The 222,266-nt window shown below is 41.7% G+C and overlaps 2 protein-coding genes across 9 annotated transcripts; both read right to left on the minus strand.

Annotated features, from left to right (window-relative positions):
- Window positions 1-15,838: 15,838 nt before the first annotated feature.
- MND1 (meiotic nuclear divisions 1) lies at window positions 15,839-60,565 on the minus strand. 2 transcript variants are annotated; one of them, XM_054203266.1, is made up of 8 exons: window positions 60,437-60,565; window positions 53,774-53,839; window positions 52,917-52,974; window positions 50,975-51,123; window positions 34,615-34,689; window positions 32,657-32,771; window positions 17,746-17,790; window positions 15,839-16,034 (listed from the first exon to the last, which is right to left on the minus strand). In XM_054203266.1, the coding sequence occupies exons 2-8, from the start codon at window positions 53,795-53,797 to the stop codon at window positions 15,928-15,930; spliced, it is 573 nt and encodes a 190-aa protein (XP_054059241.1). In that variant the 5' UTR covers window positions 53,798-53,839; window positions 60,437-60,565; the 3' UTR covers window positions 15,839-15,927. The 2 variants fall into 2 exon arrangements, with proteins under 2 accessions (XP_054059241.1, XP_054059239.1); XM_054203264.1 differs by lacking the exon at window positions 60,437-60,565 and adding an exon at window positions 56,374-56,431.
- A 990-nt stretch (window positions 60,566-61,555) lies between these two features.
- Window positions 61,556-177,468, minus strand: TRIM2 (tripartite motif containing 2). 7 transcript variants are annotated; one of them, XM_054202841.1, is made up of 13 exons: window positions 177,411-177,468; window positions 177,128-177,274; window positions 102,730-102,911; window positions 100,356-100,593; window positions 93,906-94,057; window positions 93,053-93,233; window positions 88,022-88,745; window positions 79,008-79,111; window positions 77,535-77,702; window positions 71,523-71,703; window positions 69,768-69,838; window positions 67,014-67,154; window positions 61,556-66,018 (listed from the first exon to the last, which is right to left on the minus strand). In XM_054202841.1, exons 3-13 carry the CDS (start codon window positions 102,861-102,863, stop codon window positions 65,866-65,868), a joined length of 2,247 nt encoding a protein of 748 aa, XP_054058816.1. In that variant the 5' UTR covers window positions 102,864-102,911; window positions 177,128-177,274; window positions 177,411-177,468; the 3' UTR covers window positions 61,556-65,865. The 7 variants fall into 7 exon arrangements, with proteins under 7 accessions (XP_054058816.1, XP_054058818.1, XP_054058812.1 ...); XM_054202843.1 differs by lacking the exons at window positions 177,128-177,274; window positions 177,411-177,468 and adding exons at window positions 135,495-135,629; window positions 137,124-137,142 and having other exon boundaries at window positions 71,535-71,703; XM_054202837.1 differs by lacking the exons at window positions 177,128-177,274; window positions 177,411-177,468 and adding exons at window positions 135,495-135,629; window positions 137,124-137,142.
- Window positions 177,469-222,266: the final 44,798 nt, after the last annotated feature.

Here is a 222,266-nt window from a genome sequence, read left to right on the forward strand (position 1 = left end):
TCAAAATACAACCAAATTGGAAACGCTACTGTTAAAAGCTTACTTGCACACAGTAAAATATTGCTGTCGGTCTTTTTTGAAGTCCTGAAGTGCTACTATAACAAAAATAAACATGCTGATAAAATACTAGAGAACAGCAATGCCAAACTCCTGGAGAAGTGAATGACCGATCTGCCCGAGCCGTGCTTCAGGCCTGGCTCCAAAGCTGGCTTCGCAGCCCAGGATCCAACCAACGTTAATGGGTCACAGATGTTCTTCTGTAAGAAAAAAAAAAAAAAAAAAGCCGAATGTGTTTATTTCTTTCGTGGTACAGGCCAGAGGGCAGTTAGGGGAGCAATTGGAAACCTGTGAGTTGCAGTTACTTGATCGAATAACCCGTTTGAGAAAAAGATGTTGCCATGCAAAATTATCCCCCCCTCACTTGTTTCAACAGCAAGTAAAAGAGTTTCACTTCCATCTGAAACTGAGGGGGGAAATTTAGCTAACCTAGAAAAAGAGCACAAGGCGCATGGTTTGTGAAGTACCAGGGATTTTTCATGCCACAGCCTTAAGGCCACCTCTTTTTTTACACCCTTGGAGAAGCCGGGGGGGCCGGCCGCTGCTCAGCACGGTGCCAGGGCATCACGATGGGCGCGGGTCAGGGTCCCCAGACGGGGCAGGGCTTGCTGCCCGCTGTGACAGAGCTGCCGTGAGGAGGCATCACCTCTGGGCACGACCCGTCTTCTCGGCTCGCCTCTTTGCAGGCAGGCAGCGCGGCTGCAGCCACCGGTTTCTGACCGAGTGCCCTTCCACAGCACCCTGCTCTTGCAGTACATTAAGTGAGGGGCTCAGTCCTTTAGGGAGAAGAAAAGCCAGGGTGTTACGAGGGAGAAAATAGATCTGTCCCTGAGGAGAAGGACTGCCATTACGAAGTTGCTCTGACTACCCCAAAGCATTGGCATTTGATTTCACTGATGTCAGGGCTGGTTTTAATGGGGGATGAGGAGAGGCGCTGCCTTGCACCCGGGCAGCGCAGGGAGCGGTAGGGTGGGTGGCAGGGTAAGACAGAGCAGTAGAACTTGTCTGACATGGAAATGGGAAGGATGATGGGACCCGAGCTCAATCCACAACATCAACAACACTCCTTTCTGGATGCCTATATTGCACAGAGCAGTAAAATCCCAGGCAAGAGTTGAGTATCTCATGACATTGCTGCAGATACAGGGTACTGAAGTCCTCTCCAGGGCCCCAATTCCACCGCCACTGAAGTCAAATGTGACATGAATACGAGACGCTTCTTCCAGGGGCAGAAGACATGGGTACTCAGCTGCAAACAAGCATTCCTCAAAGGGCACAAAATATACATGATCTCCCCACGCTGCCGACCTACAGCCGAGTGGTACCCTGCTCCTACAGCCGAGGAAAGGTGGGGAGGTAATGCCTCCCCCCGGGTCAGAAGCCACGTCACCCCCCTCACTTGCAACGGTCTGATTTCTGGAGGAATCTCTGCAGAAACCTTTGCCATGCTGCAGACCCCAGAGCACAGTGGGGAGGCCCAGGCTGCCCTGGGAAAAGCCAAAAGAGCAACTTTTTTCTCTTATTCCAATAGCCAGGGATCAGCCTAGGTACTTAATACTTTCTAATCCACTTTCAAATGCTACCCAGAAAAGCGTTGCAGAAAAATCAGATGATTTGGATATTCTAAAGATTTCTTTTATTTCCCAGAAAGCAATTGTAAGCTTGTTCATTTCTTTTCACAGAACAACTGCAATTCCCCGCAACTGTAATTGCCGTCATTGTCTTCTGAAAATGACACTGGCACTGGTACAGCCTCCTTCCAAATAATTGCAGGTACTTTCAGTTCCTTAGGGGCGGGCATTTTTGATGCGCAGGGCTTTACCTCACGGCACCTCTGCCCTTTCCCCAGGGATGTGCAGGCATTAATCTGCTGTACTCACATCCCAGGGGCCGTGGCCCTTCGCTCACCAGTTATTCCCAGCGGCACGGAACTCACAGCTGGATGGGCAGCGGTACAGCCCCAGCATGGTCCGGATGAGGAGCCGTGCCAATCCCATCAGCCACAGGAGCTGGGTGCCTAATTCTCCGCATGCCATGCCGAAAATGTACTCCGCTGGGTGCCTGAAGGCCACGCAGGGTCGCTTTTTCAAACCTCTCGTATATGCGGGGTGACGCTCAAATGAAATGCAACTGCGGTGTTGCTCTAAGGGGCTTGATAGTACATTAAACAAGCAGACCTCTGAAAACAATGCATCCGGCCTAGGAAATAGGTTTGGGTTATTCTAATGAATTACATATTGACATCCAAAATCTGTTTAGTTTCCAGCAAGAAATCAGAAGATAGCTTAACATGCAATATTTCCTTAGATTCTGTCAAAACAGCCATCTGGTGGCTGGGTAAATGCGGAAGGATCGGGACTTTCTTTAGGATATTGAAGACTATGATACAAATAGGTTACAAATAAGAGGTTGTGTTTCTATGTAAAACTGTAGCCTTTTACCATTCAATGCTCCAGCTTTGCTCTCGGCTTTCTGAAGCATTATTCCTTATGCTGCTGACTACGCACTTGCACTTACATGTTTTCTTATTTTTTGGCTCAGTGGAGCAAGCAGTCAGCTTTTCCCTCATTCCTGAGGGATATCAGGTTACAACGAATGTTGTTCTGCTCTTATATACTTACCCAGTGGCATATTAAAAATGCATATTTTCCATTTGATTTTTCTCCTTGCCAGAGTTGGGTTTAATGCCACTTTTCTTCTCCCACTTGCTAGGTACTGTTAACAAGCGACTGGCTTATTCCCAGATGTAAAAAGGCAGGCAACAACACATGCCCTGTTGAACCCCAGCTGGGGCTGCAGACCCTGCAAGTCACAAAAGTGCCAGTTCATTTTTAACAAAGGAAATTTATAGTGCATCCCTGCAGCTAAACTATTTTTGAGTGGTTTTTGGTTTTGTTTTTTTTTTTTTTGAGGAGGGAGGCGAAAGGCAGGCGTAGGGAGGCTCTGCCTGGCAATGGGGCAGCCTCCCGCAGCCGCGTGCATTCCTGCCCGGCCGATGCACGGCCCGTGTTCCCACTGCAGGCCCCAGAGGCGCCGGGGTCCCTACCGGCCAGTACCGTGCCTGCCCCTCTGCCCTGCCCTGGGGACGCGGGGCAGTCGGTGGCACCTGCACGGCCAAGGATGAGCACCCGCTGCTGAGCTCTGGGGGACGTTCAGGGCCCCGTCGCTCTCAGTTTTGTTCCAACTTTGAGCTCCATTCAGTTATTAAAATTGAAGATAATTGACAAAACAGCCAGGAATGTGGTGCGGGCTTATGCTGAGGTCTGCGGGGTGGTGAATATCCACCTGCCTTTTCCTTGCCCACCCCTGCCGTGGCTCAGTTTATCAGGTTCATCTAAGTTCTGGAAGGAAAAAGTGGGGATAAAATCCCGTGGGGTAGGTTTGACTCCCTGCAGGCATCATCCAGTACTGCTCCAGCGGCCTGCACCACCATTCAGCTGCCCACAGCCCGTTTTCTGACCCGAGGAGAAGCCCAAATGCCACAAGGCCAACATCTGCCCGTGTCTTGCCTTCCCGCTCCCTGTGCTATAGAGGGGTGCTCTATCAACCCACCGCTCTCGGGCCAAGGCACTGCAAAACCATCTTCATGCACACGCAGTAAGCGCGGGACCTTGTTCCCAGCCTCCAAACTCTTCAGGTGCAGGAGCAGCCTTACTGTCTTGCACGTATGTGTGCATTCATCACTGTAATAAAAACAAAAAAAATCTTACCACCTGATTTTTTTTTTCTTTTTTACGTTTAGATTAACACTTTGAATCGTTAAGTAGGACTGATGGTAATAATACTCTTTAACAGATGTACTAGAAACTGTTAGTATAGGAATCTCAAGAGGCAATTTATCACCATCATAATTCCCCAAAACACCAAGAGGAGGGTTGTAACTGCTTTTCTCACAGCAAAAAAGGGTGAAAGTTCCAGCCTGAAAATACATTTGTGACTGGGTAATTGCCATGTGTGAAGAGCATGAACTAGAGGACTAGACAGCCAGAGAGGGACAGTAAATCATACGGATGTAAAAGCACATTACCACTCAAGCTAGAAATACTGTTTAAAGGAATTGTATTGCCTGTTGGCATTATATTTTATTTTCTCTTAATTGAGCATATAAAGAAGTAGATCACTACTCAATGTGAACTTCTGAATTGGTGCCTCGTTACTTGGATTTATCTGTGGCCATACAATTATGGATGATCAAAAACAATTAAATGCATTCATTAAGTAATGATCTTACCAATGGAAAATATGTGAAACCGAAAACTCAAAAAAAGTCATAGGAGAAAATGTTCTAAAGTTATTTATATATTTATATTCTCATGTGACGTGCAACAGCAAGGAGGACAGGCTGGTATTTCTAAAAGGTCATGTTTTTGTGCAAGTAACCAGCAATGAAAATACCAGAATCACATATTCCACATGATTCATAGTCCTAGCAGCCAGAGGTAGAGAGTTTGCATGGGCATACTGTAACTCCTAACCTACGAAGAGATACCTCTAGATTTTATGGCAACTCATGAATCTTCAGCAAGAGGGCTAGGTTATCTTTCTTTGCTTTATACAAATCTAAGCATTTCAATTCTATCTATTTGGGAAAAATCCCAAAGATTTTTTTTATTCCATGTAGCATGACCAGCATGTGAAAAGAAAAGAGGGACAGTTGATGCAACTTTCTCAAGGAAAAAGAGTGCAAACACACCTCTAACTCCGCTGGGAAGACCTCCCATTCCACATAAGAAAACAAGGGACTAAACTTGAAACCTGGTTTGTTTCAATTTCTGTTTGAAGTAGTTGAAGGTAATGCATCCATCCTTCAAAAGCATTGAAAGCTGATGAGAATATCGCCCTGCCTTCTCAGGAGACCTGAAAAAGGACACGAGACTTCTGTCAATTCCAAAAACAGTTATTCAGAAGAAAAAAAAATCTGCTTTACTGCCGGTCTCTGTTGAGACCCCAGATCCTACCCAAGGTATTTGGGCTCTGAAAACATCAGTAAGCAAAATGACTTTAATCTAGATTGCATATTCCTGCTGTCTGCAGATCCAGGCTGAACTGCTCCTGCAATAAAGGATGATTTACAATCCTGCTGTCTTTGACAACAGAATGCTTAAGTGAAAAAAAACCTCATAAAATCTCCCTTATTTACTTGAGTTCATCTAGCTACCCTAGGGAAGAAACCTGAGACTAACTCGTGCAGATTTTTAGGCTCCCAGTGATTCCAGTGGAACTTGGTCTCCTGAAGAGCTCTGAAGAGACACAGATTCACAAGAACCCCGGGGAACATCAAGGCAGATGCTGAAACACACTCAAGAACCTGCTGAGGGGCTGGGAGCAAAAGAGAATGTATTGTGCTTAAAGGAAAGTTTCATTTGGAGAAATTGCACTGTGGAGTAAGATCTTTTCCTTATACCTCCATTTTACCTGCCAACTAAGGAAAAAAGAATTCATTTAAAGAAAACCAAAATTAGCAATACTGTTTGTGATGCTTATGAAAAGACAGGATCAGGCCGGTCCCTTTCAGAGGCTAGGCTGCAATAGAACGGCACTTCAAGTTGCATTTGACAGAAGCGTATTTTTCAGCAAAACCTCTTCAGTCTCAAAGCCTTTTGATGCCGCAGAGCGAGCTACTTCTCTCCGCAGCGGGCTGAAGCTGCATCTCACGTCTCATTTCAACACACGACAGCTGTTTCTGCGGCAAGAGGTTCCAAAACACGTAGCGTTTGAGGCTTGTTCGCAGCGACTCTTTGCATGAGTAATCTCTGAGCAATCCCCAGTTTTCCTCGAGAGAAGCTCCACAGCGTACAGCACATTACCAGGCTCTGCCTTGGCGTCAGGCGCCCCGGCTGGAACGCCTCCTGGGGCTGAGGGGTAAGAAGGCATCAGGAATGAGGGAAATGCCAGAGGTATGATATCCTACATCATCATCTTGCGTTACCCTACCTCCCAGACCCGCTGCAGAGAGCGCTCCAGCAAAGTGATGCCGTTTCGATAAAAATCGGCTGCGATTCAAGAAGCTTCAGCCAAAAGGCAAGATGGAAGCCACACGCCAAGGAATTCAGCAGCACAAACCTCCCAGATTTTTATCCCTGAAGCAACAGGTACTGATTTCAACTCAGAAGGCAGAAAGGAGTGGGAGAGGGAAACTGTGGGGGTGGAACCCAGGGCACACTTGGTGGAGTGAGTGGAGGCAAGAATCCTGATTCCCTAGAGGTGAGTAGGGTTCAAGTAAAAAAGGAATTTGACTAGGCTGAGCAGAGGATTCCTTAAAAGGAAATTATTTTCCTCCTTTTCATCGACAAAAAGATTGTTCCAGCGACACAGTTACCATGGAAACTGATTTTGAGAATAACAAGAAAGCATTTATGGTACAGAGCTTATTTTAAAGGATGGTGAACCAGCAGCATCCCATTCCCCTAACTGGACTGATAACCTGATCAGATGGCCCAAAGAACTAAAATAACACGTTTTAAAGCGGTCTGGAATGGCAACGCTAAATGGAGCTGTCACAGCTTCGTATCACTGTGCCTTTATGACCTTCAAAGCTGCGGAGAGGGGACTGGAAAGAAAGTTTCTCCCAGGACACAGCTTTAGCCAGGCTAACTGGCACCCCGTCTCTCAGCGAGCAAAAGCCAGAGGCGGGTGAGCACCTCTCCTCGCATTAATTCCATTACCCTGTCATTTTGTTTTGTGCCATTCAGTTTAACTATGAAGGAGGGTTTTTTTTCTCCCCGGCAGACTGAAAATTCACAGCCGTCAAACGCGAGGGCATGCGCGACTGACCGAAGCGAGAAGGGCAGCACTCCTGCTCGCCGCGGTGCCTTTACGCTCACGTATTTCACTTCTTCCTGCGGCTGCCGCATGGACGAGGGAAACCGAGAAGCACCTGCTACCCAAAGGGCTACTGTGATGCTGACTGCATGCCTTGGTGGCAAATATTTTCTTCACCAGCTGTGGGGAAACCGCTGAAAAAAGCAACTAACATTACCTGTAAAATCTAGCACACGCTGAAACAAGCACGTGGCCCCAAACTGTGATTTACTCCATCCGAAGCAGAAACAGGTCACCCCTTTACACTGAGCATAGAGGAGTTTTCCTGTTATCCCAGCCTGTGGATCTCTGAAAAAACAGGAAAAGCTGTGACCTTTTGGAAGGGCCCATCACCTCCTGAGTCTGCTTTTTACAGCGAAGGGGATAATTTCTGCCAGGGTAGCTCAAGTCCTAAGGAAGAAGGAGGAGATACTACCTTGTACATTGTATTCGCAATGAGAGCGTGTCCCTCTGCAGCGAGGGATAAAAAGCCACCATAATAATGTTTTTTGCAAGCGTGAAGTCACTGGCACCTAAAATTTTCTTTCCCGTTAAATGGAAATGCAAGCTAATAAAAGCTACTTGTATATATTGCCCCCAGGTTTCCCATCTTGGGAGTAGCCATGTGAGGCTGCAAGTGATAACATTCATCCTCTGTGAAGAAAAAAAGTCTGGTTTACATTGATCTGGGATTCAAGCTTGAGGTAGAGATAAGAGAAGGCATTTCTAGGGTCTGTCTTGCACACATAATGTTAAAATGTTGACTTCAGAGTAGAACTCATGAGGTTTTTTTTCTTCCCCTCATCTGCAGTCTCTGCTCTGTTTTGTATTTGCTTTCCATTTTTATTGCTTCTCCTAGAACTTTGAAGGCTGAAGGACAGGAGGCTGAACATGGGCATTGTCTCTATTCCAGACTTCAAAGAGAAAGAATACGTGGATACAAGCTTTAAACTAAAGGCAATAATGCTCTACTAGCACTGCCACAAAATTCTTCACGCAAGGCTATCAAGTGCTTTTCAGCTTTCCAGACAGATACGAGGCCGTTCCCTGCCCACCAGTAACCGAGGAGCAGTATCTCCCCTCGCAGCCACCCGCAGCGCTGGAAGGAGAACCTCGCGGCCCGAACTCCCGGGGCCAGCCTCTAACGGCTAAAAGCCAAGATAAGATGACACCTGTCAGGTGGAGCGAAGACAAGAGGCAAACCTTGGGCTTTTGCAGGATGTGAGCCCAGAAATGGATGAGAAAATTAACTCAATCAGATCTGGATGCTTTTTGAAGTACTCAGCAAGCAAGTCTGCAGAGGCACATGCTGCAGAAATGTTTCTTTTTCAAGTAGACTGGTGCTGCTCAGAAGGTTCTTCCTTTACTGGCTTCTTGGCAAAACTTCTTTCGTTTTAGTAAAAGCTGAAACCGTGTGTCCCACCATCATTGCCATGGTTCATACAAAGGTGACGGAACCGTTCCATTAGCATTGGCTTGGTGAATGAAACTAAAGCCTCTGAAATGTGCTATCTTGAAAAAATTACATTGTCAAGTAGAGAGCTTGATATCAAATGGTTTCTTTCAGTAACTCCATAGCACACCTGCAAGCTTAGTCCTCTGAAATTTTTAATTTAATTGTAAATGGTTGCTTACGCCATTGTGTACTAGTTTATGACGCAAAAGCACTTGCATCAGAGTACAAGTATTCACCACTCACTTACCAAGATAAGTGTTTGTTAGGGTTACTATAGCCAAAAAAAGTTGTCTACAAGAGCTGAGAGGGGAACTGCTATCATAGATCTAAGTGTAGATCTTGTCAGTGCTTTTTAAGCAGTGAATTCTCCTTCCTTTGGCCTTAATTCAAGATGGAGGCATGTTAACCAATAATAGTAACCATAGAAAGGCAAAAAACTTTACAAAAACCTATTGCTATTGTTTTCTATCTGCTCCCCATCAAAAGCTGGATGATGCAGCTGGGGTTTGGTATAGGAAATATTTGCATAGCAAGTCGGGAATCAATGCTTTTCATTTATAATTTTCTAATTTGGGAAGTTGGTCCAAAGCAGAGTCAGAAAATTCCCACTCTGTTGGCTCAAGACTGACAAGGCAAAAGCCTAAAAAGAACCAAAAATTTGAAATTAAATTCCCCTTTTTAATTTCCCAAGTTCCTATCATGTTAACAGCCAAATTTGCATGTTAGTAAAGGGCACTTAACAGACAACGCTCTCTGTGTCAGTAACTAGCATAACCATTGAAGAAAGAATAAGAAGAATAAAAATACTCAACCCTAAAATGCAGATTTTATATCATGCCTACTCAAAAAAGCGAAGATGTATGTACTACTCAGACATGCATGGTTTTCCTAGGTTTGTACAATCTTCTAATGAATTAGACATTTAATGATATGGAAAGGGCTCCTAGACTTTTTTCTTTTTTATTTTCCTGGTAAAAAAAAAAAAAAAAAAGACAGCTTCAAAGATGTGATAACCAATTTTGAACAAAACATTTTAAATTGAAGTTTTGATTTTGAATTATTTCAACTATTTTCATTTTTACCACCTCCAATCTAAGGACAGAACAGTAAGCCAGGACTTCTATAACACCTTTAATTGAAAGGACCAGAAAAAGTTAATGGACTCCAAAGATGGATTTGACGGTGGTTTGCTCAAAATAACTGTTAAAAAAAAAATTACTCACTCACTGAACCTTTGACAGTAGTTACAACAAAACCAGAACATATAATCCAAGCTTTTTTTCCTTTTTTTTTTCCTTTTTTAAAATTTAATACTTGAGGATGCTAATGAGAAATACCTAACTGAAATCAGTGCATACTGAAAAAGAAAAAATAAAGCTTCTCGCCTTTCACCAGATGATACAGAGAGTGGTGTTTTGGAGCTCTTGGTATAACTCTCTTTGGTGTTATTTCTTACCTATCCTTCTCAAACAGATACAATATTAATGACCACGTAATAACAAACAAGTCTGCTACAGAGCCTTGACTTTTGTTTTTTTTAATCACTGATCTCAGGAATTGACTGGCTTTTAAAAATATAGTTAAAAGCATATCCCCTAGAATATATTCTAGGAGGACAGAAAGCCCAGAGAGGAATATAGTTTATTATGATGATTAATTGATGTCCATGCAAAAAATTAATCAAAAAACATTTCTGCCACTGGGAGTATGTCTTTGACCACGTGCAGCATAACAAGGGGAAAAAATATAAATGTGACTCAATAGACAATTAATTTTTCTGAGAAACTGTGAACAAGATATGAAAATCTGACTAGAGGATCTTCCTTCAAAGATCCTCTAGAATGCTAGGATCAGACAGATGCGTTATTTTCAATGGCTAGTAATGAAAAGAAAATACGATGTGATTGATTTTTTTCGCCTGTACTTCCCCCCTGGCCTTTAAAAAAAAAACAAAAAACAAAACAAACAAACAGAAAGGGGAAGGGGAAAAAATGTAATTTTTCCCACTGTAGACTGCAGAAATGAGAAAAAAACAGCTTTTGCACCTCAACATAACAATTTGATCTCAAAATGCCACCAACGTGCAGCCTAAAGGCAGGTGACACGAACAAAGGCAGCCAGGGAGAGAGGTGGAACCCTGTAAGACACGGCGTCATCACTTCAAACACAACTTCTTCCTCCACTGGCTTTCTCTAGGAGCCGTAATTTTAACAGCTTTTTCTTTTGGGGTTCAGCAGCAGCACAGTTCATCACCTGACCTGAAAAAGGGTACCCCTCAGACTGTTACAGGATTTACTTTACAGCAGGTTGCCAACAGACCAGTAAAGACTTCTTGAAACAAAAGGACGCACCAGTTTTTTAGATGAAGTCTTTCACGTGGAAAGGCTTCGTTTCTCAGAGTATCTTCAAATCTCAGAATATCATCAAACAACTGGAAACAGAAAATTGCCCAGCAGGTTTTGCTTTGAAAGCTGCTCTTTATAAATACTTCACCAGTTGGTGGTTGTTTTTTTTCCCCGAAGGAAAATTTTTCTGACTAGGTTAGGTGGATTAATGACCAATGACCAAACTATCCATAATATAAAAACTGTTCATTCATTTGTGGGGCATTACACAGATTCCAAGGTGAGCCTGAAATGTTCAGTGGTGCTTGTGGTGGTGCCCACAGAGTTTTTTGCCCTTTAGTCGTCTTGACCTGCAACCTTCTGCACATGCAGTTCAAAGAGGCAAGTCTAATGTATAGATGCTTACCTTCTGATAGGCCCGTGCTCTGGAAGGTGTGCGCTGACAGGCCTGTCAGCGAGAGGAGGAGTAAGATGGGCAGCCATCTGTACGGACTGCAGCGCGTTGCTCGCTCAGCCTACGTAGTCTCTGTAAGCAGAGCTGAAAGGGAAACGACAGTGGAGGGATGGAAGAGAAAACGCAAAAGGAACAAGGAGAAAAGGAAGCTGAAGAGAAAGGCTGTCGCTGCGGTGGAGGCAGGTCCCTCAAGCACAGGAGCGCTTACACAAGCATTGTATCTAGACGGCAGCTAACTGAACACGGAGGAATCCAGCCACCTGTGTGACACTGAGGACCAGCCAAGGACTCCAGCTGTTGAAGCCACCAGACGTGTACTTCTGGGGAGTGCTGATTCTCTGGCACGGGCAAAATACCTAATTGCTGTCTCAGTAAAGCCTTATGTAAATTTACAGTGCCACAAACCCCCAGACTAAAAATCACAGCTCCATGAGCAGCAGAAGTAATGAAGTCAGGCTGCGAAGAGATCAGTTTCCTAGATCTGTGTTCCTTCCCACTGAAATGATGCACACACCATCCCACCTTATCCCCAGCAACGCTGCCAGACCCTCACGTGAACTCCACCACCAGCAGGCACCAAATGCTTCCAGATCTTCTACAGCCATCTTTGACATTTTTCCTTCCTCGCCCCCGGCCCCAGCATGCGCTACCCCTTCTCGAGTCCCTGAGCTGGCAGGTGGGAAAGGAAAAGCCCGTATTTATCAGGCAGCCAGCCAAGCAGAACAGATACATTGTGAGCTCACACCGCAGGCCCTCAGACTAAATTTAGCTGAAATCCGCTGCAAAATTTAAGAACACTGGGAGGGAAAAGGAGGAGTGAAATGACAGAAAATGTAATCCTGCAAGCCTCACCTCTACAAGAAACAAGGTGAAGGTAAGCACCAGCCAGGTCATCTGACTAGTGGAAATACGCCTGGGCGACAGGAGGGCTCTGTTAAGGAGCTCCTGCATCAAACTTCTCAGTCATTATCACAGGTTGGGTTTCTTTTCCCATCGTTCTCTCAGTAAGTTTCAGTTCCAGCTTTGCCACTCGGCCTCAGCATCACCGTGCCATTTGCTTCAGAACCTGGATTTTCCCTTTTAAAACATGTAGGTTACTACACCCTCAAAGAGTAATGACATTTCAGAGGATGCATTAATGAAAGGTTTAGGAGCTGAATTACGTCAAAACCTAAACCCTCGTGACTGTTAACATTTTAATGTTCTACAAGTACCACAAAAGGAGCCCTAGAGTCATGCTTGGTGTTGAGCAGAGCATGCAGATGGCTAGTAAAAAGAAAAGCTGAGGCAGAACAGGTTGTTTCAGCGCAGATACAGTCAGCGAACTTTCTTTAAACTGGTAAGATTTCTAAGCAGATCAGGTACAAACAAATATTTTCTCTTGTTTGCTTCACAGTGGTTAGTCAACATCAGTCACAAAGAGTAGGTTTACCCAACACCTCAGCCTGGTACTGTGCTGATAAACTCCTCATGAGATTATTTGGAAAAGCTGGACCTGATAGTGCTCCCGTAAGAGCTGCAGACTCTGCTAAAAACAACTGCCTTTGATTTTCACACTTTGTACTAGTAGCTGCTTTAATTATAAACCTGAATCATAGTAAGGGCCTGACCTCCTGACTGAGCTAGAAGAGTTGAAAATATTTACCTTACATGGGCAAAAAACCCACAGGGCAGAAGGGAAGAAAAAAAAAAAAAGAGGAAGACATATACATAATATAGCTGTGACATAACCACAAGAGTGACAGCAGAAGTGAGCATTTAAACCCCACCATTTTCATGTTAGATTCTTCAGAAATATCCCAGATTCTATCTCAGGAAAACTTTGATGAAACAAATTGGAACACAAGATCAGATTATTTTCATTTTTCTTATAGGCTAATAGCCAAAAACATCTCAGGAGAAGGAAAATCATTTTAACTGTTCGGGGATTTTAACTCAGCAGAAAACAAAAGTCTAAAAATTCAAGTGAACACACATCTCAAACCACATAATTTTACATGGTTTCATACCATGGGATTTAGCAGTCTGATGCATATCTTTTTAAGAAGAAAAGCTTCCAAAAGCGAGCAGATGCATCACTCTGAAAGCGTCTTGGAATATTGAAGACACACACACTGTCACTTTTTGTCTCAGAAAGGATCTGGCTTTGCTTTTCCTGTTGAAAGTCACCTACACTAAAAATGCAGAATCACGAGAAAGGTAGCACAAAATAAATCAATTCCTCTAGAGGAATAAGCATCAGTTTCTGATAAAGCTCTGCCTCTTCCCTGCCTCTCGTTAGCTGAGAAACAACTGTTCTGGTTGTTGCAAAATTGTGGCCTTACAGGCCTGCCAGGCTTGCTAACCAACACCGCGAGTAAAAGACAGGAGTAGAAAACAGGGTACGACTGCGTGTCTCTGTTCTATTCCGTACCTGTAAAACAAAAACCAAAACTACAGAAAATTGTATTGCTAGAAATTCCTTGTGCTTCAACTACTTACGTTTTGTGTCCAAAGCATGAGGGCTGTGTTTGACATTTTAAAGGTGGTGCTCACGCTGGCTGACTGTAGCATCTCTAAGCAAATCTACCTCAAGTACCGTTATTTAATTGCTATAGATTATATTTAATGGTTTTATTACAGCTCGCAATGCTTTCACCCTACAGACAGGAAGCCACAATATTGCAGCTAAACTGACATAGCTGGTCATCTTCATTTCCTTCTTGAACTTGGAAAGTAGCCAAAGCAGTAAAAATTAGTAAGAAACCCTCATCCCCACAGGTACCAGAGGAAGTCTTGGTGCACTAACTGCCACAGCCCATAAACTACCCGAGACTCCTTGACGAGTAGAAGCTCAGCCACGTGAAAGTGATTCTAAGAGGCAGGAACCATCAACAAGCTCACGTGCTCAATGTTCCTTCATACAAACAAGGCGTTTGAGTCATCATCATCATCTCATGTGTGGCAGAGACGTGCTCTCAAATGCAGATGTGCCAAGCCAAGGAGCTTCTGTCATCCTTCCGGTGGTACAGAACAGATTCACAGAAAGAAGAGACGTTTAACAAAAAAAAAAAATTAATAAAATAATCACTTAAGAGCGATAGTCTACAACGAACAGAAAAAGCTTTTTCTCTAGTGTTTCAGAGCACAAAATCCAAGAGTAAGGACAACCACCCAAGCTACTTGTGTATCGGTACTTTGGTTTGGCACCATCAGGTAGCTTTGGTGGACAGCACTCCGTTCAGGGGGCAGAAGCCAGGCCTGGTAAGAAACACTGCATTCAGCTCAGTACTACCTACTTGCATTCAGCTTTTACCAGTTAGCAGCTGGTAAGCTGTTACTCAGTTACTAACACGTTTTATGTTAAATATTGGACATACTAGGAATAAAATCTTTCCAAACGCATAAAAGGAAATGTCTCCATTGCAACAATGTTGTAAGCACAGTGACATTTTACTACGTGCCAGGCATCACATACATTTTCCTTTAGGCAACAGATAGCTTCCTACGCTACCTCTGTAAGAGGAAAATCTTCCACTTGGTATCTTACCAATAGCTTTGCTGTCTTCGTAGACATGGGATGACAATAGCCGGGAGCACACCTGAAATCCTGGGATTTTAACACGCGCTGAACTGCTTTTTAATTGGAAAGGTGACAGGAGACAGGCTTCTGAGCATATCTCCTGCTAAATGGCACCTTTTCAGCGATACTCGCGTCGCAGGTTGCAGAAAAGACAGACAGACAGACGCTTTCAGCGATACACACGTCTACCTTGCGGCAGGCCCGCCTGCCTTGTGAAGGTAAAGCTTATACCCTCGGGAGGTGTGCAGCAGAAATGCCGTCCTGCAGTCCGTAGCTGTGGGAGGTACGAAACCAGCCTGTACTCTCCACCCCTCTTTTTGTAGCCACGCACTGGTCAGAGCTAGAAACCAGAAGGTGATAAAAAGCGAGGCGCCTGTGAAATTTCACCAAACAAAAAAGAGATCTTCTGGAATGTATTATATTTTGGTTGGCTGCTTTTTTAGTCTGAAATTGAAAAACGTACATAAACCCAAGGATGCTCAGCATCCTCAATTCAATTTGAACAGCAAATTGAATTTGGTCTCTCACATACCGTTTTAGCACCGTAAATTGGGTGCACTGTGGTGCGAATGGATGGACGGGTGCTCTTTGCTCCCTCTCCTATGCAATCTCGAACAGAGAAGCTTTCTCAGTGTCAAAGCCAGTACATTTGCTGGAACATATTTAGCTCTGATGAACTAATATTTTCCAACAACAAGCAAAATTTTGTCACTAAACTTACCAGCCATTCTAGCAACACAATAAAGAACAACTTGAAATCAGGCCTCACCCTTTCTACTCACATCCTCCTTGTCTTCACTGTTTTCCATTAATGGATTCTGCATCTTTTGTATTTCATTCTCGCACAGAGGGAAAAATTCATTCGATTCCATAATGTCTCCTATTATTTCCACTCCAAAGTCTTTAACATGTTTAAACGTAAATTCCTGGAGCTTCCTGCTCTTTAGTACTACTCCCAGTTAAGCAAAAGAAGAGTAAAAACCAGCCTCAGGAAATTGTGATAATTATTCCTGGTAACCCCTGTCCACTCTTAGTTGATCTCTCATAGAAGTAACCAAGTGATTTACTGTCCAGAGAGTACAAGGAAAAAAAAGGAAACGCCACAAATATTTTTAGAATTTTATTAACTTTAACAAAACGTGCTATTTAAAGGGTGGCCAGTCGTTCAGAGAGGATTCAGATACACTTTTAATGCCAACTGAGAATATTTAACAAACTATGTACAACTCTGTCAGCCATGAACTGCTGAACCCTAATCAATGTAATCAAAATCTTCTGGGATTCCAAAGCTTTTGTCAATTCTGCGTTCTTCAAATCCAAATTTACGTTTGGCCCAGGACTTTATTGAAAAGATGTTATCTGTAAACAGAATAAAAACCATTCAGTTTCTAATGTTTAGGAAAGCATGAACTATAGTCTTGGCTACAACAAAATCCTTCAATTTGCATTCTCTCTGTGTGTATGAAAAAGGTACCTAGTGGGGAACATCATTACTAAGTAGATTTAGAACAGAAAATGGGAGGCTTTTGTTAATGACATATTTTTACTCAGTACTAAGTAAAATATGTCTTATTTTTTGGAGGTTACCTTGATCTTTTCTTGCTCCTCCTCTATGAGAAGACTGAAAGCTACAATTACAGTGTAAGCCCGCTACAGAGTGATGAGGAAAGTGTGAATATGCATAAGAAGTATTTTATACATCCTTTTCCAACTGGACACCTACTGTGTGAGTGTCTACAGCTGCAAAAATCAGATTCAAATTAACCATAAGGTCCTTTCTAGTCCTGCATATGTTTGTTCAGATAATATATATTTTATTTGAAAGTAAATAAAGAAAGAAAAAGGAGAGATTCAAATAGCTGTATTTTAGTCAGCATTTCTCTTTTAGAATCACATTACTATTATTTTAGCATATACATTCTCTTCAATTTAACATCATTTTTCACTGCAGCATGGATTGAAACTCACTATTTCCCTGCTAACACCCATAAATTGCAGCATTCCTAAGACAGGAAGCAGTCGCTGCGTCTGCGCACCTTAGAAATATTTTTTTTCTTTAACCATCAGACACTTGGTTTTAAAACTGTCTCTTCAAAAGAAAAATACACTACAGCATATAACCTAATTGTCTAATTGAACAGCAAAGTACCTTCTACAGCATTATCTCTTGCAAGACCTTAGGATCAATAGCCTGGCAAAGTAGAAAGCCCTGACAACAGTAGCCCGAGAAGTTATTTTCAAATATATAACAACTTTGTTTCCCCATATGCAGTAAACAACCCAGTGCAAATGAAGATTTAAAATAAAACAGTCAAAAGACTATGACTGTAATATCTTGCTGCACTTGGCATAACTGATGATAGTGAGAAGTTCATCAGTAGTACATGAATTCTAAACAAAAAAGTTACAAACAATATTCCAAATAATTTTTTAAAAAGTAAGGACGTACACATTGCTTGCCTCACAAAATGGAAATGATAGCAATATAGCAAAGCTAAAAAACAACAGAAAATTGAGTTAAACTCAATTTTCACAGTATCGCAGTAATCTTCTTCAAAACCGTGCAGCATTTTTCCTACGTGTCAAAGCTGATGAATTAGCTTAAGAAATTACATTAGCATCCATCGTATGGTAGCAGCAATAAGGTTCCACAAAGCATTCTACGCTTTAGAAACAGATGACAATTCAGAAAGGAAGAATTAAGCTTTCTGAATATCTCAAATTATGACAGTGCCAAACACCACCAGTTCCCGCCTCTTTCTATTAAAGTTTTCCTTGTCTTAAGAGATTTAAACTCAACCAAAAAAACGAGCTGCCAGTTTTAACACGGTGCGCAAGACAGTACCAGAAGAACAAATCTGTTGTTAACATTCACTAACAAAACTGAGAAAAGGTATTCTTTTTTGAATCATGACGATTTATAAGCAAAATATATTTCTGCATGTTTTTGTAAGTGAGGGCTATTCTACATCAAGTCTTAATGAAATTTAAAATTCTTAACAATAAGTACTTCTTTTACTCAAATTCCTCTAGTCTGAAGCTGTGTTAAGGAATATAAATGCATACACACCAGTCCATCTATTGGCTGCCTCCTTGGCTACTTTGTTTGTTTGTCCTGAAATAGAGAAAAAAAAAACACCAAAAAAAGCAAACATCAGAGTAAAATCATACAATAATTTCAAGGCATATAGATTAATTATTTTATTGATGTCATTTTTAGGGAAGCACGCACTATAAGGAAGTTATTCTACTGCTTCCAAACCCTTCTTCTGTTTTATGCTTTTAAGGTTCCAACAAGCACAAGCCAAGTTAAAGAAAAACAGGAGCAAAGAAACATAAAAGATACCATACGAACAACTTTGAGGTTCTGAAGTGTATTTTAAATAAAATAATCCTGGTTTGATTTGCCTGGGGGTTTAATTGTCTCTACCAAGATTGGAACTAGATACATGGCCTGAAGATATTAGAGGCAACTGAAATGGAAAATATTTTATAATCCTCTCTATACATGAGTAATCCATCACACAGGTATGTATGACTCTATACAGATAAGAAAATGACAAGGGTAACAGTCTATCACATTAATCCAAACATTTATCATCTGGTCCTGGAAGGTCTCCCGGGCTTTGAGAACCCCCTCAGTGAAATGAAAACAAAATAATGCTCCTGGTTATTAAACTTGGCTTCCCTCCCTTACCACTGCTCCAGATCTAAATATATAATAGTAAATTGCCATTACTACAAATAGCTTTTATATAGTTTCCATGAGGCAAAACAGTATCAAGAAAAATTCCTCTTAGATCACCTTGCTCCCATTAAAATAAGTACCGAATCAAATCAAGCAGGATGGTTTGTAACGTGGGAATTTATCAGAATCATTATGGTTCTCACGCCTACACATAACTTAGTTATTCCCAGTTAGTCTTGTTAGTACTTGCATGATAATACTTATTTGAATGGTCAGCATGAAATTTGTCTCCATGGGTGCTGAGAAGCGAATATATGATCAGGTATCCATTGTTATAAAGATTATACTTCAGGCAAAATTAAATTATGTTGAAAAATCAGCTGCTAGCATACAGGAAGGTAAGCACTCATTATTCTACCCTTAATACTTCAGTAAGCGATATGAAAAATGTTTAAATCAGAGTAAAATACCATTTCAAAACCACTGCAGCTTCTAAAGATGATCTACAATTAGAAAGTTTGGGCACAGCATGAAGAGAAACAAAAAAGAAAGATAGGCAAAAAATGGGAGTGGGTGAGAAGATGGCATTTTTGCTTGCTTGCGTGCATCAGAAATTCAAGTTATTCCTAGATTGAGAGAGACATTCCTTATTTCCTTTGCTGACTTCTTGTTGCCACCCTGACTTGTTCAGTTCCCTGACTGGCAGCAGTGACAACAGACTGGCAGCCAATGACATTTTGAACAGGACTTTACCTAATGCTACTTAAAGCACGTCAGCAGCGTAAGGGCTTTCACTGGTCAAGATTTTAAATGTGTCAGCTATGATACTTCCCTCTGCATTCTTCTGAAACTCTAGAGCAAAACTGGAAAGCTGTATTTGACTCCAAGTAATGAATTTTGAAATGAAGGAAGGGAAAAGCAGGATGACAGTAAATTCTGTGGATCCAGAGCTGCATGGTGACAGGATCCTGATGGCGGGGAAGCCAGCCTACTCCCCAGCACGTGCTCGCTCTCAGCAGAAACCTCTGCTTGGCTGGAAGCAGCTCACCAGCCGAGCCCACTGCTTCTGCATCACACACCAGCTCTAAGTTCCTGCAGCTTTCAGCACCCAGCCCTGTGCCTAAAGCACGCTGACAATACAGTACAGTGCATTTTAAAAAACAAACAGTGGCAGCATGGTCCGTTGTCCCCCTTCAAACGTTGCTTATGCATGTTAAAATACACACATGCGATCATGTGGTTTTAAAATGTGACTTTTTACCGCTGTCAAAGAAAAGGCTGAGGTGACCAACAGATACAGGTTGGGCAACGTGGTGGTTAGAATGGTGGTGGCTGCCTATAACCGAGCTGTGGCTAGAAATGAAATCATGGTAGTAAGAGCAGGAAGCTGTAACAGGGAAATCCCACAGTAGGCAGCATCTTCAGTGACTTAAATAGCAGAGAAATAACAAAAAAAAACCCAACAAAAGAAACTCCTGAGAATAAAAGTTATACAAATAAAATGAAGAAGTATTTTAGTCGTGTGAATCACCATGCACCATCTGGGACTCATGACAGACTGGCAGCAGTGTGTCATGGTAGAAGTGTGGAAGGATCACAGGTGGAGGTGGAACTTCAAGATGGGGAAGGTGACATTCAAACAATCTGGTTGAATATCAAAGAAGAGACTGCCTCAGTCCTTCAGAGGCTGGGAACATGCTTCCTCCATATTACTCTGCTGCCAGGGGGCTCAGGGTTGGGGAAACTGGAGCCATTTGTAAAGCCTCAGGCACATGACATCTCCAGGAAATACATTCACAAGAGGCCGGGGCAAGTGTTTGCTGCTTGCCATTTCCCATTTACACTGGCTGGCCACACACCCATATACACGACAGCACCGTAGGGATGCAGGTATGGATTATTCTGCCATCTTCAAAGTTGCTGAGACCATCAGGCATATTGTATCAGCAGCAATGCCAGCTAACTTGGCAAGCTGCAAAGCTCCCACATGTTCCTCGTGTCCAGTCTAAGCAAGCTCATGCAAACATGACAGCTTGCACTGTCATCAAGTGAGACTGTCACTGTCACTGCTGCAGGGTGGCACTGCAGTCTGCTTAACCGCTAATTCCTTTCCTTCACTTAAATCTTCCCCTCACGTTTCTTTTTCTTTAATTTGGGGTGAGGGAAACACATCTCATCATTCTCCAGAAACTCCTCAGCTGTTGTCTCATGGCTATGGGCTGAGCATTTAGCTATCTGAAGACAAGAATAAAGTCCCTTGCGATCAGGCTCAACGCTTCGCTACAGTTCCACTGCAGGACCTTGACTGCCTGCTGTATCCAACGCCATGCCTGAAAGAGGAAGGAGGAACAGGTATCGGCAGGTTATGGACCTGCATCATCAGAAGACACCAGGTATACATCTGCGTCATCACCAGCATCTTCCAGAGGCTGCCAACTCCATCACAAGAACTGAGAGAAATGAAGGAATCTGCACCTCGTCTACTTTTTGGAAACGTTTTATAGTTGCTTGTTGAAACTTTCATTGGTTGAGTCATCTGTATGTGAACATGCATGGAGGGTGGGGGAAAGGAGGAGTAATGAAACAGACATCCCCCAGACACACCTACTTTATGCACTGATGTAACTCAAAGTCATGCTACTTCTGATTGCCTGTTCTTTAGCTCCACAGGATCATACAGCCATTGTCTTCCTGGATTTTAGATTGCACTGAAACAGAAAGTTTAAGACCTAAAGAAGACAACAGCATGGGAACTTAAAAATGTATACACCAAAGAAGAATCAGGACACAAACTGCGTGAACTGTAAAAAGGAGAAACCCCAAGATAGTGCTTAGGGCCGCTGGCTAGTTGCCAAACCCACCACAACCATTGCGTCCCAAGCTCAGCTGGAGTCCTGCTGATGCTCCTGCTGGCCACAGCTGCTCTATCAGAACCTCATTTTTGGCAGCTACTAAATAGTGCTCCAGCACAGAAGCTGTGCAAGACAACAAAAAGCCCAAATGTGCAGAAGAGATGAACAATACAGGAGGCAACATATGTTCCAGATGTTCTCATTACCACTGTTGGTCCCTAGTTACGCTCTACTTTATACATCTGCACATAGCTGACAATATATACCATTGCTGTCTGGAGGCAACAGAAAAATCCATTTGTTCTGGACATTGCATATTTATTTCACCAATTTGTGCGACGATGCATCAATCGACTTTCTTGCTCCCATGCCTGCAGGATACAAGTCATTCACTTGGCTGAGGCACACACCTGTATCCTCTGTTGACCAGTTTCAGGCCCATTTGGAATTTTCTCAGCAGGAAAACGGAAGCTTGCATTTTCATTCCTGAACTGAACAAAAGCAACCACAATGTACAGCAACACAGGGCCCAGGAGCAGCATGGCTTGCAACACTAGTCTGTTTGTGTTAACAAAACACACCTAGAAATATGCCGTAAACAGTGACAGACTAAGGGTCAAGGAGTTAGTTTTGACAGTCCTCGTGGAAGTCTCTTCTTTCCTCAACTCCAGGTATCTCTGGAGAACTGCAGGGAACTCAAAAAGCCCAGATTCTGTGAACTGGGTCCTATGCATTGTCCTATGCATCTGTGATTGTCCTTATCACAGGGACAATCCCCTGTATCGCCTTAGAGGAAAGCAAAGGTAATGAAAGGAAGGCCCAGCAGCAGTGACTGTCCAAAAAGAAAGGGAGGGAGGGAGGGTTTGAAATATGCTTTTTAATGCAGGCAAGTGCATTAAAAGATGTCTTAAAAGACACATGACTGCAGAGGGAACTAGCACCTTTTCAAGGAGACGGTCACCCATCAGCCTGTGGGACTGTTAGGAGATACATGCCAAATACAACTGCAGTCTTCAGCATGCACGTGAGAGAGTAATTTTACAGTGTGGATTGCAATTCTTCTGCATGAAATGCAGAGAACAGCTGCAACTGTTCTCACAGGCCAGTGAGGATTATTAGCCCGAAGATTCCCAATCTCTCTCATGAAACTGGTCAGGGTAAATTAATTGCATTAGGCGGATTTGAATTCCAGTAACAATTCTGCATCCACTTAGACTGAATTTAAATATGAAAAATGGCAACTACCATAAGAAGAGTATAAGAACTTGAATCTCAAATGAGTCCAATTATCCATTGCCTTCTGCAGAGTTATCCATTCTCTTGCTCGCAATCTGCCCTCACCTTCCAAAAACTTTACCTCGCTATCATCAGACTGTGACAGAATTATATTTCTCTATTTTTCTTGCAGATGCCTCATAATAATATCCTGTGATGCAAAATTTCCAAAATCTTTCCCATTAATGAAAATGTCTCATGCAAATAAAGAGCCCATCTCTAGAGGCCAGGGTAGAAGGTGAACACAGAAATTATACCTAGAATCATAGAATCATTCAGGTTGGAAAAGACCTTTAAGATCACAGAGTCCAACCATACACCTGTCATCCACGGAGAGTACAAAAGCCAACTGCCTAATAACTCCTTGCGGCACGTCCATCCACAAACTGACACCAGAGACCTTCATCGAGAGACTGTAGCTTGCCATTGAAGACTATTAATGGCAACGATGCCATCAAGTGCCTTCTTTAAAGTCCACATTTGAGTATCCTTGAGACTAAGTAGTCTACAACACTGTCAACAGGGTAACTCACAACATAGCAAGAACAGCTTTAGAAGAATGTTTTGTAACCAAGTATTAGGCAGAGATACCTCTACACGATATGCAAGCTTTACCTTCCCCCATGCTTCCCAAAGAGGTGTTTCGTCTTAGAAGAAGAATAAAGAGCTCTTGTGTAGAAGAGTGATAGCACATCAGAATACTGTCAACTCCTTTGAATTCAAAATAACACATCATTCTCCCCCATGCTCCAGTATCCCACATAACACTTATCCCCATGATATTAATCAACAAGTCACAATGCTTCAGAATTCATGACTAAATTCGAGTCAATGCATAGATATGATTTCTCATTTAAATGACATCACAAATTCAATAGAACTATTTATACTGACATATCACTAAATAATAAAACTGACTCTGAATAAAGTTGCAGAACTACAAGAAAAAGTGTTGATGATTATGAATCCTCCCTACTGATCTACAACTATTTTGAAAAACATAGAACATAATATATTAAGATGTTTGTGATAGAAAAATAATCATGAAATTTTGATATATGAATTAATTAAATTAGCATTTCTGTTGCAACAGCTGTGCGTGTGTATATATATGCTTGAAAATAAACCTGAGCAAATACGTAACATAGTGCCAGTCTTGTCTATATGGTGAGCAGTGCATAGTAAAGCTACTAATAAGCTGATCCACATCTCTGGGAATATGCTTTTAAAGGGTCTGCAATCTTTGTTAGTGTGTTTGAAAAAAGTGTCAAGTCTCATCAGCAAAAGCTTCCTCTGCCCGATATGGAAAGGTCACACTGTCAAATTTCATCAGAATGTACACAGTGTCTCTCTGAAAAATGTCCAACAGAATTTGTCAGAATTGCTACCAAAAGATTCCTCTATGCAAATACATGCTCTTGCACTTAAGTTTACTATATTCGTGTACCCACAGAAAAAGACCGTTTACCTTTCAAGTATTCTACCTGAAAGCCCACGCTGAAATCTTAGTTGCATAACTAAAACACATCTATTCTTATCCAAAGAACAGAGGGAAGCAATGTGCTTACAAAAGGGAAACCAGGTTTCTGATTCAGTGTTCCCTGAATCAGTGTTCCCTAACAATACTTTGTTTTTCCTTCAGTGGACAACTCCCACCTCCTCACTTCATTTACTAATAAACTCCATACCCGCCGTACAGCTAAAGGAACTTGCAAACTTCGGTGCTGCTGAACTGCATTTTGCAAGGAGGCCCATCCCAGAGCACTATGCTTTCTGTCCAGTTCAGGATGTCACTCTGCTGCATGCTTCACGCGTCACAGAAGTTGCAGAGAAGAGTCTGGAAAGCATCGCAGGAGGTCCTCCGGTCTCTTTACCAATGACTCAATGCATGTCCAACCTTACCTATGCCATTTCTGAGGATTTGTAGCCTGTTTTTAAGGTTGCCTGTGTTAAAGCTTTTGCAGCCTTCCTAGGCAATCTAGGTCTGTGATTGATTATTGCTACCATTAGAATAGTTTTTCAACTTTTTCCCCTCCTGCAATTTAAGGCTATTACTTATTGCCGAGCTCTCCATGAAGATGAGCAACAGGCTATTCCTTTCCTTTTTTGAAGGAGATACAGATATGTGAAGCCCACCAGGAGCAGTCTTCTTTTAAGCCCTATTTTTGTAGAGTTTTTTCTCCTGGAATGTGATTGCTCAATGCCTGGTCTTTTTGCTCTACTCTGAATTCTCCCTAGTTAGTTACATACCTCTCCAGTAGGATATCCAACACTGACACAGTGTTACACCTGAAGCCTCACCAATGCCAACTTGAGTAGAAAGATTATTTCATACATCTCATTGCTGGTTATAATTGTGTCTTTGTATCTTAATATGGAGATTTTGCTTTTCACAATAAGAATGTCTTACATTCAACCTGTAAACTACTATAACCCTGACATCTTTTGCAATCTCTCCACCCTGAACCAATTCATTCGCGTAATACAGTATCTTTGAATACATATCCATCCTTGTATTCGCCACTACTGAATTTTATTCAGTGTTTTTTCAGACTATCTTTGCAGTTTGCTGAGCTCATTTTGAAATCTCACCTTGTCCTTTGTGTGTGCAGTCTCTACTAGTTTCGTCATTGCAAACGTAACAAAAGCGTATCTTCTATTCTATTATCCAGCTCCTTGATACAAATACTGAGCAGATGCACAGACATGACAGACCCTATTAGAACCTGTTCGATTCAACCTCCCTTTCTGATACTCAGTTACTAATGAATACACCTTGAGTACAATTATAAAAGAGTCTGAGATTCAAACTACTGCAGTTTCATCAGGATTGTATTCCCCTATTTTCCTTACCACAGTATCATGCAAAATTGAGCCAAAACACCAAAGACAAACTTCTCCCAACTACAAAGGTCTCTTACAGTGGCAAAGACAAATTCTCTGTGTTCTAGGTGTTTCCAAATTGTTTCTCCATTCCAGATTTTTTTCTGATATCCTATTCTTGACAGTGAAACTAGCTCATAAAATGTTAAAGTGAGAAGGGGACAAAAAACATTGCAAATACTCTCAAATACACCACCAATGCCAAGGTTACTCTTGCACTCATACAACCTGCCCTGCAAAATGACTGCAGTTAAACAGCACAGAACAAGGTATCTATATTAGGAATATACACTGATAATATATGGTCCTAATCTAGACAAACCCATAATGAAAACATACCCTACCATCCAATAACATATGGGAGATTTCTTAACATGTGAGACTGGCAACACATTTTTTTAAACGAGGCCAGGGAAGACTACGTTGGACAGTCCTGCAACTTAGCACCGAAGACGACAAATTAAAAATCCACCATCCCTTTCCTGACCTCATTTTGCATATGGAAGTCATGAAAAGATATAAACCAGTATTTTTAAAAAAATTCCTTTGACTATCACCTTAAGTTTATCAAAACAGTCTGAATGAATGGTACCATACACAACCAACCGAGCAGGTCTAATACTGTGAGAGAGAAGCAAAATAATCACTCTACAAAAGCCTTTCTGTTTCATATATAAATGATCTATAGATTACTTCCATTTGATGCTGTCTTCAGGGTTTTAAAACATGGCCAAATGGATTGGTGCCGATTCATTTCTAAATCAAGGAGTATCATAAATGTAGTCACAAGTAGCCATTTTCCACATCACAAATTTTAATCAAGTGTCTACCCTTCCTGAGCACCTCAACAGCTATTGCCATAAAGATTTACTAGCTCAGACAATAAAATTATTCCCACATATTTCACCCCTCTGCCTCTCACCCTACATACTTTTTCTGGCATTCCAATATAAACAAATAAGAAGCAAAATAAACAGAAAGAACAAAAATAAGCCCTGTGAGTGTTCTCATTTAATTTCAAGAAAAGGTAACTTGCCAGAGTAGCCAGTTTGTTTAAGCAGGGTGTTACATATGTTAGCTAAAGATTTGATCTTCCAACTGCCTCTTTTCTGAGCGTCCAAGTAAAACCCCACTGGCAAAAGACAAGTGATTTTAAAATTTGTTCTTTTTTTTTTTTTTCTTTTTTTTGCTTAACCAGCTAAAATGCAGCTTCATGTGAAAGGAAGTTGGCCTAAACTGACACTCTCCAAGAAGAATAGTCTTGCTAAAATGTGTCTGAGGTATAAAAACGCAAATATGCATGTGTCTAAACATTTAGGACAGCTTTTCACTGCAGACTTAGCTGGAGTCCAAACTTTAGACCAAACGGAGAGACAGCGGAATTCTCTAAAATGCTGAGAATTAGGGCCTTTTGCTGAAAGCCAAATGATGCTTCTGAACTTTAGCTTCCCAGCTTCGGCCAAAAGCCCCACGTTTCACTTCAAGCTTTGTGCCTTAGGAATATATGTGCAGATGCATCTTAAGCTGCAGCAGTCTGCCCTGGTAGTCATTATTCTTCGTGGCTGTTATACCTTCCTTTCCTTCCAAGTGCAAGTGGGGGAGCATCCACCCTGCTCCATATTAGGGAGTGGAGGAAGCATAAAAAAAATTATCTTAGCTTGATGGAATTAGTTGAGTAAATGTGTTTTTTCATTACTGGTGCACACCTATATACATTCTGGTAATCCATCATGAAGATGGAAAAAAGGGAAAAAAAGGGGGGGGAGGGGGCTTTGTGGTTTTGTGTTTATTAGTAGCAGTAGCCCGCAAGTTATGTACATGAACATACATTGTCTGCTTCCTGTCATATCCTCATCCAGACCTTCAGGAGATGAATACATTAAATATACAATTCTCTGAAAGATGAGACTAAGTAAAAAGAAGGAGTGCTTGCTTTTAAATCTATTATTTTTCTTTGTAATTTTAAGCTAGTGTCCAGTTCACTCCAAAGCAAGCTTAGTTTAACCCTCTAAGGCTAACATAAGCGTGCATGGAGACACTAGCCTAATTTCAATAGAATGCCTAATTTCTAATTGCAGATCTTTGTTAATGGTATTGATGCATAAACTATAAAAAACACAGCTTGTCTCTTAGACGCCAGGTGCATATTTCATGGTCAGTAGCTAGAAAACACCCTCTTAATTGCAAACTGAACATACTGGATCTAGAGTTGATTAAAAAACCTCTCTGTCTATAAGCTTGATCTGAACCCTATTGATCTCAGTGGCACCTAGACTGGGCTTAAAATTATTTGTAGACATTCACTTTTCTAAGTGAATCATCACATTTATAAAAATAGCTACTTAATAGTTCATTAACTGAAAGCACTGGCAAGACCCTTTAGTTTAAATAACCTTTCTGATATGTTTTCTGAACAATAGGCTTTTCCACAAAATAGAAAACCCATTAAACCATTTTGTAAATTATCAGCGTTTTGACGAATTTTGAGTAAAACTGAGGCAACTCATTTTAAAGCCTCTCCATTAGCCAGGACAGTCTAATCTTCACTTAATTTCTTCACTACTGTTTCCCCTCTGGGAACAAGGATTATTCCCAGTATTAGTAAGAAAAAGTTTTTGTAACATTAAATACATTTGTATGCATAACAGATTTTCAAATTGAATTGAACGTAACAGAACATAATAGCTGGGTGTATCAACAAAAAAAAAGTCCCAAACAAAAAAACCAAAACCACAAAATCCAAACTATGCACCTCACAAAATCCAGCAGCTAAATCAATATTACCTTTTCAGTATTCAGCCTCAAGATATTAAGACGAATGAAGAAACTGGTAAACCCAGAACTATTTTCTCATACTGTCTGTACACCCAGATACAATTCTTCACAACAGCTTGTCAAGCTGAAATTTTCAGTGTTTAGACACATCAGAATTAGAAATTTTTGAAGCATCTACAATGAAAAAAGACACTTTCAAGTACATACTACATATAGCATGACATTTTTGTCATATTCAGTAAAGTCTGGATGTTTTTCCAAAGTTTACTTTCACACAGCCATGAAAGTATTAGTTTTAGAAAATAATCTAACCCTGAACTGGGACTGGTAGTGCTCTGAGATCACACTTTTGGAGATTCAAAAAGATAACTATCTGCTATTTGTGGTTTGAAATCCATTGTCCATTTGAACCCCTTATGCCTCTTGCTACAGGATAAAAATAAACAAAGAGAGCTGAAGTATAAAGTCTGACCCCAAAATTGCTACACTACATGTGTTGTATCTGGCAGTTTGTTAGTTTTTAAGAATACAGTTTGTCTAGGCATTTTCAGATCACTGTTTTAAAGGTAAAAGCCGAAGACACATAAATTATCAGTAATCGGACATTCTGAAAACATGCTAAATAAACCAGGCATGCTGACAGGCAACATCTAAGACCAGCCCCATAAATATTAGCAATCGTACCACACGCAAGTCACCTACTTCAGTCAGAATGTAACTATTTCTGAGATTACTGTCCTATGAAAAGGCACACAGTAACCAAAACATAGCTACTGCGAAATAAATAGCTAGGACCCAACAATGTTTTAATATAGTATAAATCAACTTTCCTCTAATTACCGTGAAAGAACAAGAAGTTTGACATTCTAGAAATGTTTATTTTACAGGGAACACTGAAAATGCTTAGCTGTTTCCAGTTACAAACTGGCCAACTCGGAGCAAAATCTGCATCATTTATACACTTAGGGCACCAGATAAACCTTTCTATAAAATTAATTGTCAGAAAAATGTTATTAGCTCCCCAGCATCTCTCTCTGGCAGGCAGAAAGAATTAAACTTAGGCAGCTGGTTAATCTTGGTGTTAGGTGGAGCTTTTTCTGTTGGCCCTATGAAAATCTGGATAAATTATGAATTAGTAAAAGTTTGCATTCTCCATACCTTTGTCCTCTACCGTAATCTTTGGGGAATCTAGCAGCATCACACGTATCCAACTTTGCCTTACATACATGTTATATCATATAAGCCTTTCTCCTGGAGGAATAGAGAATCTCTTCTCTACAATGACTGCTTCCCCATGGGAATATCCTCCAGCTTACAAAAATCTGTCTCAAAGCTGAGAAACAAGGGCTCTGTCCTGTGACAGCTGAAGCAGGATTACAAGTTTAACAGAAAAGTATAAAATCCCAGTATTTATTTTCTTTTTTTACTTCTGAAGACTGTTGTCAGTTTTACTGCCTTTAATGTGGAGGAAGAATTTATTACTCAATCCTAATTCACACAAGATTGCTTAAACATCTGCAAGGGGCAAAGACAAGCTTCAACCACTGAACTGCAGTGGTCATTAGAAGAAAGCCATATATTCTGCAATTCTAGATATATTTTTACAATATCCTACCTGTAAAATGGAATTAACCAAATATATCCACAAGACCAGACTATTATGTAGCTTCCTCTAGTGGTCAGTCCCTAAATCTTGTTTCGTCTGCTATTTACTGCAGTTAATTGTTACATACAAATACTGAAATTCTGAATTCAAACACTGTAAACTTGGGAAGGCATTAGAGTTTATACTTCACCTCTCTAATACAAAAGGCAAGGAAATCAAGTCAAAACATATAGCAAAACATTTGTTACTGATATTAAAAGGACAAGCAGCGAAGTCAGCAAAAAACAGAGTTAGTATTTTAGTATTCTGATTTTCCCCCTTGTGAATATGCATTATAGGATATTTAATTACATGGTCAAACATGACTTTCCCACCACAAGACTCAGGAAGCAAGACGGATGCTCAGCTTTTACTTGAGTCTTCAGATATTTGCTATGAATCATCCAAACTTTGTTTTGACCCTGGAATTAGTGTGTGTGTGTTTTAATGAGGCTCATCTCTATACAATAGGTTTGTTTCTGCAATACTCCTTTGAAGGAAAGAGCAATTAAAAAGGCATAGCAAAGCATTCACCAAACTTGAAGGCCACGGAAATCAGATGACAATTTGATACATCCCTAAAATGCCACAACAAAAATCAAGGCAGTGATATGATATGATATGGAAAATTAGAGTGAAATTTAAACTGAGCATCAGAAAGATTTCCTTACGGGTTGATGTCTTTAAGGAAGAAGAGGGAAAACCTAAATGTAGAAAGTGACAACTGCCCATTACAAAACATTATATTGAACAATCCAACTCTTAAAAGACTGCAATTATATAACATAACAGCAATCTGTGATTTCTGACTCAAAATCAAAATAAGGTAATTTAGAGTTAGTAATCTGCTCGGGTGATCTAACTGAAAATAATCACAAGGATTATATTATCTAAATTGTAGAGCTACTATAAAATTGTATCACTCACATGCAGTTTGAAAATGCTTTAAAATCTGTGAACCAGTAACTTTGATGATAAGGTTACTCTGCTCTGTGAAACAGCGGCAGTAACTTTCATGTCTAGCTAACACCTTCTATTGCCTGAGATTCTTTATTGCCTTCTTACACGAAAACCCATTAACTTCCTGCATCTTGTTTTGCCTTTGCACTTCCCCGCACTCTGGAACAAAAGAAATGCCCCCAACCTTTTTTTTTTTTTCCTCTCCCTTAAAGCCTGTAAAATTCCATTCAGCTTTGACAAAGACATTAAGTCCCCAAAATTGACATCGCTATTTATTCATTTATGCATTGCCAGCAACAATGTGCGCTGCCAGTGCGACAATGACTGATGAAACATACAACGAAGCAGAAACTTTTTAATTGAAGGTCAGGGACAAATTATTTTTGAAACACTACTGCATATTCCCCTGGGAATCCTACAGGTAGCCCACAAGGCTAACCTCACCAACTCCCTTAAATGCTCATCCCTCCATTGCAGAAGCTCACATGGAGCTTCCATACATTTTAACAAACAAACACAAAAATAAAATAAATTAAAAAAAAGAGAAGGGCATGACTGAAGTAACTAATGATTACATTTCTTTCCCTTTCCCTCTTTTTCTTTGTGTTGCCAGCTAATGCAGTTTGCCCTAGCATTCAAGTTGTGATTTGCCCTTTTGTTCCTAGTATTTAGGAACATGCTTACTGCAACTGCTTCAAAAGAGAGGCTCCTCAAAGCACTCGGTGCCATGCTTACTATAAGGGTATCTCAGCAGTTAAAACACCTGGCGCTACGAATCCCTCTGCTGTCGGTATCTGCCTAACCTCATTCATTTTTACAGCTGGAATCAGCTGGAATGCCTCTGTTACTTGTCCTCAGGAGAGCACACAGCGAGGGATTTACAGCACAGTAACTAACCTCAGGTCTCGAGCTTGCTTATTCCCTGGCATACCATTACATCCTCGGGGAGAGAGAACGCAGCTGGCAAAAAATGTCACTGTCCCTCAAAATAAATAATATCTGCCTAATTTTGGGGTGTGCTGCCAACTCTGTTTATGTTCCTGGCTTTCTCTCAGCACACTTCTAAAGCTGTGGACTTAGAAGAATAAGGAAAGATTCAGTCAGGTATTTTCTCAGGAAAAGGCTTGTGCCTGTTCCTCATCGCAAATGGCATTTTGGCTTTACAGCAACTGAATATGCAGGGTGTTTGGGTAGCAATGTAAGAGCCTAATAAATAAAACATGAAAGTTGAAGTAGAGAAAATTCAATAAAATTTCATGCATGCTTTTCATTTTTCATGCCAAGGATCAGAATATTAAGTACATTTCAGTGCCCAATTCTGTATTAAGTAGTAAAGTCACTCATCGTTCCTCGTAGTCCATTAGAATCAGAAACTCCAACCAAAACCCAGCATGTCAGAGACGTACAAACACTAAGTCAACAGTGTAATACCATACTTATGTATAAGTGACAATTAAGTGTCTCTAATGAAATGCTTATGTTTTAAATAGACAAGACAAAGCAAGTAGAAAGATACCTGTTTTGCCAGTGCAGAATTGAAGGTAAATGGGAACCAGAGATGACTCTTCCTAAACACATTCTAGGGTTCAGCACACTTAGAAGTTATAGAATTAATATGGTTCCAGAAAGAATTGTCCTGATATTAATTCTAACGCATCAGAGTATTTCAATTTTAGGATTGTTTGTTAACTGCTCAGTTGCTGTCAGAGTAAATACCAATAAAACTGCCCTACATAATACAACAGAACATGAAAAGAAATGGTCAGTGTACCTGTGGTGTATTTCTTACAGCTTTTAAAAGAAAACCAGCTATGCTTTGGCTTATCTCTGCATACCAGATTTTAAGCTAAAGAAGTGCAGACCTTTCCGTGCAAAAGTTCACTTTCAACAATATACAACTTACGCATTTCTTCAATGATGTCTGGATCACATTCTCTGTATTTGTCTATTTCTGCCTTTAACTGCTCTTTTTTCTGCCGAAGGGCAGCAAGTTCCTCCATTAGAGCTGCACGTTCTGCCTGAGGATTCAAAGTACATTGGGAGATACAAAAAAAATACAAAAATACAAATCAGTAATTATTGCACAGAAGGTTTTTCAAAAAATAAAAATATGTAAATTTAAAAGCTGTTTTCACTACTGCTTTCTGTCAATGAACCAGTTGAGCATTTTATGCATGCACAAAACTCTCAGTGGCACTAAATGATACTGACTACAAACTGGAAGGAAAAAAAATTAAGGCCAAAATGGATAAACAAAAGATCAACTTTCTACAACCTTTGAACTCGACATGGTTTGACAAACTCCAAACAGATCTCTTAATTTTGGGGCTTAAAGGTTAAGCGATATTTAGGAGTGCTGGTCTTGCGAATAAAGAGCATTACAGAAAAACCTACCATTCACACTTCCACAAATTGGGATGCCGTGTATGAACCCTCTCTGAATTTATTTTTTTCCTTCTTTTTTCCCCCACCATTTAAGAGCAGTGGTCTCAAAAATAAATTCACATATTTATGACATGGTAGTTGTTGCTGGGAAAGTATACAATATTGACCTTAAATATTCTATTGATCAATAAGAATCTGCAGACACTGACTCAACATGAGCTCTCCCATTGCCAACTCAGCACATACTTCTAATTCAGCCTGTAGTTACAGCCAAACACTGTAACTGGCTGATATTCAAAGAACTCATGCTAGGGCACTGGGTAGACTAAAAAAGTCAAATAGCATGAGTTTGTAAAACATCAGATTCTTAGTTAATGGCAATCTCCACAGCAGAGATTGGTGGTTTTTTGTTTTTTCCCCCCCCAAGACTTCCATATTTGCAGTGCTTTTGCCAACAGTCTGGATTCTGTTCTGCATGTTCTGAAAATTAACATTCAGTTCTGCATGTTCTGAAAATGCAGATTGGAAATCAAAAGCTTCCTTATGCTGGGGCATGGAGGTCAGAGACCTACGTCATGACATAGATTTCTTGGGACTCCTTCCTAATGTATAATCCGGAACCAAAATGTTGGAAGCATCATCCAGAACAGGACTTCCAGGACCAGTAGCTTCTTGTGACTAGGGCCAGCCACATGGTGAAGCCCAAGTTTCGAACATTCCATTTGGAAACCTGATATGCACAACTGTGTGAGAAACGTGCCTGTGATTCCCTGATTACAGTCAAACCCAGAGCGTTTCTATAAAACATTATGGATTCTAAGATTTGGCACTTTCCTACAAAACTCAGTTCCACCTGAAAGCTTCCGGCCATCCCTGTTTATGCAGTTATTTATTGAAGGTTTAAACCACTTTAGACTGAGCAACTCAAAGCAAATCAGCAACTTAGAATACCATATGAAGTATTTCTAACTAATATGCTACTTCATACGTATGGTAAATATGAAGCCTAAATATTATTTTGCAGTGTTAACAGCTTCAGCATGTAAAGAGCACCAAGCTTAAATGGCTGCTCAGAACAGTAATTTAGAAATCTACATTATAAATAAGATTAAAAAAAAATAAGACCCTCAACGCTTAAGTTTGCGGTTACTAGATTTGGCAGTTCAGCAACTTTGGTACATACCTCTAGGTAGTTCAAGTTTTAAGATATCTTTAAATCTGAAAAAGCCCAGAAGATTACCAGACCTCAGGCAGTCAGACATTTTCTCAGCCTTGGAGCAGCCAGTTGTCAATACTTTACTTGTTAGTGCATGACCAACTAAGGAATAATCTAATATCTGATTTTTTTCTCTCCCTTTCTCATCTCCAGTATTTAGAATTCTTAATGGATTTCCAATGATTACATTAGTATTTACAATCTGTGCATACTTGTAAACCCTATTTCCTGGTAGGATGCCTCCCCCCAAAGCAACTTACAGTATCTTCACGTCCAATTTTTGCTTTCTCAATGCTTTTTTGTAAAGCCTCTTTTTTCTGACTGCTTTCAGCAAACTGATAAAGGAAACAAAGAACAAAATCAACCTATTTCAGTAACATGTATTAAACACAAAATGTGTATACATAGAAATATATTTAAATAAACAGGTGGATATACACTTTAAAGTATATAAATTTATATGTATTTATACTTGTGTAATAAAAATAAACACAAAATAAATACAAAAGCACCCAAATATAAGTCTGAGGCTCTGAACGACAGAAAAGAATTACAGGAAACAGAAATTTTCACTCCCATGACACATAATCTTGTTATGTACTGCGCATTTAGCATGGGACCAAAATCCTATTTCATACCATAATCTGGCATCTCTATGCAAAGGACTCCATGACATGGACACTTTGGATTAGATGATTTCCTTTGGTCCTTTTCCAGCTCTTCTTATTCAATGGAAGCAGTGACAAAAGCTGTAGCAGATCCACCTGCTCGGCTGCTGATACCAGTCTTCCCAAAGTCTGGCATGCCATTGGCACGGCCCCAATTCCTTTTGCATACTGGTGAATAGAAGCCTCTGTAGCTCAAAGGCATGTAAAGCCACTGCCCTCTTTTTGTGTGCTGCACTCACACTGCTAGACTTCAGAGTTCCCTTCCTTCAGGCCTGAGGCAGAGGAATCTCACAGGGCTGGCATGAATACTCCCTGCATTTCCCTGTTACTCCAGGAGGAATCACTCATCAAGAGAGACCTCTTTCCATTAATCCGCCACCCATCTTGAACCAGGCCCTTCCAGTTTAGTTGGAAGTTTTCCAGAGACATTTTGGAACCTCTCAAGCTGAGCAGGATGTATTACTCGCTCCTCAGGGACATAATCAGCATTAGCCAAAGCGCCTTGAAATATTAAATGGGATGAATGAGAACGCAAAAAAAAAAAATCTAATAAAATGTAGTTTGGAAACTAGTTATTGCATTTGAAACCAACACAAAAACAAAAAGAAGAAAAAAAGAAAAACTAGTATGCTTTGTAAGTACACTCACTCTTTGGTTTAGCTTTAAGATGTTCTGAGCAACAGTGAGGTAGAAAACCAGTATATCACACTAACTGCAAAGACAATGAAGGTGGCTGTCAGAGCCCACGTTTCTTTCCGCCTTCCCCTCAAAACCCTCACATGAAGCCTCCACTTCTATATTCTCTTTCTCACTGAGGATGCCATTGAGTGGAAAATCATTCCTAGACATTTCTTGCAATCCCTAGCCTTGATAATTTAACCATATCATTTATATTCTTGTGCAGCTGAAACACCAAGATCACATTCATACAATGCAAACAGAGCTGGTTTGGAGCTATAATCACTTCTCAATTTCTATTTAAACTCACGTTCAGGCTGTATTTTCAGAAATGCATATTAAATGTAAATGCACGATAAAAATCAGACAGAGCTTACTGCCAAGTCTTAGAGATCAGCTGTTAACAGTAAAAAGAAACTCTGTACTGGTGGTCCATATAGATTAGGACCCATCCCTACTGCAGCTCAGTGGGTTTATGGGGTCCTTTTATAACTCAACTTTTAAAAATTACTTATTCTTTCTGGATAAGTATGTGCTCATGCACGTGTGAATATACATGCAGACAGGAAGGTCTCCTTTCAAAAAGAGTATTTTAGTTTTTCTTCAATTTGTATAGAAATTACATTAATGGCAAGGCATGTATGATTTGGAGAAAAATACATCCAGCTGTTTACTCATTGCTTTCAGTGCATGTAACCACAGAGGCAGTGTGGGTTTCAGTATGTGGCTTGAAGTCCACCAACATCTTAATTTTGGCGGACAGTTAAACAGCACTCTTTCTGGGCTTTCCACAAAATTCATATAACATTAAGTGTGTTAGTCCCCACATTATGCCATACTAAACAGAATTATACAGTTCAGAAGAGGTCAAGTACTTAGGTGTAGTTTGCAGTTCATGAACCCCTGGGAAGACAAATACCAGAGCATACATCCTTCGGTATCTCTGAACGAAAAGTTTTTCTGGAACAAAACTCATAGAAGAAGCAGAGAAGCCAAGGATCTTATTTAGGCCCATATACCACAAGTGCAAAGAAAAAGCCAATGCTTTCTGCAACAGAGAGGCCATAAAGGTGTCGCTTCCTCTGTTTTTTCATATTCCTGAGGTTCTTTAGGAATGTTTCTGCATTCTCTAGGATGGAAGCATAGAAGGAGCTCTCAGGGAGTTGCAATAAAATCATAAAAGCTGGTTTCCAGCTTGGAAGCGTGTTTCCCAGTATGGCATCTCATTATTTTCTTGATCCTCTATATTCTGCAGCATTTAATCATCAAAGAGACAGTAATGACAAACACTGAGAACTACAGAAATTTCTTAGATTCTGACCTACATAACATGCAAGGTCGCCATGCCATGAGGTTATAAGACTAGGAGATCTTCCTCTGTCTAAAAGCAATGATGATTTTTATACAATTTTATTGAAGATTTTGCTTTCTTTTGTCACAGATTTTAATTTATGGGTTTGTTTCTTTTTTAATTCTGTCTTCACAATCAAGAATTTACAAAATAAAAAGAAACCACAGCTCTTTGTGTATTATTTAGAAGTCACAGTGGGTATTCCCATGACAACAAATAAAAGATGAGGATAAGGAAAGGAATAGCAGAAGGAGGTGAGATATTGAAAAAAACCAAACATAGGACAAGGATGCAAACGATGAGGAACAGATGGCGAGGGTCTGTGCAAGGAATCTATGACGAGGGGAGAAGCAGGAAGGCTTTGATACAGAGATGGGAACATAGCTGAAAATAACTGTACATAAAAGAAGGAAAGACAGCAAGAATAAAGGAGTCGGAGGAAGGATGAATATAGATGATACAATACTTAATTGAGAGATAAGGGCAAATGGTAGATGACAGGTTATAGGGCATTAAAAGAAAAAAAAAGGCAGAATTTGCAAGTGTTGTGTATGTATGACAGCAGAGGATCACATCTGGCCAAATACAGTGGCTTACTTTCCCACTCACCAGCTGTAAAAAATCCTGATTGCAAAGCAGCACAGTAGCAGATGGAAGATTTCAATCCTTGGAGCAATCTTGGGACATTTTTCAAGAAAATTGGCAAATAATTTCTCTAGAAACATTAACCACCCTGAGAGAAATCTGCCTCCTGCCAATAGAAGTGAGATTGATCTGGAGACAAAGCTACTTATTGTCTCCCCTCTATGTTTCTTAAGAGAGATGTCTGGTCTGACACATGAACAACCTTCTGCCATGAGGGTAACTGACCAGGTGTGGAAAACAAGTACAGAAAAAGATATTCTACTGTACTAGAAAGTTTTGTATCTGTCTGACTGCTCTGAATCAGCACACATTTAAGCAAGATGCAAGAAAGCTGGCAAAATGTCATCTAGGGGAATGCTGTTCAAAGAAGGAGGGGAAACTAAATAATTAAAAGTTAAAAAGTAAAAAAAAATTCTCAGAAAGAGCATTTTCAGTGTTTGTAAAACGGCAGATTAATGAAGTAACTAGCATCTATAAAACAGGAGAGCTGGGAAACAGTTCCTTTAATTTTACAGACCACTGTGGTCAATTAACTGACCACTGGCCTAGCTTCAACACTAATTCAGTCCAAAGTCCCCCAAAGGGATGTTCTTTCTTCCTTTGCAAAGGTCTCACAATGTTTAGCTACACACTTGCGCAGCAGTCTGCGTGTGCTAAGTGCTACGTGCTGATGACAACCACCAGTTCCAGCACAGGCCTTGAGGTTTCTATCAAAGGATACAGATCAGATGTACGCAGGTAATTTATGATATACTATGCATGCACTATTACTAGGGCTCCACTTTGGCAAGTTGGTGATGTACATTTGGAAGAGGAATGTTTAACCCTGACAGACGAGAGCAGCAGGTTTCAGTTCTCTTCCTTCTCAAAACCTGCCCGATACTGTCCTAGCTCTACATGACTGCATTTTTATCCTCCAGCAGCAAAAGTTTTTGTTGGTCGTATTTCTTCTGGTTCCTCGTTCTTAACCGCTCTAACCACCAATATCCCACCAAACATGTAGCTTGTCTCCCTAGCATATTAAAATATCTACAAGCCTGGTGTAAGCCATGCAAACACAGGCCTTAGAGTATGTACACTGGACAGGAATCAAACCAAGGTCTCATATGCTAACCACCAAGAGCATTCGCAGCTGTTAGCCCACTGTCATTACGGTCTTAAAGAGAAATATCATACGCTCAGTTTTCTTTCAGCCAAAACACTCAACCAAAAGTGGTATTAAAAATTACTGCTATCGTGAGCACCACTCACTGTGGCAGTACAGAAGAATTCAAGACATCCATTTTTTAATTGTTTATCATTTTGCAAAGTTATTTACTTTGGGTCTGAAGCTCGCTATGCTTTGTATCAGGCCAGAGGCAAGGGCTTGTTTGCCTTCAGCTTAAACAAAAGCAGTTCAAGAGTTTTAGGGTGACATTTGCAGTAGATGGGTGCATTTATTTCCTATGTTAAACCTAACCCACCACTGAAAAACTTAAACGGAATTGACAGAAGGCATGGAGAGAAAGTACTTCAAAGCATTCCTCTACATTTTAAAGAAAGATAAAAAAAAATTTGAAGCCAGAAAGCAGACTAGTAATATAGAGAGAGTAAAAATGCAAAGATTAACAGTCAAAGAACAATCTGAAAATATTGAAAACAGACCTGTTGTGTTAAAAGAACAGCATAGAACATTACTAAAAGAAACCACTCAGCAATCACTGTTGACTAAAACAATAAAACTTAAAAGAGGGAAGAAAAAAAATAAAAAAGGCAGCACATCAAGGTCCAGAATTGCTTTCTAAAGTACTACGCAAAGTAAGCATACAACTACTTCTTTTACATAGACAGTAACAAATATGTACTTGCCAGGGCCTCCACGTACACAGAAGTAAATTTTTAAGTTAGCTGATTATGCTGGCAGCGGAACAGAGAGTACTACCATGAACTGCAGTATTGCCACTTCTCCTCTGCTCTCAGGATGCCTGCCTACCACTCGTGAAATGCCATTTTGCATATAACCCATCCAGTGAACTGAACTACAGCAGGAGAAGGTCCCAGGTTCACTGGGACTTTAGTCAGGGATGTGATGTACCCTTAGCGAAGCACAGACAGCAAACACATACTTGTTATGTAAATACAATTAAAATATCTTTTTTTTTTCTTTTAACATTTGTGAAAGTAGGACAAAAGAAGCATGCAATGTCTTACCCCAAGACATTACAAGTCACTTCAGCAATAGGGAATCATGTTTGCTGGGACTTAGAAGGAGCATAAGAGAGGCAACTAGGGGACTGCAATGGTTAAAGAAATACAGGTAAGAACAAGAGCAGAGATTAAAGCAATATAGGGTAAGAATTTTTAACTCAGAAATTGAAGAATAGACAAGATTTCTTTCAGCAAGAGAACACCATAAAATGGATGGGAAACAGACTGTAGAAAAAGAGAAGAGATAGAGTTAGGGCCCACCATATTTCTGTACTCAAGATTTTTTTTTTCTGAAATACCACATTATAGGAGGAGATGTATTGAACACTGGAGAAATGTTCAATACATTTCTAGACAGATGGCTGTCTACTCAGACACAAATACCACGTATGTCCAATCAGACTATCAAAAAAAAAGAATTCTGAAGTTAGATCTCTGGCCTCAAGCAGTATTTACATGTTTTGCTAGAGTATTCATGTGGGTAATACTGATTTACTTGCCCCTCCCACAAACACAATCCATTTTGTGTTTCAAGATTAAATTTAGGCCTATAATCCTGATTTATTTAGCACGCTAACACTTGAGAGTAAGTCTGAAATATCACACGGTAAATTAGGCATGGCTCTATTCTCAGGTCATGCGGAGTATGAGTCGAGTCCTTTTTCCTGTGATTGTTTTTGGATAAAGAAAACAGAACGTGTGCAGTATCCAGAAGAAACAAATGAGAAATTCCCCCTCCATTGGAGCCTTCACCCATCCATGTACAAACCTTATATTGCTAGCTGCAGCTATTTTAAAGATTATTACTCTATAGTAAACCACTCTACATTAAAAGTAGCTTTTAATTCAATTATTTTCCATCTTTCTAGATTTGCCATAACAGTTAAGTTAAAGTTTACTTAGAGAAGATGTCTTGCCGTGAGCTTTTGTTTTTGCTTCATTCATTTGCAACTCCGTTTGGTAAGTACTAGTTATGCAACAGAAAATAACCACTCCAGGCCAATCTCCTTAATAGACAAAAGGTGAAAGAAACAGTTCTGCAGCCTGAATGAAAGAACTGAATTTCTCTGTCTGCTTTCGGAGTTGGCATAATTGGCACGACCTGAGGGACAGATGGCTGTCTACTCAGATACAAATACCACGTATCCCCAATCAGCCTATCAAAAAAAAAAAGGGGGGGGGGGGAAGCTGAAACGCCTCATTCTTCAACCCTGTTTCATAAATTCAAGCAGTCTAATAGGGAAAGCTGAAAGAGCCAAAAAGCATCTGCATGACTGACAGAACTATAGAAACTTTTAGTACCTGGACGTGAAGGATGCTTGTTACTGCATATTAGTGTATTTACTAAATGTACAAAGTCCAAGGTGATAGTTAACAGGTCTGTTCAAGGCAGAAAGAGTATTGAAAAAATATTTTCCCTTGGAAAGAAAGGGAGACAAAGAAGAAAAGTTCTATTTTTTTCCCTAAAGAGCTTTTAAAGATTGTTATCCTAACCAGCTGGGCCGTACACTGACAATCCCTTCAGGGACTAAGCACAGACAGTCCCAAGTTAAAACACAGTATTCATCTGATATTCCCTGAGCTCAAGTCCTCTCTAAAGGCTACAAAAAACCAAATCAAAACTTTATTCCTCAGAGTTTAAAAAAGCCCAAATTCTACACTGAGATATTATCAGTAAAATAAAAAGCCTCAGTAAAATAGATCTATCAAATTTCAGAGTTTTGATAGCACTCTCACATATTCACTCTTTATGCCAATTTAATCATTTTTAAGTAAGGCTCAGACAGATAACCGAGTCATCTCAAATTCCTGATACAAAGAATAGTCTTTGATGGAACTACCATGTGTTCAACAATAATGAGCTGTTTGACTGTGACGAAAAAGATCTTTCCTCTAGAGTCTTCCTGCTTCAAACTAACTTCACACATTTTGGTTTTATACTCCATTTTTAAATTGTTTTTTAATTCTGTTCCTTGCAGAAGAGGAAAATACTATGAAGTAAGACTTATATAATTGCATGCTAGTATTTTATTTCTGCATGCATGCTAATTTTCTAAAATAAAATATGCTATATTCATTGAACGAGAAGACTTTAAAGTGAAAGTCAAAGTTCAAATTAAATAAGATTACAACTCACTGTCTCCATCAAATCCAGCTTTGAAAGTAGTATCGCCTCCACCCTATCCCCAGGCTGGAAGCTCCTGCCCTTGCAGCAGAGGCAAACTTACAGGTTTGCTAGACAGTGCAGAACATCTAAGCTTTACACTTTTCTCGGGGTGCTGGGTTTCTGCCGATGTGCTGAACTGTGGCTCACAGCTGCCATGCCTACTATGGGCGCGGGCAGATCCGCAGGGCACAGGGCTGCATCCGTGCCAGATTTGATTGGGCTTCTGGAGTGAGCGCCCCATGTTTATTCCCAATTTCTTTGCATTTCAGATTAACAATTTCATTACAATGTCCGGAATGGAGCCAGCAGCCAGTACGCAAGCCTCTTCAAAAAGGAAAGGTAAACCGTGCAATGATATTACCTAAAAAATTCTCAGTTTCACAGAAAACACTGTTAGAAACAGCAAGTATTTTTTCCGGCATTATATCAGAATGAATATGTAATATACACTACTGGGGAACAGTAACAATATACCCTTTTTAATATAGTAGGATTCTTTCTTCAAACCTACTTTATAATCTTTACAGTTACTACAGAGCCAGCTTTTTTTAAAAAAGAATTGCACTTAAATCATGCCAATTTTAGCTTGTGCTCATCAAGAAGGCAGGAGAGGAAAACTTACACTTCACAGTTGCCATCAATCTAGTTACATATTAACAGCTAGTAAAAGGAAAAGCATGAAATTCAACTAATGAACACCAAATTATGAGGTTGCTTAATTCTAACAGAAGCCTCCAGAGCACCGTATTTTTAGAAGTCTGCCATGACAGCAGTAACTAAGCATACCCTCCAGGGCTTTGTAGCATGCCATTAAACATAATTCCAGAAGGCTCTAATAAGTTACAGCATTAGACGAGTATTCTCTGCTGGACATTTTAGGACTTAGTAAATTCAGAATCATTTCAAGACATCAACATTTTTCAAGTGCAAGATGCAATGAGGTAACAAAAACCCCAGACTGCTTCAAATAAAACTTTAGTAGCATCTTCCAGGAGACTGATCCAGGGAATAAGCTTTACAAGATCAACAAACAAATGGGCATAGATATAATCAACATATTCTCCATGTTTAAATGATGCAAATTCTCAGCCTCTTGCTTTTAGGATACTTCTTAACTGCCACAGCTCCCACTGGATGGTATGAAGTTAGCTAGTCATACTATACCAGCTTCACAGTTGACTATTTCTTTATGTGCCTAGTCCTTTATTTCAAAGAAAATGTACAGGTCATTGAAAGCCTGCAAACTGAAAATAGAGAGGGGTCACTAATTGCCTCTGTTGTGAAAGTCATTACTATGCAAGAGAGGAAAAAAAAATAGTGAGCCAGAAGGGAATGAAATCACCCAGCAGACCGGGGCTGCAGATTATCAAAATGGCCAGGCCAATCCAAGGAATAATAAATAAATAAAGTAGAAAGTTAAATGAGATGCCCTCAAATATGAGGGGAAAAAGGGAGGCCCAGCACGGATATGGGAAAACTGCCGTTAACTGCTTAGTCAACACATTGGGATCCTGCCTATGTATTATAAAGGGCATTAAAAGAGAGAACTCTTCAGCAATTAGATTTTTATTTTTCCTGGAAAGAGACAATTTATTAGGTTTTCTGCAACCTAATAAAATTAAATTGTAAGCATATATATATTACAGAAAAATGTCTAAATAAATAAATCCTAACAGAAGTCACATGTATTAGTTGCGAAAGTACTGATGTACTTCTCTGGTTTTAGAGGACAATTCTTTAACTATGCTAATGTATTCACTAACATTCATAAAATGCATACTAAAAAGATACCTCTAAGCTTTTCTAAAAGGTATTTCAGCAAAGCTTAAGATCACAATAAACCTTAAGACACTTTATGCATGCAAGTCCTTTATGTTCAATAAATGAAAAAAGTATTTTTAAAAACTTACTGAATACGGAATTACTACAGCTCGTCAATTGATCATAACGTGACTATCTTGCACCCAAAAAATAAAGTGTTATATCAAAACCATTAGGCCACGGATTCCAAAGGTGTTGCACATGTACCTCTAGGGACAGCCCATCACTGCCACCAGGAGAAAAACCAGCGAGGCCCTGCATTCAAAACCATTGACAGAGGCTGAAAATCGAAATAGTGCTGAGCTCTGTGAAAGGCTGGTACACCATCTACTGAGGACACTTCTACAAAGCGATGCAAAAAGCTTGCTTCACAGCACTAGGTGCCACAGGCACTCCCTGGCTGATTGAAAGTGCCAGCCAGAGTACGCATCTTGTCCGGCATCTTCAGCAACATCACCCAACTCCAAGCACCATCAGGTCTGTTACCCCTCACTGAACATCTGTCATCTCCACAGATTTGTACCTCAGTTCAGGGTTGATTACTTTAAGCCAGCCACCTCTGAGCACTTGTACCTACTTGCAGTCCAGAATCAATCTCCAAACCGTGTGGAAATAACACTGGCAATTGAGTGAGTCATTTGGATCAAGGAGGAGGCTGCTCAGACTGAAACAATGGGGACAGCAGAATTTTCTTGTGCTTCGGGCAATGGTCTTAAGTAGTCTCGATACAGCAACTTTCATGCAGTAATCAAGTCACAGTATTTGTGAAGGAAAAATCTAGCTGCCTAAAAGGACAGAAATAAACCAAGCTGCATCTTGAAAGAACTTTCTGATGGTTAAAACTCAAAACTTTCTGTGTGCATTCTGAACAAATAAGGTTCTCTCCTTTTAGTTATGTTGTCAAACATCTCCAGGAGACTTCAAGCCAGATTACTCACCAATATGATTATTTTTTTCCATTAACTATTTTCAAACAATGTGCATTCCTAACAAAAGCATTTCCTAATATAGCATTCCCTGAGTCTTTATTTTTTTTTAAAAAATAAGTCCTTTCTCTTGTCATATTTCAGTGCTCGTAAGTACAAACAGTTTGGTGCATGTGAAGTCACTCTATTTCGACAAGTTCATTCCTGGGTTGTTTTTTTTTTAAACTAGCTGCCAAATGAGAGTTAGGATGTACTGACTTCTAAATTCTTCCCCTGGCTCAATATATGAGTCATGGGAAGTGAAAATCCCTCCTCTTACCAACCCTAGGGCAGGGATTTAAGGAATGAAACATCAACTAATCCCTTCCATGTTAACCAACACTGGCCCAATGCAATGCTTAGTGGGAGAAAAAAAAAATTGCCAGAAACTCTCCCCACAGAAGACTCTGTGCTGCTCACATGTATCTTGAAGGGAGTACAGGGAACAGCATAAAAACTTGATCCTGTATCCTGCTCTGAAAAGATTCTGTTTAATCTTTGTTGCAGAACGAGGTGACACCACCCTGCTCTCAGTCTCAAAAGGAAGAGTAGCTGTAATACTGTGTGCTGTTAAACTTTCCCTTGCAAAGCCTAAGAATAGAAAAGAATAATCCACAAGAAAGCAACATCATGAGAAATAAGGTAAGTTGACAATTAGCAATAGAATGGTGAAATGAATGGTTTTGAACTGAACACTGAAATGACATGTCACAAAACCAGACTGGGGAAAGGAAGTAAACTGGTTGTTCCCTTGAGCTACTGAATTACAGCACTCACAGTGCTGTCAATAGTTACACTAATACCTGCAAGATCTTTGAAGAACTTGGTATTCCAGGTCCCTATCTGTTAAAAATATTATATTATGCTATGGTAATTCTTTATGAACTTATGATTTGAGTTATATCCCTGTCATACTGAATGCCAGACGCTCTTTGATGTTACCAAGGATCACTGAAATTGCTTCTGCCTCCCTGAAGCCCTGTAGTGTCAGTACTAAACCCGCCTTGTGCAACTCCAGCTGAGATACCCCGTCACGCAGGCTATGGCAGACAATGAGCTGGAGAGATGGGACACTCCTTACGGCTTCTGAGGGTTGTGCTTTACAGACTCATCAGCACTTGAGTGAAAAAGGCCTCACTGTTACCTGTTACTTTAATTAATACTTAATTCAAGCCACTATAAAGCAAAATGCAAGTAACCATTAATTCACCTTATCTGAAAGAGACAGCACAAGTGTTTTACCAAAGACATAGATGAAAAAAAACCCAAAAAAAAATCTAAGATGAATCTGATTATACTAAAGTTACATCAAAAAGGTTTCTATTTTCCTCACTCACTGATATGCCATTTCCTACCTGATAAAACTGTTGTCGAGGTTTTAGTTGCGTATATGCCTTCTCATCTTCAGCAGGTAACATATCCTTCACATTCATATACCTTCTGTAGCAACACACACATCAGAACAATGCAAAAACCAAACACGCAAGGGGCTAATTGTATGAAACGCATTAGCAGCTCTTGCCTGAGATTGAACATGACCACGATTAACATGCTGGAGTTGCTCACCTCCAGTCTCCTCCTTTTATGCATGCTACGAAATCAACAAAAGGCAGCAGAATCATCAATAAATTATGATCTTTCTGTTTACGCTGCATAGGTCAAATTCTTCGTTAGTTTAATAAAAACCCTAAGCTTCCAGTATTGTTATGCCAAAAATAAACATCTCATTTTGTCGACATATAATTGATCATAGGCAAGAACCTGACTGACAGGAAAATACTGATAAAGAATAAAATCGCATCCGTTCACCTTTTCTTATGGAAGGAAAAAAAACAAACCCCGCACCCTCTCATTAAAGCTTCCACAGTTCTCCTGATAAATTTGAAGTTCCATTAAAATTTTCTCCGCTTATAAACTTTGTTAAAACAATACTTCTCAATTCACACCCACGCTCTAGTTTCATCATCTCATAGCTGTACTGGTGCAACTATAAACCCAAATGCAACTTCCAACATCTTTTTCAGTGGTCCAATTCACAGCTGAAAAGCACAACCAAGAGGTGAAGAATAGGCATCTGGAAGAAGGCATAAACCTTTAAAAGCAGCCATGCCACTGCAAAACAAATCAATACAAAATCCATAGGGACCTGCATAGCAATTCTTACTCTGTGAGCTATTGGAGAAAAACATTGCAGCAGACGCTATGCAAACTAAATATATTCACTGTCCTTGCTTTTCCAAAAAAAGGAGGAAGCCCAAACAGTAACCCTCAGTTAGAGAGCAGCACCAAGGTCCTAATCCTAATCAGATCAGCACAAGATTTACCATGTATGCCAGTTCAGGAGTTAGCACCCCTCTCTAAACATCTGCCCCCACAAAAGCAAGTTGAAAGATGGGGGTGGAGGGGGAAGCTATGCCAACAGAAACTTTATTTCAAGCAGTGTTTTTGATTGCCATCTCTCTGCACAAAGGGATCACACTGATGACGTAATGAATCCTTCCTCAAAAAAAAAATCTAGGGTATACGCAACCACTGTGAGGTATAACTTTAAACATCCAGACAAAACTGGCTTGCTCTTTGTTATAAATACTGAGTCAGACTTCTTTGCTACTGAGTCTTCAAGTTGGGGTGTGGCTCAATAATCACTAAAAAATCTGAAAGAAAAATTTTGTTTCAAGAACAGTTCCTAAACCAGCTTCCCCACAATCACAAGCTCTGTAAGACACAGAGACCTACAAGCAACTTTGCTAACACATTATGAAGTACCAACGTATGCAGGCAGAAGGTCCTGTGGCAGGCCCAACTTGTCAAACGTAAGCCTCAGTGCTATGAATTAGTAGGAGAATTTGCATCATGGAGAAGCTCGTTCTATTCCTCCACGTTATTTTCAAATGTCTCAGTTCAGCATTTGGGATCACCTCTTTCCCTTCACTATTTACCCATGCCCTCAGCAAACAAAGATACTGCCTCCTGGTAAAAAGCCTTAATTGCAGTATGAACTGAAGTGCTATATTTTTAAACTTGTGCTTTAAGTAAGGCGGCTTGATTCCAGCTTTTAACTGCTGAAGAAAGAGACCAACTCATGTAGTTAAGAAGCGATCTGGACAAGAGGCAGAACGAAAACATGTCTCTCAGCATGCCACAAGCTGTATACAGGAATGATCAAAGACAGGCAACGTGCAACAGAAATGGCACAATAGCTTACTCTTTTCCTCTGCTTTGCATGTTCTGACAAGAAGTTTTGTGATACTCAGTGACTGGATTTAGAAACCCTTAAGAAAATCTGTATCCGTTCACATCAAGAAGAATACCAACACTAAAATAGCTAATTTGAACTCACAGACAGAATCTGTTATCATCTTGTAAAAATGTTCAGAAAGCTAGTCATTGAAAATGCCACCTTTCCACTGTGTCAACAGAGAGGTTATTTTCAGCTAGTGAAATATGTTTTTCCCTGAAATGTTGAAACATTTCCATTCTCATCAGAAAAGCAAGGTAATAAATGTAAGTGTTTTTAAAGACTTATGACATGGTCTAAAGAGAGCACTTAGTAAGCCGATATGTTAGGAGCAGGACTTGGTTTGCAAATAAGGGTCTGGTAACAATACTATTTCTTTCAACTGGAACAGTTTTTGCATTGCAAAACTGTTTATATCAGCATAGTTTATTTCCTACACAGAAATAACCATAAAATAACATTACAATACAGTAACTGCATGCCTATTATAATTCCAAAATAATAGCTAGTATTATGTTTAATAATGTAACAGTACATTTAAAACAGTACAGCATATGTTTGTAGATAACCCCTGGATACTTACAATGGAGCACATTAGGCAGATTCTACAAGACATTCTAAGGAAGATATTCATCAGGGTATGCCAGAGACCTGCTTGATCAATTATCTTTAAAATTCATGACGGGACTGGGCCCAAGGGCAAAGACAACAAATATCAACTCCTTTATTCAACTACTTAGCTATAATATGAAGCATGAGCAAAACCAGAAAGTGTCCAAGAGCAAATCACTTTCATTCAACAAGACGGTGGCACCAGGGTGTTTGGTGAACAAAGCAGAAGTTTTGGCATGTATTTGTTCAATTGCTCAGCTGGCATTTAGGCTCTGGCAGAGTAAGTAGCCTGGTCTAAAATTTGTGTGAATACACTAGTAAGTTGAGTAACTTTAGTAGGAAACTCGGTTCCAAGTCACTGCAAAGTTAAACTGATCTCCTGTTTCACGCAAACGAAACTTCACTGGAGGAGGAATCAGCTGTTACTAACACTCAATAAAAATTAATTTAAGCCAAATCACACCAGGCTCTAAGCCCTAAGTTTAAGACTCTAAAATAGTACAAGCTTATCCAGCTAAATGGAGGAAGTTTTTAATTTCTGGACTCATTTGAGTTCTGAAAACAAGGAGCAGACAAAACTGCCAGTGGGAAAAAGTATTATCAATCACATCTCAGTACACACAAGGTACGGTATATATCCGTGATACTAACAGGTCACCTGAGATGCTAAGAATGTCACTCAAAACAGAGCAAGTCAGTGGCAGAACCTGAAATTACAGAGTCTACAAATTTGATGACCCATACAGTACCACAAGAGCTATCTCAAGCCGCACTTTCTAACCCATCCAAAGCACCTGCCTGAAAGGCTGTCAATACACAGCTCCCGTTAATGATGGGCAAGACCGCAGTACTTCTCCTTACTGCCACAAACCCCTGAATGTATCACTGGCTCATAAAAATGACATGAATCAGTGAATAAGGAGAAAGGAAGTGAAAGTTCTACCAAGTTTTACTCTTGATCTTAAAAACTGCAGCAGATGCATCAAGCAAGAGATAGAGTACCAGTACTTTCTGCCCTCTGCCAGATCCACGCAAGCAGACACACAAAATGCCTTCAGATGGTCGTCTAGAGCACCCAGGCCAGTAATGAAAATGTTCAGGGCAAAGGGAAATAAATGATCTTATGTTGTTTAAAATAGAACAGTGGACTGGATTCTCTCAGTTTAGCACTGACTGAGATTTACAACCATAGCAAGGGCTAACTGACAAGGTTACTGCTCAGCTGGTCACACTACACACACACACATAAAAAAGCAACTTCAACTGCATTGATCAGGCTTTGGTGAACAGTCTTCAGATTCACAAACTCTTTTTCAATTCAAGCTGGGGAAAAGAGAATGTTTTTATACAATAAATTTGGAACATTAAAGAAGCAGATGAAGTTGACAACGTCATGCATAAAATGGCAACAATGATACCAGAGCTATGCCTTGAAGAAAATAGTGCCTGAAAAAGTGTTCATATGCTACCAATAATTTTGCATTAATTCAAACAATTCTTTGATGAATGGACATACTGCTAAATAAGCATGGGAAAAGTTGGCAATGTTGCGGTGCAATCAGACCATAAAGCTAGTTTATTGATCTTGTTATCATGTACTCCAGTTGCAAATAAACTGATGAATAGATGCTTTCCAACTTCAATTAAAAGAAGCACGAAAGACAGTCCCTAAAAAGTAGGAAAGAACCAGATCAATAGAACAGCAATGTTGCAACAAAAGATGCCTTGCTCTCCTGCAGAAGATCATGACCAATTTGCTCTTCTTGCCTAATAAAAACGCAATATGGGACTACACAAGTGCTCACAAATTAAGCTACCGATAAAAGCAGGTAGGAAAGCACAATGTCTGTAAGTAGAAACCATTGCCACGTTTACTCAAGATATCCATTTCAGTCCTCTCATGGCTTTTAGATCATTACCACATGATGGCCTACATTATATAAAGACATATAAAAGCATACGCTGCCTAAATATTTAGAGGAAGTCCTTAAATGATGTTTTGCATCACAAATAACATGCTTTCAGCAGCAAGTAGACAAGATGTCTTCCCAAATTGCAACAAGAACTACCTGCAAAACATTTCTGAAGTGATAGCAAGATAGTGAGAAAGAATGTCATACCATGTGTGCCAGATGATTCCTATAGTAAAATCTTTGTGTGTGTGTGTGTGTGCGCACATGCACATATGCACATGTGAGAGAGCACAATACGAAAAAGAACGACAAGAGGGTATAAGGAAAAAGCAAACCCATTTAGATAAACCAGTACTTTCCTTAAAATAGCTTTACCTGAGACTCCAATTCTTCCAATTTACGCTTCCTGGCATGAAGAGCTTTACTTGGAAAAGCCCAGAAATAATTGGAAGTTCCAATTCTATCAGTGTCCACCATGCCATCGTCAACTAAACTTTGCAGAATCTCTTTCACTGACATTGATGCTAATAAAAGCAAAAATATAAAATTAGAACTGCATAGCATCTAAACTTTGGAGAATTAGGAATACAATAGGCCACCATCTACAATCATCTGTATGAATATTTTACTATAATGTCAGCTAGCTGGCCAATTTCCAGAGGACACCATGCCTGATGCTTCACTTGAAGGAATGAATCCCTTCACAATCAGCAGTTTATACATAAAGGCTGCTATTCTATACAGTCTGCTACCAGATGCTTGTAAAACACCGCTCATAAGTATCATAAAACATACATGCATATTACAGTACAGTACCAGAACAAAGTCATGAGAGGGTACTTGAGAAGTTGTCTTGCAATCTTAATTCTAACATGGATTAACTTATAATTAGGAGTGTAATTATATTTCACTTTGTAATGCTTATCAAAGCATTTAAAAGCCATCTGTCTACAGACTCAGGAGGGGCAGATTTTACTTTTGATTATATTCAGTTCCAATACAGAAAGTCCTCTGCAGTCAGAAGGATCCAAACCATTTCTGAACATAATTGTTCAATTTCTAGAAAATGTGAGGTGTAATTCTCCATTTTAAGAATGATACCTGTTCAACAAAGAAAAATAGTTGTTATTATTATCCTCAAGTGTTGCAGATATAAACACTTTTGAGATAATTTATGGTTTTTAGTGTCTGAAAATTTAAAGTCTAAAGGGGATCCCAGATCAGGAACATCCAAACTTTTGGCAGCTATAGGCTGGATGCCAGTATGGGGGCACTTCCACAGGCTAGATGGTTTTCTTTTCAGAGTAAACGGGGCTTGGGTTGTGTGGCTAAAATGCCTCCAGGCATTTTAGGCAGGATGAATTTGGACTGTTTAGTTTCAAAGCTGTTAATGGTTTTAGAAACTCTACATTCCAGATTTTTAAATGTGAAATTACATTGCTTATATTTACTGTTTTGCATCCCCTTCCTGCAAATTACAATTAAACTTATGCATTGACAAATCAACCAAGACAGCACCACATCCCTTCAGAGGCCTCTGAGTGCCTCTGTTAGCTGCTGACATAACTGAAAAACACTGCTTTGCGATATTCACGTCCGCCTGCAGTTCCTTCAACAAGTTCATTTACTCTTGCAGTGCCACAAAGACATGCTAGTCAAGGACAGCGGCACCTACACTAACATTACACTTCGCCTCCCTTTTGTCAATTGATATAGGAGGAAGCAGAATGACGAACATATAAAACAACTCCTCAGCATAAGGTAAATCCTCTTGGACCTAATCCTAAACCAATGGATCTCATCAGGAGGGCTTTCATTAAAAAGACAAACCCCTTCCATTTACAGCTGTCCAGCCATTTTTGGGGGGGAAAAGCTCTACAGAACATTGACTGTGTACATCTGGATTAGCATTTTAAGATATTTTTGACATTACAGAGAGACATTTAAATCCTCTGTTCATTACCTAAGCACACATAATGACTTCATAGACTGAAAGTCACTACAAGTCAGGCACCTCAGAGCCTAGGAAAACCCCATCCCGTGTTTTAGTGGTTAACTTGGAGTCAGCTGTAACGTTTGAATAATCTCCCATTTTGGCCCTAACAACTAACATAAGTGACAAACTTTAGCAAACCGAGGCAGGAGTAGGCTGTTGATGTCACTTTTAATGTTACAGCCCTGCCATTGACCAGTCTCTATTTCTAGCTTTTTTTTCCCCATAATTACAATCACAAACCTAAAATTGTAGCCAGCAAAATTTACGCTGTATGACCTGTCCCAAAAATGATGAAGAGAAATAACTTTTGTAAACACTTACTAATCCCTTTTTCTTTCGGAGCAATCTTCTCTATATCCTTCAACTGGAACACATCTTTCTGTGCAAAATATAAAAGACACTTTAGCTCCAAATGACAGCATCATCTAAGACAAAGTGGTTTTTTACACTAAATCAATGCCAAGAAAAGCGAGGAAATACACTGCATGTTTATGTTTTGCTAGGGAAATAGGCTGCATATCCTTCAGTAGAACAATCTGATAATTAAAAAGAAAACCAACAAACTATTATTGTAATGAGCCCTGTTCTTTTCTTTTGTACTCTAAAGTCACCGTATTTTGCCTCAAGTTAGACTGTAAACCTCTTAGCACAGACAGAGACAAGGTTAGATTCTCAGCACCAGATGCACCACACTGCTCAAGTACTTAAACGTCACAGTAATTTTTTTAATAGGTGAAACATCGTGAATTACTTATGTCGCCAATATAGTTGTAGCTTTGCTTTTGGATATCCAGGTGTCTTCTCCCCAGCAATGTCTTCCAGGTCTGCTCTCATCTTTTCTAATGCTCAGATTTCTTCTCCCTCCCATAAACTGCAGTGAGATACTTCCTAACCTCTTGCTATCCCTCTCATGGTAACAGACTCAAAATGAGATTAATTGGCTCCAAGCGTAGGGAGCACGCTGAGCATTGAACACCACCTCTGCACCTCCATGCCTTGGCTCCGCCAGGGGACCAGCTACCTGATCAGAAGGTACTTGAATCAAGCTCTGTCCCTGTAATTTATATATTGATGACACAAGGCATCAGTTCATCTACATCTACAATTAACCTCCTTTTAGGATCTGTTTTCCCACCGTATGTATGTAAATGCAGGACAAATATAAGAAAGTTACTTACTGTTTCAAAGAAGATCTCCATCATGCGAACTCTCTTCTCCTCAAAGCTCAAACCTTTTTTCTTGGACTAGAACAGGAAAAAACAAAACCCAACACATTCAGCCATTTGAATAATTAACATCTGCTCAGAACTCAAATCTATTTACTTCTATTTGCCATCCTTTAAAATACCTTACCACTAACCCCAGGCTTTCAGATAAACTGCTTCTTCCCAAAGGATCATTACACCAAGCTAATCCACTTGCAATCTGTTAAAACGAGGGACTATCTTTTGGGGTTTTTTGTTTGGAATTGTGTTTTATCGTGTGATACAGAGACTCTAATGTGAGATGTAGGCCATTTAGGATTTTTTAAGGAGACAAAGCACATTTTAAGGTACCATACCTTTCTTCAAATTTACTACCCAAATTTAGAATTTCAAGGTCACATTTTAAAAATGTGTTTCCTTTATTTCTCTTCTCTGCTGTTGTGTGACCGAGCAGTAAATAACATGGATTGAAATAGAAACAAAAGGCAGAAACAACTACTCACAAACTGATACCAGTAACACAAAACTGAGAAATATCCTCCTCTGATCACTTTCAGACACACTATTTTGACATGCCCTTTGTAAAATCAGGATATAAAATATTTCACAGAGAATTGGAGTTTTATTAATAGCGTTTAGCACAGACCTTAACAACCCAAAAGCAGTGGCCATAAGGTGAATCGTGGGTGTTTCCCCTCACCCCACTCCCACCTTTGCAGGCTGTGAAACCCTGCACTGCTGCATGTGGCTACAGAAAACTGAAAGGGGGACAAAAAGCAAAATAGGATGTTGGCAGAAAAAGGTCTCCCTTTAAAAAAAAAAAAAAAAAAAGCGACATAAATATTGTTGCCCTTGACTCAGTGGAAGTGGGGAGTCTAATAACATGGTGCTTTGACATGGGTTTGTTTCCAAGCCCTGACAGAATGGAGTCGATACCGTTTTTTAACTCTTAACTGCTGCCTCCTTCTTAAATAAATCACACAGTAGGGCAGCATAACATTTAAAATGTGCATCGAGAACAAAACAGCCAGATTGATTTAGATTCTAAAAAATAAACTGAAAAACTAGCTTATGCAGCTACAATAGCACACAGACATGAACAGAAACAATTCAGTATTATATTTAACAAAAGCACTATTAATATTTTTTAAAGTCTCCTCCGTTCTGCTTTAGCCAGAGATGCCGTACGTCACACTGACATCACAGCTGTCTCTAATGATGTCAGTATATTGCAGGATTAGAACCTGGAGCAGCCAGGTACATGCAAGTAGGGGCACAAACAGAAAACAGACTGATCTTCAGCTTCTTCTATCACTTCAACTTCTTCTCCTATGCCGACAGGCTGAGAGAGTTGGGGTTGTTTAGCCTAGAGAAGAGAAGGCTCCAGGGAGAACTTATAGCGGCCTTCCAGTACTTAAAGATTCTTTATCAGGGAGTATAGTGATAGGATGAGGGGCAACAGTTTTAAACTGAAAGAGGGTAGATTTAGATTAGATATCAGGAAGAAATTATTTACCATGAGGGTGGCGAGGCACTGGCACAGGTTGCCCGGAGAAGCTGTGGATGCCCCATCCCTGGAAGTGTTCCAGGCCAGGCTGGATGGGGCTTTGAGCAGCCTGGTCTAGTGGGAGGTGTCCCTGCCCATGGCAGGGGGCTGGAACTAGATGATGTTTAAGGTCCCTTCCAACCCGAACCATTCTATGATTCTTTTTTCCTGCCTCCCAAACAGCCGTAACACCTTAGCAGCAAGAGAACAAAACCCATATGCACACAATGTGAAATTTAAGCAGCATTTCTGAAAACGTGCTCATCCCCCTTAGCTACATCCCTCAGGCACCAGGTTTCACACTACCGCTCCAAGAAACAGAGAAAAGTAACCAATCAATGTGCTTTGTAGATAAGTTTTATTAATTTTCACGTTGATTTCTCTCTCCTACCTCTTTGCCAGGTGTTCCACATCACGTATACAAAACACACCCGGCATATCGATTCTGCGGCGGGTCACGCTACTGGAGGTAGCCACAGGTGGCCGATGCTGTTAATTGCACTTGGGCATAACAGCAACTCCTCCTGCTGGCACCCACCTCCCCACAACCGCGTCCGGAGCGCGGCCCGGCCACTTCACCCCCCGGCTATCCCGTGCTTATTAATGGTGGCCCGTTCCCCCGCCTGCGTGTCTCAGCGGGCACTGAGATGTAGACACGGGGCCTGCTCTTCCAGGTGCCGGGTACGTTGACATCGCTCTCCAGGAAACCAGACAAGGAAATGGCCCCACGCTACGGGGGGGTTTATCGGGAGCCGCGCTGCCGGGAGGAGCGGGACCGGGACCGGGCAGCTCCCGCCGCTCTCCCTCAGCGGACGCGGGGAGGCGGGGGGTGAGGCGCGGGCGACCGTTACCCGCGGCAACGGCCGGCCCAGCCCGCTCGGCCCCCTCCCCGGCGGCGCCCGCCATGCACGCCCCGCACCGCGGCCCCACAGCCTCAATAACTGCCCGGCCCGGGAACCGCGTCCCGGATCACGTCGCCAACGAGAGCGGGAGGAGGGCGGCCGGCCCTGCCGCCACCGCCGCTTACCATGTCGGCTCCGGCGCGGGAGGAGCGGCCGGGTTTGATTTCGGCGCCACCGGGAGGGAAAAGGCCGCCGGGAGGCCGCCTGCGCAGCTCGCAGCGCCGCCTGCCGCCCGCCCCCCGGCAACAGCAGCCCCTCAGAACGGACGGACAGGCGGGCGGAGAGGGCGCCTCTCCCCGGCGGAGGCGGGCGGGCGGAGCGGCCCTGGGCCCGGAGAAGCAAACCCGTTCGCATTGAGGCATAGAGTAAAACGGAGGAGAAAAAAAAAAAAAAAAGCGTGAAATTATATTCAGGTTTTTTTTCTATATATACTTTATGCAGTCAACCAAGAAATCGATCCTTGCGTTTTTATAAACCAGCCGTGCCCTGCCAGACAGCAGCTTATCACTTCTCGTTTTATTTATAATACCGTGTTTCTGTGTTTATTTTTCAAAAATAAACCCCCCCCATACCGTAGGTACTCAGACAGGTGATGCTAGGAAGCAAAACTCCGCTTTTGTCACCAGCGGCCCCTGGGTTACAGGTGGTGCAGGTTACAGAGATTGTTTAAAGATGTAGGGGCTGTGCCTAAGTTTCGCACTTGGCATTGCCCAGGCTTTAGAGAAAAATCTTCTCAAAGTTCTCATTTTGTCTTCACATACTCCTCACTACCTACCCATTTTATATTTTGTGTAGCAAGTGCAATTTTCTTGATGGGTGTTACTGTGATACCTTTGCTATATCCTTGCTGCCGTACTGAAATTTACTCACTTCCAAAATAAAAAGCTTAAAAAATATTTAAAATCCCTCCGCCATTGACTGTAATCGTCAGGGGGAATAAAGACTTGTTTCTGAATCCCTGTCAACATCCGTGGGTTTGGCGGTCTGCGGGATACGTGCTTGATGCCTCCCGGTAGCTGCCCCTCCAGGAGCAGGCGCTGGGCCTCTCTGCCAGTGCTGCCCTATTTTTTCCTCCAGGGCCCGGCAGCAAAGGTAAAACATGAACACATCCACGGTGCTCTAAAATGACAAGTATTGCACAAATAGCCCATGGCAGGAGCAGCAGGACATAGAGAAATAAAACCCGCTCTGCCCATGGAAGCAAAGGACCTGGGCACATCTGGTGTTGCTTGAAACAGTTGTTCGTTGTGATGACTGCTCTAGCAACTTTAATTACTTACAGTTCATTTTAATTATTATTTGTGCTGTAAATTACCTTCCGTCAGCTACAGCAGTTCTGGGAAATTGCTTTGCGGTTTAGCAGCAGTGGGTTTGTATCTGCCATACTAATTCTGGAGTTTAAATTCAAGCAAATGAACACGCGTGAGCTGAACTGTTCAGGCAGTCCCCAGGAAGACCTTCCATGGCCTTTGCGAGGTGGCCCCTGTCCTGAAACCTGAGGTTCTCTTCCACGCAGACCTGGCCATGATCCAGTTCCTCATTGTGCACACCAGTATGTTACTAAATATGAAATTCAAGGTAGAAAGGATGTTATTAATATGAAGCTTAACATTCATACACAACACTTTAAAGCTTCTTGTTCTTTCATGCTTCCTTGTGTGTTACATTTTCAACTCGCAAAGCTGCCATGAAATCTGTTGGCACGCCTCCTCATCTCTTTGCGGGCTCATATTCTGCCCCCCTGCTTTCCCCTTCCTTTGGCCAGCCGATCATTTCCCCGCGCTGCCCGTGCGGTTATTTCCCTCCCGTCACCATGACCTTTTCTCCGCCAGGACCTGGGCCCCTTCCTGCTCCTTCACAGCCTGCGATAAAACTTTTTTCCACCACTGCCAAGCAAACGGTTGCTACGACATTTGCAAAGCCCCTCTTGCGGTGTGGGTTTTTTCCAAGCAACACGTGTGAGCGGCAGAGTGGGTGTCGGAGCTGCACATGCTGCTGGGAGAAGAGCAAGAGGAGAGGGAGGAAGGGGTGAGCTCTGAAGCGGGCTTGGGGCAAGTATCTTGGGGCTTCTGGTCAGCACCTGTGAGGTAGCAAATGCTGCTGTCTCAGACTGGCAGCAAAGACCCAGGTCTCGCCCTCAGATGGATCCGGGACACGGCTGGGGCACACACCTGGAGCCACAGCTGGAAGGTGTTCCTGGTTTCAGCAGCTGAACGTGATCACAGCAACCAAGCCAGCCCGGCACATCCGCCTCCGAAATGTTAGGTCACGCTATCAGGCCATGGTGAGGCAGGGGGCTCAGCAGGTTTTCTCTGCCCTGAGTGTGCTGGAAGCCCTGAAGCCCTTTCATGGCCAAATCTCTAGGCCTGATTTACTCTGTAATAAGAAGTTCCTTAAGAACTCCCAGATTTTTCAGCACCAGATCAAAACTAACTAGTTTGAAAGACCACTGGGTGGAACAGGTCCCAAACGGAGAGTACACGGGAGTACATCATGCTTTCTCACATGAGGGTAGTTTTCTATTACTGGGTAAAGTGGAATGAACCACTCTTAAAATACATACAGGTCTGACATTTTTAATGGGCTTCAGAATTTCTAAATGTAGTATTTCACAAAACTGCTATTCATATACTATTAACATGAAACCAAGACAATGGATGGAAATACTAAGGAAGGGGAACTCATAACTGTGTCTTTCTGTTAGAAGATTGTTCTCATTGCCCTGTGATTTTCTTAAACTTTAGCAGATTGGGCTGAAATTTTCTAGGCTAACTGCCTGACCGAGATTTTTAAGCACCAGCCAAAACAGTTTTTCACTGTTCCTGAGGTAGAGAAAATACATTGCTTTGTTAGCGTTGAAATATGATTAGATGAGATGAAATTTGTACCCTCTTTCATTTTGCTCTTACAAATCTGTAATTGAATTACATTCATAAATTTTGAAAGGACATGAAAGTGGCAATGGCAGGCAGGAAGGTTAGGAAGCATGAGAATGAAAATTGTCTTACTTTAATTTTGTTCCTTTCCTATATACGCACCATAGTGTAGTCTTTAATTACATGGTCTATTTTTTCAGCAAAAGGGAAGAATTCAAGTTGAACAGCAGATCACTTTATCTCCAGAAAATTAATAGCAAACCATCTGAGTCCTGTGGCTACCTCCCAGAACATCTGTATGACTGACAGCAGAAAGATGCTTCAGTAGAGCATGAGGGTGGAAGACAAGGAGAACACTAGGAGATGCTCACCCATGGGAGGTGACACCAACTCCTCTGAGGTCCAGGCAGTCTGCAGTGGGATGTGGCTGGGTAGCAGGACGCAGTACGATCCACAAGTACCCCACACAGGCCAGTCTCTGCAGCATCTGCTGCCTCATTTCATCCTTGGACGAGTGTTTGGACGGTAAGCAGACGTTCTCCCTACAAACATCTAACCCAGTGAGAAATGCTAGCTGGCCCTCCTCCAAAACTTACTGCTTCGACAGCTTTGCTAGCAGAGCTGCTGAAGTAAGCACTTACCAGCTCCTTGAGTTGATCAGCTCAAGTACTAGATTTTTGGTAACTAGGCATTTCACTAAAAGAACAAGTAAGCATTCATATGCCTAGATCGGCCAATAGATCTGAGGGTCAGCAGCCTTAAACAGAGGTAGCAAGAGCAGCAAGTGGTGGGTACCTCTTCCACCAGCACAGCTGGGCCCAGGGAGCACATCTGTCCACTGCAGAGCAGCACAGCTGGATGTGAGAGAGAACTTCAGCCTAAGGAACTATGAAACATTTTTGAACATGCAACAAGATGTTAAGTGGTAAGCACTGTAGAGAGAGAGATCCTGGCTAATGATGGGTCCCCAAAATACATGCACTTTTAGCTGTTTTGGCCTTGCTCTCCCTGACGTTGTTTCTCATTGATGAGACTGGGTTCTGTATTCCAGTTTACAGAACTTCTAAAAAGTCCTGCTGATGCATTTGGGTCAGTATTCAAATAAGTACCCCAGGAAGGCCAGAGAGGAAGTTGGCCATTTACTGCAGAATTTTCCTGGTAAAGGGCAGTGTTCCCCAGTCTCAATGTCCTGCCTGTCCATCTGATTTTGCTCAGTGGTGGAAAGCCTCTGCTGTAATAATCCAGGGGGACAGAATAAATTTCTAGCTTTTTAGTGAGAAAAAATTGGGAATGCAACAAGAGTCTCACCTACTTAGCCTTGCAGCTTCAGGGTGGCCTGTGCTATTTCTTCTGTTCTTCTTCATCGTCTTTTTTGCATGGGAAGGAACAGGTCCTCTGCAACTCTGAATGTCAAACCAACACCACCCTGCTTCAAGCTGTGGGGCTTTCTTTAGCTGGCAGACAAAGCCTCTTGTAAGCGTCTGAACCGGGCAGATAGACAATATTCAGCACCAAGACTGTATTTTCTGGACACACATTCATCTAAAGACTGACAAAACAAAACTGTTCCATTATGTTGTCATAAGTTTGCCTTCAGGAGAAAAAAAAAAAGGCATCAAAACACAGCTGCTGACATTCCCTATGACTTGCAGGAAAGAATAAAACACAGATTCCTCTAGAGGGTTTGAGGGCAAGATCCATGAAAAAGGATGGCTGCTCTGTATTTCAGCTGTCTCATTTCTGAGTGTCCTGCCACCGAGCAAACACACATCACCGAGTCTCACCTCTCTAGGACCCCCCAGTGAGATTGTTTCCAAGCTGCCAAATGATGCAGCTGAAGATTCTCTCTTAGTTCATGAGCTAGTTCCCAATCACACTAAGTTCTCAAAGGATTCCGGTTTGGGGAGTTCACCAGTGACCAAGAATATATATGTACTTTGTAAAATGAAACGTAACATGAGCTGAAAAGTTGTTCTTATAGGAAAGGAGTTAGAGTGAACTCCTAAGGCAAATTTTCTGTTCTTCTACAATAATTCATATTTAGTTTTCTGCAGCAGACCCTTGAAAGATTATAGCACAGCATAGCTGAAAGGTACTGTGTACTTCCATGACGCAAACGGAAAAGCTTCCGACTCATTATCTTACTGTCATCAATGAAAAGATTAATTTTGATGACTGAACTGAAGGAGGAAGGGAGAAGACAAGGAAGCTCCTGTTCCCCACCTTCTTCCCAAGCAGAACCCAAGTCCCTCTTTCCTCTGTGTCTACGTAAAAGCTTAACAACCGTGAAACAATCACCGTTTTCTTGGCTTGGGACCTCTGGTGTAAGCGTTTCATTTTGGAAAAAATTACCCATCTTCCTGCATTATGGGGCTACTTTTAGGGACAGTGATTATGACACATATGAAAAATAAATACTCCACCATGAAAATAAGAGAGGAAACAAGCTTTATTTTTATTATTTGAAATTTTTGTGCGTGGTAAAGGTACACATTTGACTCTGGTTTTCCTACATTTCCAAGACAGAGTAATTTTTTTTTTTAATCGTTGGCTAAAGCATCAAGAATACCATGGCACACAGGAAGCTAAAACTACACACACGCACACACAAACACTTTGATGCACATCTTTCATCCTTGACCTTAAGGAGACAAAGTTTGTATTTAGCCTCACAGGGATTTAAAAAAAAAAAACAACCAACAAAACCCAACAAAACCAACAACAAAAAAAAACCCCAAGGTAGAAGAATATTTCATTATGAGTGTCAGGAGAGTGCAGGGCTTACATGTACACAAAATATACACAACTGACTTACAAAGATGGAATGTACAAAAACTTTTTTAAAAAACCAAGAAAGACAGACTCACTCCTAGAACTGGAAAGCTGCAGCGTATCAACCGGTAGAGATTTCTAACAGGGGGTACTGCCATACACTATGCAGCTTAGGGAACATTCCCAAGTCATAAAGCCAAAGCAAAAGTGTCAGGGTTAAGGCCGTGTTGCTCACAAACATCAACTGAAGTGCTGTACATTCATTGGAAATACCCAACCCATTAGGAATCTTCCTACTCCGAAGCACAAATACCTTTTGCGCACTCTCCACAAACAGGCCAAAACAATCGATGTTCATCATGCTTGAAGAAAATTTTCAATATACATCACAATTTCATAACTAGCTGTCACCCACAACCGAAAGTCATTTCCTTATAGCAAACATAACATATTGGGCACTTGTAGTTCTCATTATGGCAACACTAGATCCTTCGTTATAAAAAATATTGTCATAAAATCGAAAGCCCTCTAGTTTTTACAGAACAGAAAAGCATTTACTAATAAATAACTCTCCATCTACTTCAGGCAAATGCTTGCCTAAACCATTTCCCTTTTTCAGCTACATTGCTGCTGGTTTAGCCTATGTAAAAATCCCCTACTGTTTATATTGGATGTATCTGAACAGATCCTTTTACTCTATTCACAAAGCAATGAACATGCAGTTGGCTAGTTTGTCCTAAAATACTCCAAATTACACAAGATCTGATAACCTTTTGAGATTACTTTTGAGTTGAAGATTAGTTAAATGAAGCACATACTTTCACCATTCATGCTGTGCTGCTAGTCAATTAGCATTCCAGGGAAGTCAAGGGAACATTTGGTTATACCTGAAATCTGGCAGCAGAATGCCTATAAAGCCTTTAATAAATGCTAACAACTCAGCAAATCAGATAGTGCAATTTTGATGTTCACTTAATTAGATGAGAAACAGAATTTCTGCTTTGGTTGCTCTTCGTAAGGTTTGTAAGCCAAGCATTTTAGCTAAGTTGGCTTCAGAAGCACACCATAAAAGCAATACGTTTCTCAGTTTCCCGGTGCCAGGCAGATAAGGTCAGACCTTGGAAGGGAATGCCCTACGCCACTGAATTTGAAGTTGTAGTTGGCAGCATTTGCTATCAGAATGCATTCCAAATCAGGGACATTTTTCAGGTGCAATAAGTGCTGCTCTGGTGATAATGTCTGAAAACCCAAAAGACTATTCGATCTTAAGAAAAAATCCACATCACCCCTAATAGCTGTTAGCTGGGAGGTAAGGGGCTTGTGTGCAAAAATGCTGTATTTCATCAGGATGCACTGGGTTGACATAGCTTTTATAAAATCCTGGTAAACAATACTGAGTCAAAGGGACTGAAAATCTTGTGGAGAACAGTGTATACATGGAACAGTGCAGTCTTAAGTATACGTTCTGATATATAGGTTAGGGTTTGATATCCATGCTTCTCAGCTCCTGGCAACAGAGGATTTGGCAGTGTTTCCTGAGTGGAAACCATGCAAGTTTAGTAAAATGTTATTATAAAAACGCAAATTTGGAACTAGATTTGATTAATATTATCCGTAACTGACAGCCACAGCACACTTCTCATTTTCTTTTTCAGTTATTATATCAAAGAACCTGTGCAACCTCTTCCCTTTCTTAATAAATACTGTTAAAATGCTACATACCTTTTCTTCATTGATAAATTTGTCATTTTAGGGCACTCCAATGTCAGAAATTCTTTGTTTGCCAGAAGGTTGCTTATAAGGACACTTAGAAAGAAATTACTTGATTATCAGAAAATCTGATCTACAACTTTGTTAAATTTTGATAGGACAGTTTATTGTGTAATGACCAAGACACCATCTTCAGAATTTTAGGACAAACTCAGTTCAAGCAGAGGATATTTTATTCTCTTGGTAATAACAAACTTGAGTTTTAACGTTTCAGAAATGTTACCGCCACCAGTTTCTTAGCTGCATTATATAGTCCAAACCTTAAGCCTTATATTTATTCTAATGAAATAAGGAAACTTATATTTGCATGAGAATTTGTAAATTGGTTCTATGTGCAAAAAATAAACAATGGAAAGAAGAGGAGATATCTTTAAGAAACAGTAGTTAAAAACCAGACAAACTCCACATTTAAGAACCTTGGGGTCTGCATTTTTACAAGTCAAATGCATCTTTACAAAAAAAAAACCATTAGTTTTTCTCAAATTCATTGAAACAACTTTAACCTTTTAGAAATAAGACAAATACTTATAACAAGTAATTTGACAAAGATTCCTTTCCATTTTGCAAACATGCTTAAAATACTCCCTTGTTCCTAACCCAATGCCCTTTTGTTTCAAGGCCCTAAAAATGAGAAAAGAAAGACAGTACTTCCCAGGCTATTGTAGGCATTGGCAGCACACTCACTAGCTCCTCGAAGGAGGTTTAAGAGTGAGCACCATTCTATCTTTATTAGGCTACAGTAGCAAATCATCCTTTGCCCATTGGATTTAGAAATAAGAATAAAGCCAGTGCTACTTTAAAAAGGACAAGTTCACACTTAAAAAAACCATAAAAACAGAACCAAGTCATATGATTGTAAGCACTTCCAATTAAATTAATACTCAACAAAGAACACAGTAGAGAGATCCGGCAGGAAGAAGGAGGGACATTTTTCAGAGTACTGCCATTGTCAAATGGCATACATACGTTCCAGTTTGCTGAAATAACCTACATTTACTTATTTATTTTTGTGTCAATCGGTCATACATACATACATACATACAAACAAATCGGAACAAATCTCACAGTCCTTATTTTGTCCTCTAACAAAATTCCCTTTGATGAAGGACTTCAGGAATTGGTTCAAATTCATTCTTATTTGTTATGTATTTTTCTCAGGTAAAAACAAATAGCTTTGGTAACCCTTGGCTTTCCTATACAACCTCTGTTTACCACAGTTCCTTTGGTTGTATAATGTAGGTCCTCCACAGGGGTACCTCTCTGGCTTTCTGTCCTGTGTGATGCTGCATTTTATTTTATTGGTTAATACAATGAGTTGCCTTAAGGAAACATGGCAATGAACGTACAAGAAAGTGTGGCACACGTGAGGTTAATTGAGTTGACGTTGTAATAACCCTGATTCTAATGAACTAGTTTGGTGTCAAAAGGTCTGTTGTTATACAGAAATTCAGCTCTCACTAATGTATCGCTACAATGAAGTTTTTCCAGAGCTTTAGAAATGTCAGGTCTCTGCAAAGTCCTTCCAGCACATTGAGCAAGAGGAAGAGTGAAGAGCAAGCACATGAAACAATCCTTCATTAATCCCACATGAGTAGGGAATTTGCATTGGTTCTCATAGTGCTAAACGTTGAGCTGTGTTAGGTCTGACGGTTAGAGCTAGACGGATTTTGTGAGACTTAACCTTATACTAAAAGGACCTACTTGTTATAGATAGTAAGACTGAAGAATGTTAAAAGTGTAATACCTACCATGATAATGAGATCTAGAAGTTTCCCAGGATTGCCTCTGGGTTAAATAATGCATAACAAAGAAAGATACTTCTTCAAATTTGGAAGCTCTGAGCAGGAGCTACCCTTCGCAGTCTTCAAAAAGCTTTGGGGCCTTTTCCCAAATTTTTCTTATTTTTGCCTAATTAATTAATTCCAGTTCTGTAAGTTGCAGTTTGCATTTAATATCACAATGTCTTTATGAATTCAGTTAAAGAGGATTTTGTGTATTAACCCTTACAACAAAAAGTTCAGTGAGAAACCTAAGAGGTGCAAGTCCTATGTAAACAAGGTAAGTTTGGAAATTAACGGAAGTCCACAAGAGACTTCTTCATTATTAAAAATGAACTCAAAGTAGGAGATATCCTGCATTGGATCTCTAGGACCAGTCTTTTCTTAAGGGTGGATGATTATCCAGCTCCAGAGCTCATTGCTACTGTAAGTATCGATAGACCTTAAAGCAGTGATTTCCAGAGTCTGCAACTACAACATGGCCATCTGAAGTAAGGGCCAGGCCTTGGGGACCATAGAGTGGGTCAGCAGAGGTGTTAATGTAGGATAAAAACGATCCACTTCCATCAAAAACCTTTGAGGGAGAAAAAGCACAGAATAAATGTTATGATTAAAAGAGAAAAACAGGGGACACAAGTCTGCTCTCAATTATACCATTATACTTCTAATTTCTGAAATGGTTGACATACACTAGAATAAACAAGGGCACAATCTGATCTGTTGTTCTCACAATATACGAGTTTATATACAAATGTATTTTCTTACTAAAAAGAACTAACTAAAGCTGCCAGGATCTTTGGCAAGAATTAAACACGCAATGAAATAATAATAAAAAGAGCACCTCATCTGTTCCTTGGTCTAAAAACAGCCAACTACATAAGGAACTCAACCAACACCTTGTTTTCCTAACAAATATTACTGCTGTGGCTAACATGACTCTTATGTTCCCACACAGAGAAAACCAGGAATTTGTTTACACTGTTGACAGTGCTTCCTGAGAACAACTCATAAGCAGTTCCCTCATTTTTATATTCAGTGCAAATGATACATACATTTAGTTATTAGATGTTCTTTGGCAAATAAGAAGACTTTATGATTAGCACTTGTTAAGATAAAAAGAGTGCAACTCTCATAACTTAGAAGCAGAATATTTTCTCAACATTTAAAAGAGATGATAAAAATCTGCTGCGTTTGCCTTCAGGGTCTATACAGATCATTTGCTTTTTCATATTTTCCACTGTATTTCCAATCTTCTGTTATGGTGATTATAAATTACTATCATCTCAGCAATGCTTGCAAGTGTCCTAAGTCATCAAATAGCTTTTGGGGAACTATTTGGAGACAAAAGCCTTGGTGGCAGTAACCATCGGAATTGGAAAGTCCAATGATCTGACACCACCAGTTCTAAAAGTGGACAGATCAGCAATGAAGCATATAAAAAACTGTGTTAGAAACCACATCACTTCTAATGCTCTCCTGTTTCTTGGAAAGTCTGAAGACTTCAGTGGCCAGAGTTATCAATCCATTAGCTTCCCTAGTCAAGCACCTTTGAAATACAGAAATTTCTACCTGTATTCGGCTGTTTCCCCAATCTGCTACGATAATATTTCCATTAGAATCTACAGCTACTCCAGTTGGTGCATTAAATTGTCCATTTCCTTCTCCATTTGATCCAAACTTCAGTATGAATTCTCCCTCCTGGTTAAATACCTGTATGGGTTAAAACAAAAACCTGAATATGGCATCATATCAGATATTAGCAATCTACTACTACCAGTTCGCCTGTTAACAACACTGGCAACTGCAGAGTTCCTAGGAACACCACACACACATTGAAGATGGCAGAAAAGGTGCCCATCTCTCCCTGTAGCTCCGTTACTCCATACAGTATTTCCCTTCTCACTTAAGAACTTATTCATCTCAGACATACAGGTGGAGGGCCCCAGGAACCCTCCTGCAGCTTGTGCATCTTGAATGAAGAAGTGCTGAGTGCAGGTACAGCACTGGGAGTCAGTGCTACAGAAACACAACTGAGCAGATGCACTCTTCTCTGACTAGCATAATCTATGGAATCATGGCAGGCAGATCTCTGTATAGACAGTTCAGCAACTGAATTCTCTGGGATGGTAACAGGTTTAGACAGCAGAAAGATGGAGACGATCAATGACTATTCTGTCAGTGACCTGGATGCACCAATGGGACCAAGTGAGGTACAGGATGTGTCATTTACATAGTGCCACAGCCATCTCTATTTATTTTGGTCCATCTCGGACTCAGGCCCAGCCATGCCCCAAGGTCCAACAGCATTCTTAGAGACCCGCTGTGGCTTGCACAAGAAAATGCAAAGACCTGACAAGTGTCAAGTGCACACTGAAGCGCTAAGAGGGTGGAAGATGTGAGGAAATCATACTATTCTTAAACACCCACAGTGGACAGAGAAAAAGCACTGGGGGAAGGAAAGTAATGAAGTACCAGGTTGGTACCTCAGATGATGAAAGTAAGTAGAAAAAAAGTCAACTAATAAAAAAAAAACAACCATAGGCAAAGATGTATTGCTCCCTCCCTGGGTTGAAACGGACATGGTGAGTGACCAAATGAGAGAAAAGCCTACACTGAGTAGGATTTTCCATAGAAGATGCCTGAAAGAAGGAACACGCTTGAAGGGTAATGGGAGAGGGAGGATAATGCTGCTGAGTGAGGATGTTTAATTCAAGACACTGGTGGCAGGAACAGGCGTTGGCACCCATAAAAGTGAAATTTATTTATTTATTTTTAAATGTGTTTATTATTTAAAACAAAATTTACTCTCTCCTCTTTCCCCAGCATCACCCAAATTATAAATTACTCTCCAAGTGTCAACAATTATCTGTACCAATTTAGAGAACACTAGAAAAATAAGAAGCTTTTCCAGTTAGTACCGAACTGTAACAAGTAACATTTTTATCCCATTGAGTCACACCAGAGACAGACGGGAACGCTCTGTTCTCATTAGGAATGCAATAATTATAAATTCACTAAGATGCCACACTTCTTACATCTCTTCATTTGCTTTTTTTCATTTTAGTTTGCCCTTGTTTTTAACTCTCTCCAGGCATTCCTGTTACCACGGCAAGCCCTGCTGGTGGAAGGGTAATTTATGGAGTCATAGGCCTCCTGCTGCTAAACCACGTAAACAAGCCGCTTTAGGGCTCCTGCAGCAGTCTTGGTTTCTTTGTTGTAATCCAAACCACATGAGTTGCTACTTCCTCTCTAATTCCAAAAGGGTACAAGAGCAAGATCACTATTCAAAAGCTAGATGATTCAGCACTGCTCAGGACATGAAGGTGTCTATGCTCAGACAGTGATTTCCTATTTCAGGTGAATATACAGGATTTATCGTTTCAGGTATGAACACTGAAGAACTGGACTGAGGGTTCATCTTTGTGTTCAATCAGACCAGGCAGCCATTAGGTGAAATCCCAGGGATTTCACCGGTGCGTGGGACTGGCGCACGTGGCCTGAGAACCTGGGTAGGACAGCGTTCTGCTGCCCGTGTCCTCCTCCTCCTGCTGCTGCTGCATGTTGAGGGAGGGGAAAAGAGTGCAGGAAGTGACTGAAAGGGAATGTCACGGCCTGAAAACAAACACGCACAGGTAAGTAATTTCTGAAATGGTCTGTAGCTCCTTTATATACATTTTCCACCACATGACATCTCAACATGTATCCTTGTTTTGGTTTATAATTGGGACAAATATACCACCCTATCTTACCATGACTGTTTAACACGTCATGAGTTAGGACTTCCCATGGGTGTAAGGACTAGTGGCCAGTTCTGTCCAGTGCAGGAGGTACTGGATGAAAACTGATGGTCTTTGTTACACAGTTCTTAAGAGTATAGGGTTGTAAACAGATCCAGTAATCTTAACGTTTATAGCTATGGAATTAAAGATTGTCAGGTATCTTTGTTATAATTTTATTGAACTAGAAATGTGAGAAGCTTTTACTGGGAAATTCAGGAGCAGTTACCAGACTTAAAATAGGAAAGAATATAGGGTAAATAACAGGTTTGGGAGAGCACTAATAAAAACAACTAAGCTGACATTATTTATCTCAGGTACAACTTCTGTTTAAGCAATTGAATTAGAGAACATTATAGTGGCACCAAAGGCAACGGATTGTATCTCCATTAAGCAATGTGCTGCGTGCAAAGGTCTCTGTGCAGTCCTTAAATCAGACCTCATACATATAGAGTGTGATCCCTTTGTTTTTAACAATACTTTATTTTCCCCAAGAAAGTACCATGATAAAATAAAAAGCATTCCAAGTTGCCATTAATGACAGTACCTTGACAGAATGGTTATGAAAATCTGTAATGATAATTTCATTGTTGCTGTTTACAGCTGCAAAATGAGGACCTGCAATGCAAAGAAAGAAAAAAATAAAAATAATAATACCACTAAAACAAAAAGTTTGCATAAATAAAAAATATATTCAGATATTCAGCCTGCCAGAATATTCTATTTGGCTTCTGAGCAGTAATAGTGAAATTGTGAATACCAATTTCAAATTAAGAGTAATTTCATTTCATGTTTTAAAAAGGTCATCATGTCTTTCTGTAAACATAAATAGTTTCTTTTTCAACTAGTTGTCAGCTAGTGTTATCAGTAAGCATTGTTCATTCCTTCCTCTCTCATATACAGATGACGATGTAGATATTTATGTGCTTATTAACATGACAAAACATGTAGTGCTTAGGCATAAAGTTGTGTATACACTGGAAATAGTTCTCAAAAATGTTCATGTAAAGTCTCAATTGAAATCTACTATGCTTTCTGTGCTCGCTTCTCACAACCATTTGAGCAAATGACGTTTAAGATAAAAGTCACTTCAAAGGACACTGTCAGGGAAAAAAGTGCATTTTTTGCTTTACTTTGTGAATTGAACTACGTGCACAAACCAGAATAAAAAACAAACCGTAGCTTGAAAACAGGCAAGTACCTGAATCAAAATACTTGGTGCTATTTTGAGTTACTAAACAGATCAGAACTCGGTTTCGATTTTCACAGTAAATCAGTGTAAACTATAAAAAGGGTGAAAACCTTTACATGGAAAACATTTAAGTAACAAAAATTCACCTGTTTTATGTAGCCCACCACCAAGAAAAGGTGATACGTTTCTCAAATGCACTGTTACAGAGCTTTTGCACACTTATTTTCAGGAGGTATTCTTACAAATTTTAACATGAAAGAAACTGGACATACCCAGAAAATTTTGGTGATGCTTAGCTGTGTTAGAACCAAAACTCTCATAAATTATATATATATATGGCACTTGTGCCATAAGACATTGCAAGAGATCTCAAGTACGATAAAAGCAGTTATACCATTGATGCTATTTCTCGTGCTGTGAACCAGTCAGAACATCAGACCAATCTATAACTACTTATTCAGAGTGACCCAACACCTGTAAAATGACCTGCAGATGTAATTTGGCATCGTCATTTCAAATTTTGAAAGAACAGCTACTCACTCAAAATATGTCAGTTGTTTTGGTTTTTTTTTTTAAACTTAATTGCATGTTCTAATTGAAAGACACCATGTGCAAGCAGTCAGTTGAACATAAGTGGTAATTTCCCCAAACTGGCATTTTCCGTTTGTATAACTGTGTCTTCCTGATCTCGATCTTAACGCTATCCCATTACACTCATCTTCTAATGGGAATATACCACTTAGGGCATTGGTTAATGTGTATCTGATCATTGGAAACATAAAGCACAGTGTTTGAGTTGATTATCATGAACAGCTGAGTGTAGGCATTACAAAGCATTTATAAAATGCTAGTTAAGGCCAGTCTTTCTTGGGTCACTGATCTGAAATGCTTCCAGGCACAGAGAGGTAGATAAAACAATCTGGTTACAGCTACATTTGCAGAACAGATGTTGCAGTCTTCCTGACCAATTAAACAAATGGTGAAGTGAATAATAGCTCTATGTTAGTAGAGTTTCCCCAGGACAAACGAGTAGGATATAGCGTCTTCAACATGCTCAAACATCATGCAAATGTGAGCAGAAGAGGCAAGAAAAGGGGATTTACATATTACCATCAAGTGTACCTGCAAACTGCTTGTCACCATTTCCTCGACTACCGAACCTGGTGACTATTTTCCCATTTGGCTGGAAGATGAAGACGCAGCATGCTTTATTGTCCACTACAATGATGTGTCCATTACGATCCACAGAAACACCTTTAGGGCCCATGAGCTTTCCAGACCCAATTTTGGCCTAAAAGGGAAAACACAAAACAGGAAAATATGTTGGCATGATAGACATTAGTATAGTTCAAAGATTGCATTACAAGCACACAGCAGGACAGAGAGACATTTTTGCCATCAAAAGTTTCCCAGAGGGAAGTGATTGTTTTTATCAGTTCTTATTGTGCATGTCATAATTCTTTCTTCAACTGAAAATAAAGACTACTTTCTGTATATCCTTTGTAGAGTGGAAAATCTGGCACCTCAGTAACTGAGTCCAAATATACAACTCATGAGAAACACAATCATCAGATTTGTATGTCCTGATAAACTATCGCATCTGTCAGAAACCATCACAAATAGCTGTATAGCCAGAACTAGTGTCCCAGCAGGACAGGCAGACAGGGATAAAGGACTTCTGCCTCCTATTGCATACTATTCCTGAGCCCAACAACCGCCTGGTTATGGACAGGGAAACATGCCTTTAGCACTGCCTACTGAGTGCCTGAGCAGTCAGAGCTCACTCTTGGAGCATCAGAGCTGAGGGGGATGTAGGCTATGATGTCCTGTGAGACACCACGCAGCTTCTGAGTGCTCTTGGAAAGAATTTGAGCAGAGCTAAAGCTCAAGCCAACCTCTATATCTTCCATCAGATCCACATGAGGTTGCTTCACTTGCTGCTTAGACAGTCCTTTGCTGAAACCCGCAAAGGAGATAGGATCATGCCCCGAAACAGCGAATACAGTAGTATTTAAAACGCTAAACAAATAAAAGCTTGCTCCTGTCTTATGTAAATAAAATTATTTCCATAATTTTAAAAAGGCCTTGTGACTACTAAAAACATCTGCGAGCATGATCAGCAACAGGAGGGGAACTGTATACAATATTCCATATTGTATCGATGGAAAAACCTTCAGTGGAGATGAGGTGGAGCTCACACAGTGTGAATTATTTGGAAAGGCTAGAGAGCTGTCAAATCAGAAAACATTAGAACCATTCTTTAGTCGGATCAAAAAGAAAGGGATCTAAGAAGCAGATCTAAGCAACAGCATCCCATCCAGCCCAGAGCAAGCAGAAATTCAGGCAAAGCCTTCAAAGAACCCATAAGCTACTTGGTCACATACCTAGAAAGATTCTAGGATCACCTTGTAACCCATTTCAAATTTTTCACCGTTCTGCTCTTTTTTCCAGGCAGAGATTCTAGAAACTGGTTTAATCTACATAAAATCAGTTGAGTTTTGACCTTTCATTTTAAAAAGGTTATAAAAATACCACCTAATTGTTTGGGGGTTTTGCTGTTGGTATGCAGCAACGTGCTTTCTGGGTTTGGTTGTTTTTTTAAAAAAATGATGGACAGATTTGGAAGCAGTTGGTTCCAAAAGTCGGGTCTCCTGCCAGCCTCTTTACTGCGCTGGACACGCAATCCACCCAACAGACTGTGTTGAAATTAAACAACCCAGAACTTTCAGATCCTGTAGTAATTTGTGCGAGACACATCCTACAAACTGAGGTCTATCTCTGAGGTGGAGAACATAATTTCCTGTTCCAAACGGAATTTAAATGAAATAGATACTAAGATATTCGTCATCTTTATGAAACGAGCATTTTTCACCTCGTTGCCTTTGCAGCGTGGGACAGATCACCACCTAGAACAAGCAATGCTTCTGACTTCTCTGCCCCTCTCCCCTCCCTCCTGCAAGTGGTGAGGAGTAGCTGAAGCTCTGTTAGCCTGTGACTAACTCCTTGACTAACTATCAAGGTGGGACAGATTACAGGGCATGGAGATGATCCATTACCTAACTCATTTCTCTTAATTCCCCAGTGTTTTCAAAGCAAACAACCATGTTAGTATCTGAAGGAGCCCAACTATCCTTAGTAAGCTCCATGCTCGTATTCCACAGCACATTCCCATGGGTGGGGTTGCAGGTAAAAATAGGTGCCATCCCAAAAGAAAGCCATCTAGGTTCCCTGAGGCTGTCTGGTACAAAGTCACCAGCATTACTACACAACCGCTTTCAGTTCAAATAAAGAAAACTCCAGGGAGTAAATCTTGCAGCTTCAAGACTATGCTTAGCTAACATGCAATGATCATGTGTCTGTTTTATGTTCAAGTACATTTGCTGTTTGAAATTGCTAAATATTTAGTCAAAAAAACAGCTAATTAAATCATGCTAAAATATCCCCAGGGAAAACTACTAAAAATGATTTTGTGTTCACCAGGGAAAAGATAGGAGCGTACAAAATGTATTCAGGTTTGCATAACGACAAAACAGGAAAAACATAAACCAAACGCAAATCAGTAGATGTATTTCCTTTGGGGTGATTAAATCATATTCCCTTCTTTCCTCTGGGATGCCCGTGTGTTTGTCTGCTTGTGCATTGCACCACCTCCTTACCATCTTTCCAGGATTCCTACGGAAAAATGACTCAGATTCATGAGTACAGTGTCTTCCTGCCCATATAAATATGTACAAAAAAAATCAGGAATAAATCACATACTATACTAATGGGCACTCAGTGCTGAGAAGAGTAATAAAAATCACTATTCTTGGGCCAGGGTTTAAAATATAATTTGCAGGCAGCAATAAATTATGCCCAGCTAGAGTTTGCAGTGCTTTTTAGTAAAAATCTCTGTTTCCAGTTTAGATCAGAATATGCTGATGACACATTACTGAGTCCGGCTGAACATATGCTGTGTATATTTTTATTTTGGAAGGTTTCTTGGAATTATAGGTTTGATTATTTAGAACAGAACATTATGAAACCCAGTCACTCCTGTTAAGTGTATGAATGGAAGTATTTTCAGACTTTTCTGCCATTAGAAATGAATAAAGTATAATGAATCATCTGAAACCTTAATACAAATAATGTGTTTAATTGAATTCAGTCAAGGACATTATGTCCCTTATTTTACGGGCTCGTATGAATTTAGTCTGGTTTTCAAATATGTGTTTATAAAGTCACCCTACCCGGGTGGAAAATATTCTACTGTGGGATATGTTTAACTCTAAGTTTAACTCTACCAATCTTGTCGCTGTCTGAAAGGTTCACAATTATCAGGAATTAATTTACAGACTTTCACCATACCTTCTTTTTCTGTTTGAGAACTTCCCCAATATGGAGACACGGCTTTGCCACACATTTCAATGTCACACAATAAATGGATTTATCATTCATGTCACTGTCTTAATTCAATTGTGACCACTTAACCACACTTCACAGAACTATTCCTATCTGAACATGTGACCAGCTTCAAGCAGCTTCCTTCTTAATTATTCTAACAAGACACAAAAAAAAAAAAAGTCTGACAGATAAAATGTTTCCTTCCATCTTTTCCCACTCATCTAAACTTGATCTTGACTTGCAGCCCTGTTTGGCGGATCACAAGCTATCTTAGATACAGCCCCTCAAGACTAGAAAGTAGTTCTCTCCTCAGAGGAACCAAGAATCATTCTCTTGGCTCTGTTCTCCAGTTCCATCACTAGGTTTGAACACTACCACTGGCGCTGAAGCTGATACTGCTGCTTTGGCAGGCGTTTTCTCCTTAGCCTAGCAGTATGTCTTCTCTAACAGTTTTCTTAAGCAATTTCAGAGTAACTTACAGAGGAAGCCAGCACTGTTATCTGCCTTGTACAGATGAGGAAAACAAAGCACTGGGAAGTGAAATGGAAGATCGTTAGTCACCTGTGAGACTCGAGGCATGGCCAGAAACAGAAGCCCCGGTTCCTAAGACCGTCTGAGGCTTTAAGGTTCACAGGATAATACAACCTTTCATTTTAAGAGACTCGTGTTCTGGTATAACCTTAGATTAGGGTTTGTCCACCTCTGCATTATGCAAGTTTTACAGCCTTAGGAAAACGGAGCTCTGTCCCTGTTGCTACCAGCGACTGAGGAAGGTGACACTTTTCTGCCTGGCAGTGGAGGTTGCTGGGGTGAGTCAGCCCAGTGCTGTAATCGGGGAGATGCTTGGGCCTGGCTCCAGAGGAAATTTGCCTTCTGGCTCACATGACTATTAAAACACCACTAAGGGAGAGTAAATGTAAGTAAATACAGAAAGAAGGGGACAACACCAAAAAAAGTTAGATTACAGACCCCCAATAACGCTGAGTTAACAACTAGCAGACCACCTGCATCAGAGATCATGTACAATGACTTGCAGGCACAGTCATTTGAAGGGAAACACCATTATCCCTTTATCTATCTCTCTGTGTATCTTAGCCTTCTTATTTTACTCCTATTAAAGGGATCAGAGTTGCTATGAAAATAAGAGGTCTGCTTTTGTCAGAGCTTCTTATTTGTGAAAGACAAAGCCCCTCTAAGAATTACCATTGCCAGCACACAAAAAATTACAAGGCTTTGCCCAGATTCCCACAGGCTAGATCTGTCATATCCATGACCCGTGCTTCAACTGTATGATTATGCCTGCCCTCCATATATAAAATGCTTCTACAAGCATTTGTATATTTTTCTCTCATAAATAGCCTGTTGCATTCAACCTAAAAATAGGATTTTATATCTTTGATGTTTCATCTCTCATTTTATCAATCTACTCCCAAGAACTATAAAGTCCGATGCATTAACTTGTATTAACCACACAAACATTGCCAATTTTACATATCTCTTGCAATCCAACAAAATCATTGACTAAAACCAAAGCTAGGCTCTACGTCAGAGGAACTACCTTAGTAATTATTTTTTTTTAATACCTTTCTCTCTGCTGGTAGTGTACAGCACATAGGGTCCTGGCTCCTGCAGAGCTGTGGCTTTTACCTCCAGAGCTGGCACCATCCGAAGTGCTGGATTTACAGCACGTCTTGAGAAGGAAGGAAAACGAGCCCGCCCATGCTCTGTGTCCAGATCATGCCAGTTCACATTAAAGATGTTAATAATTATTTAAAACACACTTAGGTTACTCAGAGTATTTGGATTCTTAACTAAATTACATCTTTCCTTGGTTTTGTTCCACTGTCTTCGTTTCATTCAAGGACTTCAGCCAAAACCCAGGTTTTCCTGTGTAACTGTACATTTTCAAAACTACTTGACAAGGAAAATCACATACTCTCTGTAAATGCAAGTAATTTAGATTATTTAACACTTGCATTGCACATGAGTATTGTTTTATTTTAGCTTCGAGTCTACACAGGACCTGGATACTCTTAAAAACATCCACGTGTCTGTTTCCCAGATGGAGGTCACTGAGGACTACGCAAGCACAAGAGCCTATTTGCTATAGCATCATCTCTTTGCAAAGGCTACTTCAAGAAAGGCCATTTCTTGGTATACATGTGAGCAGCTCAGGGCCTGACCTTTTTGGTCATTAGGCTGCCAGAAAATTAGCCAAACAGGAAATTTCTCTCCATACATGAATTATACATTTGATTTGCTGACACACATGGAATAAGTAGATTAAGTCATCATCAGTCTGCTACCTTATTTTTCTCCTCCCTATGTCACTGAAGAGCCTCATGTCCTCCTCATCATTTTTTATGTCTGTGTGTATATACATATATGCACACACCTTTCTGTATAATCAGAATACTAATGATATGAAGGTTGTTGAGCTAGTCCAACGAGACTTGATTACATTAGCTATCCTTGACTATATGGAAAGCCATCCAAGCACCTAATGTGTGGAACTGTAACATGGAACATACTGTCTCTATTTGGTACAACATTAGCATCACAGCTGTGACCTCTGCCTATTAATTATACAACATGGCTGTGTCATGGGTTTCCACATCACGACAATGGAATTTGGACTAAGTTACAACCAAACTATGCAGTTTCTTGACAAAAAAACCCACATTACTTTGCATTCCTTTGTAAGACAACGCTCGTGAGAGTCCACATGGTAATGTGTACCTTAAATTTTCCATCTGATGAGAATATGCTAACCCATTTGTTATCATAATCTGCAATAATGATGTCACCACTGGGATGCACAGCCACTCCTGTTGGCCGCTGCAACTGGCCGGGAGACCTTCCTCGTATGCCAAAACGGCTTTTGAACTGACCATCATTGGAAAATATCTGTAACAGAAAACATTCATTGTGAAATTAAGTCTGCATTATAACATCATCTATTTCTCGGAGCTTAGATTTTAGCAAGTCACTAATGAACACTATAGTCAGGAAGAGAGTTAGGAACATGAAGCACTTTTGCACGGTCCATATTTGAAAGTGATATGCCTAATTTAAGAAGGGGCTTCCACCTGGAGCCTAATTTCAAAATAAAGAAGTTCTCTGCACTTACATTGCACAGTTTCTTCAGTGATCTTAAAGTAATTTACAAACATTACTGAATTAAGCCTCACAATATCCCTCTCAGCTGGAAGGAAGTGGTATTATTCCCCTATTAGAAATGAGGAAACTGAGGCACTGAGTGACTTGGCCATAGTCAAACACTAAGTCTGTAGAAAAGGTAGGAACAGAAGCTAAAAGAGAATTTCAAAATTGAATTGAATTGACTTAGGGATAAGTACCAGGCCATTTCCTGAGAGATGCTTTAGCCATACAAAATTCAGTCCACTGGTTGTGTCCCCAAGCCAGGTAATTAGACACTGAATTTCCTCTGAAGTGGCTGCAAATTACCAAGTGTGAGGGTGCTGATGAATATTTGACTCTGTCTCTTTGAAAAGGCCTGGAAACGAGTTCTTACTGCATGTGGCTTGCTGGTTCTCACATACTGAAGAACAAGCCACACACTGCTGCCTTGTTCATTGCTACCACATGGGCAGACTGAAGAGTGATGACAAATTGTTAATGGTAAAAAAAGATACATGGCAACCAAAAGAAAAAACACAGCTTGATTTTCACACAGGTTACAGAAGCCAAGAAATCACAGGTGTCGGGGTGCTACCGCAGAAAAGATTTGATCATGATATCAGAAAGAAAAGTGAATTAAGTAGACTAAAAGCCATTTGAAAATTACATCTACATGTTTATTTTTGTACTTGTATTTGCTTAAGAAATTATATTTGTGGCACCTTGCTCTACATTTATATTTGGAATTACGGAGTGATAAATTTACAATGTAAAATGATATTTACAAAAAGGCATTTTTCCAGATTACTGTACCACTTGTTTTCTTCATTCATTGCCAAACATCATAATGAAGGGAAATAAACTCTGATATACATACTAGATATAGTGTAGATCTGAAAAAGATAGCTGCAGGTCAAGAAGATGGAATGATAATGGACGATAAACAAGTTGAACTTCCTCCGTATTCTCTGTATCTGCTTGAATTGTACAAAACGTGTCTTTCCTGAAGTATAAAGAAGGCAGAGGGGTGGGGGTGGGGAGAAAAATAGTGGAAGCGGCATATCATCATACCTGCACACACTGGTTGTTACTGTCTGCTATTAATATTTTTCCATTTGTAGATGCAGCTACACCTTGAAGATTTGTAAATTCCCCTTTGTTTCTTCCTTTGGTGCCTAAAATTGAGCACAAAGTACATAAGGAATCAGGTTAGACAGGACTAATCAGTTAGGAACTAAATGCCAACACGTGCATGTATTACATCCTTGATCTATAGATTTCTGTTTTGAAGAGTTCTTATCACGGTTACAACTTCAAAGAACGATCTCAGTTACAGATCCACAATTCTAAGTAAGAGAAGGGATTGTTCTTACTCTTTGACACGTATGCCATCTAAGCCCCCATCGATGTAATTACCTCTTTGACATTCACAGATCAAAGTGTTCATGATTTGCCTCTTGCATGAGGTAACAAGTAAAATATTTCTTCATATGTGATGGACTTTTCTTAAATTGCAGATTTTTATTCAACTGAGAAGAGAATGACAGAGCGGTACTGTGGGAACGTACAGACAGAGGCTAAAATAAGAACCTAGACAGATCACAGGATTTTAGTACATTTAGCTAAATCTCCTCAGCGAAGTCACAAAATTGAGATAAAACATATCAGTGATCACTTTGGATGGGGCTATTTCAAAACAGGAAAGTTTCCTATTCACTCATACACAGTTCTCAGGCATAGGCTTTAAAAATTCCCTTAGAAGGGAAACTCAGATGAAGAATTGCTTTTGAATGACCGGGACGTGTGGGCCATGAAGACCAACACCTGGAGACTGAATGCTTCTGCAAAGGCCTGCATTAGACTGTTCTAATAAAGCAGTTCACACACACACACAGAGGTCCCATTTTACCCAGAACAAATGCAATAGTGACTTACACAGAACTGTAAGTCTTTTTCCCCAGTGGCTTAAGGCGATAAGGAGCTGTAAAATGTCAAATTTTCACAAAAGTTCATTACGTTTAGATGCCTCATTACTTAGATGTTTGTTCTGAGACATTCTGAGGAGAGTCACGCAGCAAACTGATGTCTTTAAAAGGTCAGCCCTAAAGAGCCTGGTCCAAATTACACCTGGAGCACAGGAACAGTATCCAAATTCCTGCTTTGTTTGTAAAGGAGGCTCAGGGGTCTTTAGACAAGACCGCAATTATGATCTTGGACCCTAAGGTTATTCAGAATGAATTAATTTTGAAACAAAAAGACTCTATAAGCTGTTCTTTCCAAGACTTGGACGCAGCACTATTTTTCCTGCTGAAGTATTTTTATATGCATTCACTGGCTGCATATCAGATACTAATTGGTTTCAATATACGGTTTTAACTGAAAAACTTGCATTTAATTTTACTCCAGAATATCCATGAGCTCAGTGATTGAAACTGTTCTGACTTTGATGCCCAATACAAGACATACATATTAGCTCTAATTTGTATTTAGCTTTCATTAGGGGTGCGTATGCTCTTAACAACCCTTCTTTCTGCTGTGATTATGGCCGTGGGATGCGTATTTCCTGTCTCTGGCTAACAAGTAACATTTAATTCCTCTGCACTTGGTGCTGTGAGCATGTCCTTCTGTTTCAAGGCTTGTTTTTGAACTCCGTATGCTCCATCCACTAAACAAGGCAAATACTTCTCAATTTTTGTACTGCAAGAGGAAAGTACATATTCAGGGAATAGTGAGCTACACACCAATTACATTACCCACACTTGAGCCATTTCTGTGTATTCTTTTAATGAGCAGTGCCTGAGGGATGCATGCAGTAATTTTTTTCCACCATATGCTAATGATAAGTTTCCTTGTTGCTTTTTAGCCAAAGAGAATGGATGAAAAGGGAGAAACATTCCTTTTACTACTGAGAGTAAAGGGAAAACATTTGTTAGAAAAGAGGAGGCGTAAGCTAGAGCATCTGGAACCAACTAGCACAAACTTTATGGAATGTATGCTCTTTACTCTTAGAAAAATGTTCTTGAAAGTCAAGGAATTTAATTTTTAAAGATAAGAGGGACCTATGTAAAGAGTTACTCTGAATGTTCTTCAGTGGGACCTTGCCTCATAAACATACATCAAAGGAAAAAATAGAAGAAATTACCCATGAATGCCATAGTCACATTTCACAGTAAGTTTAAGAAATAGTGATTTATTAGCAAGCATGCAGATGAAATTCAGCTCCATGCAGCAGCTTTGCACATAGCGCTTTGCAGCTACTAAACCCATCGCATAGGTTCTAATTTGCACACAGGCCTTTATACAGTCCCCTTCCCAGTGCCACAAATTTCTCTGAAGAAGAAAGCTGTGGTTAGTGAAACACAGCTTATTTCCTAACTTATGTTCAAGAGGAAAACAGGTAACTTTAAACTTTCTGATTTGAATAATTCACTGTGCCAGCAAAGATCTGAATCCAAGCATAAGCAGCGGCAGCAGTTCAAATGATGAGAAGAAAATAAAGTATGTCAGCCTCTGGAAAAGCAGGATCCTGCAACTGACTCTGTAATTCCAAGGGATTGATAGCTCCTTCCTGTAAGTAGAGATTCCTGCCTTATAAGCATACCTGCCTGAGAGAGAGTCTTCAGCAAATCTTCTGCTGCAAGATACCACCCTTCTGTATCACAGCACCCCATGCTTTGTCTTCTCTCAGTCATGGGCTGTCACCCATTGCTCCTTCGCAGGGAGGCACCAACATTTCAAATGCACAGGGCTGGAACCAGAGGACGGTTGTGGGATCCTTGTTCCAGTGTTTCCAAGCAGCCTTGGTTTAGAGATGAAAGCTGCCTCTCTTTGCCCTGCCTTACCTCCCCACTGTTCTGAGCTATAGAGGAAAGGACGGACCGGACATTTTACTGCAACTTCTGTGGCAAGCTGCTGGGGATTGGGAGAGGACAGCAGAGTTTTCAAAAGGGGAGGCTGAAGAGAATTATTAGGAAGCAGATCTGTGGCCTGTGGAATAGCTCCTTTTATATCATCTTTATATGCAGATAATAAACAATCAGAATTGCCTTAGCCCTATATAATTCCTTCTGGTATTACTGAGCGTAGCCTGCACAAACCCATTAATTTAGCTTTGACGATATGCTTTCAGCATTTTCAGCTCAAGACAATCTAGCATACATAAAATGCTTCATAATTTAAATCTTTTACTCAATAGAGGCCAGATTGACTCTCATCAAAAAGAAGGAAAAAAACATAATCTAAAAGCCCATTGACATCACAGGAGATATTAAAAATTACATCACGTAACTGCAATAAGAAGCTGCTCTGTAAGTGCTGGACATCTGGACAGACCTGTTGTACAATGTAATTTTTTGATGCTCATAGTAATAGAAGGAGCGTTTTTTGCTTTCTAAGTTTTACTAATATGAATAATAACCTCCCTTCTTGCTAACCTAGCTTTATCATCTTCCTCAAACACAAAGAAAAACCATGTCACGGCCCCCAGGAGAAAGGGAATGGACTGAGAGAGACAAAAACCCTGCAAAAAGATTACAGATTAATGGGGAGACTTTAGAGGTTGCAAGTAGCCATAACATGTTGCGTAAGTACCGTTTCTTTCCTGCCTACAACACTTCAAATACTTCTTCATGTTCTATATGTGGTACTGAAAAAAAGGATAGAACTACACAGCATGGAAAGGTCTACATACATACTGCATAGACAGGTATCAAGGAGTTGTTTTCCTGTTCCCTAGCTTTGCTTCTTTTTTCTTCACAGCGCCAAAAGATATTTAGTCAAACCTTACACATTATGAAGATGTGATGCCCCCTCTCATAATAGATACAGCTGAAACACAGAAGACCGTAGTAAAACCGCACTGAATCAGATTGTTAACAAGCTATGTGCTTATTGTAAAATAAATGTCACATGTTTCTAAATCCAAGTTCCCATGCAAATCTCTAAGTTTTAAAATCAATCAGTCTGTTGGATGAAGGCACACAATGTTTGTAACCTTTGAAGAGGAATGAATAATTCAGTAGGAACTCTGGCAGACACTCCCACACACTGTTGGTAGCGAAGTTTGGGCTGATTTGTGTTAATGTGCTTTACACAGCATCTGTCCCTAAAAGCTTGGCCAAGACCACCTCCAAGCCTTGCTTGTGCAGCAGAACCCCTGCTCCCACAGTTAGGTATGCACAAATCCAAGGGGTAGGTGCACCTCGGGAGCAGTTTGTTGCTGGTACAGTAGCAAAACCCCGAATGACATGAGTCAAACCAAGACCGGGTCTCTGTCATTAGGACATAAGACCCACAGTGTGGATTTTGCCAGCAATGTGATAGCAGAGTTCTTCAGCCCTGTCCAATACAGGTATGACTGCAAAACTATGCAATATAGGCCTGGCTAAATTTCACACTGGCCATTACAAACTCATAAAGAGTTCATGAAAAGCCTTAGAGGGATTTGAGCTAATAAACTGGAAAATGTAATTCTATTTTCCCATTACTATGTGTTCTTATTTCTACAGAAATGTAAATTCTGTATAGAAAACATCTTGCTATTTCATACTACTTATTAACGGGTTTATTCCAGAGTTCTGAAATACAGAATGAAGAACAACTGATTGAAGTGTGTCAGAGGGGCCTCTGCATTTCACATATCATACTTCTGCACTGCATGGAACAACTACACATGCACACCCCTTCCTTCTCCAGTGCCCTTAGCCAGGCTGTAATTTGGCCAGGACAGGACCTTGCTGGAAAGGCAGAGAAGGGATGGGGGAATGGGAGGAAGCAAATGCTGCTTGCTACAGGGAGAAGGTTCCTCTGGACCATCCATACAAGGGGGTTAACTGCAGTTGGAAAAATATATGGTTTTTCAAGGAGATGTGAACCCATATAATCCGCTTGTATTTTTGTAAAGCTCAGAAAGTATGCATCTGTAGGCAACCTTGCTCCTTTCAAACAGGACAATCCAATAGAGAGTTTCAGGCAGAGGCCTTCAGAGAAAATTACAGAAGAAACACCTGATCAAGAATCCCTTTGCTCCTCCTAAGCCTCTTTTAAACTGCACTAAAGCTATTATTACGCAGGCCTTGTTCATGAATTTTCATGCGAAATAAATGCACAATAAGGTTCCTGTTTGCTTTCAGCATTGATAACAGACCAGAAGATGATATCTACACCTAGTAAGGAGGTTGACAGAAGGTACTGTTAAAGGCACTTTTTTTTTTTAAATCAGAGTGAATTACACACATTAAATGTACCAGCTAAACTTAGATGCTGTGTTACACGACTGAACAGACAACTAAACACAGTCTGAGGAAAAGGAAAATTGAACTTGCTAGCAGAGAGCCAACTCTCCATCTGGCTGTATCTGATGCCAATCCCAAGTATAAATAAATGAAGAGAAAAAGCAGCTGAAGCGGGAAATAGCACCACTATGGCTAAACAGTGTCAAAGAACCCAGTCATGAAAAGTTCCAGAAGAGAAAAAATATCAAGGCATATGGCATAGAATGGCAGAGCTAGAGCGCAATATGGGGTCCTGGACAGAGTAGCTAACTGATGCCACCCATGGCTCTTAACCCTCCTTTGGAGGACATGGGAGAGGTTTTCCAGGGAAGGTGGAAGTGGCTGACACTGTGAACATCCCTCACCTCCATTTACCTCTGCTCAGCACGGGTCTAAGGCACAAAAGCAAGGTAACGGAAAAGAGCCTTCCCTCTCTTTTATGCTTCCTACTACTTGTAGAGGTAGCAAAAGACCTTGTGCAATGATTATTTTCTGGGTATCATAAGTGCATTTTTGTTTTCATTTGTATAAACTAAGTACATGCTACACCAATACCGCATGGATACACCCTCAGAGGTCACACCTGTTTAAAAACAATTAAAAAAGGGTAAGGATATAAATTATTGAGAGAAAAGGAGGAAGCAAGAAATACTCTGTTATTGTAAATAATGAATTACACGAATGTATGAATGTGTAGTCAATAGTTTGACCTTAAAATGTCTGAATAGAACCACATGTCATTTTAAAAGCCATGAATAACACAGAATTGGCAAGAGATACAATGCACAATTCCCATGAACAAAAGCACTTAACTGTCCTAATGTTGCATTAATGTTATCTCTGTTAATAGAACAATCTCCTGCTAGGAGCTAATCAATTTACTTGTACATAAAAGCCCATATATCAGCATATATACAATAGCATACCCTGTGTACTTGGATGCCCATAGGAATATTGCAATACGGTTCTCCAACACAGCTGGATGAGCTTCTGGCAGCCCAAATATAAGATTTATCTTGCCCAGTTTAAAATAAAAATCCAGATTTGGCTGGGGCTATCAGAGGAATTCAACAATGGGTTCAAAATAGAGATATGCAGTCGTGTTGGACAACAGCAATAAACTTCATTTTACATTACCTCATCAAATGAACCAAACTTTAACTTTTCGAAGTGAGGTGAAACTGGAACTAAAAAAACTCTTAAATCCAAAGGCAATCGCTGTGAAAATGTTAGAAGTTTTACCTGTCTTCATTAATTTTGGATATTTGCAAGAGCGTAAAAAGCTAGAGCATTATAGCTGCAACGGCTTAAGAGACCATTCAGACAATGCATACCTAAGCCCACAGAAGCCCAGAGGGACATCTCTAAGTAGGGTCACTCTGCGAAATGAGTGGCTGAGAAATGAACATGTAATAGGATGAAGTATTACTCTCAGCTCAGTTTTTCAATGTAATAGCCATGTATCGCGAATGTGGACACTCCCGAGAGGTTTCATCAAGCAAAAGCTCCAAGACATGCATAGCTCTTATTCTAATATTTTCTCTTCTTTTTTTAGGGGGATAGAGTGGTGAAGAAGGGGAAGAGGCAGAACTGAAAAATAAAGCACATGGTCATGACTGCATCACAAAAGAAAGGGCACTGCACTTTTTGGAAAACATTTAAGACTTCTAGAGTTTATGGTGTATTGGAGAGAATAGTTAAAAAAAAAATCAAACACCACCATCAAAACCGAAACTGGAGCCATACCACTATTTGGTAGTCAGGATAGAAACTGCTCACTAGAAGCAAGGGATACAGAATCAGAAATTACAAGCTGAAATCACTTCAATCCATACCAAATGTTTTTAAATAAGAATATTAACAGTTTTAAAATAATTTCATGACTTTTTTTTCGCCTTTCTTTTTTTTTAAGTATTTGGAGCTACGATTTCCACACTGGGACAAATTAATGCTTGATATATGTGAACGAGAGGGCTTAGCATTCAGTGAAGGTGTCAGCCACAACATCCTCCTCCTACCTGCTACAGAACCACAGAGACTCCTTTTGCCTGAATCTGTCCATCCAACCCCTTCTCTGTCTAGCTTATAACATCACAACCATTCCAGAAGAGATTAGAGAGATGTTTTCTTTCTAGACAGGGCTCAGACATTATTCTTAACTGGTTTGTTTAATCCAGTCCCAAAATAGAGCCCAAAAAAGATCTAGGCTACATTTATACATACCCTCTGCCACACTTAACCGGTACCAGCAGCAAATCTGCATTTGGGAAGAGCCACAAGTCCCTTTCTATTGCAGCAGGAGCCTGAGGCTGGTCACTCTGCTCTGTGCAAGGGCTTCTCTCCCCATGGGATTTCTAACAGGGGCTCTGCTGGTGGTGACTACAGCAATAGCTTCTGCAGCAAGAACACCCTCCTACTAGAGGAAGGGCTGTGTGTGAGTACTAATTTAACAAAGGTTGTTTACTAACTTTGGACAATAAAGCATGGTTACTGCTGAGTAGGGCTGGCTCGACTTCAGTATGAATTGCTCTTCGTTGTATTTCTAACTTTTGACTCAGCAGTCACCATAAAACTTAGCCTTAGCAACAGTAAAAGTGGATATCATTGCCTCTGTAAAAAATGCTTTGAGTTGTTATATTTATGGCGTCGTTTATCTGACGAGGAAATGCAATGGCCATCTGGGAAAGGCTGGTCATTTTATGAGTAGCTCCATCAAAAGCTTATATTGTACTGTCTGATTCAGAAAGCAAAGCATGCTTGCTGAATACGTTTTCTGATATAAAACCATTATGCTATTGCATGTACTCTTTATCACAGCAAGGAATCTACTAGAAATACTGATGGATGAGAAAGCAGACGGACAGGGCCAACCAACTGACAAATGGTGTCTAGATGAATTTTCAATAGAATTACTTAAAAATCCTCCAGGATTAACTGGATTAACCACCATCCCTTCTCTGCTACAAAGGGGAAAGCCACCTTGCCAACTGGTTGTCAAACTTGGTAACACATACTGCCGAAATCCCGACTTGTACATATTAAGAATTAACTTGCTTTTTTCTTTAGTTGTACAAAGTGAAAAGTATTTTCTAATTATATAAGCAGACATTATAAAAATACAATAAATACAGACTTCAAAAATTATTATTATGTAGCTTAAAAACAAAGTACATCAAAAGATCTGAAAAAAATTCACAGTAAATGACACCAAGATGTTATATTTTTACCAAGCATTAGAAGTTCACAGATTTAGAGATAACATTACACTACACAAAGAAACAAACATATTTAGATATTGGTGAAAAAAAGAAAATAAAGGAAATCGTAATTTTGTCCTATGCTGACATAATGAAATAACTATATATGACCACAGGATCTAGCACGTATAGTTCCAGGTTAATTAATTAAATTAATCTTTTGGGCAATAGTTTTAGAGAAGCAGTCCTCCTACTACCCTTCTTGCCGTGCAACTTTTTAAAGAAGAAATTTAATGCAATCGGAAGCATCAATCGTACTATATGTTCATTTTATGATGCCAAATAGACTACCAAAGAGGTGGTAAAATATTTTGTCACAAATCAAACTTATGCGTTTCTCAACCCAAATTCCAATTAAATATTTGCTGCAAACAGAATTTCTGAAGTATGTGCTTTTAAAATTTACATATGAACAAAAGTCAAGAGGCCTAAAGGTATTATCAAGGTTGCTCTACTTCCAGCTTTAACCTTAAAATAATTTAACTTCTAAAGTTTTTCATCCAGTTTCCCCAAAGTGTTTTTAAGTATGTCAATAGGTAGCAGACAAGTCACCTACCTACTCTGAAGATCAAATCATCTTCAATGGGATTCTCTTTTCTTTTGCCAGTGCTGTACATGCTCGCAGGTCTTTTCACAGCTTTCTGCTTCACATGACCACTGCCAGGAGATTTAACGCGCCTCTTAACCCCTTCAGTGGTAGGGGACACATCTGCTGATCTGACCACTTTAAGTTTGAACGGGCTGCCCTTGATATGTTGATCATAAAGTCTCAGTGACAAAGTGAAGTCCCCTTCTTTCTGAACAGTATACAAAAATTCGTAAGTGCCATTTTTATTGTCAAGTATTTCTCCATCCGCTACACTCCCATCAGGCGTGCTCAGTTCAGCAGTGAGGTAAGCGTTCCCAGATTTACAGAGCTCCCCATCTTTGTCCTTAGTTGTGATGGTAACGGACATGGGCTGTCCGATCACCGTCTGCCTCAGTCCCTCACCTGTGGCAACTGTTTCAGAGGCAACAGCATTGGTGGTTAAAATAGTACCTAGATTGTGAATGGACTTCTTCAAGCCTTCTGTTTCCACTATGAAGTCCAACTGATCGTTTTCACGGGGCTGCAATGGGAAGTCCCGCTCGGCCAGTTCATTCAGCTTGTCACTCATTTGCTTCTTCACCAGCAGAACTTCAGTTTCAGTCCCGTGGTTGAGGGCTTGGGCTGTAAAGTTGCTGCAACTTTTAATGCTTTCTTGTCCTTCAAGTAAGGTATCCAGCTGTGTCTGGAGGACCTGTGTGCATTATCAAACACCAGATTAGCATCACGTTACAAGAACTATCCTAGCAAGACGTAGCATGCTTTATATCTGAAGGCCTCTGTAGAAACCCAATTTATAGTGCTTTATTTTAATTTTAAAGTTTTATTTTAGAAAAAGTACCACACTGATCCCCACACATTCTTGGAATATCATGCTGCAACATAAAAAATGTACCCTCTTGTGGGTGTACAAGGCTTCACAGATCCACTGTCACCCTAGACTGAATTATTGTCCTGCCTGTCTTGCCTATTTTAAAAAAGAACAACCCACAACAAACCCAAATGTAAAAGCTTGAACCCTGCTCCATCTAATTCTCAGCAGTCACAGTTAATGAAATAGTTACTGGGAACTGAGCTGTGTGCACAGAAATAGAGATATTTTGGAGTTATCAGGCCCATTAATAAGGCAGGCTGCAAGAAACTTGCAACTATTTCTTCAGAGCCAAGGGAAACCTTGGCTTACTCCTCTATGGAGACGGACAAGAGGGCACTCTCAAGATCTGTACTTCCATCCTGAGGAAAACTGTGATTCCTGATCTAAATAAGTGAAGAAAGGAAAAGTGTCCCCAGCAGAAGAGGGTAAGTTGTTTCCCCAGTTTCAGCAGGCAGGAAAGCAAAACGTAAAGGATGGGTTGTGGATATTGGGAAGAGTTGGGTTGAGTAGCCTAAAATTTTGGTTTCAGCAAGTAGCTACTCTATATTTAAGACTCAGAAAGAGCTTTTATTATAGGCTGAGTTCTGGCACTCAGTCTAAAATACTTAAAACTGCATTGAACTCAAAATTTTAGGTGTGGGCTGGCAACAAGTCTAACTTGTTTTTTAAACCAGTTTTGCAATGAATTAGAAAAAGGATCCCTGAATTTTAACAACTTAGCAGAGAAATTCATGACAGCCGGGAAAGTCCAAACATTCCAGCTACCCCCCACATTCTCCGCTAACGAAATCCCCAAACCAAAGTACCCAGTCACACATGTGGTATGTTTTTCCTACAGAGCAGAACTAGGGCACAGACATTACTGTGGATCAGAGAAGTCATTTTGTTGACCATCACTGCAAAGTAAATATTTTTGAAACATTTCAATTGATTCTAAAGTAAACTTAGAGACTGAGTGTATTTATCACTACGAGATACTCTTCCCTTGCTGAGGGACACTGCATTCTAAGGGATTTTTTCTTCTGAATTTTACAAAACTATCTGCTTTTCACACACTGGAGAAAGTCCAGCCTGATGAGTTACTGATACGGGAAAGTGATAACAACACAAAAGCTTTTGCAAGCAAAACAGAATGAACAAATTTCAAGACAACACTGAAATTTCAAGCTATCTGGTTTTCTAGGCATCTATAAACCTCTCAGGATTCAATATGAGGCATTTCTAATCTGCCTTGTCTTTATTCAAGGATGTAAGTAGTTAAACAGATAGCATAGCTTATAAAGTCCCAGAATGACAAAACCCCGAGTGCCTGGGATAACAAATCACAAACTGAGAAGGAAGACAATTCGCAGCTACGTTTTAAAGCCATTATTTTCTCAATATAGTTTTCTTTTACAAAGATGGAAAATATTAAATCCTATGATAACTAATATTTAAAATGTGTTCAGAGTATTTTACGTGAGGCCTCTTTGAGTCCATTGGACATCTGAAACTCAATTACCAATTTTCTTCCTTTTTTCATTTTTGAAAAGTACATGTGATGAGTTGACCCTGTCTGGACACCATGTACCCACCAAAGGCACTCTGTCGCTCGCCTCCTCAACTGGACAGGGGAGAGAAAATACAACAAAAGGCTCTCGAGATAAGGACAGGGAGATCACTCAGCAATTACTGTCATGGGCAAACCAGACTCAACTTGGGGAAAATAACTGAATTTATTACCGATCAGAATCAGAGTAGGGTAATAAGAAATAAAACCAAATCTTAAAACACCTTCCCCCCACCTCTCCCTTCTTCCCAGGCTGAACTTCACTCCCCATTTCTCTACCTCCTCCCCTCAAGCGGCACAGGGGGAGGGGGAATGGGGGTTGAGGTCAGTTCATCACACGTTGTCTTGGCCGCTCCTTCCTCCTCAGCGGGAGGCCTCCTCACACTCTTCCCCTGCTCCAGCGTGGGGTCCCGCCCACAGGAGACAGTCCTCCACAAGCTTCTCCAATGTGGGTCCTTCCCACAGGCTGCAGTTCCTCACAAACTGCTCCAGCGTGGGTCCCTTCCATGGGGTGCAGTCCTTCAGGAACAGACTGCTCCAGCATGGGTCCCCCACGGGGACACAAGTCCTGACAGCAAACCTGCTCCAGTGTGGGCTCCTCTCTCCATGGGTCCACAGGTCCTGCCAGGAGCCTGCTCCAGCATGGGCTTCCCATGGGGTCACAGCCTCCTTCGGGCATTCACCTGCTCCAGCGTGGGCTTCCCACAGGTTCAAAGCCTCCTTCAGGCATTCACCTAGTCTGGTGTGGGGTTCTCCAGGGGCTGCAGGTGGCTATCTGCTCCACCATGGACCTCCATGGGCAGCAGCGGGACAGCCTGCCTCACCAGGGGCTTCACCACAGGCTACAGAGGAATCTCTGCTCTGGTGCCTGGAGCATCTCCTCCCCTTCCTTCTTCACTGACCTTGGTGTCTGCAGAGTTGTTTCTCTCACATATTCTCACTCCTCTCTTCTGGCTACTGCTGCATAAGCTTTTTTTCCCCTCTTCTTAAATATGTTATCCCAGAGGCACTACCACCATTACTGATGGGCTCGGCCTTGGCCAACAGCAGCTCCACCTTGGAGCTGGCTGGCATTAGCTCTGTCAGGCATGGGGGAAGCTTCTAGCAGCTTCTCACAGAAGCCACCCTTGTAGCCCCTCTGCTACCAAAACCTTCTCACAGAAACCCAATACATCACGTTATCAGAATGATGGAATATTTGGATTTGAATTATCTTGCAGGACTACTAGTCATTCAAAAGTAAAATCCAATTCCAGTCAACTCTTTTTTATACAAACAGGGGAGATAAATACCTCTTTTACTGCTTATGTGCAGCTTTGTAAAAATATGGTTCTCTAACACACAAAATAACTTTTAAGCTCTTTTAAATCCCTTTAGACAACAAGAGGATAATTTAACATCATATTCCATCTTGTGTGAACTTTGTACACACCCTGAGTACATTTGCTTGCTAAAAAATTAAGTTTTTGTCACATCTTGGATACATTTAGATGAACCTGGGATCCAAGTCCAAATTTTTCATGCTGAAAGCTCCTCAGCTGCAGCTTAGCTCTGGAGATGACTGAATTCTGTGCCCTGAGGGTTTGGGGCTCCCTGTGTTCCTGAAAGTACACATCTTGTGCACATGTTAGAATTCCTCCGTTTTCACAGGCCCAGCAGTTCAATACCTTCCTAATGATCAAACCTGTTCCAGATCCAGGAATGCAGCATTCCTCCGCTTCAGACATCTGGAGATGCTCAAGCTGCTCAGTAATCACAGAGAACGCCCAAAGATGCCAATATTATCAGGCACTCCTAAAACTCCAGTTGTTGATGCTACTTTCTTTGGAAGGCTACTTTGAGGGAAGAGATCTTTCTTTTATATAAAACAGACGCTGGTGACCAGGAAGCAAGGAGTAAATTCTTTCATTTGCCTGATTCAGACTTACTAATCCTCAACAAAAACCTTACCCACCAGGCTACAAGCTTCTCTTTGTAGAAGTGCAGATTTCTGCTTTCTTCCTCTGAAGCTTAGTCTACAATACAGGGGGGAACCCACAAGATTCAATCATCCAGATAGGAAGACAGTGAATGTAGCTCTGGAGTCTATTGCTCTCTGCATTCCCCTGAAAAAGTGAGATGTACCTCCAATCTTTATGTGACATCTAACATGAAATATGTTACCAGGCATTGGAAAGGAAAACAGTGCTTTAAAGCAAAACAGTAAGCCTTGCACAGTTCAGGAGAAATAGTTTGGCCTGTATCTTGATGGGGGGGTTCACAGGATTGCAGCCCACGGATTTCAGACTTTCCTTTAGTGTTCCCTTATTGTCATCTGCACATCAGCATGTTGGCTTTAAGGAGATGCCTGCTTAGTGTGTTGGCCATTTTAGATCCTCGCACACCGTGCACAAAGGGCTACCCCCTGCCCATACAGGGTCTGGATTCCATTTATAAGGCTCTGCAGCACTTGATTTCAGGAAAACAAAGTTCTCCTCTGGATCTCAGACACAATTTGTCAAACTGGCATCCTGCATCATTTGCAAAAACCGGCTGATTAAATTCATAGCTTTTCATTGAAACAAAACATGCATCTTACTTTGTGTTTAAGGCCATAATTCACTTCCAGTTCCATAAGCAGCACGCTCTTTCGCACATTTAAAGTCTTCTGGAGTTCATCAAAAGTGGAATGAATGTCATCTACAATGCTAGCCTTTTGGTTGGTTAACTGGTGTATGATTTCAGATATAAAATGAAGTGCTGAGTCGATCTCTGGAAGCCTGAGGGAGGGATTAAATTACAAAGATTGCTGTTTCAAAAGTCATTAAGCACTTGCCCTTGCCCTGCTACCTTTTGATGAAACAATCTCATCAGCAGGCTGTCTTTAAACTCAGTCATTTCCCAGAAGTTCATTCCTTTTATAACCACGTAGTGGTTCTGGTCTGATAAAATAAGGCTAAGCCAGGGCCCTCCCATGTGGAAATCCGTTAGATTTTAGGCATGTCCAACAAGGAGGCCTTGGATGCTCTGTCCTTTATGCAAATGTATCTACTTAGGAAGATATAACTAGATGTACCCCACTTTTTCTTTCTCTTTAGCCTTTCTGCCACCGTACTGTTTGTACTAATCTTTTAAGCATCCAGTACTATTAATTTATCATGAAATTCATGATTGGCTAGTACTTTTCTCTTTAACATTTTATGCCCCTTCTTTGGAGGACACTTGCATTTCCAATGGCCTCTGTTTTGTGAAAGACAGAAATCTTTTGGTTTTTTCTCTGATCCCTCAGTGCATCACACACAATGGATTTTTTTTTTCTTTTTGCTAGCCTCACTATCCCTGTTTTCTAGGTAAAGATGCATGGAATCAGCGCATTAAAACACCTACCCAAGGTAACACAGGAAGCCAGTGGTAGAACTGAAAATGGAAAATAATCAGTGGAGTATCCATACCTTTTGTTGACAGCATCCAACTGGACCTGGAGGGAAGCCTTGTGTTGCTCCACCACGTCCTTGAGTGGTACCGTGGGATGCTCTGCGTGTTCTCCCTCTGTACACTCCCGGCACATGGCTGTCTCACAGGACTGGCAGTAAAACTCCATCACCTGGAAAAGTGCACAACTCTAAATTCAAACATGGCAGCAGTAGCATCACTCAAAGCACATCTTACTGCATCTTGAACTCATGCTATTATCCAAGCTCTGAGACAAAGTTTCTCCTTTCTTAGACACCAGTAATTTACTGCCTAAAAGATGGCTGTTATTTTTATATATTTTATTTCAAAATGCTGTTTTAAATGCATTTTATTCTATCAGAAAGGGTGAGAACAGCAGCCTGGGAAACAGAATGCTGGACTTCAAGGCTGACCCTAACATCATGTTTAAACTGTGTAATCGTAAGTTTTAGTGTCTCTCTCAACTACTCTGTGAAACAATTCAAACAACCAGGGCATTCAAGTCCCCTCGTTAACTCGATCCTTAGTCTCTCCAGAGGGTCTGCCAAAGAAAGGCTGTGTTTTATAACAGGGCCACCCGCGGAACATGAACGCGATGGAGCTCACCAAACAGCATGTTTATTTGCTAAAGAAAAGCACCCTAAATGACCTAACATGCTGTAGGGAAAAATCTTTATATCCCATTACTAATCCCTTAAAACCATCAAAACCTCGTATCTGAGATTATAATAGGAGTGCTGATCTACACTTGAAAGAGGAGGAGATTGTTTCAACCTGTTACGTACCCAGTAAGATGCTTCCTGGAGATAAAAAAAGATCTTTACATGTAATAAATACCTCAAATTCTGAATATATTCATGAAGGGAAAGAAACAGAAAAGTGCTGTGCCCAAATCATATATTAGTCAAAATAATGCACATATATGCAAATTTGGCATGAGACTTTCTTTTACAGCTAGGAAGTCCTTGGGCACAAGGCATTTTAGCCTTATGGAAAGTATATAAGGAAGCTTATAGTAATATGCTTCAAAGCAAGACACTGGCAGCTCTCTTGCATTCAGAACATAGCATCAGAATCTTGAATAACTCGGCTGATGCTTCTGGCACTCAGACCTCTCACACACAGATGGTTGTGCTGGAGATGTTGGTTGACAACAGGATGGTTGTGTAGAACTGGCTGTTTTCAGGTGAGCAGAGAGACCTCTAACACCACCATGCAAAGTAGCTGGCTGCTCCAAGAAGTCTTGAGAATTAGGAGGGGGAAGTAAGAACCATGTTGCATGTGGCTATTGGCATTAATAGGGATTTTCCTCTGACAAGCTCCTCTCCATCTTATTCCCATTCTTCCCTCTTATCTCAATTCACAAGATATGGGATTCACACGTGATGAGGGTTTAGTCATTTGTTGGCCATTCATGTAAGCCACTTCAGAGAAAATTTAAAAGCTGCTCCAAATAAGCTGTATAAGATCAGATATATCAGCAAGGAAAAAAAAAAAAGGTCTTTAAACAATGACAACACCCATCAACACTACTCCAGTCACTGGGAATTTTGCAGTCTCACAGTAGTAGATCCTCTAAGGCCTGACAGTTATATTGGTAGGCACTAAGATGTGATGCAGTCGTGCAGTGCATAGAGGAAATGAGTTAAACAGAGTTTAGGATTTAAATTCTTTTCAAGGCTTCAAAAATCTGCAACCGGAAACAACCAAAAGGAACAATATTTTATTAGTGTTGTAGTTTAGGCACTTAGGCACTCTTTAAATCTTTTTATATGGTCAAAAAAATTCATTTCTGTTGAATGAGGGTCAAAAGTTCATCTTTCTGCCTTTTTATAATGTAATGCTTAGGTTCAAGATATTTTGACAAGCCTTTATTCAATATTTTTATCTTTGGACACAATGATTAGAATAATTTAATATTTATTTCCTATTGAACACCTCATAATAAACATCATTATATCTGCAACAACATATGTAAGAAAGAAAGCATCTCACTGGCATATTAAAGTTTAGCCTAATCAACTTTCTTCCTCTTTATTCAAGCATCAGAGAATCACACAAGCTAGAATGGTAATAGCAAGCAGACCACAAGACCTAATGTGTATGTCTGCACATAAATAGTCTTCTTTGCCTTAGTCAAATTCAATGTTTGAGTGAAGCAGATTTCATTTCCAATTAAAATCTTTTAGCTGAAGGAGAAAGAAAACTTAATACAATTCAGGCTTCAAATGCCTAGATAAGCTGATCTGCTAACATTTTGTCTAGCATTTCTTAATCAGGTAAGATTAATTTCTAACTACAGACAGACATTTATTACTGGCTTTTCCTCTCTCCCCTCCATGCCCAATATGGGCACCACATTTTGTGACACTCCCATAAAGCTTTTCATGGTAGCAGGTTTGCTTTACAAAAGATCTCAGAAAAAAAACGTTTGCCTGAACCCCTCCTTTCCAAATTGAAGAGAGCTCTTGGGCAGGATATACTATGGCATCCAACACTGTCTTCAACTGTATCTCCACTGAAGTCAATGAAAACATTCCGATCAGCTGTAATGAAATGTGAATTAATACCCACTGACTCTGAAATCCCATCCACTAACTCCCACCTCTAACCAGACCGGCATATTTCAGTACAATGACCTAATTAGAGACCCATGCATATCTTCACTACTGTAATTTAACTGAATTTACAGAAACTTTTTAATTTGCATAATCAAGGATGCAGGTACTTCTAGAATTAGATTTCACAAAGCTAATTCCAGCCCTTCAAAGTTCAGGTCTCAAGTAAAAGGCTCTCACCAGTCACAAGCCCCCCTTCTCTAAAATCACATTTGAATAATCACATTGTTAATCCTCTGCTTTCCATTTGTTTGAATTAAAAGAACAGCCAGAGAAAAAGGATGAGTCTGCTCTTTGCCAGCCTTCTTCCTCATCTCACACACACGCTTAATTCCTCTGTCACAGGGCTGTGTAGTGTATACCTTAGCTTTGTATGTTTTGGCTTTTAGAACAACGTAAGTTTGGATTACCCGAGGGCACTTCCCAGATATCTGGTAAAATTTAGAATGTGGGGTTTTGTTCTCCCTAGTCATAGCTTTTGCCTTACCCACACAGAAAGCCTGAAAGCTTTAAGCATTTTCTTCAAAAAGTTTTGTAAGACTGTCATGACTTAAACAACATGCTTACATACAAGTGAACCACCCAAACCCCTTGTGTGACTTTATAATTCAGTCAGATATGATTGTGTCAGTCACACTATTGCTTCCTAAATGTATTGTTTTCTTTGTGAGGCAGAACAAAATTTTGCCAGCAGTGAGCTCAGTTTATTAGTTCTAGTGCTCATTAAGAGTGTAACTGACATTCTGAATTTTTTATTTAGCCTCAATGAGTATTTAGCCTACACTGACTATTTCAGAGTACAGAAAAAAATTAGATTACACTTTCACGGGATACATGAGCAAGTGACATGGTGGGAAGTACAGAGTTGAAGAGAAAAAACAAGGTTTAAAAGGTATATTGTGAAGTCACTTCATCAGAATATCAAGGATAAGTACTTTTTTATTTTTCTGAGAGAAGCATACAGGCAGTGAGCAACACCTGCACAAGTTCAGGAAATATTTTTCTAGACAAGATCTTATGCCTGTCAGGTTGCCAAGCTATTCTGTGATCTTTTGAGAAAAAGCTAGTCAGAGATAAGGCGTGCTTTCTTGTGACAAGCATTTAATTTAATATTGGGTGCGCTCTCTTATTACACTCTATAGGCAGAAAATACGCTGCACCTGTAAAAGCATGGATCCTAGATTCTGGGCTGGCTTTCACTTCAAATTCAAATAAAACCCAAGCATGGACTTTTCAGGATGGGTGACTGCAAAGAGGCTACACTACTCATTACATATTATGAAGTAATGAACCTAGAATTTCATAGCCTTCCCTGTCCTGGTTGTTGTACCTGCCCCTAAATGATTGTAGATCAATGTTTCCAAATCAGGATGCTTATATCCAACAAACGCTGCAGGTGTTTAGCAGCTGAGAGTAAATCTGATCTTATTTTAATGTGTAAGTAGAAGATAAGAATTTTCTGTTAGGTTCAAAAGTTCCGTAACATATGTGTCCTATTACCTCGATTTAACAAGAGCAGATATTTGTGCTTGCGTTGGGTGAATATGAGGAAGCATTTCTTTATAGTTCAAACACAGGAAACCATCTCTCATGGTTAAGATACTACAAGCAACAAAGATGCCACAACAGAGGATGAGAGGATGCGCACAAAAGGAATAGGATGCACACAAACGTATGGAAAATATGAGTGGTGCAAATAAGAGACCAACTGGGAGGGAAAGCATCTAATCTACATGGCCTGAGGAAGGCTGTTACAAGCAGTCAGGCAAGCCAATGAGAAAGTATCTGTGCATCAGTTTCTATCTGATTTTAATCAGAGAGGTTTAAATTCAGTATGGCTGAAAATATTGAAAAAACTTGTTTAAATAGAAACTCATTTCCGAGCTAATACAAAGAAAATCTGTTATTATTTAGATGAAATATGCTTGATGCTATTTTTTCCCTTGATAGTAAAAGTGTAATAGAGCTGACCCTACCCAAAGCAATACGTAAAAATTAATGGGGAGAGAAGTCAATGCAGAACGACTGCTGGTTCTGTGAAGGCATTCTCCTCCAGCTACCACCTCAATCCTCTCTCACTCCCTGAAGCCCCCAGCAAAGCTGGTAGCAGCCATACAGTGCCCTCATGCTGTGTACCCATGAAGCCAGCAAAAGCTCGTTTCCTCAGTCAGGCCTAAAGTGCCCAGCACCCTGCCCTGCATACCCCTGCCCTTCAGCCAGACCTACCTGGCTAGCCTCAAGCAGCTCTCCCCAAAGCTTATCTCAGCTTCTCCCGTCACAAGGACTAATGTGTGCACTTCAGCTTTTCATTTTCTAGCTCCGCAAAGCTTTAAATTGGAGTCATCCTCAGCCTGACCCCAACTCTCCCAGATACTTCCTGAAGCAAGAAGATATTCCCATCACACACTACTCAGCATCCTAAAAGATATGCTACGCTTCAAGGCAAGCCAAGTTAAGTTTGGTTTACAAATCCACCTTTCCTTAGGAAGGAGTTCTCAGAGGTATAAGGTGATGTATTTTTAATTGTAGGCAAACCATTTTTTCTTAAGCACACCCAAAGAATCGCCAGCTGATAATGTAAAATGCAAAACAAGTAACATCTTCCATTTTTAATTTTTTCTGCATTTCACAATCAAATGGTTCCTATCACAATTGCTATAGCAGAAAACAACCGTGATTCATTTTAAGGACAGCCAATAAAATGCAAATAAAAACTATGAATGTATTAATCAGTAACCACTAGACACACATTGGTACAGTACATATTTTAAAAGTTACACCAGTTATTCATTAATCAGAGTGTAGAGCAAATCAGTTCCACAAGTGCATGTAATTCCAAGCAGGTCAGCAAAGGAGAGGGAACTGAGCTGTTCCTCTGTGACAGTAATCACTACGTATCAGCTGAATTATTCCTATACCACCAATATACCTAAACTGAGTATCAAATAAAACAGTCCTCAGGAAGTAATCTTAAAATACTGGCACCTATTTCTTGGCTTGCATAGAAGCACAGCGTTCAGTTTACAACACAGCATCGCTCAGCTTTGCAATGTGATCTATTTACGTGTTTGCATAAGCCTGGCTATGAGACAGGAGCTCCTATGCCTACCATAAAGCCACAAGGGTTAACACTAAAAATTGTGAAGGAAGCAGAGTTAGAGCTAATAGCTCTGACTTCTAATACTCTGGGAATACTGACACACTTGGGGTACTTTCCAATGAATCCACTGATATGATTTGAAGGTGTATGCGGGGGGATGCTGGGCAAAAAAAGTAGGTGGAGGAAAAAAACAAAGCAGCCTCCAAGGACTGATACATGAGATGCACAAAACACTGCAGATAAACAGAAGCTCTGTGTTTCTAGCTTGTGCTGACCCAAAGCATCCTAAGCTAGGACACCCTTTCATTTGGCTCCATGTCAATATGCTCACATAGCTTTCGGAACTGCTTCAGTGTGCAGATCAGTTAAGCTTATAAGGTCCCTGACACATACTGCCTAAACAAGCATGCAGGTTCCCACAGCAATAGTTGATTCTAAAAGAAAGAGAGCTATGGAAACCCATTCCAAAGAGGCCAAGGCACGAGGTTCAGTGCTTGCAGGGCAAACAGTTTTGACCAAATGTGCTAAAAGATGATACTTTAAGGTGCTCCACTAAAAGCATCTGAGTTCTTTTTAAGAATCACTTGTCTTTGGTTGACATATTATAAAATCAAAGAACTAGTGTGATTCCAATTCACCCACTATCTTTTTAGAACAAAATATCCATGACAAACCAGACCAGTCTGTACACAGGAGTGCCTGCACATACCACAGGAGTTCATCTCACTTACATTTCCATCATGATTGGGGCAGGAGAGTGGTTTGCCCGCAGCAACAGCGGTGACAGTCTCCAAGATGGAAGACTCTTCAATGCTGTTGTCCGGTGTTCGCTGCAGGACATCCATCAGGTTAGTGATAAAGAAGTTGTTCTGGAGCGCAGAAACCCCTTTCTCTGGCAGAATGGAGGTCTGGCGGCACACGGGGCAAGAAAGGGTTAAGCTATGGGCTGGAATGTAATTCTGTAAGCACCTATGGGAAAGGGAGGTGGAAGGGGAGAAAAAGAGAGGCAAAGTATCATCAAAGAGGAAGAAAACTCCCTTCAGTTTAAGAACTGGTTTGAAGTCCTGGTACCCCTACTTATAAAAGGTAAGGCTTCAGAAGTAAGAGTGGTTATGGGGATATTTTTTTTTCCTTTAAACATTTTTTCCTCTGCCACATGAAAAAAGGTTCAATAAGCTGGCATCATTTTAAGAGTTATGTGCCTTTCTTTGAGATATTTGTGCAGAGTGGATCCATGCTTCCAGAAGTCTGCTGCATCCTGCTCACAGGATAGTAAAGATGATAAACTATCAGATAAAGTTTGACAGACATGAAGTTATTGCATCAAGTATTTGAACCTGTGTTCTGACTGAACTGCCTAACCGGTGGTTGACCCTTGTCTTTCCAATAGGATCTCCTTTATTAACTTGTATTTGTGGGTTTAGTGTTTCAGAGCTAAAAGCTGGTCCCAATGAAACCAATGGAAATTTTTCCATTTATTTCAATTAGGAAAGTTATTTGGCAGTTAGCCAGAATCAACAGAGCTCTCTCTACTACATAGAGAAGCATGTCCCAGGTTATCACAGTTTATGTTAAGGGGAGTTTTGGAGGAGATTTTTGTTTGTGTTTGATTTGTGTGTGTGTGTGGTGGTTGAGTGGTGGTATTTCACAGAATATAAATCTCACACAAAAGTTCTGTGATTGACAATATGCAGCACACCAGCCTAGGTGACAGTTAGTGCCACTTTTGGCCTTGAAAATCAAGTTAACAACTGCTGGGCATGCAACATCCAACTGCAATTGGCAATTCAGTACAGTCCTGTAAGCACAAGAAGCTTTGCGGAATGCAGTTCTCCAGGGGAGCAGCGCTACACCATATTTCTCATGAGATGCCAACCAAGAAAGTGTGGCCTCGCACAGCTGCACAGCTCTTACCCACTTTCAAAGGCTTTGCTTGCACCACTCTTCATCCTTCCTTGGCAGCCCTTCTCCTGACCCCCCAGTAAGGGCTCTGTGAAAGGAGAGCTTAGGCTTTGCGCATCAGCAGTACACTGGAAGAGTTCTTCCAGCCTCTCTCCATAACCAGATCAGCGTAAGAGGATTAAGTGAAGTGAAGTGTAAGTGAAAACCAGAAGCTGAATTTAGGATTTACACATTAACTGAAGTCAAGAACCTTAAGACATGGTGGCAAAAATCTTCACTTCACTGGCTTCAGTGAGAGTTTCACTGCTGATTTGAGTAAAGTTGGGGTTTCCTATTCTTCTACAAAAGAACAATTCATCTGACACATTCAGAGATCCACAATTTTTCTTGCACCTTGTGTAAAATTAGATGCGCATACCATAATTCTAAGAGGTGTAAATCTGCTGAACTAAATGTTCACACAAAATATCATTTATTAAAATTCTCCTGCCATTCAATATAGAATCGAAAGAGCTGCATCCCATCATCAGATAAAGAACTCTAACCAGTAATTCTTCAGCTAACTTCTCTGCAGATGCTCTTTTTTCTCCACCATTTGATCGATAATATAACATTAAAATATCATTATGTATTTTCAATTAATTCAGCTAAATACAATAAAAGACAGGCTGCTGTTTTATCAGATCTGTTTTCAGAGAGTTTTTCCACTTCAGTCAACCAAGCTGCAGAATGAAGACATTTAATCATAGGTTATTAATAATGTATATATCATGTCTAACCCTTGGACATTAAAGGATGGGATAATTATTTCTCTGCTTAGTAAAACAACAAAGAAAGGTTTTTATTGTTTGTAATTATAGGCTAATTGGTCTAAATTTAAGGCCATTAATTTGAGGTCCAAATTCTGACTGACATCACCTTTCACATTGTTGTAACTGTATTCATTAGTTTCATTAGATTTACTTTTTACTTACTCTTGCATCAAGGCAACTATTCCAAATATTCCACTCCTGCCTGTTCTTCCTGTCTCCCACAATTAACAGTGGTTTTCTACATCCCTGTCTCTCCAGCCTTCCCAGACTTTATCATGCCTTAACATGACCTTTACAAGTAGAAAAAAGTCCCAATCCACCAAAGGATGCAGAGTTCTGTGCTTGTTGCACCACACAAATACCTAGTTACCAGCATGAGGAAAGGACTTACCTCTCACAGAAAGTGTGCAGGCAGGGAAGTACTTTGGGGTTCTTGTAACGGTCCAGGCATATGCTGCAAATCAGAAACTGCTTGTCAATCTGACGGACCACAGGACTTGGGATGTTGGAGCCTTCACTGGCCATCCTAGACCACTGACATATGGGTCCTGTTCCCTTCTACCCTGCACACTGCTGCAGTGGGGTGGGGAAAAGAAGAAAAGACAAAAAAAGGCTTATAAACTCCATGAAATAACAAAACCAACAACTAATTCACTCATGTTTCATCCTTATGCAGAAATTCATGTTTCCATATAAAACAAAAACAGTGAAGAATTAAACTTCTAAAATGGTTTATCATGGATGAGAACCTGGGAAACAGCCAAGTCTACACCACCACACATAAGACCTCTGTCTGAGCAGGCATTCTGGAAAGGCACGTTGCCTCTGGACTGAAAGAGTTACAGGGCTGTGTGGTTTTAAAGAAATCCCACGATAAAAACGTTCTTGCACCAGTAGGTTCAGCCAGTGCTAACAAACATAGGATTTCTTACATCTACAGTATTGCTGGCAAAATGCTTAAACTGGAACCGCACCAGCCACTCAAATGGCCATGTCACAGACAGAGTTTGAAAACGGTTCACCCAGCAATTTTTTTTCCTTATTAGTGCTGGTGTTGCCAAAGATATGGTAGGTTTGGACTCCAGGAAGCCCCCAAGAAGGAACCTCCAGAACCAGACAGCCCCTGGGAAGGGAATGCTCAAATTCTGCATCAGCAACCAGGATGAGGTAGGTGAAGCAAAAATCCTCATGATAAAAGAAGCTGAGCAAAGAAGATGCAACTGATAGCTGCTGAGAATCAGCAAAGGTAGGACGAAGGATACATGAAGCACATCCAAATAATAAATGCAAGAAAAGTGGCATTCTAGGCAGAAAGAGTAGTAAGAGTCACATTTCCAGTACTGAAGACTCTTCATAACCCTGGCATATAAAGCATGACATAAAAGGGTAAGAAAAAAGGTCTACTGACTGACAGAATTAAAATTGCAGGTATATGGTACACCTCCTGTCCTGGAAAAAAAGGCACAAGGAGAGAAAAACCTAAGTTTCTTTTCAACTGGTGATACAGATTATAGCCAACAATTCATACGTGGAAAGAGAAGACAGGGTAGGAAAAGGAAGGACGCAACCTCAGAGAAAAGTAAACTGCCTGCTAAAATAGGTTAGGAAAACCTGACAAGCAGAGGCCCTGGCAGGGTGGCCCAGCAAGAACTCCTCTCCATCAGCATTTCTGACAGGCTGGAGCGCTGGGAGGTACAGGCTCGCTCCCCAGGGAGCCGACGGCAGCGTCTCTGTCACAGCACTTTCTGCCAGTCCTCCCGCACCCGCAGCGAAACAGGGGCTCCTCTTCCGTGCCAGCTGCGAGCCCAGCTGGGCTCCTTCACTGCAGGTACACTCCTGACGTAGTCACTTCTTCCCTAAACATTTTCTACCCCAGTTTTTAGTCATCCATTTCAGGCAATTTGATATTTGGCTTGAGGGCGGTTCAGGCTTTCCAAGACAGAAATAACAAGCCCTCTGCCTTGGTGCTGATTGTGCTCATTCAAAGGTTACTCAATTCCACAACGATTTGCACGACCTGTAGTGTTTTATCGGCAGCGTTACAGCAGATCTTCTTCCTGTGCTGAATGCCTGGCACACTAATCTGGCAGAGCTGAACTCATGCAGTTCTTCCTGAGCTATGTATTTAGCCATACAGGTATTGTTTACTTACTCCATTGACCAAATGGCTATTTCTAGGATAATGACGGTGATTATTCAGTACAGATCACACTGACAACAATTTCCTGGGGAATCATCTCTGTGCTAGCAAGTACAACAGCATAAAGTTATTCACAATTTAAATACCCGACAGCAGTAACTGACGTAATTTGATGCACAATGCTTATGGCAGGCCCTTTTGTTTCCTTTTTATCCCAGAAAGGGGAATCTGCAAGGTTAAAAATTGCCACAATGCTTGTAACATATGTTTGTTCATGAACCAAAAATGCATGGTTTCAGAACTGATTATTTGTTTCACTTTTTTCATTTCTTTCCCCATAGTCAGATAAAATGTGACTATTGCATAAAAAAAAATATAATTTCATCTATTTAAATGCCATAAATCCCACATAATAAACCTTAGGAGATCAACTAGGAACCCGTGTTACTTTTTAAAAGCTTGAGTTAAAAATGGCTTTTACAAGAAGTGGAATGAAAATATCCAGCTTTCACAAATGGGAGTAGAAAGAGTAGGCTATCAAATATGCATTAATGTATTCATGCATTTGGCAGTGTAACATGTGGAACTTCAGTGATGCGTTTCAAAAGAAAATGCAGTTCACCACTGATGCAGCTGTGTTTGCCTCCCACGCTCCCAACCAAAAGCTAAGGGTGGAGACCCAAAGAAAGCAGGGAAGATAATCAGAAGCAGGAAGACTTCTTATCAAAAGCACCGTTTCCAAACTGGATACCGATACATTATGAACAATATACATTTTTTGGTTTAGACTAAGCACAGACTATTTTAAAAAAATTATACTTAAAATATGAAAGAATAGGTCTCTAGTGAATGCTGCCTGTCATTTAACAGGAAAAAAGTTATCTAGCAACCAGATATTTTCTGTAATATTTTCTTTTAGCCATCAAGTACAGCTACACTAGCACATAGTGTTTTTACAAAGAAAATCCCTGCTGCCTGAAAAATTTCATATTGATTTAATCTGAGCTTCATCTTAGTCTTTTACATTCCCCCAATCTCATTGCAAAATCAGGTGATTCTTAGCATTTGTTACACAAAGCTCATACCAGCCACTTTAATTTTCAAATGTTCACGCTTTAAGCTTCGTCAGGGAAATTCTAACAATTCATAAATAAGTGCTTTTAGTATTCGATGTTTTATCTGGAACACAGCAGGCCATGATTGTCATTTATCCCCTGTGCTTACATAAATCAGATTTAAAACATGCACCTGAAAATAGAATTTCATCAGTACATTTCAAGCTTTGGCCACTACCTGGTACAACATCATCTTACACAAGTAGTTAATTTAAAAAGTTTTTTGAGTATGGAATTTCTAGAATTCTGCAGCCTCCCAGAGACAACTCCACCTTTAAAGCAGTTTTGATGAATGTAATATAGCTACAAGAAGGATTATTTTTCCCATAGACTTAATGAAAGCAACTGTAAAATCAAAGACTGTTTGAGAAAAAGCTAGAGATTTTAGGCGATACTTTTGAATTTCACCAAAGACAGTATTTATTCTGATTTACTGCAGCGCTCACAGCGTTTCCCCAAAACAGCAACGTGACTTTCAGATGTATTAGTAGTGGGAGATTCACAAAGTAACACTATTTTTACAGGAAAAAAATTATTTTTTTGTAGTAGCATCTTCTGATCTCAGAAACTGCCAGAGCTCTTTTTGGAGGGTCATTCTGTCTTACAATCTAATAAAGAGCAGCTGAAGCATGAGCTTTGAAAATAAGCCTGAGAATCACTTCTCCATATATTTACAGTCTGTAATTTAAACATGCGAAGCCAAAGGTTTGTGAAACATTGCACCAAACGACATGAAACCCCACCCATTCATCTATAAGAGGCACACGCTAGAAACCCAGTTCAGGTTTGCTAAATCAAGTGCAGAAAAGGGTTCTGAAATGTATACTCTTTGTCACCCCTTTAAGGCTCAAGGGTTGTTATCTTTCCAGCTACCCCAAAGGTAACATTATTCTTTTTCCTTCTGCTGGGGGATATGACTATTGATTTTATTTCAAAATACACTATACAGCAAAGAAAGGAGAAAACAATGGCTCTCTAAGCTAGTGGAAAGCCTTGCCCTGCTACGCGTGCATGCCTTCAGGAACTAAAGTCAGGGTGTGGCCCCACCCGGATAAAAAGAACTTCCTATAGTATTGGAAAAAAGAAAAAACCCGACATTAAGGTACAGCAAATAACAGTTCCAGAAGAGCTGTTTCAGATAAATAGAGCCATGTAATAGGAAAGGGCACCCTTTCTACAGGTATCTTCAAACAAGCTCTGGTATCCCTCCACAGTTACCGAATTCTCTATTAGTGTATGGCCCAGTTGAGAAAAAGACATTGGGAAAACTTCTAACGGTCCGTTCAGTTCCCAGGATTTATTCCGAAAAGAGCAGAATTCTCTGTTGCTGATACACTGCTATCACTGAACTCCACCCAGCCAGAGCTGCAACTAGCCTGAAAAGTACAGCCTGAGGAGAACAAATTGCTCGCAGCTTGTTCATCCTCTTCTTATCAATGGTATTCACAACCCAGAGGGTCCTATTCATGTATTATGAATGAATAGGTTTCCAATGGCAACATTTCCAAAAGAACGGTTAGGCCTCAAGCCGTAAGAAAGGGTGGGGAACCTCAATAACGTTGCTTCAAGGCTTGGGGGAGCTGGGGCTTAAAAGTCCTTAAAACAGATATATCGCCTGTCCACAGTCTTCAGGAATAAAGAACAGATTCAAGCCATTTCTAGCAGCAGCCCCAAAATTAGCTGACACAGAGCACACCGAGCAAATTAATAATCATAACAGCCACACAGTCCACTTGTGTAAAAGGCCGGATAAGCTAAATTTGCATTCCTTTCTCTCCCACTCTTGCAATCAGCTTGGTGCCTTGTTTAAAACACAGCAACCCTCTTCATTCTTACAGCATGCAGAAGCATAATGAACGATCGGGGGCCAAAACAGAAGGAGCAACCCAGCAGCAGCCACCAGGAATAACACTGAGCAAACTTGAGCATTTTAGACCTACCCATCTTTGTAGAAAAATAGCTTAATCAGTGCAGTGCTGAGGATAAAATCCTTGCAGGGACGGAGCTGCAGTTCCGCAGTAATCCAAACGAACAAACCATCATCTGTTAATATTTCAAGCCTCACGCATAAAACTGTTTAAGAATCCCTATCACAGCACAGTCATTATTAGATGCACAAGAGATTTTGTGCTCTAAGGAATGACGCTCCATTCCACGAAGAGGACAGGTGGAAAGAAAAATAGAAGAATAAGAGGAGGCCCAGTGAAGTCGTCATGAATTTTTTTTTTTCCCCAGGGTCATTTACAAGTGGGAGACCCCTTCAGGATTCAAACCAATCAATCTTTATTTAGCACATCTTTTTCTCACTCAGCCCGTGTAGAAAGACTGCAGCAAATGGTGCAAGGGATTGTGGGATGGGGATGCAGCAGAGAGCTGCAACGAGATTCGCTGGGCGATTTTTTTTTCCTCCCTACTCAGCAATCAGCTGTTTCGAGGCTCCGCGCAGGGCCATTGAATTTGGTCACCAGAATGTTATTACAGGATTAGCAGGCGGAGACAGCTACCACTGTGCATCTGGCATGTCAATGCAGCTAAGACAGACATATGCAAATACTACCCGCAAATCGGAAAAAGGATTTCACTCCGAAAGGGAGAGTACCTATTACGTAACGTGCATTACCGGGAGAGTCGCCACAGATGAAACGAAAGCACTTTCTTTTATAAAGAAGTTAAAGCTAAACACTTAATGATTCCACTCTGATTTTTCCAGGATTCAGGGTATTTCTTGGGACATAATTCTCCGCTGCTCCAACTTGCAGCAACAACAAAAGACCTCACAAACGCTCTTTGTCTCTCCAGATGTTTGAAGCAGAAGCAGAGAATCTCTTCACAAAGCTGCGCTACTGACACACAAACCAGCAGCAGTTTCTTCTACTACAGAGCTGTGTATTCCACCTGACTCAGACTCGAGCCAAATATTTAAGGCAGCAATTAGTAAACTCATATTCAAGGAATGCAAGAATCAAAGCTAACAGTCTATTCGACTTGTGTACAAACATTAATTCAACAGTGTATGCTCTTAGTTAATCTATTTACTTATTTAAAAAAAAATTAAAATCACAGATCAATTCAGGCTGGTGTCTGGTATTTTTCAGCTATGCAGGGAAAGTTGTTAAAAAGATGCTTGTGAATAAACAGACAATACTGAAGTAAAGCAACATAGAATTAGCTTTGTCTTCCAGTATAACAGCTGGTGGTTTTTGCAGACAAGGTAGTATTTGCATCTCTAAATACAGTGAATCTTTTCTTTTGAAAAAACAAATCATATGCAAGTATTTCAGCTAACTGAGGCTAACAAAGCTTCCTACAAATAAAAGGACACAAAGGTCCATTTGCATCAAGGAGAAAAAACGTGGGGTTTAAATACTGTCTGTGCTACTCTGACTTAATTAGGACAGATAGAGTGTTTTTAGAAGTTTAAAACATTGTCCTAAACTCTTTAAGCACAGTTTCCAGAATATATTTATTCCAGCCTTGGACTGATGAAATAAATAGTATTAATAATCATTTAGCATGATTGAGATGTAATCTAAATTCCTGTTAAAAATATAGATTCTGCATACATCATTTACTTTCCACTTGGCCATCATTTAGCCAAATGATTGGTTTTATGCATCAGGCAGATCCAGCCTGGTTTCCCTGGGTAATGCTCCTAGGGCGAAAGCATGTTGTAATCCAGTTTATAACCTGAAATGAAACATCAGGCAGCGTGTGTGCATGTGTTAGGATTTTGGCCGCTTGTGCCAAAATACTGCTCCTCTGATTCCTCGAATGTGTGCTGAACTGGGTCAAAGAGAGAGAACAAGGTATGTTTCATTTTAGCTCCAACATTCAGCAGGTCAGAAGAAGCAGGCATCTGCACAGCAGATTTCACAGTTTAAAAAAAGCCCACAGATTTCAGGCACATTTTTGGAGGGTTGGGTTTTTACGTTTAGCTGTGGGGTTTTTTGTTTTCTTTTTAAACTGTGTAGAGAACCCCCATTGCAAAGAACAAGCAACATACTTCACTCCCACAACAAGGAGATCCAGGGCCTTTTGTTTCTGCCACTGGAACAAAGACGCACTTAAAACAAAAATCAAGAGAGAAAATTCCGAAGTGGCACCCCCAGAAGTGAGGTGGAAGACTTTCAGAGAAGCGTGCAGTCATCACTTAGCTGTTTGCTTTTCCTTGCTCATTTCAAGCATCAAATTTACATACCCTAAACCAGAACAACAAATATTGCTCAAACGACTATTTCCATTTACAGTCAGTATTAAGGACTATACACCCCTCTAATCAGAACTGATCCCATAACGTACCTCATGGCCAAAGGAGACTGCAGGAGTCACAGCTGCAGCCACTCTCACAGGGATCTACACCTCCAAAGGAGAGATTGCTTCAAAGTGCAGTTCCCTTATAATTAACTCTGAGAAGCCGCCTGCTGACAGTGATCTAAGATTCTGCAAATAATCCTGCTTCTTCAACAAAACAAAAATGTGGTACTGTGGCAAGGAAAATGAGACAAAAGTCTGAGCACGTCCCTTGAGATTTTTGTTCTTATATGTTGAATGTTGCTATGTGGCTTTCTTCTCCCGAGTCAAGAGGAAATTGATTTGTAGCTCAGTGAACAGTCTTGTACTTTACCCCCATAGCAGTTACTACCAGCCTCTTTCAAATAGGTTCATTATATTTGTATGCGTTTATTATATTATATGGGAGATGGGAGTGGGGGTTGTTGTTATGTGCTTGGTTTTGGTTTGTTTGGGTTTTTTTTTAAAAAAGAACAGGCTACTTTCCCTCAGAAATTTGCTGCACTCGTCATTGCTGCTGACTTACCTGCATCACGGCTGGCTAGTGAAGTAAGTTCTGGAGAAGAAAATACACAGCACATGCCATCTTCATAGTGCCATGGAAGAGTGGTCCAGACACTGTTATCACCCCTGTAATTATCATATTTTTGGAATAAGTTATTCTTTTCCCTGTTCCAAACACAACCTGAATTCATATTCTTAGGGAGCCCATAAATAGTAAGTTACCAAAAACCCCCACAGCTAATTTACAGGCAATAGGTAGATATTGGTATATTCTTCCCTAATATTAAATAAGTCATCCAAACACTCCAGGTTAACAAAACAACCAAGATTAATGGCCTGCACTGAAGCCTCTTTTATAAATTGACTGAAGGGAGAGTAGTCTAACTCAGCCTGCTGTACAAAAGAGATTTTAAGGTCAGCAGAAAAAAAAATTATCGGGTTAGCCCAAACTAAATGGCCAACTAATACAGTCCTCGCAGTTAAAACTGACTGGAAAATAAGAGGTGGGAGAGACTAGAAATCAATTACCCAAAGCTGACATGCTGGGAATGAGGGCTAGTTCAGGAACACAAATACAGGAAAGGATGTGCTGTTACAGCTGTCACCCAGCTCCACGCCCTTAATTTGACCCTGGCACCAGGAAAGCAAGTGGGGTGAAACAACCAAGCTCTGTCATTGTGGGACCTTGCCCACACTGGGAATCAAGGGGCCTTAGTCATCCTGACGAGACGGCGGCGGTGGAGACACCTTTACCTTTTCCCACTGCAGCTGGGCACCCATATAGAGCCAGCAACTCCCGCAGAGCAAGTGCAGCTTCCAGCCCTGACCCCACATTCTCCAATAGCCCAGGCCGTAGCTCACACGGGCTGGGAAAAGCCACAGCTTCCTCCCACTGCGGGCTTGTGGCTAGAGGGCATTGTCTGCCCCAAAAGGAGCTCTGCCAGGTCCTGGTTCCTACCAGCCATATGGTGGAGCCACGATCACTCCCCCATCTTGTGATCCAGTGGAGCAGATGCTTTTCCCTGAAGCTTGTGACCCAACACATGGCTTGTCATAGCCTGGGAGGCAAAGAACTTGAAAGGTTTGCCTGGGATGTAACGCTGAGCTGCTGGAGACCTTCCCAGCCCTCCCAACATCCATCCTCCTAATGCCTTTGCCACCTTATTCTGTTTCCTTCTAACTTCTGCTTATGCCTAGTTTAGCTTGCCAAGGTTGCGGCTTTTGTAGCACAAACTGCAGCCAGGCTGGGACAGCCTGACCTCCCTGCTCAGCCAGCCCAAGCTTCGCTGATGTGACTGCACTCCCTGCCTGTCTCCAGCAGTGATGTTGCAAGTCAGGCAGCACCAACACAAACTGCTGTTCTCCACTTTGTGTTATTCTTTCCCCTTTTGCGTTTGCCATTGAGGTGGCAGGGCCAGGCACTATGGTCACCAGAAACAAGTTCTGTATTCCGGCATTTCTTCTGCACAACAATGGGCTCACTTTCAGTACCACTGTCAGATGTCGATTTCATGAACTGGGTTTCTTTTAAAAGCTTTTAACTACTAAAGGCACAGAAATAACAGGAACAGAAACCACTGCTATAAATTAAAGCCTTGCTTAATAGTTTTACATGTTTAATGCTTTGTTGCTTTTTCCTCCTTCCTTTCCTCAGTCTGTAATCAAAGCTTATAACAGGGTGAACACCTGAAATACATGGGTTGGCCTCTTAAGACATCAATGTACTTTATACTCTGATTTGTAGAGGATGGAAGGGTTATGGCTGGCATCTAATACCCCCTTTTCTTCCCTTTCCCCATCCCCACAATTTCTGCCTCCCTGGCCAGTACCCCTTTGCCACCCTTTGGTGGTGCGATAGTCCTGCTTCCATCCCCACAGACTCCCAGACCTCATCTCCCAACTGTCCTGTCCTTGGACGGAGAGGGCACGTTCAGGTGGCTGCCCTGCACACACCAAGGGACAAGACTGGCAGGTTAGAGCTCATGTGATCAGACAGTCATCACTCAACTGAGATACGATACCTACTTTAGGCTGAGGTTTTCAGGACCTCATTTTGGGTCAGGGCCTTGCACAATAAATTCCAACACACTTGGAGCACACTGGATTTACCGCACGTGCAAGAACAATTTCAGTGCTTGCAGTGGAAGTCCAGGAATCCCCAACCAAATGGCCAGTGTTCTCATGAACAAGATTTCAGAGGGAAGGGGTAGGAAATGAGGGGAAAAGAGCACGCCAAGGGAAATGATAGGATTAAGCTGTCATGTATCAGGTTAAGTGACAGCCTCGGAGCTGTCATTTAGGGCCCTCTCCATGTTTAATAAAATATAATATTCTCAGATGAGCTATTAAAAAAAAAAAAAGCCAACATCCGCAGTGAGGTAGGTCCAAGTAATTATTTCAGGGGCTAGATGTTGTGCAGGCCTAAATAAAGGGATTTAAAATTGTGCACTTGCCATCCAAAGCAGTGAGTCAGAGCATCTATACTGAAAAAAACCCTACCCTGATTAACTGCTTAGTGCTGTTAACATCACATTGTACAATTTTAACTCTCTAGGCCTACCTGTTTTGTTAACACTGACAGATCTCTGTTTGGCCTTTATAGGTACACAAGGCTCAAATCAAACCAAGCTAAACTGACAAATAATTAAAACTGCACATGAAATCACTGCTGCTTCCATAAACATCTGCTCTGAAATGCTACTTGAAATAAAAGTGCCCCAATGGAGACTCCATACTAATCACTGTTAACCCCTCCAGGCACAGGATAACAGGCAGTACAGACAAGAAGCAGGAGGCTGAGCAGAAATCTATTTGGAAAGATGTCCCTGGCCTTTTCTACATACTGTTACATGTAAGGTACATTGAGAAATGCTCTAGGCATTTTCTTCAGAGTTCCTGAGCAATGGCAAGTAAAGTAAAAGCAAGTAGCAAATGCTCAGTGCTTTTGGTACTGAGCTGTGTGGTGAAGGTTGATCTGCTCAGAGACCATCCCCTCCACTCCCTCTTGAGACACTCCTCTGCATCTACCCCATGCTGCATCTCCACATGATCTTACAGTTCTGCAGCTCTCCCTGTAGGAGAGGTGATACATATCAGGTACCAGAGCTTCATCATATATCCTCTGTTGATCAGTGCAAAGTAAAGTTCCTCTGCTTCTGTTTCCATTTACTTCAGTAGGATTTTGTTGAACTAGCACAAAGTTCAAATCAGCAAGGGAGAAGGCAGCACACCCAGCAATCACCATGTGCCATGTAACTTCTTCACAAAATTAACTTAGAGACTGCCAGACCTTTAGAATTTTTTTCTTGCAACCTTCAAAATCCCACTTCCCAGCAGATACAGTATGCGGACAATAAACTGGAAAAAAAAAAAAAAGGTGTTTCACAGCAAGAAATAGCAGATGGAATCTAAGCATTAAAAAAGCAAACAATGGAGGCAGAAAGTGAAGGAATTCACGTCGTCTTAGCACACAGCAGATAGGGTGCCTGAGCTGCTAAGGTTTCCGCCAAAAACACATCTGGAAGAGGGACTAGGAAGGAAGGGTAAGGAAGAGCCCCTCTCCAACCCGTAAGAAGGCTGAATTCACGCTCACATCCTCAGCAGCACTTATACTGTTTAAAAGACGAAATACTGGTTGCTACACCTCCATATTTACCTTAGCTTTTGTACCGTACCCACCTCATTTTCTTGCCCAGAGCCCAGCAGCGTTGTTACCTTCTATGTCTGTTAAGTCTTCTGAACGGAAATGTCTTTCAAAAACACAGCAGTATGTCTAAATATTTATATCGTCCTTAGGTTCAGAGAAGACCTTGCCCAAGCGTTAAGCAGCAGGCAGAAGTTTACCCAGGCAGGCTCTTTATGTTGGCAAAAACACAACACTGAACTTTCACAGCAAGTAGGTAAACATGTAGCTGCATACAGCAGGTAGGCTGGCAGCACCAGCAATAGCGAGAAACAATGTCAGAACAACCTTGGCAAAAGGAGCTCTGTGGGTTTTAACAATGGTTGTAGGCACAGGAGCTGAACCACCCAAACAGTAACAAAAAGCCATCTACAGCTCCCATGGGGAGCTGTGAGTGCACAGAGCCCGAGTGTGCCAGCTGCCAGGCTCTGTCCTCCTCCTCCTCCTCCACACTCACGGGGTTGCTCCATTTGACTTAGCAGTAGTCAGCTCCAGCACTTCAGAACTTGGAAACACCCAATGGCTGAACTTCACCCAGTAAACACGTCTTTCCAGTCCTCAGCAAGGACACTCGTTTGCTGATTGCACACCAGCGCTCCTATTTAAAGAACTGTTGTTATGGGAAAAAGCTGAAACCTTTCTGCAGCACAGACAAAGTGGTCCCTGTATCTTGTGCCTTATCTGCAGAAATGCATCAATTCCCAGTATGTGTTTCCACAGCAGAGTTTCACTACAGCCACAGTAAGATGTGGTTATGTGACTGCAAAACTGTGGAGCAGGGCTGGATCTCTAGACAGTCCTCGTGGCCCTTCCTCAGGCCTTTTCCTCAAGGAACAAGATTTTTATACAAGACACAAGCTGCATGGAGCAGCAGTAGAAAACAGTGTCCTCCGTTATCCTTCATCTCCAAAAATACCTCTCCTAAGCTTTTTCTTAGACATCTCTTCCAGGTTCTCATCACACAGGGCAGGTTCAGGCCCGATGCCCAAGGCTCCTACAGGGGCATTGCCAGGCTGCTCATAAGCAAATGCCCAGCACTGACGTAGGTCAGACTTCTGCAAAAATTACATTCTCAGAAGACCCTCATACGTATCTTCCTGCATGAATATCAGTCTTTTCAACTGACATCACAACTTACGAAGCAACAGCTAATCAAAGAGGAAGAAAGTAGAACCACTCATATGACACAATCTCAAGACTCTCCCAAACTGAACTGAGATCCATAGTACATTTATTTCTATATGAAAATACATCCATTTTACTTTACAGGAAAACCAGTACATTTTTAAGTACATGAAAAGCAAATTAGGAGACAGTCTAGAAAATAATAACCATGTGAATGCAGCTGTATTTTTAAATAAAAAAGGCACTTGGAAAAAACACTGGTATCAGGACAGCTAAGAACAGTATTGTCTAAAATCAGCCACATTATCATTTGGATTGTAATAGCACCTGGAAATCTCTCCCAAGCAACAGAATCCCACTGTGATAGGCACCGGCTACACCAAACACAGATCCTGTGCAAGCATAGGTAGCCCATGTCTTAACACCTCACACAATTCAACTATTGCCATTTAACCGTATCTGTGACACTGAGTACCTTTCTACACTATGAAATAAGTTTTAATAGCCATCCATTAATTTGGATAAGGGCTATTTTTGTAAAGAAAGAGGTGCAAGACAGTAGCTTATATAGCCTGAATTTGTCACAGACAGAGAACAGGAGCAGATCTTAGTATCCGCTTCCCTTTGCAAACTCTATGAGGAGATATAAGAACTGCCTGACACTTTAGAAGTAGTCCTGGCAATGACTGTGACAAGATGTACCATGCTGTTACTGATACAGGTTATACGTAGTAAACAACAAAACCCATTAGAGATGCATGTAAAGTAGCCAGCTGTAGGCACTGCTGTTAAAAGTAATTGAGAAGTCCTAGTGGAAACCCAGTTACCAATAGGACGTACAGGCTCTGCACTATCTCAGGTACTGAACAACTTCTGTAACTCGGATACCACAGCGAGGGGCTGTTAGGATGTGTTTCAAATAACAAATGCTTTTGGAAGCCTGATGAAACAGCAATCACTAGGTTTTTGGTAGGTGGAGCAGGCTGTACTCTGAGTTAAATTTTATTTACAGTTTATTTTTTTATTTCCAATTTATATCTATTGCTTTTTAGTCTTTCTTTTTGTTGGACACAGATGAGAAACCTCTTTTAAGGCTACCAGTAACGTGCTGGATACTCCTTCATTCCCTGAGCTACAAAACCCTTTGCCCCAGGACGCTACAGTTGTTAATATTTTATAGGCATTCCAAGAGAGAAGAACAAATTCATAGTGGATAAATTGATTAGAGATTTTAAAATAAATCACCACTTTATAAAGACACCACTTCCACCAGAAGCAGAACTGGAGGCACAAATCATTGAAGATGAAAGAGCATTCTGGAGAGTACCATGGTATGTCTGATCTATTCTTATGCCCTTCTACAGGCATCCACTGTCAGACACCACCCAAATTATAAGGCTAGGCTAGATTTACTTTTGATTTGACCCAGACAAACCTTCAAAATAGTCAGTGTAGACATCACAGGAGCTGTCACTGTAGCCACTCCCTTTTGGCATAGTTAATATGGCTCCACAGGGATGTTTTTATCACTTTGCAGAGCCCTGCCATTTAGGGATGTCAGGTGAAATGAATCCATCAGACAGCTGCCTTAATGTTGCATGAAGAATGCCACTCAGGGCCACAGAGTACCTTTCGCATGTACACCCATTTCTAAGTCATACAAACAAGACAGAGAACAATGCAGACTGCCTAGTCATCACTCCAAGCAGAGAAATCTTTCAGAGCGAATACATTACTAACCTGGCATTTCTCCCCACTTCCTCCTACCTTTTCAAATTGACTTTATCCTTAAGAAAAAAACAAACAAACAAACAAAACAACAAAGACACTTCTATTGATATTTCCTTAAGAGTGACATTTGTCTTGTCTCTCTGCAGAAGCACTCTGTATTATTCCAAAAGCAATGCCATAGAGCTTGGGGAAATCATGCTTTGGCCACTATCCTGGTTGTCCTCATTTAAAAGTTTAAAAGTTGTCCCCCTTCCTCAACAGAGGTCCCTCCAGAGGGTGCACGCCTTCAGAGCAGGCCTTCTGCAAGAGCACATCCCAGAGGTTAAACAATGATGGTTGTTCAGAGGGTAAAGGCCACCATTCAGGAGCACAGACAAAAATCCATCCCAAAAGTTAAATATGGGAAGAAGTCTTCCTGCTCTTCTACTTACTTGTATTCAAGACTCTGCAATGTGTTGGCTTCTGATAAGACAAACAAAAATTTTGGACTTTGCAAGCACAGGAAATGGAACTACTCACTTATTATTTGCAAATTCACCTTATTAGATACAAACACTTTTGCATGCACCAGTCTAGTCTGTGGGGGTTTTTTTTATTATTTTTTGTAGGAGGGAATAGTAAAAAAGCTAATTAGAATGATGAAGTTAAGGGATGAGGGGGTACTCTGCCTACATAGAACATGTAGCACAGTTCTTATAACAATAGACTCCTCTGTTACATGCTGTCTTCTATTTTCTGTCTAATAAAGGATTGCACTTGTCTCCACTGAGAGATTTTAAGTAAAGGATTACATTTGTGAATGAATGGAAAATTATTCATCTAATTAAATTAGTAGTGAAGTATCTCAGAACTTGTTTGTATTTCACAGTCAAAATATATTTCCAGCTACTTTAAATGCAAGGCAAAAAATTACCACTGCTTATTTGATAAGTAGGATGATATCTTCATGGTACAACACTTAATTTTATCTCTTTATTGTAAAATATTTTCTGAGCTGAGAGGCAGAAAGATTCCCAAGACTAGACAGAGCAGACTAAGAATCAGGTAATAAGTAAAGAGGAGAGCCTGTTCTTTGTGGAGGGTCCAGCAAGCCTTTCAGGCACATTGGGAAGACCACACACTAACCCATATCATAGTATTGTCTCAGAGTAACACTCCGGACACAAAAAGCTCAGCCGATATGAAACTCGTCTGTGGCTCTACCTGATTTTTGGGCCCTAGGTTTCCCAACCCCACTAGAGTGCAATTATTTGAGCTCTAAATATCAAATTAAATCTGCTTTCAAGATGATAACAACAACAACAACAAAAAAAAGCAGCTGCAGAAGCTTATCTTGTGGGAGTTAATCCCTGAAGGTTTACATTAACACTTCCACCGATATAGAGATTACAGGAGAGAAAGTTGTAGAAGGGTGTTTCACAAATACTGTTTCCTCACTAGAAAAGAAAGAAAAAAATACTGTGCAAACACAGACAAACCACGGCAGTTTTTTCTCTTGAACAGTTTTTGTGTGCTGTAAAAGGCTTGCTCCTCGGTCCTGAGTTTTCATTCCTGGGGGTAATTTTAGTTCCTGAGGAATTTGTAAGCAGCCTGATTTACAGTATTTACAACATTTAACTGTTCTCAGAAGAACTAGGGTGGCCTTGAAAACACCTGACACCACTGAACCTGGTGGCATCTGCTCTTTTGGAAGTCCTGTTTCTCAAACTTGTACGCAAGTTCTCTAATAACATATATCATGGGCCAAATATGGCTAGGGCTAAATATGGTACACATACTAAGTCTCTCCAAGGACCACTATAGAGATTAAAGCATTCAGAGGCACACAAAAACGTAACTGTCGGGATCTTTTCGAGAGCATTTCTAAGTGCATCAGATCTTTTGAGTGCCATTTTTTGGGTTGTTTTTCGGTAAGTAATTATGTCAAGTGCATTTGCTCAAGATTCCATCACAGCTTTGGAGGGTTTTTGTTCTGAACAAGGTACAGAAGCATCTTTGCACATTTGTATTTTCCTACTAGTCAGAGTCACATAGCTCAGAATAATCTGGCCACTGGTTTTTTCTTGCTAAATCAATTCCTGAGCGCTTCACAAAACACACTGGTAGATACCACACACCTTCAAATAACCAAATTCTACTAAAATTTTATGTAGGAGGAGGCAGGCACAGTATAAATCTCATCAGGGACTAAAACTTTCAACTTTTTGTTTAAGCCATTACGCCAAATTACAAGTTCGATGAAGGGATATCCGCAAACCTAGCGGATTCAACATCCATAAAAAACAACAGAAAAAAAGGGCATTGTCAGTCTACGTTTCCAGAATTGAAAGAAAAAAAATAATCAAGAACAGAAGTTCATGGTAGCGCAGAACAAATAGCTTTACATGACAAAAGAACAGAAAGTCACCCAGAAATAAACTGATCATACACATGTTTAGACAGACTAATAACACTAAGACAAATAAATCCATACTGGATTAGGAGCAGGCAGATTGCTGAACATTCATTTCATGCATTTAAAACCTGATCAAAAGTAATTGCATGTACTCCAACCTTTATGTCTCTTTCACAGAGGGCGTTCACCCTGGCATGAGGACTGAAGATCACCATGCACCCAATTAATTGCTCCTAAAACGCATTCAAAATATTCAGAAGGTTTTAAAGTGAGAGAGAATGAATAATATTTTACACATGAGCAAAAGTGCTGACCATAAGAAGCAGAGTGGTCCAGAATTCTTCCAGGGGAACATTTAGTGTATATATGATTACAGTAGATTTTGAAGTCACTTGTCTTCTCATGGCAGGGCATATTCTTAAAGTTATTATAACCTAGATTTAATATCTGACAGTAAATCATTGTAGCTATTCCGGCAGCAGTTTCTTTGTAAACTCTTGCAGCAGACGAGCTACACAGGATATATTTTGATGCTTAACAGGATCACCATGTAATGTAAGAAGTGCCAGAATACATGCTGCTAACATTTTTCACATGTCTATGATTAGTCTCCTTCTTAATTTAGCTGTGCCTCTTTTAACCCTACTGCAACTAACTAGTAGCAAGATGGATGGAGCCAGCCAACATCTAGCCACCACACTACCTGTTCAGCACCTCAAGAACTACATTCCAATTGCTATTGCAATTCTTCCTTTTGAATGGGATTTGCTTTTGAGTTATTGCCCTGAAATCCAGCTGGGAAGTCGGAAGGCTGCCCGGTTGCCAGCAGACTTCTCAGCTGACTAGAACCTTGGCTGTCCCCACACAGTGCATTACAGTGATGCGTTACGTCATGTATTTCACTTTATGCTATACCAGTTACAAACTGCTAATCCTGTGATCAAACTCAATTACTGACTTCCAGCTAAATTCACCTTTTAAAATAAGCGAAGCCCAATTCAAATATAGCCAACCACCCCAATTATTAGAGGGTATGACATGCAATGCCAAGACAGGTCTACGGATTCTGTGACAGAAAACGTCTACAGAGTCTATGGTAGAAAACAAAGACAAATTTCTTTAATATTACAATTTTTACAATAAATATTTAGTTATTTAAACCACTGAAAAAAACCCTGGTCAATATAGAAATAAAACAATTCGGAAGTTTGACAAGAAATGCCATTTTCATCTCTCCAAAGGTCAACCTGAGTTTTGTTCAGTGGGAGGTGGACTTTATTCCAGTTGATCAAAAATAAAGAGGAAGAGAAAGAAATCTTGCATGATTTCTCACAAAACAGGAATTCTTCCACATTGCATTTACTAAGTGTTTGCAACCAAGCAGCTCTTGCTATTACAGGCACGTGTCAACATAAACCTTACAGCACACCAGGGGACTGCCTCCAATCTGTTTATGTCACATAACAAATACAGTAGCAGGCCCAACTGTAACAGAAGATGCGAGTCTTAAAAAGTAACCTATCAAAAATGGAGGTATAGAAAGGTAAAGTCTATTTATGTGAATGCTAAGCCCTGTTCTTTTCCCTTCAGTATTTTAGAAACCGCCAAACAATGATTATTTCAATTCCAACATTTATTCCTTTCCATAAAGATTGATTTTGTTTCAGTCTTGTTTTTTTAACAGTCATGTGTTTCACATGATTAGCTCCCCTCCCTTTTTTATTTTTAGGCCACAAACATCAGCAATAATGTAACCACAACCTGCAGTCTCTGGAAATAGCATATCTAATTTTGGTTGAAGGTGTCGGCCAAGTATAGGATCTGCAATAGTGGATTTCAATCTGACAGTCACTGGACGGCTTCAACGTGGTCCCTGAAAGCTGACTAAAAAAAAGCAAGTTCATATATGTTACCCTGCAAAATTCATGTGAGCAAAATTCCAGGAGAAAATTTTTAGGGCTTGAAAAATAAAAAAAGGTGCAAAACCACTGCGTTGTAGCCTTCCACGCATTTGTAGATTCTTTGGAATTAATGGCTCTTTATAATACAGAATATTGCGCTGTCCTTAAAACAACTATTTAAATCTGAAGAGTTATTCCCTTCTATAATGCAGCTGTATTAAGGATCATTCTTTATAAACTGACTTTATTATTTGGAGTAATATATATGTTTTCTGCTGTGTATAAACAAATAGTTCAAACTAGCTACGCTTGTATCCTCAGACACATTTAATTTTGATGAGACAACACGCTTGCCAACTGATCAAATCCAATTCTTTTACATTTGGCTCAAGGATTTATCCTAACCTACCATACACTGTGCCTTTGTTTTTGTAGAAATAGTTCATACGTCTAGACACAATATTACATGTTTATGCAAAACTGCATATGTTTAATACTTTATGCAGATGATTAAATTTCAGCTTCACTATAGGAATGCACACTTTGTTCTCTGCATCAGGACACCCAAAACCTTTTCAGTTCATTTAATTCCCCAGTTTTCCTCAAAGGAATCAGGAGCATCACTCTGTTTATATAAGCTGTCCAAATCTTAGTTTTGTTATGGATTAATGAAATTCCATTATCAGGCAAAGACAGGCCCAGCACATTTTCACGATGGCTTTTAGCACCAATTAGCTGGGATTTTCCAGTAACAAACGTGACCTTCAGCTAAAACTGGGATTCTCAGAGAAAGAATACTATCATGAGCTGGGGAAATCCCCCAGCAGAATTGTCAGCTTTGTCCAGGTAAGGTCTAATTTTCCAGACACTGTGCATGCTGCTGAACGTAGCAGAATTCAGACACCGCCATGGACACTGTTTGTCTCAAACCTAGCCTCAAAACCAAGATTTCACTGAACTCATGTATTCTAGATAGAACATGGAAAATAACTCCCATGAAAAAGATGAACATTTAAGATCCAAAAAAAAGGCATTAAACATATATACACTTCTAATTTTTATTCTGTATCTGGCATGATACATTTGCTGTCTCCTTTTATGCATTACACAACGAAACCTTAAGATTTTTCCCAGTTGGATGCAATAAATGTTTCCATGATTTTAATTTTTCCCTCTTCCCAGAAACCCTATAATCAAATCTAGACTTGGTTCTGTCATAAAACCCACTGCATGTTTCCTTCTGGCCCTTAAGCAGCATGTATTAGTGGTGCTCCTTGAAGCAACAAAGAAGTTCTGTTCAGCCTTCTGGCTGAGGAAAGCCGTGGTGTATTAAAGGTGAATCAAAGCCATTTCTCATGAAAAAGGATGAATCTCAAGGACTGAAATGAGCCCTCAGTGAAGAAAATCCCAAGCTGTTCTTTATAGCCAAGCTGTGGGCACTGCAGGTCCAGATCAGACCAGGGAGTTTCTTCACAACTTAAGTTTGAGGAAATCTTTGGTATATGGTAAGCAGTTTTAGATGAGGGCCAAAGCACAGAAGCCTTATTCCATTTTGTCAGCAGACAACAGAATGATTGCCCCAAAAAAACTCTCTGGAAACAGGGACTAACGTCCTCTTTCTGCTGGCTTTGTTTGTTAGCAGGACAATGCAGTCCCAAGACCAGGTACAGTACCTGGCACCTTCTCTCTATAACCACTCTAAGCTTCAGATATCGTGAGTCCATCTTCCAGAAAGTTATAGGACGGCTTTAAAATAAACACACTTATACAGATTTTAACAAACCAAACCTTTTAATAGGCTTTTCAAGCCCTACAGTTTGTATTCTCAGGTTTACTCCAAATATTCACATGGTCTAGAAACTCTCATTAGTATTGCTATTCAATTTAATTTCAGTTCTCACGTAAGCAGCAATGTGAAATTTTAAGAAAAAACTTCTGATAATTAAATCACAGTAGTCAGCCACAGAACTGTTATCCAGGTAGTAAATCCATTGTGCTCAAAGGCAAAAAAATCCAGGACTGGAACAGGAAGCAACTTTTCTTATGCCACATCCTTATCTAAGAAATATTTGTTTAGTCATTGTAATTTCACCACAGTTTTCATATTTGTCCCCATATAAACGAACATTTCTGTAATTGTTTTGGCCAAATGAATGTTTGACATCAGGGCAATTTTTGTCTTATTCTTGGTATATTACCTGGTACGTTGTCATTATAATGCCTTGTTTCTACTTAAATGTAACAATCTGCCTGATAGTCTGTCTAGACTGCATTTTGAAAATAGTAAAATAAACAAGAAGGGGGGAAATCAACAAACATGAGTAATCTACAGAGAGCCACGCACCAGGTAATGACTCAAGTTACTCTTCACAAAAGCACAACAGAATACAGCAACATTAATGCCAACCACCAACTTCAAAAAACTGAACACCTGTGAAAAGTAAAACTCTCCTAATTAGACTTTGGCATTGTCCTCTCAGATTTACGGAGTCGTTATTTTGCTTTGAATAAACATCACTATTTTTTCGTAGGCAAACTCCTTGGCTCTGTTTCAATTATTTCTTTTAAATATTAAAGAGCAGGAAACATTTGTTTTCCCTTGTCACATCCTGTCCTGTTTACACAGCATCACACAATCCCCTTTGAAACGCCTGCTCTTACAGCAAGCCTGACACGCACAGTTCAATCAAAACATTTGCTATTGTCTTTTACCAACTACAAACGGATTTCTGCAGGAACACTGAAAAGGTTTAAAGGTTTCGACAGCCATCTAAAGTCGAGCTAGCACGACTGTCAAAGCAAGGGGGTGTCAAACTGTTCGGCTTCCCCGCTGCCGCCCTGACTTAAAGAAGAAAAAGAAAGACAACGCGATTCCCTGCTTCATGCAGCAGAGCTCCTGGCCAGTGCTCACTCGCTGTAAAACCACTGCTCTCACAAAACACTCGAAAGCAGAAAAGGCACACGGACAGTTAGAGACGAGTGTGAAAGGGTAACTTACATTATTTAGAAAGACAGTGGGAAAGGACTGCTGCAGTTTCTTCGTTATTTTACACTGCTGTTGGCTGAGCAGACAACGAAAAAAGTTCACCTAAAGAAATCTCTCCTTTTAATTCTCTCTCTGCCAGTTCATTTACTCTGGAGTCTCTCAGCCTGAAGAGATCCGACAGTCAAAAGTTTATCCCCTTGTATTTCCGAATGATATGGCCGACTTTCCTTGGACACATACCAATGATGCAGTAAAAATAGACAAAAGCGGGGGGAGGGAAGCAGCAATCTAGCTTGAGCCTGAATCTTCTTAACTCAGTGTTTTCTGTAAAAGCTGCTCTTATGTCAGAAGCTCCCATCCCTATACTAACTTGCAAAGCACGGAGTCATCCATCTGGTTTTCATAAACTGCAAATTACAGGCAAACCAGGGAATATATACAGTCCAGTTTTAGCAGAACTCCCCAAGCATCAGCCTTACAAGTAACCTGAGGTACAAAGACTTTGAAAATAAACAGCCAGCCCCATGCTGGGACGGTCTCCCGCCTGCTGATGACTGACTGCTCCCCCACGCAGCCCCCAGCACCACACACCACTCAGGAAAGTGGCAGCCGGGTCCCCCCCACCCGCTGTGGAAACAACCCGGCCTTGCAGCCCTCCCTCCCAGCACACACAGCCTCTCTGGAAGGGGGGGGAAATCCAGTGCATTAGTTGAAATAGTTCAACAGTTTAGCAAGTCATTTAGAACAACCTGTTTTTTATAAACAGGGAAGTGAATGCTGATCCACTTACATCCTTTAAATGCTTCCAGGTGGGAAGCAAATCTATTGTGTTGGGGCCATTGTTTTGGTCTGGTGGTTTTTTTCTCTAAGGTGGCAACTCTCAGAGTCAGGGGTCAGTTGCTTGATAGAGAACCTCTGGGGTGATCTGATCCACTCGTTACATGAATGAACAAACATTTTACCAAAAGTATCACAAGCAAAATTTTGAAAAGTAACTAAGTCACTTTCAGTCCCTCTTTTCAGCTATTTAAAGGTATACTGCCCTAATTACATTCAGGTACCAGAGGCTTGAGGGGTCCTATATTTTTGGATACCTCAAGGCTTTTGAGTCAGTACTGACGAACACATTTTTCCCAATAAAAAAATGGGAAAACCAATTTTATGGTGGATAAAAAAAGTTTTGCCATTGCTTAAAACTAAAGTTGTTGTTGTCTGGCTGTTCTTTTACTTTGAAGTATCTGGTTTTATTTAGTTTTTAGTTTTGCTAGAGGACTTTTGCAAGCTTTTCTACTGGGAATAATCTTACTCTATTTGAACAGTGAGAATCTCTAAACGATGCAGCTTTCACCAAACCATGGGTGAATTGCTACAGTGAGTCATTAACAAAATAAAAACACCATTGTAAACACTGCCTAAAAGTCCTGAGCCTCCTCACTTGCTCAGTTTTTCATCTTTGCACAATTAGGATTGTGCTAATTGTCTACTCATCTGGTACCTGGATCCCTGGATCCAGGATTGACATGACAGGACTGTTAATGTCAAAAGCAGTTGAATCCTTTTTTAAAAAAAAAAATAAAATAATCAAGAATCACCAAGCAGTAGAAGCAAAAGAGAAAATTATGAATGAATTTTTTTTGCGTGTATATTTGTGCGTGCTGTCACAATTCCTTCCAATAGTTGTATAACCCATTAAGTAATTGCAGTTACATAAGATAGAGTGCTAGAGATCTCAAAGGTAGTATATTCCTACAGCTTTTATGAAAACAGGCAGCCCTCCAGATCAGCGAAATACAATCCAGTGATCCAATGTAAAAGGCTACACATGAGCTCAGTTTTATTATTAGACACCAGAGCACCCTACACAAACAAGAGGTACTCGAGAACAGATTTCGTGTGCCCTACTGCTCAGCTGCTACCACAGTTGTGCATCTTTGACCTGCATTCTAGCATTTTTCCTCTCTTCTGTTCTGTCCTCCCATCAAGGTAGTAAGCAGCAAAACACTTGAAATGCACAGACGTCAGCTAAAGCAAATAATATTATTTTTTGAAACAGCAGTAAACGTTTATTAACGGTTGAGTTATTCTTCTCCCACTTAGTAAACAAGTGGGGTGAACTGACTACATCTTGTTTTAATCAGGACTGATATTTTCCATGAAATCAAAGGACTTGATCCTGGTAGAACAGACTTCCAGGTTTAGGGCTAGAAATTATTTCATGGGGTACAGCAGAGTAGCCCTTGTATGTTCTTCTGGACATGTAGAGTCCCTTCCCCATTGTACTATCACATTACAGGACAAGTTGAATGACTTCAGAATAAGAACTCTTTTTTTGCTGAAACATGGTGTTAAAGTGGAGAGTAGATAGAAATAACCACTTTCAATTTGTGATGCTCCTGCTGACTGAATGTTTTTTCCCTCCGAGGAGCATATGCATTAATTCACACTGATCTCTCAGGTACTCTTCAATATATCTGTTCTCTAAAAAAGCCCGGTCCATTTACATCAAAGGCTGCTTTCACAAATAACAACTCTGTAAGAAAACTTCAAGAAAATTCAAGATTCAAAAATAGAAAACTTTTAATACGACCTTTCATTTTCCAGGGATCATTCTTATTCACCATCTTTTTCTCCTTTCTTTGCTGTTCTTCATTTCCTCTTTCATATCATCCATGTGGGGTACACCAGCATCCTACTCTCCATAGATAGCTCCTGCCTCCAGGCAGGCTAGCCGTGTGTCCCCTCACTCTTGCCTGGATATTACTAAAGCAGTTTCTCACACTGTCTCCAGGAACCTTGAGGCAGTCAAGCACCATTTTCCTATCTAGCACAGGGATGTTAGTTTTCGGGAGAAAAGGAGGTGGAAGATATTCATCAGTTTGATGGTGAGAGAAAATTTACTGTAGAAAACTTCATATAGGAAAGACTGAAACAAAGAACAGATCAGACAGGGAAAACAACCTGCTAGGAGCAATGTGCCTTCTCAGAAAAATAGCAGCTTCCATTTAGGATGTTTTCAAATGCCAGCTACCAAACACTGTTATTTTCCATGTAAGTAGAAAACAACCCTCATATTTCACCAAGATCAACTATGTTAGTGATGTTAGTAGGACAAGAGCAGAGAAGGATGTAGCTTAGATACTGACTACACTGATTATATGCAGCTTTGTATGTAGATTCTTGAAAGTTTTTTTCAAACCTCATTGCATGTCCATTAAAGCAAGGAAAAAGTGCCCCTCAGTCTGTGATGGACAGGTTGTGATGCACAGTAGGTGGCAGAATACGTATCTCTCTCGACCTGGATTCTGCTCCCATCTAGTCTAGTGTGGCTGTATGGGGAGTGCTGAAGTGCAAAAGTATAGATGAAAGCAACCTGTTTTCCATCCTGTTTTTTTGCAGTTTAAATTCTGAGAAAGTGACAGGTGAAAGGTCTGGGTTTGATGGAGGGTGCACCTTGCAATTTAATTTGAATCCGTGAAATTGCCTGAATGATAAAAGCTCAGGATGGCATATTAAGAAACCGGAGATGCACCACAGCTATGTGTTCACCTTTCATTTTAGCAGTAGACTACTTGGTGTAGGATTTTAAATACATTTATGCAGATTTCTAGTTGGTGATAGTTTTGAGTCCTACATGAATCTTCTGATGCAAACAAGCTGGCAGGCTTTGTACAGACTGAAAAACCACAAGCCTGATAAACTGAGACAAATCTACCCTTGTAGAAGTTCAAGGCAAAGCTTCAGTTCACTTACTGTTAATGAAATAAAATAATGTAGATGTTGGCACTGACAACAATCCATTTTTTAAAGATGAATTAGTTGTGATATTATAAATCATTTACTACCAGCATTTTAAAGCCAGCACATGGAATACCTTGGATCTGGGTTCTGATGCTAAGCTTGTATTCAGTCAGTCTGGCCTCACTTACTACATATTTTATTTTAGTACTTCAGCTTGGTGCCCAGTGATTTGAACTGGACAAAAGCCTGTCCCCTCCAGAAAGGCACATAATTGTCAGCTGATCTTACAAAGACATAATACAGTGTGATAATCCTTTGCAGCCTGCTCCTGTAAGATGAGGATCGGGCTCTTTCAGTGCTTTTGGCATTTTGCTTTATAATGCATCACTTCTTTTCCACAGAAAGAAAATACGCAGCTCGTACAAAAACGTAATGCATTATAACCTTGATGTCATCGTTGGAGAAGCCGCATGGCTGCTGCTGTTTTCACTACAGCCTGCAGTAGCCCCTGGCTGTCCCCAGAAAAAAGGAAGAATAAGCATAGCACTAAGCCAGTTTTTCCCATCAGCTCTCACTAACATCTGTGACTGCAGGGATCTGGGCTTGCCTGGGGCATGTGATCTCATTCTGAGCGCTTTGTTGACAGAGATATGCAGCCTTTTCCCTTCTAAGTGACCTGAAATGGTGATCCCTTTTTCCCACCCTGAAGCCCACAATATAGGAGGTAATGGCTGGATACTTTGTATTCTTTAAGTACCAACCCAGCAAACAGCATGCAATGCATATGTCCCAGGGGTTTACATCAGGGAAGGTCAAATATTGAAAGGATGTAATTTCAAAAGACAAACATTAGACTGTTTTCAACTTTCCCCCTCTGGCTGCACACTCCCACTTCTTCCCTTGCACTGAGGTGCTTGTTGGACTCCCAGTGAACAGATAAAGTTCATCGCCTGACAGAAAAACTGATCAATGACAAAATGCATCAATTTTCCGCAAGGTAAGTGAAGGGGTCCGCTGGGTGCTGCAGCTGACACAGATGTGAGGCATTATGGACCAAAGCAGGTGAAGAAAGAAGGCTGTGAGCCAAATGCTCAAGCCGCTTATGAAAATATACTGTGAAACAGCAGGTAAGCCCCACGCTCCTCCTGACCGTAATCTTACTTCAAGCTCTAAGTTGCACTCCTGCAGCAACCGTGACCCTTAAACACCAGCATACACTCAGTTTGTGCCACGCTTCTGCTCTGTGCTGCCCTGAATCATAGTTTGCTGCTCTCAGAAATTAACCACCAGCCCTGGCTCCTATAAAATCGTGATATCTCAGTATTACTGCTTTTCACAAACTTTCATTCACATAAGTAAGCTTTCTTTCAAAAGGAAGTATCCAGGAAACACAGAAAACCTTTTCATATGGCTGCATTCATGAAAAGTTCTGAACCAAACGTAATGCGCCCAAATCCCTCTTTTCGTTTGAAAATATTGTTCATCCAAGAATCAGAAGTGTTACCATGTGACCACTAATACAAAGAAATGAGCACATGAAGAATCACAGCAAACAGTTCAAAAGCAGCTCTAGGCCTGAAGCTGGTTCACAAGATATGTGTTGAATACTGGACACTTTGTTTGCCAAGAGAAATAGAAAGGGCTACATTTTCTAAAAAATATACCATGCTTATATATTTCTTGGCTTAGTCTTTCTCTGACCTTGCCTGGAGCTACCCATTCTTACAGCATATAAAGAGCTAGTATGTGCCTGGTTTACCCTGGACCTGTCCTACTTTCCTGCCTTCAAGTAAAACAAGAAAGAGAGAAAAAGAAGGTATGTAGAGACCTTTGCACTGAAGAACCTGAAATGCTAGGGGTGAAGAAACAGCCCCCCTTTCTCAGACTGCAAACCCTGGGTTGTAGTGAGGAAGACTGAGAGTAGGAGAAGAATATGGCAAAGACCAAAGAGCTCTAGGGAAGCTTTTAAGGATGGTGAGGCAGGGAGAACGAGCAACTTAAAAGGTATGGAGCAGAGAAGTTCATGAGGATGGGAACTGGGAGGCCTGGAAGAAAAGGTAGCTCTAGGATGGGAGAGGAGTTGTGGCAGAAAGATGGAGAGACTGTGAACTATGTGGTTGAGGCAGTGGGTTATGGACCATAGGGAGGAGCTATCCTCTGTATAGATGCTCTACACTGGCATGAGCTGCAAACTGGGTCTAAGGATGAGGTGCCTCAGGCTAGGAGACACTAAAAGTCCTGGTTCACATCTTCCCATCTGTGTATTGGAGTGGGACGGCATAACATTTCCATAGCCACTTGTGAACCAAGGAAATGTTTTGATGTAGCTCTAGGTCCCAAAGTGTATATAAGAGTCAAGCATGGACTTCAAAGTGATAGAGGGAAGTGGTATCAGGAGAAAATGATGGGGAAAAAAAGAGAGAAGGATGCAGATTTCTTTAGATAGAAGGTCTTATGAAGGCAATGTCTGAAAACTTTAATATGATGAAAGTTCAGTCACCGCAGTGCCAAAGCTAATATTAACCTCAGCAAATACCTATCAGCTTGCTCTTACACATTCAAAAACTAATTGAAAAGAAGGTCAAAGGTACCACTCTAAAGTTAAGCATCCCAATCAGAAGCAGAAATTAAACTACACATACGAGAAGATTGTAATTCTCACAGTCCCATTTCAGCCCTTAAGTAACCAGTCCTGCTATTGCTGTTAGCCGGAGTTTTGCCAGAGTAAGACCTGTAGAATTCCACGACAGGATATTACTATAAGAAACATTAACATCTGACAGTTAGGGTACATTAGAGGCAGTTATAGTATACCTTAGGAAGCATTAGGTAAAGTGTGAACTGAAGATGCTGTGTAAGGAGGAGGAGGTCAGGAAGAAAGCGAGCCCCAGTATGATTCGATTTCATACAGGAAACTGCAGTTCAATCCTTGAATCTTAACAGGTAGTACGCTTCTCAGTTTCCCATGTGGTGAACTAGCAGTGATAAGAGGAGAAGGCTGACAACAGTTGTGATAATTTTTTTAGACAGCAGCAACCAGGACAGAACTCAGCAAGCTACCCACTCAATTAAGGACACCTTATGCTACGAGCTTAAATTGCTGCCTTCTTAGAGCTTTGGCCCAGCTATGCAGGCAAAAAGGAAGGAAACTGCAATATTTAAAAGTTCCTTCATGGATGAAGGAGCAGTGGCATCTATAATATTTCCTGCCTTCTTGAGCACGTACTGGGATACGATTTGCTTTCTGTGAGCGAGAGAGAGGAATCTGTGTGGGCCATTTGGAGGCCGCAGTTAATTTTATACCAGTCCTGTATGTACCCTAAAAGAACATAGTTTGCAAGTATGTGCCTTTTACACACTATCAAAGCAATGCAGCGAGCCTGTTCTGTAAGCCAGTGATTCCAGTAAGAAGAAAGCTTAGGGCTTGCCTATGGAGTCCAAGGGAACATCTTCCCAGCCTAGGAACAGAGCACAGCCAGCACAAGTATCTGTATGCCCCTGATGCTTGTTTCTTTCAGCATTGCTGGCTAGCTGGGAGGCTGGGTATATGGGACAGGAGGAAGAGAAGTCAAAGAAACCAGTGAACTCTGGTAAATAGAGATTTAAGGTAGCACAGACCTGAAGACCACTGAGCCACTGCAATTCACTCTCTGCCACAGGCAAGGAAGATAGGAAGTGGTCCCTTTTCTTTCTGTCTTGACCTGTGCTTTCTATTATATTTCAGGCAGGCCACCCTACAGAACTGGCCCCGTGGCAAATTCCTGTTTCAGAAACTTCCTGTATTCTCCTGGGCTGAATTTTGCACATATAAGCTGCCTTGCAATCATTTTCTTTCCTAAGTGCAGTGCTTTCTCTGAGTAACGCCACCAAAATAAAATGCACGCAGTAGAAGGAGACCCTCTACTCTTAATGTATGAGTGAGATCTGAGTACTACAACCCTGCTGCTTTTTCTTTTTTAATAGAAAAGGCTGCATGCTTAGCATTTTGCATTTTTTAGAACCAACCAGTGTGTTCCACTTTACTGGTAACAACATCCCTTAACCTAGAAAAGGATCTAATACCTGGGAAAATGGACCTGAAAAAAAACCAAAACAACACCACAATGAAAGATTTTAAAAGGTCTCACAGGTATGGGTGAAAGTTTAGGGTATACAGCATGGAAGATATTAGTCAAAGGGTTCAGATTTAAGATACAGGACAACTTACCCAAGGAGGCTGAGGAGAGGTTGTTTGCAGCTCTCAGCCTCTGTCCCTATGGAGACCTGAGTACTAACGGTGAGTGATTTTACAAGGAAGTATATGTAAACCTGACAGAACGCTGCCACTGCTTCTTTCAGGCCCTCAGACTTTTTCCTGTTACCTGGCAGTTCAGTTTTCTGGTCAGACTCAGACAGCTGATGGGAGGGGGACACATGTAATATTTTACTCACGGGCCCTCTCTTACCATAATCTTAACTGATGTGTGTCAAGCATATAGGACACATCAGCAGAACACCCGCTAATAAACCGAATCCCTGAGATTAAAAGCACCCTTAAAGCCTCCTGCTTTCATTAAGAATTCAAATGCTCAGAATGTCATGAATTACAGCTCTGGTAACTCAAAACTCTTGTTAATCTAGAGAGATGTTCTTTTCCAAGAGATTGATCAGTTTTGGGAGCTGGTCTGACATTCTCAAGGGCAAAGAAGGGGAAATCTATTAGATCAGATTCAACATTACAGGCTTTGTAATCTGGTAACTGTAAGTATATTTGGGAAGTACTGGTAAAAGGTCATGCTAAGAGGTCAGGGTTTCAGTCAACCCCAAATGAATACCTCCCATTAACTGCCGAATAACTGAACAATAGCTGTATTGCAAATGTGCCTGCAGACTAAAGAGTCCACCACAGGAAAATGTTGGCAAAGGATTCCACAGTCAACATACAGTGCACCTACAGAGCCAGTAGAAGAAAATGAATTGCAGTAAAAACACACCCCTGGCAAGCAGATCTTAGTTCTATTTCCAGCTTTCTTGCAGATTTCACTTCCCTGTTTTGTAGATTGAGGATGATATGCTAATCTGCTTCACAAGCTATCTGAAAGCTCAGTTAATGAGTATTAGTAAATCATTTTGTTTTCATAAACTGCCTACCATCTCAGAATCAGAAAATACAATTATAGCACATGCAGTTCAGCGTAGTCAGTTTTTTTTTTTATAAAGGATGTTGATTCAGCATGCCCTGTTTTAGCAAGCCCTGTGAATACATCTTGAAAATTATCTCTCTGTGAGGAAGACAAATCAATTTTAATCTTTCGCCTGTTTATCCTGTTGTAAATCAAACAGGGACAGTCTGCCCCTACAGAACAAGCCACGTTGTGCTGAGCTCGTGATGCACAAGGGAGTTCTTTCTTTAGTCAAGAGAGAGACAATGTGGTAAGCATATTGATTATTCCTAATTATGTACTGAGAGAGCACAGCAAAAACTCCTAGGTGTGCGTTTATGCCTGAGGTGTATCTTATGGCTTTCATTGTTACTTAAGCACTGAGATCCCGCTTTCTTAATCTATAGACAACAAAGGATTTAATTTTCATCTTTACTAATCAAGGCTTAGTATCTATCTGCTACTTAGAGAGTGACTGCAAACCTCTGGTTTGTGTTCACACCCTGGCACAGAAGCAGCTTATTGCTGTAATTAGCTTTAGTTCATACACTACCATGCATGCACTGTATTGCTGTAGAGGAGGCTCAGTCTCAGAGCTGAACAACTGTGAGCATCAAGACCCATCTAGTTAAAATGTACTAAGTACAACAGCTGCCCAGTTGTATTTGAAAGTTTCTGTCTAACTGCCCCTTAGCCACTGCTTCCCACAGATAATATTGCTTGACTCGCCCTCTGCAATTCAAGACTCATTGAATGATGCAGTCCTTCAAAACATTATAGATGAGTAGGAGAGATGAGCCAAAGGTCTCCAGACTGCATCAGGGCTGTCTGCTGAAGCTGTGCACAGCTCCAAAACACAAGCAGCATGTCAAAGACAAGGACACAACCCACAGGACATACCCCTGTTGGGTACATCTGTGAGGGGCAAGTTAGACAAGCTGAAAAGAACGTGGCATCAGGCCTTGCTTCACATTTGCTTTTATTTTTTTGGCATGACTCAAGGCTAACAAGGACCTCATTGAAACTTGGAAGTAAGGTTTTTCTTGTGATTTAAAAAAAAAAGACATAGTGAACACACTTATTTACAGTGACAGCTTCTTTTTTCCCTCAGGTGTCTTGAGCTCAAAGCCTGAGCTGAATTTTCTGGACATCCTGGCACTTCTCATTCAGGAAAGAGCTCAAGAAGTAGTACCCCAAGCCCATCTTGCCAATACCGAAGTGCTGTCATAGTGCCATATGGGACATTTCTAGACATGCCAAAAGAAGGAAGAACTAAAAATATTGCTACAGCCTAGTCTGCTTGAGGCTTCCCACCCAGTTTTGAGCTCAGAGCTGTTTGGATAAGCAGCCAAATCATGAGGTATTTCTCTTAGCCAATCTGAACTCTGTGAGGTGCACACAGTCATCCCTAGCAATTACTATTCGTACTGGCTGATAGGATTTTGTAAAGTAAATGAAAGAAAGAAAAAGAAGTAACATAGTACAGTGACCTCAGTAATAGACTATTGTGTGCTGACACTTACTTTGCTCTATGGTCACGGCAAAGTCACCTAATCTGTCATATCTTTATTTTCTTCATTTATGAAATGAGATCTATAGAAGAGTTCCTCGGCTGCCACATGAAATTCAGGGGCAGACAACAGTTCTGAGATTTGGCATGGTGTCCAGTTCTGACAGGGACATTAAGATTTTCTTTGCTGGTGTAAAGGGTAAAAGAGAAAGCCTGAAAAGTCCACCAGTATTTGCAATGCAGGAGTACATCGAAGAATACTGTCTAAATATGGAATATTTTGTTTAAAATTCTGAACATTAGAATGGACATATTAAAGACAGAAAAAGTTAAGCTCATTCCATCTCTGCATTCTTTTGCTCTGTGGAGCTGTGAACATTTCCTAATTGCAGCCAGCAATCTCTGAACATGACTTGCTTTTTCTACTGCTAGGTATATATCTTAGAAGATGACAGCACCTCTAATCATTTTTGGGAGCATTCATTTTATAGTATCCCATTTCTAGCCCTTTCACACTTTTCTGAACAACGTTACTTATGACCTTGCAAAACCTCCTACTGCTTGAAACACGACTGGACGATCAAATACTGGAAATGCAGCTAAAATGAGAACTAGATGCAGATTAATTAAAGTCATATAAAAAAAATAAGCTGGCAAGTTTAAACGGGTTGTGTCCCTATTAACTTTTTCCCTCTTGCCTCCCAGGAAGGTCTCATTTGAGATTGAAATAGTGTAGTCCTTGTACTCATGACACTGCATACAAAGTAGCTGCTCTTTTACTTCAGACAGAGGAAAATAGTTTAATAGCTGCCTGTCTGAATGACAGCGCCTACCTGCCTTGCTAAAACATGCCCTTAGTCTTAGGAGAAAAGCCACAACGAGACAGAAGACTACTTACTAGTGTTCCATAGAGTCCGTGCAGGAGTATCAGAGACTGAAATTCACTGTGCCACTGATCAGAAGATTTAGCTCCCTGCAGCGTTCAGACGGTTGGTCCCATTATGGCCATCAGGCGGCTGAGTTAAAGGGTGGCCTTGCACAAACATAAACAGCTTGTCAGCACAAGCCAAAGAGGCGGGTCTGCCCTGCCAGCCACAATGCGAGCCAATGATTAGCTTCTTTGCATTCTGGGTGTTCAAGATATTGTGTTTCATTCTTAAGTAGGGGAACAAGAGGGGCTGACTAGGAAGGGCTAACGCTTGACGGTTTATTGCTAGGCTGTAAAACGTTTAAGGCAGAAGGAAAAAAAAATACCAGTAAGTCACTTCAGGAAAAGCACATATTTGCTGTGTATCCATACAAATACTTCTAGAAAGCCCACAGGCATCTCCAATGCATTGTTGCTTTTAGGCCAATCAAATAAACAACCAACCTAACAAAAAACCTGTGAATTAAGTTTAGCCCATATTCACTGTAAAGAAGTTCCACTTGCAAAGTCTCTGATTTTTCTTCTCTACACCCTTACTCTTATTCTTTGTTTGCTGATACTGGGGTTTCTCACTTCCCTGCCACGAATGTCTTACCCTGGCCTTCTTGACCTGACCCCCCAACCTTCATTGCTCCTCCTATGATTGCTTCTCTTCACCTCCATCTTAACTGCTTGTTCTTTTGGTCCTGATCTCCCCAGAAGAGCAGGATCAGAACACAGGCACCTTCGGGTAAGGTTCTGTGAGACAACCAAGTTGATCCAGCAACTTACTGCTGTCAAAAGTGGAGGTGTTGAGTCCCCCCTCTCTTCACCACCACACCATGCCCCCCTGTGTCCCCCACCATCATTTCAAGGAAAGGTAACGTAGCACAGAAGCAAACACTTCTCTGTTAGTTTAGTGATCGTAACAAAGAGACAGAAGAGGTATTGCACAGAGTGAATACTCCCTGAAATTTAAGCTCCTTCTGATCTTGCCTCAGCCATCTATGATCCCACCTGTCTCCCCAAGTTCCTCTCACCTTTGTTGTTTGAATTGAATTGTTCCTAGTTAATTGAATACCCTGCTTACAGATCTGATCCCATTTCATCCCAGCTCTGTCCTACTTTCTTATGCCTCCAGTTTGGCTGTGAGGCCTGTCTGCCACCAAAATCACTCTCATCAAGTCTCTTATAACAACTCCCTGTATAAATATCATCCTTTGTACTTCAGCCTCAGCCTCTTCGAGCTCTTTTCTGCTTTGGAAATAATTAAAATCCTCCTTAAAAACTGTGACATCTTTTTGGCTTTTACTGTTTTTTCTCTGACCTTTCTGATTAATTCTTCTCTCAGCATCTACCTCTTCCTCTCTCGCACTCCCAAGGCACCCTACTTCTTATATTCTATCCAGCTTTTACTGTTTGCTTGTGCAGATTCCTGTACCACTTTTATGTAAATGATTTATAAGCATGTATTTCTGTTTTTCAGCTTTCTGCTTTTCTCCGGTCCCATATTTTACCCTGCGTTTTAGGCATACTGTATTAAATGCCTTGACAGCTCCTAATTTTAAGATCCTTTTCTGGGGGCAAATTAAAGCAGTCCCATCACACTACATTCATTACCGTATAGTCTTGGCACAAGTCATTTCCCTTCCTCCCTGCTTTGGTAGAAGAGCTGAGCCCGCTGCAGAAGCAGATGCTGCAGTTAGCACCTCTTTCAGATGGGCAGGAATATCGAAGCTCTGAGGCTCCTGCTGACAGGCTGCGTGCGAGTTCTGGCACATATCGCTGCAGCACAATGTGCTGGGGTCACGTTTGCAAGTTTTTCTTCACAGTGAGACATACTAGGCACGTTCTTCAGTGATACCTGAGATTCTGGGGCAATTGCAAGGCTCCATCAGCTGCCACCCAAGCGTATAACCTACACTGCCTATACTTTTATCCAGATTTCCTGCTGAGTTAACCCTGTGCTATCCACATGAACAACATTATTTTACCAGAGCTCTCTTCTAATATTTTGAAGTGTAAATCTCTGCCCAGATCCACTGTGTGATCACAGTATTTGATTAATTTAATTATTTTGATTACTGAGCCTGGATCTTATTTCCAATGCACCTACATTGTTCTCCACAGAAAATTCAGCAACTGAGGTCATCTTTTGTTCCATACCCCAGCCACATTGCCTGCATCCCCATGAAAGACATGCTTTCTTGTCCTGAGCTTCAAGGCCTTTTCAGAGTTTCTCCTTTCTTATTGATCCGCTCCCACAAGTCTCTTCATCACAAGGCCTGTCTTTTCAGCCTTCTCTCTTCCTACAAAGCCCTCTTTTTTTCACCTTGTCCTCTATGCAGAGAACACCCTGCTTCACCAAATCAAGTTATCTATTCTTCTTTCTGTTCTACAGTCCACGTGTCAAAAAATATAATGTATCAGAATGAGAGTGAGAAGCAATGAACAGGCGATAAGTCACTCCAGAAAGAGAGATCTTTCATCTGAATATATAAATTATACGTACTAGAAATTTCCTATCAATCAACCATATACAATATGTTATGCACCTTACACTGTTAGACTTTTTATGGAACAGGATAGGCACCAAAAACCCTTGATGGACATGGATCAAGTGCCCAAACACTGTACATGAGATTGTGAAAAGACTGCTATGAAAAGACTGTTTGTAGATGCACAAGAGAAGGCAAGCTAGCTATTGCATCTCTGATTCCCATGGCAATTTATTTAAGATGCTAATTCACTGTAGCCACAAATAAAGAAACAAAAGACAGAGCAAGAATGAGCTGATTTACTGGACTATGTTGAAAAGGCACACTTTAGGCAAAGTCACCCTGGGTATAACTCCTGTGGCTCCACTCGTAGAATTATGCCAAGGATGAATCTGCCTCTTTGTCCTTAAGCCTTGTATGATGCAGGAAAACTGTTACCAGCACTGCCAACGGCACCAACCCAGGCACCAGCTAAGTGAGGTGGCCAAGCTGATTTAACAGCTCACTTTTACCAAACGGGTCATCCTGCCCTCTCTCCTCATTGCCATTCCCAGCTACGCAGGCACACCCCCTCCCTTACATACATTCCAGGAACGGTGTGAAAGCTCACAGACCAAATTTGTCTTGCTGGATATGTTTTTCAGACAGGTTAATGATCTGACTCATCTCCCTGCCATGTTAAACAGCACAAGAGCCAGTGAAGGGAAGCAGTAAACACATGTGGCTGGAAGGAGGAGAGGGAAAGAGGTGGAGATGTGAATTCAGTGCCACCTTTTTCATAAACAGAAAGCTGGCTGTTATCCTCAGAAGCCACTATCCATTCTGGGGTGAGACCTAGAACTATGAGCACCAGAACTATGCCACTCTTAAACACAAGGTCCCGAAACCTCCTGTAACCCCTTGTTTGACTTCCAGCAAGCACTAAAATGTTTTCTTGAAATGTATTTTCCAAAGGAAGGTAAGGCTTTATTTTAATTAAATGCAGGTTTCTGAAAACATAATGATAATTTGATTTCCTAGGAAAATTTGGACAAGAGAAAGATTCTGACAGGCAAAAGGGAAACATTTATGTCTTCTGCATCCAAAACCAGAAAGTATTTGCGTTATGAATCACCAGAACTTAATTTGCCCACCCCCTAGGTTGCAGGCTCCATAGAGTAATATTTTGACTCTGTCCCCTTCCATATTACCATCCACGCATCTAGCTTCTACCGTTTATTCTTTGCTTGGTAAAACTGTTTTTTTCCTTTCCCTTTTTGTGGCCTCAGCGTAGCCTCACTGCCCTTTCTTCTCAAAACACAATCCCAGCTGGATGCCATTTTGCCTGTCCTCTGCTCCTCCTTTGGGGAAAACAAGGAGCCTTAGGCCCCCTGAGGCTCGGCCTGACCAGTTCATGTCTACCCCTCTGCTGAGAGGAGACCTCCCCTGCTTCCCCAGTAGTAGCCGCAGATGCTGAAGAATGGAGTGGAGCGAGAAGGTTTTTGTCATGCTTTACTGGCCTGGTTTCAATTATAAAGTGGGTCACAAGTTATTCCCAGAAAGCACATAAGCTCAAGCAATGAAAGACTTTGGATAGTGACAAAAGAAGTGAAACACTCTAGATGAATTGTTTCATTTTTCTTTAAAAAAGGAAAACAAATGGCAGAAATGGCAAGGGAAAGAAATCATGTGCAGATGCAGCACACTAACATACGAAGCTGCGATCGATGGGAACTTGGGCTTAGTCCCAGCTCAGACCATGTGCATTTTGAACTTTGAGCTCTTGGACCATTTCCTAATTAGAGAGCTAGCGACACACTGTGGAACTATTTAACCCTTTGGTGGTGCCTCAGGAGGTTTAGCAAATGCCAGAAAAGACTCTGGGGATGTGTCTAAACCCTGGAGGCAACATCTGACTACGGGAAATATCCCTGTGCTCCAAATGGCTTAGTGAAACAACTGCTGTCAGCACCTCACTTTTCACGGCTCTCTACACAGAAAGGTCAGGCTTACAACTGCTCCTTCCTGCACTGCTGAACGATTGCTGGGATCTCCCCCTAACCTGCCAGCTCCCCATCCAGAACCTGCCTCTCTTCAAGGCTTGTCATGTCTCCTCCAAGCTCATCAGTAACGCTACACCAAGGATCAGATCAAACAGAGATACCCACCTGGAACTTAATAGTGTAAATAATGCCACATTGCACACAGAGACCTGTTCCTCTACTTCACAGGAGTGGAAAAGCAGCAGGCAATTATAAAATTGTAACCGTAGCCAAAAATACAAACATTATAGCACTAGAAGCTGTGTGGAGAGAAACAAGGGTTATATAGCTGATGTACATCAACAGCTGCCATATTATTTCTATCCTATCTAACTATCACTGGTGTTTTAGTTAAATCTGCACTAGTGGCTTCATCTTTTATACCCCTCTGTAATATAGTAGTATTGTGTCTTACCTATTTCACAGAAGTACGGTGTAAGTATATTTACAGAGCTTGGAACCTCTCACTGAAGACATTTTGGATGTACAAACTGTTACTACTTTCATTATTGACTTGAGAAATATATCCTTTGAAAGTCAATAAGCAGGATAACTACTTTGGCAGGTTAAGTTTTGTTTAGAATTTCCTGCCACCTCTAAGGTCGCTCATTCCAAACATAACAGAAATACACTAATAAAAGGAGAGGCGCCTCCAAAAATACATGCACCGTGGGTAAAGATTAACTTTGGGGTTGTAGAGCACAGTAAACCTACAAGCTTAAATTCCATCTTTGCAAGTTTTCTCCCTATTTTCCTTGAGTCCCGTGGCCTGGTAAGAGGTGGTTCACAGGCGCCAGTTGCCACAGAGCATGGAGAAGGCCTTTCAAGTACAAACTACTCTTTGCACATACCTTTCATTTGCCATTCAGGTGTGCTCTACTGTACTTGCAGACTCCATTTCCCATCTCACCTGGTAGTCTGGTAGTCTGAGAGTCTTTGAGCCTCGAGGCTTGTTTAGACTGCACTGTGATAGGAGGGTAGCAAGAAATATCAAAGCTAACTCTAAAATAGCTGTCTAGTATATGTGCTGCTAAAGTACTAGAGAACTGAGTCAAGAAGGAAAGAAAAATAGCCTGTCTCGGACACCATGCTGCCATAACTGGGCTTCTATACCTAAGCTGGCTATAAGCTACTTTGAGCCGTGCTATAATACACTACAGGCATTTCTATTAAATTCTGTGCATGAATCTAGACATAACATTTAAATTCCACTCTTGTTCAGGGGTGATTAATGCACTTCTAGAGGGATTTTTCAAACAGTGCTGAAACACCTCTTAGCTATGATTAGCTTTAGGGCTCACAAAAATATTTCAGAAGGACAAATGTTTTGGCTTTGGAGGAGGCCTACATTCAGAGTGTCAGATACTTCCAAAAAGCACCACTGGCACCAGCAGCACACACATCCACCCTAATTTCAAATTACAAGATGACTCGTCTCCAAGGAACGCTTTCCTAGATAACAGTATAAATATTTCCAGCAGTATCTTTGGGACAGACAAATTGGTATGAAAAAACGCACCGCCTCCCTTATTAGGTGTGGCTTTTGCAATGTGGGCTTCTTCACAAGGAAAAAGAAATAGTTTCCCCAGTTTCTCACACTTCTCTGTGAGCTGAGATGCCCCTGCTCACACAGAACAACTCAAGAGAGATATTCAAAAGAACTCTTTTGTGAAAACCTTGCTGTCATACAACAAATAGATATGATTAATTAGAAGACTGCCTTCAAGATAGCAGTGGCTCCTGCTCCCATTATAAACCCTATGCATCTTGAACTCAGCAGTAAATATCCCACTTGCTTCTTTGGCAGAGAACTAAACCTCTGCATCAACAAGAGCAGAGGATGCTCAGAGACAAGGAGGCATTTGCCCATCACAGGAAAAATGCTCAGATTAGCAATGCAGTGACCTCGGTTCAAAGAAAGCACTTTAGTATGTGCCTTCCTTTTAAGCGTATGAGAACTCCCGCTGATTTCACTGCCACATCAATGAGGTCAGCCATGGATTTATCCAGGAACTAAAAGGAATTAACTCACTTCACACACACACTTACCCTGAATAATGGCCAGAGTGGTCTGTGCCTCATGATGCAGATGTGACTTGTCCCTCCCCACTCCCAACAAAGATCAGCAGTTTACATCTCCTTAAATGAGACTACCCATGCGTTTTATGTCATCTGCCTACTTGCTGAATCGGAGTGAGGGGCATACCACAAAAAAAATGCTATACCCAGCTTACTTCTACACCCCCTTTCTACCCAGCAAGCCTAAAGAAAGTGTGCTAGTTACCTAGCATGTGGAAAGAAACACTTAAATAATTTAAGCACTTGAAATGGAACTGCAGAGGCACAATAAAGGTCAGAATCATTCACTTGAATGAACAAATGCTTTTAAAAGATGGTTATGTGTACTTATAGAAGCCCTCAAGCAAACGCGACAGTCCAAGTGTTCAGTATCCTCCTATAACAGGCTAGTAAGAGGGAGTTTTGATGAATTCCATGTGTTCTCAAAGTCAGGTTCCTGGTGATTACCCATTCCCCTATAAAAACAGGGCCACACTAGTTTTCAAGCAAAACTCTGTTACAAAGCTATTCTGAACAGTAGGAGAGGGAAAGAAGACCTTAATGTCCAAAGACATCACAAACTTTAGCCATACAGGAGAACCCAATTAAAATATGGGAGTCCCCTGATCCAAGTAGCGTATGGCTAAAGCCGTCATGTAATCAGAACCAAATCACCCCCATGTCTGGATTTAATTACGTCATGCCATTTTATAGCAGCCTAAGAAAACTGAACTGGGGGTCAAAATAATCCCACAGTAATTCTTTAGTCAATCACATGTACAAGAACCTGGGTAAAAACGGAAAACAGACAGTATCAGCAGACTGAGCATACAAAGGTTCTTATTAAAGGCAAGAACAACAAACAAGTCTATAGGCAAATGGCTCACTGCAGAGTGAAAGCACCAATGCTATCACAAATTTCTGTGTGGTCTATAAAATTCAAGCAAACCTACTAAACTAATGCATACTGAAAGAATGGAGTTCTGTTCAATATGCTCTCACTGATTTGAAAAGAAATGGAGTTCATAGAACATTAAAATGCTTCAGAAATACGTATTTTGTTATGAGCTCTGCACATATTTAAAACAAATTCTCCATGAGAAAATACTTGTATGAGATTGTATGTTCATGTTTATATAGCAACTCTAAGTTATGGGGAAAAAAAATCTACAGAAGATCATACTTGTCATTAATATGGAAGTGCAAAGGGCATGACTGAGAATTAAAAGTGACATTTAATTTTTTTTTCAATGTGAGTCTAAAATCAACTAAATCATATCTCTTTATTTGCAAATAAAGATGTCTAGATAGATTTCTTGCAAATGTTAACTAGGGGAAGGAACTTAAAGTCCTTTGAAATATTACCTAGCCAGCAAAGAAGTTTGGGGATATTGTATATTCTATCTCAAACAAATAAATAAAGAAAAATGTATATGCAAAAGCAATACTAATGCTATGTAAACTAGTAAAGGTTATCTGAAGATACACAGAATGAAATAAAGTTAAAATCTCTATAACCTCAATACAGCATCCCTATGACATTTTTATAGTAATATGAAATCAGTTACCATTGCAGTTCACTTTTTGTTCTATTTTTTAACTGCCATTTTAAAAAAACAAAACCCAAATCCCAGCTTCTTTCAGCATTCAGTCTTCTTATTGCTCTAAAAATAATGAACATGCTGCCTCGTTCCTTGAGCAAGGAGTCCCTGGTTTCTGTTAAAACAGTCACAGCTGCCGTACTGCAGCCCAGTGTTCTACCAAAGCCTTTGTGTTGAGCCTGTCTATGACATGGATTAAATTATAGCTTGCACACTGTGATTCTATTTGCATACAAGGAACAAAATCTGTTGTGAGGCAATATTGCACAGTACCCAGTGTCTGGATGAACAGCAGGCCTTGAAAATTTCTGTGCATTCACTTGTGCTTTTCTGCGTGCTTGTCAAGATCAGCCATGTGGCACGTTTTAAGGAAGCTTCTTGCTTTGAAAGGATTGCTGTTTGCTCTTAGTTGCTTTCTGACTCAAGCTCAAGCTGAAAAGAGACCTCACAGAAGGAGGCAATGATAATTGCAACATAATTGCTAAAATTAAGCAGTTGGTTGGATTTTTACAGTTATTTTAAAGATGTATTTCTTGGTCATTTTAAGGACAGGTTAAAGACAGCAAAAAGCACAAGTCAGCCAGAAAGGAAGCTTATCACACAGTCAGTTCCACTGGCATCCCTAGATATGATGATGCCTAAAACAAAACACATGTGAACCCCTTAATATTCCAGAGGATTCAAGAGCAGTAATATGCACAATTCAGAATAACAGGACACAGGCAGTCTGTAAAGGAAACATTTTGCAGATTCAAAAATCTGTTTAACTTCTGAATGAGGGAAAAAGTTACATTCCAAAAAAAGTAGCATTCCAAAAAATGAAACTGAAGATGTATAGACCAATCTTTTTGCCTTTCACTTCTTTCCTCATCCACAGTAATCTCAGCCTCTATACTGAGTTCCAATACCACTTTTTAGAAGGGGAAGAACCCACAGAGACATTAAATATCATCCTCAACAGAATTAATTACCATTCAGATTTTTTCTAAGAAATCTTGTTACAGCTATACTTTTGAACCTCCACGCTACATGGAGGTACTGAATGCCATGATGTCTACCCAAAGCAGCATTTTGTTGTCCATTGCGCATTTTTAGTGCATTTTGATAATATCATCTGTAAGCATGGGAATTTCATATTTCTCCATTAAGTGACCCTGCTTTCGGCAGTTAATAGATTGGCAGTCTTTAGTGGCTGGGGTGAAATTTTTCATGCTAGATGTTTGCCTCATAAAAACATTCAGCCAAAATAACTGAGTTATTTCTGAGAACAAGACTATAGAAAAATCAGATTGCTTTGCATGATAAAAATTCTGGTGCCTTGAGTTGAGAACCATTAAAATCCTCTGCTTTGTAGTAGAAGCCTGAACACTAAACAACAGGGAGAGGCTTTATGCCAGAGAATGTCTTTTTTAAAAATCACATGAATATGTACACTAACTTCACTGTGCCCTGATGCATAGTCATTTGAGAGATGAATTTTTGATGTTATATTGGCAGCTTACTTTCTGTCCTTTCCTAGTGTTTGTGTAGCATGTCACTGATACTCTAGTTTCCTTTTTTTTATGCTGAGGATGTATTGATATGAGTATATTTGTAGCTATTTATGTTTAGTCTTATTATTTGACACTCATTAACAGAATTACAGAATCACAGAACAGCTCAGGGGTAAAGGATCCTCTGGAGGTCATCTGGTCCAACCTCTCTGCTCAAGCAGGGCCACCTACAGCCAGTTGCCTTGGACCACATCCAGTCAGGTTTTGAATATCTCCACAGATATTCACAGACTCCACGACCTCTCTGGGAAAGCTCTGCCAGTGTTCAGTCACTCTCACAGTGAAAAACTGTTCCCAGATGTTCAAACAGCACCAGTTCGTGCCCATTGCCTCTTGTCCTGTCACTGGGCACTACTGAAAAGAGCCTGGCTCCGTCCGTCCTCTTTACACCTTTCTTTCACGTATTTGCACTCAGGATTCAATGAGATCCTCCCCAGGCCTTCTCTCCTGCAGGCTGAACAGTGCCAGCTCTCTCAGCCTTTCCTCACAGGAGAGGAGGTCCCATCCCTTCACTATCTTCATGGCCCTTTGCTGGACTCTCTCCAGCATGTCCAGCTCTCTCATACACTGGGGAATCCAAAACTGGACACTGCACTCCAGGTGTGGCCTCACCAGTGCTGAGCAGAGGGGAAGGATCACCTCCCTCAGCCCTCTGGCAATACCTCTCCTAATGCAGCCTATGGTACTATTAGCCTTCTTTGCTGCAAGGGTACTAATATTTGAGGAAAGCCTGCTTTGGGATGCTAACTTTTGACACTGATTAAAGACTTGTGTCCTCATTTCAAAAACACGTAATGGGTTAAATCCCAACTGTTTCTCTTTTCCACCTACAAATCGCTACAACATCTACATTTTATAAGAATAACACACACCTGCATTTGGGCACAAAATTTTTGGTCAAAGAGAATGGAAAAAACCTCTAGAAGGAATCAGGCAAGATGAAACAACACATACCTTTCTTTTGTGAAAAGTCTTTTCCTCTCCATTCATAAAACTGATTTCTCCTCTCCTACGTAGCAAATGTCAATCAATGATTACAAAGATAAGACTGGTAACATGGAGAGAGATAAAAATAGAAACCCCATTCAAATAGATATTTTGTTTCAAGAAGAAAAAAAAAATCAAACAGTCTGTAAAGTACTCTAGAGATGTCAGTACTGCAGTCAAATTTACATAAAGGGTTACAACAGAGAGGGACTTAAGTATAAATCTTGCAGCACAGGAAGATATTAAACAAGACACATCAAACCCAGTTCAACAAAGAGGCCAGATTAAATTCACAGGACACTGACGGAAACTTTCTGGTATCAGGATAAGTATTTCCATGAGCAGATCTCTCAGAAAACAGTACCTTTACATATTGCCCTACAAAAATTCCCCAACATGAAATACTGCTCTTTTTATTGCATATTGTACTAACACTATTTCCTCACAGTCAGGGCTGTTCCTTCCCTATTTACAGAGATGTTACCCAGCTCATGGTAGTCAAGAAGTGGGCTTTGCAGGTGAGCAACAGTGGAAGGTCTTGGTCCAGACAGAGCCAGTGGAATCTGTTCACTGAATGAAGCCAAGTGAATGGAAAAAGAGAGACTCCCCTGTCACTGTATTTCTCAGAGTTGGCTCTTAGTGGAATCATACTTTGTCTATAGAAAAGAAAATGGCCAACAATTGTTAGTAGCAACAATTAAGCCATTCATTGTGCCTTTTGGAAAATGATGGATGGAGTTTCTTGTACCATCCACACCCCAGCTGCACTCTTTATCAATTCCTCCTTCATGAAAGTTGTGCTATTTGAGCATCTGTTCTGAATCAGTAGATAAACAACCCACTATGGACTTCTTTGTACGCATACCCACTAGCAGACAGTCCTGTAAAGAGACAGCAATCCATTGACCTAGAGAATTACACTGTCAGTGATAGGCAGCCCTACATCTTACTCTTAAGCTCCATACCTGATTAAACCAATCAGTTGAAGGGCTCTCTTGAGCTCTCTTTATAAACACCTTTATTTAGATAGTTCACCAGAAGCACAGCAGAGGACATAGTGATGTTGTGCTGCTTGTTGCTCTACCAACACTCAAATTTTCCTCAGTGACAAGTGGAGGGGAAGTATATTGACAGAAAAAAGCTTTCTAGAAGATAGGGTCAGAGTAGTGTGGGGTCTCTGCTACTGAAGGATCTAAGCAATCTTTTCCCAACTCATAAGATCAGCTCAGATTTCTTCTAGGGCTAGCTGGCTGCGGATCAAGGAGCAAAGAGCTTTCTTCTTTTTGTCCTCCACAGCACTTGCAATCAGGTGAGATCCTCTCTGTGTCTAACTGCCCTCACATCTTCAAGCATAAAGCAAACAAAACCTTTCAGAAAATATTTCAAGGACAGTACCATTTTTTAAAAGCATTACCCTAAGACAATGATGTGTTTTTTTGTGGCCCCAAGACAACAAACTCACACTTCACAAGAAATAAAAATAACAGTGTTTTGCATGGTGGTCCTCCCTTACCTACAGTTTCTGATGCTGACCAAGCAACAAACATTACTGGAAAAATGAATTAGCTGCAATTATTATTTCAGAGCACAAACAATCAAGGTCAGAAGCAAAGCAAATCATCACGAGTCTCCTAATAATTACAATGAAAATAATGACTTCTTTTCTCATCGATAATTATTGATTTCTAGAAGACCTCTGATGTCCACAGAATGGTGTTCATTATAAGCACTATACAAAGCTATCCATGTTACAAGCTTCACTGATAACTCTCAGCATGCTCTTAAAAAAAGCTGAACAAATTCTGTTTCTCATTTTAAATTGCACAATTTTAATTTTATAGAGAAAAAAAAAAAGAGTACTTTGGCTATTGTAATGGGTAAAAATATTGTGATAGTTGGAAGCCCCTTTGGGGTAAAATTTTGCCATGACAATACACAGTACAAATTACATTCATTTGTAGGATGGCTATGTCTTAGCCCAAGGTTAATATGTATATTGTCCTGGAAACTCCAAACATGCTAAAATAATTCAGGTGTTAGTTGATCTAATTCTTTAATCAGCTTTCAGCCTCATTGCTTCACTTTTACATAGCAATTACCTAATGCCTCAGCATTAACTAATGACTAATTTAAAATCTGTCTGAGGGCTACAAATACTGTAACAAAGCTGTAACAACCTATGGATTCAGATATGTCAGTAGGACAACACTCAGAATATCAAGGGAGTCAATGTCAACATCCTCTTTCAAAAAACTAGTCCTGCTGCCCAGGAGGAACCTTTTTTCTATGTTCTGCCAAGACAGAGCTAAACCCACGTATTTCAGTGAACCTATTTCCATCCAAAGAAAAATGGAAGCTGCTTCATTACAATGCATTCAACAGAGGTAGCTCACTTTCAGTCTGTAGACTCTCCTGATTCTTAAAAAGGCCCCTTGTGTGATTGAATTCCTACTGAACTGAAGGGTAAAGGGGGACCAGAACAGAAAAAGTATTAACTTTTTTGAATTTCTCCCCTAGATACGTAAAGGAGACTCAAAAGTGCTGAAGCCTTTAAATTAAGACTACCCATCTTTCTAAGAGACAAACAAGCTGCAGTGATTTGCTTATTTCTGATTTACTGTCTTTAAAATTAGGTCATTACTTCTAGGAATGCTTTGAAATACATGAATGATAGGACAGGATTTCAGAATGTTCTTAACAGTAATCCACACCACTCCTGGGGATAAATTATTTTGCCTTTGACCTTCTAGCTTATCCATTTGGGAATCATATTATTGTCTCATAAAAAAAAGAGGCACCTGTCTTAATATTCCTGAACTAATGAGTTCTGCAAAATCCTTTCAAAGTACAAGCTAACCAGATTGATAAACTACTGCTTTATCCATCCAGCTCAAGCTGGATTTATGATTAATTGCATGCTTGCAAATAGTCTTTCAGATTGTTTTAGTCACTGTACCCTGTATGCAAAAAAAAAAAAAAAAAAAAAAGACATTTGATGAGTACAATAGCCCTTCATGTTCGGCAGCCTGCATTTGTTTAGATTCTTTCAACTGCTTTATGGGAGGGACAACAGTGCCACTGTCAGAATATATTTAAATTTCGGCTGACACCAATGCCCACTGTTCAAGGTATTGTGTCTTTCCAACTGAAACTTGGCCCTCTGGGATCCTTTAGATTTTTTTTATTCCTGCATATACAACTAGGCTTATGCCCTCATAATAAAAATGGCACTTTGAAATCATAGTGGTTTGTGCAATATAAATTTCCAGAAAGAATAATTATGCAATTTTGCTCAGTTACGTCAGTTACATTGCTCAGTTAAGTTATAGCTTGTATTCACGTGCTACAGCCTTGCCTCATGAAGGATGATCTGAAGAGTGTACAAAGTGAAGAAATGAACTACCTTCCGAATAGGACAGTGTATTATAACATGGCTTTGTGAACTAGAGTTCTACTGACTGCAGTTCTACTGACTGATTTCAGATGGCAGATTCAGTCCTAGTTTACGGGTACAAAAACTACTGCGTACCTTATACCACACCATTCAAACAAAAGGTAGCAGAAAAAGTGATGTTATCAGATGTGTGACTTCTCCTGAAATCTACTTGCAAGATGGGTAAGGAGCAGAGATGGGAAAAATTGGTCTTACGGAAAATGCAGTTGAAGATTCTCATCCCACGTTATTACCCCCACTATTCACCTGCCCAAATCACTGTACTGGTCCATGATGAGTCAGTTACCGTCTAAGGGTCACATCTCATGTTGCTCCTATTTCATGTCAACAATTAGTATTGAAATTTAGATCCTATAAATAATCGCAGGGAAACATGCTTCATTAAACTTAATTATTAATACTATTACCTTAGCAACTAAGTTTATCACAAGCCTTATTAACTTAGTAATCGACTAAGTTAATAATAAAATAATGTCTTAATAATTTTAAGGGGAATATTCATATTATATTCATATATTCATATTTTGTAATTATAGTCATGTTTTGGTCAGTTGAGTTAATTTCAATTAACACACTTCATGAACTTAATAGCTAAACATTAACAGCCTAAGGGAGATACTCCAAGTGAATCAGTAAGACAGCTTTGAAATAAGGTCACAGTAAGTGTATGTCATTTTCTTATTTTAATTACATGCCATTTCAAGCCATGTCTAGGCAAATTCTGGTATCCTTATGACTAATTCAGTTATAACAAACTGCTGATACCTGTATTCTGAATTCAGATAAAAGGCCAAACAAGAAAGATGATAACTGTATAATAAGGGATTTTTGCTTTATTTTAAAAATAGCTTGTAAGCAATCTGAGGCCAAGGATTACCTTCTGTTTCTATACAGTACCTAGTTCAGTGACTTTCCAATAAAATTGTTCCTAGATGCTACAGAAATAGTAAAGAGTAATAACAACATAATATGCAGAACAAATGATAATGCCATTGATGCAAGTCAAAATTTCATATCAGGTGCAGTGACTGATGTTTAATGAACTGATCTGACATTGCACAGGTTCTTAGGAAACAATCAAGCCCTATATAACTGGATCTAAAAAATTACAGCTGCTGATAAATATATTCAGTTATTTTCCTCAGATTTTCTCTTCATGCGAAGCCCATAGAAAACAGCAGCATCCCTATTTTTTTTCTCTTTAACATTATCTGGGATAATTAAATAGATTGTGCCTACATGTGGTTTGCTGTCTGAAGATCAAAATCCACAACTCAGTCTAGGCATCCGTGTTGTGAGAAGTTACATTAATTGGTACCTCGGTTCCTCAGTTACCTTTTTATTCCTCAAATAGATGAGTATCATTTTTTTCTTCCAAACAGACTTTTAAGTCATATTAATTCTCAAATCACAGAAATGCTTGTGAAAAAGCAGACAGAAATTTGAAGACAGAAGGAAGGGAGAAAGAAAGGGAAGGAGGAAGGATTAATTTCTGTAAGATGTTTATGGGAATTTGTCCTTACCTACCTCATTTGCTTCATAATTCTTCTTGTAGGGAATTAGGAGAAAGGAGGAGTGATCACGGAATACTGACTGGAAAGAAAAGACCAACATGGAGACTTAGTGTTTCCTATGACTACGGAAGAGAGAAGGTGGTCAGGGAATGCAACATCCTGGTTTTAAAGGGCAGGGGAGGCAAGACGCTCTAGGAGTAGAAGTGAAGGAAACTAAAACACAGTTATAAAAAGTTGCTTGCCTGTAGTAAGAGAGAGAACTTGGAGTGACACAGAACTGCTGTCTTGAAAGGCAAGGAAAAAAAGGAAAGAAATACTGGAAAGGACTATATTCCTTTTCAACACATTAAATCTCACCATTGACTGCTTTGCAGCAGTTACCCGTCTCGGCAGCTCACCCTGTGCTTTGCACAGAAAATACCGAGAATTCTCTTGAACTGTGGCCAGTTGAAAACTGGCCAGACAAGACTGGTCTGGTGCAGTCACTGGTGTACCCTTTCTTATTCTCCAAGTGAGGTCAGCCACAAGGTGAACAGGTGAGTTCCCTGATCAACCATGCACACTGCTTGGCTTTACTACAGGCCAAGGCAGAGGATCAGGAAGTTTTACACCTCCCAAAAATATTTATGCAGCAGCAGGAAAACCAACACGGCAGGCAATTGGTGTCACTGATCTGTTTACCAGGGGGTAAAGGTATCTGAGAAGCTGACACACCAGCAAGCATGGGAATGCTCACACCTCAGTGCCTTCAAAGAAAGTTACAAAGCATCAATGCATGTAATAGCAAATGAGGTTTCAGCTCAGGGCTGCAGCACCAAGAACTGCAGGGGATTGTTTAATATTCAGTGAGCATATGCCTAAAAAGTCAGTGCACACACTATCAGAATTTCAGCATCCTGCTGCGCGTCAATGAATTTTGCTTAGGCTTCATCAGGATCCATTTATATTGTGAATAAGAGATTTGTGGGGAAAACTGGTATACGATGCAAAGTGCAAAAGGAAAGGCAAAAAGCTGCTTTTCTTTCTGTCAGGAAGATCCCTGAGCAGATTTTAAATAAAACACCTCTGAACATCTCTGTCCCAAGTCTTCCCAGAACAACTTCTGAAATTATTCAGGACACATATGAATAATTTCTCTAAGTTTTAGAGACATTTAAGCAGGGGCTTTCAATGTTTAATCCAGGCAAGCAGTGGATTAATTGCTTTCAGCTGAAAGCCTGCCAGCTGACAACCTTTCCCTGTGCACATGGCATTTGATGTCTGCCGTTTTAATATTTTGACGTTTTTGTGAGAGACATTGTCTTGAAAGGTCACCACTTGTCTCAGCAGTTGGCTGGCTGCCACTCAAGCTTGGGAAGCTTAGCTCCACAGCTGTCATCAAAAATGACCATTTTCACAGCGAAGTTTCAGGGAAGCTATGAATTTCTGACTGTATATGAGGGGAAAAAGGAGACAAGAGGAAGGAAAGAGACGCTCCAAAATCACCTTTCACTTGCTACAATGAAGACAGGCATTTCTACATATACGTCTGTAAGACGAGGCTGAAGTATTGCAAAAGCAGCTTATATACAACAGATTGACCAAACATACCTGTGTTACAGCATTATCAAGGGGGTTATACCATGAATATGTTTAGCCCTCTACGTGCAGCAAACAACACAACATATATACTCTCTCCCTAGTAACTTAATGGCAGTCACCTGTTAACTGTGATAATGACATTTTCACATGGCTCATAAAAAGCTTAAACTACCACAATGGTCCCTATGAAATAACAAAACCTGTAAATAAAGCAAGAAATGTGACACGGCAACAAAAAAAAACGGCTACAGACTGCATTTCTTGTGCAATTATCTGACATTTATGGTACAGTACAGATCACAGGCTGTTTTCAATAAGCAGATTTCATTCACAGCACAGTAAGAATACTGTGTAAGAATACCCATAAACTCAATAGGACAATGGCACTTTACAGAAGCTTTGAATTAGAAAGGAGGATAAAAACCAAGATGCCATTTCTTCAGTGCTGTGAAACCAAAAATCACTAACAAATACCAATTCTTTTCCTTACAGTATTATCACGACACTGAGAAACCTTCAACTCCGCTGCTTCCCAACCACCTTACTATCCTGCCTTCATGCCACATAGCAGATAAAGATCGTCTTCGTGTACAGACAGAGTGAGATTGGTGAAAAACATGCATTGCTCACCGTGCTATGTTCATTGCTCTTATCAGGTCAGATGCAGACTTACTGGTGCCTGTTATGGTGACTATTTATTTGCACTTCTAAGAATAACGTGCTGTCGAGTTTCTTAATGAGAAGTCCAGGTCTGCATTTACGGATTTTTAAAGAAAATATTCCAGGTGAAAAATACCATGGCAGATTTCTCTCCTATGCGTTCACAAGCCGTCTATTACTGCTGAAGTATCTTTCTCACTGTATGTCTAATAGTATCTAATCTAAGCAGAAAACCATCTCTGTAGAAGCACCTCCTGCATTTGCTTGGCTTCTCCCCTCACAAAATTGACAAGGAGACATCCCAAAAAATCAACAAACACAACTGCAAACTATTTGTTCCGGAACACTTTCATGCATCCCTTTCCCTCAGTAGCTCTTCCACTGAAAACCAGAACAATACTGCAGAGAAGCTTTCCCTGTCAGGATGTTTTGAGCTTTCATCTCTCTGCTTTTTCAAGCGGAACACTGAGGTAGAAACCCTAATTAGCAATCTGAAAGCAGCACACAGGCAAAGAATACTTACATTTGCAACTGTATTTGTGATATTTGCGCACTGATCCAGCGACTGGTGATTACAAAGAAGAGAAAGAGCTTTTTAGGCTGCCTTTCAAGCCTTGCAGCAGTGAAAAGAAGGCTGTTATCTGAAAGCTACTCATTTTCTATATGCTGTGCTCTACTTGCTTCCCATGTGCATACAACACAGCTGCCAGATTTAATAACCATGTCAGCCTGCTTTCCCCATAAAGCAGCAGAGAGATGACAGGATGAAGATGAAGTAGCCAGCGCGTTAATCTGTAGTTATGGCTGCACTAAGCCTTGAATTAATGTCACGGTTTTATTGCCCTTGAACTAAAAAATAAAACAAATCAACACTATTTGTGAAAAAACGTGCAAAAAGATTTCAGAAATGTTAGCCCATACTTGCCTCAATGACATTAAAGTACATTACAGAAATTCCTCCTTTTTTCCTCAGTTAACAAATCCTACAACTTGAGTTAATACCTTTTTGCTACATCCTGATCTTTTAGCATACATTTTTCCTAGCAGTGCAAGCTTGTACCCCAAAAGAACAAAACCATTAACTGACAAATTAGTTGAGCTTCACTCCTCTTCAGTTCCTCTCTGGAAGGAAGTATTTCCATACCTGTCTGTCTTTGCTGACTTCTTTCAGGAAAAAAAAAAAAGTGAATAAAAAAGGGGGGAAATTCTCATTTACCATTTAAATTCTCCCATGCACAGTGGTTCCTAGAGCAATGGATTTTAGTATCTGATGTGGTCAGTTCACTGCCAAGGTGGAGCATTGCCGTACTTCCAGCTGCAAAACCAGTTCCATGTGAGGGAAGGGTGGGCAGAGTTTACACGAAAAGGTGCCAGTCATGCAATCAAAAACAACAAACTAAAAATAAATGCAGAAATGTTCAGTTGAATTTGCAACAGTGCAGGGATGCCACAGAGATCATATGACATCTGTGTGTGTGTCTTTTTCTCTCTCTCATTTATATTCCCTTCACTTCCCTTGGAGGCACCTGTCTCAGCGGGGAGTGGTTTCTGTGGAAACTACGGACAGTCGGGTTTCCCCTCGGAGAAACTGTTACTATGGCAACCTTACATAATGTATATGGCCTAGATTCTTTTAAAAAATAATCTAACACTGAAATTCTCATTATAAAATTAGAGCTGATCTGTCCAGGAGGCAAGAAATATAGTTATTTTAAAATTCCATTAGAAATATAGGATAAAAACCCCCAAATGATACCACAGCTTAAATGAGAGTGTGGGGGCACTGCCATTGCATCACTCACAAAGACAAAATAATTTGTAAATTCCAGTAAACAAGGTCTATTATTTAGCATTTGTGGGAAGCAAGGAGGAAGGGAAGAACTTACTTGACATCACAGCTCAATGTAGCAATCAATATTGCATCTCATAGAGCAGAGCTTTTTCTGTGTGTTTATTCTTCCAGCAACCAGGATCTCACTTAATCACATAAGCCCAAACACCACTTACATCCATTCCATTCAAAACTGAAATAACAGCTTTAAAGTCACTCACTCTACATTATGAAATCATGCTATGTTAAAACTTGAGGAAGTGCCTGAAAGGAGCTGCGTGAGTCAGTGAGGCATAGCGTGCAGCGGTGCAGAAGCAGAAAAGGCACGCTGTTTATATGACTTTCCTCTCAGCTCAGAGGAGACAAACCTGCCCACAGCCATGGTGGGGAGGGCAGGTCTGTCGGGTTGTATCGGGGAAACAGGGAGGTTAGGGCCCCCGTCATGGGGCTCGGCAGGGTGAAGGGGCTTTGCCTTGTAAGTCAGCAGCTGAAGACATGCCTAGGTTGGGAATGACATGAAGTGGCAGTCATGTCACAGATGTTTTGTGGCCCCTGTGAAATGCGTAGATAGATGCCTCCCCTCCCTCCCCTATCTGCTTCCACCCTTGCAGATAACCCTTTTATTGGTAATACAAATCAAAAGTTAAATGGTTAAGAAGGCAAAGTTACCTCCTTACCTCTACACAAAATCTGTGATTTCAGTTTGAAAAATATCGTTGGGGAAACTTTAGTAAAACCCTACCTCTGAGGTATATCTGTGTTGTGACTCAGTGGATCGAGATATCTCCTGACCTGCTGATCTAGCAACTTTTATTAGCATGAACTATGTGAATATGCATGGGGACTGATTTTTCTTCTCTACTCCTATGAAGAAGAGAGAGCACCCTTCCTACAGAACACTTCTCCAAAACTTACACAAGGTCCTCCTGCACTCCACTGTGCAAAGGGGCTCTCCAGGTGGGACAAAGCAGGCAGGAAGCATTGCTTCAAACCCCACAGCGATTATGTTCCTTTCTTGTGTAGTGGAGACACTTTTACAAAGGAGACTGATGCTGTCTGAAGGTGAGGTGCTGTTTGGGATGTTGCTTCTCTGAGCAGGTTCAAGAACCAATAACCAGGGTTTCATAAAAACACTGCTGGTGCCACAAGTGATGGGACATTCTCTAATATAAAATCCCCGAAAGCGGTTTCCCTGTACTGGAAAAAGTTTGACTTTTAAATGAAAGAAGAAAACTGCTCCTGTAAATTGCACTGAAAAACCAAACTGATCTATATAGGAGGTCTACTCGAACAATCACACAGAGCAGTATTTTGTCAGAGGCTGTGCACACACACCTTTTTGTGTTATATGAAGATGTGAAAGCATTAAACATTATTGTTCTTTTACACAGAAAGACAAAGGAGATTTGGTGCATGGTGTTCACTTCAATTGGATTTGAGAAAGTTCAGCACCACCAGGACACTCTCTGCACCTTACATGACTAAAACTTCTATGATTTATCAAGCACCACATTCCTAGTCAAGCACTACACGGGAGTCAGGCCTCCCTAATGTTTGATCTTTGAACCCCAGGACTCTCACGTTCTACCCACAGGACATACCAACCGCAATGAGTTACAATATTTTGCCTTCTAAAACAAAAAAATAAAAATTGGAATTAGAAAATATTTTCAACAAAACATCTACATACCCTTCTGAATTGATCTTACATACAAAAATTACACAATAATTAGACAATGTGTCATAAAACACATATTTAGTGGCCCTAGGAGAGGCAATATATTCAAAAGAAAAGCAATAAAATGAAAACATTCCTTAAGCAGATTAGAAAGAGCTAAGCTGTCACTTTAACTTGTGTAGTTCTGACATTTTTGCTATGTAAAACCTTGAACTTCAAAGAGTACATTGCACAAAGACAGCACCAGGGACAAATTGAGAAATTAATACCTTAACAAGGTAAAGCAATGAAGTTAATAGGTTATTTTAAAAAAAGAAGCAAACACCTGATACCAAATGAGAAGGCTCAACTACTTTTCATAGCTGCATCAACTCTCCCAACAAGTATTATAAACGAGCACAGCAAAAGCTGACGTGGTTACATGGCTTCTGGACTGAGCAAGTAACGTCTAGCCAGCTCAGCATGGAGGCAGCATGAACTTGGATCCACCTCCATTTAGCTACGTAAATATCCTGTGTGTATCCAATTCATGGACACTTGCAGCTTCCTCAAGCATAGGACAGGGTGTTTGTGCACCAACCTCAGGAGTGGGCATTTCACTAGTACCACTGTACTTCCTGTAAGTTAACCTACAGCACTTACATTTCTTACCTTAAACTCTGCCTTTAGCTACCTGGGGATCTCAAGCTACCCAGAGTTCTGATCACACTGTAAGGGACCTGGCTGAGATACTGCTGAGAAGGCAGTCAGACTAACAAAAGAGATTTACGTTCACAACAGGACTCAAGCACACAATGATGCAGCTGTAACCTATGAACTTGCTGTTAGTTTCCTTCCAGCAGGGAGTTAGCTCACTCCAGGAGTCCAAACTTCTCTTGACAGCCAGGATCTGCAATGATGGTCTCTCAGTGAATAGACTGAGAAAAAAAAAATGTAATTGAGCTGTTATGACCTGGACGTTGTTTGGTGCACATCACTGAACATGATAGCAACCCTACAGCCTACCATACAGCTGAGAAAGGCAGACTTCCAGTGGTTATTTAAAATGGCATCCACCTATTCCAGCAGTATTTATTATACGTTTTCCACATCTTTTCCCATGTCATTACATCAAGCCTATAAAAAAATTATATATATTAGCAACACAATATTACATATGGCTTTGCTCAGAGATAGACAGAAGTGTCAATAGAAACCCTTTGTACAATATTGCATTACTTATTCCAAAAGAAATCTCAGCATACCACCTCACTAAACTCCATGCTAGGCTTTTACACAGAAAAGCTACTTATATTTCCAGGGTATTGACTGCTCATCAGATTTATATTGCTTTTGATACTGCAGTCTCTTTCCTCCCATGGTCCTACTATAGAGAAAAGGTCCTTCTTTCTATCTACATGGATTGACATGATTTGGATGAGGCAAAAAATCTTAGCAGTAAATAAAGGGAGAGATGGATTCACAAAGAGGCACAGGCAGGGGTGTCAGTTCCTAACCACAAGGTGCCTCGCAGTCTGCAGATCCCCCTGCCAAGAGTTCTGTGCTTAAGCAATCCACAGGAATGACACCCACAAAAGTCAGTACGTTACCACAGAGCCGCCTAACTTAGCCACTGCAAAATGCTGAGAAAGAGTTCTTAAACTCTCTCTATGAACTTGGTATCCTCATCTGGGCTGTAGGAAAATGCCCATCTCCAACTGGGATTCACACATACCCATTCTCTTGAGTTAGCTACCCTTTCTCACAAAAACTGACTTAGGAAGAGACAAGAGGCAATTACAGTACTCAAGAGATGACAGATTGGGGCTCAACTCTACTAGCACCCAGATAAAAGTTTAACCAACATTCCCTTATTTAATAATATTTTTTAGGTTATTCTAAGGTAGGAATCCTCCTGAAGCTACTGTTCTGCTATAATAATTGAGTGAGGGAGAGAACAAAGACCACTGTGTAGCCTAGTAGTCAGGCTATTGTTTAAGGCACTAACCTTGGAAGTCCAATCTCTGCTTCAATAATTGGCTGTTCATTAGGAGTGGAATCAGGTCTCTGTGTCCCTGATGGCAGGAGCTATTTTCTTGGGGTTCAACAGGTGCTTTCTGAGCTCTGCCAGACTAACTGCTTCAGAGAGGACAGGCACAGAGTGTCTTCTACAATGGTCCTGACGTGTCTAGCTATAAGGGACATGCCCAGTTGCTCAGCCCTTGCTGCTGTTTAGCATCTCCAGACACCTGGGTTACGTGGCAGGTTTCAAAGACTTACATTTCTGCCTGAAGTGCTTAAAGTGGCCATTAGGTACTTAAGGCTATGTCTACAACACGGGAGTGGGGCCACCTGAGCTGGCAGGGATCTGCATACTGACTCATAAACCAGAAATGCTGGGGAGTTCAGTGCAGAAACGCACAATGTGGTTCTGTGCATGGTTACTAATAAGCCTTAGTGCTGTGCAGAAGGCTACACTCCACTGTGACTTTTCCAGATCGAGGGTTCCTGAACTCTAGACTACCCCAGAGAGCAGGCAGGCCCTACCTCTGGCCTCAGTCCCTGCACGGATCTTGCCTGAGTTCAGCCAAGGAAATAGTCATTATGGGGATTAAAACTAATCTGGTTTTATCTAGCCTAGAACACACAGGAAACAGATCAAAGATGGATTTCTGCCTGGGTTTCTCATGGATTTCAATTTCAGTTAACAATCCCAGCTGCAGGCCTGCCTATTTCTTTCCTTGTTTTAGAAGCAGAAATCATTGCCAAGGCTCTGGCAGCCAGGCCAGAAAATAGTGACAAATAGTGTAAGCTGATCTGGCAGGCTTCATTAAGGGCAGATTAAACACTGACAGTCCCCAAGGTCTTTGTGATATGATTGCATGACATGGCCAATGAACTAGTCACTCCCTAGGGTGAGAAGCAGAGATGATGTTCAACTGCCTGTAGAGTGGAACATAGATTGCTCTGTGAAATTACATGTTATGACAACGTAGGATGCAAAGCACCATCTCTAAACAAGGTGCTTCACCTCAGGTAAACCCTGTGAATAGCTAAATACAGGTCTACCTATTCCTAAGAGTGCTGAGTGATGTAGAAAAATCAAGCCACCTGCAGAAAGCCAACATACAAACTCAACAGTCTGTCCCAGTCAGGATGTCTTGCCTTTTTCCCTATGCAGAGTCCATAGCTTTCATCATTTAAGATTGTTTCTTCAAAAAAATATTTTAGAATGGTCCCCCTTTTACTGGGTCAAGCATTATTATATCAGAATATCAAAAACTCTCTGAGCTGTCTGTGCTCGTGGTAAGGTTGTCTGGAACCTAAAACAGCCTACAAGTTCTACGGTCTACTTGTGACCTGATGATTTTCCTTGCTTTACAGGATGGTGGATCTTTAAGTTTCTAATCCCAAAGACTGCATGATAACATTTCCCTTTTCAATCCAAAACATTCTAACATTCTGTACACATTCTATCCAAATAAAATGCATATGAAATCAAATGCTTTTAAACTGAAAAAAAGGAGAAAAAAAAAAAAAAGGCCCCATGACATCAAAAGAAGAATGTTAGCTAGACATCTTGATCCGATTTGTAGGTGCAGAATGGACTGAGTAGAAAGAAACTGCACTGGGTATACAAAGCTACAGCACAGAAGGCTGCATTAAGATAACGACAAACAGAAGAGCAAAATTTGTCATTGACCATCTGAAATTATAGAGTTCTATCAGCATAGAAGTAAAAGGTGAAAGCCTCATCTATGCCTCACTACTTTATCCATAAAGGCAGGAAATTCAGATACATAACCATTAAGATTACAATTGAAAAGTGGGAAACAATTCTGCAAGCTTCCATAGAATGGAGGGTTTCTAATTCAGGCAGAAAATTACCTGAATTTCCATATTTCTCTGCTAAGGTCTAGACTGTATCTATTGACATAAGTTTGGAATAGAAAAAAAAGTGCTGTTGAATTTATCTCATGCCCAGAGCACGCTGCATCCAAGACGCATAGCACAGCTTCTTAGCTGTCTCATGGATTGAGAGTCACATCAAAGACCTTTTTTCAGTGCTGCAGGTTCTGCCTTTAACAGCCATTCATGATTTCAAACACATCTGTACATGTTTTAATGACGTTATAGCTAGCAAAAGCCTCTCGAACACAGTACATGCAGTGTCCTGTTTTGGAGGGATAAGAAATAGCAGGTGGAACAGCAGGTGAGGTGTTGGTATACACATGGGAAGATGTACCTGTAAAAGGGCAGTCAAACATAGTTTTATTTGGAAAACAAGTGAGCAGCTGGTGTCACAATTTGGTCCTTTTCCTGTCCATCTTCCCTACTCTTCCTGCATTTTAGTACCTTGACACCATGACCATGACCAGCATTCATCACTTCTCCATTTAGCCCTTTTAACCCAGGGAGCTCAAAAAAGGACAAGAAATAATTACCTTTAGCTGTCCTGCTTCATCAAGTCAGCACAGAGACACTTTGTCGCCTGCTGTGACACCATTTGTGCCCTAGAAGTTCGAACTGAAATGGACGTCTTCAGACTCCAGGGACATCCAGAGGGAACTTTTCACAACCAGCCCTACTTACTTGGAATGTCTTTATGTTTGTTAAATACAAGGAAACAAGTTAAAACACACAAACCAAAATTATCCACCAGGAGAATTACAGTCCAATGTGACTAACACATTTAGCTAGTTAGACGTCTTTATGGTTTTACCTCCAATTTAGAATGAATTGAGTAACTTTCTGGGTGTGTGTGGGTTCCAAGTGGAATGGAAATGATGAGAGCACTTATTCAAAACACTCGTTAGCAATCTTTTCCAGCACTCATGTCCAAATCAGCTATTTGAGTGGATGACTTATAATTTAAGAACCACACACTATGCCATGCCTGAAAAAATGAATTCCCACAGAGAAGTAGAATGCTGCAGAAAATCACTGTAAATTAAGACAGAGGCTGTTGGAAAGAGCTGCAATGATGTACATTAGCAGTATCTTTTCTCTCCTTCAGATTTTGCAGTAGTCCTTTTCCATGCATTCCTTGATTTCTAGAAGTGAGAGGGCTCTGGCTTGGTGGGAAGGAATCAAAGGTGTGAGTCTGCTCCTACCAATATTTTCCCTAGATAATACAGAGATTTATTTAGACAGATCTCAGATAATCCCACTGCGTGGAACTAATCTTTTGACTCTAGGAGTTGCAAACTTCCTCCTGCTCCCAGGCTGAGCCTGAAATCAGAGAACAGAAAACCAGCCCTTGGTTTTGCAGCATAATGCTCTCATATCCACCCTGGAAACAGGCTTCTTCCTTGACCCACACAGCTTTTTTTGTCAATATATCTCATTGTACCTGTCAATCTGAAGTCCAAGAATTAAAAAATACCACTACTTGTTTTGCCTTCTCCAAATACAGTCCTGCTGCATTAGATGACATCTCTGAGGGAATCATCTGTAGAAAAATGTGATAATGTGTGCCTTTCAACCACACCTTGGTTCCTGAACGCAGTAAAATTTTGACAGAGTCCAGTGCTCACTGTTTTCTTTTGGCTATTTCTACGCTGAGCCTGAAGGCTCTTCATTGACTCCACAGGGTGCCTAATTCCCGTGCGTAGGCTTAACCTGTTAGGAATAACCACAGTTTGTACAAGCACTGCAGTGCAGAACTGGAATTCTTGAGGTAGATATTACACATCTAAGAGCAGACCACTTGTATTATAAAGATCTCAAGTTATTAGTCTTATTTCTAAGCAGATTCACCATAGCATCTCAGTGTGTACAAAGGTACTCACCATATTATTCAAAGATACAGGTGTTCCATCACAACCTTTGCACAGAGCGTGCAGCCATGTTCCTGCTTTCTCAGTTCAGACACAGTATCATACGCATCTAAATATTTCTGTGCTAGGAATATTAAATCCTAAATTATTCTACTTTGCTGAAGAACATCATGTATCCCTTGTGTAAAATCAGTTTTCCAGGTTCTGCTACAATCAGCAGTATGCCCTAGTAAACAACTGCTCCAACTGGATTCATTACAGACAAAATGGGATTGAAATCTCATTGTTGACTAGTGAAAAAAGCAGATAAATAGTTCCTTTTCTTTAGCATCAGCATCTTACTTGGTTTGTATTCCTAGAAAATAAAATGTGATGGGAAAAGCCCACGTTTCTCAGGGAACGGCATGTCTTAAATCTGTTTGGGCGGTTAGTGCATGGTCACTTCTTTTTAAATTAAGGAAACTCTAGTACTGTTTTCTACAGAAGCACCATTTTCTTGCTATGAACTATTCGCACCTCACTATAAAATACTTTGAGATTAACGTTATATTAACTAATGGTTAGGCCTAATCAAGCTTGCTGCTTTAATTACATCGACAGTTGCTTTTAGAGACTTTATTGAAAACATCACAGATGGTGAGAAGGACTTGTTCATTTCATGTTCTCTCAAAACCCTAAGCCTTTCATTAAGCCCTTAACTACATGTGTCCATCCTGGCACCAGCGGGCTGGATAGCTGCGTTAGAGCCAATTAAACCTGGCCATCATGGTCACATTCAGAATAATGACTACCAGAGAAGATCATGGTCATAACCACTGTCTGACAAGCAACTGGTTGTTGTGACCTCATCTGCAGATTTTCACCCTTCTTTTGCTGCCATCTCCCTACCTACAAATGCAAACAATGGATGCATAGCTATTGCTCTGCGCTGTTGGGCCACTTGGAATAGAAATCGTACTACCATCTTTTGACTGTAAAAAGAACTACACCTTTGGAGAGTTTCCCATCTGTATGAAGTCACTGCAGGAAGTAATCTTCTTTAATTCAGCGAATGAAACAAAAATCCATTTAAATATGGAAACACAAGATGAACAGTGTAGGCTATGAGCTGAATCCTTTACAAAAAGCAATTTGGTTTGAACATATCCATAAGGAGGACTGTAATTCTGGGCAATCACAGTATACTCAAGAAAAAAAAAAAAAAAAACATTAACAACCTTAAGTGTGTCAGCCACAATGCGTCTATATCTATTTCACATGTCCTAGTAAACTGCCTAGAAGCAGCTCCACTGTCACAGCTCCGTGTTTCCTCTGGCACTTCCAGTCTGTGTGACTACAATGGTGCCCAGTACTTGGGCAGAGCAGTACAGATTGGAGTTCGCGTTAATTACAGACTCTTTGATTTACAATGAGTAGTTTATAACTAGATCAATTCAGAAGTGATGGACGGGACCACTTTCTGAAACGTACAGTGATCTGTACAAAATTATTTCAGTTCCTAGGGAGAAGGTGTCATACAGAATTACAATTGACTGTTCTTGTTGGAAGTCTTAGCACCAAGGATTCTTCCACTTCTATGCTTCTGAAACAACCCAGAAACACATTGGAGAAGCTCATAACAGATCTTCAGAAGTTGGTTATCCTACACTGTGCTCATACACAAAATTATGGTATTTTGAAACCACGCTAAAACACAATACTGACATTTTTAGGCAATTGCATATGAATCTCATGTATTCATAAAAGACAAATTTCAAAGCACTGCAAAGAGGCATATATATTTAAAATCCAAAGTAACATGTAAAAATATAGGCTGTCTATTTGACATTAAGAACAGTTTTGGGAGTGGACTGTTTAATAACATTCCTCTGTATACCAACAAAGGTTCTGCTGGATATCTGACAACAGAAACACTGGTCTAATACTCCCTGATCTCGCAACAGCATTTTTGCCAATCCCTGAAAAGAAACCACTGGCATTTTGGGTGTGCATTATGGCGCATGTGGTTTAGTAGTGCATTACCGCTTTATAAATTCAGGGCAAAATCTTGGTTTCAGTGAAGTCGATGGGATACTTGCTACAGGCCTCAGTGGAGTTGGGCTTTCATCCACAATATTTAAGAAGTGGGTCTATGGTCTGAAGAAGAGCAAAGGAGAAAGTAAAAAAGTTTTTTTTTCCCATTGCAAACAAAAAAGCTACAAAAACCACTAATTGGTAAAATCCAAGTTTTTCATAAGACTCTTTTCCCTAGCAACTATGCTATGCTGTACATAGTTTTTAATCAGTTCTCAATTAATCCATCTATGTGCATAGACAAAGAAACTGGAAAATAGTACATATATACACAAGTTACAGTCAAGATAGGTGTTATTTTTCATTTTCTTCTCTCATTAGCATAGTTTCACTAACATTCAGTCCCTCTGGTATAGCTGAAATTACATATGGTAATAAAGAACAGAGTAAATCTACTAATTCAAAGAAATCTTTTTTTTCCCTCACATGTAATGTTATTAAGTGAAGCTATTACAAAGTCGTGGTCCTCTAAGAAAGTGATGAATTACAGGAAAACATGAAGAGAGAGAGAGGGAATGCTTGAATCTGAACAGAATTCCAAGAAAAGTTTGGCCAGTTATCACATACAAGTAACCCCTAAACAGAGGTTTTTGTCAGTGACATTTAAAACCAAAGCAGTGGGTTTTGTCCAAGAACTGGATCCCAGCCATAAAGCACCAAAGTATTCTGACTGCTTGTTAGCTGAGGATGAGCTAAAATACAAGTAGATATAAAGATTTGCCTTTATTCCTTTTGGCTTGCCTCTGCACCTACTAACTTTGCTGTCTATATTTGGATTATGTAAATAAATTATCCTTCCACTTTTATCTTATAGGGGATTTTAGGTTAGCTGGCAATAAATAAAACATTTTGCTCTGATGGGTGTGGATGATCATTAAGACATAAGTAATCAACCCATTTTCAAGGTGCCAGTACCCCACCACAAGTAATCATATAGATTCAGAATAAAGAATCAGAATAAAGAAAAAGTGAGGAGGACCACCTTTTCCTAAGGTGTTCTACCTGGCAGGGAAGCTAGCAGTGCAGAGTGTAACTGTGGAGGAAATGCCATCCCCACTGATTAACATCAGCTGGAGATACCCCAGTATGCAAGAGATCTATGGGGAGAATGCCAGGACTTGGGTTATCACCCAGACCTCTGCAATGATTCATGTCAGAGTACTCCATCTGGGCCAGGCAGCACTGAGAAAGAACCTGGTAAGTACACATATATTCCTAAACTGCATCAGAAATTATGTGAACATCCCCTGCTATTGAATGTGCCTGCTCCTTTCCCAGCAATGACAAGAGATAGATACTTCTCCCTCTGAAAAAGTAATCATCAACCACAAGTACAATGTATGACAAGACTACAATGCAGGCAGCAATTTCCCATGCTTCCCCTCTTTAGTGGGCATTATTAGCTTGCTTATCATCACTGTTCTTTCCTAAGGTTATCAATGTAACACAAACATGCAGATAAAAGGAAAAATAAAGGTTTGAAACGTTAGGTATTATGGGGTTCATGAATTATAGTTACGTATGTAGTCTGTATCATGTTTAAATAAGAAGTCTTTTCTAACAATTTTGGACTTTCCATTTACAGTACTCAACAAAAATATTTGTGGTGACATTCCAAATATTCAGAATGTGGCTTACTTCCTGTTTCACTGGGAACTCTGAATTAGACCCCTACTGAAAAGACCAATCCAAACAAAATAAAAACCATTTGCATAGAAAACTGATACACAAAATGGCAGTGTTCACTGCATGGGCAATGCAATATTTCATGATGTTTCATTTTCACTGAAACAATTTCCATGTGCTCAGTTACCAGCTACAAGTGAGTTCTGAGATTTCTCTGCATGCCACAGCATGAAACTGATGATGTACATTTGATCCTAAAAGCCCAGCAGGTCTACGTTCTGATACGCCTTTATTTTTCACCCCATTTTTCTTCAAAAACTCAGGCTCCTTTTTGAAATATGGCCGCTTTATGCATATGTTTTCAAGCTTTTATTCTATACCAAAAATACCTGGAAAACAAGATGACAGCACATGAAAAAAAAGCTACAGAGTTATTTAAATAAGTCAGGGTTAGCAGCATATTCTGGAAACTGCCAAAGGGTTTGTGAAATAAATTCCATTTGGCAAGTTTAGAGATAAAAGAATCCAGCTGCTTTCAAACACCAAGCGCACCACTAAAAACTCTCTAAAATTGCAGAAACATCTTAAATCAACAAAACGTATCATCCTCCCACACAAAACAACAACAGCAACAAAAGAACCACAAAACAATCCTATTTAGATAGACTTCAATGCTAGCTGCAGTATGTCTGTTCCAGGAAGTTTGTCAAAGAACACACTTATATACAACAAAGGGCATAGGGTTGAGGGATTTTATGATGCTTCAGGCTATTGCAAAGCTAGGCAAAGAGATGAAAGCAGTCATGCTGCTGAAGGACCTAGGATAAGGAACCAGGGTGAACCATACAATGATTGGTATCCTTCGCAAAAGCGCTTCTATCCACTTGATTAAGAGTCTTCCAATGACTGTATCACTAAACAGGAGTTACTGGTTTAGGGCTTGATTCACTGAAGTCAGTCGTGACTTTCTACTACCTTTAAAAGGTCTTTGGATCAGATGTTAAAAGAATAAAACCCATCTATGTATCCTTTCTTCCAAGTTTAGGTAGAACCTGTTCAACTCCTTCATGACATGTAGGGCATGTAAAACACACTTCTAGCAAAACTGGAACTTGGAAGTACTGAAGACAGGTACTAGCTCCTTCATTGTAATAGGAGAAAATACTCATAAAGGAGTCCGCAGAAATGGCAAGAACTTAACTCTAAAGAGAATCTGTATATTCAGGCTGTTGTTCCTTGTAATTCTTCTTCAACAGAATATCCACTGTCACAGGTTCCTAGCTCTGCTCGTCAACAGCCACAGCCCCTTGGCAGAAGTTAATACCTTGCACAATCCAACAATTTGTGTGACTGCACTCCAAAACAGACTTGCAAAATAGGTTGGCCCTGCTGAAATGCGAACATATTTTATTTCATTTTTAAGTAGACCATTTCACAGATCTAGGTTTGAAGTCAGTCACACTAGCACAAGCAAGGGTAAGGTAGCTTCCAGTAAACAAAGACAAATGAGCCACTGGAAGCTACTGACAGACTACTATCCTGGGACAACAGCATGGATGTCCAAAAAGAATGTCCAAAAAGACAGCAAAGAGTCCTTATGGAATGAGTCCTCCTTGTAGGTAACTAACACTCGAAGGTAACAATTTCATTAATTAAGAAGCAAAATGAATAAACACTCTATTGAAAGTTCCTTCCATCTCTCCTTATCTCCTCATAATACTACAGTATCAGTTATGAAGAGCTTTGAAATTCACATTTCAAGCTGGTAATTTCCAGCTTGTCTTTAAAAAGACAAACATTAAATCTAAGCAAAAGCAGTTCAGTAACTTTGCAATATGAAAAATAAACAAACTTTTAAATTTCTAAACGCATGCAAAGAAGGTAAAAAAGACTTGTGCTGAAATGCTTGGAGACAGAAGGCACAAATTTGGCATGCAAGATGACCAAATAAGAAGAAATGCCTTCACATTTTCCAATTAAAATGGGATTTGCTTTGACTGATCTGCTGCAAATCAGTCTTTTTGTCCTTTATCAACAGTTTTCCCCCAGCTTGAAAGGAAGGAGCTAAGGAACATCATGCTGTGCTTGTGTACGATTAACTTAGCCAAGCAATGAAACATTCAGAGAAGAAACAGAACAGCCCTGTCTGTAATATATAGATTTTTACACTGTGCTTACACAGCGCTGAACATGCAGTATGGTAAAAGCACTGTAGCTCCCAAGATCTGTGTATTTATTCTATCCTATTTATGCATCACCTCCAGTGTCTCTGTAAAATACCTGAATGAACTACAAAAGCTGTAACATCACAGAAAGTTGTTCTGTATTCAGTAATCGATATTGGCACTAGGGCTTCAATCCACAAAGGGATGCCTCCATGTCCCTATGGATCAAGCTGTTTATAATTAGGGTGAGAACCACCTCACTACAAAGGGTCTGTGTAACTTCTTACACATTACCTCAGCCCTACAATTTCAGATGCCTAAAAAGGTCCAAAGTGGTCTATTAGAGATCTCATCTTATACCTCCTCCTGCACATGACATGTCTTTTTACAATACTATTCTCGGGCTTTAATTTGCCAGCAACTGCTTTCTTAGGAAAAAAAAAATATCTTGCTTTTATCACTTTGTCATATCTCATTGCTGAAACAACATTACAGACTCAATGTCAAACTGACATGAAGCACCTTGTTGTAACCACACTGAAGTAGCTTTAATGTCCTTTCCCCATAGCTTTCTTTAGGTAATAATGAGCTTTACTTTTGATGGTCCAGTCTTTATAGTGCTGGACATTTGTACGCAAATGGACAAGTTGCTCAGGAACAGAAAATGAGACTTTGTATTTTTTTTTAATGTTGGTTGGACTCAATCTTCTCAGCATGTCTATATAAGGTTGGCTAAAAAGAGGCATTATCTTTTTATCAGATATGTCCCCTACAGGCAGAGTATTTTCTACACTTCCAGGAATTCAGATTCTTTGAGATTTTAAGTACCAGGGTTGGAGCTGGATGAATACTATTTGCCAGCTGACACCAATTTTGATCTTCTCTAATTCACAATCATTCACAAACATTTCTCACTGTCGAGGAACACATTGTATGCTTTTGCCAAGCAGTCTGGTGGCCCATTTTGCAGATGCTGGTTGCTCATGAACATACCAGCTCTTGACTATTTGAGTTATGTGTATGCTTTTCATCCATTGCCTTTTTTTGCTGAGTGGGTGGCAGAAACTTTCATGGAAAATAACTGATAGCAAACAACAGAGAATGGATTTCCATGGCAAATCTTTTGGGATTTGCAAACATCTCCATGGCCATTCCACCATTGTACAAGTATTAAAGACTGGCAAATAGCAGAGCCACCACAGTCTTGAAGAATGTTGGATTAAAATGATTTAATTGTTATTATATTTACAAGAGTTCCCTTTTCCACTACCTTGCCAGCCTTAACCACTATTTTCCATAGCAACAGTGGCTAAAATGACAGCAGCAGATTCATGCTAATGGCCTGCAGGAAAAATATTGAGAAATAGGCTTTTCTTCCAACACCAGCTAATGTGAAATCTGGAGGCTGCACCCATGTTCCTTTCAGATGGGGGAGATCATAAGCTTATCAGGAAAAACTATCAGGAGCTCAGGGCTGAGCATTTTTAGCTGACATGCTTAAGCTATGGAACATATCAGGAGGGACTGGTATGAGTTTAAATATATGAAGGAAGATGCTTATGACCCACCTCTCCTCATATTGCAAGCTTTTCTGTAGCAATGAGTGCAGAATACACAATAATCTCACAGAAGGACAATGGAAACTCTAAAAACACAACAGAATAAATATCAAGAGCTAAGCACAACAATGAGTAATGTGTTCTCAAAAAGGAGGGCACGGACAGGACTTGAACACAGAGTGCATCAGGTATCTAGCACATCTGATCCAGTTCAATCTGCTAAGGGTCTCTAGACTTCCACAGCACTGAAGGTGAACTTGATTTATGAGAATTAGAGAGAAATAACAGCGCAGGATGGTCACGAGTACAAATCCTAATTTACATCAACGTAAAACGGAGCTTGCTACTGTTACTCCAGATCAAGAGCTAAAGCTCTGTGCTCCCAGTCCAGTCAGATGATAAGTATAAAAATAAAAAGGCATATGAGTAGTCCACTTACTTACAATGTCTATGCCACTCCCAGCAGGATGAATGCCTGGCTACAACAAAGCTTTGGGTAAGGTTTCTGATCACAGGGCCCCTGCGAGAGTGTGCATTAAAGCTGCTTCTAGTAGTAGGAGTCTCACAGTATGAACATTTGCTACTATCAGGCTCAAGACAAAGCACCTATTCAGATACTTTCATTCACGCATTTTAAAAGGTTTTACAAGGGTGGCTGATAAGAATTGGCTGCACTTCACTACTGAAGGCAACTGAGGCATTACAGAAATAAGACTCTCTTTTTTTTTTTCCAAAATGGCTTCTTAGAGTGCCCTAATGTTTTTGTTCCAGGGTTAAGCCATTGAAAAGACTGAGTACTAGAGGTATACATGTTCCCCTGAACAATCCTGTCATCACAGCAGGCATTTAGCATTTCTGAAAATGTTACCAGAGCCTGAAGATTAACGCTTCAAGCTAAATTCCCAGATCTGAAGAACACTTTTGAACACACAGTCCTATATCTCTAAGACCACAGTCCACAGAAAGTGAGTGGTAGAGTCAAACTCAAAGATGTTTCACCTTCAGAGCAAGTGTAAATATGACTAAATGAAACAAGCTATGCCACATGGCTCGTTTGTTCAACAAAAGTAACAAGAATAATTTGTATGTGGAAAACTTCACAATAGAAAGGCATATGTTGGCATGACAATACATTAAAGAGCTATTGTGTAGAAATACAACAAGAATAATACATGAGGGGATTATTATGAGGACAGTACTCTAGACTCTCATCAAATGTGGTTTGTTAGAAATAGGAACAAATAACGCTTTCTCTAACTTGCTTGAACTTGCAGAAATGACCGTTAAAGCTAGTAATAAAAATTCTCCAAAGACCCGAAACAAATAAAAGTTGCTTTTGTTGTACTCCTCTCTCTAACTTTTCAGGAATATTTTAGGCCTAGATGGGTTTTATTTTGCCTGCATTCTTTGTCTTATAAGTTCTGGTTTTCTCTCTGATCCTTTTGTTTTCTTTTATTCATATGGTCTTCAAAAATAAACATTTATAAACAAGGTAAGAGAACAACGGGTGATGGTTTTCTGCTTTGAAGAACAGGGATAAATGTTTTGAGTGGGTATACAAGAATTAAGACATACTGAGAAGACAAAGAACTGAGAATAACAACAGATTAAGTTCTCCACTGACACATACGTAAATTGCTTTGCATAAACCAGATGCAGTCCAGAGTTTGGTTTACGATACCCTAAGAAAAAGCTACTTTAAAAAGGTAAAACAAATACACACCGCTTACTATATTCATGAAAGACTAGACTGGATTTTTACCCCTTTTACTTGAAACAACATTAAGTTATATTCCAAGTCTTGTTACGAACAGGTATTTTTAGAATCAATTGTGTTAAGAGGTTTGAGCTACCTGAAGATTAATCTTTTGGTCTTAACAAAAACTTGTCTGAATAAAGCAACTCCTCTTCAACAAGAAGTGTCATTCTTCATCTAGAGACAGAGGAAACCATTTCCAAAAACATCCTTTTCTAACCTTCACTGTCCTGGAGAATAAGATCATCATCTGACTGTATTCTTGCTCCTGCCAGCAAAAATTAAACTGCCCAGACTATGTTTTCCATTTAAAATGAATGAAGGCTTTCAGGAGCTCAGGTTTCCCTCAGTCGTCAGCCCTGCTAAAATGGGGCGTTTTCTTTTGGCACATAGTTTCCAGCTGTAGCCAGGACTAGTGAGACACAAAGCTGCGTCTCTGGGTGGAAAAGCAGAAGCAACTACATAGAACATTAAATGTGTTGATTAGTGCATTTTTAGACGTGTTGACATTGTTCTTGCACCTATGAAGTTCAACCCTGACACATCTGCACTACAGGCCTGCACCTGACTGCCATTGATGTACACATGAAAGACGAGTAATGACAACAGCATAGGTTTCAGCTCTCAGGCATTACTCAGACACATGCAGGCCACACCAGTGAGGCCTGCGCTGCTTCAACCACAGTGTGACAACAACTACCTTCAGCCCACCTTCAGCCATCTGGGGCATCTCTCCCCTGTGTCATGCTGCAGGCATACCCATAAATTGAAGTCCTTGGGTAGCAGGCTTTTTGGGTCATTCATCATACCATCCAGCAGTGGTAATGAAAACGTGAGACCTTTTGTAGAAAAGGCTATTAAAAAATTACAGTACTTTAAAATTCTCAGTGATTTTTCTACACAGGAGAAGAAAATGTTAAGTATTTTAGCATAATACCTGATCAACAAACTTTCAATAGAATAAGAGATAAAATTAACTCTAAATGTGTGTATTTTATCTTCTATTTTAAAACCTACTTTTTCCTTCTTCCAAAGATCTTCATTTCCCGTGTTTCCAATGCTTGTGTTTCACCTCAGGCTGTCGTAACACTCAATTCTTTATATTTTTGTATTTTTCTCCTCTAGGGTCATTCTTTTATCAGCTCAGCAAGACCTTCTTCGTTATGTATTCTCTTTCTTGATCTCTTTTTCCTCTCAGGCCCTCTCTTTTCTATCTCGTATCTACTACACATGACCATGTTTTACATTTCCTCACTATTACTTTCCCAAGGTTTCTTTAATCCCATCTATCCCATTTCATAAGGAATACGTCCGTATTGCTTACTTGTCTCCCTCAGGCTTCCTTCGCCATCTCTATTGCAGTTGTATAGTCGTTCCCTCTCTTTTTATTTTGGTATTTTTCCTCTTCAGACTTATGTATCACTTTGTTCTGCTCCGATCACTATCAAACCAATACATTGTTTCTGGAGTCCACAGGCTGTGGACAGCTGGGCAGTACCCATTTCTTTGAAGTTACCATCCATTCCGGAAAGGGAATATCACTGTCCTTCCCTAGTGAGAGTTGCCTCACATTAAAGCCCAACAATTGCTGTCTTGGAGCTTTTGGGGACTGAGGAGATGATGCCACTGTGGACACAACCTGCTCTTAGGAAATTGACGGAATCAGGGATTACAACATTTCATCAATACTAATCCTGTACTGATCTTTAGAACAATTGTAGTTAAAAATTTCCATTCTGATTGATGTAACTTGGATGACTATAAATTTTACTTGCTTCAAAAGCCTAACCTCAGCCCTGGGCGGAGTCACTGGCTATGGCAGTGTGACAGCAGTCATATCCAGACTAGATTCTGAACAGGCAAGGGAACAGCAGGCGTACAATCCAGTAAATCTCACTTGGCAGAGCAAAGCTGTCAGGTCAGTACTCATAACAGGTGAAGGAGAAAAACTGGAAAACCAGCTTCAGCAGATAGAGCTAACAAATATTATTGGAAGATATTCATGAATCCCAGAAAATTTCAAGAACTAGAAGGTGCCATAAATAAAATTTAACTACTAACCCCAAAGATAGGCATACATATGTTTTCCTCTACTCATGTTTATCCAAACAAAGCAGCACAGAAGCAAGCAGTAGATGGGAAATTCCCTCAAGAACACAGAAGGAGGTTTACAATTTCTGACTTCCCAGGCCAGGGCAGGTGCAGAGGGCAGAGTCACAATTAGGTGGGAGCTGTTGGTCTCAGCTTGGCTGGGCAGGAGAGGAAAAGGAGATGCTATCAAGCAGATGCAGTGCAGCTCTTCAGATAACAGTAGCCATAGGAGAGGTAGTTCTACAAAGACCGTTCAGGAGCTGGCTGTGATCTTAACATTTGTTCCTAATGAGCTGCACTGAACTTTCTCCAGCACAGTTGTGCTTAAAGCTGTTTTTCTGGACTGAGGCTGCTGTCCTGGTCTAATTATTGTAATAATTCCACATTCCCCTGCCTTGTGTAATTAACTTGGGTCTGTGGTTTTGCAGAGATCACCACTGTTAAAACAAAATCAAGCTGGTTAGTGGTAGCAGTGGTGTTTGTATTACTGCAGCACCTCTAAAACCCAGTCATGGCTGATGATTCTAGTGTCTTGAGGCTGTGCTGAGGAGGATGAAGAAACATAATGGAGTACACACTATACATCACAAGATGGAAGCACTGAATCTTTCTCCAGCTTGGCAATACGGCTCATCATTTCACATTTCGTTGTTTGTGGACACATGATTTCCTATTGCCCACTGAATACTAGCCTGGGGACCAAACGACAACACTGAAATATTACTCATCACCTATTCAGATATGAAGCCATCTTCCTGCAGGCTTGCTGAAGAGAGAGAGGGTGTCTGTTGTAGGTACTCACAGGGTTCTCAGAGCAATACTGAAGCAGCTCACTGTCCCTTATGTTTCATTTCCCCCCTTAAGCATCATTACTGCCCCTGTGTAGAGAGGTAGCCTAGGTCTTGAGAGACCTTACTGACAAAGCACCTTGCCCAAGGTGATACCAAAGAAAAAAAAAAAAAATCTGCTGCAAAGCAGGAACTGAATTCAGATTTTCCAAGCTTAGAATCTACTATTCTCTGAACAACATCTTTCCTTACATCACACTAGGTTTGCGTGCCATATTAAAAGCTAAGATGCAAATGTTCACACATCACATCTAATTTCTTCCTTTTTAAAAAAAGACAAGTATGAGGTGATGGTATGCCACCAAAAATGTCTGTAATTTCCCTTTTCTTTTAAAATAAGCCAAGAAGTTTTCAGATTTTGGGAAGAAACAATTCAAAGGCCCTGAACACTACAGAGTTGCATAACTTTAGAGAAGGACTGAAAACTATCAGTGTAAAGTCTTAAGGCCTTTCCATTTTCTTAATTGTGATTCATATAAAATAGTTACACCATTTCCAAGTAGCTGCTATATAATCATATTGGCCCTTGCACTGCTTTTTGTCCACATTTTTTTATATAGCAAGCAAAATGTTATTAACCGCATTTGAAGAGAAGCTGAACCCCAAAGAGAATAAGTGAAATGTCACACAGCAAGTGACGTCAGGCTGCAAGAAGGCAACCCAGCATTGCAGAAACATCATGTGGGCCCTATGGTTCCTGTGCCATAGTTTTCGCTTGGCAAGACTGTAGTAGGGGTGATGTGCACAGTCTGCTGGGATACCAACAGTCACAGCAAGGCAGCAAGTGTTTCAGCAAACGCACCAAGAAGCAGAGTTTTAAGCAGTCAGGAAAACATAGTTCAAAAACCAGAAAAGGGAAGAGATGGTTTGAAAGCCTCTGAAATACTTCATTCATAATGATGAACCTATAACCTGAGTTTTCAATTAAAAGCACCCATTCTTTTATGTTTAGATAGAAGTGGTCTGTGAGCTGTGACTCTGTCCACAGAGGAATAAGTATTAGATGAGGGCAGAGGACTAAATGGTAGCGAGTTGGCCCATTTAGGTCTTCATTCAAGAAAGTACTTGGTACAAACCAAAGTTTGGTTTCAGTCTGCATGCCCCCCGATTTCGTTTTTTGCATTTTGCTCTCCCTACACATAGTTTTTCCATCTAACCCAAATCATTTTTTCCTCTTACTTTTCAGTTCTGTACCCAAATATTTAACCTCTCTTTGTCCAGCTGCACTGGACTTTGCTCCCTCGCTTTGGCCCCACACACACTCCCCCCTCCACCCTTTGTTTGCAGTCTCTAGAAAATGGAAAAGAAATACTATAAACTCAGATTTCAGTGAAGACTTCATTCTGTGATTCAAGGAGATAACAGTTCTGAATGAAACAGTGTGATGCCTTATTGAGAGCCAAACACGGCGAGCCCAGATCTGAATGCTAGCCCATTTATTCATCTAACAGTTCACTCCAAGAGATAACCATGCTGATCATATCAGAAAGTACATCTCTGCAAATATACTGTAGTTGCATATTTACTGGGAAGCACTTGAAAAAGTTACTTGCACAATCATGCATCATTGGTTATGTGTTCAAGATCAAGTTTAAACACTGTTTACCCCTTTCAGTTTATATCCTGTTATCTTTGTCTGTGTACTAAGGAGATTTAAAATCTCCAGACCATCCCTTAAATCTAATAACAGAGTAGCAAAAAATTTGTAAGGCTGTGAGCAAAATATTTAACAGATACATTAATGTGAATTCTCCATGCAGTAAAAACATAACAGAACTATAAGAATATAAATTATATTCAAAATATTTCAGTAACTATATCTTGTAGGTTTCTAGCCCAATTATTTTTAAAGTGTCTGCTCCTTAAAAATGAAATGCATGATAAACTGAGTGTAATCTTACACTTTTTCTATGTTTTCTGCATAGAAAATACTCCAGTGTTTTTGTAAATGAATCCCAGTGATAACTGACAAACACCATGAAAATAAACTCAAAGTAGTTATAAGGTAAACTAAGGAGTCCTTGCTGAGCCAAGCCATTTCATTGGTGAGCATTGCAAAACCAAGGAAAGTGTTTTAATGTTTTATATGCACAACTTCCAACTTTAAGAAACTCTCCTTTGAAACTGCAGACAAGGAGAGCTCACAGACCATGAATTCTCTCATCAATTTATGACCTGTCTCCAGTGCTGCTGTTCTGTTTTCAGACCAAGAGGAGCAGGCAGCTTTACAGACCACATTCAGCTGCAGACAAGAGGTAAATAAGATCATCTGCACTATTAACAAGAAAGAACAAACTTGTTAAGTACCTACCTTCTCCTCATTTTCTTTGTTCCAGTTCCTCTACAGACTTCAGCCTTGCAAAACTCCCCCAGCTCGTGTGACCCCACAACAGAGTCTTGAGTGATTCATTGTGGCAAACTTCCTTCTGTTCGGCTTCAGTTTATGCGGCCAGAGTGGCTGAGGTGGAAAAAAAAAAAAAAAAAGGAAAAAATAAAAAGTGGAGATATTGACAGGAGAAACGAAAACCATCTTAAGAAACAGTATGTCTGGTTAAGGCACACTATTCCTTCACTATGTCAGAGAGTTAGTTTACCAACTATTGACTTTGGCTGTAGGTCACTAGGGTGCTAATGCCAGGCAAGGCAAAAGGTATCTTGTCCTTTGATAGGATTTAAGGGTAATCTTCAGAAGAAAGAACGAGAACAGTTATTAGCGTTTGGGGGTGTGATTGCTAATCCAGCAACAATGCATGACTGATTTATTAACTGTTTCACTTGCAGAAACAAATGGAAGAAGGTTCTGCCAAGAATCTGCCGTTCTTTGATGGAGACCACAATGTCTGAGTCCCTTTCTTAGGGAAAAGCCGTGGCAAATGCTGAGCCTGTATATTTCACAATGAGGGATTCATTCTGTTTTAATTCATAATCCTATAGTCTCACAGATGAGAGCGTGTTACAGAGAATTTTTAAAAAAGCATGCAGAAATATACCTAGTGTTATATAAATTGATAGACAAAGAGGAAGAAATATATCTGCATGCATTTTTTCCCTGTTTATCAACATCATCAGTAGCTAAACTAGGTCATGTCAAAGGTAAGCCATTAGTGCTTCCCCTGCTTCTTCCCCTCCACCACCAAATCCTAATTCCACGTCGCATTGCCACAGAAGCAGCAAAACTGCATTTTGTAGGCTACTCTTCAACAGGATTATGCAGCCTTAAAAAACACTGGAGCCTCTTACAGGACAAAACATTCTCTGCCCCAATGTAATCATTCACCATACTGAAACAGCTGCATTGGCAGCTCAGACAAAAATCATTCATTTGCAGCATTCTGTAAATTCCCATCCCGTAAGCACCTATTTGCATGCTGCAATGATACATCCAGGAAAAGACTTACTGATCTACACAGTGACCCAAGTACAAGGATCAGAGGCAGAAGTTTCCACCCTGAAGAGCCAGGTGTGCAATGCTTTCACGTACCTAGGTCCTTTATCATGCATCACATTGAGCCTTTTAAGTTGAATTCATGCCTCACTTTCAGACTTCTTCCCAAGTCTGAGTAACCTACTGGTATCATCCTAAATGATATCTACTCCCTATTATGGCTTAAGACAGCATTGCTTTTGAAATAAGAGCTATTAACATTTGCATTATGTCTTTACGCCAGGAGGACTTCTCTATTTGAGTCGTCAGTTTAATTGTTAATTACTTTATGTACCAGATACCTCATAAAAACAAGTCAAGACACAGATCTTGGTTCAAACAATCTACATTATATAACAAGTGAGAATTGTTAGCTAGCAATAAACAAATATATGAGACTGAAAGAGTGAGGAGGGGAACAGCCTATAAGCAGCCTACAAGAAAGGCCAAAAGTTACCTAGGCCTTCAGATTGATTCATGCAGCTCTCTTGCCTGTATGAATACTGTAACAGCTCAACATTGTTGCTGCGTCTTCTACCATGTTCTTTCCTCTTCAACTCCTGCCTTCAAATTTAACAGAACATGTTATGAACACCAAAATGCAACCCACTGCTATTCACACAACAAAACTCCTCCATTCAGTGTCTACTCCCTGGATAATCTGAATAGTTAAAGTTGGCCTGAAAGTAGGTAGAGTTGGCCACATGCCATTAGCTGCAAAAGGTGTGAAACCAGTGTGCCATTATAAGAGATCTACATAGAAACATCACTTAAAAGCAATCAAAAAAAGGCTAAAGATTAAGATCCCCCCTATAGTGGTGTCAACCTTTTCTTTTTTTTTTTTTTTTTAATTAATGTCCTGGGCGGGGGGGGCGGGAAAGAAGTAAGACTTGAGTAAGAGGTTGCAAACTGCGGGTAAAAAGAAAAGCATTTGCATACTGCTGCTTTCTCAGCAAGTCCTCTCACTTGCACTGTGGGCAGTTTCACTGCTGATGTAAGAGCCGTGCCTAACTCTCCGTACCTCACCTTGCTTTGGCTTGTACCATGTAATATTACATTGTGCTTCATCTTCACAATTAATCTCAGTGACTTTTTCAGACAGATTTGGACCTGTCTTCTGATAATTTATGAATCCTGCAAGCTGATCTGGGTGTCAGAGCACCTACTCAATTAGTATATTGGCTTATCTTGGTTAAGTATTGACCTTAAAAAGCAGTACAGAAATCACAAAACGTCTCAAGATAGCCATGTGTCATTAAAAACTGGGATAGTGGCATAACATCAAGAAGCTTTCCCTCCATTTTTAGTCAACTTCACAAGCCTGCTTTTGTCTAAGGAACGGAAAGGGGTGGAAATAAATAGCTGTAGGATATCTTAGCAGAGGGAGGTACAACAGCAGGGCACATTTCAGGTGGAAAAAGATGGCAACTCAGTGAGGCAGTCGGACCTAGCTCAGTCTCTAGTGACAGGAGCCCCGCAGGGTAACAGGTTAAGCCAAGTGAAAAAAATTTATCCTAATAGTCTGGTTTCCCACAAAGTATATAGCCTCCAAACCCCATTATAATCCCACTTTATTTTCTTTAGTACAACATTATTTGTCAAGAATTAAAGTGATTTAGTAGGTACATAAAGAAACTACTTCGTAGAAATTCACTAAAGTTTAAATTTAAAGAGTTGCTTAATCTTCTTCTCCAGTACAGATAGTATGTTTTTCTTTAATCAGCTGGTACATATTCAGCACCAGACTAATTTAGAACACTGAGACTTTATCAGCTGTGTCTCTAGTACCCTAAAAATACAGCACTCTTCTTTTTTTTTTTTCCATGTTCACAGAAAGTAGAACAGCCTTTTACTCCATTATCTTTTATTTGAAGGCTCCATACAAATTGTTCCTTCAAAGCCTTTATTGCCATCAGAGGAAGAAAGCCATAAACATCCTTTAGCTGTAGTACCTGATACTTGAAAGCTCATGCTGACTATTCACATCTTTAGATACCAGAGTCCCTGGCAGTGCTACTAGGAATCTCAAACACATAGACACAAAACATCAAATTAATCAACATGAACACCGTAATTGCTCAACGCCAAAATATTTGAATGTGAACACTTAAGTAATATATCCCAGGACTCATGTCATATTTACTGCACCTGATGATTTTATCTTCCTGTATCAGTCCAGTCACAGACCTGGGCATGTTATTTCTAGCAAGAAAATCATGTAGAAAAAATGGCCCAGCCTATTGCACCAAGTACTTTACCACCCAGGAACTGTAGCTGGGTAATTTTCAGTTTACTCTAAGGTCTAAAACCAGTTTACACTGACAGGAAGAGAAATTGAGAAGGTTATCTCCCACTGACCTGTTAACCTCTTCCTCACAAAACCCACTGCATCTTCAGGGTTGAACAGTCTTCACCCATAAATCTTAACAGCTTTGTAAACATCTGCACGATGGTTCATCAATTACCCTTCCCTGCCTTCTGTCACCAGCAAAGTTTGGGGAGAATTTGTTTGTCTCACTGGAAAGTGACTTCTTCTAGAATAAAAGTTTACATCTTTTCTTTGTTCCATGCCTAGAAAGAGAATGAAGAAACGTGGCCAGGTTATTAAAGTAATCAATTGCCTTACCAGAGACTTTTTTCTCCATTTTTAGTGGACTTTGTTTAATTTCACTAGCTCCCTCAAGACTTTCAGGTTTGTTGTTGTTCAGTGCTTTGAAGCTGTGGCACGATGGCAGAGATACCAGAGTCACTGCAGCCTGAACTGCTTCCACAACCAGCCTAGGTCAGTACCCAGGAACACCCCAGGACAACTTTTTTTAGCAGCTATGGGTACATCATGTCCTAGGGACAAAGCCTACATGTTTTCAAAGGGCAACTTTGAAAACTCAATTCCATCAATGTAAATGAGAATCACTTCCATTAGCACTGAATAACAACTGAACATAAATTCCTCATCAGCCCTTTCAGGCAGAGCTCTTTTTTTCCCCAGTTCAGGAAGGAAAGATAAATTACATGAAAAGGATCCATGGCCTAGAGGAGGTTCTCACATTATCATTTACAAAATGTTACAGCTTTGATCTATAATCCATGTTCTCTTATTTTTCCTCCTCCTCTTATATCCAGGAGCAATTGTTATCCTTTATCTCACTTGCAGTTCGAGCTGCGAGTCTGGGGAGACCAGATCTTTGTGAAGTGCTTTGCCCTTTTGTGGCAGCATTAAAAAGACAGCTTTCCATAACTGCATTTTTCTGTGGGAGCAGGGTTCCTCTCACAAAGCAACAGGTATTGCCCACTAACTATCGTTATGGAGTACTTGGAGACCCTGGACTGGAGGGGCTAAACAAGTTCTCATTTCAAATAAGAAGTTGCAAGGTGTTTAATTTCACTGATGATCATTGTGGCATTGAAAGCAAGAGGAGGGATATGCAATGGAAAAGAGCAATGCTTCCTCTCCCGTTACACAGGAGCTATTAAAGAGAGGAAAGAAACTGAGCTCAAACCTATGCTTCACTGCTCACAACATTTGCTGACTGGCAAATACATACTGAGTGAGTAAAAAGGTTTAGGGATTTGACATCCGTTGGCGAGGAAAACTCTCATCATCTGCATCCCTTGCAGCTGCTGATACTCAGCCAACACACTCCTACTCTGATGTCAGTGGTCTAAATGAGGGCCATACTCTAACTGATAGTTTAATCCCAGGAAGTCTCTGATGAATTATTAACTGAGGCTCTGACTTCCACAACCGCACACTGCTCCTCAAGCACAGAGAAGATTCCCTAGCTTCTGATTCAGGCAGGGAGGATTCTGCAACTATTAAACCCTGGTGCAAAGTCCAAACTTACTTTCAAGACAGATCTGTTTACACATGTTCACCACCACCGTGAGCCCTCAAGAATGGAAAAGAATCACCCAGTCCCTCAAGCGATTAGAGCTGGGCTATGTCAGTAATAATTACTAAGGACAGCAAAATGCCATCTTGGAACTGAATAAACATATTCAGAACACATGAAAATACTGCAACAGCATTTCATCTTCCCTTCTAGTGGCTGGAAAGCTAAAGTCTGTTCAGCTTTCAGAGTCTCTTGTGGATATAATCATTTTATATATAAATGGAAAACTTGTTCATGACTCATCTGCCTGTATTACTAAGTGGATTTTTTAGTCCAATAGCCAGACGTCCATTATGTGGGCTGCTAAATGATTTACATTGATTGAGTATGCACTGTATGCAGCTCTTGCAAATTTTATATGCTGGCTGTATGGAGAATGAATGTTTGCTGATTATGCTCCAAATAGCAATGAACCCAACTACCTAAGCCATTAACTCCCAGTAAGGAAGTCAGAAATACAGCTGTTGCTTCACTACCTTAAAGAAACATTCACTGTTTGGATCCTAAACTACTGCAAGTTAAAGTAAATGGGAGATTTACATTAGCGAAGAACAAGGCTATGAGTTCAAATCACCTCTTTTAATAACTGTTGTTAATTCCTTACACTTCAGAGTTCGTATTCCAGAGTAAGGCCTCACCCCACACCTAGGAAATCAGACAAGAATCCTGCTACTTCAGGAATCTGAGTGATTTCTGAGATGGAGCCACAAAGATGAGGAGACTGGAAAAAAAAAAGGTAAATTTCAGGGAGAAACATAAGGACAGTTCTGAATGTCCTGTGATGAAAAACTGACTTCTATCATACACAGCCAGAATGAACTTTGGTATGAGGAATGGGTACTAATGACTGCAGAAGAATCATTTGAAAAAATATTTTGGCAGAAAGCAACATGTGGAGGTCACCTAGTCCAAACTCCTTTTCCACAGAAGGCTAACTTCACATTAGATATTGAGATCCTGTGCCTTGTCCACTCAAGGTTCAATGTAGATTGAGATACCATGTCTCTGGCACTAGTTACAGTGCTCTGCCACTTTCATGGGGAAGAATTTTTTTCTGTGTCCTACTGGAACTTCCCTTGTTGCAATACATCACTGTTGCCCCATATCCCTTCACTGTGCACCTCCGGGCACTTCTGAGCACACCAGCTTTGTACCCAGTGACAGACCAGAACCATTTCCACAGGCACCGCATGCACAGCAGTGATAGCAGTGGGCCTGTATGGGTGCAAGACCAAAGGGACATCAGCAGAGGAAACAGCTGCAGTTCTACAGGTTGAGAGCAGCTACGAACTTAGCCAAGTGCCTCACTTAATAGTTCATATTGCATTTCAGGGCTCTGATGCACATGTAATTGTCTGATGTCACCACGCAATCCTGCATCCACAACACTGCTGAGTCTGTGCTTCAGGGAAGGACTTAAAGCTAGGACTGGAATAACAGGAAAATCAGAGGAGGGTGAAGAACAAGCTTACTCTTTTAAGTTCACAAAACACCTGTCATACAAGACATTTCTTCCTTTCACGAGCACCAGAGAAAGTCACACAGTGTTTCACAGAATTAAATGAAAAAGCCCAAAATTGCCAATGTGATTGAAATCAGAGCCCTCTGCTCTTGTTCACTGAGCACATTATGAAGACCAATGGCTAAGTGACTTCACACTTCAATCAATAATGAAATTGCTGTCCATAGAGTCAGTAAGCTTTTAGCTCCTGTTCCAGACTCTGAGGTATACACACAAGTACTTTGCCACTGAACGACATGTGGGGGGAGGCACCCCCTCACACACATCACACTGGTGCACACCTCAGGAGACTCAGCATAGATCATAGAATAGTTTGTTGGAAAGGACCTTTAAAGGTCATCTAGTCCAAACGCCCTGCAATAAGCAGGGACATCTCCAACTACATCAGGTTGCTCAGAGCACCATCCAACCCATCCTTGAATGTTTCCAGGGATGGCGCACCTACCACCTCTCTGGGCAACCACCCTCATCATAAAAAATTCCTTCCTTACATCTAGTCTAAATCTACCCTCCTTTAGCTTAAAACCATTACCCCTTACCCTATCACAACAGGCCCCGCTAAAAAGTTTGTCCCCATCTTTCCTGCAGGCCTCCTTTAGGTACTGAAAGGCTGCCATAAGGTCTCCCCACAGCCTTCTCTTCTCCAGGCTGAACAACCCTCAGCTTTTCCTCATAGCATAGGTGCTCCATCCCTCTGATCATTTTTGTGGCACTCCTCTGGACCCACTACAACAGGTCCATGTCTATCCTGTGCTGAGGGTTTCAGAGCTGGGCGCAATACTCCATGTGGGGTCTTACCAGAGTGGAGTAGATGGGCAGGATCACCTCCCTCGACCTGCTGGCCACGCTTCTTTTGATGCGGCCCAGGATATGACTGAGGCAAAAAAGCTGAGCCTCCTCTTTGTCTGTTGTTATCAGTTTGCCAGTCTTGCTCATCAGGGCCAGGGCAGGGCAGGGGGGCGTATGCTTTTTTGACCTTCTTTTTCTGGCTGACATACCTGTAGAAGCCTCTTATTCTTTGTGTCCCTTGCCGAGTTCAGCTACAGCAGCACCTCGGCCTTCCTGACCCCATCCCTACACAACCGGGCAGCCTCCTTATAGTCTTCCCAGGATACCTGCCCCTGCTTCCACTGCGTGGGCATCTCTTTTTTGCCCTTTAGTTTGACCAGCGGATCTCAAATCAGCCATGCCACCCTCTTGCCTTCCTTTCCTGATTCCTTACACCTGGGGATTGAGAGCTCTTGCACTCTATGGAAAGCATCCTTAAAGATGGGGCAAACTCTGATCTCCTCCCTTGCCTGTCCCTTCTGAACAGCCTGTAGCCATCAACAGCCACAATTCAGTCATGGGATTCATCCCACCAAGTTTCAGTAATGGCAACTAGGTCAAAGCTTTCTAGCAGAACAATGGCTTACAGTTCCTCCTGTTTGTTGCCCATGATGTGTGCATTGGTGTAGAGGGACTTCAGCTGGGCTGTTGTCCATGTCACCTTCCTAGAGGTACACACCTTAATTCCTTTGAAGTATTTCACTAGTGTTTCCCTCCTGGCTCCTATTACCTCAGGAGCCCCTGGCTCATCCCTGTAAAACTTTAAGTGTGCTGCAATGTAGCCAGCACGTCTCAGAGCAACAGGCTGAGAGCCCTTGCTAGCACTGTCCCTTTAACCCTGGCATGTCATCCCACACCTCGTCACAGACAAGCCTGATTATTATCCCCCTCCCACTTCAAGCCTAGTTTAAAGCTCTGACAATGAGCCCCACTAGCTTGTTAGCAAAGACCCTTTTTCCCCTTTGAGAAAGGTGAATCCCATCTGATGCCATCAGACCTGGTGCCATACAGGCCATCCCATTATCAAAAAACCCAAAATTGTGATGGTGACACCAGTCATGGTGCCATGGCTGGCTACATCTGTTTCTTACAGTGTCACTGCCTGCACCTGGAAGGGTAGAGGAAAAAAAATTACCTGTACTCCAGATTCCCTTACCAACCATCCCAAGGCCCTTGTTGTGGTTTAACCCCCTGCTGGCAATTAGGACCACAGAGCCACGTGCTCTCTCCCCAGGGTGGGATGGGGATGAGAATCAAAGAGTAAACCTTTCTACTTCCTCTTGTAGCTTTGCCACCAGATTGAACAGATCATCCACCTGGTCACACATCACACAGCTGTTCTCACTACTGCCATCCGTTACTAGTGAAAGGCTCTGGCACGCCTTGCAGCCTGAGACCTGGGTGGCTGCATGATTTTGTGGGAGCTTTGTCTGGGTTGCCACGTCCATTCTGGCAAGCGCAGAGGACAGATGTAATCTCTTAAATTGAGCAACACAATTGATCCAATTAAGAAAAAAAAAAATCTAATTTTTCAATACATTTTTGCATGTGACAGTCATCTATCTTCCAAAACTCTCAAGTTATTTTTACAGATATTAATAGATAAGGCTTAACCATATCTTGGAACCTAAGATGCCTGCCTGCACCTATCTGTAGGGTTTGGGAATGGGAAACAGTGCACAGCACCAAAATGCAAGTTTCCCAGTTAGCAAAAGGTACAGCTCCAACTGCATAGAATCAGGCAAAGCAGAAAAAAAAAATAATTATGAAACTCCTCTTTACAAATGCGATTTGAGGATTCAATCCATATCCCCTTCTCGCTGGAAAGAAAGATAAGGTACTTTGGAGGATCATTCTGGAGGCCGGTTTATCCGCCCATTCTCTCTCTTGCTCTGCATCTTTCAGATGACTTTGTACAGTGGCTGAAAGGGAGGATATGAACAGATGGCTGTTTGCTCTGATAACTGTGCCTGCTCCTAGTCAGATTAATTGGTTACAACCCAGTTAAAGATTACAGCCTGGTAAAATGATACAGACAGTCCTTCAGTTACACTTGACAGTCCATGAAGAGACTAAAATACGTTCCTAAGAATGAAAATGGAGTTTCAATACATGCTAGGGATTGTGCAAAACACATTGCTGTAAAACACATTTGTCCTTCCAGACTCAAGCTTTAAAGAGTATAAAATTTACAGGAACGTGAAGGTCAAATGGAGGTTTAGAGACACAAGGCGTTCACGAGAATCAACAAACCCTAGGATATTTGACAGAATAGCATCAGTGTCATGACTTCTTTTTGTTTATCCAGGCCTTTGGCATCAAGCTGTTCATGGGACTTAGGGGCTGCAGTACTATCTAATTTCATACCTCTTCTGATTATGCTGAGAAGAGATTCCCCTTCAGAAAACCGGGAACATGCCAGAAGACTGGAGCATTGTACTGATACTCTCAAAAGAGGAAAGCGAGTTGACCTCAGTAATTATAACCCTCAGTGCAAGGAATGATAATGGCAAAAACCATGCAGTGCAATCAATAAAGAATGGAAGGATGGGAACATAAGCAGGGTCTGGTCTACCCAGTTACAAGGAATAGACTGACTCACAAACCTGACTGCATTCTCTGAGACTGGAGGACTGATTGCTAACAACAATCATGAAGGTGTAACAACTTTAGCAGAGTACTTCACATAGTGCTGCAGGGCACGCTGCTTAAAAAGGTAGCTCTTATCCTACACCAACGAAAGTACAATAAATGGATTAAAAATTGGCTAACTGGGAAACTCACAGAGAGTGGAGGAAGTTTCTAGTAGGGTTCTGCAGAGTTTTATTCTGGGTACACAGCCCATAAAGGTGAGGTTTTTCCTCCCTCTTCTATGAAACAAGCATATACATACATGTATATGTTTGTATTTGTGATACATACACATGTATGTTTATCACACTGAGACTAGAAAGGGTAAAAGGAGGATTGTAAGTAAATGCAGCCCAGTAACACACAGTACTCAAGAAAATACAATGCAATAAACCTAACAGTAGCAAGCGCAGGCCTTGCAGGATGAGAGTGTATTCTAGAAAACAACTTGAAAAGCATTTGGGTTTACGAAAAATTAAGAGATTACAGGCACATCTGAGTAAGCAAAAAGAGCGAGTACAATCCCCATGTTTGTACTGTGCTGCAGGGGAGGGGAGCAGCAGTAGAAGAGGAGCTCCTTTCTCAAGTCTTTGATTAAGAACTGGGGAGGAGGCAGAAAGAGACACAACAAAGAGGTGAGTGCTCAAGAAAATGCTTTGCAGGAGAGGCCTATGGAGCTCTAGCTGCTCAGGCTATCGAAAGGAAGACAAAGAGAAGACTTGGTTACAGTATGTAAATCCGTCACAAGGAGAAAATTAATATTAGAGAGCTGTTTAAGGCAGCAGAGAAAGACACACACAGAAAACCCCAGTGGTTCAAGCCAACAAAATTAATTCGTGAAATCAGACAAAGTTGTAATCTACAAGGTGATTAACCAGAGGAGCAAAGTACCTGAGGGGAAGATTTTTCATCTTTGCTTGGTGTTTCCAAACCAAGACTGGATGTCTTCACGGAGAACAGAAGCTTCAGTCTGACTCTTCACATCAAGGGGAAAACAAAATTGAAACTCTGCCAAAAGCACCAGCTTTCAGCCTGTAGTGCTTGCCCATAATTTACTTCAGAGGCTGCATGATCTCTCTCGCATCAGTGAGATCCAAGTCTTTTATCAGTCACCTACGCTCACCCAAGATTCATTTTCTCTCACTACCAAGTCTCAGTTTGGTTTTGTTTCATTTGTGGGGTGGTTTTTTTGTTGTTTGTTTTTTATTTTTTTATGCATAGTCCATGTATTTTTAAGCAGGTTGATGAGTAGGCATGACCATTTTTAATGCATGTAATGAAAGAAAAAGTAACATTTTCAAGCAGACATCTAAAAACCCAGGGAAGCACACATCACCCACATCCACATGATGAATAGCTAGAATACATCCCTAACACGGACTTCTAACTGCTCTCGATCCTGACCTCATCCCTTCCTCCGCTACTACAAGATGCACGGCTCGTGCCAGGCCAATACATGTGTTCCACACTCCCTGCCTCTCGAAGAAAATTAGTGAAACAGATGACTTCATTTTTTTTTTTTTTTAATCTGAAGAGAAGTCCCACGATCACACTAAAATGAACTTTTTTTTTTTTTTTTTTTAATTATATCACATCCTCCCCTGTAACTTGGACATTCCCTCTGCCCCAGTGGGCGGGTAAGCCTTCAGAAACACACCCTGCAAGCCCTTCCTTCCACAGGCTGTTTTCTTCCTGCAAGGCGACTTGTGCCTATTCAGAGACATAAGGCGAACCGTGCGCCACGACATACGCTCTCAGCACTTTGTAGAAACACGCAGCCTGCCTGCCCCCGCCCCCCGACTTTCACCCTACATGAAAATGCTGCGGGATTAAATTGCCACCCATGGATGCCGCCCCCACCCCCCCGCATCCGAGGATAGGGGTGGCGTGGCCCACATGCAACCCGCAACCCGCACCCCCACCGCCGGGCAGCGGGGAAATGGCGCCCGGCCCCCTCAGGGATGGTTGCGGCCGTTGGCAGGGGCCGCGGCGCCCCCGCCGCCAGCCAGCCCTCTGGCGACACCCAGCGGGCGGCGTCGGCGCTGCCGGCCCAGGGCATGAGGGGAGAAGCCCGCCGCCATCCCCGGAAAGCAAAGCTGTGCCCGGAGAGCAGGGAAGGCCCATGAGGAGGATTAAATCCTCCATCTCCTTCCCTGAGGCCGTGAGAAGAGAGGAAGTCGGCTTTCCTGTTAGAGGAGCCGCTGCACACACACACCCCACACACCCTCCCAATAAAGAGTCTTTTCTTTGCAGAGCAGTACCTCCCAAAAATATAGGCAAGATCCCATTTGGGGGGATTTATACCACAAAAGCACAGCCCAGGGATGGCAGGATGGAGCTCAGCCATAGCCTTGCAGACCGCCGCCACCCACACCCTTCGTTAATTAAACCCTGGCCAGGCTCTCCTCTCCCATTAACAAGCAGGAGGAGAAAAAGCTCTGAAGTGTTCTCACCGTAAATGCTATCCGCTAACGGGAAGCGATGCGAAATGGCTGCCTCCGCTGGCTTTTTTTTGCGTGACTTTTCTCATCGCTGAGGCTGCAGTCATTGATCACGGGCTCTTCAGGGCATCGGTGCCAGGTCAGCAATTAGCACGGCTGTGTCCTGGGCCTCCCCTCGTAGCCACAGCCCAAAACAGCAGCAGTAGTCACGTACGTTATTACTAACGATAGTAGTAATATCGGGATGGAGCTTTTCTGCACAGCCCACGGCTGTGCTGGGCTGGAGGGCCTTCCCAGCTTTCAGGGACCTATGCAGAAAATGAGCAAATAGTGATGTATATGCATAATGCACATTTTTTGAGAGTTTTGGGTGGTTTGTTTTTTTCTTTGCATAAGAAAAACTGCTTGTGTTTATGCGAGGTTGTATTTGGGAAGGATGGAAATTTCAAAGATTGCCTGTTGCTAAGCATAAAGCGGCCAACCAGGGTTTTTCTCAGTTTTTCCCCTTCTGTCAAATCAATCCACAGAAGTGAAAATTCATTTAGGGCAAATGTTTTTAGCTCTAGCACCCAACCCAACTTTGACAAAAAAGTCAAAGGCAGCCCCTCCTCTGCCCCCAGCTGTGAGATCTAGGCCTGCAAATTTGCTATATAATTAAAAAAAATGCAATTTTATTCTAAGAATTGCTGCCAAAGCTTAGTGGTAGGACCACACTGAAGTGGGTGCAACAAAGAGATACAATAATATCTTCAGATGTCCTTGGATGCATTGCCTCTTTCAACCACTTAACTGATATAATGAGCTAAATGAAAGCACATGGTTTTTTATATCACAGAGCTGCTGCTTACTGTAGATGAACTAACTCAATTTTTAACATAATGTTTCAACCCCTTATCTTGACTCTCAACATCTGCAGGAGCTAAACTGTAAAATCTAATGATGGCTAATCTGCAGACTTCAAACTTGGTCTGAACTGATTCCTGTTCTCCATCTTTTCCACCGAAGAAGCACACGCCTTCCCGCATCTCTTCCTGGGGTACCCTCGATCTTCTTCCTGCTTCCCCACCTGCGGCACCAGCAAGCCGAACCCTCCCTCCCTCTCTCCCTCCCCTTATTTCTTCCCACCACTGTATACTTCTATCTTCTTAACGCTGCAGGATCTCTTTGGCATAGCTTTGTTTGTGTCTTGTTTTGATAGCAATGAACTGATCATTATTCGCAGGGAAGACAGTATCTCAGTGTTTCCCAGTTGTTTTGTTTCATACATCCTGTAATTTTTATGACAGGGGTTGGTTTTTTTGGTTACCTGCAAAATGATCTGATAATCTAATTGTATTCTTGGTTTCCTCAGGCCTTCTTAAAGCCTTTTGCTTTTTATAATTCTCTTTCCAAATCCAGAAAATAGCATTTTTCTTAGCATTGCTGTTTCATTCTTGTCTTTTGAACTCCACAAGCATCTTCCCTTTGAAGAGGTGAGTGCAAATACATGTTCCAGAACAGCCTGCCCTTCTCCATCTGAAGGGGCACCACCTGGGGTATCTGAGAAGCATTTTTTAAAAAGCTATTTTTCTATTAGCTTATTGTGTCAATGATCCAATGACAGCTGGCAAAGGAACTATTTATCAGATCTCTCCTTTGCAAATTGCTGTTAATGGGCACGCATACCTTATACCCACACAAAACCTTGCTTGGTGGGCTGTGTGGGTGGACCTGGGCCTGCATTCCTGCAAGTACTTGTGGGCACAACCTAGTCACATCCTTACACTTAAGTGTTGTCTCAAGATACGCTTAAGATAAGTGTACATTCCAGGTGATTCTTTGTCTCAGTTTTACACCCCCTAAAGGGTATGGACAATCTTGTCATCTCTGCTTGTTCAGTGCTTGCCACTGGCGTCACAGCCTACTGGAAGGTCTGCCAGATACTCTGCCAATACACATAAGCAACAACAAGTAATAAAACTGAGGCATGGAAACCTCACCAGTAAGGTTTCTCTGGAAGTAGGACACAAAATATCTATGTCCTGCATGCATAAGAGAAGGGCTCGAACGTGTGTTCTTCAATTCTAATTAGTTTGGAGAAAGCAAAGGTGGGTCTGGGTTTTACATGTCTGATTTTCAGAATTTCTAAGTATGTATAATCCGCCCAGTAGCCAGAACAAGCTGAGACTCCTACATATCCACAAGCCCGTCTGCAAGAGGAGTAGTAGCACTGTATTCCAGCACTGAACTTGTTATTCATGCTGGTTTAGAGATGGAGACTGGGACCTTGATTTCACTTAATACATGACTGACAGTGCCATTTAAACAGCAAAATCCTCCATCCACACATTTTTAAGGAATGAGGAGCCAGAGCCTGTCAGGTGGATTAGCCATATGTCATCTCCACAGTGCACTACAGCAGAGAGCCATCGTTAATCTGAAAACTTGATCGCAAGCCAAAGGGAACAATTATATAACCTAGAAATCTGAAAGGCGAATAGTACAAAAACAAACAAGAAAGAACAATCATCCTCACTTACACATGTGCACATTTTACTACAACTATTAGGCAATCAAGATTGTCATATAATTGGCTTTTTTAAAATTACAAAAATGATGGAAGGGTTGCAGTAATTAAAAAGTGCAGGCAAGACGTTGAAAGATGATAAATTACATAAAGGCAAAGTGCAAATTAAGCAACATCTTTACAAGTATTTATTTGCTTCTCCGCAATTTAGAGAATTTGTGGATTTGCTGTTTGGCTGTTCCTGACTGCCAGTGACAAGCCGGTGTCAAATTAGTCAGAGGTACAGACAGCCATCAGAAGGAATGGAGTCCCCAGAGCAGACTATTACTGTTAAAAAATGGTGTCAAGCCCCAGAAAAGATACCAGCCATAGGAGTGGGGCTCTTCACCAAGACAGATTGCATGGGCAAGTTCTGTGGCACATGCCTGAATTGCCATGAGCGTCCAAAGCAAACTTTGGAAAACTGACAACAGAAGAAGGAGGTCCACTAGCATTATTCCTCCCACATGGTTGAAGGAGATGATCATGCAACTAATTCAGCTAATTTATTAGGACAGTGCCTAGGGCCCCTCAAGGCGGGGCCTTGTTATGTTAGGCACTAAAAGCAGAACAAGTCTCTGCCCCAAAAAGACTTATATTCTCCTTGTACAAGATAGAAGAGAAGAGGATAAAATATAAGCTGAATGAACTAGTTGTGAAAGTGAGGTTAAGATAATACTCTAAAACATACTGGAAATTATTCTAAGAGGAAAGCGTCTACCTAGGTAGTTTGAAATGCCCACCTTTCCATACTGCCCCAGTGCCATCGTCCAGAGATCTGCTACAGAACTAGAAGTCAGTGTCAAATCCCACAGGAAGGTCAGCAGTCTGCAGTAAACTCCTAGGACCTACCTGATCCTCAGGGCTGATTTTCCACAGAACGTCTCTTGGGAAGTTAATGGTGCCCCTACTTCAAGGGTCCTGGATAGCAAGTCTCTGAACCTGGCATACAGTTTAATACCCTATATCTGGACATACACTCTTGTACCTATTGTCTCTGGAGATATTATTTGCAACACATGGGTTGCAACCAACTTATTTGTATTTGCAGCTTCCTTGGGTCCTCTCCTCTCCTCTCCTCTCCTCTCCTCTCCTCTCCTCTCCTCTCCTCTCCTCTTCTTTCTCTTCTCTTTTTTTCTCAAAGATGCCCCAGGTTGCACAGCCCTCTAGCACTTTACATGCACATTTCTGAGTTTACTGTGGATATATGGAACTGTTCCTCACTGGCATAGGCAAATTCTTTATGCTAAATACTGCTAGTAATAATAACATTTGTTATTTTTCTGTTCTTTTGTATCTTCAAAGCGTTGAACAAATTAACTATCATCTAAGGTGCTAGAAAAGCTTTTCTATCAGCATTTCGTATTTCACAAAACCATCTGTTTGCTCTGTGCCCAAGCTCTCAAGATGCTGCAGTGTATGTACAATGGTAATCTATAGCAGAGAAATGGCAGACCTGACATATTCTCTACTTCAGCACACGTATATGTATACACAACCCTGTAAATTAGATGCGTGAGTCGTCCAGGTGAGGTCACAGACAGTGAACACTATAACTGAGGGGGGTTTTATATAGATATTTTTATATATATTTATATATGTGTGAAGAGTGATTTCAATGAGAATAATCCTTAGTTGGGATTAAGGGGCCAGAAGGAAACAATCCAAGCAAAAGACTAGTGAGAGGGTGTCGCGTGCAACTTTGTATTAGCCTGTTCTGAGCTGGAGACAAAATGGCTGGCAGGCTTTCTTGCCAACTTCGACATTAACAGGAGGCAGGGAAGCCCAGGGATTGCGTGCCGGCCTTGAACGCAGAAAGCCTGCGCCCCGCAAGCTGCTGGCTGAGTGACACAAGGCATACTTCACTTCCCCGTGCCTCTCTCTCCTTTCCCACCCATTTCTACTTTTGTACATCGTGAACTCATCTGGAGAGAAGCTGTTTTCTTATTCCATCTATGCATGGCAGAGCCCTGAGCTCAGCTGGGCCTCTAGGCACCAGGTTAATATATATAATAATAGTGTGGTGCGAAAAACCAAAGGCATAACAGTTTCATGATGGAACGCATCTCAGATGAGTTAATGTGTGCAAAGCACTTTGAAGTTGAAAGGTTCTGCAGCATGTAAAAGCTGAGCATTACTTTCATATGGATTTGTTGATCTTGAGGACTCGCAAAGCCACTCAAAACATGCCTCTACTCAATGAAGTGCGGAGTGCAAATCCCTGCTACGCACTCCGATCTCCAAACGGAATAGTACATCCAAGAAATTCCTGCTCAAGGATGTCATTCATAAACCCCATGTCATTATAAGCAAATATCCTTACTTTTAGCACCTCTCTATATTAAAAATGAGCATCCCTGGGGAAAAATGCAAATTGGCTTTTCACAATCCTGCTGATTTTGGCATTATCTCTTCTCCATTGCTTTGAGTCACTCTTGCTTTCTGGTTCTCCTACGTTAAGTTGCCATGGAAAATACAAAAATTCAAAGAAAAAGTGTTACAACCTGCCAACAGGTTGACATGAATCTTATCCATTCTGGCTCCTGGAGCTGAACTGACTTTCCAAGGTTCACTGAAGCCCAGCTGATCCCCGGCCAGGAATAAAGAGCATTTTGTGACTCCATATTCAGGCTTGTTGGCCAGGTCCTTTCTGGGGCTGGAGCTGAGACCCAGCCCAAATCCTCCCCAGGCAGATTCCAGACCCAAACTGCTACTTAGGATCGTGCTTGCTTTAGTTGCTCTCACACCTCACCACCTTTTTGGAGTATTATTTACTGTATTTCAGGAGCATGGAGCACCCTAGCTCAGGATTAAGGACCTGTCTCATGAAGCGCCACCCAGGCACACCCAGAGGTGGTCCCAGAGCTCATCTTCTGACTGAGACAAGATGCATCAACTGAACAAAACATCCCGTAAAGAAAGCAGAAGGGTTACAGGAGAACACGGGGTTACGCGGAGCAGCTTTGTGCCTGATTTTGGTGATTCTGCATCACTTCAACTCTTCTGCACCGTTTTGTGTACGTATTACTATGGAAATCCACACCAATGTACACGCTTATGTATGCATCTGTCCAAAAGGAGAAAAGCTGTAATTAAATACACCTGACAGACACCCACCGTCCCCACGGGCCCTACACCCTCCCACGGCCACAGACATCTTTCCAAAGACGGTGCCACTAGATGGAGCTGAGCAACAAAATTCCTCCCAGGCCATGTGCACAGCTGCAGCATCAGCTGCATTGCCTAAATCACAGGTTTAAACATGTTTCTTGCTTACTGGGCACTAATGTTGTTTCCCTGGCCAGTTGATACAGGGACATGCTGTGGCGAATTGTCGTTAAGAGATTGCAAAACCATACTCCCTAAGCACGCTGATTCACCCTTAGTGGAGGATGATGTCAGTCTGGGAGGATTTGGCAGCCAGAAATGAGTTTGGGAGATGAAAGGAGGGGCTTCTGCATGCCCCACAGTTTATGGGGTGGAAAAGCCTCCTCTGTAATAGTTTCTTTTGCTTATCTAGGGAACAGGGGTCTGGCAGCTCTTGGCCTGTAAGTGAAACACTTCTGCTCATCAACAGCATCCCAAGAGCCTGGGAAACAGGCAGGAAGCATCTCCTCTTCCCCGTGGTCACCTCTCCAGCCTTTCAAATGATTCAATGACAGCAAACTGGACACGAAACTGCCTGTCTTCCTTGGTGACAGGTACTGCTGCAGAGAGAGAGAAATACAGGGAAAAGCAGTAATAAAATAAAAATCCAGCTTCATGGTGCAGACAGAGCAGAAATTTCAGGGAAACAATCAAAATGCCTGCACATCTGGTTGCAAAATGACTGTCACTCTCATCTTGCATGGGTAGTGATGCCAAAAGGATAAAAACTGGCACTCTGGAAACATGCAGCCCTGGGACACCCCACCTGAGAGAAGTGACATTGCCAGGTCTAGTTTACGGAGAGCGTTGGCAGTGAGCGGTCTCCATCTCTTCGGAGGCAGCAGAGTGAAACGTGCTCAGCTTCCCACAGCGGAAGAGATTATCCCACCATAAAGGTGGTTAAAGCCATCCTGTTTATTTTGTAAACTAGTTTAGGTATAAATGCTTCCATATCTAAACAAGTATGGTGGCGGGAAAACTGCTTATAACTTTCTTAAAGATGTTATAAGCAGAGGAGATAAAAGAATGTGGAAACTAAAGGGGGGAGTGGTAAACGTAAAAGATACTAGCAAATCAGGTAATGGCAACATCTAAAAATTTTTTAGGATGCAGATTGTCAGGCTAAATTTTTATTATATCTGTTGACAAATATCATGGATGGTAGTGAGCTGGGAGCAGAATGCAAATGCAAACACAGCTTGTAACATTTAACATTATTTAGGTTATATGTTGACATGGGAACAGGGATTAGCTAAATCCGCACAACAGTGGGTCCAATATAAACTTCGGAGAAACTGGCGTGAAAACAGAATCAGATCTTAAACTTTGCAATGCACTTCTACAAATTACATGTTCATGTGAGAAAAAAAAATCATTAATAAATCATTGAATGAATCTGCAAATACACTGTTTCTTTCCAAGCCTAAATGTATTATCCAAAATAAGCCTATTTTTGTATTTACCTAATCAAGTGGATATATCTACAGAGATACAGCATATCATCTATCACTTTCTTTATTCCACGTGTGTGTCATGTTATGGTAACCTCAGTTTTAGATTATTATAAAATGAATGCTTTCTGCATCCCAGCTCTTAAAGTGGCAAATGTCTGCAGGCAAATGCCATTAAGATGTTTTAACGGTACATTATGCAAAGCAGGCTGTACAGTAGTAGGTTTCTGTAATGGTAGCCAAGTGGCTAACCTGTCGGAGGACCACTTTTCTCAAGCCAACAATACTAAGATGCTTTTCAGCCAAGGTGTGTTAAAGCCTGCAGGAAAGGGTGTAGTGCGCTCACAAAAGTGGCTCCATGACCAAGGTGTTCCCAGGAATGTGGGGTGAGTCACCAATGTCACATTGCTTAGCTGCCTGTGACAGGTGATATTTGGTAGCCATGTTATTATTAAACAGAAGTATGAGCAAGCCTTTGCCACATGCAGGCACTGAAGTGTGATGTGACCATCCAGTGGCTTGCAGAAAGCTTCAAGGAGCACACAGGACTGAAGGTGTAGGATTATGGCCTGACAAAAATTGGGTTCTCTGTGCCTGGTGAACAATTTTGAGGAGACTGATAACTTTCAGGAGTCTAGCCATATATTACCCCACTGTAATGAACAGAAATAGCTTTTTAATGATTTCTAATCTGATTTGATAATTAAGTTAGTCTCCAGAAAGCAAATCAGTATCTACTGTAGTTGAAATTTGATGTTGGGATGCTGGAAAATAAAACTTTTTTTTTTTAGTACCCTATTGGGCTCTAGGCAAACTTAGATGGCATCCTTAGCCAAGGGTAATTCAGCCTTTGACTACAGCTGTGCTACCTGACTTAGGCGAATGGAAGCCCTGATGTGGTGCTGTCACGTCAAAGCCTCCTTGGCCATCCTCTAAAACGTGCAGAGGTGCTCCCTTTCCCAGGTCCCACGTTGCACGGCTGCCCGTGCCACCACGGAGGCTTGCCTCCAGACCTGCCAAGACTCGTCGGCCACCCAGCGCGCTCACACACCTGCCTCCGGTCAGGACTTCCAGCTCCCCCAGGGCACCATTTAGAGAGGGAAAATTCAGGTACCCTTGTGCAAGCCCAGCCCATCATGTCTGCAGCACTGGGGGAGCTGGACATGGGTGGCATCAAGCTCCACGTGCCCCAGCCAGGCAGATGATTCTCTGCGAGAGCGTGCAGGTCGCAGGGCTAAGCGTGCTGAAGCCTGCCCTGAGAACAGACGTGGCCCGAGGGGGTTTGCAAGCTTTGCCTCTGCCCTGTAAGAAACACACATTGGCCCCGTGCTGCTGAGGGCCCTCTCTAATTCCTGCACTCTCCAGTTTCACAGGGGCTTCCACACAGCAGCCAGCACATGGAACTTCACTGCCCAAAACCTCCATTCGACCTCAGTTCATGGTGCATATGAAGAATATCGTCCCTCATCCTCACTAGCACAAGGGGACGGTGGCAGCACAGCACTGACCCAGAGGAAGAGCCACATGATTGTTGTGTCCAGGGGCTCCCCAGCTCCTGGCTCCCCAAGCCTGACATTATCTCCTGCACATCCATGCTGCAGCGGTGACGAGGAGCACTTTCAGCCGCTGCCAGCCTGCCTGCTTGCCAGCACCACGGACCCTGTGCCTTTTGACATAAATCTGAGCTGAATATAGCCTCAGGCTTCAACTCACATTAATCCTACCACGAGTTAATACAGCATGGTGCAGTCAAGGAGCTCGGTGCAAGAAATGGAAGAAGAAGGGGGAGAAAGAGATAAAAAGGGAATAGGGGGTTTTGGCACCTGTGCTAGGGACATGGCAGGGAGTGACTGTAGGATTTCTGATAGCCAGTTTCAGATCACCTCTCATTTAAAAGGCAAACCTGCCCATCAGCTGCGACATCTTACCGTGACTTTGAATAAAAAAGCAAGTGTAAATCAGTTTTGCTGTTCAGGGGTTTTGTCTTGCACCCCTGGTGGGGAATGAAAGAGGAGACCTGGCGAGTCGCAGCATGTGGGGAGAGGCACAAGGGCTGGTGTCTCTCTTTCCACCCACAAGACCCTCACTAACGCAGCACAGCTGTCCCTCGCCACAGTAAGCTGAATGAAAGGTACTTTTTTTCACTGAAAGGCAGTGGTTTGTACTGGGAGCAGGAGGAAGAGAGGCTCTTTCGGCAGGGGGAGGACTTCTTACACCACCAAATCTCCATCATGTGGCCATAATTTGTGGTACCTTCCAGTTAGTTGGGGAATTGGGCAAACCACTCTTCCTTGCTAAAGGGCAGGCTGGATTTGCCCACAGACTGATGTGGGGGTGAGAGAGACTAATAAATCCCTTGTCCTTTGACAGGTTTGTACAGGTCCAGACTGATGCCTGGACTCAGGCAGCGTGTCTCAAAAGGCCTTGCACTGATGGGGATAGCCAGGGCACAGCTCCCCTATAGCCGCTGCCTACACACAGCTCCCTGCCTCCCAGCACAGGTGGCTGGACAGGGAGCTGTAAAAGCAGCCTCTGCCCCATGGTAGTTGCTTGCCAAAACTGTGGGCCCAGCCAGGCACAGGGGTAGCTGTGCTGCTGCTGCCAGGCTGCTGCCAGGCCAATGCTGTTGGATACCAGGGCTCAGCTGGGTAAAGCACTGCTCCCTGCCTGGAGGAGAGGAAAACCAGGCTAAAAACTGTCAGCACATGAGAAAGGTCACCTAGATGAAATGGCAAAGGGTTGGTTTGGCTCTGCTGCTCAGCTTACGGGTGACACTGCGAAGAGCTGAAACACCTGGAGACAGAATGACACCTTACTTGTTCTGTCTGCCAGAAACAACATTTTGTGTCTCAGGTTTTCTCTTTGGCCACCAAACTCCAAAATCAATCTTTCAGCCAGCTCTAACCACGATTTTAACATCTAGCCAGGAAAGATGGGAGCTGAGGTGTCTTTTCTCTGTGTATATGCCCGTTGACACTGTTCACCACAGATTCAGCACTGAACACGGTGGTGCTAGTTTTTCCTCCCTTCCTCCTCGTCTTCTCTGTTTTGTAACCACCAGGACTGGTTCCTGTACTTACAAAGAAGTTGTGTGTACTCTCAGGACAGATGAGAGATTGTTTTTAAGTCAAGTCCAGCGTCTGTTATTTATTGTTTATTGTGAAAGATTCAGCTTTGAGCTGAGATCAATGCAGTTGCTCTACGTGTTGGAGAAAGTGTTCAGTTATCACAAATCTTCCTGTCATTTGCTCCTGTTTGTCTGCCATACGCTCAGGCTCCAGGCCACAAGCTTCAGCAAAGCCTCCAGAGCCGGACTGTAAAGGGAGACATGAAAGAAACACACACAACCCAGACACACACACACACACACACAGAGTTATGCCAAGCTGCTGAAATTAAAGCTGGTTAGAGCAGTGTGAAATGCCCTGCAGGCAGCAGGATAGTGTCTTTTTCCTAGGACCCTTTCGCTGGGTAACAATGGAAGCACAACAACCATCAGGGAAGCCTCTTGCTGTCCTGCCCTCGCATGCGAAAGCCATGTTTGCTTTGCCAAAATAAAGCTGGTGCCTCTCGAGCGATAGCAGAAACGCTCATGCCTAGAAGTGGCCTGCCTCGCCTCTCCCAGGGTGTCTGTTGTGGTCACATCCAAAGACCCCAAATCAAGATGGGACCAGGGCTGTGGTAGATGCTGTGGAGCGATATGCTGGTGCAGGAAGTCCCACACCCTGCCACAAACAGTTTCCGCCCTGATGTGCAAAAGGCCAAGGGAGCCAACAGCTGACTGCGAGGAAGGTCATGGCTAATGGGAATCCGATCAGCCTGGAAAGCATGTTCTGAGAACAATTCGATCCTTCAAAATCACTCATAAAGGAAACCAAACAAACCCTTGTGCAAATAGAGCCAGTTCTCTTGAAAGCTATTCCTGCCAGCTCTTGGTGTCCCTCACGGGCTGATGGAGACCGTCGTAGCCTTTGTGGCCCTGCTCCATGGGGGGAGGGTGGCACAGACCCCTCCAAGAGGCAGGGAGGGCTGGGGGGAGCAGGGCAGGTTGCACCTCAGGGCTGCCCCATCCTCTGCCGCAGAACACGTGCCGTGTCTGCTGGTACGTCCGTGAGCACTCCGGGCGAGAGCCACGGCCCCTTACACCCTCCGTAAGTCCGTCCCTGTCAAAAATTGGGTGGAGGTGGCCCAGCCCCACACAGCTTCGAGGCAGTTACAATGGGAACACAAATTAAAGCCACCCATTTATGTAAACTACCTCAAAGTACTGAATACAAAAGCAGATGCTTAGAATTGCAATACCAGTTTCAGGCAAGATCCACCGGAGCACAAGATGAATTATATACATATAGGATTTCAAAGGGGATCATTAGGACGGGCTGAGTTCTGCCCACGTCTTAATGACCTGAATAGATTAGCCTCTCCCTTCCCCACCACCTTGTGCTATCTGGCTGGGGATGGAAACTGCAGAGATTTTCGCTTCGCTTCAGGCCTTAAAGTGCAGCTTCAGCTTCAGGGAGAGGGCAGGGGGGTAATGATGCTGTGCTGCATCCCAAGGACCTGCCATCACCCTGCCAGGGGTGGCTTGTTTGCAGAGACAAACCCCAGGGCCACCCTCAAAGCAGAAAACAGGCAAAGGGGAAGGAGAGGGAGCCTAGCTGAGCGTGCTTGGAGCGAGCAAGAAAGGAGAAGGGGAAGAGACTGCCTGAAGTGAGTGTTCCTCTGCTGTTTCTCAAGCATCACTAGAGGAAAACAAGAGAAAAAAGAAAATAAACAGAGGAAAGAAACAATGAACAAAGAAGTATGATATTAACTAGATGGAGAGTTTAAATCAAAAAAAAAAAAAACAAGAGATGAATGAAGGGCATAGGAGATGCCTCTACGCCTTGCAGATCCCTCCAGCATTTCCTTACAACAACTTGTCTCAGTTCTGCGAAATAAATGCCTGCTGTCCCATGGTGCAAAGGCTGAGCACTGTCTGCCCCCAGCCTGCCCAGCTCTGCCCTTCTAGAGCACCGGTAAATAATCCCACGCTTGCACATCTTGGGGCAAGTACATTCTTCCTGGGTGAATATAGATTTTTCCAAGTGATCAAGACAAGGTAACCAGAAGTAAGAGGCCAGATTATACAGCAGGGCTCATGAATTTCCATGGAAGCCCAGGAATGCTGTGTCACAGGTAAGCACTGCTGTCACATCTGTTATTTTCCAAGAGCAATTTCCAAAGGTAATTTTTGGTTTGCAATAAACAGCCTTGCAGCCTCTCTGGATTAATGCTCTGTAGATCACATCCATTAACTGTCTCCTTATCGGGACAGTCGGTGTCCTTATGACCCCAAGCCTGTAGCCCCTGAGGGATGCTGGCTGCAGCCGCAGCGAACACCCCATCAAGTTTCCCATGTCCTATATGCAGTGGGTCTGGATGGGCTGCATACAAAAGCCCACCCCAAAACTGTGACTCCTTGCAAAGCACCAGGAGACATTTGGGTAGGGCAGAACTAGGGCCAACATAAGCATCACATCAACCCCAGGCAGGTGCAGAAGAGGGGACCTGACACCATCCACATCCTACCTCTCTCTTTGCCAGGCAAAAAGTGCTGCCGTTTGGGTTCCCATGCCATTTATTTTATATTCTTTTATCCTAAAGCTCTGGCTGTGTTCTTTAATATAATAAACAAATCACAGGTCTTGTTTTACATATCTCCACACATGAAATCTCTTTCCGGCACTTTGTCTTTATGCTTGTCTAAAAAGTGCCTAGCAAACCGCTGCATTAAACAAAAATGAAGTCAAGCTTGGGGCTCCTGTACCCAGAGCCCCAGGGTTTTACAGAGCCTTCTTTGTGCAGCTTCTATTTCTGTCTGATTAAGCTATCTAATTCTCAAAGATTAAGCTATCTAAACTGACTGAGTACTGAAGCATTTAAAATGTAAACGCACTGAGCTTTAATGACAGCTTACAGACTACCCTTCTCTCTCTCTCTCCATTTGAATATACGTGGGGGCTGTTTCCTCGCCATCCCTTGATGTTGCATCTGCATCTAGTGGCACTTTCACAATTAAATAGAGTGTGCTGGGGTGAAGGACAAGGTGTCCAGGTGTATGGATGCAAGGCTGAGAGTGCAGGTAGAGCAGCTAACATGATCCTGGCTCCCCACTCTGTCCTGTTGCCCCCACAGCCTCGCATGCCCCGTGTCGGCACCCACACCGTTGGCTTTCCCAGTGGCTCGGCTCGCCCTTGGTCAGGCAGCACCACTGCCAGCATGAAGCCAGGGACTGGACAAAAGGTAAAAACGCAGCTCCCCTCAAACAGGACCAATTTACGCTCCCACAGTAACGCATCTCAGAGAAGTGAGACCTGACAAGGTCTTCTTCCTCCCAGTACCTCACTATGATATTCAGCAGTCCCTTGATTTTTTATAACTGAGAAAAATCCTTACAGAGGACTATTTCCAGTCTGGGGTGGCAAGCCCAGGGAGGAGAAGACGCACAATGGCTGTTGTGCTCTGGCCCATAGGGATTATGGGGGAAGAGTGAGGCAAGCTTGGAGTGACCCTGCAAGCCCCAGCGCTTGGCAGCCCAGGGACTTCCCGAGCCACAGGCTGCATCTGCAGCAGCAGCTCTAAGAGGCCTCCATAAGCAGTTGTCCCATTAATTTGCCTAATTGCTTTTTGAACCAATGTATAGTTTTGGCACCTGAAGCATCCCGTGGCAATGAGTTCCACCAATTAATTATGGTTGTGTGAAAAAACAACTTCCTCCTCTATGCCTTAAAAAATATCTGCCTGATGATTTAACATCCTTCAGCTCTTGTCTTATGAGCAACTCCTGCCATTCCTCCTGCTATTCGTCACGTTGTAGGCTTCTGCTGTAGCCCAGAGTCCTCCCTTTTCTAGGCTGAAGCTGATTCTGTCGCATCTCATACAGATAGCATTGCACATCTCTGATCTTTCCCGTCACACATCTGCCTGCGCCTTCCCGTTCAAGCACAGCCTGAATTTCAGGAGCGCCGCACACCCACAACCCTGAGGTTGTTCGGTAGGAACCGAAGGCATTGGGTACCGTGTCCTTTAAAAAAAATCAAATTTGCTGCTGTGGGTTGTGCACTAAAACTGACTGCGGCCACCTCAGCTGATGTTCTGGAGGTGTTCGATGATAACCCTGCCTTCGGTGGAGGGGTGGTAGCACCATGCCTGGCTCCCAGGCAGGCATCGGCTCTGAAGTGCCACCTGTGGCTAGCTCTTGGCTCCCAGGGCTTCTGCAGTCATCGGCGCTGAAGTGCCACCCATGGCTAGCTCTGTCACTTGTTTATTGGTGCCTCTGTCACTAAGCCCACAAACAATAGGTGACTGCCACAACATTTGTATTTGAGATCACAGGGACAATAGAAGTAATATGTTCATTGAGCAATTGTAAGCATTACCTCAACGTAACAATTATAGGTGCCTGCAATAGAAATATTACAGATAGGAAAAGAAATGACCTCAGACAGGATCAAATATGCAAAGCTAACTGTGGCCGTGGACTTCTCCCACAAGATAAACAAGTGGCTCAGCTCTTGAGAGGAATGGCAGGAAGGGGGAATCCCAGAGAGCTATTCCTGTGCCAGGTTTGTGGTTTTTTTTTTCCAGGGTTTTAACAGGAACCACACCTGGGAGCCCAGGAATGGCTTCCCCCTGCCTGCCCACTCGCAGCAGCCTTGCTCATATGCCCCGGACCCCCGCTTCCCCAGAGCCCCTCACCCCCGGGGAGCAGCAGGCCTGTGCCTGCTCTGCCAGATGATGCTTTGAAACAGAGCAGGACAAAAACATAGGCACAGGTTTCCAAAGGAGGAGGGGAATATTTACAAGGGCTGGGCATGTAATGTGACTTTCTCTTGCCCCCGAGACGCAGAGGTGATTCCAACTTTCCACCCCCTCTGAGACAGTCACATGGAGGAAAGACAGAATGTGGGGCAGAGAGAAAGCCGTGATTCAAAGCACTGTGTCCACCTCCCTGTATCCCTCGGCTGTGGGATAACAACATGCCAGCCACTTCTCCCGGCGCCACAAAACCCGGGAGGGGGGCTGCAGTGTGCCAGCTGGGAGTTTATCCTTGCCATCTCTGACTCTTTTCTAGCTCAGCATATAATCTGTCTTGTTAAGTACTCTGTTTTTCTTAAACAACGTTGCCATTCCCTTGAAAACATAGCTCTGTTTATTGAAAACAAGCAAGGGTTGGTATCGCACCACGCCAAATGGCAGCCGCGTTGCTGCTGGGTGGCGCTTGACAGCGGGTGACAACTCCTTTTTCCAGTTGGTGAAACCGGCAAGTGCCAGCAAGGATATGCCCATACTAAACCACCACTTATCTGTTGGGGCAGAGATTTTTCCTCTGATTGCCAACAGGGATTACAGCCTGAATCTTCCTTTTCTTTAGCAAAAGGCATTTACAGACGTTTCCACCGTTCCTTCTCTAAGGTTCTTCTGCAAAAGATGAGCAAAACAATGAAATTGTTGGCTTAGCAGGAGTGAGACAGCTCTTCTTTTAAACAGAGGATTTTGATCGTGCCCTGTTATTTCATCTCTTTAGAATATTCACTAGACAAAGTAATTTTCCTGTCTCTGAGCAGTGCTAAGCTGTCAGACTCCTTTTCTCTGAGCAATAGTGCAGCATCTTCTCCCCACACAAGTGCTTTTTTGGGAAAATAAAAAAGAAAATGAAAAAGGAAAAACACCCCCACCCCCAACTGGTCACTTAGAGGCATATGGTTTGCCAGAGATAGCAAGAAGAAGAAAACTGTGGCTGTTTGTGTAAAACCCCGGCACCCAGGAATCGCTCCTAGCAGGATTGCCACCCCAGGAAAGTTGGCCCCACCTGGTAGCATAATATCAGGAGGCTCATTTAGCAGCGAGAATAACCCACCCTGCAATACCCTTCCATTTAGTTTTGTGGGGCCGAAATTCAGCCTCAAGCAGGATGGGGAGGGGGGGATGAAGGATGGGGACAGGGCAAAAAGATTACCCAGAGCTCTCCCTTGCAACTAGCACAGACACTGCCTGTGTTGTTGCTTTAATTGGGGAAACAATGTGCTCTTTCAGGGGCTGCAGGTGGCTCGGGGCATTGCAGAAAAAGGACATTATGGCTTTCCATGATAGCGTGGTTGAAAGGTTTGGAGCCCTACGTACAAAAAAGCCTTTGCTGAGGGTATGGCTGCTGCATCAAGTATCAATGCAAGCTGCATATCTGCTGTTATGAATCCGATCGCCGCAGAAAATGAATGGGAAGCATTAAGAGTAGCAAAATAGTATTTCAAGCTGCAATGAACAGCATCTGATTCATCAGTGAATAGCAGGCCCGGGTCAGTGAAATAATAGCTCTGTTTGAAAGAAATGTGGAAGAGCCCTGAACAGTCTGCAGGAGCAGATGTGCAAAAGAAGTAACCAAAAGTGCAGGCGCTTCTGAGGTCTAATGGAGAGCCGGCGTCGAGCACGGCCACCTGGCTGGGCATAGGGCCTGCACTCCCCACGTGAACCCATTTATGGGGCCTGTAACAGCACCCCACTCCCCTGTCTTAGGGAATAAGCTTCACTGAAGAAGAAAAGTGACCCACATGTGCAATAGCACTACAGCTCAGCTTAGTTTACCTCCAAGTGTCACGGTCAACCCTTCAGAAACCAAAATGGCATGAAAAACATGAAGGCATCAACAGCATTTCTACAGGCAGGAAAAGTAAGGGTGTGTAGTAAAGCCAGGAGCAGAACTTGGATGTCCCAATTTCCCATCCAAAATCCCGACCCTGCTCCTCCACCAGCCCCCATTCCTCTGATTTCTGGGGTGCTGCAGGGATGAGAGCTGCAAAATCCAAAAGTAAGCCCTGCTCACGCTGCAGCAGCACAGCCCGGCCTCAGGTTGTTGCCGGTGGGTGCTGAGGACCACATGCCAGACCAAACACCTGTTTGCCCAGAGCTGCAGCCCAGCTTGCCCCCTCTCCCACTGGCCAGGGCTCATCAGGCTCTGCATGGTTTTTTTCCTGAGGTGTGTGGTCAGACCCCTCTAGTGGCACCCTGCCCACACCCCAAACTAAAGGGAGGACAGAGACGCCACATGCTTGGCAGGGGGTTATCTGGGACTTTGGTTCTTGGCCCGATGCCTCCTAGTCCCCAAGCTGCTGGGGGTGCCACAGGGCTGGGCCAACCCCAAGACACGTCCCCACGGTTCTGCACTGCATGGGGCTGCACACCGGGCTTTTACCCAGAGATTCTCTGCCTGACCTCTCCGTGGCAGATGCTGTCTTCAAGGGGCGGTGAGACAGGAATAGCAAGACAGCCGATAAGGTTTGATGGCTCTTTACTTAGGGGAAATCCTCTTGACTATTGCCCAGGGCAAATAAGACTCAGAGGCCTGAATTCCCAGGGGAGGCATCCATGCCCCAGATCAAAGTCAGTTCCCCAGCTGTCACCACAGAGGCATCACCTCCAGCCATAACAGGAGGTTATAAAAACAAGGTCTCTCCCTGACACATCCCAGGCTTCACAAAGAAACTGGCTCCAAAGGAGGGAAGGCGAGAGAGACCTGGCTGCGAGCGCACTGTGGACTGTGGGTCTGAGTGGCAGGCTCCCAAGAGCACTGCAGGACGGTGGCTCCAGCCCCGAGGATTTGCTGGAGCCATGCGGGAGCTGGGACAGGACAGCACACATTGTTTGGCTCTGCCTATTTCTTGCATTAGCTCTTGTAAGCAGGGATGCATCTGTTTGCTTCCACTGTTATGGTCTCACACGAGGGGACTTAAATCCAGAGCGCCGTGAGGCTCTAAAGTTATTAAAAGTTCTGGAGTATAGTCCTGAGTTTTTAAACCAGAGGAGGCATGGGGTCCTGCTGCTGGAAATGCGATTTCTCTCCAGTGGAGGCTTTCATTACAGGCTCACCGCTGCTGGCTCCTCATAAGGAGCCCGGCTACAGGTGGGCACAGGCTCTATCACCCCACTCGTCATAACAGCCACCACGTGCTCTCATGACAGCCGGGCTGCCGGCGCTGCTGGCACACATCATGCCATGCCGATGTCAGGAGCAGCCAGCAGCCCCACGGAAAGCTCGCCTGGCGCAGAAGAGGCCAAGGAGTTGAGCTGTGTTAGTTGATGTTGCTTTGATAATTTATATCACATTTTATAGCTGTTGATGTTACAACTCCTTCAAGGTACTTCAGCATGAAAGATGGCAAGGTCCCTGCCTTGGAGAGCCTACAGTCTAGTACAGACAGGTAAACATAACAAGTAGAAACATTAAACCTTAGGTAGGGAGTGGGGACAGGTTGAGGGAGTATGTACAGAAATTATCTTTGGCACATCAAAGAGCTGGAAGAAGTCCATCAGAGGAACCTTTAGGCTATTTATGTATTTCAGGTAGCAAGATAAAATCATGAATAATGAGTTCCTGCAGCCTCTTTGCAGAACCAGTGCTGAAGCAATGCTTACAGAGGCACTTCCCTGCTAACGTACGTCCTTCAGATGGGGAATGACGAATCCTACCCAGATTTACATTGCTGTCTTTTAACCAGTAACGAGAAAAGAAATAACAAGCAGCCCAAGCACACCAGCATCCTTCCAGGTTTTGGTCCCTGTCCATGCCTATATGATCACAATGTCTATCTGCCCAGCACCATTCTCAACATCTTTTTCTTCTCCTTTCTTTTCACCACAGACTGCTTTTTCTGAACTCCCAAGTTACCTCCCCCGCTAAAAACCCTATTTTGAAGTCAAAGTTCCTGATCCTTAACCCTGCGCTCCCTCGCCATACCCAATCCATGCTGTCTTCACTGAAACATTGCTGAGCGAGGAAAGTTGCACACCAAAGAGAGGAACAACTAGAGCCAGCTTCAGAGCTCGCTGTCACCTCAGCTCCTGTAAGGTGCAGCACAGGGCTCGTCCCACCAGCACCTCCATACGCAGCTTCTCTGGATGGGGTAAAGGACTTGGACCCATCCCGTACAGGCTTTCACACCCTTTTGGTGCAGAACCCAGGGTTTCATTAGGGAAACAGAAATGCAGATAACGGGCATGTGCTATGCTGCGGGGCAGTGGGATGCTCAGGCTCACAAGCGCCGGAGACAGCTCGGGTGCAGGAGTTGTCTCTAGGTTATTCTTCTCATTTGTGAGGGCTCCCTCCTGGACGCAAGTTGAGCAGACTGGCACAGGACATGAACTCTTTCCACTGCAACGCAAAAACATACCACCCAAAAAAAAGACAAGTGTACATGGCAGCACTGTTAGCTGTTTCACTGCCAAGCAGACCAAGCCAAGTTTGTTCATCAAATCACAAAGGCGTCCTGTGTGTACGGAGGCTGGAGACCCTTCACGCCAGGCTGGTGGAGTTACTGCCAGCCAAAGCCCCCGCAGCGATGGTATGAAGCAGAACAGTTACAGGAAAAAAAAGCAGCTCTTGCTGCTCCCCTCTCCCGTCCCGCCTGCCCCAGCACTGGTGCAAAGAGCCGGGTGAAAAAAATGATACAGCTGAAAAAAAAACACCTGGCGGAAAGCATTATTTCTTAGCCAGATAAATTCTGCAATCCAGTTCATCCTATAGCAGCACCTATGGGCTCTATCAAGTTAAAAGCTAGTCAGGCTCCATCCTTAATCATCCCCCGGGCACCTGAGTTATGACTCTTCTACTTGGTGGGAAATAACTGCAAGAGATTGCTGCTGTTTTGGTGGTGGTGGGTTTTTTCTCTTGCTGTTTCAGCCCCAGTTTGCTGGTCGCCGTCTCTCTTTGGGCGCTGGCAGATCAAGGAGCTTGGTGGCATTATGGTATTTTCGACTGGAGAAGGTTCTCCCCAGGTAACTCGTGCTGCTTCCCTGCGGCCTGGTCTCAGGACATGCAGAGAAACCTGGGCAAATCCATGCAACCCAAAAGCAACAGCAGCTACAATATGGCTCATGTGGCGAAGGGGCTGGTAGGCCATTTCCCCATCGTATGGCTGGGGACACACAGGGCAAGAGAGGGGCTGCCTCTGCTGCCTGATAAACTCCGGGACAACTGTCAAATTTCTTTTTCCCTCCTTTTTCCACTGGTGTTCCCCCTGTTCAGCCCTGCTGGAGACCTGCCCTCCTGAATCGGCCGGGGGGGACCTCCCTGTTCTTGCAGCTCTCCTCACGCCTTTCCCCACCGCCAAACCACCCACCAGTTGCGCAAGCCAGGATACACCTCCCTCCCCATCCCTTCCCCTCACCTACAGCAAACACCCCCATGTTTCCCTTCTGTTTTGACGACTCTATCAAACTGCTGTGGAAAAGCAGAAGCAGATCTCCAACACCTCCTTCTCCTCGGGCTGGTGGGTAAACAGAGAGACAGAGGCAGGGAGGAGGCCCAGTCTCCTTCAACCCCTGCGAGCAATGGCTTACGTCTACAGAGGGCATACAGATTTCAAGACACAAAGTACTTCACAGTATATTGCATGAGGAGTTACAAAAGGCTTTTACATCTCCAGACATCCCCTTTCCCACCAGTTGGGCAGCGGACACTGTAAATCCATGGTAGGCTGCAGACCGCAGCTCTCTGAGGATGGGGTCATCTGCTTTCCCTACTGGGCACGGAGCCCAGCACTTAGCACACAGCCATCCCCGTCCCTTCCGGGCTCCCCTGCTATAAAATCCAAATTAAAAAAAAGCACCATGTAAGTAAGCGGAGTTACCAATCACTTAAAGGCAAAGTAAACAATCAGAAAGGAAAAAAAAAGGTTTGTAAGTGGGTTGGCTTAATCTACGCCAAGAGAAAAGGATGTTTGTTGCACAAATAGAGTGGGAGCAAGACTTTCCTGCCTGACTGGTGGAGAGGTCTGTAAATCAAGACTGGAACTCCTTGCCACGTATATGAATCAATTAAAGCACTCGATGAATCATTTATTTTCAACATAGGCAATCAGCAGCGATGGTTTGATGTTCAATTGATTTCTCATTTGTCTTGCTCCCCTGAGTAATGACGAACAGCTCACCGCTTACGTGGTGCGTGCCTCAACCCGACCGCTCCTGGAGCAGCTTCTTCTGCAAGGAATCACGCCGGGCACCTGCTCCTACCTGCTGACATTTCACACCTCTTGGTCACTACCCGCCGGTGCCTTTGGCTCTGCTTGTCTCACTCATCTCATGCCCCATGCTCTTCCCCCTGGGTTCCTCCTCTTTTCCTTCCTTAAAAAAAATAAATTAATAAATAACAAAGCTTCATTTTCAATGTGTGGCAGTGGAGCCGGATCCCTTACTAGAAGGTATCAGCATCCTACTTCTCAAAAGCTCAGAATATCAAAAATTGTCAGAGAAACAGCACAGCTCTGTGCACAGCAGATGATGTAAAACACTCTAAAGGAAGGAGTCTTTAGAATATTTTCTGTTAGATACCAGATCCATACAGCACATTTCCTTCATCCAAAGTGCCTTATAAAGTGCTTTGTGTAGACCTCTCATTCATATTTTGGATGCCTCATGGTACATTTCAGGCCCATTAATTAAACTCAGGCATATATTGAAAGGAAGCCCCCGTTCAGAAGCTGGACTACGCTGAAGTTGCAGCGATGAAGACATCACGCCGACAACGAAGAGTCCTGTACTTACACAGTTAATTTTAGGGTGTGCGATTCACACGGTCCCAGATATCTGTCCTGAAACAAGAAGGCTTGGCTGTGGCTGTTGGTTGTTCCTAGCGGATACAAGGCACTCCTGGGATCGGGCCAAGATGAACATTAACATAATCCTATTATGACGAATAAACTGATAAAACACGGGGGAGAAAACAAAAATGTATTGGGGCACGCTGAACTTTCCCATTCATGAAAACAAGGTGCCTGTGCCCAGCTCGCGGGACTGAGCGCTGATCGGGGGACAGAGGGGCCAAGTTTCCAGGGGGAATCCCAGCCCCTCCCCATGTTCCCCTCTGCGTAAAGCGGAGGCAGGAGATACTGTGCCTCCTACACCCATCGGGATGGTGGCTCTGGCTTGGTCACTGCCAGCACAACAGGCGACACAGCGGCTACGGGTGAAATTCTGGTGTTGGTGAAGGATTAAGATCAGGCTCCTTTGCCTGTATTACGGTGAATATCAGCGATACATGAGCTGTGCTTCACCTCTGGCCACCTACGGTGCTCCCGGGAGCATCCCCTCCGCACAGCATCCCCTCCCCGGCATGAGGCCCCTGGGGCTCCTGTTCCCTGCTCCGGCAAGCAGGGCAACCGACCAACAGATTTCCTTGCTTCTTTGTCCTTCCCCATCACTATGTAGCTCTTCAAAAATCATTTTTGGCCATATTTGTGCATAAAGCAGGCCCGAGAGCGCTGCGGGATAATAAACAACTTGCTTGCTCTGCACTCAGAACGTTTCCAGACACTTTTGCTTTTCAGCCACTTCACTAGAGAACATCTCAAAAACCCTCTTCCATTTATAGCCACAACTCAAAGATTTTAGCTCCTTTGCCCACCTCCTCGCCTCTAAAGCTTTCAAGAGAGCGAGGGCCACTGTGGGGAACCAGCTGCAGATGCCGCACTTCCAGCTCCCGTGGGAGTGAGACGTGGAAGAGCAGCAACCGCCCCATGCCCCTTCCCATGCACACCCGCTCCGACTTTTGAAAACCTGCTCTGTAGGAAAATATCAGTATTTTCAAGATTTCCCAACCTGACGCACTGAAAGCTGTTGAGACACCTCTCTCTAAGCGCAAGCAAATGTGTCATTTGCTGCATTTGGGCAGCGCCGCACACGCTGCGGTTATGACTCAAAAGAGCGAGCGCAGCGGCTGAGGAAAGTCCTTTCAAAAGGCTCCAGATTCACCTCCAAGGAGCGGGCGCGTTCAGAGTTCACCCAGCCCAAATTCAGCATTAGCTGCCTGATGTCATCACGATTGCAGCTCATTTCCTTAAAACCCCTGCAAGCCGGAACGGAGCTGGTATTCACAGAGGCCATGCAAATAGTGCCCTTGGTGCTCGGGCTCTGGCCGCACTCGGATGCACGCTTGCACCAGCGAAGTGGCTGTGTTGGAAAAGGCAGAGAGCCTTTTATCTGATAGCCTCCCTTTTACCAGCAAAATCATTACAGAGCTTCCTGGGTCACGCAGTGCATCCCGCAGGTGCAGAGGGATACTTTGCCCCAGTTTAGCAGCCCATCCCTTTTACCAGGGAAGAAATCAGGCTGCCCCGAGATGGACAAACGTTAAAACCAGACCGGGAAGCTGAACAGGAGGAGGAAAACATACCAGGCAAATTTTCCCAAGTACTTCAAATGTCAGGCTTGATACCTGTGGACTAACATGCTTCTGAGAAACACCATGTGCATCCTCAGTTGATATTTTCATGAGCCTTTTCTGTGACATACACCAACGTTGAGCCTGGGGAAGGGAAAATTACCAGACATGAGCAGAGCTGGGCTTGCTGGTTCGGTCTGATGGTCTATGGTGAGGAAGTCCCATCTGGGATCAGTTTCTTTGGTCCTCTCAGCGCTTAGCCCAACAATTTCATTATCTAACCTGCGCTGTTAAACATGGTTAGCCAGCAACATACACCTAACGGAGTCAAGGAATGGAAAGCAGCTGACAAAACATTATTTTGGGGGATGTCAGCACAATCCAATTTGCACCGGTGCGTGGGGATGCCTTGGCCGGGATGAGGGATGACGGCCATCACGCTCACAGCTCGAGGAGCGAGCACGTATGGGAGTTGGTCCCCAGTGATGTCTCCTCGCTGCAGCCCACTGGCTTCCCACGGCCCAGGCACACGCATCGGAGCCAGCAGATGTGGCACCTCAAAACCCCGGGGATCTCTGGGATGAAGTTTCCTCCTTCTCCTGAGGTCTGAGTTCTGGCTGCCAGCAACAGAGGCAAGGAGCATCTTTGAGCTGCTTCACCATCACAGATGCAATTGGCAACTTCATCAAATCCACCCCACCAGCCTTTCTTGGCAAAACACGACTTGATTTTTAATTTCTGTAAAATTCTCAGCCTTGTGCAATTTCAAGACGATAAAAAAAAACTTACCAATTTTTTGCACTGGTCTTGTTTTTGCAAGACCACATATTTTCAATAAATAACAACTAGGACTTTTCATAGCATTTCAAGATTTGTGTTATTATTTTTTATATTTGAAATCAGAAAAGACCATTTGATGCCTGGTCAGAAATTGACAGCCTCTTTGAAATAATGACAAATCAAATGGAAAAGGAAAACTGCCATGAATTAATGTTTTAGAAGAGGCAAAAGCATTTTATTTCATCTGGAGTTAAACTTCAGTAAATCCTTCAGCTGGGCTGGGCAAGTGAGTTTGAAGCAGTATCGCAGTAACTCAGCTCCGTGGGCAGGACACGATATGCAAAGATTACATCATCAGACTTCACGACGTGATCACCCAGGGTAGGCAACACTGCTTGGAGAATCATAAAAGTAAATGAAAACAGGCGATGACAAGAGAAATACTTAAAACCAAGTCCTTTGTGGACCCTGTGCCATATGGTTCGTCCTTGCCTTAACAGGTTTTGTTATGAAAGCCACCTCAAATTATTTGTACGCATCTTGCAGTCTCTTCCTTCCTTCCCTGCAAGAAGGATCTTTGCCCTGTTTGGTCCCATAACAGTGAATCACGTTCCCGCTTAGGTCACCTGCAAGCTCTTTGCTGGGATGGCATTTTCCCCGGCTCCGAGAGCAGAGCTCCACGTGACTTTATCCTTATTCCCCTCAGCCGGCAATGAGATCATCCTTCTGGTGGCCCAGGAATTGCTGCAAGTCTTCTCAGGCTGCAGTGATTCACAGGGAAGCTGCCGGAGGTGGCTTTGGTGGAGCATGGCACCCGTGACTCACCGCCGCTGTCCTGGATAAACACCCGCGCCGCAGCGAGCTGGCGGGGCGCCGGCGCCAGCCCAGCCATGGCTGCTCCCAAACAGCGACTCCAGAGTCCTTCCTCCTTCCGCCCCGTTCCGAAGAGCACAACTCCTCCAGTTGCCATAGCACGGGGCTCCGCAACAACATCAATAAAGAAAAACAACCCGGGATGAAGCCACCTGTTTTATAGTCCCCTCGAGGCTCTGCGGCAAAGGTACCGCGCTCGGCTGAGAGACATTTCGCTTCCATGGCACAGCCAACAGGAGCCGTTGGGGAGCAGCATGGCTCACGCAGGCTCGAAAAAGGAAAAAGATTATGGAAAAAAGGAAAAGACATTAAAAAGGAATCCCCTCTTCCTAAAGCCTTAAAATAGAGAAAATGGTCAACACAGTCAAAAAATGGTCAACTGAGAAGCAGGTGGCACAGCCACCATTTAATCTGCAGAATCACTCCAGGCTCCTCGTCAGCCTAAGCATAAAGGAAGGAGGGGAGGAGGCCCAGGAGAAGAAGGGACAGAGTCAGAGCTCCCTTTTTAAAGGATATCAGTAAATGAATCATCAGATGTTATCACTGTCTCCTTAACTGCAGAACACACAACACAGTCCCAAGGAGGGAGGGAGAGAGGTTTACTGAAAAAAGCATATTCCTAGCTTAAGGGACAGCAGGACCAGGCCACAGAGCTGCAGGCCAGCTGCAGAAGACAAGAAAGCGGTAAATTGATAGGGTTTATCAGTGTCCACATTGTCCCCATCAGGGAGAAGGGAACAGCAAGTACAACAGGTCTGGCAAAAGACAGCCCTGCTGATTTCTAGCAGCATTCAGGCTCTGTAACTGGCCAGATAGCGGATGCCTAGTTAAACATAAACATTTAAAGACAACCATCACGCAGTTCTGAAACAAGTCCCTTTTGTTAGTCATGTCTTTAATGTGACAGAGACTACACTTGGGTTACCAAGAGTGGTTTTGGGAAACCACTGCAGCCAAAGCAGGTCCGACCTTCCAGAGCTTCCACCCCGTGTTAAAATAAACTCCGCTGAACAGGTTTCTAAATAGCTCCCGTGGGTCTCTGCTGAGGCCAGTGGGCAAGCAGCAGCCCGTCGGCCACAGCCACTCTCCCAGGGCAGCCTCCGGCTGCACATAGTGGACCGGACGGAGGGCAAGAGCCAGCACCTGCAAGAAAACTGCCCCCGACGCCAAAAGCCACCGTGCCCCGCCGAGAACAAGGTCCCCACACCCCAGCCCAGCGGTGGGAGCATGCTGGGACGCCCTCTCCCACGTGTTTCCGCACCCCACGCTGCTCCCACGGCGCAGGCTGGCCCCTGAGCCGCTGCGGGTCTTCTCTGGGGGAAATCACAGCTCCTTTCCTGCAAAGGCTTAATCCAAGAAGCAGAAATCCGATAATAAGAGCTTGCCAGTTTGGCACACAGCATTGTAACAGATCCAGTTACCAGCAATTAGACACTCCACCCCGATTAATTTGTGCTAGAAATACTACGACAGTTTTAAACAGAGCTTGATTATTTGTTCGAACTGTTTACCAAAGGTTGGGGTGACTTCTCTGTCATTTAAAATCTTGTATATTAAGGCTGGACGTTTTCTTCAGAGCTATTTACTGTAGTTTAAAAGAGACTTATTCAGAGAAGTATTTTCATTAGACAAGAGGTTAGTCTCAATCGTACAATGGACCTCCGTGATTAGTCGTGGACCCGCTTTGCCAATTCACGCTGAATTTTCAAGCTCCATATTCTCGCAAATCTCTGCTTTATCGTCTAATACTGTCGGTCGCTTTTATAACTACAAAATGCCTCCTGCTGTAATGCCACATGCCCTTCTCCCATAGGTTGCTTTGCCACATTTCACACTATTTCAGATACCGTCTTTGTGCGGGCTGCGGACACCACGGCCCTCGGGGCCGTGCCTAATGGCCTCACTCCTCTGGGTGCTGCGCAGGTGAACAGCAGCCCATGACTTCAGGGATATTTCTCACTAGTTTAGAGAGCTGCCCCTGCTATCACCCTACTCCCGACCACTCATCCCTGCCTCTGTGCTGTATCTTCAGCTGGAAGCTCATCTGTAAATCGCCTTGCAGGGCTCTGGCTTTGGCTGGTGATTTTGTTTAGTGGGTCCAAGTGGTCAGTGAGAATGGGTTACGCTCCTACCGCAGGGTACACACGGGGAGGGCAGGGGCCGAGATTTGGCTTGAGCATTCGTATTTTCCCTACAGCCACCTCCTTGCTGCCTTACTCAATGTGAGGTCCTGCAGAGCATGATCTAGGACCACCTCCACTGAGGTCTGAACCAGTCTCATATACTGCAGGGGCCACTGGAAGCACCAGCAGGAGCTGCCACATGATCCAGCCCATGCTCCATCCAGTCGAGTTACAAGTCTCTGGCAACAGATTGCATGGAATCCTTCAGAGCAACCCAGGCAGCATTTTGCTGCAATGAAAAAAATATTTGCTAGATTTCTAGGCTTACCAGTTAGCTGATGCTTTACACACTCAACAGGAGCATTTGTATTACTTGGGGTGACCACAGCGGCTCTGCCGGAAGTGTTGGGGTGCTGATTTCATTAGTAAAGCCACGTTGCAAGAAAAGAAGTGCATGAGAAGCATCACATTTATCAGGAGACTTGCTGTATATGCATAAACAGGCATCCCATCCTGCAGGACACAAGCTGCTCATTGGGAGTACTTACTTGAGCTATTGAGCTCACGAGGGTCATTCCTGTTTCCCACGGATCGGTCATGGCGCTGCCAGCAGCTGCCCACATTTGCCTGTGCTCAGGTTAGCGGCGCTGGACCAATTCACTGCCTGGCTACAAACATCTCTCACCTCTCCTCCTCTGTCTTCATCCAGACTGCAGATGTCTACCCTTTCTCACAAGCCTCTGCAACTTTCAGTGGGTTTTTTTCCTGTTTTCTCTTAGGCCACAAACTTCTTTCTTGCACCCAGTAGGTTCCCTTCTGCTTTCTGTTTTTTTCCCTCAGATTTCTTTCCTGATTCCTGCCTTTACTTGCTTTACTTATTTTACATCACCATCAGCCACCTAAGGCAGACTAGCATTAAAAATTGCAATATATTCCTCGGACTACGTGGCAAACATTTTTCAAGGCATAGCCTACAGAAGACCAGCACTTTCCCTAGTGTTTTCCTCATCTTCAGCATCCTTATTTCAGCAGCAAAATCATACGCCTCCCTCTTATTAACCACTTTGTGCTAAGAACACCCCCCTATAGCCCTCAGCAAAGTGACCTTCGTGTGAAGTTCGCCTTTCTTGGAGCAGGAGGCTGGGCTGGGTGACCTCCAGAGGTGCCTTCTCAGCTCAACTATTCAATGGCTTAGGCCATAACCTCCTGGGAGGAAAGGCAGCCTTGAACAGGATTCAGTTCTTTTTAGAAAGAACACACGTGAATACGAAATACTCGCAGGGATAAACAGTGCATACCCTATATAAATACACTATGCATGCATTCCAAGTGCTCTCCATTTTCTGCAGTGATTAGTCACTTCCAGCAGAAGGAAAAATGAGTACATATTCTCCAAGAGCCAGCTCTGGGCTTCCGAGGGCCATCTCTTGTTGTGAAAAGGTCTTGGTCCTCACCCTTTGAGAGAAAAGCAAAATCTACTGGGGCCTTAATCCATGCCGCGAAAAGCTACGTGCTAATTGAAGAAACAATAATACAATTATTTTGCTCCGATGCACAGTGAAACAGCACGGAACTGACTGCCCAAATCTATTTGCTTGTGGTACCAAGATTACGGGCGGGGTTAGGAGTCACTTCGCCAAACGGCTTTTTAAGCTGTCGTCGACAGTCTTTCATTAGGGCTTTTTAGGCTCCAACCGCAAAGCTAAATTACTCACACCTTTATTTGAACAAACTTTCCTCACCCACCTCTGCAAAATCACCCCATGCACTCAGCTCCCCCTCCTGCCCCCCCCACCGGCTGCGCGGCGTAGGGGGTGAGTGAATTTCATATGGAAAAGACGCAAAGATGCAGTTTTGCTCGGAAATAGCCTCCTCCAGCTACTCACTCGCAGTGACAAGGCAAAGCTGCAAAATCCAGACACGTAAACCTGCAAAAATTGAGTCCATTTTGTTGCTCTATTCCCCCATCTTACTGGAAGCTGGCGGCAAAAAGTCTCAGCTTGCAGATTTTGCAGACAGAGGTTTGGGGAAAGACTCGTGTTGGCAGAGAGAAGCAAGTGAGCGACGGAGCAAAACAGCCACTGGAGCCGAGAAACGGAGAGAAAGCAGGATGGAGCGAACGGCAGAGTACAGAAAGCCTGCCACGCAAAAAGGAGATAAAGAAGAGGGATGAGTTATTAGCGGAGGTTGGAAAATTTAATAGAGGAGGATGGAAAATTATAATAGAGGAAATAGGAGTGGGAGGAAGCGGCCATGGGATGTAAAGGGGCAAATACAGCTGTAAAAGGGTGGGGAAAAATCAAAACCACATTTACACCCATTTTTCATCCTAAAAAAGGAGATTAAAGATTTGCATAGGGAATACGTCTGAATCAGTTTAAAACGCTGTGTGAGAAAGACCAGAAACCAAAGCACAAAGCTAGCAACGTGTCATATTTTCGGCCCTAGAACTCAAGCAACTCCAGCAGTTCTCAGTCAAATGCTTTCAGCAGTGATTCTGTGGAGTCAGGCACAGGGGAGCCCCGATTTCTCCTGGAGGCTGTGGCTTAAACCTGGACCTGCTGGAAAGAGCAGACAGGGAAGCATGAGGATGCTGATGACAGAGAGAAAAGGACCCCTATGGTTTTTGAAAACTTGTCTCCGGTTGTGCCTATCCATTTGTCGTCATCACAATTTTCCCTTATGCACTTTTCCCTGATTTCCATCGGGAGCACATCAGTCACGGGGCTTCAGTAATTCATAACACCTATTGCGCGTGTATCCACCTTAGAAATATAGTCAGTTCCTTCCCAGAACTTGTGCCAGCCCACCGGAAAGATGTAAATATCTTACTCTTTTGAAGAAACTATCAAATGCGCAAATAGGCAGTCAATTTGTTTCCCTAACCCCACAGAAAAGGACCCTGAGGAGTAAGCACCAGGGAGACGATGCAGCCATGGGTGTGGGTTTGCACCTGTCAGCCCTGCTTGACTGCTCTCGGTTGCTTTTGTACTTCTGATGACGACGAAACAGAGGAGTGATAGGAAATAAAATTCATTGTAAACAATTATTTAGAAGTGGGATCAGGTATGTTCTAGCCAGCTCCTTTTGGGTGCCCAAATGAACCTCGTCTGCGTTCAGTTGCTAGGATTTGTATTTCAGCGTAAAGAGGAAACGGTCACTTGGATGTGCTCTGCAGCCCAGCAGAGTTCTTGCTTTTATGCCGATTTTGCTGCTGTCACTGAAAATACCTGGCGCCCCTGTGCAGCAGAGGGTTATTTGAAGCTACCAGCTCTACTTATCAAAGTCCTATTGTTAAAAAAAAAAAAAAAGTAGGTAAAGTTCATCTCTTTCCTCTACTTGACCCAAGAGGAGGCATCAAAGTTTTTTGCTTTTTTTTTTTTCCCTCTTCGCAACAAATAAGGACGGAATAGGATAAAAAGGGAGCTATTGTTCAGACCTGATCAAAAGCAGGAGAGACACATTTCTGTTCAAAGGGAGTCTGTCCAGAGCCTCTGCTTCAGATGGAGTGAAGGCTCTCAGAAGGGCGTGTAGCGCTCTCCCCCCGGCGCAGACAAGGCCACCCTCGCCAAGGGTTTGCTCAGCCACTGCAAACCTCACCCTAAACACCACCACTAAAGTCAACGTGCTGATGTCCCCTCCCTGCTCCCCAGTGGTTCAGTGCTAAAAGGAAGGACATCAGCAGCTGGAGGTTAACGAGGATTTTCCTTTTCTTTTCTTTTTAATCAGAGCGAGTTGCTCACTGATTGCACACAGCCTGCAACCTCGGCCTTCACCTGAAAAGACACAGAAACCAACCATACGGCAAGGAACAACTGCCGGCTGGAAACAATTTTCTCGAAGTGGAAGTGGTGGGTGCTGGTGGTGGTGACCACACATTGGGAAGAGAAACATGCTTTCCTGCAACAAGAACCTTCACACGTCCTTCGCCTCAATGTCACTTTCTTTTAGGGTTGCGAGGATGTTTGCCCAGCCACCAGCTTTAGCAGCACGCCAGATTTCCAGAATGCATCTTTCAGCCAGGAGAACAAGACAGATTTTTTAATATTGGCTTACGAGTAATAAAAAAGCAATGTATTTCTGGCTATTTAGATAGTGGCGTGGCTAAAACAAACTCCTTTGTTTTCAGCAGCTGTTAACAATACCTGTAGGGAGCTGTTCCCAAGGCAGTTATCTCTGGCACTGGCGGCAGTAGGATGTAAACAGCATGGATCAAGTTAATGGAAAACATCGAGCAGCCAAATCTGAAAGAAGCTGTGTTTAGCCGGGCCTCTCTCGCAGGGATCACGTTCTCACGTGTGGCAGCGATGGCTTTCAGAGGACAGGTCTTGCTGGGCATGGACAGCCAGGGCTCTGCTGCAGTGCTGCCGAAGCAGCACAGGCTGTGAGGGTTTGCAATTACACCCAGGGTATAACGAGCTAGGGGTCAGCGCCGAGCTAACGTGCCGTCCGCCTCCAGCCTGGAGCTGGCTCGTGTCTGGTTAGGTCGGAGCCAACATGTGGCTGTCTGCATCCGTCCACACAGACATACCCTAAGATGAGAAGATACTGATGGGTTATTTTGAATGACATAGTCCGGACTTGTACACTGTGGGAGGCGTGATGGGAACTCTTTCTGTCTTTCTTGATAATTTAATAAGCTGTTGTAATGAGGGATACACTGAGCCCCTCATTTGTATGCAGTTCCCACATGAGATGTGAATATTAAATTCCTCTAAGTATGAATCAGCACCTCTTACTCCCACAGCTCTTTCCCCTATCTCTCAATCTCCGCCAGCTCCACCGCTCCAGATCTCCTCATGGTCCCCTGGTCTCCCCCCACTTCACTGCCACCTCAAGACCCACCAAAGGAGAGAGATGCGCCCCTGGTCGCAGGCAGAAGCGGCAGCCATTCAGCAGAACAAAGCTGGAGGAAAGGTCTCGGTACTTGCTTGAACACCAACTGCAACCGGGCTGGCCCTGTGGCCTCTCAGCGTTTGGGAAAATTGCATGACATGGGAAATTAAACCTACAGGGCATCGCTGTCTCTGACAGCTGGTAGTTTAAATAATGAATTGGTAATTATAAGCCCTTTTGAAATAAAAATGAAGTTTAAAAAAAAAAAACATAAACTTTTGAGACACACCTTTTGATGGTGAAGGGCTTTCCCACGTAGATTCCACCAGCGGCCATCACTCAGCGCTGGCAGACAGCAGGTGCTTGCCACTCCGAACAGGGAGAGATGCACTCACCAAACGAGAAAAGTCAGGGGCTAAACAAGTTTGCAAATAGCAGCAATTCCAGTCCAAAAATCATTTCCATAGCAGAGGGGAGGAAGTGCTCCCTGAGGACAAGGAGGCTGGCTGGCTTTCGCTTTTTTTCTGCTGAATAGATGTTCTTTTGTATGCAGTAAAGAAGGAAAAATAATAGGAGAATGGGACGAAATGTAAAAATTCAGAATTGCAGCGTAAATGTCACCACCTGCTCCTGCAAAACAGGCTATTCTTTATTTCCAAAGTCCTGGGAGCTGTAAACCAGGATTTCTCAATAAAGTGCGCTAAGCTAGAAGGCATGAAGATAGCGACAGATCCAGACTTGTTAGTGCCATGAACATTTGCCTT

Source organism: Rissa tridactyla, chromosome 5 (assembly GCF_028500815.1).
Source record: "Rissa tridactyla isolate bRisTri1 chromosome 5, bRisTri1.patW.cur.20221130, whole genome shotgun sequence".
In the NCBI taxonomy this organism is placed as follows: domain Eukaryota; kingdom Metazoa; phylum Chordata; class Aves; order Charadriiformes; family Laridae; genus Rissa; species Rissa tridactyla.

Coding starts and splice junctions, on each gene's coding strand:
- MND1 (XM_054203264.1), bottom strand. Junction 52,975..53,773: donor TGGAGATCTTCTTTGAAACA/GTAAGTAACTTT, acceptor TATTTTGCACAG/AAAGATGTGTTCCAGTTGAA. Junction 16,035..17,745: donor GGCAGCCAATAGATGGACTG/GTGTGTATGCAT, acceptor TTCTGTTTACAG/ATAACATCTTTTCAATAAAG.
- TRIM2 (XM_054202841.1), bottom strand. CDS start 102,863: ATGGCCAGTGAAGGCTCCAACATCCCAAGTCCTGTGGTCCGTCAGATT. Junction 93,234..93,905: donor TTGGATGCTGTCAACAAAAG/GTATGGATACTC, acceptor TCCCTCCCTCAG/GCTTCCAGAGATCGACTCAG. Junction 66,019..67,013: donor GGGGAAACAGCCGAATACAG/GTAGAAATTTCT, acceptor TCTCCCTCAAAG/GTTTTTGATGGAAGTGGATC.